The sequence below is a fragment of the Callionymus lyra genome, chromosome 14 (genome assembly GCF_982586985.1).
Source record: "Callionymus lyra chromosome 14, fCalLyr1.hap1.1, whole genome shotgun sequence".
Taxonomy (NCBI): Eukaryota; Metazoa; Chordata; class Actinopteri; order Syngnathiformes; family Callionymidae; genus Callionymus; species Callionymus lyra.
In genome coordinates, this window is record NC_141831.1 from 19,542,943 (window position 1) to 19,831,300 (window position 288,358).

Genomic DNA, 288,358 nt, shown 5'->3' on the forward strand with positions numbered 1-288,358 from the left:
ACTTGAACTTGTTAATAAAGGTTGCTTTGCTAGTGGTTCCAAAGGTTTTACTTGTATGGCCTTTCATCGCTGCTGCTTCCCACGCCCAGGATCACTTAAATAATTCAAATTTCATTGTGACTGTGTTGACCAGGTGCAAGTTCAATTCTGCAATCAGGGGTTAGTGTTTTATTTGAATCTAAACTGAGCTACTTGGCAGAGGTATGTACTGTTTTAGTGCTCTTCTAGGTTCTGACTGAAACTATTTAGGTTTGTATTCCTGCCTTTCCCATTCTGGTAGAACGAAATGGAAATTAAATCAACCACCGTCTCCAACCCACTTTCGTCAAGCAGTCGCAGAGACAATCTTTAAAAAGGAAAGCTTAAGAGTTCTACTGTGCGAGTCAAAATGAAGGCAATTATCACAGAAATTTGATTTAAAAAGTGTCCAAATGTTACGTGGTGCTCCTTTAAACGGTCCATTACTTCATCTTAACCTCCTAATCCTCGGGTGACTTCAGGTCGTTCTCCCTCACCAGAGGGCGGAAATAAAGTCTCCCCCACGAATATATTATTTACCTCTGTTTGAGCGGAGCTAACTAAAAGCTTCCGAGGTCGATGTCGGTAAATTATTAAGCTCTTTGTCAATAAAATGAAAAAAAAAAAAACTCACGTTTGTTTCCCAGCTTTAAATGTGTGATAAAGTCAGCACTTAAAGTGACATTAATAATCTATAAAATAAGACGCTCGGGCGCACGCAGGTGCATGTCCGTGCACGCTAACAAACACTAACTCTGCTACACATGCGCACAATCTGGGCGCAGGAGACCCATGTGGTCACTGCATGATGCATGCCAGGAAATACTTTCGAGGGCATGTTAATATTCCAGATGCTTTCGGATATAAACAAGCCTCTAAATCTGCGAGCGGAAATTCGATTTGAACGACGTTCTACAGACATGTTTACTCCCCCCTCCCCTCACCTATCCGCGCTGCCGGATGACTGACTGTTTACCTTTGATAAGAGTGTTCCGTTGGACGGGCAGTAAACAAGAATGTTGTTGATAATTACTGCTTTACAGAGTAAAGACGGCGCCATCATCAGATCATGTTGGAATTTCGCAAGATTCAACTTTTCATGGTTCTTCAGCCATAGAGGGCGAAGAATTCCTTCTCCACATGACGACCTTGTCCCGGGTCTAACCCAGGGCCTCCTCACAAGAGAAATAAAAATCGCGGCTAGATCAAGACCTTCCTTTAACCATGACTGAAGATGCCACTCCGATCCATCCCTTCATCTCCATCATCGCCTCACTCATGAACAAAACCCCAGAGATACTTCAAATACTAATCTAACAGTAAATGTGGGATTTTTCAATGACTGGGAATTCGGCACCAACATCTTAAAATATAAAACTTTAAATATCAATGAATAAACTAAAAGTTTGTGACCAGTTGCCTTCAAAGCTTCTGAGTATCTGGAATGAAATCCAAAATGACATGGATTCAGAAGATAATCAGAATAATATTTATGATTTAAAAACAATTTGAAAATGACAGCTCATCAAACTTGTGTTTAAACAGCAAGATTTATGATCAATCATGAATCACATATTTCTTAGATGGATGGATGGATGGATGGATGGATGGATGGATGGATGGATGGATGGATGGATGGATAGATGGATGGATGGATGGATGGATGGATGGATGGATGGATGGATGGATGGATGGATGGATGGATGGATGGATGGATGGATGGATGGATGGATGGATGGATGGATGGATGGATGGATGGATGGATTGATGATAGATGGATGGATGGATGGATGGATGGATGGATGGATGGATGGATGGATTGATGATAGATGGATGGATGGATGGATGGATAGGTGCATGGGGGATGGATAAATAAATGGAGGTATGGATGGATGGATGGATGGATGGACGGACGGACGGACGGACGGACAGGCAGATGGATGGATGGATGGAAGGATGGATGGATGGATGGATGGATGGATGGATGGATGGATGGATGGATGGATGGATGGATGGATGGATGGATGGATGGATGGATGGATGGATGGATGGATGGATGGAAATGTAAAATTTTAGTTATTTAGTTTGTAGATTAGTCAACGCTACCAATGATTTCAGAAGAGCCTTTGTACTCTCTATGCTACATCTGTTTAACATGTTTCACTCCTGACTTCACTTGAGATGGACATTCTTAAGTCCAACAAGAAGAACTGGGCGTCAAATGCTCCGAAAATAAGATCCCAACCAACGTTCTCATCCTGTGACTCGTCGTACGGTCGAGCTGATCACCTTCATGGAGTAAAACTCTATGTGGACGATTCAATGAATCTCTATCAGACGTTCGTACTTCACTCCGCTGGAACATTTTTCCTGAGGTTCCACATGTGCCCCGAGTAATCTGAGCTTTAACGCTTAACAGCTTTACATCCCGGCTTTACGTGCAGGTTGTTAGTTTGAACGGCCTCTCGTCATTAAGGAGGAAACAAGCGGAGTTTAGCATTTACAGCGCTCAAATAAGCAATCCACGGGGGAAGTCTGGCCCGCCTCAAAAACCCCGCAGAGAATCCCGGAGAGAGTTCACGAGAGCAACAACACACTCGCAAGCCACAGTTGCAGGGATTGTATACAAGCCGCACGTCGGCCTCATTGGTTGATTTTCCAGCAGCAATTATGTTGATTATTTCCATAAGCGCGAGCTAACTATGCACTGTTTGTTGCCACAGCAATTATTGGGATAACCTGTGTTTACCGCTCTTTAATATCCACCAGAAAAGCCTCGGAACAGCCGAGTTCCAGCTTTACACTCTAGTCCTCGCTCAAACAAGATCCAGCCCCGGATAGATTTGTTCCTTGTTTTTTGGCCGACAAATATTTGCACTGGTATGTCCGTATCGTTCCTCTCAATCAAGCCCGGTCTGACTTTATCCCCCCGGCAACATCGGAACTCTCTGTTTACCCATCCCATAATAAGGTTCATTCAGCTGAGGACATCTTGATTAGGCTTTGCTGAACGTCTGGTTCTCATTTGGCGTGGAGAATGGACAGAGAGGGAGGAAGGAGGTCAGGAGGAAAAAAAGAGGGGAAAATGGAAGTCGGGGTGAATTGAACTCGTTAAAAATTAAGGAAATAATTGATTTTTGATATTTGTTTGGACGGAAACTTCACCTCTGCTGACCCTTTAATGCAGCGAACCGATAACCTTCTTTCCAGGAAGCAGAAAATGACTTTGGAGACCAAATTCTGAATTTACTATTCAAACATGAAGCAAGAAACATGATAACATTTTAAATACACAAGATAAGCTCTTATTTAATACAAATTTAACTACATTTTTTAATGATTCTTACACTTTTTCTGTGTATTCTTCTATTGTTTTCCCCCTAAAATGTGATATTTTTTGTTGTATATTTTCCAACATTGATTTGTATCAAAAATATTTAAATATCTTTTTTCATGTATATAAAACTATATAATCCAATAACACTTTTTTATGAATTGAGTCTTTATTTAGAACCATTTATTATCATGTTAAGGGTTATTTTGTGTCATGCCTTCAGTCAACACCAATATATACATTGTTTTCACACATTTTATAACTCCAACGTTAATGCCCAGTGGTACAACCACAACGAGAGTTGCTCGTACTATTGACCAGGTCTGACTTACTCGACAGTAAACATTTGTTTTTGACAGTAATTATTTGGTTCCTATGATATAGAACTTGTATGAAGAACTACTTGAAAAACAATAAATGCTTTTGCTTTGAATCTGTTGCAGAAGCATATGTACAATATTATCGTACTTTGTATAAAAACTTAATTCATGTTGAACAGAAGGTCATTATCGTGGACAAACATGGACGTCAAAGGAGTGTCACAAAGATCAACATGTAGTCCATACATTCAACAACAAGGCCCATTTTGAGTTGGAGTAAATGTTGTTGCGCTTTTATTTTTGTGGTTTTGTTTTTGGAATTATCGTTTGCCCTTCAGGGCCACCGTAGATCTGTCTTGAAACCAAACACGATAATACCATGAGCTGGGTTTCTATTGTGAATCCAAAATGTAAAATAAAAACTATCCTAAATAGTTTCAATACTTTCATTAAAGGGTGTTTCAGATGTTATAACGCTTTTTTTTCCTAGTCAGACACCTTTTAAGGTGTGTAAAGTCAGCGTAATCTCACAGGGTTATGGTTTCACAAGGGCTAAAATCTACCATTCATGCTGTCACTGGTCATAGTGTGGTCTAAAAGAAGTAGAAAGGCTGTCAAAATATTCAGTTGGTATACATTGTCACCGTTGGCCAAGAGAAATTGTCGAAATAAAAAATAAAAATCTTGGAAAAACACAGGAGAAGCATTTAAAAAAAAGTGTGTCCGTATGAGTAGGTGCGAATGGTAGCATGATATTTTATGCACGACCACATGAATCTTATTCACTTTTCAAAAACACTTTCAAAAACAATTTCAAGGGCTGATTAACCGAGTTGATCTACACATAAAGTCAAGCATCTGATCAGTTCCTTTTAACCAAGCATGACCAAAGTTCTGTCAGTAATATTTTGCGGCTAATTTGATACATCACTTTTAAATACATGTTGAATCACGCAGTAAAATCTTTTCGAGATAGAAAAACTTGATTGATCTCTCTGGAGATCTTCTTTGGTAAATTGTTTATGTTCATGTTCATATGACCTCTAGTCCTGGTTTTTAACGACCTTATGCAACCACAGAATATAAAATACAAAAACTAATATTAAAAATAACATTTTTTAATGAAGAATAGAGTACAATAGTCAAATTAAACACCAGGAAGTTAACCTAAATATTGCTAATTCCACCAACAATGCTAATTACTTATTTATTCAATCTTTTTTGGGTGAAAGGGCCTTTGTTTCTATAACTTTTGACTGAGATAACTCTTGGATGTTACTGTTCACACTCAGCCTTTTCCAGTCATAAAATGTGTCCCTCTTTAAAAAAAAAAAAAAAGGTTTGCACATCCCTGCCCTAAAGGTTTGTGTGTAATCCAACCCACCTTTGAACCCAATATACTGTATATATAAATCTTGGTGCTAGTTAAAGTAGGAAGTAAACAAGTGTCACATTCAAGTGTCCCACATTTTTTTTTTTTCGACATCTGCCCCGAGCACTCGCAGCAAAAACTGAGGCGCACACGAGTCGATTCGCGGCAATAGTCCAAATATAGTCAAAGATGAAGACATAGAAGAGCATGTTTATGTGACAGCGGAGAGTTCATGGGACAGATAAGGGACAGTAGAGTCAACACCAGTGTAGATAACCTGCTGATAGAGTGTTCCCTCACATCCGCCTGCCCGTGTTTACATAATGGTGAAGTGAATCTGAGTGTGTGTCCATGCATGTACCAGTGTGTGTGTGTGTGTGCAGCGATAAGCGGTGTGATGAGGAAATTTCTCGGGCATGATCGAGACACTCGCGGGGACTCGCTTGGACTTGTGGGACTCATCGAAGTATCGATTTAAGTTGGCATAAAACTTATGACACTTCATTTAACGTTAATTTTTAAACAGCTCGAGTTTTAGTGACGTGTCTGTCCAACCCCCTAGTGGACGGTCGCGTCACTACATATACAAAAATCGTGAACGCAATTCATGGTTTTCCTCTGTTGGACTCAAAATCCGATTTCAATCACACCAATAAAGAGCAAACGTGTCAAAACATGGGACTGTTTCCTCTCTCGCAGCGGTTCGGCATCAACAAAGGAAATTGGGAATGTGAAACATGCCAGATTAGCGAAGCTATCTGAGGGTGGTGTGGACAGGCTCAATGGACCCAACCATGGGAAACAACACACACACACACACACACACACACATGCTAAACTCGCTCTGATTTCGGAGCCACCTGCTGCATTCCAAAGCCAATAAGTCAGCTACTTAAGGAGCCAGATTTTAATCAGCCGCCCAGTCAAAGATCAGCGCAATAAAGCGACCAGTCGTCCACCTTTGAACCGGCAATAACGTTACGACACGTTGTTTGTTCTGAAGGTTGTTTTTTTGTTTTTTTTTCGGACGTCGGTCAGCCGCCTCCTACACATGCAGGCCCGAGGAAGCGGTCATTATGTAGGAAGCGTCTTAAAGCCATTATGTGGCCCTCGGAGAGACGGACGACTGGAGCGCCGGATCAAAGCTGGACCGGGTCCAGTCGCCTCCTGCGCTGGGACTTGATGGCACACTAGAGGTTGGAGGAAAATCATTTGTGGTCAAGTTCTGAAATGGCAAACACATTTTCCTAGAACGATTTTCATCGTACGTTCTCCAAGTCCAGAAGACCTTTTTATAAAAGTGTAGTGGAGGCCGAAGAGAAAGACAATCAATGAGGTCCATACGATAAGAGAAAACAGGTAAAGGAGGTCTTGCTACGACTATCCCAGATGGGACATTTCTAAGGATGGGTACCAATACTGGTTCTGACATTAAGTAGCAACCAGAACAAAAATATTTTACTGTTTAATTCAACATGTATTTAAAAGCGCTATATCAAATTAGCCACAAAATATTATTGACAGAACACAATCCTTTTAGATTCAATGATTGAATGCGTCTTTTTAATATAATTGAAGTACGACTCAATAAAGTATCTATCTCTATCTAAAAAAGGTTTTGTTCGTCAAGGTTTAGCATTATTTAAGCGAGGGCCTGATTTAGCAAGTTTAGCATCAGTATCAGGAAAAAGCCTTAGACAATACCATGACTACAGTTAAACCTGGTCAACAGTAGGAGTGACTCACATGTGCTTATGAAAATTCACAGTGAGATATACAGTATGAGTTCACTGCTTGATAAAATCTTCACAGCAGTAATTCAGGACTCGTAGGAGACTTGGAACGCCCAGTAAAATGGAGACTTTTATTCAAATTTGTAGGATTCAAACCAGGTTCATAACTTATTTATGTGCAAAATGTATGGTTTAAACGTGAGCTATAATGGATTCGTGCATGATGTGGGTGAGTGTAGGTGTACCAGGTGTTAGATGTGGTGATAAATAAATGAAATTTTAATATCTGACCCGGTTGCTGGTCTCCCTCCGGCAGCACTTGTGCCCCCCTTCATCTGTAGTAGCCGGCGTTGCTGTTAGCTAGCTTGGCTACAAGGAAACAACACTTGGAATTGATGATTTATTGTGATCTCTGTTCTCACCATAAAGGAGTTAACTTCTGCAGTGGATACAGAACTCTGCAGCGAGAATTCTGACTTGCTCTAGTAGAAGAACTCACATTAAGTATATATTTTATTGGGTATTGTTTTGATTGTTTAAGCGCTTTGTGAGCCTGGTCTGTAAAAGCGCTCTACATATATAAATTACTTACTTTACTCTTATGTGTAAACTCTAAAGTTAACTTGGGAAAAAAAAGTCTGACATATTCCTGAAATGCTAGAAAGCTCTTGTTTAAGTCAATGTTTTTATTATAGCAGATGTTGTGCTCTATTTATCAGTTTAATTACCTCGATATTCTGGTATTTTAGGCTAAATCCACCTGTCGAAATACAAAAACAAAAGAATTAAGTTGAACAATTGTATGACTATTCTAATGATATTGTAATAATATTATCACTATAGATCTTAAAGTGAAATGAAGCCTCATAAGAAACCATTAATGCTCAAATGAAAAGCTGTTGCTCAATCTTGTCAGTTACCAATGTGTCGTCTCCTCCTCCTTCTCCTCTTCAACACCTGTGCCCCTTACGAAAAGGAGGAGTTCCGGAGAGGAGGAAGCCCCCGGGGCCCTTAAGGCAGCTCACAGATGGTTAGCAAATGACACCTTCATTACCTTCTCCTCTTCATGTGCTCACGGCTTCACAATGACTCGCTGTTCCAGCGACGCTCCGCATTTGTCAACATGCTGACCCTGCTGCTCATAAATGTTGCACCTATTTGTCGAAAGAGGGAAACAGGAACTACAAATCAGTTGTGGAGAGCGCATTCTGTTAAAGCCGCGCCACTAGCGTGGCTTATGTTCGGAGCGATTACATAAGGGCCCCAAAAAAGTCTTATATAACTGGTGTGTTTGCAATCAATCATCCTGAGAGCTTGTTTATCTGCAGCAAACACAAAAAAAAATGCTTAATGTGAAGAAGATACTGTAAAGCAGTTTGTTCACTGAAATAGTCGAACAAGTCTCTTCGGAATCCAACCCTGGCTCCTCTTTTGGCCCATTTTCATTCGGATATTTGTGCGTGACCCGTCTCCTCGGGTCAAGTCGGGTCATTTTGGGAGGAAAATAGTTTGATTGAAAAAATAACTGTGAAGAAATTCAAAGGTTTTAAGATCTTTTTTATCATTCCATTATTTATATTGTGTGAAAAATAAGGATAAAAATAATCCATATTGGTGCTGGTTCTGGTAAATAATGTCTGCTAGTAAATATATATGGCAGCCATCCTTCAAGAACCCCTGAATTAGAGACAGTGCAAACATCCTCACCACTTAGTCCTTTTAATGGTCCATGACTAGAGGGACATAAAAAAGGACTATTCAGGCTAGCAGCTAGCGAACAGATGCAGTACGAAGGTGCGTTCACACCATGCGTGACTGTAGTTGTTTCCATTGACAAAGGTACTTTGTGTCATTTGTCTAAACTACTTTTTTTTAAAGAACTTGGTTCAATCTGCCTCTGGGTTTAATGTAAGAGGAATGTCAAAATTGTGGATGAAGTTTGAACGTCGTACTTCGTCCTAAAAGGCTTTTTAAAAAGTAGGTCAGTCTGTAGGGGGGTCAAGATGGCAGATCACATAGGTGGAATCTTACCTTTATTCGTGATGGAAGGAGCCAGAAAATACTCAGTTTGGTTTAGTTTAGCCTTAAAGAAAACGATAAATTTCGTTGCCAGTTTCACTGCTGTGTTTTCTGTGCAATGACAATAAAAGAAAGTCTAAATACAACAGAGAAAAAATCGAGAGTATATAAAGGCAAAGTGTGGCCCTATGACTGTATTAATGTGGCCCTCGTGAAGTATGAAACTTATCATGTAGAAATGTTTTTTAAGATTCCATCAATTAAAATATAAATTATTACTCTTTTTCCCTTTATTTATCACTTTTTGTAAATATTTATTTTCCCTTGAAGTACATTGGAAGTTCTTTATACCAATATTTTATTTTGTAATTATATGTATGATATTTAACTATAATGATATATAACTATAAGGTATATAAAACACATAATACACAAATTGTATGAACCTCATTTGCTATTTTGTAATTTAGTATATTCTTGCTATTTATCCTCGTGTTCCTTCTATATTTAGATGAATTAGTCACAATATATTGATTTAATTATAAACCCCTAATCTAGTAGTGTTAGCAACACGGCTAAAACTAGCTCATCACTCCTATCGAGTCAATTTTACTTATTTTAATTAATTTATTAAAGTTGATAAGCTCGCTTCGGATACATTTCCAATCTTACTCAAGCTAACGGATGAGATGCAGGTTAAATGGAAGTTAGCCGCATTAGCTAGCTACTATCTAGGTTTGACTTAGAGGAAATGCATTTTCTGCTGTTTACATGCATTTTAAGAGTCTTTATTTTAAGAAATAAAACCCAACATTGACGATCGCTACTGCTTCTTGGATCTGAAACCCTTGCACACTGAGCTATTCATACATCGATGCTGCTGAACTGGAAACTGTCAACGGTTGAGAGAAACCTGCTCGCGTCAGAAATAAGCTCTTGTGGGACTCATGAAGATTGATAGGCCCTTAAAGCGATTCTTGGCTTCATCTGACATCCCTCAAGGATTGCAACACCTCGACTCCTCCATTTAAAAGACGAACCCAAGGAACTGACTTGAATAAAGGATAAAGTGTATTTTTTTTTTTGTCCGACGCCTCCGAAATTGTCTCACTTCATAATTGTGCTCCTCACATTAAAGTGAGATTGAATCCTACCGAATGCGAAGAGTCACTCAGGATTTTGTCAGGGTTTAACTTGCAACAAGAGTTGTGTTACAAAATGCGGAACCCACTTTGAGAGTTTGAACTTGATGTTCTTCTTGTGGTTTCCTCCGAGCACTCCACTTTCCTCCCAGGGTTAAAAAAAAAAAAGGGACATCACCAGAATTTTTTAACAACCTCAGGGTTGCCGCCGGGAAATCTGAACATAAGATAAGTCAGCGGCCGAGAACTAGAGCCATCCAGTATTTATTGCAGGCTTTACATTCTGAATACTCTGCATTAAAGGAAAAAAAAACGCAAAATAGTTGTCTTTAAATATAACATTTAACATTGTATATAAGTAAGTCATTTATATGTATAGAGCGCTTTTCGGGACCAGGGTCACAAAGCGCTTAAACAATCAAAACAATACTCAATAAAATATATACTTTAAAGGTCAAGATAAAACTGAGAACAACACAGAAGTCTCAGAAAAAAAAGGAAAAACCTGCACGAATAAAAAAGTCTTAAGATGTTTCTTGAAGGAGTCAGTAGATCATCAAACACATTTCTCTCCTCTGGTTCTGAACCATGTGCATGGAACCATCAGTAGATTCTGATCCACAGACCTCAGAGCCCGAGCTGGGGTGTAAGTCTGGATCAGATCACTGATGTAAGGAGGAGCCTGACCATGAATAGATCTGAAAGTAAGAACCAGAATTTTAAAGTTGATCCTGAATGAAACTGGAAGCCAGTGAAGAGATTTAAGGAATCGGAGAAATGTGAGTTCTTCTACTAGAGCAGGTCAGAATTCTCGCTGCAGAGTTCTGTATCAACTGCAGGCGAGACAGCTCCTTCTTGTTAAGATATGATAAAAACTGTTGCAATAGTCCAGACCAGAAGACACAAACGCATGGATGACAAGCTCCAGATCATGTTGTGACAACATTTTCCTAAATTTAGATTTTTCTCAGTTGAAGTAAACAGTTTCTGTTAATCTGTGGATATAAGGTGCCATTCCTCTCAACAACCCACAGCTTTCAATTACTTTTGACATAGCAATAGCCATTGAATTTAAAACAGTATTGTATCGATCAATTAGCTGCCACTAACAAAAATCAGTGTACAGAAAGGCATCATGGGAGTTTTGTTTTGTTGGCACCATAAGTAATAACCAAAAAAAATCTGTGAATCGGCGAGCCGGACTGATGACGATGGTGGACTGTCAGCCCGTCCCCTGCCTCTTCCCCTGGGTAGCTGGGGAAAGGTTCCGATCCGTCAGGCTTCGACACTTCCTTCTCACAACAAGATCACGTCATCTTTCCGAGGAATCTTTTGTCTTTGTTCACATACTTGACAAAAGTCTGGATGAAACATGCGTCTGTGGGCGGGCGCCAGCACAAGTGAGCGTTGCCATAGCAACAGGATCTTCATTTTTCTAAACCAAGAGGTATAAATTGTGAATGAACACGGTGGGTGTGGTCTCGACGACTCGCTACTTCTCAAAAAAAAAACTCTCAGAGTTCAATCACGTAGAAAAAGGGAAATATATGTTATTTTGGATGAGATGGTTCACGAGGCTTCAGGGGAGGAAGTTCTGGTCTCGCTCGCGGGATGACTCCGGAGGAGATGGAGGAGGGGAAGTCCACAGCAGGGCCACAAGTCCTCTGCTGCTGCTGCAGTGGAGTGACAATGAGTGTTGGAGAGACTATGAGTCATACACAAGCCCCTCCTCCTCTCCTGCCTACAGTGTAGCCGAGTTACGTCGGCCCCTGACTCATTCATTCACATTTTTTTTTTTTCTTCTCTCATACAAGATGAAATCCTGCTTCTTTATAGTGGTCTGACATACTTTTTGCAGTTCAAGACAAAAACCTCTCTCAGTGTGTCATGTGTGAACACCTGCATCCTCTCCCCTGACCTTCATCCTCTCAAACAAGGACCCGAGCACTTGTTCAAGTTTGCATCTCCGTCACTCGCCGTGGACTCGCTCGTGGCTCTGGTTCCTGGCGTGGACGGGCATCCGAGCGCCGCCCCTCCCACACTGTACTGCAGCTCTGACTCATGCGAGGTGGAGGAAGAGACGACCGGAGCCTGATGAATGGCAATGAACACACAATCAGTCGCACTATAACATCCGTCTATTTATAGACGCCTCACAAAAGCTCCACCTGAGGTTGACAAACCAGCTGCCGTGAAGCTTTTCATGAGTCCTACCTGTACCGGGCTCTGTGTTGACTTTGGGCTCGCTGGCGTCGTAGCCTGATTTCCATAGACTCCTCTTCGTTTTTTAAGGGTCTGTAGGATCTGTTGGACTCCTCCAGTCTTGTGGTTGTTGTGAATATTATTTATGTTGGACTCAATTGACTCTAAGATGACTCGTTATTTGCCATCAGAGTCGTGAAGTGTTTTGCGATCGATCCAAGAAAAAGTTATCAATATTGAGTCCTACATATGTAAGTCAATCACTGACTGGAATATCCAGATCAAAGCGGTTGTAATCTAAGAGTCCCACATATTTAAGTGAGTCATGTGACCTAAATTATAAGTCAGTCATCGCTTGGATTCGCACGTCTGCATGACATGCTAGAAATGAGTCCCACACATTTAGGTGAATCCTTTGCTAAATCAAAAGGTTTCATAACTGGGACTCGGTGAGTCTCACATGTTAAAGTTGGTATCTGTGACTTGATTTGTCCCGATAGAGGTAGTTCTTATCTCTGGGTCACTGAGTCCCACACATTTCAATGAGTCATTGTGATGTGACTTAAAAAAAACATCTTAATAGAGTCCCACACATGTGAGTGAGTCACAAGACCGTTTGGTTGACAGATCAAACTGGATGTCTTCTTAAAGCTGCTGAGTCCCACAAACCTGTAAATGAGTCGCTAGGACTTAAGTTTAGGTCTAATCTTTGGGTAACAAGAAAAGTAAAAGGACTCGACATGCTTGACCAAAATTATCCTGATGTTAGAGTGAGTCTCACATATTAAAGTGAGCCCTCGTGAGAATATAGTTATTATAATATGAGATTTTCTATTGTTAAACCTGTGGCACACATCAGAGTCAGTCCTTTAATTAAGTGCATCTTGGTGGCTTTCTAGATGAAAAAAAAAAGGATTTTCCTTTGAGTCCCACATATCCAAGTGAGTCCCTAAATTAAGTGTGCATCTTTGTCCCACAATTCAGTGAGACCCTGTGACTCTCTGGACCATAAAGTGTTTTGTTTTTTGAGGAAATAGTGCAGAGACCGCCATCTAGTGGACTGACTAGAAAATAATGACACTGCTTCATGAAGCTTCATCAGACCAACAGTACTTAATGGACCAAAAGTAGTTTAGTATTAGTAGGCACTGAGTCTTACAGATCAGTATGAGACTTGCTGGAACAAAAAAAAAGATTTCCATCCTATACTCACTGAGTCCTACAATTTAAAGTGAGTCCTCGCAACATACTCGGCCACAACAATATATATTAGACTCACTGAGTCCCACAAACGAATGTGAGTCCTTGTAACCTGTTGGACCATAAATTCAATTTCATCCAAGACTCACTGAGTCCCACAAATCCAAGTGAATCCCTAAATTAACTGTGCATCTTTGTGACTTGATAGACTAGGATTTTTCTCTTAAACTAACCGAGTCCCACAATTCAAAGTGAGACCCTGTGACTCTCTGGAGCATAAAGTGTTTTGTTTTTTGGGAAAATACTGCATAGACCGCCATCTAGTGGACAGAAAATAATGACAATGCTTCATGAAGCTTCATCAGACAAACAGTACTTAATGGACCAAAGTAGTTTCATATTAATAGGCACTGAGTCCTACAGATCAGTATGAGACTTGCTGGAACAAAAAAATGATTTTCATCCTATACTCACTGAATCCTACAATTTAAAGTGAGTCCTCGCAACATACTCGGCCACAACAATATATATTAGACTCACTGAGTCCCACACACGAATGTGAGTCCTTGTAACCTGTTGGACGATAAATTAAATTTCATCCCAGACTCACTGAGTCCCACAAACGAATGTGAGTCCTTGTAACCTGTTGGACCATAAATTAAATTTCATCCAAGACTCACTGAGTCCCACAAATGAATGTGATGTCCTTGTAACCTGTTGGACCATAAATTAAATTTCATCCAAGACTCACTGAGTCCCACAAACAAATGTGAGTCCTTGTAACCTGTTGGACCATAAATTAAATTTCATCTAAGACTCACTGAGTCCCACACATCAGAGTAAGTTCTTGTGATTAGACCACAGTAGTTTTAGGGTCGGTGAGTCCCACACATCATAGAGAGTTGAGTAACTTTAGTAACTGCAGTAATATGTGTGTAAAATATAAATCCCTCTTAATCATACATGACACACATGTAATAAAGAAGCTTTCGTGTGTCGTTATCATGTCAGTCATGATTAGTCTTAAAGGACTTCATGTCCTTTTATGGTCCGGTCCTCCATGTTATTGTCACTGGTCCACGTGTAGAAGACTTGAACATGACTGACGCGGATCACGGTGATTTTCACTCGAAAACCATGAACGTCGGGTCAATCAGCGGCACAAGGTCGATCCCGACACACGACTCACACGGACGAGGACGAGATCAGGCCGTCGACATGCGTTCGGACGCCATGGGAACTCTGCCTCTGCCCTTCCTTCCCCGCCACAATAAAAGCAGGGTTCATTGTTATTTCCAGCCAGTCAGCGTAGGAAGGAGGGAGGAGAGTGATGAATGGGGCACCTATGTTACATCACAGATGGGGGAGATGGAAGATTAGCGAGGGAGTTGAGGGAGGAAAAAAAAAAACCTTTTTTTTTTTTTCCTCTGTCTCCTTCCTGCTCTCCATCCCCCCCCCTCCTCGCGGTATGAGTCACAGACAGACTAGTTCCCTTGATGCACTGCGGAAACGTAATATGACGTAGGAACCCTCCTTCCTCCTCCCCCCATCCTCGTCACACGCCTCCCCCTCTCTCCTCCTCCCCGCCTTCATTCATCCATCCTCCCGTCACAGCGAGTCTCCATTCACAAAAAAAGAGAAGAAAAAAAACCCGGCGAGGCAGCAGGTGCATCAATTATCCAGCCACACATGACGACGTCTTCAGCATCACCTCCAGAATCAACACGTGCCCACGGCTGATGGAAATATCGCTCCTCGGATGCTGCCAAAGGCCTCCCGCTGCCATGGCAACCGCACATCCTGAGACATGAATGGACTGTATTTTAACAAATTGTCAGTTTGCGTGAGTGAGAGGAGGCTGTGAAAGTGAAACATTTTTAAATAATATTATTGATTGAATATTGACAGAAGAGACCTTCTATCCCATTCTTGTGATTACTTTCAAGATTTCTATTTAGCTTTATTTTAAGTTTTTATCAATAGCAGGCTAAATATAACTCAATATCAGTCTCTTATCAACATCCACTTTCGCATCTTTAGCCAAAAATCCCTTTTTTAATCTTTGTTTGTAACCAAACAGCCCAAGAAAGACACTTTAAGAGTCTTAATATTGAGATTTGTGGAACACATTGGTTAGACGAATGCAGTATAGGTAGATTATTCTGAATAAAAACGTTTGATAACAAATATTTTAAAATAAATAAAGTGGAATTCTTTTATTTATTTTTTTACTTTAAACCCTCTGCACTACAGAGAGTGACAAATCTTCAAAGGACGTGTGGATCCAGATGGTTCCACTACCCTAAATGTTATCATCTGTTGTTTGTTCTCATAAGTTCCTGAAAATATGATTGTACTAATAACAAAATAAAATCGTATGTAAGTTATTTTTTAACTATTTTTTCTATGATTTTAGTCTGTTTTATGATAGTAACTTGTCTTTAAAAAGGACATTAACACACAGTAAATTAAAGAAATACAATAACCTTTTGTTCAAGTCTCGGGGTCTTGATCATGAGTGACTTTAACAATGAGGACTTTAAAGAAAGAGCTGAGCTAACAGGCAGCTGAGTCACCCTATTGTGTTGAGGTGGTTTATTAAGTGAAGTATTCAACTTGGGAGGAAGCCCTGGTGCAGACCTAGGATAAAAAGTATTGGGGGTGAAAGTGAATAGATTGACATTTCAAAAATGAAATAATATAAACCAAACCTGGTAAATCAGTGCCATCAGAGTGTTGAATTGTTTTTTAAGTATTATTTATTTTGAATAATTGAATTTAACCACGTCAATATTGAGAGGTTAATTGGGTAAAAAAGTAAGTATGGAAAAAAAATGGAAGGTTTTCAAAATAAATTAAATTCTTTAGACATATACAGTTTGATATTCGCATCACAATCATTCAAAATAAAATGTTTTTAATTCAATATCAATACATTCATAGCCCTTATAATTAAATATAAAATTTTGTTAAAATAGTGCCTTCAGACAAAACCAAAAGAGCACCGAGCTACTTGATCGACAGTCTTTAAATACAGAAATAATTAAACAATGATTATTAAAAAAATCCATTTTGTTTTTAAATGTTTAATTAACCAATTCAATATTCTGATGGTTCTTATATAATTCAAAATAAATTTAAATAAAATTAAATAATTTCGTCTTTACTACATAGTAATAACAGCATTTAGTAATAACAACACTGCATTGTTCCATCATTTGTTTTTGGCTTTTACAGGTAATTTTTATTGTTCCGGATCATATATTTAATTATTTTAATTCAAATATGGTTCAACTAGTTTCTCCTACAGTTTAAATACATTCCAGTAATGACGATACAAACGATCGATGGTCGAACACACGTCTTCTCGAGGCGTTTATTATCATCATCGCCGGCGACTTTGATGATTTTATGAATGAACGCTTGACATTCAGGTTCACCCGGCGGCTTCGCACGGAAACAGGCGCAGAGCGAAGATCTCCACGTACAGCATGATTCACCACAACAAAGTCTTCGGGAGGGGGTGATGATGTCATGGGGGGGGGGGGATCTGTGAGTCAGAGAGGAAAAAAGAAGAGGAGGAAGGGGATGAGGAAGAGAGGTGGGCTCGTGGAAAAAAAAAAAAGAAAGAAGAGACAAGCATATGGGGAAGGTGGTTCACCTGCTTTGTGTGACCCCCATGGCAACAGGCGACGCTGGGCTGGTGATGACTCACCGTCGCTTTACCAAACCTCACACACGCACTTGCACAACTCATGCACATAAACAGGAATATCGCACACATTGTGTACCTGAGAGTGGAGGGGAAGAAGAGGGAGGGTCAGGATGACTCACGCATCAATACCCACCACCACCCTTCTTCTCACCACCACCACTCTTTTTAAAAAAAAAAAAAAGAAGGAGAAGGACATTTGGTCGCGGCCCCACATCCTCGCCACATATTGGGGATGGTCTGCATTTCAGGTCGACCGCAGACTCCATTTAGACTTTCTCTCTCTCCGGGAGGGAAATCTGACGCCGTGGAGTTGAATTGTAGGTCGACTCGATGAGGTCACAACAGACGCTCCGGATGACCCCCGAAGAAGGAAGAAGAAGCGTCGGGTAGAAGAAGAGACCGGACGAGGTCAGCGGAGGAGTCGAAGGATAATACGCTGATGATACGGAGATTTATAGACGCGTGCGAGGGAGGCCGGAGGAAGAGCCGGGATAAGGAAGCGAAAGGAGTTTGTCTCTGGTATTTGGGCGTCGATCGTGGAGAGGAATTTGCAGGGAGTTATCTATCATAATCTCAGGTTCTACGAATTGGTGCGAAACCCTCTAACCAATAGCGAAGCTGTTAGAGGGCGGAGCACCAATATGAAGTAGAACTGTCGTCTACGTTAAACATAAAGTGACCTTGCTGACCCGATTTGGTTTGACCTCTATAATGATTTATTTCATATTATATATATATGTAACATTATTTAAGTGTCAGTTGATTTTACTTCCTCATAATGATTCTGTTGTAAATGTTTTATAAATAATATTTTTATAGTTTTATCATTTATATCCGTTTATCAAAATACAATCAAATGAGAAAAGGTAAATAAATAAAATGAATTGGGATAAAGAGATGTATTGATGAATGATTTTACATTTATGGTAAATACTGTGTATATCTTAGTTTAAAATAATAAATATAGTTATAGTAAGTACAGAACAGAAGATTAAAGTTAATACATTAGAACAAATAAACTCACATATTTTACGTACTAAATATAATTTACATTTTTTTTAAGAAAGGGGGATTTTAATGACTTTTTTTACATTTACTTCTAATTTTTCACAGTTGTTTTACTATTTCCCTCTGATATTGTCTCAGTATTCAAACTGAAGTATATAGAGTGCGTGTATAATTCAGTGTTTAAAAGAAAAAAGGAGAAAAACTGATGAAGTTCAATTGAGTCCAGAGTTCACTGATTCCATCTCGAGTTCACATGAGTTTGATCAGCAATAACTGGGGAGACGATGGTGTCGAGGTCCAGAGCGAAGAAGAACTTCTAACATGTTTATAAATTATTTCTGGAAAAGTTCTTGCTCTGTGAGGAGAGGAGCGATGACTCATGGGTTAGCAGGGAGATCGGGTCAATTCCACGAGTTAAAAAAAAATAAAAATCAAGAATCGCTGAAGAGTTCCGTGAAGAACTCTCTGCAGGATCAGCAGACGTTCTGTCTACCAGAACCAGTACAAGAAAAAAAAAAAAAAAGCTTGGAACGACGCCTCCCTCTTATCTGCTGATAGCAAAAACATGCGAGCACTTGGCCCGTCCACATAATTCCCATCAATTTACTGCAACAAATACTTCCATCTGTGTAAATCCAGGGCAGAGGAGCTCTTGGCACAACAGGCGTGTTTTATGGAGGACATCTGGACCGGAGGAACACCTGCACCGGCTGACCCCGCGGCTCCTGCGAGCGTCCCCTCAATGAGTCTTAATGATACAAAGTAGATTTCCCAGCACTTTTTACCATGATTTGATTTGGGATTAAAGGACTTTTCGGTCCACTGTCACATTTGGCAGCAAATTCTAATCGTCTGCAGGTGCTTTGACTTTCTGACTCTGGAATTAAAGTCTTCTTCTCTCTCTTCTGTTTATCCGAGGTCAGGAACAGACTTCCCTCTCCGCTGGAACCTCCTCCACATGTTCCCTGAGATTCCTGGATCTGCCCCGAGGACTCCTCCTAGCAACTTAACTTGTTTAGCCAATAGAACAGCTCCTTAAACATCCACAAATTAGCCCCAAAGCTATACTCACAGAACATGACAAAAGAAAAGCTTTTGCCCCAAAAATAATACTGACAGAATGTCACAGTTTACTGTTAGAATATGATGCAGAAAAAGCTCTTATAAATTTCCCCCACAATAATGCTGACAGAACATGACGCAGACAAAAAGTTACAAATATTTTCCACAAAATAATTCTGACAGTAAGTAACTCAGTCTCTTAGAATGGGAAAATGTTTGCCTCAAAATAATACAGTTGTTACATTGTAAAAACAAATATATATATATGCCTCAAAATAATACTGATAGAACAAAGTTGCTTACAATTAAATAAATTATCCAAAAATATTACTGACAGAATGTAAATAACAGTATCTTGTAATGTTAAAAAAAATTGACAGAATGTAACAAAAATAATCTTAGCATCGGAAATAAATGATCCTAAAATAAAACTTACATAACATAAAGCAGACAAAGTCTCTCATAATAGGGAAAAAGCCTAAAATTAATACTGACAGAATTAAAAAAAAAAAAAAAAGGTATCTTACGAAAAAAAAAAATTTGCCTCAAAATAATACTGACACAACATGATGCAGACAAAGTTATAAATAATGGACAAATATTTGCCACAAAATAATACTGATTAAGTCTCCTACAGTATGAAAAAAAGACTAGTATAATATTGTGAGATAATAGTGAGAGTGTAACACACAGTTTCTTACAATAAAAAAGAAATAGTGCCAATGTAAAAGACAAGACAGAACATGACGCAGAAAAGGCTCAGAATAATATAATAGCTCACAATAAAAAAAATAAAGTCAATACATTTCTTTAGGAATAATCCAGAAATAATACTGAAAGAACATAACAAAAAGTATATGAAAATGTAAAAAAAAAAAGGATCGAACGCAAAGAAGACAATGTTGCTTGAAATGGAAAATAAAACTGATATTATTTTTTTTAAGTCAATGTTAAGAAAATAACATTAAATTGTTAGAATGTAACACAAAAACTCTTAATATCAAAAATAAATTGCCCCCAAATAAAACTGAAAATCATGAAGGATACAAAAAAGAAAAACTCTTTTACAATTTACAAAAAATGTCTTACTGACATATCACTAAGTCACTTACAATGGGGAAAAAATATTTGTCTGACTGACAGAACATGATCTAAAAAAGAAAATATAATAATAATTGAAAGATATTTGCAACAAAATAAAACTGTCAGAAAATGGCCCAGATAAAGTATTTGATAATTGAAAAATATTCGCACATATAATAACTTACTTACTTACTTACTTACTTACTTACAATGGAATAAAATTCAAGCCAAAATAATACTGACAGAACATGACACAGACAAAGACTATTGCAACAGTTTGTTTTCATGTCTTTACAAGAAAAGTTGTCTCGCCTGCAGTTGATTCAAAACTCTTCAGCAAGAATTCTGACCCACTCTAGTAGAAGAACTTACATTTCTCCGATCCTTAAATCTCTTCACTGGCTTCCAGTTTCTTTCAGGATCAACTTTAAAACTCTGGTTCTTACTTTCAGATCTATTAATGGTCAGGCTCCTCTTTACATCAGTGATCTGACTCAGCCTTACACCCCAGCTCGGGCTCTGAGGTCTGTGGATCAGAATCTACTTATGGTTCTTCGCACACGGTTCAGGACCAGAGGAGAGAAATCCTTCCAGGCTGTTGCTCCTAAGCTTTGGAACGATCTTCCTCTCCTTCTGTGTTTGATGATCTACTGACTCCTTCAAGAAACATCTTAAGACGTTTTTATTTGTTCAGGCTTTTCCCTGATTTTCTGGAACTCCTTTGTGTTTTAAATACATATTTTATTTAGTATTGTTTTGATTGTTTAAGCGCCTTGTGACCCTGGTCTAGAAAAGCGCTCTGCAAATATAAATTACTTACTTACTTACAATGGAAAATAATACAACCTAAAATAATACTGACAGAACATGACACAGACAAAGACTATTACAATGGGAAAAAATTCAAGCCAAAATAATACTGACAGCACGTCTCTCACATCGGATAAATATTTGAAATAATACTGATTGTTTCCATGGCACCAGTGTTATGTTAATCTAAATTCATATGTGACGTGCTTGAGAACCACGGGCTCAGATTCAGAGCTGGACTCTTGAATGGTTCCGGGGTAATCTGGATCAGATTCAAAGCGGGTCAACATCGTCCCCTGAAGGCTCCACATGGCAACAAGATCCATGTTTTATGCAACATCTCCACAACAGCTGTTTGCTCTTTGGTCGCGCAGAAGCCCGAGGAAACGATCCTTTCAAAACATTCCGACAGGTAAACAACGGGACCATCGACTAAAAATATCTTCTTCCATCTGCTTCTCTTGAGAGTCGCGGATGTGAAGCACGGGTCGGAGTCGACGTGGTGGAGGACGGCGGATGAAAGAGGAGGTCTGGTGACGGCGGGAGAGAAAGTGACGATAAAAGTTATTGGTGTTTGACGTCGTATTGTCTCACTTTTACGACTTTTCACTCCGAGTTATTTGACGTTAAAGCTGGTGTCGGTTGATCACAAACACACTGTGTGTTGAGAGAGTTTCAACTACACAACCTCCTGCTAATCCTTGTGTTGATGAATGTGTTTTATTTCTTCTTAACGCACGATCAAACTTCTTACGTGTAAAAACCTGAATCAAAGATAACATTTACTTTATTCGCTTAAATACTCAAATCATCGCAATTACACATTTATAACTAAGAAAGAAAAACAGCTTAAACAAAATGTGTGTTACGAACCAAAAGAGAATACTAATACAACTTTTGAAGTGTGCTTTACGAATCAAGAGAAAATACTAATATGACTTTTAAAAATGTTTTTGTTAAAGATCGAAAAACTACACAAATATCATCAATACGTGTGTGCGTTACGAACTAGACGAAAATACGAATATCGCAAAAAAAGTGTGCGTTACGATTCAAACTAGAATACAAATATCACTTTAAAAAGTTTGTGTTAAAAGTTTAAAAAAAAACACAAATATCACTTTAAAATAGGTGTGCGTTAGGAATTGGACGAAAATACAAATATCGCAAAATAGTGTGCATTACGATTCAAACCAGAATACAAATATCACTTTAAAAAGTTTGTGTTAAGAATCAAAACATAATACAAATATCATTTTAAAATAGGTTTGCGTTACGAATTTGACAAAAACACGAATATCGCAAAAAAGTGTGCGTTACAAATCAAACCAGAATACAAATATCACTTTAAAAATTTGTGTTAAAAGTTAAAAAAGAACACAAATATCACTTTAAAATAGGAGTGCGTTACGAATTGGACGTAAATACGAATATCGCAAAATAGTGTGCGTTACGAATCAAAACTAAATATGAACGTCACTTGCATTAAACATTTCATTGGCTTTAATTACAAGTTGAAATAACATTAATTTCTAAGTTTTTTGTTTGCGTTTAAATCGACAAATAAGTAGTGAGTCAGGTTACAGTGTCATTTTATTGTTTTGTTTTGTTCAGCTGATTTTTTGCTTTTTTTATTAATCACCGGGTTTTTTTTATTTCTGGTTTTCTAACATCTGTTCAAGCTTAAAATCCAAAATTAAAAAAACTTTTTTGATCAAATTGTTAAAAAAAACATACTATTGTTGAAATAATTTAGTCTGTCACTGTTTCGCAAAACTAACAAATTTACTTTCACAAATTTTGTTCTCTTGTTGCAAAAGTACATTAGCTATTAGCAACGTAACAAAAGATGTTAATTTGCGTCGAAAAAAATGTATGACACAACTCTTTCCTTAAGTAAGAGAAAAAAAAGAAGAGAAACATGTTTTAAAAAAAAGATTATTTGTTACTTTAAGCAGTAACATGTTATGTTGTAATTTGACCCATAATTTCTCTAATGATTGATGTCATGACTCTTGCAACAGAACTTTCTTAGTACTACCTCTGTCGACGACATGCTGGGAGTGTCATGTGACCACCAAAGTGTATTCATATAAAGTACTGAGAGACTTTTCGAAGTTACAAGGAAGATGAAACGAGAAAATAACACCGCTTTTATCTTGATTTGTAGACAAGTAAGTACATGTGGTGTTTGGCAACAGAGGCTCCACGACATTGCAGTTACACCAGTCCAACACTGGGGGGAGACAGAAACAGGTTTGTAGTGACTTGGCAACAGAACAGATATATTTTTACATTCAGTAATAACGAAGATTTTTGTGTGCGTCACAAGGTTGTTACATTAACAATCACAATGAGAATTGAGGATAAAGAACATTGTTTGTGTATTTTTAAAGAGTTTCTCCTATTTTTTTTGCACCTGCACGACAAAAACAGGTAGTCATAATGTTCTGGCCATTAGAGCGGAACACTTATGATTTATAGAAAAAGTAAAAGAAACAGCTCCGGCCTCGTCTACTTGGGGGTCCTGTTATTCTAATAAAGCTCTGCTCAACAGTACACGGCAGTAAAAGTTTCCAATGAAACCGAGGACTGTTCCAAGTGTGACGCGTCTCCCAGGTGGGGTGTCTTTCACTTCCTGTTCCACTTCTGACATGTATAATTAGCCAGAGGTCGTAAATCAGGCGCGCACGCGTCTCCTGCGGTAAAGCTAAAGTGAGCAGCACTTACATTCGGGTCAGGTTTTCTACTTCCTGTCGCACACAGATGGTCCTGTTGTCGCGTCAGATTGATGAAGACGAAAACAAAGAACAATGATCTGCACTTTCATACTTTTAATTCTCTTCTAATAGACTTTTTATTCAGTTTAAACCGACGCTGGGTCAGAATTAACCCTTGTGTTGTCTCTGGGTCAAGCCTTCTGGGCACTGGGTCACCTTGACCCAATGATAACACAAGGGTTACGGATGTATAAGAAAAAAGAGATGAAAAACTTTAATATTTTGCTTCCAAAAATAGGTCATTACATTTAAAATTAGAGGTGGTAAAGGAGTAAATGATAACCATAAACTAGCAGTTAAATATATGAGAGAAGAAAATATGATTATATTTACTGTATTTAAACATTTATAGAAAGAAAAGAGATGTAATTCATTCAAGAAATGTGGGTAAAATTCAATAAATAACCATGTTGGAAATAATTTAAATAATATAAGAGGATATAACTAAAAACAACAAAGAATAAATAAGTATGTGTCTTTAAAATATATATATTTATGATTGAATAAAATCAATAAATATAATCAGAAGTACGACTAAGATGAATGTTTAAATAGGAAATTAAATATGTATTACGAAATCCGACTTAATAAAACATGTTGGAATATGGCAACAAATAAATAATATACTGGCGAAATAGGTAGTTTATTGTATATATATATATATATATATATAAACAAGGGGTAGAATGCATAATAAACGTACAATTAGGATTAAATAATAGATGCGTAGTAACAGAAAATAAATACATTTATAAATAGGTTTTACTGTATGAATGAATGTAGAAATCGAAAAATATTAATGTACAAGGAAAATAAACAAGAACATCATCACTTCAGATATATATATATATAAAAAACACATTTGACAATCGATTTTAATGATTTTTAATTTATTTTGCTTTCAACTTTCCATTTAACATCCAAAAGTTCACTGCGTCATATAAAACAAAGTCTGCTGATGTCATTGAAAACAACTGTATCCTGTGAAGACACGTCACGCAAACACAAATCATTAAAAACACGAGTTTAAACTGATCGTTAAACACTTTTAAATAATCAACTGATGCTCGAGTCCCCAATTTAACTGATTTTTAAAATATACATCATCTCATGCTCGATTCTAAAAAATGAAATGCAGAAATCGTCCCCTGAGCCGAAATATGCCCCCCCAACCCGAGGGCGACCCCTCTGTACAATGACGTCATCGGGCATGTCAAAGATATGGGCAACAGCGCCACCTGCTGGCCCGACAGCAGAGCGTTCGAAAATAAGGCATCGAGTCAAACGTCAACATCAAGTCACCGACAACAAGTTGAGAAAAGTTTCACACCTAGAAAGTGAAGCGACGGAGGAATAAAAAGCCAGGATGTGGACGGAGGGATGAGCGGAGGAGAGAGGAGGGAGGAGGGAGGGATCAGTAGATGAAGAGGACTCGTGTGCGGGGAAGTGTGGACAAGCTGTCGGCCATCTTGCGGACCCGGGCGTAGTTGATGAATCCTCGGAGGAAGAGCAGGACGCCTGGAGAGAGGGATGGACAGGAAGTTGGCTTTTTACTCAGATTAGTTATGTCTTTAATATTTTTGTGTTTTTATAGTTTAGATGGTTCATTTCTTTAATTTCATTTATTTAAATTACAAGTTATTATTAATAATAATCCATATATATATATTAATATATACTATTGTAAATATAGATTTGTTTTGTTTTGTTTTTTTATTGTACCATTGCTTTCTCTTAAACAACTATCAGTTAATAGCTGTTTATAGATGTTGTGTTAATTGTAGTTTTTACTAAATTAAATTTTAAATAAATAATTGATACAAAGATAAAATGTCACTGGTGTAAGGAAACAGGGGCATCATGTACTAAGAGGTCGTACGCACAAAAAACGCACACTTTTCCACGTCAAAGTTCATATGTGTCAATAATGAAAGGAGCGTAAAAAAGTTGGCCTCACTAGTCACGTTGAGATGTTCACGTTACATTAGCGATCAATATTGATCGTAAATGAACACACACAGTTTGTAGTTAAACGAGTGGATAATAAATTATTCACAAACGTATAAATATGTTCTCATTCACCAAACTGATGATCCGTATTTATTAAGAAAACATCGATCGTTTTATACTGAATATTTTAATCCACTATTCAGAAAAAACGAGAAAAAAATGATAAATATAAATAACAAACAAAATGATCAGCGTCTGATGCTTCAAGTCTTTCTCTACGAGAGTCACAGACGTTCTTGTGGAACAACATCACGTTTGATTAAGTGAAGCTGCAGAATGAAAGCAGCTAAAGTTTCCCTCAAGTGATCACGTGATCGAGCGATCTCTTTGTAAAACACTTGTATAAATACACTGTCACATGTAAACAAAACACTTTTATTTATTCTATTGTAATAAAAATATAAATATTCTGCGCCACATATGAAGCTATGACGATCAGATCATCTTCACAACATCATCACTACTCAATGCTTTTAGTTACTGATTTACACTTTTATTCTTGTTAAACTCCATTTTAAGACGTTTCAAATAAGCCCCTGATCTTCTCTGTAAATAAAGTATTTGCGTTAAAACTTTTTGTAAAATACAAACATTTATGCTCGTCTGCACTAATTTAAGTATGTGATCCATGACAGAAATGTTTAAATGAAGGAATATAAACTGATAATCCAGTTTATCTGGTCTGACTCTGGTGCATTTAAATATGTAAATGAGGGAGTGGAAAGGGACGAACAAGTCTGCGTTGATTGTGATGAACAAAGGAAAAGTGGTTTTATTTGAATCTGAATATTTTTGTACGTGCAACATTTTCTGGATTTGAGTGTACGACCGTTTTTAGTAGAAAACCCACGAACATCTTTGAACATGAGGCCCCTTTTTGTTTGTTTTTAATACTTTTGAAAATATTTGTTATCATTCTTTTAATTTGTACTACCACCACTAAAGAATCCTATGTTGTGTTTACAACATGAGTGAATGAGTTTCCGATTCTTAAAACTTTCAAGATTTAATGTTCAAACTAAATAGGAATTTAATTGATTTTTCTTCATTTATTTTATTTGTTTGAGTAGAATATTTTCTGAAATAATTAATTATTATTATTGTCTGTTTAATACATACTTTACAATAATACAATTTATTTTAGTGATGTAAATAAACATTTTATACAACGATAAAATGGTTTAAGCCAAAAAATGTTTAATACTTTGGAAAACATTTAATTTTTATTGTATTTGCTCAATAAATATACTTACTGTACAACCCAAAACATTCTCTTAACATTCTGAAGTCAACAAAAAAGATTAAATTATTTCTACTTGGTCTTATTTCTTGATACTTGATGACTTAATAATCAAACAAAATATGAATTTAATTTAACAACTTTTTGATTAGTTGTGTTCCAGAATTCTGTTGATAATATGAAAAATAATTAATGTTTATTATTATTGATTGTTTATTACATATATTAACATTACATTTTATGTTAATATTTATTATTATTACTGTAAATAAAGTTTGAGCACTCGCACGTGACTCATTCACGTCTGAACTCACCCAGCACCAGGAAGACCCACCAGAGCCAGTACTGTCCGTCAAAGTAACCCGGGAAGTAGGCGGAGAACTGAGGAGAAGCAGGTGGAGTTAGAATCCCACCTGTGCTCGCTGACATGACAGAAGCAGTCTTACCCTCACGATGAGAACCCACTTGATGAGCGACAGACCAAACCCTGAGATGGCTCCGTAGCGTCCGGCGGCCGAGGTGGTCAGACAGAAGGACAGGAAGAAGCCGATCCAGTTGAAGAGGAAAGCCACTGGACACACGAGAACACAAACGTCACCATCATCAAGCTCCTGTATTTTTACTACTATTTTATTTAAGGTTTTCTTGTACTTGTTTGAAGCAAATCTGGTCAATCTCAACGTATTAAACACACAAAATATATGAATAATTTCAATTTAATGATTTAAACTTGTATGTTCATGATGTATTTTTGTTATCATTTTTTAGAAAATATCTCAATTAAATTTGAACAGAAATAACTAAAACAAATTGATCACGAAACGTGTTTTTCTTTTAAGTTATATTTAAGTTTATTATTATATTTTCTTTAACTTTACTCAATAACAAATGTACTGTACAAACCAAAACAGGGTAACAGGGGAAACTTAACCCTTGTGTCATCTCTGGGTAAAATAATATTATTATATCAATAAAACAAATGTATTTTGATTCTTAATTATAGTTGAATTTTGAATTAAATTGGAAAATGAATAATAATACAAAGATAAAACAAATTCACTGGTTACTGGAACAGGTTTTCCTCTTTTTTTAAAGTTATTTTAATTTAAAAAAATGTAAGATATATTTTAAAGATTAAATGTGTGCAATAAATAAACATACTATACAATTAAAAATGAAAAAATATTATACAAACAAATTAATTGATTTTTAATTTAATTAAGTTAAAACAATTGTACGAAGATTTAACAGGTATATTGAGAATGTTTTTTAAAGAATATTTTATAATATATAATTAAATGAAATGTTGTACATATATTAATAAACCTGCTGTGCAGTAGAATGCAAAAACCCTCTCAAAGTGAAATAATATAAACCAAAGAGCAACAAAATTGCAAAACAATTAACAAAAAGATTTATTTTCACAGATATGTTTCATGTTTGCAATTTCAATTATCATATTAAGATAATTTCTAAGTGTTGCTTTAGACACTATTTTAATACTTTTTATTTTTTTTATTAATCGCTCCTCGATTCGAAGAAAAGACTGAAATACAGTTAAATCGATTTCTTATTACATTAATATTATATGATTTCAATGATTTAATTAAAGCCCAATGTTATGACTGTGTTGAAAAGGAGAAAGAAAAGATGCTGACTGAAGAACGTGAGCATGAAGATGCCGTCGTTTCCTATCCTCAGCTGGTCGGCGTCCTCGAAATCATCTCTGGCCACGAACTCTTCATCCTGAGGAGCAGACGGACCATGAGTCACTCTCGGGGGGTCACTGTGGAGGGATGTCTTTGAGACGGGGGGGGGAAGATGATCTACAGACAACATGACCACACAGACAGTCATGTCACATGACCACACCACCGGTCACCAGAGCAGGTCCAGGACACCTGGCGACGGCACAAACACGCACACGACTATGACACGCCAGGGGGGAAAACAGATCCAAACAGGCCCCGGTCTTCGCCGGTTACCTCCAGTGAACTGCGAATAACATCGTCAAAAGTTTCCAGACGCTCCCTGAGCGGAGGCTGCTGCTGCAGGAGCACCAGTGGGCAGAGAAGCACAACAGCAGCGGTCAGAGGGCGAGAGGGTCACGAGGATTGGAGGAGCAACAGCACCCTCTAGTGGCCACTTCTTCATCATCATTACGTGGGACCATTTCATTCAGATATTTTTATAGGCTTGTATGTAGAAACTTACTCGTGCAGTCACCAGAGGAACTGTGGTCTGAGCTTTGGTTCTTTCGGCTTCGTCGTACGACGGGAGCGTCGTCGCGACATTGTAGGACGGAGGCCTCGGGAAGGACCCGTTGTCCTTGTATTCAGAGTACGCTGGAACACGGAGAAACAACCATTTTAATAAACAATTTAAATCATCAAAAAGGTATTTTCATAACTCCAGTAAATATGTTTATATGTGCTGAACTTATGCCATATTTAAATAAAATATATATTTCAAATCTACGAACATCTTTGTACATGAGGCCCCTGTTTGTTTGTTTTTAATACTTTTGTAGATTGAACATTTAATTTGTACTACCACCACTAAAGAATTATATGTTGTGTTTACGACACTGGAAATAAAAGTTTCTGATTCTTAAAACTTTCAAGATTTAATGTTCAAACTAAATTGGAATTTAATTGATTTTTCTACATTTATTTTATTTGTTTGATTATACTATTTTCTTGATACATAGTTTAACATTACATTTTATGTTCATATTTATTATTATTACTGTAATAATAATAAAAGTTTGTTCTGCAGGATTTTACACCTTCACTGGGAGCCACATGCGGTGAGTGCTTAACTTATGCCCTATTTAAATAAAATATATATTTACAATAATAATTTAATGCAGCTATCATTTTCTTTTTCATTACCAAAAAACGTTGTATTTATTAAATATTCATACAGAATGTAACTGAAATACATTTTGGTGTTTTTTATTAATGTAAGAAGAGTTTAATAATGTATAACTTCAGTATTTTGACCATTTTAACTTCATTTCCACACTCTAAATATGTTAATAATATAAGCTCTTTTTATTTTGCGTCATAATAGATTTAGTAAACTTTGTGATTAGTCTTTAGACCTATTATCATTTAAATGTGATTACAGTTGTTAAAAGTATCTTATAAGGATCCAATTACAGCAATTTTACCTTCAGGTAAGCTTGCAAACAAGCAGGAACATTGAGTCAAATTAAATGATCGAATGGAATGAGGTCAACAGGTGTGTGTATAATAACATTTGAACGACTTTGTAGTCAGGTTTGGATTCCAGCAGTGAAATGAGGAATTATTTAACACACAAAAAACTTGTGTTTTCCAGCTGCATTTTGTCGTTTCCCATCTAAACAAAGGGCCAAATAATCATGATAAACTAAATAAAATAAATAACATTACAAATAATGTTGTAGCACACGTTTAACAATCCTACAGCCTTCAGGAAACGATGATTTAAAAATAAATGACACCATGAAAAGTTTAGTTTCACCTTCACCGTCAGGGGCGATGCTGCTGTAAGGGGGCGGGGCTTCCGCCGCTACCTGGGGTCTCTCTTCCGGGTCGTCCTCGTCAGGAAGCTTCCAAAACAAACGTATTTTTTAAATGAATTAAAAAATATTTTTATTAATTAAAACGCTGTCGACACATTATTTAATGGTAAACCAAACAGTTTAATATTGTTTTTATAATTTTTAATAATAAATTCTTTATTTTGTTGAAGCTAACACGCCCACTGCAGTCAGTGCTGCACATCCAGCATGTGGTCAGGCTGGTTAGACGGTCTAACGTTACAGTCACCTGAAAGTCATGTCCTAGAAAAAAAAAACCTGATGTGTCTGACCCTAAAAAAGACCTTAAATATCGAGGAATTTATTTTAAAAAAACGACAGAATCCATGTGATCTCCTCACGCCAACTGATGTTTCCTGTCTGTCAAGATCACTGACGTTACAGAATGACATCATTTTGATTTAATTTATTCGTCGGATAAAGAAAAATGTTTGTCAATATTGACTTGGATTCGATCGATGATTAACTCGCCAGGTTATTTATTAAAACACTGTTTGCTTCGTCCATGATGGGTTTTTTTTCTCGTTTTACCTGCTGGTATCTGCTGTTCGGCGACGCCATCCCGACGAAATCCAGCAACGATTTCCCACCAGAGAGAAGCAGGAGGATGACAAGATCTGGACCTGAATTATATAAGCGTTCAAGAGTTCACTGGATCCTGGTCACTATGAAAACCCTGCTGCTGCTCCGACACGACGGCAAGCTAGTGGACGAGCGGTCGAGGTAATCGGTGTGACTTCCGGTTGCCTTTTAAAGAAATAAAAGTATGCATTACATGTTCACATCGTTAGGAATAAGATATTGAGAATTAATTTACTGTGAACGGGTGAAAAATCATATTCATAATGGATGAATTTATTTACATAGTTCGGGTAGCTGATTTGCAGTGAATTTGATAACCGGAAATAGTTTTTGTATTGAAATTAAAGGGTTAACGTCCGGTGTGTTTTTGCTAGCTTGACGCTGCTTTTGTTCGCCAGTCGATTGACGTCATGGGAACAACAAACACTCTGCTGCCCCGCGTGGACAAAAAGTTAAGTACAGCTATTACAAAACGTAAATCTCAAATAGTAAGAAAAAATAAACTATTTTTTATCAGCAATTATCTATTTTTTATTTATTTTTTATTTCTGGTTTGTGTTGAGGGAAGTTCCTCTCATGCTTCTCCTCCGACTCGCTCTACAAAATCACCACATCATCAGCAAACATCATGCTCCACGTTTGACCAAATTATTTAGTAACACTCATATACTTGTTTATAATATTTGTCTGATGTTCAGTCGGGTTAATGAAATAAAACAAACAGAGTCAGTGAAATCTTTTATTGAATGGTGATATAAAATAGAAAGACAAGGTTTTTGAGAGGTTCCGCCCCAAGACATGAGCTACTGGTACTTGAGCAGCACGGGGTACGTGGTTCCGATGTGCTTCTGGTTGTAATGGTGGCAGACGATCTCCACGTCGTAGAGGCCGAACTGGACCTTGACGCGCTCGTTGGGCGAGGACAGGAAGCAGAGCGTGTAGAGGGCGAACTCGAACTCGGGGCTGACGCCGATGAAGATGCTGCCCTTCGGCTTGATCCCGTTCTTCCAGCTGAACTGGAGAGCCAGGATGTGCTTGTCGGCGTCAGGCTGAGAGTGGAGATGGTTCTGGATTATTTACGCGGAAAGAGGAAACTGGAAATATATTCTACTGAGAGTATACTCTCTGAGAGTCAGATATTTTTCACATTTTAAGACGTTTCTATTTGTTCAGGCTTTTCCTTGATTTTCTGGAACTCCTGTTGTGTTATCAGTTTTATCTTGACCTTTAAAGTATATACTTTATTGAATATTGTTTTGATTGTTTAAGCGCTTTGTGACCCTGGTCTGGAAAAGCGCTATATAAATAAAAATTACTTACTTACATGCATGTATATTAAAATGGATTTAAAAATGCACGACTTATTGAAATGCGTGAATATAGAGTGAATGAATAAAACAAAACATAATATTCAATTCAGAGTGCGATTACTTTAAATCACATAAAAGTAATGTGAGCCGTATATTTAACAAAAAAGGGATCGGAAAATGTTGTACTTATAGTAATAAGTAATATTTATTTTTAAATTGAAATTTAGTTTCTAATAAGGAAGGAATACAGATCATCATATCCTAAGATTTCTAAAATATAATGACAAAGAAATGGCCAAAATTCACACTGAAAACAAACAAAAATCCATAATACATAAAAGAACAAAAACACTTCTAGATCTAGATACATATAATAAAACACATTATTATTATATTATATTATTATTTTTTTAATGATTCATTGTTGCTTTAATAAACGACTGGAAGCAATTTGAATCATTGAAATAAGATTATTGCGACACCCCTGTCATGTTTATGTTCTTGTGTTACCAGTTTACTACAACCTTACACGTGTATTTGTAAGTAAGTAAGTAGGTAATTTTTATTTATATAGCGCTTTTCTAGACCAGGGTCACAAAGCCCTTAGACAATCAAAACAATATTCAATAAAGTATATATTTTAAAGCTCAAGATAAAACTGATAACACAACAGGAGTTCCAGAAAATCAAGGAAAATTGTGCAGATTATATCAAAGTTGTATATATTTAACAAACTTGTAGGAGAGAAAAAAAGGTCTATGTTGGTCATGAAGTTTTTCACGGAGGTTTAAATTCATGTTGGGTGACTGTGTGGCTCAATTTGCGGTCAGAGGGAGAGAAAGAACATGACAGGATCATGTATAATCAACATGTTTAGTTCTTTGACCCGTGAGTCGTACCTGCGGCGAGTTCGCAGTGACGCTGTATCCTTTGTAATCGATGTGTCCAAGCTTCTCCTGCAAGTAGAGCTGGATCCAGTTGTGAAAGCCGATGACCGTCCGACCGCCTCTGGTCTCGCCGACGAACACGTGCTCGAAACCCGACGAGTCCGGCCTGCGCGACACCACACACACAAACCCGTTAACCAGACGCTCAGGTGTGACCTCTGGAAGCACCGAACCTGCTGGAGCCCCTCCTGGCGTACAGCTCGAACCAGATGGTGTACAGCTGCGCCTTGAACCCTCTCTCGTCTGGAGGAGAAAGATTCTTCTTTACCAAGTATTTATGAGCAATCTAGGGGGAAAAAAAAATAACCACAAAATCAAACCACAGATACTCTCTGGTATATTTTGCATTCAAGAAAAGACAATTATCCGGTGGGATTTTGAACCATTTCAATATGTTTTGCTGCTGGTATTACCTTCATAGTCGTGGACTGAATGATTGAATCCAGAAACTTGTGGTTCTCGGCCTCCTCCTCCGCCGTCACTATTTCAGGTTCTCCGGTGTCGCTCACATAGTTGTCCAGCAGGGAGATGAACGCTGCAGGAACACACACTCATGAATAAGAAATGGGATGCATAAGGAACAGGAAGTGAGGATTTGTGCACTAAAACTTTAATGTTTAGGTGACGGAAAGAAACTCTTGATATTATTGTCTGTTTAATATACTGCAGCACTTTATTAAGGGCTTTATCTCACTAAAGTACTGTTTTAAACATCTTAAGACTTTCTTCTTTGTGCAGGCTTTTCCCTGATTTTCTGGGACTCCTGTGTCCTTCTCTGTGTTATCTTGATCTTTTTAGTAAATATCTTTTGTAGTATTATTTTTTCATCATTACCCTGGTCTAGAAAAGCGCTCTATAAATATAAATTACTTACTTACTTAATTATAAACCAACAAAGGGTGTATCTTATCTTCAGCTAGCGAAGAGTAACCATGAACTAGCTTTGATTAGCAAGCTAAGCTAACGTTTGATAGCTTACTCAAATACTGGTTTTATAACACCTAAATGGCAATTAGTTTGATTTTCTTTTACTAACAGTAAAGCTTGTGTCATAAATAAAGAATAAATATATTTGTTTTGTATTAAACCCAGAGATATCCTATGAGGCAAAAATAGCCAGGTTTGCATGTAGCTACATGCTTGTGAATCCATATAGAATAGAATACATACAGAATATAAAACATAAAACTCACTTTTAGAGATTCATACAACAGCTATTTACAATTAACCAATGTGCAATTTATTTTTGCCATTTATATATTTATAATTGTAAAATATACTCTATAACATTGGTTGCCTTTTTTAGGGGCGACTTTTGATACAGTGACTGTTGTGAGGGGACATCAAGCATAAAATAAAGGAGAAAAAAGAATTAATAAAAAAACATATCCAATTAAAACAAAACAAAAACCTTTTAAATATTCACTGAAATCTTCCCCACACCAATAAATACTCAAAGTAAACCTATATTTATATTAAGACTTAACCTAGTAATGAATAATAAACATAAACATGATGAAAAATTGTTTCAACATGATCTCTCCGATTTTGAGTCAATTTAATTACTTTTAATTTATTTATTTCACTTGAATAAAGTGAATTTAATTGAAGACGGATGACATTTTAGTAAATCAGTTATATTTTCTCCAACTATTCTTCATTGTTTACGTCGACAAATTCTCCCTGGTCAAGTACCACTAACCTGGCTATGACCTCTGACCTCCCAATAGCAAATACCTCTCACAGCTCTGCGAGGTGTTGCTTCTCACAGGAGTGTGTGTGTCAGCGGTTAAAAGTACAGACGTGTGTGTGTAGAGGAGGAAAGATAACCAGCAGCACACTGACCTCTGCTCATGTGACCATTACGCAACTGTCCGCTCATAAGCAGATTACAGGCGGACGAGAAAGGCTTTTCTCTGAAACCAGGTGACGAGGAGGCGGCGAGCGAATCAGAACTCACCCAGAAATGTCTCCTTTTTGAAAATGTTTTCATCAACAAACGTGAAGAGAGGATATCCCGCTGCGTCATTGTCATCGTGGACGGCCATGTTCTGTCCAGCTTTGCCCTGCAGAAGATTAGATTTAGGATTTGGTTCACAATTGTTATTTATATTCTGCCTATTTATATTCAAAGATTATTTTTTTTTCTGAATGTTCTACTTCACTCTTTATTTGGTAACCATAAAAAAGATTCCACTTCCTGCTATATTTTACAAAACTAATACCTTTGTGTCAGGTGTATTTCACAAGCCTTAAAAAGGTCAAAGGTAAATTGTCACAATGTTTTGAAAGGGATCAAAAAATTTTAACGTCAAGTTAAGGGAGAAAAAAAAGCATGTTTTCATGTTATCAGGAATATTAATGTACACATTTAAGTCCATTTTAAGAAAACATAGACAATTCTACATGATAGGTAAGCATTAGCACAGAATATGATCATAATTCATATATTTATTTAACTATATGCCTTTGATATTGTTACAAGAATTAATATTTAAAAAAAAGAATATATATTTACTGTATATATATGATCATTTCTTGAAATTTTATTTTAGTCATTAATATAGCTCCATGTAATGTTAACATATTCTGGCTATTTCAAGACACGGTCTTCAGAAAGGAGGAGCCAAGGTCTCAAGCAGGAAATGTCCGACAAACTTTTGTAGTGACATAAGGTCAGTTTAGCCACAATTATAAGCACATTTGATAATAAAATAAATTAATATATAATATTCTTATATATATATTCTTAAGGTAATGGATGTTAAAATCTGCTAGCTTAGCAAGCGCTACAATGTCTTCATTGGAAATTATCTATATCTCCAGTTAAAATATAATGGTTTAATCTCTAACATGTATGCCTAAATCATTATATTATATAATTATATAATGTAAATGATCTAAAAGAAATGTATAAATAGCACCAGTCTCGCCAAACCCATCCCACAGCGTCATGTGTGTCGACCTGCAGGGAGATGCTGTAGTCCACTCCAGGCTTGAGTCTGTTGACGTCGTTGTCCCACAGCTCCTGCACCATGGAGGACAGCTCTCTCTCACTCTCCATCGTGGTCCGGCAGGAGGTGGTCTTGATCTTCTGAGAAACAATTCCAAGATCCTTTGTTCTTCCCCCTTCAAAGTGTGAACGTTAACTTCTCAATCGAATGAAGATTTTCCTCCCAACGATCTTCAACCTGTTGGTCGCTAGCAAGACCCGCAGTGTCTTCTGGGCATTATGGGAGTCCGGTCGTGTGTTTGTGTGGACAGGGTGGCAAGAATGGGTTCAGGAGAGAGGGGCCATTTTAAAGGGTTATCCATCGTCAGCAACTCTGGCCAAAGAGGCGAGACAATGTCATCAAGCTCTTCTAAAAACAGAAGCTCTTTGTTCCTTTAGCGGCTCATTGTCGGGAGCTGTCGGGGCTCAACCTCTGGACCGCGGGGTTAGCGTGGATCAGGTGACAGATGTTTGGGGAATAGCTACAAGGAAGTTGATATCACACACACACGGTAAAAGGTTTACGTTTTTATATACAAACTACAGTTGTGAGAAAATATTGATACATCATATTTTCTTCACGACACTGTATGAATATTCCACAGCTATGTATCTTTTTGTTTTACTTTCAAATATTATTCATTGTAATATAATTTTATTTTTATCATAGTTCTTGTATAGTGTATATTTCAATAACTTGTGTAAATTATTTTTTTTTTCTTTTTTTAAATAACTTGCAAATATTCAGTTTGTTCTTTTTAGTGTTGCAATAAAACCTCCGGCTGCTAGATGGCAGCAGTCACAACGAGCTCCGCAGCTAAAGGAACAATGAAAAGAGAGGATACAGTCGACTCAAGCAGCTTCCGGATTATTTTGGTTTCAAATGAGAAAAGTTAGGACTTTGTAAATTCTGCTACAAAAAAGGGGAGTAAGTACTTGGACAATACTACAAATATGTCCTCGTTCCTACAGTATCACAATATTTCATATGATTGACATTGTACCAGGATACGTATAGTATCGCAAGATTCTTGTTAATTCTTGTTATACACGTTACAAATTAACTCCACTGGTTCCATGACGGAGCAAACGACCTACAGTATATTCACCCAGACATGGTTCAGATCTTCAGTCAATACCTGCACCTGGAGCTCATTTCACATGACGTTTTTCGGCATTAAATTAAAACAAAGTAACGAAAAAGATTTTGCCATTTGAATAACTGACCTAAGTGGTTTAAAAGTGAAATTTAGAAAAAAAAAATTGTGATCAAAGCCACATTAATGTTGATGTATTTTAGTGAGTTGATTGTATGCTGCGTTTAAATTAAGTAAAGGTTTCCCTTTGTTATCAAGTTGTGTTTATATATACCTCCCTGAAGAGTCGTCCTCATCAATTCTCATCCTTCAGTGATATGAAAAACAAATTTGCTTAAGATATTGAACAAACAATATATTTGTTTAAATAACTAATACATCCATTCATATCATTGTCCTCCACCTGTTCAAGGTACATGGTCGTCAGACAGTCCACTGGTCTGCCAAAATAAACATTATTCAACTGTAGAAAGAGCGAGGGGGGAAAAGCCCAAATAGAGTAACATGATCTCTATCCGAAGCGTAAACCAACCCATGAACACTTTGGCAGGGTGTCAGGCATAGCAGGTGTCACAGGGTTCGTGAGGTAAAGTTCGTTCACGTGGAGCTCCAGCAGCGAGTCTTTAGTCTTCTTCGTCGCTCCACATGGCCTCGTCCTCATCCAGGTCCACGCCGTGGAAGAGTCTGCCGGGAGGGTGGATCAAAAGTACAGAGTCAGGAGTGAGATTTAAAGATCGGGGCGATGACCGGGAAGAGGAAATGACGACGTACTGGTTGAAGCATTTCGAGCGAGTGTCGTTGAAGTGAGTGTAGGGGTTGACCCGGCTGAGGGGGACCATGCACAGCCAGCAGAAGTATTGATGACACGAGCTGCAGGTCATCTTGTTGCAGCCGTCCACTTTCTTTGACCCCAAATAATAACAATCACAGTCATCTTGAACAACTTATGAACGACCTGTAGTGCTGATTGTTAACCAGTAGGAGGCGCTCACCTGGATATTGGTGCTGCAGCGTGGACATTCTTTACTGTTCTCGTCCAGCCACTCTCTGCTGGACGACTCTTCCACCGCCTTCTGGATCATTCTCTTCCCAAAACGTTTTTCCATGAAACTTTTCTCCATCTCTGTGGCCGACAGGTACTCGTCTTTGAGGTTGGAGAGTTGTTCTGCGACACCGATGGGAATGAACGTCAAGTAAGTCATTATTGCTTTACAAATTAACAATGAATTTATCTTTTTATATTCATTTATTTGAATGGTTTAAAATGTCTTATTTTCTCTCATTTTTTAAATCAACCAATGCAAGTCAAAATTGACACCGTTCCATTTTTGGTGTGAATTATATTTATTATCTCTTCTCCTATTTAACTTTTTCAGTTTCTCCATTTTGTTTTTGAAGGATGCATATTTTAAATCATTTAACAAGTTGTGTAAAAAATCTATTAATTGGAAAGAAAAAACCGGACACAAGCTGGACTTTTAATTTGATACCTATTATTATTATTATTATTATTATGTTTTCTTCTGTGAAAATGTTTCTATATATTGCAAATATTAAATGAATCAACCAAAGTTATAATTTAAATAGATATGGAAGTATATCAGTGCAATGAAAAAGATTAATGCATATTGAATTTAACATTTTATGTGTTTTTATTTTTATTTTAAAGCATTGAATTGTTGATTTTTTGGAATTCAATATTTAAACACTGAAAGTTCGAATTTTTTTTGTTGAATAATTGAATTTAACAATTTCAATATTAAATTTTTTTTTTTATGATTGAATTTTAAAATTCGTACACTTTCAAAATAATTTTTCAATAAACAAAAGGTTGGACCTATTATAACGAAATTGTTAAATTGAATTTAAATGATTATAAATTTAAACTTTGAATCTAGAAAATGTATTTTTGAATTATTGAAAATATAATACAAAACTGGGTAATAGAGTTAAATATTTTTTGATAATATTTCTTTTTTTTAATCCACCTTTTAATATACATGGTATTGGATTAAACTATTAAAAAATATATATCAATATATCAATAAAAAAAACATTCAACATTTGATTTATTCTGAAGGCACCAACATACTTCCATACTCACATGCATGACTTTATTGATATTTATTCTGCCACTTTATCAAAGACTAGTTTCAGGTTTAAGCAGTCTTTTACTATGAAACTTCAAATTCCTGTTACAGTGTTAATGCAGCAAATTGATCAAATTAAACATTTTATTCCTACTAAAAAGCCACTCAACGTTTTGAAGAACATCTACCCCACCTTGAGTAGTCTTCGCTGGCCTACAGAGAGACGGGGTGACGTTACCTGCTGAAGCTTTGCAGTGCGACATGCCGTGATAGCCCATCTTGCAGATGGTGCAGAAAGCGTAGCGACAGGCCGAGCAGATGCCCATGGTGGTCTCGGGCTCCAGCATGACGGCGGTGGCACAGGACTGACGTGGGCAGTAGACCACATCCGGCATCAGGTCCAGAGTCGACTGCAGCAGCAGACGATCGTAGCGGGCGAACAGCTCCTCGCCCACCAGATGCTTCACCTGAACAAGAAAGACCTGATTGAAGCTCATGGAAATGGGTGAAAGTAGGACTTTTAGCCGGACCTGCAGGGGCGTGGCCGAGGAGGTACACTTTGGCTCTGGGCAATTAAGGCACTGGACGTTGCCGTCATTGATCTGGACCTGAAAGTACTCGCCCAGGCAGGCCTTGCAGAAGACGTGCTGGCACTCCTGGAAGCAGAGGCAGTCGCTCCCCTGCTTGTCCGAAAAGCAGATCGCGCAGCAGAACCCCTTGAGGTCGAACGCTCGCTGCCGCTGGGCCTCGTCATAGTCCAAGAGCTGAGGTAGGGGGTCAGCGCGGGGGTCCAGCAGCAGCACGGCCCGAGGGTCCGGTTTAGACTCCTTCTGTGCTTCCGGTCTAATCTCTTCAGCGTTTTCGCTCACAGCTGAGAACACAGAAGTGACGGTGAAGTCGAGACAAACACGACTGAAGAATCAAATTCACCTTCAGATCTCTTGCGTTCGTTTCCTCGACCGGCACTTCTGATGACTTCCAGAGGGGACTGGATCCCCAGGAAGTCCAGGGTGTCCTCTTTAAGGAACTGGATCCAGGTGAAGATGACGACGCTGCCTTGGTTTTCCTCCCAAAGCTGGTCCAGGCGTCTGCACAGAGAGCTCATCTGAAGCGGTGACGGAGGAGAAGAGGCAAACGTTGGCTGCACGTCTCAAACAGAACGAAGACAGGTTAAAACAACACACCTGTGCCCTCGTCATCCATTTGGAGCTGAGGGTGAAGACCGGCGGAGACGAGGTCGGATAGTCGGCAGGAAGCTCAAAGTTGAGGACCAGTGGAGGAAGGAAGTGGATATTGTACTCCAACGGTCTCTCGCCTGACAAACACAAAACAATTAGCAGTTATATGTAGGGGCGTAAGAAAATATGAATACTTAAATATTGCAATTTTCTCTCAATATTGGTTAGATATTTAACAACACAGAATTGATTAAAATAAATACAAATGTTATCATAGTTAATTTATGTTTTTTATTTCAATAATGTGTGTTTTTCTACAATTTAATTGTTAATTACATCTTCATTTTTATGTTGCAATAAAAACCTCTGCTTGATGGCAGCAATCATTACATTCTCCGCAGCTAAAGACTGAGGACAAGAGGATATGGTCGACTCTTATATATTTTTTATTTATATGTGTTTCTGTTAATTGTTAATTGAGTAGAAAATATTTTCTGAGGTATCAGCTTTATTTAAAAAAAAATTCTGTATTGTGTTATTTGACATTGTCGAGTACTTTTGGTGACGCAGAATTTACAAACCACATAAAGTCAAAACCGTTTTAATTTGTTTTGAAATCAAAATATGCCCAAATATTCGCTTTTTTGGGGAATTGACTGTATCCTCTCGTTCTCAGTCATCGCCAGGATTTGCCATATCAATATTATTTTAGCAGCGGAGGACATGACGCCTGTCGGTGACCGAGGGTTGACCAAAAATTTACCATAAATATGTTCTTGTTAATTGTAAATAAAAGAAACAATTTATAACAATAGTAGAAAAACAAAATATGATTTGAAAGCCAGAGAAAAATAAATTATATACCGTATATATATATATTGATATAGACCAAACAATTTTTTTTCAATTGAACACAGCAGTGAACATCATCTATAGTCCATGACTCTTTTGGTTTTGAAGACGAACTTACCTTTAACCACCAATCTGAAATCCGGCGGAAGCTCCAGGCAGACGTGGAACTCTCCACCCTGCGCGGTGTCAGCCCGGTGGAAATCTTCATCGTAGATGCTTGCTAGTGCAAGCATCTCATCGTCCTGGGCTTCTCTGTCCTCAGACATTTACATTCCTGAACACATTGAAAACAACATTGATTTGGAACCTTTTCTGGTCAGCGGGTCTACAGACAAAGATGGTCTTTTTAAGCTCAAAGTCCACATTCCTTTAATTATTATTACGGTTGTGTCTTAAGGTCTATTCAATCAATATCAAATCATTTGAAAAAAATGATGTAATTCAAACTGTGCTATGACGGCTTGTACCAAAGTTTCCACCTTTTTATTGACTTTCTTCAAATTACAAACAAATCTATATGCATTAGAAGTATTGATATATATATATATGGGGTGGGTTTAGAATAGTATTTGTTTGTCATAATTTACTTGGTTAATGATCTATATATTTTCATCATTTATTATTATTATGTATATGAAATGACAACGTGTTAAAGAAATGCACACCCGAGATCCGTGTCATTTGGTTTCCCATCGGGCTGTGATGTTTTCTTTGTAAAGACAGGATAAAATAACAAAACAAACAGGTGTCGTCAAGTTACGTCAGCTTCCGCATGAAACACAAAAAAGTTAGCATGTTAGCTCTGGAAATGTCGCAACTTCTCTTCAAATACGATCTTATATCCTCAAAAAATGGTGAATTAAATGACGCTAACATTGTTAACGCAGTCGTTATTTTAGCTTGAAGTATTAATAGTTTATTTTGAGAAAGCCGATTCCAAAAGCTAGCTAGTGTTACTATGGCTACACGGGGAGTTCGGCCTGCTTTATATACCAACACACGTGAATAAGTGATTAACAGCGATGACGACACGCGTTTATTTAAATCAGAATGACGTAATAGGAGTAAATAAAAGCAACGTTTTCTTACCTTGTCCTTTCCAGACTCTAAGCAACTTCTGCCTTTACTCCTTCATGACTTGTTAGTATGTGTGACAGCGCCCTCTACAGGCTGGCGACAAATGACACGTAAATACATCTATTCGATAACACATTCATATTAAAATAAGAAACTTTTAGTGTTTTAACTGAACTCTTCACGAATCTATTACTAAAAAATGACAACCATGGACTCGTATATACTTTTAAATCTGGTTTATTTTGTTGACAACAGCGCCGCCCTGTAGGTGATTTGTTGGACCAGCAATGACTTGAAGTAGAAAAAAAACAATACAAGGATACGATAAACAGATGCTATCGTGTTAGAAAAAGCCAAACAGTGAAATACTGCATGATCGTACCTAATAACTACGACAATCGATGCGAATAAACAACAGAAACCTCATTACTTCTTTTTTTTGTTGTTTGTTTTTTAACACATAATCCAGCAAGTGTTGACGAAAAAAAGAAGAGATACAACATCGGAGGTTTGCCACTGCGGTGCTCACCACTGCCGGACATACTGCAGCATTAGAAATCATTTGAGCGCAGATTATTTAAACCGGACATTCAAAGAAGAGGCTACTGAACGCAACAACCTTTATGTCAAATCCAGGGTTCCAGTCTCCAATGGATTCGGAGGAAGCCCAACGCAAGCACGGGAAGAACATGCGAACTCAGAGGGAAAGAGGAATCTGAAGACTCGTAGACGACACCGTGCTGCTCGCGACCGTCAGAAATCAAGCGATGTTGTCTCGTGACGACGTAGGATGAAAATATGACAATCTATGGTTTTGCAGTTTTGAAGAAGTGAAGCTTGCTCGAGAATCACTGATGGACTAGCAGAGAGAGAAAAGATGGCGGTTAATCTACATCCATCTCCGGAAGCTTTTTCTCGGGGCCGCCGCCCTGCTCCGTGCCCGCCGGCGCCGCTTTGTCGTTGTTGCACATCTCGGTCTCAGCCTCTTGACCGTTGACTGGGCCGTTCTCCGCCGTGTCCTTCGGTGGGTCCGCCTTGGGCTTGGGTTTGGGTTTTGAGACCACGGGGTTGCACGCTGAATAAAGTTCCTGCACAGGACAGACAGAACCGTCAATATCCAGCCATTGAGTTCTCACTGAAATGGGTGTAATGTTGTAATGGCGCCACACGGTGGTGCTGGTCGTGTTCTTAAATTTTGGCATACAGGTTTAAAGTAAAAACTAGTGCAGGCATGAGGTGTGAGTCACTCGGACAGTTGCCTGGGTTTGACAATTGACACCAGGGAATATGGAGAATACACCCATTTATTTTCTTTCGGTACTGTATCGTTTTTAAAAAGCTAAGTATCATGGGTTACATTTTATTTTTCCATTACAGTTAATTTTTGGTTCATGTTTCAATAAAGTGTGTGTATTGCAATTAATTTTCCGGACGCTAGACAGCAGCAGTCATTGTCAGGAATTAAATTCCACAAGATCCATGCGATGACTGAGGACGAGAGGATGCAGTCGACTGCGGAAGCTTTTAAAGCTGATGTTTTGAACATATTTATGTTTCAAAACAAATGAAAGCAGTGACGAGTTTGCCAAGAGTCACGCGGTCTGTGAATGATGTGTCCCGAAAGTAAAGTACTCGAGCAATACTACAAATACATCCTTCCTAGAGTTTATACCGTACCATTGCCCCTGTATCGTGATATGCATAGTATCGCCAGGTTCTTTCCAAAACGCACACCTAATTAAGAGGCGGCTCAAATGATAGAATAATAATAAGTAAAGTGTTAAAACTAGAGTATACCTCATGCATGTTTGCTAGTACATGATGAGAAAACGGCAGTAGAATTAAGTTGCCAAATACTTTTACTATAAAACTAAGAACCCAAGTTACCTTTACAGTTAATGTTTGTGTAAAAAGTTTTGAAGGCTAATATTGTCAAAAGCTTTCTGCTTATTAAGATAAAAAATGACCATAGTATTGATATGTTATGAATCAAATTCATGTCCTTTTCTTCACCTTGGTCTTGGCCTGGATCTCGGTCACTTTGACGACTGGATCCACAGTTAAATCCTGAGTGTTTTGCTGGTTCATCTTGGTGCTCATCCACATCATGGCCTCGTTCACCTGCTTGTCCACCCGCGTCACCTCCAGCTCGTCCAGGTGATCGTACAGTTCGTCCTGTCAGGGTTGATACGAGGTTCATCAGATGAACGGATGAACCACGTCGACATCAGCGAACCTCACCTTCGCCTGAAAGGCTTTGATGATCTTCATGTACGTCTGGATTAGTCTCCCCAGATCTTCAAACGCTTTCGGCCGCTCCTCCGCCTCCATGTAGCGATTGCAGATGGGCTGACCGAGGGTCTGGTGGAAAGAAGGACGACATTGATTCAAAGGCAAGAAGAAAGACGATGATACTCGTTTGTGTTAAGAATGTGAATTTCAACTATATCTTGTCAGATGACACTTTGGAACACAAGACAACGTCGCTTCCTGTGTTACGTTTACTGCACTGGCAATAACTATATTGAATGACTCATATTCTCCTGGTGAAAATCTAGAAAGAATAGAATTTATAACAATAATACTGTATAGTTTTGTAAAGAATATAAAAAACAAAGTAAAAAAATTGCCAAAAAGCAGAGTCAAATGATTTAAAATAAACGACAAAAGCGCTGATACTGCAAATACCTCGGACAAGGCTTACACCAATAGAAAGTTTATCACTACAGTTTTATTAATGTTCATTTATTCCAGTGATTTAATGCCGTTTTCCTGCGGTTTTCTTGAAGCTCTGAGTAGAGTTTTAAACTTTATTAGATAATAAGAAATCCTTTGATTGTAAATACACGAGAAATGGAGAATATTTTATGATAAAAAATATATCTGTTAATATAAAATAATTTAATGTGGTAAAATAAGAATGCGCTATCAGAAGAAAATTGGAAAAAAAGGTAAATAATGCCTTGAATTGTACACCATTTCTTTTACTATTAATATAAAATAAATAAATAAATATAATGAGAATGAGCAATCTTATAAAAATAAGAAATAAAAATGTTTTAAAAAAAAAATAGATGTTTGAAATATTACTATTCATAAAAAACAGAATGTTTTTTAATGAAATGCGAAGAGCAATTTAAACAAAAATAATAATTGTATAAATAATAATAGCTGTAAAAGTGAAGAAATAAAATAATTAAAACACTAGATAGAGGGTAACGGAAAAATACAGGTCCCGTTATGTAACCCAAACAGAGTCGTACATGATGAGTTTGATACCTTCAGTTGGGCCAGTTTGTCGATGTACACTTGCTTCAGCTGGTCCTCGCCTTCGTCGTACAGCCAGTTCTCTGTGTCCTCCAGTTTTAAAGTGAAGGCATCTCGATCCTGGAAAAAACGACAAAGCACTTTAAGATAAATATAAAACAGGAAGATTGAGTTCAGCTCCACTCACAGATTCAGCCACAAACTTCTCCAGGATTCCATGTAGTTTGTCCCTCATCTCGTACACGTACTCTTCCACGTAGTTCTTGGCATCGTTCCTCTCCTTCTCCAGCTTGTCCTGCATGATCATATTCCCCTGCAGGCGGAAAAATACGATTACAAGTGAGCAAATAGTTTGCAGTAAAATAATGCCCTCAGTGGTTTCAGGACATTAACCTCGTTCTCCACAAACAGATTGATCGCATCGGTGGACAGCTGCCAGTGCAGAGCGCCCTCTACAGGAAGCTCCACCGTCTTCGTTTTCACTTTGGGCTTCTTCGCCTGAGGAGGCTGATCGTTCTTCTTCTCCTGCTTCCCATCTTCTGACACAGTCTGAAATCCCAAATCAAAAGTATGTTTAACAATAATTATAGATAGTTTGTTAATATTAGATCCATGAAGGACCTAGTAATAGTTTTTTAAGGTGTTTAAGGAGCGAAAAGAAATCATTTTCAAGCCTATTTTGACATTTCAACATTGAAAAATTAAGCTTACTCAACTTTTTTTTTACAACCATGGACCGGTTTAAATACCAGCAAAAATAAAAATAGCAGTCGAGGCAAAAGAAATGACAAAAACCTAGAAAATAAATCCCTCAATAACGCCGAGTCAGCATAAGCCCTGGACTTGTTTCTCTGCACCAAGATGGTCCAACATAGAGTTTGTGTTTATTTACAGTAGTTTACTGGCGTATTCTTTTAGTTAACTTGACCCAAACAAGAGTATTAATGTTTTTCAAGATCCACAGGCTATTATGACATAGAAGACGTTTTTTTATTAAATTAAACTACTTTCAGAATTCAGACAGTAATAATCAATAAAATAAATAGTCATTTATTTCCATGTCGTCTGTTAACAAATGCCTCATGGACTCTACCAGGCCCCAGGCCCGGTGGGGTAATAACACAGTAATGCAAACATCTTAAATCAATTATTTTAAAAAATATTATTTGTGTCGGTTTAAGTTGATAGTTTAAAAAATTAACAGTTGTCAGAAGATTGTCGATCGCTGCACCACTAGCTTCTATACTTTTTGAGATATAATATTCACAATATTTAACCAGATAGGTTAAAAAGGGACCATTTTGGAGTCGTTTCCAGGTGAACATTCTTGCAAACTTTTTAAAACGGTTTTGTTCGAAGCTCCTCCATCATTTACCTCCATCTCCTCGTTCTCAGACTTTTTGTCTCCGTTGTCTAAAGTCTGAGTTTTCTGCTCCTCCGGGTCGACCTGCATCTTGTTCTGTCGCACAAACACACACGAGGAGGTTCTTACATCGTCTTGCACTACCATGAGGGTTCATCGCTGCAGCTACTCTGAACCAAACGTATCAACAGCTTCGATGAATGACTTGGACCCCGAAGAGCGTCATCGACATAACAAACGAGGACTGAAGAGAAAAGAAGCGGTAGAAAAGTTGCTTCAGACTTTCTTCTGCCTGTCGGAGCAAGATGTTCAAATTCCAGAGAGATGAATAGTGACCTGGCAAAGGTGTGGTCTTTGTAAGTGATTGTAAGAACAATGAGTCTCGTCTTCCACGCCTGATGAAAGATTAAGATGGATTTGAAGGGAAACCTCTAAATGAGTGGGTCGTAACTAAAACTAGTTCTTTTGAGAGCACGAGTTCAAATGGCAACAAAGACCAGGTGTCGTCTCAGCATATTGACGTCAGAAAAACACACCGACCTCCTCCTCCTTCGCCGTCTGCTCTGTCTCCATGGGCTCCTCTCCCTCCGCCGACTTGATGACCTCCACCAGAGACGCGCTGGACACGCTGAACATGCCGTGGATGTTGACGCGCACTTTGACCTTCACCTTGGCGCACTCGCCGGACGCCTGCGGAACCACGTTCTTGACGAGGAACTGGCCTGTTGGGAAGAACGTATACGCACAAACGTGTCAATAGATTAAATTGATACAAATCAAAGTAGATTCATGTTACGTTGGTTTGATGACTAGCATATAAAAATGTCAGTGTTTGAGATAAGATAAGGAGACTTATGTGTGAGGTAATGTACACCGATAATGAAGTAAGATCGAAACCTCCAAGACTGAAAAAACAATATCACAATCAGACCCAAACTTCCTACATTCAACCCTTGTATTACCTCAGGGTCAAGGTGACCCGGAGGCCCCAAAAACAAATGTGTTTGAGGTATCCCTTGTGTTTTCTCTGGGTCAAGATGAACGACCTCCCTGGCTTCCAAAAATACATAAGCAGTGGTGGAGGTCATTCACCTTGACCCAGAAGCAACACAGGGGATACCACTAACACATTTGTTTTCAGGCCTCCGGGTCACACAAGGGTTAATTTACCCCACGACCTCTACTCGCTGAAAGATTTTGGCTATTTACATCTTTGTGCAATTAAGTTTGAAGTGGTATCCAATAAGAAACAAATCAGATTAAAGACCAGGTTAATCCCTTGATTTGGAGAAAATAAATATAGTTTCGTCGTTTCTGAATTACGAAAATAAGAGCATAGTTTTCGCTGAACTACTCGCAAATCTTCACGGCCTAAAGGAGCAACTAATGTGTTGATTTAAGTGCGTCTTAAATAGATCCTGGAACTTTATTGTATCATCCGTATGTGTCTGTTTGTACAAAACTCTCTTTTCATTTAAATATTTACATTAGAAAACGATCTTAGGCCCCGCCCACCAAAACCACTTTGGGGTTTACCATAGCCACAACCGCTCTGCTGGGATTGGTCAAACATTTAGGTTAGTCACCTCGCGTCGTCAATCGCAGAAACATCCACCTCTAAGAGAGTCGAATTTGACATCACTGACAAAAAGAGGCGTCGTACCGATGGCGGTGCCAGGGCAGGTCAGCTCTTTGGGGTTGTTGTAGTAGGCCTCCAGGGTGAAGGGTTCTTTGCGGTAGAACGTCAACACTTTGGAGAAAGGAGCCGCGTGGTTCTTCGGGAACACCTCGCAGTCGCTGTACACAAAAAGTTCAAATCTTATCACATGAAAAAAGGAATTTTCATGCCACATGTTTTTTGATACGTTAATGAAAATAATAAATATAACATGAGTTGCTGATGCCAGGAACCAACCTCAGTCCTTCCTCAGCAGCAGAATTCCACTTCAAGGAGACGGAGAAAGGGACGACGTCTGTGATGGAGAACTCCCGGACCTTGAATGCCGGCGACAGGATCGCACACTAAAGGTGGAGAAACGCGTTAAAACGATCATACGACTTCAAGCGGTGGCTTCACTTGCAAGACGGGCGGGTGTACCTGCAGGGCACATCCTCGGGCCACGGCCTCGTCCGCGTTCAGAGTGGTGCTCAGTTCTTTGCCGAAGAACTTTCCGATTCGCTCTTTGATGGCAGGCATTCTAGAGCCTCCGCCCATAATCTCCACCGCGTAGATGTCCTCCTTCTTCATCTCTGATCACACAACACACATGCGATAAACAAAATATAATGTGAAGTTTGTGAAGAAATATTGGACAGAGTTGGTATAACAATTAAGTATTATAGTCATTTAGGGTAATAAGTATGATTAACCTACACATTATTTCAGAACGATTTGTCTGATGAATATATTGAAGAATATTTTCATAAAGATTGAAGCCTAAAAAAAAGACTTAAAGACAATAAATATCAAAATCACAAGCAGATATTATGTTATTTAACGACATAAAATCAATTCTAATAGTAATAATAAACATTCAGAAAATTAATGAATCCAACAAATATTGAATATTTATATATTTACAACTGTATAGGAAACATTAAGTAAATAGAAATATCAAAACTAGTGAAAATGTCAGTGTGTTTAGTATGAAAGTATATCAATATCATCAGGATATTGAATGGTCGAATTTAACATTTGAAATTTTTAACCTTTTTTTATTCAAATGTTTGTTTAATCATTGGATTATTGGTTTTGAATGATTTTAATCAATTATTTCCACATTGAAAGTTTCCATATGTTGTTATTTAATGGAATAAGAAAATTAGAATACGTGAGATCACGTGATCTACTGTGAGTCGCACGATTGGCTGAAAGTTTAATCAAGAAGCTCAGGACTCTTTCGGTGTTTACTGTTGGCAAAAACATACCAACATTTCCATATTGAATTCAAAATGTTTCAAATAAAATAAAGGGTTCAGAAAATTTAAATATTGAATTATTGGAATTGAATTTTCTTCTTAACACAGAGTTTGATATTCTTGCATTTTAAAACATTTTTTCAATAATATTAATATTTTTACCCTTCAATATAAACATCTTTAAATTAAATTATTTAATAAAATAATAATTAAACCTTTCCATATAGAAATGATTGGATCAATTTAAAATAAAAATAAATGTAATGCTTAAAATACATCATTTTAAATGTAATAAATTCAAAGTTTGCAACATTTTAAACATTCCTCATAAAAAAAACACTATTTATGGCTCTGATGGGTCTGATGTACTTCAATATTGAAGTTTTTCTATTGTTTATAACACACAAGGCCTTCTGTTAGAAATCATTTGGGTCATAGTAGCACAGGTAGCAATTATAGCTCTGAACACATCATCAGGGAAAGTCCAGCTGACGTCTACTGTACTCACTGGTTTGTTCCATGATGCTGCGCAGCGGTGCCTCCACTTTGGCCAGAAGTCCTGCACACATCTCCTCAAAGTGACCTCTGCACAGACAAAATAAAGTTATTTATAGCTCAGAGTGATGGACGAGAACCAACCCCACGAGAAGGAGAGGAATCATCTCACCTGTTGAGTTTGCTAGTGACGTCGATCTCGTTCATGAAGCACTCGATGTTCAGCGGGAGGTCGGAGGAGTTGGCGCTCATCAGCTTCTTCAGCTTCTCGCACTCCTGGTAGAGCCGCACCAGCGCCCGCGGCTTCGACTTCACGTCCAGCTTGTACTTGGTCCTGAAGTCCTCGCAGAAGTGGCTGACCAGGATGTCGTCGAAGTCCTTGCCGCCCAGGTCGGGGTCGTAGGCCGTGGCCAGAGTCTGATGCGCACAGAGAAACAAAGTTTTCCGATGACTCACATCACCTCGCTGATTAAAAGAAGGAAACTGAAGAGGCTCATGACCATCTTCCGCTTCAGGAGGAAATTAAAGTAACAAGCGGAGGATCCGGCAGAATAAAGAAGGTGGCGCTGAAGTGTCAATTTATTCATCAGACTAACACATCGATGGCGGACCAGAAGATGACACCTCTATTATTAGCAGGTCTACCTCCAACACAAGACTTCCTGTGAACCACACGTTCAAATACAAAAGAGTCTTTTACATGTTGGGATCCTTCAGAACTCACCTTAAGCTTCCCCTTATTGAAGGCACAGATGGACACCTGGTAGCTGGAGTGGCCCAAGTCCACGAACACAACGTTCCTGGGCTTCTCCTCTGGAACCGGCAGGTCCTGCTTGTAGATCCCATAAGCCAGACTTACTGTAACCAACACAGGGATGTGTGATTTATCATCCAGTTATTGCAGAGAGAAAAGGTTATTATACCTAAAATAACAATAATTAAACAAGTAACTCAAAGAGTCCTTTAAGTTATTCAATAAAAATATATATATATATATATATATATATATATATATATTTGATGATCACAAAAACTAATATCCTTTAAAATAAAAGTAATTCATTAAGAAATAAATTACAATAAAAATATTTATATAATTTAAATAAAGTATTTTTACTCTTCTCTGTACATTTTTTAATGGTGGGAGTTCTAAAACAATTTTAATTTAAGTACAAACACATTATATTAAGACATACAGCAGACATATTAAATATTTTAAAAAAATAATAAAAAAAATAATATTGACAGTAAGATAAAATAAACATAATAATATATAAACAAATATACATTTATCAACAACTATAAACATTAGTAAACACTACAGAAATACAGAACAATACATAATAATAACATAAATCTTGTATAATGAGAAAGAATAAAGTAAAATGAATGCACTAAAATTCAATAATAGTTATTATTTCTCCACATTTACAAGCCAATAGTGAGAGAAGTACTATTATAGATAAATGATCAATGTAGGTTTTTGTCATCATGTTGGTCTTAAAGAGGAACTTTATAGTATTAAAGTTTTGATAAAGGTTGATAACAGATCTTGGTTTTTAGCTAAATGTATTGAGTCTAGTTTAACAAAATAAACATTAATAATGGCAGATTTGATCCGTCAGAGACTTTTAACAGTCAAAAGAAAGTAGCTGAACACGTGTGTGACTGGTCGTGTGTGAGGAATTTGTCACACCAGCGCAGCACCTTTGCATTCACATTCATCATGAACATGCTATCCACACGTGCGGAGTCCAGGAAGGTAAAGCTTAATGTTCAAACCTGCAGTCGTGTCATTCATGAGTCGTAGACAGTTGAGTCCCGCGATCTGAGCGGAGTCCATCACAGACCTCCTCTCTGCATCGGTGAAGAAGCTGGGCACCTGCGGAGCAGACCTTTATTTAGCCAAACATCATCTGAATACACGTCTTCGTATTTTTAAAAATGCCAAAATTACACTTAACCCTTGTTTTCTCAGGGTCAAGGTGACCCGGAGGCCAGAAAACAACAACATCACCTTGAGTTATTGTGATGTTAGGGCACTAGCAGAGGTGCACAACTCATCCAATAGTGTCAGGAACAGTAGAAGTAAATATTAATAAACTTTAATGGAACACAAGTTAAATATTTGACCCTTTTTATTTAGTTTTCTGTTTTGCATTTCAATTTTTTTTAACTGTTTATATAGCTTACTATCATTTCATTTCCATGATTTTCTTTTTAATATTTAAATATATTAAATACTTAATGTACAACTTTTTCTAATTGATTTGTTTAATTAAATGTCATATTTCACATTAACATCAGTTGTAATGTATCTGTACTCGCCTCATCTTGATTTTCAGTATAAATGCAGACTATGAAAACACTGCCAGGTGATATTTTCTGACTTTTTGGATAATCACGACAATTTTCTATTATGATAATAATACACACCAATATAGTTTTTCATAGAATAACTTAAAAATATACTGCTGCCCATGATACTACAGAGAGTACACTTACCAGTACTTTTTCTCTCCCTTTATTTTGGAAGTTTCAAAATGTCATTATTCTATACCAAAAGCAGTAAAAAATGTAATACTTGAAAAAAGATCAATGTACTTTAGTAGGTTAATAATTTTTCCACATCAAAATTATTTTCAAATGCAATTCTGACTTTCTGTTTTTTTTAAAAAGTCCTCATAAACATTTTTTGAAAACGTCATTGGTTCTTCTTTGGTACAGACAGAGCAAAGACAAGCTGGTGTGGTCTTATCTTTTGCGTTTTTGTACCAAATTATTACAGAATTGTCATTATTTGTGAAGACATTGGCCTAACCTGAAAATTGGCTTTGATTGCGATGGAAATAATAAAATAAAATGAAAATAAATACATTTACCTAGAGCCCTGTGATATACATCATATAATAAATTGTTTAATTTGATACATTTTAAAGAATAAACCATTTATTTTAATATTTAGATGAACAAAAGAAGACCCCTCTTGTTTAAGTGAACCTTCCCTTCCTTTGTGAGAACCTTTTTACCAGATGTTTTATAATGTTTTTACTGATTAATGCATGTTTTTCTGCTTGTAGAGTCACTTCTAATAATACATGAATGGACTTTCTCACAAGACGTCAGGATAGCGCCGTCGTGTTAGTAACGGTCCAACCAAAACAAAACAGCTTCTTGTGGAAACACTCCAGAGCTAAATTTAGCCTGTTAGCTTCTGTCATGAGTGGATCGTCTCCAGGGCTGATGTAAACTTCACATTTAGACGGTGAGAGTAACAACCTTTCTGTGCAACACCCTGAACTTTATGTAACAGATGCTGTCCGTGAACCCCCCCCCACTGAGAAACGTCAGGGACACATCCCATTTGCCTCTGGTACAGTGAAAGGGCAGGAGATTCTGGGCTCACATTAGAAGCAGGTGCCAGCTTGAAATGTATTTAAATCCACTTAAATAGTCATCAAATTATATCAAATAAAAGATCTTTGCTGCAGGGTATAATGACGATTAATCTTTGAAGTGTTTTGAAATACTCCATTTGAAATTACATGTTTTTGTGAGGACACACCTGCAGTGCAAATATGAACCATTCTATGAATACAACAACACACATTGTACAAATACAAACGTGTTTGCCTTGTTTTCACACAAAGTGAAACTAGAAAACCGAGAAATGTACTGGCAAGTTAGTAAACTGGAAGATGAAGCCCAAAAACAGGAGCATTTCTTTCATTTTGTAACAAATAAACACGCAGAAAAAGTGGCAACAGAGCAAAAGAGAGTTTGTGGAATTGCAGTTACGCCATTATTAAATAATTTCCCGAAGGAGATCTCCATCAATAAAGTTTATCTATCCATCTAATACAGCACTCAGGAATGTAATTAACAATATTTTCAATTATACAAATTGGGGCTTAAAGACCAAAAAAAACATGAAAATCTAAACCAACATTAAATAGAGTCGATTTGATCAAGTTTATTGATGTATTGAAAAACTCATCTTTAACCAATAGAACAACAAGTAATCTTACTGAGAGATTATTTTAATAGAAATATAGGTTAAAAAAACAAAAATGGCTTTTATAGATCCTTAAAGGGCACCAAATGTGTTGATTTAAGTGCGTCTTTAATTGATCTTGGCCTTTGTTTAACTCATCAGTATTTGTCTTTTTGTATAAAACTCTCTTTTCATTTAAATTTTTAAAACAGAAAATGTGCTTAAGCCCCGCCCACTAAAAATGTGTCGGTTTTCTGGAGATTAAATCTCTTTTGCCATAACCACACCCACTCTGCTGTGACTGGTCCAACATCAAGGTTTGTCACCACGCGTAATCAATCCCGGAAGCCTCCAAATCCAAGGGACTCATTGTATAAACAAAGCAGGGAGCGTGATTACAGCTGGCTGGAGCATGAGTGAAGACCATTATTACGTCATAATGGACTCCGCTCTCGTAACCCTTCATTTGACAAGATTTCAGAGAACTTTATAAAGTAATAACTTCAAAACATGGTCATGATGAGAGACTTACTGCATCTTGGAGAGGAAGACTTTTGAAGGGTTTTCACATCATTTGCCTTTTAACAAATACTTATTATATCTGTATATGACATCACTAGCATGTCTTTATTTTACATTCGACTACAGAATAAACATTAATTCAGAGGCCACATCACGAGTGAGATTCTACAAGAGACTTACGGAGATGACACAGTCCGCCACGGGTTTCTTAAGTGCATTTTCGGCGGTCTCTTTTAGTTTGGTCAACAGCATCCCGGACACCTGCTCGATGCTGAACAATCGCTCCTCGTCCATGTACATCACCTGAAATCAGAAGAGAGATTAAAAAAATGGGGCAATTTTACATTAATTTGCGTTTTCATCAGAGTCTTACTTTTATCCCGGTGGCTCCAGACGGCAGCTGGGCCAGGTCGTACACCAGGTTGGATTTGATGGACTGAACATAAGGGTCGGCGAAAGCCCGGCCATGGAATCTCTTGAAGCCTTGCACAGTATTTTTACAGTTGGTCACAATCTGGAATTTAAGTGAAGACGGTAAGTGGTCGATATTGCAGATGGAAACTCAACTCCCAGGGATCAGAGAGGAAGTGTTGACTCACCTGACTCTTTGCTGCTGCTCCTATTGAACGATTTCTCTGCCCGAACGACACAAAAGACCTACACAACAAAAACAATACAATTGTTGAAAGCATTCTATTAGACAGAACTAAATAAGTCGTACAGATCTTTGTAAACACATGATTATACTCTTGCTTTAATTTATTGTCACTTTATGCTTAAAATATAAACCACATTCTTAAAAAAAACATGTTATTAACACATTTCTCATTTAGACTATTGTAACAGTTTATCTTGGTGTCTAAACAAGAGCTGTCTCGCCTGCAGTAAATACAAAACTCAGCAGCAGCGAGAATTCTGACCTGCTCTAGTAGAAGAACTCACATTTCTCCGATCCTTAAAACTCTTCCCTGGCGGTCAGTTTCTTTCAGGATCAATTTTAAAATTCTGGTTCTTATTTTGATTGTTATACATGTTCAGACTCCTCCTTACATCAGTGATCTGATCCAGCCTTACACCCCAGCTCGGGCTCTGAGGTCTGTGGATCAGAATCTAGTGATGGTTCCTGAACACGTTTCAGGACCAGAAGAGAGAAATCCTTCCAGACTGTTGGTACTAAGCTTTGGAACGATCTTCCTCTCTCTGTGTTTGATGATCTACTGACTCCTTCAAGAAACATCTAAAGACATTTTTATTTGTGCAGACTTTTCCTTGATTTTGTGGAACTTCTGTTTTTCGTCTTATGTCTTGGCCTTTTAAAGTATATATTTTAACTGTGTATTGTGTTTGATTGTTTAAGCGCTTTGTGATCCTGGTCTAGAAAGGCGCTTTACAAATAACCTTTATTTACTTACTTAATTACATTTCATTAAGTCATCCATACACAAGAAGGAATTTACATCTTCACATTATTATTACTTTTGTTTTTTTTAATTTTAAACAAATAAAATTCCAACAAAAATACATCTCATACAGTTATCATGTTGTAGTTGTTTTAACCATTAAGAAAAAAAAAGAAAACAGTTATAGAATAAATATTTTAATAAGGACCGTTTTAAATGTAGCATTTTGTGATACTTACTTGTAATACCTTGTGATACTTACATACTTATTATATCATAATAACATAACCAATGATAAATCAGTAGTATTTGTACTTTATTTTCCATTTGTAAGAACTTATTGAAAGTATAAAACGATAACCTTACATTGTCAGGAACACCAATAAAAGTTCTGATGGTTTTTTTTCTCCGATTATACTCAACCACAAGTAAAACAAAAATGATGAGGTGCTTCTATAGTAAATAAAAGGAAAACAAATCGTTTTATTTTAGACGCATGTCCTTGAACACCATTAAAAAAATGTGATAAAAAATACATAAAAATAAGGGGGTGGGGTGATAAAATCAATACAATATAAAAAAATATATAAAAAAGTCTGTAAAAAATAGCTTTGAGTATCAACATTTCTCAATACCCTATTAAATAGCATTTTAATACAGAAATTAAACCATTAAAAACACATTTAACAGTACAACTGATGATATCCTACTAGTATTCTTATTTCAAAAATCTTATTGAAATATCTTGATTTAATACTCTACAATACATATAATGTTCATTTCAAATTAGATTTTAAATTGTGAATCTTTAAGTCTATCAACGTTTTTATATTGAACAATAACGCCTCCTTTATTTTTTATATAATAATGTAATGTACAAAAACATTTTCTGAAGAGATAAACATAAATATATATATATATATATATATATATATATAAATTATTACTCTAACAAGATTCGTTAATAATATAAGAATAAAAGTGTCGTCATTTCTCGATCGATTCGCCAACACTGTAAGTTTTTCTAGAAAATTCTAACCGGCGATTGGCTGCTGTCGTCATCATCACCAGCACGAATCCAACTTTCAACATTAAAAAAAACAAACTTAACAACGACAGAAACAAAACCAAAAAAAAATCTTTTGACAGCTTACGGTGTGACGCGGCGTTAATGACTACATTTAAAAATAAAAATGCTAACACAGTTAGCACGACGATGCTGCGCGCACACAGAAGGAGGCGAGAGGGTTGTGTTCAGGGAGGATCTTCTGGAAGGATTTCTCGTGGATGAAAAAAAGAGTTTTATAAATGGATACTCACGGTGTGCATCTGTCGCTGTACTCGTTGGCCACCGTCTCGATCCCTCCAGCTCGGGCTACAGCTACATAGCAGCTTTGGAAGCCCAGGTCGAAACCCACCACTGACATCTTGAGTCCCTCCTGTTATGGCAGCACCGCGAGTGAAGAGTCGAGACGCAGCTTTTTCCAACGAGGTTTTGATGGAGTCGCCTCTTTAAGTCGGGCGACTTCTTGTCATAATCCACGCTGCCACTGACTGTCCGAAAGCCGGCGAGTGTGTGTGTGTGTGTGTGTGAGTTTGTGTGTGTGTCTCTGTGGCTGCTGCTGTCGCAAGGTGGTCGACGGAACTCTCGCGAGACTTCCCACCTTCCAGGGTTATCTGGAGCTTTCTACGAGGTGCGTGAAGGAGAGCAGAGGCTTCTTTTTGCTTTTGTCGCTTTCTGACACAAAACAGTGAACATTTATACTTTTCTAGTGGCTTTATTTAATCACAAAGTGTCTTAGTGAAAGATCTTGTGAGGCCTGACCTTAGACCGTTATGGATTTTTTAGAAAAACAAACATGAAAAAGAACAGATGAAGCACTGTGACCCCTGACCCCATATAGTCATTTTATATTCCATTTGAGGTAAGAGAAAAAATGAAGTCTTATTCTACGAAATATCGTGTCATTTCCACTTTAAATTGTTTTTTAAGTATGTAATTTTTATTTGTATAGCACTTTTCCAGACCAGGGTCACAAAGCACTTAAACAATCAAAACAATACTCAATAAAGTATATACTTTAAAGGTCAAGATAAAACTGATAACACAACAGGAGTTCCAGAAAATCAAGGAAAAGCCTCAACAAATAAAAACGTCTTAAGATGTTTCTTGAAGGAGTCAGAAACATATATATGTACATTATAATTACATAGGTATGAAAACTTTAAATAAAAACATGGGGAATTATGTACTTAACTAAAACGTGTGAATTAACTGTGTGAAGCCATTTAAAAAAACGTTGAATAAGACATTCATGTTAGCCCAGAGGTTCCTGCAAATAAACATCAGGCATAAATATGTAGTAATATGTTTATATTTATTGTGTGACAAAGGTGCCATTTTTCCTTGAGCAAATGCACTAGTATTTATGTGTGACCCTGGTCTAGAAAGACGCTTTAGAAATAACCATTACTTACTAACACTCTTGACAAAAGTCATAACATTTTATTTGTTTTGAAACCAAAACATTTCCAAAAATCCACTTTAAAAGCTTGTGAGGTTGACTGTATCCTCTCGTCCTCAGTCATCACCAGGATCTCACAGGATTTAATTGTTCCTTAAGCAGTGGAGGAGGTAATGAATTGATGAGGTTTAATTAACTTTTAAAATGAGAAGAGTTATATTTTCATCTTAATTATGATAAGAATGAAATGCTATTTGAAATCCGAAAATGTATAATGTAAAAAGAAGCATGGCAGAGGAAATAAAACAACCAAAAAGAGCTAATAAAACATGTTCAATTTGTGGGAACATTCCTGCTCGAGTCCTTGGATCAAAGTGTTTGAGTGACATCATCTGCTCTCTGTATAGTCACTTTAAGAAACAGTATTTTTACAATAGCTAGAGAATAAAAATGTCACAGGTCAAACAGCTAATCCTACTCCAGAGTATGATATATTCAATGTTCTTCGTACAAATGCCCCCAAAAGATGAACAACTACCATTGACATGATATGGAATCACAACTTTTAATTTAATTCTGTAAGTTTAAAGATTGTGCAATTTATTCTGTCATGTAAACTGAAGTAATTTGTAATTTGAGGTCAATAAACCTTTTCAAAAGGCACTGCTGGGATTCGAACCCAGGATCTCCTGTTTACTAGACAGGCGCTTTAACCATCTAAGCCACAGCGCCAAGTAGTTCAAGGACTCCCTGCAATCTGAGCAAACAACTTTCTTTGCTGTGAAATGTGTAGATTTTGTATTTAAACAAAATGATAATTATTTATAAAATAATTGTATTATGATATTATAATGCTTTATATATCCATATAATAAATAGTTGAACCATTGACTTTACTTTGAAGTATGTACACTTGTTTTTTCTGTATGATAATAATGATAATAATAGAAACAATGAAGTTGACATTTGATTTTTATTTGAGAACAACTTCATCTTCACCACTACAGCAAGGCCTCCAAGTGGAACCCTAATGTCGATGCGAAGGAGAAGCATATCTACTCTACTCCTAAGCCTAGGGAGGTGACCATGTTCCTCGTCCTATCTCCAAGGAAGATCCCAGATACCTTCTGGAGAAAACACATTACGGCAGTGCGTAAGGGCGATGTAGTTATTTTGGTCACTACTCGTCCATAGTCAGCATAGTTGAGACAGGGACGTAGATCGACAAGTATATACAAAGCTTTGCCTTTTAGCTTAGCTTTTTTTTCCGCCACCACAGGTCAGTGATGCGTCCACATAACTGTTGGTAACAATATAATAGTGAGAATTTTAAAATAGGATTTTATTTTGAATTTCAAATCATTTCACAAGAGATGCCTTGTAATGCGGGAATATCAAAAGGCACTGCTGGGATTCGAACCCAGGATCTCCTGTTTACTAGACAGGCGCTTTAACCATCTAAGCCACAGCGCCGGTGGACTCCTTTAGGAAATGGGCGGTACTGCAAGAATATCTACGGTGAATCTAAAACGAGTCAAATTAAAATTTAACCGGATATGATTCAGATCAAGTTAATTCAATATCACGCCATTAACTGAAATAAGTTAACAGTGGCATCTCATTTATGTTTAAAACAGCTTATGACCGGTAGGTGGCAGTATAGGCAACTAAGTGTATATACATGAGACACATCCCGGAAATGACGTCTTTTCGGTGTGTTTTTTTTTTGAACCGTGAAAAGTAAACTCCAACATGGCGACTCCTATGCACAGGCTGATAGCCAGACGACAAGCGTGAGTAAATTCATTGTTATCTTAAAAAACGATGTTATATATTTGCCAAGTGTGCCAAGGGAACTTACTAAATGATCGATTTACGTGGTTAAAGGGCTTTTTACAAGAGGAGTGAAAGAATCACCGAACGTCGCCTGGTCGTCTTTACGTTGTTAAAATAAATATACAACCACACAAAAGCTACTTCTATAAATCCTCTCATATATTATTTAACCAAACTATCAATGTCTACGCAGCTATAAACTATATCTATACGCTCTTTGTAACAGAACCATCACGTTATTGGATTGTTTAACAAACACGTTTGCGATCTAATAATAGTAACTTTTTATTTAGTTCATTCAGTCATTTTCACTAAATGCATGATCTTTCTTTCTAACTTATCTTGTTCTTTACATCAGTTTCAGTAACATTTTTAAGATTTTACTCGAAATGAAACAATCGTACACTTCGAGTAATACAGATTCATGTTCAACTATAGTATAATATATAGTTTTCATCTGTGCATACACAGCAAGCTCGTCTCATCCTGTTTAAATATATCTTGATAAATCTCCCTCATCACAATGATTATTTTTATTCACTACCTCCATGAATCTCACTGCCTGTCTTCCACTTGAAATCCTGTAACAGATATTCTTGTATCAAAACAGAGTTCATCTTGGATTTATTAAAATGGAAGAAGTGGAGTTTACTTGATAAAACACAAACAAACTATATCCAAACTCACTTTTATGGTCAAGTGTACCTTTTATAAAACATGAAAAAGGTTTCATAATATCCTCTTTCTTGCTCTTAAAACCTTTTGTATGTTTATAATGACTCATTCAAGTCGGCGGCGTCACAATGAAACCCTGGTTTTGATCAAATCTATTTGTTGTTATATCTGTTCTTCTCTTGTAACGTGCAGGGAGGCCAACAAACAGAATGTACGCTGCCAGAAATGTTTGGAAATGGGACACTGGACCTATGAGTGCACGGGGAAAAGAAAATATGTGCACAGACCCTCGAGAACAGTCGAGTTGAAAAAGAAAATCAAGGAGTTTGAAAACAGACCACTCAGCATTACCGGGTAGGATGCTGGCATTTGTTCTGCTTCTGCTCTTTGTGGATTTACAGCAAATAGAAAATCAGACATTTGATGAGTTGGTTTTTAAGGCAAATGTTTCAGATCAATCAATTACAGCCATCAAATGTGTTGTATGTAAGAAAGTCAATATTTCATGTATTGGTGTTTACAAATTATGTATTTTAAATGTGTATATTGTTTATTTATTTGATTAATATACCCATGTTTTGCCCTGAGACAACATAATTCTTCAATCGTGGCAGTTGTTTGATGATTTATCGGTTATCAATCATTCTATTAATCATATTTTCTTTTCTCCTCAGACCTGGAACAGACTCCTCCAGTGGACAGAAAGTAAAGAAGAAGTAAGTGATTTAAGTTATTTTGTTTGTATAGGAAAAAACAACGAATACTTGCAGTTAAAGCCCAGTTATCAGATTCAGTTCAGTCTGTAGTAACATAAAACTTTTGTACCTTTTTTAAGGCAATAATCCCCACAAGTCACTCATTGTCCTGTTTATCCCATATCGTTTGACTGTTATCTTGCCACATATTTTCCTTTTTGACCACTAGGATAATTAGATTAAAGTCCTGCATTTTTGTCCAACTATTTTTTTGTCTCAGTTCAAGAGATTATCTAAACAACCCAAACACACACAACACCATCTTAACATGCTTGTTATTTGTCGCATCTCAGAGCCAAAGACTCGAGTGACAGCAACGACGATTCCAACAGCTCCTCCAGCGACTCCTCCAGCTCCTCGTCGGATGACAGCGACAGCAGCAGCGACAGTGACGACAGCTCCTCGTCGTCCTCCTCTTCCTCCAGCTCCTCCTCATCCTCCGAGAGCTCAGACTCTGAGAACGAAAGCGAGGCAGTTCAAGGTCCACCGAAGAAGAAGAAAAAGAAGAAGTGATCATCCGAAGACTTTTCTCTCTCTTGCCGCTGGCTCTCAGCTCTCAGTTTTCATTTTTACGTAGATGTTTTTTCTATTATAAACCTTCTAGTTCCAAAATAAAAAAAACTGTTTCTCAGTGTTTTACTATGATTTAATTGTTAATTGTAATTTTGCTATCAGGAGAGGAAACCTTCTCGTAGTTATTATACATTAGTAATCATAGCTACTTGATGTCTGTTATATCGATGGTCATGTGTCATTAACTATGGCTAAGCTAATACAATTCCAAGAAATCTAAATTTGTGAGTTTTTTTTTTCCTTATATCAAGTTTTTTTTTTGTCAACCTATTGGTTCAAGTGAAATGTGCTGTTTATCAGTAGTTTCTGGAATACTTTTTTACAGGCAACAAAAAAGATGGCAGGTCGGGCTCATAGCAAGTAGTTGTATATAAGCAGTGTAAACAAGAGGGGGCTCAGCACAAAGCCGTAAGGGGAGCCAAGCGTAACGGAGGTGATTTTTTGCATCCTGGCAGTTTGTGGTCTGTCGGTCAGGAAGTCCAGCATCCAGTTACAGAGGTAGATAAAGTGTGTAGCTTCTGCACCAGGTTCAACACCATCAGTCATACTTCCAAGGCACAATAATTCTAACATTAACATAACATGTTTCCTGTTGTTAAATTTACATTGTCCAAAAAATAATAAACATTTCCACATTTCCAGATTATAAAATGCCTTTTTTTGTCAATTTACCTTTTGTGGAAAAAGTCCTGTTCCTTGAACTGAATAAAAATATTTTTTGGAAAATAAGTCCTTTCCCAGATATTCACTTCTTGAATAGAACATCTCAAATATGCACCCACAACTGTCATTCGACCCAAAGCCGGAAAGACGCAGCTTTAAATATTAAGTGTTTATTAATTATTACAAATGATTGAAGAGAAATATTTAAATGGTAAATTGTATCTACCACTTCAAAAGGTATCAAATTTGGTCTATTGTGTCTTGTTTGTACAATTTGTTTGTAACATTTCATGTTATCACAAGCTGGTGTTTTTTTAATTGAATTTCCTTAAATAATAATATGTATATCCATTATACCTATTGTTCGGGAAACACCACCCCTCACAGAAAACACTATAAACAATAATAATAAAATGAAATGAAAAAAAAAAGAGAAATAATAAAAATTATATTTGTGGTTTACTGGTTATTCTACTGGATAATTACCCAATACAAAAAGTTCAAGTTCACATTCTGGAACTCCTGTTGTGTTATCAGTTTTATCTTGATCTTTAAAATATATACTTTATTGTATATTGTTTTGATTGTTTAAGCGCTTTGTGACCCTGGTCTGGAAAATAATTTTCCAAAATGTAGGTACGTTTGGACATTTACAATATAATATAAAAGAGAAGATGGAGCCTGATTTCTCGTCACTGTCATTTTAATTGTGTTGTCCTTATTTTCATTAGCCTATTTTATTTATTTGTAGTCTCACATTTAAGAAAGAAAATGTGTGTCAAAATATTAAAATGATTCAAACCCTTTTTTCCTTTCAAAGTATAAAACAAATCTACAACTTAAACTTAAATGTGTCTCAAGGTTATTACACTTGCATTATTCTGGGTCTTCTCAGGCCGTCTTATCAACAACAGACTTTAGGTTTGAGCCTCGTGTTCTGTGCATAACAATGAAGCTCGTGAAGCACCACACCCTGCAAGATCTGCCGGTGGATTTAAGTTTGTCCAACCGCAGAAAAAGTCCCGCATGTATCAACATAATCCTCGCGAGGAACGTGATGCGCCATCGAAGCTTAAACCCAGAGCTGGAGTTCCTGATGCGACCAGCAGGGGCACTGTCATAACAGAGATTAAACCCATAAAGCCAGGAGGGTTGAGCTGAGGGCAGCTGGACTTGGCCGCAGATAAGAGAGACATCCTAGTCCACCGTGTGCTTTTCATGCTTCCCCGGAGATTTTACTCTCATTTACATGTGACCTCAAGTGACAACTCTGCACGACTGTCAACAATTCAAAACAGCGGTACGACAGTTTGTCAATGCAGCACTCGCCTTGTAAATTGTAATGTGAGTTGTGAATAAAGTGTTGAAAGAAATAACATTTCGTCTAACCATTTTTAACTTTCACCCCTGTGTTGCATAAGCGACCATTTCTACTGCAATCATTTTAATTAAATTAAAAGATTTTATATAATTATTTATTAATATTAATTAAATTATTATTGATCTATAAATGATAAATACAGAGATCCTCAAAAGGAATGCAATACAAACAAAAAATACAATCGCACACAGCCAGTAATTGCATATTTATAACTTAGAAGCCACAATTGAGAATTCGTTTTATTGATTCATTTTCCGCAGCTTTCTGCTTTAATAGCTATGATGGGTTAAGGTAAGGTAAGGTAAGGTAAAACTTTATTGATCCCTCAGGAGGTCTCCTTCGGGAAATTGTTTTTTCCAATAGCCACAGAAAATACAGCAATTTTTCATAAAAAATAAATCAAAATAAAATAAGAATAAGAACAAGAACAAAGAGAAATAAAGAGAAAGAACAAGATGATACAATCTAATTATTATTATTATTATTATTTCTATTTTTGTCTGACAGCCGAGGCTGAAATTTCCGAGCCCCATAAACGCACCGCGGCTGCTGCGCTCATGCACACAGTCCTGTCTGTGGTACCTGCTGACTACTGAACTTAGCTAGCAGCCCTTTCTACCTTTTCAGCCACTTCTGTCTTAGAAACATCACAACATGAAGAGGCGCCTCATGGCACCCTTTCTGTTTCCCATCGACTCGCATCGGAGGAAACGGAGGACGTCCATCCGGCTGTAGTGTTCGAGCTGTTAAAGTGTCACTAGCTGAGTCCATTTTGCGTGTAATTGGAAGTGGAAAAGACAAAGAGAAAAAAAAAGAGCTTTCCAATAGCTAGAATGGTTTGGGCCTAAAAAGAAGACAAGAGGTAAGGATGCCACAATATGTTCCTTTTTACTTTTATTCTTTATCCTTCGTCTCTGGCGTCTCTGCCGATTCTTGCCGCTGTTATCTTTGAATTCCGCATAAAATATCTATGGTTCCGGATCTGGCTAGCCTTAGCATTAGCCTCAGACTCGGCGAGCTAACATGCTAACGCATAGATGCAGGCAGGTAGTTAGCTTTGCTAGCATCCTGCTAAGTGTACGCACAGTTGTTTCACTCTTTTTAAGTGAAAACAAGTAGTTGGCAATACTATATACTATAAAGATAAAAGACAACACGGGGTGTCTTTATGAGCGAGGTGCTGTTTTCTTTCCAGAAAGTATCATGTCATGTTTTTGTTCCTGTAATGTTATTTCGTGACGTGTACTGTTTATATTTAAATCGTAATGTAGTGACTCTTACTATTTTTTAAATAAACAAGTAGCACGATACATAATAATAATAACAATAATAAATTAATTTATAAGCGTATTGTTGACATTCTAAGTCTACATTGTTTGTTTATCACGAATACATTTATATAAACGGGTTGATATTTTACACGGGAAATTCGTCATTTTGTCAAAGGCTCAACGGTTAAAATAAATGTATAAAGTTTCAAAAGCCATTTACTTATTCGATTCTATAAAAGTTTTTTTGTGTGTTTAAACAAGCAAACATATGCTGGCAAAGGCCACTATTGCAGTGTCTTGATATGACGAGCGTTATGGGAAACGTCCCTGTTGTTGAACTTATAAGTCAGTGGAGTTTAAAAGCCAGCTGATGGTATTTTCTGGGAAGCCATTTTACTTGCCACGGATGGGGGAAGGGCTAGACATTCATCAAAACTGTTGTGGTCACAAAGTGACTCTCGAGGCTCTGAGTCAGTGTAGGGTACATTCTAGATGTATATTGCTGATGATGGAGGCACGGACGTGTTTATCTTGGTTGTCACAGGACTGTGGGGGTGGGCGTTGTTTAGGTCATGAACCCACTATTGCAGGAAGGTGTGAACAGACTGTTTTACTGTATATATTTAAAAAAATAAATATGTTTTTATTTGAGTTGGACTGATACATTATGTATAGTTACAAACATGGTTGAACAAGAGTTGGACCAGAGTCACAAAGTGCTTTAACAATAAAAAACAAAACACAGCTTAAATATATACTTTAAAAGGCTTAGAAAAGATCATGCTTGTTTTATCTTGTTAAAAAGTAATGAATCTGTAGACGTCAATGAGAAACAATTGAGATAAATAACTGATAACATTGAAGGAATAATTATTTGATAATTTCTTAGCATGTCAATCAAATTCAAATTGTATGAAACTTTCTATATGGGTGGTATATACTTAAAAGTATAAACACTTTCCCCTCCATTGTCTTTTCATTCTTTGCCTGTGTTCACCAACTATAGAACCTGAGCAAAGGTATAGATAATTATAAAATAATGTGTGTGTATACCCTAAAGTATTCCACATTTCATATTGGATTAGACACGAATACCCCTTTTAATACTGAAAATGGTGTGCATTCTTGTGGATTTTCGATTTTGTTCACAAACGCACAAATGAAAGCTGAAATGTCTGTTTAAACCTGCAAATGTGAAAAAGAAATAATTTTACTTGAAAAAAATGTGACACAAGATTAAAAAACACTTCTATGTATGTATCTTCTAAGTAAGTAAGTAATTGTTATTTCTAAAGTTCCTTTCTAGACCAGGGTCCCAAAGTGCTTTAACAATCAAAAACAATACACAGTTAAAATATATACTTAAAAGTAAAGACACATAAGACAAACACCGGAGTCCCAGAAAGTCAGGGAAAAGCCTGCAAAAATAAGAATGTCTTAAGATGTTTCTTAGTGCATTTAGAAAACAGGCCTGGCCTTGAGTAAACAAAATGGAATCTGATTCTGTATGTTTGAAATGGTTGAACAAAATCAAACGCAACAGCGATATACAACGACAACACCAGGTGAGTTAGCAGTTGAAGATGAGGAGCACAGACTACCTGCTAAAAACCAAGGGCGAGTGTTGTGAAATAATATTTGACTGATGATGAATTTGTGATTTTTTTTTTTTTAAAGTCTTTCTTCATCATGAAATTGCTCTACTTATAAGTCGTTATTGGGGTATTAACAGCGTACAGTAATAACAAACCTTGCTTTTTGTTATTGTGAAAGTATGAGGTATTATTAGCAAAATAAATTAATCAAACTTGGGTGTAAAAGATGCATGTTGCTTCTCTGCAATTGTTTTATTTTTTTCATAATTTCCTATGTATTTTACTTCATGAGTTAACATCATTTGAATGTGATTTTATGTTTTAATGAATAGTATGGCAACTTAAAATATATGGGCTGTTGAAATGATTTTCTCCATCGCTGGCATACAATATGTCTCTCTGTTTGATACTTTCACAGCCTTGAAAACTGTGGGAGAGAACAATTAAACCCATGGACACGTGTGAAAAGCTGCTTAAAGCACAGTGTGTTTATAGCTCAAGAATAAACAGATTAACAAAACATATCACAATTAAAGCTCCATGTGAGTCTAACTATTCCTAATGATTGATTTTTTTTCAGTGTTTGCTGCCAACGATAAGTATTATCTAGCCTAGCTCAGGTTCCATTACAACCTCCCAGCTCCTCCTGGTGGAGAGGACTTATCGCACCATTCGCAGCTGTTCGCACTGTACACGAGGCGTCTCAGCCTTGTGCTGCGAGTGCAAATGTCTTGGGCTGCTTCTTCTTCAGGCACTTGTAATTAGCTCCTATATTGATATTGTTTTCAAGACTTTGTTTATCCAGCAGAGCTGTGATATCACACTGTGCCTTTGTCAGTAAATTAAAACCCGACACCTGTTTTATAAGGTGTCATTAGCAGTTGATGAGTTCAAGTTCTTCTTTTGTAAAGTCGGTTTGTTAACCCTTCCATGTGGTCTGTTATCGGCTCTATCCGTGTACACTCACAGTTAGCATTAGTCTTCATCGTACACCGGATTTCCCAGACTACTTTCTGGTTTGCATATCATGGTGTGTGTTGTGAATGTGTCTAATGCTATATATAATATTTTGGTGGAAGTATTTCTTTATTCTGTCAGTCACATGCTGAGGTATGATCAGTTGTCTTTTCAGCCACTACTTCTTTTTTTGTTTGTTTAAAAAAAAAAAAATCTTGTTCTTTCACAAGGCTAGTGGTTGGACATGAACATAATTATGATCACAAGTCAGTCTGTTCAGAAATGTAACTCCTAAAATAACTACACTTTATGGTAATCTTTGTTAAATCAATAATAATAAGAATGTTATGATGACTTGAAAATGGGATTGCGTTTGGGTTATTTTTCCACTTCCCATTACTATTTGTTTTGTGAAATAATGATTTGGTCATCATTCAAATGTGTTACTGATAAAAGTTGCCATCACATGTTGCTATCATAATTTCTGTGAAACGTCTCACTGATAAAAGATGACAAATTTAAATGTGTGTAGAAATCCACAGAAGGTTAATGGATAAAGTTGAATTGTGGCCATTGTGTAACCATGACTTCTTTTCTTAATGTGTGTTTAACAGCCGGAGACATCTCTGAAAAATAAAATCACATAAACGACTGTGGCTTTACATGCACGATGTGCTTCCTTCCTGACATGTTAAGTTTGAGTGTAGCAGTTGTGCAACTTTCAAGTTTATAAGGGCCACTTCTGGTACCACGCCATAGCTTGGAGGGTTGCCTGTAGGTTAACGTTCAGGAATGCAGCAGTAAGGTGGATTCAGCAATGAGCTGAGGGGAGTTAGGAACCCTACTGCGATCGTCCAACTCAAGTTTTCAGTTTTAAACTTCTACACTGCGACCAAATGCGGATCCCCATATATCATTTATTGCTAAATATCATATTTGTTGGGGGAATATTACAAGCATTATATAGCATGTAAATAAGCGTACTAGTCGAGAGATTTGGCTTTGTATCAAATATGTAAAATATATGCTTACTATACAGTTTCAGATATGAAACCGATTGTGATGCAGCACAATTCAACGGCTATAAAACCTGGCATCAGAATAAGGTTTGTTTAGGTGCAAACACGGTACAAAAGCCAGCCTCATCTGAAATCTAGAGCAAAGTGTGTCCTGAGCGAACACCTGCAAGGTTCTCGTCAAATCTCATTTGCCTCACAAAGGAAGGTCTGTCGTGTGACGTGCTCCCCTCAAATCATCCTCTGCTAATTGGCTCATATCTAATCAGACATCTGCAGCTCTTTCTTAAGAATCCATCTGCACCGTATCTCACTGCCCGTGATCCAGTCTCTGCCATCAGTTCATCTTCTCCGGAGATTTTGGGTCTAGATGAGATGAACTTTGGTGGAAGTTGTTTTCAGAGATCTGTGCCGTCGAGGCGTTCCTCTGTTGTGTTGACCTGGTTTCTTTTGTAGACGTTTCCCCATGTTGGTTTGGTGCTTTGCATACAAACAAACAACAATCGACAACAAAAGGATCAGTAACAAGCATAGAAAACCATGGAATTTGAATATAGGCAAAATAAGTGAATGGATATGTGTAATGGCCTTTGTTGCCAAATAGTTTATATAATTATAAATTAAAAATATAGAAATTGTGCTTTGAAAATAATCAGATTTTGGGAGGACACATTCAGATACAAACATTGTGAATCAATCCTGCTATGAGTTGCAAACCAAAATAGGTCTGACTTGTCCAACCCTTGCTGCTGAGTCATTGACTGGAGTACATCTTGTACAAAGTGGCTCAAACTGTCGCCTTCCTCAACAGCTGTACTTGGCAGCACTGAACGTAGCGCAGTATAAACGCTTCCAGTCCCTCTGAGAAGAAGACAAATTGTCTTGCCAATTAACCGTCATTTGTATTAGGAATTACTTTTCAATTTGTCTGAGTGACTTGTGAAACCGTGTTCTTAACATGCAACTTTAAGTCCTCAATTTAAATGTTAAAATGTCTATTTTTCAGTTTATTTTTCTGTCCAGTTGCCAAAAATTAACTGATGGTTAAATTTAAATTGAACCTTGAATGTTCCCTGGGTAATGGCACTTGTGAAAACTAGCTCTCAGCAGACTATTAATATTCATCCTGTGGTTTATTGTTTCACCCCTCTTGTTGTTTGCACGTGTGCTCATTTTACTAGAATATATATACATAAGAGCTTTTATTTGAGAAGGTCGGGCTTCGTTTCAGCTGTTATTACACCAAGAAGGTGGTAAAACGACTGCTACTCAGGAACAATTGATTCACGTTTTGAGTGTTTAATGGTTCATTAGCTATAGCGCTTGTGACCTGCGTCGAGCTATTATCTGATCCAACCCGCACAAAGTGGCACTTTATGACAACAGCAAGAGGGTAACACTGTGACCGTTAAAGTGTGTGATACTGTTAAGCAGTAAGAATAAATGAAAATTCCAATAAAGTTTACAAATATACTTGTTATATTTAGAGATGAGCGTAGCACTTTATTTCAAGCCCATTTGAGTCTTGTTTTTTTAGGTTAATACTAACGTCTTACCTTTAAAAAAAAACAATGTTTTCATTATATAACCTATAGATCTTGTATTACATTAAGTAGAAAGTAGCATAATAGAAGAATATTTTGGTACAGTTTGTTTCGTTGGAATATGTGCTGTGGTCAGGTTAACTGACTTGTTTTGTTGAGCTAGAAATGACCACACAGAAGCCACAGTTACCTTCTTCAGTGCAATTGCAAATCTTCCAATCCCTAGTTTGGAGAGCTTTGCTTTTGCTATTTCACAGTCTATATTGAGACCACTATAGTGTAGCTATACTCTGGCTGATCTTGTTGAGCTGAATAACATGCATTTCAAGCTAGATCTAAAAGGTGTGTTTTCAGTCATGCTATATGACCTTTTGTTGTTGGACAAAATGGCTTGAGATTGTTTTTCTGTGTCTGCAGTCTTGGATAACGGGGGTTGTATTGGCAAGAATTTAGCGATACGTATTACAATACAGATAAATCGATATAAATATATGGTGATATTTTAGGAACATTAATTTTCTTTTTAAGAATGTTATTGCAGGACAACTTTCGCATAGTAAACACAGAATCGGACGCAACATCAGCTAACTTGATTTAAACAGAGGAATCTATATTTGTATTTCACAAGAGAAGAAATCAAGTGAATATTTTAATAGTTAACTAAAAGATCTATATGGTATCATAAAAGGAATATTACCATTAACTTCATCTATATTTTCTAACACCACCCAATGGATAAAAGTTGAGATCGTCAAACCTTTTGCATTTTGTCAATAAATAATTTAGCCTATGTTGTCAAAATAATGAAGTGGATTGAAAAAAGTAGTTTTGTCAAGCTGACACTGCTTTTTAGCAAATATTTCCTATCCTAAACCAAAAAAGTTTTTTAATCTTTATAAAACCATTAAGTCTATCTTATTAAGAGCTAACATCAAAATGACCTGTGGGTAACTTCAAACTCCATTGAAACCATTTTTGTGTAAACTGGCCTTGTCCGTGAAAAGCTCCCATCCACTGAAAAATTGAGTGAGCATATAGAAATCCGCTGACTAAACAGTGAAAGTTGGCATTGTCCATTGTCAGAAAACTCGGCAAAGGCCGGATCAGTGAGAAGTGAGAGCCTTTGACATTTTGGGTGTGCGCAGTGAAGAGGATGAGTGACGCAGGGCCTTTGAAAGCTTTGCCAAATAATTGGGGGTTTTGTGTCATGGTCCACGTGAAACCAGATGAAAGGGTAAAAAAATAACGTAATTTGTGCCCAGAATGAGAGTCAGGTGGAGCTGGGTTTAATGATCTAAAGTTAATGTATTGTACACTACATTTCTAGATGCTTTTTTAATCTTTGTGGTCAATTTGTAATAGTATCAGAATTCAGACAGTGACTCAGTAACGTTTAAACTTTAGATTACAGGGCTGGAATTCTTTATTTTACAAGTGTGCTCACATGAGGGAACATTTTTTAATACACCGTGTCGCCTTCATACGTGTCCCTTGTTTGTTCTTGTATTAATCTAATCGCCTATTATCTCGTTGCCTGACAGTGTTTCGGATAACGCACACCTGCTGGGTGAAGACATTTCCACAAAGGGTCTCTCGAAATGTTTGAAAGCTTGCCGGATGAGAGCCGGTCCTTTGGCGAACACGCCAATCAACACTAAGTCCTGTTTTGATATGTAAATGGAGGTAATCTGCGGAGAGTTGAGAAGCCTCTCCTTAATTAGAAAACTCTAGAATCCACTATTTATTTATATTTAGTCTCTCTGCAAAACACCCCTCTGGGTTTTCTTTATCAATTCAACGGCGGGTTCCTGTCGGAGTGCTCTCTCCTCGCTCTCCTCCTCAAACAGCTGTTAAAGTGAGGCCAGTTTTTCAGCCTCTGAATGGACTCCTTTCTGGAATGCCTGCAGTCAGCATGTTTTGTTTCAGCAGCTCCAGGGGTGGTGGCACCGGCGGTCCATCTGCACCCATTACATTTTAATACATGCATGAAATCCTGGAGACGGCCCGATGATGGCTGAAGACAAATCCTTGCGAAGCTACTATCGTAATACAATTAACCCAGGAGTATTTGAACTACACCTTTTTTTTTTCTTTTTTTTTTCAAAGGCTCTTGTGAGATACAAAAAAAAAGTCAAGTATAGTTTTGATGTCTTAACTGTAACTGTGGGCTGTCGCCTCGACATCTTTATGTGCTTAACGGAGTATATTGAACACAAATGCATATAAAACTGACCATCTGTTGACAAAACCATTTCCAGTTGTTCTTTGATGTCATACACGCAGATGGTGATAAAAAAAAGAAAGAAAAAAAAGTCAAGTTTAATAGCCTGGATCTTGACTAGTGATTGGATACATATGTTAAAGCATCTTCATTATAATCCTTTTCACACTCGCCCTTTTATCTTCTAAAATCTGTTCAACATATCGTGTTCAAGGGTTAAAGCATTAAAAACTGTATTGACTTCAAGCAAAAAAAAGATATCTGATAATACCTGGGTATTTTATATTATATGTTGCAAATAAGATTTTCCAAGAGTGTTCCTTGAATGTTTCATTGTAAAAAAAACAAAAAACCCTGTACAGATATAGTCATTTTTTTTGTCAGAGTTTTCTGTAGTCATGAAAGGACATAACTGCCAAAAACATGTGAAGAAAGAATGTAGTGGTGAGTCTATTGAATCACAATTGGAGGTCAGGTCTGGTTTCACCTCAGCTGGGGCTCTTGGGTGAGAAAATGTGACTGCGAAAGGACCCGGAACAACCCCATGACCTCCTGTAGCCTCCAGGCATTGTGTTTGTGTGGTTGTGGTAAGGACATAGAAGACACTTACGGTAAAATAGATATACACTTGTATTCACAAGGTAAAAAAGAAACAGCCCTGTAACACAAACATGGGGATCTAGATTCTAAATGTTAAGACATTTTTCTCCTATGCAAAGTGTAACGGCTGCACCGTTCCCATTCAGTGACCTGCGCTCGTGTGTAGCAACTCTTTCTTTATCTATATGTGGTGAAAAGTTAAACTGAACTCTTGGTTGGATGGAAGTGTTGCGTGACATCCTGTGTTTCCAGAGAAAAATGGTTGCGACATCCTTGAAATTTCAGAATGTGTCATCACGTGCGGCTGATGAAAATGTCTCCCCCGTGTCTTACTAAAACCTAAGCGCTCGGTGAAAAAATCGGCGCTGTCTCTTTAAGAGGCTGCACGGGTGCGTGGCCCTGCGCTCAGGGGGGAGTAATGGGGGAGGGAGCTTGTTGTCAGAGAGGCTGATGCTGGTTGGCCGGGCCTCGGCGAGAGCAGTGACATCACGAGAAGGAGAAGTCCTGTGGTGTAAAATAACATGTCCATATATGGGACAAGGTGGACGGTTCCATTCTGGAGCGGAGGTGAGGTTTGCTCACTGGCTGGTTCCCCTTTTTGTTTTTTGACAATATCAGGCTTTATATGTTTGTATCGGATGATCTCAAACTTCACCAAAAGCACACACATTAACTCGGTATGTTGTTGAAAACTAAAAGACAACTTAATAAAAACAATTTTTTGTTGCCTTCCCACCTAATTATTTGGTAAACACGAAGACCGGAAATGAGTAAACGTATATTGTTTATATCCTCTAATCTCAACATTTTTCACACTATAATACAATTTCAAAATATTTACTTGGTTTCTTTTTGTGTCTGTGGTTTGACCTGATGATTATTGTTTGTGTGCAGTGAGTGAGTGAGTGAGTTTATGTGCTGATGTGTAGTTGAAACGGTTGAAACTTTTGTGTGTGTTTCTGTTAATATTGCCCGACTTATATTACACACATTTCCAAGCTTTATGGAAATCCAACTTATCATTCATGTCCGATTAAAAATGTAAAAACAACTAATTATAAACATCATACAGTTCTTTTTTTTTTTTGGTATTGACATCACATATCTATTATCAATACTTCTTCAAAATATCCAAAAACAATGGAAAAAAACACATTGATACCATTACGTGATACAGGTGGAGCTGGTCAAATAATTAAGGGCCTTTTATTTCCGGAATTTGCGGGTGTGAACCTAAATGTGACTCAATAAGTAACCAACTACATCGACTGAACAATGGGTTTAATTATATTTAATATGGGAGGCTGTATTTTGTTCGAGGTTGTCAAAGGATTTGCAGCTCAACCAAAACTCTCACACCCCGTCTCTCTCCTCCACCCCCGACCTCTTGTCGCCTTCTTTCCACTCTTCTAACGCAAACAAAAACAAAAGCCAGCAGCTCCCGGTAGCATGTGGCCACCCCCGCTGTTTGACGCCGTGGTATCTCCCGCGTAGAGCCGCCGCCTCCCCTCCCCGAGTCAAATTTGTCTTTACTCCAAGGAAATACTGTACCGTTTGAGAATGGAGCGAGAAAGTCTTCCACACTTTCAGCCGGAGTCTACCCGATGCGGAGCCTAGATTCGAGTTGACACAAGCGAGGGAGGGAGTCGTAGAGGTCATGGCGAGATTACTTCTGAGTCCCTGAGAGATCCTGTGAACCCTCCTCCTTCCAATGTCTCACTGGTTGGGGCCATGGCCTCTCAGTCAGGGTAAGAACTAAGACAACTTGTTGGCTGATTCACTCCTTTTCTCTCCTTCTTTGTCCTGATAAATCTCATCACTCCTTCGTCTTGATTAAAACTCCAGAATAACCCGGTCGTCCTGAAATGTGTGCCACATCTTCTGGTCCTCCTCGCTCAGAAGACGTGGCTGGGCTGTTATGATTGGAATAGACACGGATGAGCTGATTAATGTGGTACAGAGTGAACTGTCTCTTCAGCTTCGGAAGACTTTGACCTTTTCACAGTCGGCTGTTGAGTCATTGTCATAATCACGGACACTCATAACTACCGACTGTGCATTAAAGAAGCTACAGTGGAAGATGAACTCAAAAAAACTGTCATAATTTCATTAAACCAACTTTTAGAATGAGTGAGTTTACTTTATCTTCCACAGAAAAAAAAAAAAGCTTCGGCAGATTTACGAAACAACATCTCAGATGCTTCCTACTAGAATCTGCAGCATAATGCCTCTGCTTGTAGTAACTTTGTTGATGTTGTTTCGCCCACAGTGTGGTTTTTGTTTTGTGCTGCTCATCGCGATTATAGTGCTCTTTGCTCTTTCTGGAGTTCATACTGGTTTTATTATTCTGCGACGTCGTTCATTCAGTAGTGCTGTTGTTTATACTCTGAAACAGAAGTGTGTTGTGTTCTGAGTATTAACTTCAAACGTTGTTTAATAACTTGTTATTATGTTCTTAACTTTCATGCCAACAAGTTGGCAACATTAAGACCCCGTAGTTATGACACTAACTTGGTATGCCTTCTTACTATTTCGGTGTTTCTTATACATTGCTTTTTCACATTAGTTGGCCTTTATGGAAAAGAAACTAAATAATTAAACAGAAAACCGTGGGTTTTTTGGGTCTATAAGGTAACCATAATGGAATAATATGATGACTTTATATCGTGTTTGCTTTTCTGTAAAAGTTTTCTAATTGCTGGGTTAGTTAAAATAAAATCCACAATAAGACCCATGTATCTGGAACCCACTGTACTAAGTGGATACATTTCCATTGAATGATAATAAGGAAAATATTCTGTTGGCACAAAAAGGAATTCACTTTTTTTCTCCATGAACTATCTTATTTTCAACCATAATAATATTGCCCTATGTTCATTTTATCTATTTCAATACCCTTTTTTGTATTAGCCATGAATCGAATAATTGATTTCAACGTTACAGTTGGTGACACTAGTGCTTAAGAAGCACAACACACTGCATAAGTGCACATGGAAGCAAGTACTGCTCGTCTTCCAGATGAGGTGTGGCTCTAGGTTGTATTTTAAAACACAAAAAAATGCCATCGTCAGTTTGTTGGTCGTCTCATTTTCCATTGTCAACATTTGCTGGAAAATATTTTAAAATCCATTATTCTGTTTTTGAGAAATTTTGCCAACAGGCGGACTACGACAGACCAAACTTTGTAACTTTGTGGGTCAAGTTAATGTAAACATTGCATCAATCCATTCTCACAGGGTTAGGTTTATCTAGTTTTCTTTGAATCCCATCTCCTTGGTACTTATTTGAAAGTATAATTGATGTTACTTATGGTTTTTGTATTCACCCTACAAAAGTCAAGTTCCATGTCAACAAACATGACTGTTGGAATCTAACTGTGACAATCTTCAACTCCTTATCTGCAGAAAGTTCATTTTGCTTGATCATCACCCAACTTTAGTCTGTTTACAATTGAGGAGTGGCGGTTGTAGAAAAGTCCACTGTAGGAAAGCCTGAGGGGGGTGAGGATCTGATACAGTCATGGATTTAAAAGTTTGCTGCGGTTGAAGAGTAATTATTTAGGGGTGGGAATGTCAAACAAAACTTGAAACCTGAAAGACGAGACTCCTTACTTTTTGTTTTATTTTGTTGCCTTTTTTGGTTTAATTTCGATTTACGATTAAAGTTTTCATGCGTCTATAATTTTTTGATACTAGATACACAACAGGTTTTTCTCTAATTCAAGACATTCTCTTGATGATATACTGTATTCTATACATGCAAGAGTACATGGCAGAGCGGACCCTGAAAAAAAACATGCTCGGCCTCTAATTCTTAAACTATAAATAGTCTTGTGGCAGAAGCTCTGAACATCGCGTCAGAACCAGTAGCAGACAATTCAGCGTCTCTGTCTGATGAGCCGCTTTAGTACTGCGTGACTGGGTGTAACCCCGGTTTAACTAATAAAAACCAACAGAGAGGCTCAATTAGGCGAGCAGAATGGACACGGGTAGTATTTGCAATGGATTTTGTGCCCGAGGCGCCTGATCGTTAAGAGCTGTGCTAACAGTGGCTTGTTTGCACTTTTAAGCTCTAAAACTGATGTTGATGGTCTCATTTACATGTACATGTAGTAGCAGGATATTGAACGCCACCGCAGAGGTTGCGGTAAGGAGAGGAAACCAGAGTTCTAAGACAAGTGCAGAGACTAAAACCTAGTACAAGACGAGGATTTTTTTTTTTAGCTCAGAATTTATCGCAATTCATAACATACTATTGAACTGGTGAATCATCTTACTAAAACATGGCATAGATTGTCATATAATTTTTAAAAAGTCGGTTGAAAATGCATGATTACCTTTTAGAAAGGGCTTTTGTGTTTTCAAAGTTGGCTTGCATTGAGCTGTAACCCTTGTCATATATTGACCCTTAAGTTGTTTCATCTAGATTGTGCATCTTAAAGCAACACTTCTTGAGATTTAATAGTTGTTTTTGGTTCCCCCAGCATTAAAAGGGTGTCATTGTGGCGTGGAGTCATGAAACACTGCCACAGATAAATAGATGGTTGTTGGGTTTCAAGTTTTATCCCGTTTTATAAAAAAAACAACTCATTATCTCTGTACAAATAAGGTAAATGACTACTGGATATCAGTTTGTTTGTGTCTGTTGGGATTTAAAACAATCATGGAATGGAAACCATTTTCTCATTACCTTTATTACCCTTTAGTAATCTGAATACATAATCCTTACGAAGAACTGAAGCCAAACAGCTTAACTTAAAGGGGCACAAGTCGTACCCTTGCACAAGTTGCTTTTGTAAAATTTAGAATCAACAATTGCCCAGCTTGATCACATTTAGTGTCTGGCGAGAAAACCCTTTACAAGCGGAGGAAAAACTTACAAACTGCTCACAACAGGACCCTGGTTCACCACAAGTTGTATTCCAAGCCGGGATCTTCTTACCGTGCCGCCGCAGCACCTCGCCACTAACCCCTCTGATTTAACTTTGTGGCTTAAATTGAGTTAAAATCACTCTTAATGAAGCTGAAAAGAGTAGAACTGAACACGCTGAATTTGCAGATGTCAGATGACTCTCGCCACGTCTTATTCAAGGAAGTTGAAGCTCGAATTCCGACTTCACAGAAACCGTTATTTACATGTTTGCACTGAAAACAATTGGCTCTGGAGGCTGAAAAAAAAGGTTAACCCAAGCAAAATGTATGGTTAGAGGGAAGTGCTTCGTCTTTTTTTTTTCGTGGTCTTCCTTTGTATCAAACTACCTCAGTAGGTAACACTGGCAACGGTTTTGGTTTGCAAACTCTTCAGGTCATATTTCCCCTGGCCATCTGTGCAAGGATTGTGCCCAAGGAAAGCTGGAGCACAGCGTCTAGACCAGCCTAAGCTTATTTGTGACGACTTTCACCTAAATTGATCTCCCTGTCCTCCAGTATTGTCCATAGAATGGGTTCTAAATTAAATCCATCATCAGCCATTTTGGCCTATGCTGCTCATATAAGAAACAACAATATCAATTTTTGAGAAATTAAAGTTTGGCTCAGGGCTGGTCTCTTAGTGGGAGAAATGTCAAGTAAAAAAACATAACTCAGAACCTTTAATGCATTTGTCTATTAAAAACAAGTGTTTTGTTGATTCAGGGATTGTGTGAACTATTTTTCCTTGGCAGAGGTCTGCACTTTCCGAGTGCTTTTCTGGTTAAAGTTAAATTTTCTTTATGGATGTTATCAGCCAGCGTTATCCAAGTTTTCAATTCCACTCTTGATGTCTGACGCAGCAAGGAGCAGTTGAAATATACTAGTAAAATAAGTTGATCTCTAAAAATAAAATATTTTCTGTCATGTTTAAGAAGTGTTTTCTTGATGGTGTGTAGATAGTTGATCATTTTAGATGTTAAAGAGAACTCTTACAAACGGAGTGATCTGGTTGTGCGAAAAGTATCCTTACTGCGACGTGAAAAGAAAAAACGTCTTGACATTTTTTTTTGTTTTTCCCTCGGCAGTTTTTAACGCCTCACCAAGCACTTCATGGAAACTAGCTGACCCTTTTTGTTCATATTTACCAAGTTCACTCTGCGTGACGTCAGCCCTGTTTCGGGTCGACGGAGGGTCACGGCTCGGTGACGGATCAAAGTTAAATCCTACGGCTGATGTGTACTGTCAACTCTTGCTATTTATAATACCTGTTTTTTCAAGTTGGATTACTCCTAGTGCCATCTTTATGGCTAGCAAAACACAAAAGTGCTTCACAGTTGTCCTGTTTTTTCTCTCTCTCTCTCTCTCTCTCTCTCTCTCTCTCTCTATATATATATATATATATATATATATATATATATATATATATATACTATAGAAGGGGGTGGGGGGACATTTTCTCACGAGCCACATTATAAACTGTGGCTGTTGTAGGCAAACGAAATATGAATGGTGAAAATGTGAGTAACGCAAACATATTTAAAATAATAGTTACAATTATCTCATTGCAAATGTTATATAAAGTTTAACTTGTAATGAGTAATACCGATGGAAACAAAATAAAATTAGCTGTCAGACTCAGAAACATTTCTGCACAATTAGTTTTTCCTCATGAGGGCCACATGTGGCCCCCGGACTTTGCCCACTTTGCGGACTTTAATCTATAGTGTCGTATGACCCTATATCCATTTCTTTTTTTTTAATCTGTTAATTCCTAGGGTTTTGTGAACTTGACAACATGTTACTGTTCAAACATCCAGTCAATCCTGTTTGTCTGTTTTTCACCTGCTGTGTCTCACTGGACGTTACTGTAGCACTTTTATTACAGCGCACAAAGAAAACCAATATATATTGCAGTTGAATCCGTTTTTTTTTTTTTTTGCATCGTCACTTTGTGTGTGAAAATAGCAACGGTACACTCTTTTTCAGCCGACACACTCAAAAGCCACGTGTCGTTTACATCCTATGAAACCGTTGTGAAATGTGACCCCACAGGCAACTTGGTCAATTAAATGTATTCTGTGATAGACTGTAAGGACCTGATCAAGATCGACAAAGTCCTCTTTTTAGATGTCAGGAGTAGCACCGGCTAAATTAGAAGTTGCTTATTCTTCTTCTTTGTTTTTGTTTTTTTTTAGCAACATGACCAGTGAGGACCGGAATGTGCTCCGACTGAAAGAAAGAGAAAGGAGAAATCAAGAAATCCTGCAGGGAGGAGGAGAGGCGTTTTCAGCAAATTCCCCACTCTTCCGTGAACCTTACAAAGTGGTACGTTTGTTCACCTCGCATTCACTTTGCACAATTATGATAATGCGCTCCATTGGGGTTCCCCCCGCTGGTGCGTGAGCTTCCACCGACGCAGCTTTGTTTGTACTCTTCTGTCGTTTGTTTCTAGCCGACTGTCGAAGGAATGGAATTCCTTTTTTGTTCGTGGGGTCTCTCATCTCAATTGTCATGAGCCTCTATGCATTTTTATCTTTACATTAATCTACTGGTAAATAAATAAATACAGTCCCATGTATACATATTTGGACACATTCTGTCGGATCATTATAATCCCTTTTAGGGCTGCACGATATTTAAAATGAGTGCGATATTCTCTTTTGTCGTCTACAATTGCAATATCGATATTAATGCGATATTTTTTTTGTTTAACCTACAAATGTAATGAGTTTTCAAAAAAAGTCAAACTAAACACAAACAATAAATACACAAATCAATGTGAATACTTTAAAACATAGAAAGGCAATTACATAATATTTACACAATCACTCAATCATTTTTGATATTGTATTTATTTGCATTTTATACATTTACTTGTTGAATATGCAGGTTATTTACCTGCAGAAACATTTAATTTGAACTAAAAGTGCACAAACAATTCTGCCTTTCCAGCACAGTCTTAACACAAGTTTCATAAATCTCTGGAATTGCAATTTGGGAGAAATATGTGCGAGAAGGCACCTTTACCAGTCTTCTGTGCAGTTGTTGACTTGATATGATGCGTAAAGGTGCTTGTGGTGGTTCCTAAGGTGGCTTTGTAGATTTGTAGCGTTGCCCCTCAGCAGAGAACATGTTTTTGGGATTCGTCGTCTGTATTGAAACCGAAATAAATCCAATTCCCTGAGGTAGCGTGTCTTCTTGGTATAGGCAGCTTTTATCGGAATTTCTCCTCGTCTTCCATCACGCTTGTTTACTACACATGTTCTCCGCTGAGGCAGAGAGTGTGCTGGTTCTGGCCAATAGCGACGCGGCATCTAGGGACCACAGGCATTTTAGGTCGCGTCTGATTGGTTGAAGTGCACATTTAAGAAATGCTTGATTTAGACAATAAATAATTATAAATGATGGCACATGTTTTTGTATATGTATATCGCACCAGCCAACATCGCAATATCGATATTTTTTCGATATATCCTGCCACCCTACTCCCTTTATAGATTTACAAATATTCTAAGTTATAGGTTTTATATTTTAAAATTTGATCAGATGTCTTTCAAACAGATTTCCACAATGTATGCTAAGGAACACTTATAAAAGAAAATTAATAAAATTGAATATGCACAACTCCAACACTATAGGGAGCCAGAAACATTATTTTTAAACTATAGTTAATGGCTTTTACACATCTATATATTATTTTAAGTTAAGTAGTTTTTTTTTGTATTTTTTGACGTAATATTGAAATGCACATTTCTGTTTCACTGCGTACTCCCTCGATACATTGCAGAATTTGTTGATGGTATATTTCACCAGATTACTCGGTTGATCTTAAGGTTTTAAATTTTTTATTTTTTAAATGCGCATTATTTTTCAAATTAATGATAAATAATGTTAATAAAATTGAAAATAGCGAAAGAATATGTTGGAAAAAAGGTATTTTTTAAATTTCAATTGCAGAAAACGACATTGTTAATAAAGTCTAACACACACGTGTATGAAAAGCTGAATGCAGTGAGACGGAGAGAGAGGGAGCGCAGGGTAGGGTTTGGAGTTTTATTGGCCTATCGACATCCAATTATTTCGATGGGTCACTAAAAATGATTTTGTGAATGTCGGGAAGTAATGCCAGATAAAGGTCACGGTAAAGTAGAATCTTCTTGCGTCGCACTGACCCCTCCAGGCACCCTTTTACAATCAGCCATATATTAATGTACATTTACATCACGTCATAACCGTCTGAGCCGTGAGGCATTTTTCCATGACATCATCGTGATGTAATTGGTACTTTGTTGAATTCCACATGACATGACTCGTCCGCTCTTCTTTAATAACACGTTAACGCCGGCTTCATGGGGAAGACGATTTGACGACCTCGCCATGTTTTACGCTCGCTTGTTAACAACCGAGCAAAGTCTCGTTCCCTTTCCCGCCGTCCCCTGAAGACGCACCAACTATAGTGGGAGGCCAGTGCACTCCTGCCCGGACACTCTAATTTGCAAAGAGGATTTGGCTTCTTGGGATTGCTCTGATCTTTTCCACTAACCAGATTTCAAGCAGTTGTAAGTGGCTCTCCTTTCTTAGCTGGTATAGTGGCTGTTAAAGCGACAGAGCGGAATGTGTCCTGACGGTTACGGATAGAAAGTGGACCAGAGGTGAGCGATGATGAGCGCCGCACTCTGTTGTCTTATAATTAAGACCCAAGGTCGGAGGAGGCTCTGGAACTAGGACAGATGCTTATGAAAGGTATAAATCTCCGCGTTGAAAACGAAGGGCTGCGTCTCAGAGGCGCGATCTTTTTCTACGTCTCTTCGTCTTCAGCTTGTCTCGCTCTTATGTAAGCTTTGTTTTGTTTTTTTCTTCTTCCCCCTTCCCTCCGTCATGCTTCACTAAGTGGAAGTTTACTGTGATCGGTGCTGAAGGCCATGTGTGCTCACAGCTGTGGCCTCCAGATGTAGTCCAGTGCTCTTTTAGGGTACAGGGAACACACACACATACACATCACACACACACACTCACACACACACACACACACACACACACACACAGGGAGATCATACGTTATTCTACCCTTTTCGTGTTCTTCTCACCCACTCATGCAGAAAAACATGCACATTGATACACACATAATACACTCGTATCTTTTCCTTTGTCTCCGTAATGCAGCCACATTGACATCTCACCAGAGGACAATTACGTTTCTTACACATAAACTCACATCTTTTCCTTTGTCTCTTTAATGCAAATCTCACACCTAAATGCACTTTGTACTTTTATCCTACATTAATTCCATGGGAACACTTTATATATATATATATATATATATATAAAAAAATAAAATGAGTAATTTGGATTTCCCTGTTTTTAAAGTTATTTTATTCAACAGACTTTAATTTTAAACATGTTAAAATGTACATTTATTTGAGCTTATGAGACGTCTTCCCTTAAGACAACACTCACTAATGACCTGAATAGCTCCCATACTGCTTTGCCACCCAGCCAACTAATCACATCGGTCAATCTATTTTGACATCGGAACATGGAGGTAGAATTTAAATACTGTATCGGAGTCAGTTGTCATTAAAAAAGAGCAGTGTGTAGTCATCATGGGAGTTCATTGTAAGTAAGCGGGTGCGGTAATTATTGCCTCCCAACAAATGCTATGGTTGGTCATCTGTTGTTCAAATCAATTACCTGTTTGCAGCAGTGTGAACAATGGCAAAGAACTTTCCTGACTGCAGTGTTTGACTGTAAAACTTAAATAGTTTGGTTTATGTCACAAAAAGTCACGCAAAAAAAAAGGTAGTTTCGTTCGTGACCCATGAGCACTTTGAAAGCAGTGTGGGGTCAGCACAACTCAATGAGATGAAAGCGCCTTTGCTTTCCCCCTGTGATCTATTCCTGCGCGGCTGTAGCTCATTTTTGGGAAGAATGGTTCCTAGACGGCAGGAAAAACACCACTTGAAGACCAAAGGAAGCATGTTCAACTTTATGCACCTTCTCCCCTGCTCACAATCAACCCAAGCGACATGAAAGGGATTCCAGGGAGGTTATACATCATGGGAGTTCAGTAAATACTGCTCTCCATGTAAATATTAGCCAAGGTTTATTCGACGTCTTGAAATAATCCAAACGTTCACCTTGGTTTGAAGTTAGAACAAAGTCAATTTTCTACTGGACCAAGCTATTGATTGAATATCTTGCCACAGACTGTAGCATACTACGATATAATGTGATACTGTGGGATGAACAGTATATTGGGTGTCTTAAGTATTTTAATTGCAGGAAAACTGCATACTAAATACAATCTTTCAAAAGAATTGACACAAGTGAAATAAAGTACATTCTCTATTTTTAATCAATACAGGGCTGTTGAATTTTTTATATAGTTATCATGAGAAAAAAAAACCTGCAATGTTTTAGTATATTGCTATTTTCCTAATATCCCTTACTTAAAAAAACACACTGGAGACTGTTGAGTTGGTAGAACTCTTTTTTTCTTTCCTTATTGCCGACTCCTACTGTACTTGTACACGAGGGATGACGTCGAGCAGAACAGAATCTTGATCCATTTTTAGGACTGCATCTCTGATATCTTTGGTCCCTTCAGCCTCAAAGGAACTTAAAGATAGCGGGAGAAAATGTAAGGCTGTTGGTTCAAGGTCGGTTCATGGCAAATTGTGGAATGGAATGAAGATCAAAAATACTTTTTTTTTACTCTCTCCCGTATCTAAAATAACCTCACTACTGCCACAGGCGGGTACAGAATCTCATCAGACTTTTATATCTAAGAAGTTAGTACCTCTGCCAATAAAATTTTATTTTAATTGACGTTGTGATAACTAGCAAAACAAGCGAACATTAAGACATTTTAAATCAACCAAAATAAATGTGATTTTGCTGACAGAATGCGTTTTACTTGCTCAACACCACATCATAGCGAGGGACTTGCGTTGAGCTAAAACAAATCATTGATCAGTTAAATGTTTTTGTTTTATTTATTGCAATTTTTTTATAAACTCAAGTGAAATGGGCTCCTTGGCAGAGGTATGCCTTGCATTTGTGACTTCCCTAGATGAAAGATTGTGTTCATAATTCTTAAGATTAAAGGTGATTTCTATATTACTATATCCTTTTATCTTATCATCTCACAAACAAGGGTTCTCTTTGTGTCCACAGACTAGCAAAGAAGATAAACTATCAAGCCGCATCCAGAGCATGCTGGGAAACTACGACGAGATGAAAGAGCCGATTGGTGACTCTCTTCCCAAACTGACAAACAAACCCTCAAACAGCTCGTCTTCCTCGGAGGAGAAGTCAGGCCCGCCTCTCTTCGGTTCGGACCAGCGCCGCGTCGGTGGCGGAAGCCAGAGCAGCAAGTGGACTCCTGTCGGCCCCGCAGCAGGAGGATCCTCGTCCCAGTCCCAAAAACGCTCGGGCCTACAGGGCGCGCACAATAGCCAAAGGGGCACCGGTGGCAGTAGCGGCAGCAGCAGCAGTAGCCAAAGACACGGGGGAGAGGTGCGGGAAAAGAAATCCAGTAAACACAGTGGGGGCTCAGAACACTCGAAGTCTCACACATCCAGTCCTGCCAAGGGTTCACTAAGTTCCTCCAGCAGTAACAGCCACTCGCGGAGCTCCCTGTCCGCCGAGCAGCACCACGGCAAGGAGCGTTACCGGTCCAAGTCCCCGCGAGACAGAGAGGGCAACTGGGACTCGCCCTCACGGGTACACACCTCCTTCCCCAGTGGGCAGCACTCGAGTCAGGCCTTCCCTCCGTCGCTCATGTCCAAGCCCAGCTCCATGCTGCAGAAACCCACCGCTTATGTGCGGCCTATGGACGGCCAGGAGACGGCGGAACCCAAGAGTTCGCAAGCAGAAAGCTACAGCGGGCAGTCGCACAGCAGCACCATGGGAGAGATGAAGTCCAACGGCAAAGCTTCGCTCACCAAACTCAAGATCCCATCGCAGCCTGTGGAGGTAAAGATTTATACTTCTCAGTGCTTCTGGGATATTTCATTTTTTGTCATGGGGTGACGCATCATCTCCAAACATTAACATTATCTCTTACAACGTCAGTACCTCGGCACCTAAAAATGACCTTTGAACCATCATTTTTACTCTTACTAGAAGAATTGTTGACGTAGTCTCTGATCCTTTTCCTTAAACACTAGCATCTCAATACACAGACGTGTGGGTGGTAGATTTGCACCTGCTTTAGCTTCTTTGGCCCTCAAAAAAATTAAAAGTAAACATTCAAATCAAAAAAAGATATCATTATATATCAAAAAAGAAGTCGTATACATAAACTTGATGCTGTATTGGTATCCTTTTTCATTTTCCGTTTTGTTTTTCTGGCATTTATGATCGTGATGACGACAGTCTGCAAATGTGTAGATTTCAGAATTTATGGTTTATAAAAGTGAATCATTAGGTTTAAAGATGGTCAATAACATCACAGTTGGGTTAGCTGTGTTGATAACAAGCATAAGCTCTCACATCAAAACAACAACAAAAGTGACAATGAATCTCTACATGACCCTAGAAAGAAACATTTATTCACCTTAATATAAATAATTTGACGCATACTGATTTGATCATCGTGAAAATACTCCTAACATACATGTCATCTTAATGTAAACGTCGTCGTCTGTCTTGGCTGTAAACCATTACGCTAAGAGAAAGGGTCGATCTCTTAGCGATCGCAATGACATGATTATAGCATCTTGGACCAGAGTGAAAGGATGATGTGTTTCCATGTATATCCTTTTCTTTGAGTTATTTCCTTTGATCTATGTTCTTTATTTCTGCATTTTGTCATCCCTTGCCCTTTGTTCTTTTTATTTGACTTTGTTCTGCTTCTTGTTTCTATGATACTATAGTCTGCTGTGAACTGGAAACCCAATTTGTCGAAGTCTCCGGAGGGATTAATAGAGTCCATCTATCCAATCTAATCTAATGTCTTGCATGATGCTGTGATCATGTCAGTTTTATCCTTAACTTTAATGGGACTGTCAAATTCATGAGGGAATCTATATATCTTTGTATTAAGACATAAGGTAAAGTGAAACTGTAAGCACTTCCATTGCCTTATAAACACACTAAGTGCACTTAACTCTTTATCTTTTTAATTTCATGACGTGTCAGTCCACTCGTGTTGTGCTCTGGTAAACGGCTCAAGTGCTTGTTTTCACTAGAGGTGTTCTACACGAGCCACAGCAACCGGTCTTTGTTGAACTTGCTCATAAAATTCCGACAGGATGACTCATGTTACTGAAAATGGAAACTCATGTCCATTGTGAACACGTGCTGAATGTGACGCTTCTCTCTTCAGGGATCTGGTGACGCCAACTGTGTCGATGAGATTCTAAAGGTGCGTATATAAAACGATAACTTGTCGAGCTCTACCCTCGTGAGACATCTCGAGCACGACGAGTTCACAAAGAATGTTTTGCCTCCATCACACCTTGAAATTCAACTCCACATTTTTGTCTTTTTCCATCTGCATGTTTTTCCTCCTTTCAGGAAATGACTCAGTCGTGGCCCCCTCCACTGACAGCCATACACACCCCCTGCAAGACTGAGCCCTCCAAGTTTCCATTCTCTACCAAGGTTGGAGAGCCACTGTTGATTCATTAGAATAAACATAACAAGTCTGTAGTTCTGAAAGAAAATTGACTAAATGTACTTGATTTCAATGCTGTCACAGGTTTAAAGCTCTCTGTTAATCCCTTGTAAAAGAAAAGAAATATTGAAGAAGTTAAACCCAAATTATCAATGCTGTAATATGTAGGATTATGCGATTTATCTTGATTCATTTGTTACAGTCTACTTTAGGTTGTTTTTTTTTGAGGGGGGGGCTGATCTAATTTAGTATTTAATATTTTAAATACAAAACAATACAGCATTATTGAACTCCATCTATTCAAGCCTGTTTAAAACTATAAGTACTTTTTTGTCTAAAAGATTTTGATCTGCCATAATAATAATAATAACAAAAATATAAATATATATTACAGAAAATAAATAACTGAATAGATATGATTTATTTTATTTATCTTCTAGTGTCATCTTAAACCTTTTGATCATCATCGTTTAACTTAATTAGCCATCTTGTTTTTTTTACAAAATGATTTTACCATTTCAAGTATCTAAAATTGTCAAAAGTTAATCAGGGAAACTATAAAATAAAACTAAAAGTAATTGAGTAAGGTAAGGTAAAACTTTATTGAGATTGTTTTTTTCCAGTAGCCAATACATACAGCAATTTTTTATATAAAAATAATAATAATAATTGATAAATAAATCAAAGTAAAATAAGAACAAGAGAAATAAAGAGAAAGAACACAATTACACAATTTAAGTCTAAAGATAAAGACAAAGAACATAGATCATAGAGTATGCATTTTTTTTTAAATATGTTTGCAAGCTGTGGTTTGAAAAATGTATATAATTTGGTTTTGGCTAGCATTGATCAATGAGTCCATAAAATTAAAATAAATAAATAATATTTAAAGTAAAACTTTTTGCCTCTTTGGTGAAAGAAGCGGGTCAATAACGGCTCCTGTTAGTGTATGACAATGTAACACACTGTTAATGTTTAAGAAGGTAATGTAACGCATGCTGAGTATCAATAGTTTTATTTTTTATCAACTCCAAATGATGGAATTGTCCAACTAGTTTTCCCAATGAAACACAACGATATCAGTGTTTTCTAAACCCAAGAAAGTTGAAGACAAAAAGAAATCAGGAAATAAGTACGGCTCTGCTGCTTCTCTCTAAACCTGTGGCTTAGACCAGATTTCCTCAGTAATGAATAATTGATGAGTGTCTCTACCAAAAGAGAACTGTATGGTTTGTTATGCTATAAAGCAGGTTCGTGGTTAAATTGATGGCACATGGTTACATTATAAAAATCTGTTTGATAAAACCCTTTTTCTTTGTCTTTCAGGACTCGCATCCTTTTCCAAGTGTACACAGTAAGTATCCTAGATCCCTTGAATGACTTCAAAACAGTGCTCCAAGTATTGACCGAGGATAATTGTTTATTTCAGAGCGAGGAAGTTCTTCCAAAAGCTCCAGCAGCCACCAGTCTAAAGCCTGTGATGACCAGCCAACGTAAGTCGTCTCCTCCCCTCTCTTTTTTCCCCCCGTAGTTTTTCCCGGATTCATGCAACATAAAGCAGAGTATTACAGCAACAAAGTAATCTAAAATTACCAGACGTGCACAAGAAGACCTTATTATGCTTTCGAGACTCCAGCCGGCAACTACAAACTGCAGCAATTACACAGCTGTAATAAAATAAGTAGACTTAAGATTAAATTATGTTTACTTCCTGTATCTCAGTATGCTGGAAGATGACCTCAAGCTAAGCAGCAGCGAGGACAGTGATGGAGAACAGGACTCTGCCAAGAATGCCTCGAGAAACACATCAGCAAGGTAGAGCGCAGTTAATTGACTTTTAATAGTTTACTATCTCTGTTATTTAGGCCACAGAGTAGAGCTGCACCACGCAAGAGACACACCCTCCTGTTGTCATATATATATATTTATATATATTCAAGCCGCTCATCTGTTCTGCTGCTCATGTCCAACATTCCCACTCGGCATACATTTCAGGGTCAGTCCATCTTCATTTAGAAGGAACCACCAAGTCGTGGACAAGGTTACAATAAAGTGAACAAGGAAACTGGATTATGATTGAAAGTCGTATATAAATCTCTGGCACTTCCTTGTTTGGTTTCCGCCATGCTTAAGTGCTAATTACTCCAAACACGTGTCATGAAAGCAGCACTTTGTTTTATGAATTCAAGAACAAATTAATTTATTATGCTGTTTCCTTGGACTTATTAGCATCAATAGCATCTTACATGCCTCTTATTTAGGATTACTTTTGTATTCTGTGTTGAAATGTTGAAATATTTTGGCTCGCGTGGTGTCTGCTCAAGTTTTGCTTCAGCTTTGTTAGCGTAGCTTCACATTTCATGATGTTTGTGTGTGTGTGGAGAGAAAATGTTTGTTACAATTAACCAATTGTTGTTGGAGCTGGGGTTGTTAATGGAATATTCACACAGGTCTGTCCTGACCATCAGATTTCTTCTTTCAAAATGTAACTTTAAGTTATATCTCTTTAATACTTTTTAATTAGAAATGGATGAAATGGAAAAAATGATACAGTTAATATTAATTTATACAGTATATATGTTTTTATATTTGATAAATACACTTGTCAGTAAAACTGGAATCGACATTTCCAAAAAACAAATTAAAAAAAAGTATCTCTGGGAAAAAATACACTTTGTTAATAAGTATAGAAAATGGAAATTAGCTTTGTTTTTAAAAAGCAATATAAGAAAATGCATAATGAAATTTTTAATTAAAAAAACAACAAAATATTCATGTTTGAGTCCAGAAAATATTATCATTTGTTTAGGTAAACTTTGTCTTGAATTATTTTCTTTTCTTTTAAATGGAATCTATAATAACAATGACTTATTAGAAAACCCCTATTTCAATATCACAACCAAAACTATATAATAGGAAACTATAGAACAGGTTTCCATGCCAAGATCGACAGATTAGGGGGGAATTAATGCAGACGCCCTTAAGCTTATTAATATCGAATAAAAGTTTGTTCTCCACTTTGGAGCTTAATAAAGACCATACTTACTCTATTTACTCTGCATCTTCTCACTTTCATGATGATGGGTTGGTAACTTTTCATCTCGTGCACACAAGAGTATCTCAATTTGTGCCTAAACAAATTCACATTTTGGACGAGTAGCTTTTCATGTTTAGCAGTTTAGCTGTGTAAATGCTCCGAAAGGAACTGAGTTATTTAAAGATCTGTCGGGATTGTCGCCTCAGCTGGGCCACTTAGCCTGCCCAAGTTAACTGATGATCCATGAAGGGGTAATATGTCATATTAAGGACCACCAAAACATGATGAAAAAAAGGGTTATACACATGATAGATTTGATTGGAGATGAGCTGTCTAGCCAGATTGCAACTGGTAAAATATATTTAAATCTAGTTATTTTTAGCCCACAAGGTTTCTCTTTGTCAACAGGGCTGCCGAGGTGTGTTGCTGCGTGTTTGTGTTGCTGACCACAAGTGAAATTGCAGCCTTAGACTCTTCCCGAGTGAACTAACAGTGTTTGACTCTCCTCTGTGACAGCAATAACAGTGAAGGAGCGGAGCAGTCAAGGGACGACTCCAGCAGCCACAGCGGCTCCGAGAGCAGCTCGGGCTCCGACAGCGAGAGCGAGAGCAGCACGACGGACAGCGAGGCCAACGAGCCCCGGAAACAAGCCTCTCCTGAAGTAATGACACGACCACGTCCGGACCGAGAGGCCATTTTGTATTACCTTATCATGTCTTTTGAAGGCTATAGAGTGGTCCCTAGTTTATTGTGGGGGTTACGTTCTGTAACCCCCCTGAATGTTTCTAATTCGGTGAGGTATTGACCGTTTAATTTTGAAGTTGCAACATTTATTTAACCTCATTTATTTGAACTTGCAAACCCAACATTGAGGTTGCAATCGCTCTCAGCGACCCTCTCTGTGAAGTTAACCTGAACATTTCCAGTAATGCTTTGCCGCCCAGCCAACCAATCACTTTTGACAGAACAACATAGACAAATAATTAAATAATAGCGACAAATCAGACTTATCTAAATAAAGCTGTGAATAGAAAAGTACCATGTTTTATTAGGAAAATCCTAGAAATGGTGAGAGCGCGAAAGGTAAACTCTAATTTGGCGAGGGACCACTGCTGCATCAGCAATTTTGACTATAAACACGGTCACTTGATGTTATTATATAAACATCTCCATTGGAATGTTTAGTAATGGCAGCTCTGCAATTGTAGTGAAACCTTTTTTTTCATATCTTTCTGTCATGTCACAAAATGAAAATGGGTACTTATTACCCATACTTATACTATAATGAAAATATTCAGTTTCAAAATATATTATAGTGGATGGATATTAGGTCATAAATATGAACTCGGCATGGAAATGTCCCACATATTTGGAGGCGCCTGAAGATAATCAGGACAAGCTGATGAATGAGAAATAAGGATTATCAAGAACAGAAATCTGAGTCGCACGAAGAAATCGTATGTTATTGAGTTTTATATATTGCTACGCTAACATCTTTGTTTCGACTGTGCCCTTTAGCCCGAACAGCCGATGGCCAACAAGTGGCAGCTGGACAACTGGTTCAAGAAAGCCAAGCAGTTCTCTCCGGCGTCTCCACTGGACAACAACAACGTTCCCACTAAATGCAAGAAAGAAGGAAGAGAAAACAGCTCAGGACGCAACTACGGTAGCCAGGGCGGGGGGTCCAAGGACTCCTCCGCGCCCACTCCAAGCCGAGACCTCCGGGTGGCACAGAAGGGCGGCGAGGGCAGCCGAAGTAGGCAAAAATCCCCGGCCCAGAGCGAGGGCAGCACGGGGAACCGGCGCCCCGTGGGCAAGAAACAGCCGAAGAAGTCGGAGAAGCTTCCAGTGGTGGAGGAACCCAAGGGCGGGCTGAGAGTGGAGAGCGAGCCCGCACAGGAGATTCCTCATCGACCCAAAGCTGCTACCAAGGGTCCTCGTAAGCCCAGCATCAAAAAAGAACCCAAATCATCTCCGCGGCCGACCGCCGCCGCCGTCACCGCCACCACAGACAAACGCAAACCAAAGGCGCCCACCAAGACTTCCCAGAAGTCTCGGGAGTTCATCGACACAGACTGTTCCTCCTCCGACTCGGAGGGCAACGACAGCATCCCGTCATCGTCGCAGACGCCCAAATACAGCGAGAGCATCCGGACCCCCGTCTGCGTGTTCTCGCCTATGGAAGAGAAGGAGCTGCTATCGCCGCTCAGCGACCCGGAGGAGCGGTACCCCTCGAGACAACCCCCGCAGCAGGTCCTGATGGTCAAGATAGGTCCGTCCACATCACAGAGCCCACTGCTCAACTCTCCGTGATTCACATTAAACTTTGTCTTTCGTCTTTTTTGTCAGATCTCAGCCTATTGTCTAGGATTCCTGGACGACCGTACAAAGAGTCCGCAGAGATTAAAGTGGAACGGGAGGACTCTCTGGACCGGGACAGCAAGCAGAGCTCTGAAAAAAGTTCCAGCAAGAACAAGAGGAAACACAAGGTGAATAAAAGTATCAAGCTGTATTTCATCCAGAGAGAGCAGTGATAGTTAAATGGTAATGGATATATATATATATATATATATATATATATTCATTAGTAAATCTGTTTGTAATAGAAAGTAAACACTCATTTGAGAGTGAACAATACAGTTCTATCTATAAAATTACGATGATAATAAGAAACTGTATGTGGCTTTATTTGAGTAAAAGTCGAACATTTTTAATTTCCTAAAATGGCTAATAAAAGCTTTTACTGTTTTTTATTAATTTAATATAAAGATTAAAATGATGGAAATATTCTGCCGCACTGTAGTAAAATGAAAAAATGTTGTATTTTTATTACAAACCTCAAATTTTATTCCGAATCATCCTTTACTTAAATAAAAAAAATATTCAACTGATGCAAAGGCTGATACAGAGAAGGGAATGAACTAATAAATGACAAGAGAAGACTTAATTGTGACGATAAACCAGTCGGGGGGGGAAAATACAAATGTGTTGCTCTTGTTTATTTTGTTTGTCGCCAACGCTCTTGTGTCTCATCAGAACGACGAGGAAGGCACGAAGCCGGAGAGCAAACGAAGCAAGCTGGAGGAGAAATCCCAATCTCATCATAAAAGCAGCAGTAAAGAGTGAGTATCCTTGTTATCTGCCGCAGTAAAACCTCCTCAGACTTCTTTCAGCACATTTATGGGAGCAAAGTGAGATAAACGTAACTGAAGACTCTTTCTTCTGAACTCATCAATGTGTCTTTGAAGATTTACGTTTGTAATTTAGAGCGTTGCTCGTATTGTTTCTGACAGAAATGGTCGAGCTTTAATCAAGTTTGTCATTTTAAGAAATTATTATCAGCATATTTATTAATCACTGTAATTATCAGATAAATACATAAAAAAAAGATCAGACACAAAGGATTAAAAATGAATTCCACTAGAACACAAAACTAAGTTGGTGGTTAAAAAATAAACACTTTGATTGTTTTTGAATAGAAACACAATACAATTTTTCTTTAAAATAATTCTTACATTTTCCAACAGACAATTATTATCAGCATATTTATTAATGACTGTAATTATCAGATAAAAGATCTTACATGAATGATTAAAAATGAACAACACAAATGTAACAAAGTATATAAATATATTATTTTTGTTTGAATAAAAATAAAATTTCCTTTTCTTTTTCCGTGACATTTAAAGAAACGACAATTAATAAATTAAATGCATATTTTTGGTTGTGTATGTTACTCATATTTTATCATTCTTTTATTCTGTATCAGTATATTTTTTAGAGCTTTAAAGCAGATTTAATTAATGTAACGCTTAATAAATAAAAAATGTATATAAACATTTTCTTTCTGTGGCTTTCATTGGTTCTTGGTTCACCTAAATGGCCCAGACAGAAACTCCAACTTGTTTAAATTAAATAAAAATGTGTGTTTTAAATACTCAACATACATTATTGTAATGTCGAATGTTGAGTTAAATTTTAGGTATTCATTGGAGTTATTTTTGTTTAGATGAAGTAACGAAAAATCCCAACTGGACTTCACATTTCTTCTTTCATCCCAACAGGTCTAAAAGATCTCTAGAGAAGAAGGAGGAACCGGCTCCTTCACCGTCCATGTCAGGACTCCAGCGGACGCCAAAGGCCGAGCATCCCGGTCGCAAGCGGACGGCCAGCCAGTCCTCCACCTCGCTATCCAGCGGGACGGGAAGCGGGAAGGAAGGAAGCCACAGCACCAAAGGCAGCTCCTCGTCCAAGCACCGCAAAGGAGAAGACAAGGGACGCAGCACACGCGACGGCAAGGTTGGCAACATGTTCCAGGAAAATCATCTTTTGCAATGTTGCATCATGTTTGCCGACTGCTCCTCGGGGAAGGTCAATAATAAGTTGCCATGAGACGCAGCGGAGAGGGAAACGAGCAACAAAGACGTTTGATAGTCACATTTGAGATAAAAAACAAATAAACATTTTTCTCATCTTCAAACCGCTCTTCCCTCGCTGAAATCATTACTGTTCTCTCCGCAGGAGAAACCTTCAAAGAGCTGCGATAACCAGCTGGCTGTGCCTCCGCTCTCCACGGACGGCTCCAAGTCTCAGAGATCCAAGCTGGTGTTTGAGGACAGGTAAGAGGAGCTCTTTCCACCCTGGATAACCCTGCAGCCCAACCGGCCTGGAGACGCGGGGGTGGCTTTTGAAGAGGGGAGGTGTGGGGATGTCACAAAGAGATTTGCCTGAGGAACTTAAATGTCTTACTTTTAATGTAATCACTTGAGGAATCTTACACTTCATATTGGTCTGGATTTGAATTAAAATGTATGTTGAACTTGAAGGTCAGTTTTGACTTGACATTTAAACAGTTTTACAGCAACATGAAGGTAGAACATGTGTGATCACCTGTGTCTATAGGTCCATCTGTCGTCAGATAATTTAATTTTTCTCCATTAAAAAATGTATTTTCCTACATTAATGCACACTTAAAATCCTTACATTTTATTTAAAAAAACACATTATAATCTGGTGTGTTTATTTTAAACTGCTTTTATTTAGTGAATTTGAATCAATTTTATTTAGTACACGGCGCTTAAAAGTCTGTCCAAATGTTTTATTAGGACTTTAATAAGTTATGAAATCTCATAATCTTGTGCGCTTTATGGCTGTGTAATAATCAAGGAGTGAATAGAAGAAAAAATAAAGTTTTATTGGATTATCATCTGGACCCACGAGACTTCTGAAGACGCACTTAAGAGCTTTGGCTCAAGTTCTCTTAACCCTTCTTTACCATGTTGTGCTCGTGAGTTTGTTTTTGAAGTTCAGTAAGTTGACGTGGATCTGTACTCTCAGTTTACTTTCCCAGGTTTACTTATTAACTACATTTTCTGTGCCTCGGACTGGTCTAATGTAAGCATTGTTTACGCAGTTCTACCTTCATGTTGGGGCTTAAATAAAGCAAAAAATGACAATAGAAGAGGCTTAAAAACAAATGAGGATTTTAAATAAACGTATTGCGTTGGAGGAACTTTTCAAGAGAACGTTTTCAAAAAAAAAAAAAAAATTCTGACTCTAATAACCATTAAAATGGAAATTTAATATATTTATTTAATGCCTCAAGTAGAGATGATAAGATGGTTGGGGAGACAAAACCTTAATATCAGTGTTCAAATCCGAACGTTATGCCCCCTTGTGCACACTGGTGGAAGGACAATTGACACAAGAAGCTGGTCTTCAAGACAAACAAGAAAGTGTAGTAAATAGTCCAGTAAACAAGCTCATGTTAATGGATAGTTTAGTAAAATCCATTAACATGGCAGTGTTTTGAGAAGATACTTCGTTACAACAAACTGATTGAGTGTTAAAGGGTCACATGGGTGTCACGACATGTTTAGCTCTCTTCTCTTTCACTCAGTAAACAATATTGAATCCGTCATGTCTTTGTGTGTCTTTGCTCAGGGTTCACTCTGCCGATCACTACCTGCAGGAGGCCAAGAAACTCAAACACAGCGCCGATGCACTCGTAAGTCTGTTTGTCTCGTTACATAACCTCTGGTGGAAATGTCTTTAGTCGCAACAAATGTCCGACTCCTGACTTCTGTCATCAGTGTTACACTTAAACAGTCAACTCTGAGCGGTGTAACGTGAGCAGCTGTTTCTATTTACCACAGCTGTGTGTCACCCTCTCACCTGGGGATTATCAGATAGTCGCCTGTTTTTTCCCAGTCAGTCGCTGCTAACCCGTCGTCATCCGCTTCACCGAAGAAAAACACGTTGTTGTTCGCAAAAAAAGTTGGACAACAAATAGTGTTGGAACTATAAATGGCTAATCTTCTGATGCTGCTTCTGGTGTTGTTTATTTCTTGGCTTATAGTTCAAATACACATGTTGGACCACACTTTGTTCTGCTACAATTAAATCAAGTCACTTGGGTTTATTGTGGTTTAATGACAGAGTACAGATGGTAAAACGCGTGCAGGTGTCGTTTACTATCACGTTATACACAGTTTATCTTTTTCTTGTCAATATTAATATGTTACTGAGGAGACACAATTTTTCGATTTTCTTAATTTATATGTTGTTCTTTTTTAAAGCATTTAATTGAGTTTTTTTCAGTCATTTCTATATCAAAAAAATTGATTCTATTTTTTAAGGCTTTGTTTTTATACATTCTATTGTAATCATCCTGCGTATTCCTTTAAACATTATTGTAGTTTCTGTACACTTGAGTGAATAAACATTAAGGAGTAGAATTAAAAATGTCAATAAAGGTTTAGTTATGTCAACCATCTGGATTGGGACTAGAACAAACTGACAGTTAAGGACGCACTTGAATTCTCATTAGCCAAAAATGCCTAATCATAAAAGTTAATTTGCTTTTTTTGTCTACTTGTCTAACTAGAAAAAGACGGATGAATATATAAAAATGATCATGTTGTTTGTAAGGTAATCTTAATTAAAACACAAGTACATGGACACGAACCAATGAGACGTGTGACAACACATTTTAAAGCGACAAAACCTAAGACTGAAAACATTGTTTCATTCCCCCAGTGACGGATCAATTAAACTGCAATGTTGTCGTTATTCTGTTACCAAATACAATTTTTGTTGTACTTAAATAGGTTGTTTGTTATAAAAACAATATAGCAAGTCAATCTAAGAAAGTGCTCGTAAAAGTGAAATATCTAATGAAGTTGTGTTTAACTTTTAATTTATATTATTTTTAGGTTGACCGCTTTGAGAAGGCGGTGTACTACCTTGACGCCGTCGTGTCCTTCATCGAATGCGGGAACGCTCTGGAGAAAAGTGCACAGGAGGCCAAGTCTCCGTTCCCCATGTACGCCGAGACCGTGGAGCTGATCAAGTAAGAAGTCTCACTGTGGTGTCGTCTTACGCAGTCAGATAAACATTATGACCATTGATTTTTGTTTCATTTCCAGGTACACTATGAAGTTAAAAAGCTCCATGGCTCCAGACGCCACTGCTGCTGACAAGAGACTCGCCGCGCTGTGGTAAGACAAGTTTGAACTCAACAGCAGAGCTTAGCAACGGCTTCAGTATTGTTTTGACGTGTTTCTGTTGCCACCTGCCGGAAAATCATTGCCATTGCAGTTCATACGCTTGAAATTTAAAAATCTTTCATTTGTTTTTAATTCACTTCTTTTGTAGCAAAACAATTAAACGTTTTTATTATTAGAAGATAAATGTGTTTTTAATGGTTATATTTCAGGAAAAATGTATCTTTATTAAAAAACATGTGTTTGTTTTTAATTTCAAGTGTTCTTTTTGTCGTTTGGAAATGTGTGTGTCACCGTATTTCACTATTTATTGATTATATTTTATGAAACTATTAACATTTGTATCTTGAGTGTAACCAAACCTTTGTAGAATAAGAATTGTTGACATTATTTTATTTTTTATTATATTTTTTCCCCCTTTTATATCCCTTCAAATATTTAGATTAATTAACTCATGGTGTATTTGCAACTCTCTATTGAGCTTTATATTTTATTAGTAGTTGGTTGTTTTAATAGTTTTGTTTTTCTTTGTTACTTGTTTGTTAATTTAAGAAATCCATCAATGTTTCCATATTTTATCTGTTTTTATTACTTTAATGAAAACATCCATGATATTGATATGATATTCTGTAATTAATGTTGGTATTTACATTTTTATAAGTTGGCATAATTATGTCTAATTAATAATATAAATGTTGTCTTTTCTCTGACGTGCATGTGTGTTTAGTAGCTCAGCGTTTCTGCCCGCTCATCATAAATCCATAATCATGTATTTTCCCTCCAGCCTGCGATGTCAGTCTCTTCTCTACCTGCGGTTGTTCAAGCTAAGGAAAGACAGCGCCCTGAAATACTCTAAAACTCTCACCGAACACTTGAAGGTACTTGCCTTTGCTTTCACTCGTGACCGAAGCTTCTTTTGTTGACTCGGTCCTTCTTCTCTACAGAATTCCCTAAGCAACACGCAGGCGCCCTCTCCTGGAATGGGAAAGTAAGTCACACCTGTTTAAGCTAAACTTTTGTCGCCGGACGTCTAAACATTTCTCTTGTCGTTGCAGCAAAGCGGCCGGGATGCCGTCGCCGGTGTCGCCCAAGCTCTCCCCGGGCACGGCCGGCGGCTACTCGTCGGTCAGCAGCAGCAGCGCCAGCTCTTCTGTGACCATACCTCAGCGCATCCACCAGATGGCGGCGAGCTACGTGCAAGTCACGACCAACTTCCTGTTCGCCACGGAAGTGTGGGACCAGGCGGAGCAGCAGTCGAAGGAACAGAGAGGTGAGCCTTTAAAGAACCACGCGCCACAAAAAAAATCATGATCTCCGGTCTAACAGTGGTTTTTGCCTTCCAGACTTCTTCTCCGAGCTGGACAAGGTGATGGGTCCTCTCATCTTCAACACCAGCACCATGACAGAACTGGTCCGGTTCACCCGGCAGGGGCTTCACTGGCTCAGGCTGGACGCCAAACTCATCCCCTAGCCGGGGGCCGCGTCCACACGCATATCTCCGACACTGTGTTCATAATCTACACCAGCTTGCCAAAAACACTGAGCAGCAGAGAGAGAACCCCCCTTTTGGTCGGCGCCACCCAGAGACAAGAGGAGGGAACTGGGGTGGGCCACAGACTTTTTACCCGCCTTCATCGTCGTCATCTTCTCAACCTCTCCCGGTAGAAGCGCTTGGTGAATTATTTATTATTTATTCACCGGGTTTTTGGTTTCTCGGCTACTTCTCCGCGACCACCAAAGGTGCTTTAAACTTGTCTCTTTATGGTTTTCGTGCCTTGTCTTTTGAGCTGCGGGAGTCGACGGCGAGACATCAGAGAAGAAAAACACTTTTTAACACTTTTAAATCGGTCTTAAAGCTGCGTTCACGCTGTTCATCTTACTCATGATTTATTTATTTTTTTTAATGTCAGAGAATCACTTTCTTTTTTTTATCCTATTGCAATTATTTTCTTTTACTCCACAACTAAATAATTCATTTTTTTTGTTCTTTTTCTCACTTTATCAAAATTTGAATGACGTTTTTTAACTTTTTTATGAAACACACGCAGTATTTAATAATAATTTAACCTACTATTTAACTATTTTATTTAAGAAGTCAAAGGAAAATGCTCATTTAAAATCTGAATCTTTTTACAATTTCAACGTGAACGTAGCTTTTGACGCAAACATTTTACTCTAAAATCACCTGACGGTGGCTTCAGTTTCTCTGGTCATTTTTATAAAAAAAAAAAACGCTTTTTTTTCCTTTTTTCCAAGTGAATTTTTTTCACTTTGTTCACTCAGAAAACTTCCGCCTCCTGCTCACGGTTCTCGTTCTCCGCTTGTTTACTCAGCAAGTATTTGTCGAAGTAACAGCAGGGAGTGTTTGAACGTCATATCCACCCATTCAATGCAGTCTTCAGGATGTGAGAGAAACTCATTTAAAAGGACTAACCGTTTTTAGTTTTTAAACCGTATATACGTTTATTTTTAACCAGCAAACGGATTATTTATTCTAACCATGACGTATGAGGGCCATTGAAAAGTACAAAAAAAGTCACGTGGTGGTTTGAAGGTCAAACATTTCTGGTTCAAAGATACACAAAAGGAATATATTTAGGTCAATTTAGCTTCACAACTATACAGATTTTTCTTTATTTTACAGACTAGTAATATCAGATTATACTACATATCTGCAATATTATCCTTATCTGCTTCATTAGCTCATTGTCCTGTATAGAGGAGGAGATAAATGTGAACTGAAATCTGTTTTATTTCTCTACAAATTTCCATAATGGGATCAAAAATACTCTCTAGAAAGCCGTCGTCTGAATCGTCACTAACCTTGACTTTGGTATCTTTACAATGAAGCATGGTACTGACCAAAACATCTGTTTTTAACTCTAAAATCCAGTTTCTGTTAGCCTTACTGTTATGCTTTCATTACCTTAAAGCCTTAAATAGAGGAGCAATTGACTTTCTAAGATGATGGCTGACCTACAATGTTGCATTAAATCAGAGGATGTATTATGATATTACAGAATCTTTCACCTTGAATAAATGATTCTGCTGGAAGTTAAATGTCACTTGTAACCTCATCAAGAATATTCAAAAACAGAAATGGGCTAAGAGAGAACATCTAGTGGAGGACTTATGACATGATTGATGAACTAATTTCAATAGAATAGAGTTTAATTAAACACTTTTACTACTTCAAAATGTGCTACAGAGAACATTTATAGAGCAAGAGAAGGATTTGGATGGAAAAAATACTACTAATTAAAGTATATTTAACTTCACTAAAAAGTAGTACTTAGAGAAAATTATATATTTTTGGAAACATCCTGCTGTTTCAAAAGAATATTAGCAAATTAAGAAGCTTAACATGAATGCTAAGAATGTGTATTTTTGACGTCAATCAGTTGAAAATGAAGAAATGATCCGTCTGCTGACATCTTTTCAATCCTTCAATGGTCCAAATATGTTTTAACTTCCACGACTAATGCAAACAAACAGGGTTCAAAGTGTTATTGGAAATGATCGTTGGGTTGAGATGACTTTTAAAAATTCTCTATAGATGAGATTATGGACATTTCTAGCACTTTTTCTTTCTGTCAAAAAGTGTCACCATGAACTGCACCGGTTCGGCCCAACATCGCTCCCGTTCTTCCCTCTTGCACTCTTCAACGCGAGCGGAGGAGAATCTTGTTTTAATCTATGCAGGATTTTTACTACACAATCTTGTTTGTGGAGATTTGTTTCTGCCTGTTTGACTCGAATGCCTTTTAGCTTTTTGCTAATTTTGTCTGGTTTTAGCCTAAATGTCTGTAAATATCTTTTTTTTTAATTTTATTTTACAACCAAACAGTGATGGCTTTTAGCCATTTTATACTTAAAATTGAAAAAAAAAAAAAAAAAAAAAGCTGGAGGCCACTTTTCTGGAAAGTTCACGTCTTCATACACTGGTACACTTTGTAAGTCGGCGCCTACAACTAATTTAGCATTTTATTTTTAACGCTTATTTATTTTTCTGCCCCTATTTTTGCTATTTTAACCATAAATGAAATGGGAGGGGGCGGGCGGGTGTAAATGTTTTCGGGGGGTGATGAGATTTCGCTGTAAGTAGTAATTAATATTAACTTGAATCCAGGGTAAGTGTCCACATGGAAGGCGTGCATGTTTCTATTTAAAAACAGATGTATAATTGTAAATACCACTTTTCTTTAAGGGTGAATTTCTATGACAGGTTTTTATTAAATTTTGAAAAAATGCTGTAAATATGTCAGATATTTTATGCACATTTTCGTTTTCTTCTGCGAAGCCGCCACATGTACAGAAGTAATTTTTTTTCTTTCTTTTTTTGGCTTCACAATCGGTCGTCTCTGTATTTGTCACAGATGAAAAGTCCAACGTGGATCAGTCTTACGTAAAAACCCGGCCGGGTTTTCTTCCTTCTGCGAATGTTTTTTAAAAATCCCCCGACGTCTTTTGAATCAAAGGTATTTCTCTACACACGGTAGCAGTTTCTACGGTATGTTCGGCGACGACCTCTTTTCTAAACCGTCGCCTGTACAGGATTAGTTTGAAGTGCGACGGCGATAGAGATGCTATATACGATGGATGCAATATTGATTAAAAGGTACTCGTTGAAAGTTTGCTCCTCAAACTTAGGTGATGTAATTTAAAAGCATTCTTGTGAAGTGAGTATTAATTGTGACTAATGAGAGTCTGTCCTATTCTTTGTATTTTGTCGTATTGAGAATAAAAATATATATGAACATGTTCGGCTTGCTTTACTGGATGAAGAGTCGTCTTTCTTCTCGGAGCTCGACAGGTGGCGCTGTTTCAATGCCGCGTTCGAGAACATAAAATGTTAAGTTAAACATAAAGAAAGAAATAATCTGGAAATATAATTAAAATAAAATAAATTCATAATTAATAAGCAAATGATTATGTTTAATGGAATCTCGACCGCAATCATTTTAAAACAATTTTGAATATACAGTTTTTTATATATTTATCTAGTAGTTTTTCAATTGTATCATACTGGTTATAGGTCACATTACAGCTGACAAAAAGTTGTACAATTATTTGTCTTGCAGTCATTATTTTACATCACAAAAACCTGGCATTTAAACAGGGGTATGTAGACTTTTATATCCACTGTAAAGATGGTGAAAATTGACATTAAAGATGAAAAAAAACGTTAAAAAAAGGAAATATAACTGTACAGGAAATAATTGGAATACATTTGTAAATAATGAGACAGTACGATTTTCTTATTGAAAATGTAGAATGGAACAAATGTTTTAATATAAAAGGAAGAACATTAATATGGAATGACGGCAGCACACAAAAAAGGGAACAATTTTAAAAACCCCAAAAACATAAGTTGGCTATTTCACTCACATCCTGGTTATTGACTCCCTCTACTGGACTTCCAGTTAATTTCAACCATTATTCTGGACAACAGTCTCTTTTATCTTTAAATAACGCTCTTCCTTTTTTTGCACAATTATACTCCCCAAATACTTTTTAAATATAAATGTATTTTAATTGTTTTTACTGTACACGCGCCTCTCTTTGTAACCACATTTTAAAAACTGAAGGTAAATACTCATCACTGATAACATTTTACCTACAATACAACATGTTCTGACAGTCTGCACAAACTATGTTTGACGTCAGAAGAAACAGTTTTTTGGGGGGGGTTTTAAGATATGGTCACTCGTGTTGATAAACAATTAACGTTTTAATACATAATGTTGAAATTAATTCTAAAAAAAATAAATAATAAAGGTTGGGGAAAAAAATAGATGTTGAATTAATATTTGAATATTTTTGCTTTTATTTAATTTTCATTCATGTAAACAGAAGCATTATTTGTTCTTTAATAACATTTTTTTTATTATCGGTAATAACTATTCTGGCATCGAAACAGCGAAAGTCCTGCTTTCCCATGTGTTATCAACCAATAGGGAAACGGAATTCCCCCGAAGACCCGCCTATGCTTGATTCTTATTGGTCCAGCCATCACTCCATTACCTATCATCCGCTGCTCCCTCCAGGGGACAAGGTAGACTATCCAGTGAAAGACTCAAAGCTTCTTACCAGCGAGGCGCTCTCACTGGTTCCGAGAAGAAGAAGAAAAAAAGAATCCTCCTGGACCGGGTCTACGGACGGAAAGAAGTCTCGGGAAAAAAAAAGCAGGAGTAAGAGGGAGAGGAACTGGATTTATCAGGTATGTGGAAGTTAGCTTGAGAACAGCAGGTGCTTCTGATGTCGAGTTCCGTCTCAACAGGTCGTTGGAGAGAAAGACGAAAAACAACTTAAACAACCAAGTAGTTGGTAAAGATTAACTAGTTCAGAAGCATTCTTCCAAAAAGTGTTCAACCTTCACGTCTGTCAGGAATATCGCAGTTTTTTTTCTCTTCCAGAAGCTAACAAGAATAGCATTATTTGACGGTGAACTATTAGCATGTTCTGCTAAACACTAAACTATTCTCAAACTTCTGTTTGTGTCAAATAAATCTATTCATGACGAGGTTTTATATCAATTAATTTTATATCAATGATACAAGTCGACTAGAAAACTAGTGACGTGTAGTTATTGTGTTGTTATAGTGTGTATTCATCTATATATTTGTTCTGAAATATTGCTTCTATTCTGACGTTCAAACGTCAACAAAATAAGAGTATTTTTACTTAGTTTATTTTATTAATGTATTTAATAATTGTCAAGTGGGGGCCAGATTTTAAAAAGTGTGGTACACCTTCTAGCTAAAAACAGAGGAACACAAAAACAAGTTTCTTATTTCGAGGTTGAAACAATGAAACAAAGCTTGGTAGGTTTGTGGTTCAGTTCAGTTCAGCTTATTGTTAGTATTCATCTTATGGAGACTGAAAAGGGCCCATGTGAGTTTGAAATGTATTATTTATAGTCACAATTGTAACGTTATCATTTATATTCTATTCTTGTTCCGTCCAAATCTGGTTCTCTAAAAGGCGGCATTTGGCCCTAATGGAACACAAACAACTAACTTTAAGGTTTTAAATATTGATTTTAAGTTATTGTAGAAATGGTCCTGGGTCTGATTTATTAAATTGATTATTATTATGTGTTAATTACGGCATTTGACACATATTCTTCGCGGTTGGAATACTTTGTGAACAAACGTATCAAAAACAGGTTCAAAAGACACACCTGTTTCACTCAAAAGTAGCTTGAAGCATGTTTTAAACGACACCTGTAGTCCCCTGAATTGGACCTCAGACAACACCTCCATAAAACAGGATTGATCCTTGAATAACGCCAAACAATCGACGTCTTTACATCCACTTAAAATGAAGAAGTGCTTCTAATCGTAAATAACAAACGCGATTATACTCCTGACTGTTAAAGAATGAGACTCCATTTTATTTCACCTTAAGAACTATTTTGAAAAATATATTAAAAATCAGTTTGCTGTCCTTGATATCTCATTTTCAATACAATAACCGCATGCATTATTTCACAGTTATATATACATAATGTTTGACACACTCTCCAATCGAAACATGCCAAAAACACCTATGAAGTTTCTTTAAATTCATAAATTTCATGCAAATATTTGAATACAAATAGCAAATTAAAAAGTTTTGCCCGTTTTCTTTAACTTTAGTAAATCAGCACCTTAATGCTAAAGTTGCAGGACTGCTTGTTAGTTCAATGGTCATAGTAAAACAACGTTGAGGACGTCTGACCAGGGAACGAGCGAAATTTGTAACACTCATTTTTCCTGCATTTTGAAGGACAAATTTTGTGAAATTAAGGCAAAACAACAAGAAAAAAAAGAAAAATCACACCCTACGCTGAATGGCGCTGGCAAGAACCCTGCCAACTATGAAGAAAATTTAGCTACGAAAAGTTTTGGTAAATCCGTATTTTGTTTAAAGTTCTTGATATTTCTGATCCATTTCTATTTATCTTAAGATTGAGTTATTTTATAACAATAACTCTAGACAGGTTAAACTACATGCATCTGTAAAAGTTTGTGAACAAACAGGTTTTGGATGGTGGTTATTAGCAACCTGTTTTCCACACAGCATCAGTATTTTTGGTTGTTCTCATTTAACTCTATCCCTTCAGCCTGATCTGATACTTCTACTCTGAATTATGCACAGGGGGCCTTTCTGCCTAATGACGGCTCCATGTTTTATTTAAAGTGGGAACAAAAGGCGCTGTGGCCGTGACAGGCCAGTGTCGGTGGGGGGAAACAGGACACTGGTGTTTTGTCCCGCGGCTGAAACTGAAGCACTCATGCACCGCGTTGTTCGTATGCTGAGAGAAGTAGCCGGCACACTGGGCTCCTTGTTTGTCCCTGCAGGATGCGGGACCAGGCCGCTGACCTGGGCCGACGTCCTTCCACCTATCCAGGAAAACAAAGCCAAGAGAGTGCGTGTGCTGAAAAATATAGTGTAAACACAAGGAGCTAGTTTCAAGTTAAGCTTCATTCATAATTCAGGACATTCAACACCACTTCTGACGCATTTTGTGTACTTGACTATTATCTGAGAGCAGAATGTTTGTGAGAAAAGTCATCACATCCTGCTTTAAAACACCACAACCCGTCATCCATATTAACCCTCCCTGGCTTCCAAAGTACATATGCGTGGTGGTGAAGGTGGTTCACATTGACCCAGCGGCAACACAAGGGATACCTCAAACACATTTATTTTCAGGCCTTCGGGCCACTATCACCCCAGAGATAACACAAGGGTTAAACCTTTTCTAAGAGGTTGGGTCGCAGGGGCACTAATTCAAACAAAGAGGCCCTCCTCTGTGCAGAAACCAGCTCACAAGTAATTTTCACATGAGTTGCTTTAAAAATGTAGTAAGACGTTAGCAGCCTCCGGCAAACTTTTTTATTGTGTTTACTTTCTCCTAAAGTCATTTATGTTACATAAATACATACATGCTACATGTGCATGTTGCTTCTCGTTGGCTAAACATTGTTGGCCTTATGTAATGTTAGTCGAAAAATAAATAAAAACCTCTATCACTAGCCTTTTAAAAGTGGATTAACAAACACTAATAATGCTTAAAGGGCAACTAATGTTCATTCTGCTGTGATTGGTCAATCATCAAGGTTTGTCACCAGGCGTCATCACTCCTGGAAGTTGACACCTTCAAGGGACTTGTTGTATAAACAAAGCGGGGAGATATTATAGCTGGTTAGAGGATGGGTAAAGCCATTACTACTTAATAATGGACTCCACTCTCGTAACGTCTCTTTCGTCAAGATTTCAGAATGGGGAGAACTTTATAAAGTAATAAGTTCAAAACTTGGTCATGATGAGGAACTTACTGCATCTTAAATATGAAGAATTAAACCTTTTTAAGTCAATCTTTAAAAGTATATAATTTGCAGCCTTTTTTCTCGGCCCCTAAAAAGAAGCTAGTTGCGCATGCAGGTTGTAGTTTGATACCTGGTGTAGGTTTTTTCGAGTGTTTACAGGGAGATTAAAGGAGAAAAAAGCCGGAAACAAAGGTGGAAGCAAACACAAGGGCAGGGCCACGAACATGATGCATTTCTCTTGCCTTCTCCCTTTCACTGCCAAATAAATGAAGCTGTGTACGAAACTGGCGTATTCATCTGTGCAAACTGTTTTGACCATTCTTCAAAGTTGACACAGCCACTTGTGGAAAGTTACCCATTGTTCGCTCGCAGGCTTGTTGTTGGACCAAATGTTTACATTCTTCCTGTGACCTTGCTCATATTTTACAGAGAACTGGTTTGGTTTCATTCTTCAACGCAAAGGAAGTTCAGCCGGTGCAAAACCATCAGTTTCCGATGATCTGTGTGAGGAAAGTTCACAGGGTTCTATAATTAGATTGTTGTATTGTGTAAGGTGGTGCTCGGTGATGTGACAGGCAGGTGTTAGACTTCTGCGGTTTGTTCTCTAATGTGTTTTTGTTTCCTTGTTGTGGAGATGTGAGTGGAAAGTGATAATTTGTGTTGTTGTGTTCCCGAAACTTGTCTGGACATATGTCAGCAAAATGACACCTTCTTATGGACAAGGAAATGACCGTTCTTGTCATCTTAGATATCATTATCAAGAGAAAAACACGTGCGTCATCTGCCTGGTGTTCAAGTTTTACCTTGAGAAGCAAAAACTTCAACTAATGGAAGAAATACCCTCATTCCTGAGCCAGCAAATCACTGCAAGAAAAGACTATAATCTAGGGGTTTGAAATGAACATTGCCCCTGGATCCATAAACATGCTTCTGTTTTGTCAGTAAAAAATGTCAACCTCAAAATAATTGTTAGTAAGGATGTTACTAAATCCAAAAAAGGCTAAATTTCTCTTTAAGAAAACTGGTTTCATGGAATTTCGCATTTATTAAACCGACTTAAGTTTGTGCAAAATGTGTTTGGGATGTATTTATTATCCTGTTGTTGCCAGATAGAGGGTTATAGTGTTGAAGAAAATAAATCAAGTAGAATTTGTGAGACAACAATGTAAAAAAAATGACTTTGAAAAAAAAAGTTATTTTGCTGGTCTTTTATAAAAAATGATTAAGTCTATTTCATTCAGTAATTGATCAACTATCAGCTGTGAGTTAATTCTTAATCCAGTCATGATCTGGGCTGATGTCACCGGTGGCACAGTGGAAGTCATGGAGATACTGCTTGAAGCCAGCAGGATCATTTGCACAAGGTGTGGCGTTTCGATCAACATGACATCATGAAGGTTGATAAGATAACATCGAGAGTCCATCGACGTCAAATCACTGAACTATGTCACTTGAAGTCTATCTTCCTGGATGAATAAGTGAAATATTAAAAAACTATTAATAACACACCCAGATGTTTATCTGTTAAAGTATTGTTTGGTCTCATTTTCAAGGATACAACATTTTCCTCTTAATCTTACGTTTTTACCAAAGGAAAATGTTGTCCGTCATACGGTAAATACTTCCTTCTCTTGTTGACTTACAACAGTCCTCAGTTGTTGTTCAAATGTTTGACCAGCGTTGAACCTGCCCCTGCCATGAACCAGTGTCGCGCCCAAAGCTACTTCTTCTTTTCCAAACTGTCGGCTAAATGATGCCTCGTGCGTAATAGCCTTCTTCTATTTCTAAAGGTGCCATTATCACCAAACCGATCTCCAAACCGACTCCATTTTTCCCCAAATCCTTTTGTCCAAACGTGACTTCCAAGCTCCTCAGGCAAGGGCAGTGTTTCTCCCGATCATCCGCCTGCCGTGATGCAATTGTGTTGTGGTAGTCGGACCCTCCTTCTTTTGTCTCCAGAAACAGAACGTCCTCTCACACTTCCATAGAGCACTTGGACATTAAAGAGACGAATGGCTGCCAGAGGTTATCGCAGGCTATTATCAGAACCCCCGGGGAAGACCTGAAGTGTGTATGGTCATGTGCAACCGTCTGTCTGCTCTGGTTATCTGACAGGACCACACCTCGACTATTGTTAGAGCCTATAGGACCCTCACGTGTGACATGGCAGTGTTGTATGTCTTGTGTGTGCAGATGTGCTGGATGGGCAGTTAAACCATTTATGAAACCGTGTTTTATCTAAAACGTTTAAGAATTCTGTTAAAATTGTTTCTAGAAAATGCCTTATTATCACATCTGCCAAGATCCACGGACCAGGAAAGCCTGAACCTGGACACACACCAAATCCTGTTGCAGCGTTTTTTTGCGGTCCCGGAAGTAGAATTTATCCATATTAATCAAAGGACTCACACTGAGTCTTGGTTTTCAAATTACTTATTACATTATGGACCAGACTGCCAAAATAAGATTGAGCTTTACCTGACCAAAGAGACATACTGTAGACTGACATCATTAAAAGGCCACTTCAGATTTGGTTGTAAAAAGCTAAATTGTTTTGTGTGTTCAGTGCAGCAACTTAAGCAACAAACAAAATGTTGTTTCTTTTTTTTACCTTAATACCTGTCGTCCTGTATTGGATACAGTCGTTACATAACAGTGTTGTTGGTGTAATCGTAGCTTTGAATTCCTCTTCTTGGAATTCCTCAGAAGAGGCTGTTCTGGTGAAGAGAAAGAATTTCAAGAGTAATCTTTTGATGCTCTTTGTTTAACGTAGGAGGTATAATGCTGCCATCCTACTGCGAGCCAACATGCAGGGCTAGTCATCATCTCCGGTTTCGTAGAGTCGATGAAAAGGTGTGGCTGAAGGGCTGTCATCCGAGAGACTTGATGTGAACGCTGTGATGTATGACTGTATTTGCATCTGTCGGACATTTCTGTTTTTGTTTGATCTTGTGCATGGAGCATTCTGCAATTTAAAATAATTACTAGAAATGTAAATTCCCGTTTGATTGATGTCTTGTTGCTGTCGAATCTACCTGAGGTAACATGTTGTGAAAAAATATTTTGGCAGGCTGCGGTTGTCAAATGATAATACATTTGTCATAACGTAAACACAACACAAACTCTCACGTTACTGGGGTTGTTATGCTAAGAATAATGGTTAGCTGTACATTAAGTTTGAGAATATCCAGATACATTGTAATACATACCACAGTATACACAGAAAAAGAGAAATGGTCTAAAAGGAAAGTCAAGAAATAACAAGCCCAAAGAGGTCATCTACAGAATTAGATTAAAATGGAAATCTGGAAATGGTATATATGATAGCTGTACAAGTTTTTTTAAACATCAGTTTTATACTTTTTCTCTGTTCTGATGAGGGCGAATCCCAAAATGTTGGGGTGGGTTTGGAATTTTCCCCAGCAACCAAGTGTTTTAATATTAGTATATATTATAACTTTACACTGATATGGTAGCTCAAGATCATTAAGTAAACATTGTAAGTCAAATTTGAGTTGTTGTGCCTCTTTTCTCACATTATATTTCCCTGTTCTCTAGAAGTCTCTAGTTGTGTATTGAGTTGTAATTGTTGAACATCCTACACTTCTGCATTGTGTGTTAAAAGTGCCCGTTGTTCTCAGGACCCCCCATTTTACAGAGCTGTTCCCGGGGAACACAATGGGTATTAGAACTCACTTGACTCATGAGCGTGGCAGTCGGTGTTCTTGGGTTACTGTATACCTTTCAAAAGCAGCGCAATTAGTGGAAACCGTTCATCTCAGTACTGCGGCAGCTCGTGGACCGAGACATCAATACAATAGAAGGTGGTCCGCAGCCTGAAGTCTGAAGCCCGAGGCGAAGGAAGGACTATAATTATCCGCAGGTAACAGTGCTAGGCTCTTACATTTGTCAGCCTGTTACTGAAGTTAAAGTATTGTTTTAATAGCTGCACGGTTTAACTGTCCACATGCTGGCTGAAATAATCATTTAGCAGTTTCTTGTGGTAGTTTGTAATATCATTTGAGTAAGAGTCCTATTGAAACATCCATTTTTTATTCTATTTTAAACATTATTTCTATCATATATCATTTTTATTGTACTCGAAACCTAAACAAAGGTTCATGCTAGCTTAATGTGCAGAGCATAGAAAAAAGCATGACAGGAAAATGACATGTCAGAAATGATATATTAAATTCAAATATGATGTCTCGTTTGAGAATAAATCAAGGTCAAATATATGAATTTATACATGGATAATAAAACACTAAACAATGTGTGACAAAAGAGGCGAGTAAAGAGTGGTTGTAAAGATAATTTAGGGCTTATTTAAAGCCAAAATACAAAGTTCAACATACAAAATAAAGCTGCACACACCAGAAGACAAAAATATTTGATAGAAATTCGATTTTAAAGCACGATTTTCTCAAAGAATTTGAGCAGCAATCATAGATTTATTTGGGTATATTAACATTAAAAAATGGCTTCTCAAATGTTCGCCTAAAATAAAATGACCACATTTTTGCATTCAACTTGGATGAAATCCAGTTAAGATTAATGCATTTTCTGCCCTGAAGAAGAGATGTGGAGCAAAGAAGAAATAAATCTAACCTGGCAGACTCCCACCAGACATTTTCTTCTACATTCCAAAGCGGAACTTTCCACAGTCCACCTATCCCGGCTGGCATTCCTCATCATTTACACTCTCAGCGTGCAAACATAGAAATGGTGAGAACGTCCCCCGTGTTCGTTCTCTTAATTACAGCCGACATCTCCAGTTCGTTAAGACCTCGGAGGTCGCAGTGGCCGAGTCGGCGCCCGAAAAGATTATAATTAGAAAATCTACTTTGTCAAGAAGAAATATGCGTTGGCCTTTTGTCGACCGGATCAGCCATGTTGTAGGGAGTGGACGTCGTCCGTTGGCCCACACAGTGTGTCCGTCTGGCTCTTTTGCAATTCAAATATCTGCTGCAATACTGAGCAAACGTTTCCTTGTGGTCCTGCTGCCGCTGGGCCGGCCGGTGCATTGTCAATCCGGACCACTGCTTCATGCTTTTAGAAGGATTAGAGATATAATGGATCTGCTTCTTAAACAGTTTCCCCCTTTAAAAAAAAAAAAAATCCTTTTTGGCTTCTTTACAAAAGATCAGGTCACTAGGAGGCTTGTTTAACAGCCACGTGTGAACGAACATTCGAGTGTACAATGTGTATCCATGCAAAGGTCCTCAACCTTTTTTGCACGATTTCATGTTGACGTTATTTTCATGGATAAACATGGTAAGAATTACTCATATAAAGTTTCTTTTTTTTTTACCGTTTTCACTAATTTACTGGTTTCTTTTTTTAATAAACAGTAACAATCATTCGAACATAATGAAGTAAGTAAGTAAGTAAGTAAGTAAGTCATTTTTATTTGTATAGCGCTTTTCCAGACCAGGGTCACAAAGCAATACTCAATAAAGTATATACTTTAAAAGTACCAGTAGTGTGACTGTAGGTTGGGAAACACTACACTATTTTATATGTTGTATCCTCTTGAGAGTAGGATGGTCTGAGAGGCAAGTCTCAGTTTTTTTTTCAAATAAATGTTTATAAATGTTTTGTATATTGTTGACTATATCAAGTGTGTATGGAGGCCTGAACTCTTAACACAAGTGAATGTATTGTTTGACTAAAGCTCACATCACAGTGCCCTCAAATGTTAGTGTTGCTGACTCTGCACATTCTTCAGATCCCATACCAGTAAGCTCTAAACTGGCACTTTGGAATCAATATAATGATCTATTCTCTGGTATTTATTCACCAACCAGAGTTCAGAGTCAAGGCAATCATAGTTGGCAGCAGCACATTTTGTACCAGGTGATGCAGGTGAAACTGTAACCAGTGAAACCACTTCAAAAACCCCCTGTTTCTTTCAAGCCTGGTATTGTGAGAGGTGTCGTGCACGATTTAGAACACTCGTGACTTTAAGACAGATAAAAAGATTGCCCTCAAGCAAAGGTTGAATCAAGTTTGATTAAGCGTTACACTTTACTTATTCTGCAACCATTGCTACCAGCGCCCTTTAATGGCAAAGATAACCTAAATCCATAAACTTTACAAGCTGACACTCGTCTGAGACAGACGATAAAGACGGCTGACACAAGCAAAGTTCATCCCCTCTTCCGACCAGACACGTCTAGAGAAGTTTAAAGCGTATTGCAACGTCTTTAAAGTTGAGGGTTTTTTTATTCCTTCTCGTCGCTCATAAAACAAACATTAGAAGTCACAAGTATCTTCTTAGGTACATCTTAACCTATTAAATCAAGTTGTTATTCTTACTTTAGAGGAATATAAGGTGAAGTCTTCACACATGAATATTGTTATAACATTGTATATTGCTAGCTAAATACCGCAAATATAAATGAAGTAAATTTATGATTTATGTTTTTTTAAATGAAGAAATCTTTCAGAGATGTATTATTATATTTTTTTACTGCAGACCTAAATGTACTTTATATCATTACATTTTAATTTAAAAAAGGTAAATGATCCTTACAGAAAAAGTTTTAGATTAAAAACATACAAACATGATTTTTTTCCCGCATGGTTGTTGACTGTCCCTCGACAGTTAGTTAATATGTGACACATCCCCTCCGTTAATAACATAAAAGTAGACTTTGAACACATCTTACCCGGAAAAAACTAAGCCAAAAACTATTATCTTAAGATCTTTGTGTTGTTTATTGTGTCGTATCCTTTAATCACTGACTCTGCTAGTGTAGTTATATAAACTCCAGCGACTAGTCTGACATTCTACATGATTGGCTTCATCACCGGGACAATAGATGAATTGTGGAGTGTGTCCAGTCGACGTTCGCTGCTGAAGTCACACAGCGTCATGGTGACCGCTGTAGTGGCAGCTCGGGGCCTTCAGGGGTGTATTCACGCGTCCATTGTGCGTCGTCAAAAGGCTTCGACCCGACAGCCTGTTATATAAGGACAGCAGTGGGGACTGAAGCCCCCTAGAAAGGATGTTGGACATCCACTTAATTTACCATACAGACACAGTGATATTGATTTAATGTGAAGCTGGACGGATGTGGGTCATTAAAGGGCAACTAATGTTAAAACACAACTTTTTTCTGACTCACTCACGTGTTTCAAATGTTGAAGTTTTACTCTCCGAGGTACAGTGAGTCTCCAAAAAATTATCATCACAGTCCATCAAAAGTTCCATTTATTAGAAGGTCAATGGAGTATAAAATGTTATCTAACTCTCTGTTGTCATTTTATTAATGCTGATTTTAGCATTTGCCATCATTAATGATGACTCAGCCCAAGATAAGGTCTGGTTTCTCCCTACATCTTCTTTCCATTACAAAATTAATTTACTTCTGTCTAAAAGAAAAGATGTGGTTGTATACAAATTTTAATTCAGCCATACTTTATTTTTTATCATAGTTTCAATAAAGTTTGTGTAAAATAAAAAATAAAAAAGATTTACAATTAACATGCAAGTCTTTTTGTTTTTGTGTTGCGATTCAACTTGGCTGGATGGCAACAGTCATTACGTTCTCTCAGTTCTTGGTGATAACTGAGGACGAGAGGATGCTGTCGACTCAAGCATCTTCAGAAGATGATGTTTGGGCTTATTTTGGTTTCAAAATAAACAAAAAGCAGTTACAACTTTGTCAATAGTCATGTGGTTTGATAGTGCTGTAACGGCAGTGTCAAATACTTGGGCAGTACTACAAACATATTCCTGTTCCTACATTATCGCAGTATATCGTATAATTGCCTCTGCGTCTTACGTGTCGTATCACCAGATTCTTGCCAATACACACCCCTAGATCTTGGGTTATAAAGTCAACATGTATTGGATGTGATCAAGTTTAATTTACTGCCCTAATACATGTATTTGAAGGAAAACAGCTGTAATTGTATGAGCTCGTATTTGTGGATTTTATCATCTCTTGTTTTTGTTTTCCACCATTATGGCATCAGCCGGGTCTTTTCCCACCTTAGAGCAGGAATTGGGTCATTCCCTGTTGTGTTGTTTGTCCCCAGAGCTTCCTTCTCGGCCATATCTTCTTTCTCTTTTTCTGTATTCTCTCTTTTCACACATTCCTAACCCTTCCTTTTGTCACCGTCGCTCCACGATTGTTGCTGGTGTTACACATGTGTGGGTTTAAGGTTAATCTGCTGCTCTGTAGAAACACTGGTGTCGTCATCGTTGTTGATGTGAATCGAAAACAAGTGAATGACCTACTTTCTTATGTTTTTACTCCTTTTAGTGAAATAATGTTTGATCAACTTTTAATCTTTTTCTAAGATTCTTTTATAAAAAAAAAAAAAGGCAAATGTAATTTTCTTGAATGTTTCTCATTTTCCCAGTGAAAGACATTCTTACAGGATCCAGTTGATCCCACTGTGGATCATATTGCCGGGTCGCGGGAGGTCCATAATGCAAAAGTAATTGTCTTCTCAGTAGAAGTTTATCATTCCCACAGTGTTCTTTAAAATCCCACCTGGTTAATCGTTGACCACCGAATCTTTTTCTTTGTTGTAACAAATGTTTTTCTCTCTCTTGCACAAAACATGTTTTTATTACAAACAGGCAGACAAAGTGTTAAATATTAAATCCCCATCCGGCGCAGGAATGCAGATCTTATTAGAGTGTGACAGCTTCGGAGATTTTCGACATTGGTGTGAGCTCTGCCCCGGCAACAGGCTGCCTCCACTTCCTTAACGCTATGAATGCACTTAATCTGGGTATTTTCTCTGTTTGACATCCAGGAAGTTGTACAAGTGTGTTTGTCCATGTCACTCCATCCCTTTTAAGCTACTTTTCCCTTCATCTCACTCCCTCTCATGGAACTCATTTTTGTCTGATCTCTCAGGAGTTGTTGTAGTAAGTCTTGTGTAGCTCTTGACACAGGTTATTCTGGTCTATGTTTTGGTTTTCCTTATGGAGAAGTGTTGGCTACAGTAATATTTTTAATGTACTCAGATCGAGGATTTCACAGTGAGAGGGTTGCTGGTTCGCTTCCTTGAGGCAAGCTGTATACTTTTTGTGTTTGTATGTCCTTTTTCATGACTGCTGCTCACCCTAAGTAGCTGGGATACGATCCACTCACACAAACCAAATTAAGGTAGTAAGCAGAAAAAAATAAATAAATGTAATTTAAAAATCATCCATTAAATTGACAGATTAAAGACTAAGGGTTGACTCGGTGAAAGCAGAAAATATCAATTATATATTTTAAAATATAATAACTAAATTGATGGAATATTGGATCCAAAATATATCGAACTTCTTGATTAACTTTAATGTTTTGTTTTTATGAATTTAATCGAAAATATTTGAATAGTTTATAAAGGGTGGATTTTTATTTACACATAGAGTTAAATATTCTAATTAGTAATATTTATACTTTTAAATTCATGAAAAATGTTGACATTACAGTGCCAAGATCTTTATATTGAGTATTAAAGTCTATGAATATTTTCAAAAGCAATGCTTTAAAAAATACACATGGAGTTTGATATTGAAATTATTCAAAAATACATTTTATAAATTAAAAATGTTTTTTACCCGAAACCTAATATTTAAATATCAGGTTTATTGTTGAAAGTGAAATATGTGAAGTAGAAATGTTATTTATTTAAGATGTCAATTTAAAAACAAAATTGACATAATATATCCTATATAACATTCTTAATAAACTATTCTATCCAACTTGATATATAACAATCACTAAACAACTTGAGATTTTTAAGCAAATTAATAAATTAACAAAAACTGTTTGGACTTGCACTAAAATGATGATCTGCGGTGTTCACTGTATTGTTTGTGAGGACACCAACAATCCAGTTAGCTCCTCAGTTTTGGTTCTGCAGCTCCATCAACTCATCATCGTCTCCATCAGCATTCTTAGCGCCGCTAACAGGCTTACGGAGGTTTTGGCCCGGAGCTGGCTGGCAGGCGATACTGCGTGATCCACTTATCCGCCCTGCGTGGCCTTTTCCAATCCTTAATTTTACTTTTTGTTCTACGTTTTAAGCGTCATGTCGTGCACCTTCCGCTCAGTCGGTGGTCCAGTCCCGTGGTTACACGGTGAAGGTCATGCCGGAGAACATAAGCACCAGGATGGAACGACAAAAATGTTGAAGACCCCCCCCCTTTCCTCATTCCTGGTCCTCCACCACATTCTTCATGGGCTGCTCCACCTGCTCCGTCTCATTTATTAGTTCTGTCAAACCTTTATGAACACTAATCCCAGGTGAATAATGTCCGTCAGACTGCAGGTGCTTCTTCACAAACCTACTTGCATCTCATGGATAGTCTCAGTTTTGACTTGTAGGTTTTGAAGACTATGTGACCTACATCGCCTGCAGCAGGTGTTTCATTTTCATTTAATATTCAAGCACATTGACAGTAAATAAGGCTCATCCAGTGTAGGGCTCTGGGCTAAAATAGATCCTATATCAAATTTCATGTTTCGCCCACAGCCTCTATTTTTATATGTATTTCCTGTCAAAACATTACCTGAGTTTTAGAGAAACATTAAAGCTATGTTGTTGAGCTACTGAAACCTGCCTGTCTCTAAAGAAGCTTAATGTTTTCATCTTCTGTAAAAGGACTCTTAAAGTGATTATCCTTCATTTGTTTTTGTTTTAAATATTTTCAAATGATGCGTGGGATCTGGCTTGTTTATTTGTTTTTAAACCATCTTTTTAATTATGCTACATTTGATATAAAGGTTACAGATTTAGCTTCGTTTTGTCACATTTAAAGACACACATTGAGTTCTTGACATTTAAAAAACACATTTAGTTTTGTCATATTTAAAGACACTCATTTAGTTTTTTCACATTTAAAAACACATTTAGTTTTGTTACATTTAAAGACAAACATTAAGTTTCTTCCAATTTAAAAACACATTTAGTTTTGTTACATTTAAAGACACACATTTAGTTTTTTCACATTTAAAAACACATTTAGTTTTGTCACATTTAAAGACACATATTTAGTTTTGTCACATTTAAAAACACATTTTGTTTTGTCACATTTAAAAACACATTTAGTTTTATCACATTTAAAGACACATATTTAGTTTTGTCACATTTAAAGACACATATTTGGTTTTGTCACATTAGAAACATATTTAGTTTTATCACATTTAAAAACACATTTAGTTTTATCACATTTAAAGACACATATTTAGTTTTGTCACATTTAAAAACATATTTAGTTTTGTCACATTTAAAGACACATATTTAGTTTTATCACATTTAAAGACACATATTTAGTTTTATCACATGTAAAGACACATATTTAGTTTTGTCACATTTAAAGACACATATTTAGTTTTATCACATTTAAAGACACATATTTAGTTTTGTCACATTTTAAAACACATTTAGTTTTATCACATTTAAAGACACATATTTAGTTTTGTCACATTTAAAAACACATTTAGTTTTATTACATTTAAAGACACATATTTCGTTTTATCACATTTAAAGACACATATTTAGTTTTGTCACATTTAAAGACACATATTTAGTTTTGTCACATTTAAAAACATATTTAGTTTTGTCACATTTATAAACACATTTATTTTTGTCACATTTAAAGACACACATTTAGTTTTGTCACATTTAAAGCCAAACATTCTCAAATTGTCCTGAGTTGAGAGTTTGCTCATTTTTAAAACATTACAGAAGTTATCAATTAAAAAAACAGAAAAGTAATCCAGCTATATTATTTTATCAGAAATATTAAGGTTTATTTTCTCAATTGAAGAACCTTTTACTTGAGTATTATTTTGACAACTTTACGAGAAAGGTAATTGTTATTTATTTCCTGATTTCTCATCACTTTCTAAGCCCGTGGACAGATGTTGATGCGACTCGTGCACCAACCATCCACTCAGGCCAGTTATTCCACTTCTTAGGCCAAAGGCAGAGATTGAAGCAGAACAAGTTCATTGTCATCACAAGAGGTGATTTCCTGACGAGTTCACAGAAGTCATTATGGAACATCAGTAATGACTTCCTGCGACAAGGGAGTGACGGTCTTTAAGTTGCAAAAAGGAGTTTTTGCAAAAAACTCCCTCCCTCCTCCTCCTCCCTCCTGCCTTGGCCGGTCTCCATGTGCCGGGCTCAGGGCCTTGGGAATGAATGGCGCCCGGGCTCTGCTCCGTCTTTGAAGCTAGCCAGGAATGCGAGGCCTCTTTTTTTTCCTCCTCTTTTCTCTCTCTCTCTCTCTCCTTCTGTTGTTCATCCAGCCGGCAGCCGCTATCCAGCACAGTGAAATATTCCCTCCGCTGCTCTCATTGTGCACCAGAGACGTCATCGTTCTGACCAATCAGTGACTCTTGCTGAGAAGAAGCCTCGGGTCTTAGAGGAAGAAGAGCCGCTGGAAGTTTCTTCTCTGATACCCGGCTCTTCTGGTTACTTTTGAAGTTGTATCCAACTCCTTATTTTGTGTCATGACCGGATTGATTTGTTCTCCACTTTTTCGGTAAGTCCATCCACGTCTTTTCCGTCGCCTAGTTTACCAAAGATTAGTTAAAGGTGAACTTTTGCCTGTTTCTGGTTTGCGTGTCAGGGTATTTGTCTGGACCGGTCGCCCTCCCGCCCTCTCCTCCCTGTACATTTGTGCCCTCCATCACTTCCACTTGAGTGCCTTCCCCGTCCGGGAGCCTCTTCTCCGTTCGCCGAGGGAAAAGGAGAGTCCTGGACACTAGCGAGACACTAACAGACTCTCCCAGACTCACTGAAGTTCTGAGGGTCCCTCAGAGAAACACGGAATCCCCCCTTTGATGCTGTTGTAGGAAAAAAAAAAAGGCTTTTGTCCGGCAGGTTGTGTGGAAATGCAAAACGACCACCAGGCTTGATCTCTGAGTGAGTTTTGGAAGTTTACCGTTTATCCATATGTCATCCTGCACGTCGCCAGGAATGAAGGATATACAGTAGTTATTGAATATTTTAAATCTTGTTGTCTGTCATGGGCGAAACCTTCGAGATATACTATTGAAATGCGTTTTTTCCATAAACCAAAACAGTTAAAAAACGTGGACTAGCTTAAACATGCATATAGTTCTATAGAAATAGAGAATACCTCCCCCAAGGAGCAAATTTCCTACGACAACATACAGTCAAATCAATAATACATCTCCCATGATACTAGAAATGTGTTGGCTTGTCTGGTTATATTAGAAATAGCAATAGTTTTTGACGCAAAAGTCACATTAAACATTAAATGTATTTATTTCAGAGATTAAGGTGAATGATATGTTGTGTAAACTTTGCTAGCAGCAGCGATTAAGCGCCATTCAGATGAATGACCGAACCTTCAAAATCCTTATATGTCCAGATGGAACTTTACTGGGACGTTTCTGGGTTTCTTTGCTTCGCTTTGCTGTGATCTGCTTCTTGAACTTCGAGTTAGTTTAGACCCTTTATCGAAGCTAATTTCCAATGGAAGTGTTGAAGAACAGTCGCACATATTCCAGTCCACATCAGCAGTGAGGCCCGGCTCATACGCCGCACTGTTGACTCGCCTGCTTCTCTTTTGTTTTTGGCAACAATGACTTTTGTGTTTGCGTTTCAGCAACGAAGCTTCAACAAAAAACAAGCGTGTCATGTGAGAGAAACCTACAATCACCGCCAACCGAAACCTGGCCGGTAATGGTTTTGGCGCTGCGTGGCAGGAGAGATGAATGGTTGCACGTTTACACTCACCTAGAGAGAAAAGGGTAACATACTGTTTCTTTAAGAAGCCGAGCATTAACATGGCACATGACTGACCTACTGGTCTTTGAGAATTCCCCACATTTTTTCTCTTGTGTTCTGCAACATGTAGCAACAACATTGACGCTCTTTATTAGAGGCTTCACTAATACAGGTTGACACCATCAAGAGGTGATTATCTGTTGACATCACATATCTGCTATTCTTGAAGTGTCCGCTGACCGATGTGCTGGTTGTTTTTTTTGACAGAAATATGTAGAAATTTGGTTATTTTGAAAACTGTCAAAAATTGAAATACAAACCAATTACGCTCATTGAAATTGTTGAAGCAAATCCTCCTCAGACTGTTGATCAGGTTTAACTTTTATACTAGTATGATAGCCAATAGCCTCAGTTAAGGTTTTAGAAGGAGGGCAACTATACCTGGTCTATGTAAAGAGGGCAGAAGGATGACAGGAGATCCCCAATTTAAAAAGGTCAAATTTACATGAAATTTTAACCATTTGAATAACATACCAAGTACAGTAGATTTCAAGAATGTCAGCTACTTTCGATCATTGTAAAGGTGCTTAAAAACACAGTATTTTTTGACAAAACACCATTAATATGTTACTTTTTCTAAGAAAAAAATAGTTTTCAGTGTTCTGCAAAAATTGCATGTGCTTACATTTACATGATATATAGCTTTGTAACCCATAACATTACTGTAAATCTTTCTTCTCTCACTTATCCTTAAACTTCAGGGTTCACAGATCCTCCTCTGCAGCAAAGTTATCATTCCCTGATACCTCCACTGGTCTTTCATCCCCCTACACCTTGTGTTACTACAACTAGAAGTATATCCATCAATTTATAAATGTACTAGTCATCACACCCACACATCATCCTTTTCAACGTACTACAACATACTAATAAAGGTATCACCACAATAAAAAAAACCTTATCCTTCAAGAACGAATAAAAGTGTATTTTCTTGTTACAGCTTGAACAAAAATGAAAATAATGTATACAATCATACATATACAATGAAATAATTAGAACTAGTGCTAGGGCCGAACGATTATTGAATAATGTAATTGCGATTATTTTCCTCAATATTGCGATTATAAAAACGTTTATTTTTTCAATGTCTTCTTTCATGCATTTCTTCTCCAAATTATGAACTTTACAGTAAAATGCATTTATTTGTGATTGTCAAGATACAGTTATTAAGCAGTTTTTAAGATAAAGCCAAATTAAGCATTATTTTTTTTTAAGAAATGGAGGTTTATTTAGTTACTTGAATTACACTTTTAAACTGACATATTATATTAACTACAAATACTTTTAAAATGTGGTGTAAACATTAATATTTATAATCACTGATAAATTACACAGTCTTTGGTGCAGAGTAAAGAAAAGTGCAAACTCACTAATTCTGCCTTTTTTTTCCATTTGTTCTTGTCACTCTATCATCTTTAAAGTTAATCTACTGTGATACAAAATAACAGGTTGTAATTTAGCAGTTGGAATGTGCACACATCGCAGTGTACAGACATGCCAGCAGCGCATGTCTCAATTTAAATGTACGAACCAATGTCAGAATGTAAACACTTTAGTTTGGTTCTTTCATTAATCTGAGCTGCCATCATTGTTAGATGAGTTTTCGTGTGATATGAACTTGTGTGTTGTTTCAAGTCGCGGTCATACGGAGGTTTGAGGGGTTTGGATTGTGACGCTGATACTAAATGTTGTTCCATGTTGTTGAGACGCTGGTAGCGTTTTATCTACACAGTTTCCACATATTGCTGCTCTTTAGCTTCTGTAGAGTTCTTCTGTAAGTTATGTTAATACATGACGTTCCGAAAATCAAATAAACATAAGGTTAAATAAAGTTGCAACCAATCCCGTTTTTAAAAATCGCGATTATATCGCAAACGCACTTAATTGTTATTCAAAATTGCAGGTTGTTTGTTTTTGGAATAAATTCAATGTAATTGACGTCTTTATAAGAGTATTTTCATGATAATCTTTATGCTTTGTGAGGTTTGTGTTTTGTATGCGATCATTTCATTATTATAGTAACCAGTAGTTAAATTTGTTGTTGTATGCGTATGCACTTTTTATTATCTGTTTGACCACATGAGTGCCCCACAAATACAGTGTCGGCCCCGGACCCCACTTAGTCGATATCTGGTCTAGATTTTGAATATTACCAAATGACAAGTCTAACAGTTTGTTCTGTTTGTGCTTTTCCCATCAGGGACCTCCTTAATATTCAGAAGCTTTGGATCGACAAAGTCAAGGGTTTTAAAATGACCTGAAGAAGGTTAAGATCAAGTGGAAAAACTATTCCAAAATCTGTCTGCGGGATCGACCCTTGTAATGCTCATAAGGAAGACACATGTGTCAGTGTGTGCATGTATTCTGCCCGTTCACAAACTCCTCCTCTCCATACCTAACCTCCATCCTGATGCTCCATGGATTCTTACAACTTTCACTTTGAAAGGATGAGCAACGTGGATCTCCATCCTCTGAGCATGCCTGTGAACCGGCTCTCTCCGGCCAAGTCCAACAGCAGCATTGTCGAGCAGTTCGCACACCACCAGCACGGGAAGGGAGACTCTGCTTACAGCTCCTTCTCAGGCGGGTCCACCGTTCCCGATTACCCTTCAACGTTCCTCCAGGAGGACATTCAGTCCAGTTCCTTCAGCCAATATGGAGACATAAAATTTGTAAAGTCAATTTACCAGCCTTCTCAGCTCCTTCAAGCCGACTCAAAGACCATGGATCAGCTGTATCGGTCTGTGGAAGCGATATCTCAGCAATATCACAATAATACAAGCACCGGTTTAAACCACCAAAATAACCACAGCATCCAGTCCAACAACAAGGCGTTGTCAAAGAGGGATGGACCTATACATGGACCCTCTCGAACCCTCAACCTTTCCCTCCGTCCTCCCCCTGTTCCAACCCGCCTGGACAGCTTCATAGCCACTAAAAACTTAGAAAACAATCAGGTCCATCGGCACGGGAGTAGATTTCAGCCCATGCAGCCACAGCCGCAACAACCCAGACCCAGCACTCGTCCACAGTCCCAATGCCTGACCCCCCCGAGAGCAGAGAGGTCCTATTCGGAAACAAGTGCGTCCAGCTGCAATTCCGACTTGTTGTACGCAGGTTGGAGAACACCACAGGCACCACAGCCACCAGTCTACCGCCTTCACATGCAGACGCCCGAACATACACAGGGACATTTGGATCTGGATCAACCTTTTCTCACAGAAGACAAAGCTGCCTCAGAGCAAATGTGTCCAAACATATTGGAAGGATCAATTCCCAGAGGCACAAGTCTAACTGAGCTAAGGCAGTTTTCAAGCAGTGGTGGAGGCAACGGAGGCCACAATAACAAGCCCGGTAGTCACAGAGACCACGTTGAGGGTCACCGGAAAAGGGCCCATTCGGCTCACGATTGTCTCGGTTCTGAGCCAGGCCGGATCTCGAAACCATGGAATGGCGGTCAGAGTGTGATCAACAGCAGTATTAAGCACAAGGGTCAGTTTTACTTTGTAACGGGAGTTTGTAAAATCTCTGAGTCTTGTATGGAGACCAGCTCTGTGTGCGGGTCCGAAGATGGCAGTGAGGACTCCACTGTTGGACGCAGGTATCAGCCTAGAGAAAAAGCAAGATCCCACAGCACAATGGATTATCTGTCCCAAGAGACTTTCTTAAGTACCAGTGGTATTTGCGAAGATGAGAAAGATGTTTTTGAACCGGAGCTAAAGGGCAAGGATCAGATTTGGAGAAGTTTGGATCAGGAAAATCACAGACCCTCACTCCTGTCTACACGGACTTCCCGGAGTTTTGATTCCCTGGATGAAATCAACAGTAAGCAGCCTCGGGATGTTAGTAGACACACTGCTAACAATCCCATTTTTTACTGTGGTCCCGAGAGGAACGCTACCCCGTGCTTGAATCCACAAGCAATGGAGGCCGGCCAGAAAAGCCACTCCAAGAGCGTCGATCAGGCAAAGCGGGGCAGTCGGAAGCCGTTATCTGATGTTGCCAGTGAGAGAATTAACAAAGAAACTACCCCTCTTCTTTATCACCTGACCGGAGCCAGCAGGACTGGATCACAGACTAAAAAGGACCCTAATTATAGTTTGAATAGCAAGGATTTTCCAAGTCATAAAACGATTGGTGCCGATTTGGTCTCAAACAACCTTGAAAGATCTGGTGACAGAGGTGAAGTGCTGTCTGTGGCATGTAATACCCTGGACGATTCCTTTAAAAAGTACTACAAGGAAAAACTACAGGACGTTCAGTCTAAGGTTTTGAATGAGACTTCTTTCAAAAGAAGGGACTTGCAACTCTCCTGGCCTAGCCGTGTCAGGCCTAAACCTGAGTCCAGCCCTTCAGGAATCCACTCCTTCTCGTCTTCACAGGACTCGGAGACATCAACGGAGACGCTCCTCCCCTTTTCGGAGACAGAGAGTGAAAGCATTGTAGAGGAACCCATCGAAGAGCTTGAACGATACAGCACTCCACCTACAAAGATTGCTCAACCTCAGGTGGCACGGATAGGAGCCAAAAAGCGTTTGACTTTGGAGCAGAAGAAGATGTGCTACTCTGAGCCAGAGAAACTGAACCAGGTGGGCACTATTCCCAAACACTCTTCATGTCGCTCTTTTGGAAATGAAACCGAAGCCTTCTTAGCTTCCGGGTCTGAGGGGGAAGAGCCTGCACAGCAAGGAGACCAGGGATTTGTTGCAACACAGAGGAAGATGTTTGAGACCAGGAGTCGGGCTCAGTCCACCTCAAGCACCTCAAAGACAAGCCTTAAGAACCTGCAACACAAGGCTCTGGTTGAGTATATGGTTCGCAAGACGGGTCAAAAAGTGGCAGAACCCCAGCAGCCCGCCCCTCAGGTACCCCCCTCGTCCCGACACAGGCATTCGCTCGGTGAGAAGCCCTTTGACTGGGGTTCTCGACTTCTTTCGACCAACCAGGAGCTCAAAAATCCTAAGAAGAAACTCAACAGACCTCACTCTGCAGGTCGCATCCTGGATTCTTCGACTAGTTCCATCAGGTTTGCAGAAGCTCACAGTTCTTATCACGTAGAGAAAATACATTAAATACTGTCTTATGTTTTTGCAATTTAGGTATGCCCAGTTTTTCTCAGCGCAGTCATGTTCAGGACAGTATGTTGGTCCGTCCAACCAACCCAGGTGGCGAGAGAGCCAGGGTCCAGGTACCGGGAAGTCTGCCTCTGCAGATAGTCTCCTGGACCAGCCAGATCCGCCCAGTTTCTTCCGGAACAGATCCACATCAACACCACATGCATTTCAGGTACATCCGTTCGACGTGAACTTTTATGAAAACCCTTTTGTCTTTACTCGTGGAAACAAGGGTGAGGTCTACAATGTAATGGAACCAAGCCTAACTGGTTTTACATAAAAGGATAAACCCTCCTTGACTTCCTTTTATTTCTGCTTGATTTAATGGAACATTGTTGCCTTTTGTTTGCTCCCTCCTGCACCTCCAGGCACATGACTCTGAGAATGATCCAGCACCAGCTAATGCCGGTGAAACCATGAGGTATGTACCAGTGCGCCAACAAAATGGAACATTTCTTCTTGGTTTTGGGTCACAAGTGTTTCACCAGTTCATGCATGCACAGTGGCACGTGGGTCAAATCTTAGCTCTGTTGGACGTGGCTCAGGAACGCTAACACCGTCCTGCTTAAGCAAATCAACATTCCTTCCAGTTGATTGCAGCAGAAGTAATTTATTGAGAAATAATAATGCGTTGTTACAGTTATTAGCTGAACTCTCCATGATAAGGATTGTGGAATTAAATACTGTGTATCAGCTAGTATGGCTAAACAAAACCCTGTTTATCTTTCTTATATTACCAATTAGTTTATGATGTTTGTTACACTGACTTATTCAATCATTTGTGCTTATAAAATATACATTTTGTTTCAGTCCTCACAAGAGTCCTGAGGAGACACCCTTGCCTAAATCCACGCCTGAGACCCCTCTCGTCCGTGTGGTTGCACAGAGAGGGAAGTCCATGGAGGAGCTCGGAGCTACAAAGCTAACCAATCTTTCAGCTTTGAGCAAAAGTTCAGAGCAGCTTGACCAGCTGTGGAGAAAGTCGGCCCGGCCTGTTGAGGCGGAGAAGGACAGGAGGAACATCTTTGCTCAGGGACAAGAGATAACCTGGAAGAATCAATCATTTTCAAACCATACCGGGAAAGAACCAGAAACCAGTCGTCCCAAAACCTTAAAAGACACTAAGAGTAAGTCTTTGGACGGAGACGGCAGCACACTTGTTACAGCAATAACCCGGGCCGGTTCCGTTTCCCCGGCCGCTCAAGAAAGGGAGATTGTTGCGTCTGGTGGTCCCCACTCACCCGTCACAGATGAGTACAAGTCTGTTAGACCACCCAGCGAGGCCACTGACCCAGTTTCCCCGTGTGGTGACGAGAGTGGAGAGAAGGAAATCAAGTCCACATCGTCGACTCCCACGCTGATAAAACCTCCTTGTGGAGACAGACGGAGCTCCAGGTGAGATCGCTGCTTAGAAAGAAATGTGTGTTTGATGATCATCAGTAACAGGTGAAAATGTTTTTAAAGTTTATCAGTGATATCACAATATTTAATGGATACATTTGACAACAAGAATATTTTTAATTTGTAATACGCCATGATGAAGTGACGGACTTCTTCTTCGCCACATGATCGAGTGGGCGTCGCATGATTGGCTATAAGTTTGGATCTATGTACTCTTATGCTATTGTGTTGGAGCACTTTTATACCAAACATTTTAAAAAGGTTATGAATTAATCAATATAGAATTTTCGAATGTTTATTCTTTAAATCATTATAAACTCAATTCATTTTGAAAGGAAATGTATTTTTTAAAAAAATGTAATTTAATTTATTTATTTTACTTCTTTTTTTAAATAACAAATTCAATCTCCCAATATAGAAATTATTAAATATAATTATTCCAAATAATAATAATAATAATTGTATTTAATAATAAAATCCAACCATTTAATTATCTGATGACACTGATATGTTTCCTTAAAAATACACCTTTAAAAATGTGGATTTGCATTTTCCTTTTTCTGAAAGTCTGTCATATGTCGGCTTTATAATATATTCAATGTGCTTATTATGTTGGCTTTTCTAAATTTAGCACTAAGTGCAACAATGCGATGTCAATCATGTAGGATATCGTTATGAGTTGGTCGACTCATATATAGCGATATATAAAGTAAGTAAGTAAGTAAGTAAGTAATATTTATTTATATAGCGCTTTTCGAGACCAGGGTCACAAAGCGCTTAAACAATCAAAACAATACTCAAAAAAGTACATACTTTAAAGATCAAGATAATACTGAGAACACAAAAGGAGCAACTCCTGTAGTTAAACTGACAGAAATTTGTGAAGTGAAGTTATAGAAATAATGTAAATAATCTTTCAACATATTCCTTTTGTTGTTTCACCTGCAGGTCGTCTCCTGTAACCGGAACCAAACTGTTTGAAGAAGAGTCGAGAAATGAGCCCGAAGTGTCTTTGAGTTGTGGTGTCACCACAGATCCGTCGCTATGGTTACCCCCTCCCGAAGACCAGATCACACAGGAGGTCCAGAAACGGGGACGGTTGACAGACGAAGAGTCCGACGAATCCTCCGACCCGAAGCCGTCGCCTCGGACAAGCGAGAGCCCTGTGTCCCCGACCACCCCAGTCTCTGAAGTCGCCGTCACTCAGCGGGTCCAGGAGGAGGTGAAGAGTCCGGAACAGGAAGATGAGACGCCGGGACAGGATGGGGAATCTGAGGGAAGGGGAACCCCGGAGGGGGGGGCGGAGAGTTCCCACAGTCCCGTCCAGAAGCCTCGGTGGGTGGACCTGGTTGAGGCTCTGGTGGAGGCGGACCAGTCGTTGATGTGCGCTCTCTACCCGCTGACCAATCGTAAGACGGCGTTGATGCTGATGGAGCAGCTGCTGTCAGAAGACACTCTGCTGATGGAGGAGCACTACAAGAAGAAGCAGCAAGGAGCAGCAGAGAGGTGAGTGACTTCCTGATCCACGTTAGGATTCAGTGTTTGTAGTTCAGTGTCACTGTCTGGGCTGAGATAGAACCTTAGATTCGTATTATGGTTTCATTTATTCTGTGCTTGTGTCATATATTGAGATAAATATCTGACCTTTCCTCGAGTTGGAGATGGATCGTGTCACACGATGACGCAGAAGCCTCGGTGTCGTGTTACCTTCTCTGGAGATCTGCTTACTTTTGTCGTCCCGCGTCAGTTCCTACTTTCAATGACTGTTGTTTTGGTATTCGATACGTGAGGAATGAAAAATATTGTTTGTTTATTTTCAGTGACAAAGCAGCCGAGCGCTCTCCCTCTCCTGATGGTAGCAAGAGAAGAGAACATCACAGCAAACTGGCGCTCCTGGAGAAGAAGGTGCGCTTTTGGAAATAAAATATTGAGCTATTGCAAATCATCTTTAACAGATCCAATGTGGCCCGTGGTGTACGTTATTAATTGTAAAAAAACAACTTTTTAAATGCCACACAAGCTTCTTATGACTAGGTCTCACAAGTCAAAATGATTCAAAGTAAAGATGCTAACTGTTAATGCTATCTTCGAGAAATGTTTTCACCTCCTGGACTAGAGGAACTCTCTACTTATTTCAATAGTGTGGGATTTTTATTGCATCTGCCTACACTTATCGTTCCTTTTTAGCATTTGAAATGTTGTGATAAATGTTGGTTCAATGGGACAGCAGGTGGCACTACAAGAGCGGGACGGAAACTTCAATTTATTTGTAGGTCCAGATGGTAGTTAAAGTCCTTTTCCCTAATAGACGGATACATTTCCACAATAGAATGGAAATTAAAACTATTATTGCAAATTAAGTTTTTTGTTTCTTGGGTTAGTATCAAAATGTTTGGGAACTCCCGGTTCAAGAGGTGCTTCTATCAATAAAATGAGGAACCTACGATGTAGATCTACATTGATACGATTGTAAGAGATTTAATTTTTTCTATATTTTGTACTTTGTGTTTTTGTGCACAGCGCCTCCTAGTTTCCTACATCGAGGACCACCTCAGCTCCGTTGAGGAACTCCGCAGCGAGCTGCAAGCGGAGATCCAGGACAACAAGACGCACGGGGAGTCGCTGAAGGCTCTGGTCCGAGACCACTGCCAGCCCCTGGAGCTGGAGAGGTACAACCTGTTCATCGGGGACCTGGAGAGGGTGGTCAACCTGCTGCTGTGCCTGTCCGCCCGGCTGGCCCGAGTCCAGAACGCCCTGAGCACGGTGGACCAGCACACGGATGCCGAGGAGAAGGTGGGACTTTATCTTTGAGTCGCATCCTTGTTGAGCTTCAAAGTAGATTCAGAGTTGAACTGATAGTGAAGGAATTTCTGTGAAGGAAGGACAGACTCGGAGATAAGTTGTATTGAAACATCCATTGAAACATCCATCATATTGAACACAGTTGGTCAAATATATAACCTTTGTTTTTAAACTAATGTGGCCCCTGACACAGTTCGACACCTTTGGTTTAGTTGTAATAGTGATGCAATACTAGTTGTTAATCTGGCAAATTATTAACTGAAACTAACCTGTTTTGCCGATGTCATCACTTGTTTGGGTTACGTCTTTACTTCCTGCTCAGTCTTTCACTCCTCAAACTCCTGCTCAGTCTTTCACTCCTCAAACTTTCAGCACCAAAGACAAACTGTTATCCCCCCCCCCTCACTGTGAACCAAATCAATTTATTTTGAATCCAGCAGATATTTCAGCATTAAAACAAAAAGGAATTATTGATCGTCGCTATGGTAACACTAGTTGATTCTCGAGGCACGCCGGGGTTGAGATGTCCTGTTCTCTCAGGTCTGTTTGCCGATGCCTTCAACCCTGGAGTTGTTGACTTCTATCAGTATCTGTCAGTCTAATGGTTTTGAAAAAAGTCCTCATCATTGGTGCTCGTGAGCCTCTGATGTGGGAGGCGTGACGCAGCTACACCGTGTTTGCTCAGCGACTGCAAACACGGAGCTGAAGGTTTTTCACCGTGGAATTCTAAACATTTGCCTCTAATCGCCGTCTTATCGCCGGATAATCGTCTTGAAGATATCGGTTTAATTTGTCAGCGTTAGAAGGAAGAAAGAAAAGAGGCTGTCGATTGGATTTCTCTCCTAATCTTCTTCTCCGACGTCCCTTTGTTTGAGCTTCAAGTTCACTTCTGCACGTCATGATCTTCTCGCGACAGCTGATCATCAGGAGCTCATTTGTTTTCCTGCAGTTATCAGCAACTCTGGTATTTACACTGACTCACCGAAACTGGCCTGGTTTCGATGACATTTGTATCTACCCTGCCCTCTGTTGACACACGGATACACTGCACCTCGTGGCCCGTGGCTGTTTGGAAAAGTGATTTTGGCAGCTCGGAGGGTTTTTATGACCCTTGAACACATAAAGATTTCAAACAGACCAGCTGAGAACGAGCTGCTTTAACTCAGGTGTTGTGTCGCGGTTCACACGATCACTCCTCTGCATACATTACTATTCAGCTCACGCGTGTCCGTCATTATCGACTACTTTGGTCTTAAAGTAGGGCTGCACCGATTCTTTATTTCAGTCTTGTTTTTGTCTTGAGGAATCATTTTTATGGATTTTTATTCTCTTTCAAAAGAAACTTGTTTAGTAAATATGTTTTTTTTCCTTTTGATCTTTCTACCAATCTATGTGTTTTTTTGTACATTGCCAGTAAATTTTATAGAGTAAATTTCCCCTCAAAATAAATGCCATCATTTCTTTTTCTTTCTTGTTTAAAACAATAAAAGGAAATAGTAAGTTTGTTTTCGTTTGCAATACACTTCTCTAAAAAGGAAATTTTGTTTTTTTTGTAGCATCCATTGAAAAAATAAATAGCAAATAAATACAATATTTTGCAAATATAATAAAATAATATGACGATTAAGATTAGAATATTAATATTCACAGTTAAAATAATATAAAAATTAAACTAACCCTAACATACAATATGAACAGTGCAATAATAATAATAATAAGTGCAATGAAAAATGTTGCAATTTATATTGTTATTTGTTATATTTTATAATTATTTATTAGTAATGTATTTTTAATAAAAAATTGAGTAGAAATGACAACCCACAACCCACTCCCCTCTCCTGTCACTTTAATTCTACAGTCGACAATGTCTGTGACGTCAAGACCTCGACTGGTTTGATGAATCGAATTATGAGGGGTGTTAAAAATATCAATACAGCGATTTAACGTGAAATATTTTATCAAAATACTCCATAAATAAATAAATCCATTTTTTACTTTTGAAATCATATCATATCTTTTAATGTTAATTCTTTCATGGTTTATGTTTCAATGAAGCGCATGTAAAATAAAATATTCTGATTATATATTTGATTAATTCCATGCAAATATTCACAGCGTTCATTTTTGTGTTGCAATTAAACTTCCAGCCACTAGATAGCAGCGGTAAAAATGTCCCTCCCAGCTAAAGGAACGATGAAATCTTGTGACTGAGGACGAGAGGATACAGTTAAAGCTGATGTTTGGATATATTTTTGTTTCAAGTCAATTCTGCAAGGCCAGAGTCAAGTACTCACCATCGCAATACATTGTATTATTCCACACGTATTGCGATACTGTGATCAGTACTTGTTATTTGATGAATCATTTTAAACCTACGTGGTTCACAGTCTTGTGTACTCTGGCGCAGGCATCTCTGGACAGTCGTCACCGTTTGCTGTGCAAACAGAGGGAGGACGCCAAAGACCTGAAGGACAACCTGGACCGGCGGGAGAACCTGGTCTCTACCTTTCTGTCCCGCCAGCTGTCGGCGGATCAGCTCCTCGACTACCGTCGCTTCGTCCAGACGAAAGCCTCGCTGCTGATCCGCCTGAAGGACCTGGACGAGAAGCAGCGTCTGGGCGAGGAGCAGCTGGAGGCGCTCGCCAACAGCCTCGTGGTCTGAGACCCACCATCGCCCATGACTCGGCACCGCACAGGTTTCTTGCCTTCTTCACCCAAGAGTGCCCCGGACACTCGGTTTTTCCTTCCAGTCCCGTCTGGACTCTCGTGCCTTGAGGAACGTTAGCGAGGAGCTCGAGGAAAACCTTCCGAAAATAAGCTTTAAGATTGTATTCCAGCCGCGGCGAGAGTCAGCCTGACTAGGGCGGTGACCTGTAGCGTACCCTAGGTTTAGTTTTTTGCAAATGTTTCAGATTAAGGCACTAAAAACCAAAAAAAAAAAAAGGTGAATGAAAAAGAAGCACTTTGTTACACAGAAATGCACATTTCTTCAGAAATAAATTCGAGTGAGAGTCCAGTTTAGATGTGACGCTGAATATTCATGAATTCACCCCACGGTTGACTTACGGTGCTTTCACACACGCTCCCGTCATTCTTTTTGTATTTATTTTAAGATAGATTATAAGAGGAAACAACTCTTAAAGTAAGTGTCCCTTAAAGCAAAAATATGTAGCATTTTAACCTTTTTTTCTCTGGGAATATTGTAGTAAAAGCTGTTATATCAATAATAATAAATAAAAAGTACTTTAAACTCGTGGGTCAGAGACAATGTTTTCATATGGCAGAAATACATTTTGTGCAGTTTTAAGTACAGTTTAATTAAAATGAGTAATGGCCCCCACAGCATTGCAGTTCCACTTCTCAGCCACAAGGGTTCGCCAGAGAAAGTTGAAAGTATTGTCCCATTAATGTTTTTAAAATATTTTAATTTCTTAAGCTGATTCAGGACACATTCGAATAAAAGAAAACTTGAAAACTTAATGACAGACATTTCAAAAACATGTTCATTATTAATGTTTTAACAGGTTTTCCTTGACAAAAGTAATTGATTCAGTATTTAAACTTTAAAAAGTTAAGCCCTTCATTTGAATTAGTTTCAGCCACTTCAAAGCGACTTCACTAAGAGTCGAGGAATAACTGTTTGTCAAAGGAAGTGCATTGAATCTGTTGATCCAGTCATCAGTCGGATCATGTTTGCTCTCTTGGCTGAAAGCATCGTAGAAACTCTTCGCTGCCAACTGGGTTAAGTTACCGACTCCAGTGTAAGAGCATGTTTACGACGAAGAAACAAGAGGAAAAGGAAATCATTCTTAAAAACGTAGTGAAATGATTAAAGTAAACTTATTTATTTGATGGTTTTATTTTGATACAAATATGTGTGTGTGTGTGAAAGCACCTTCATCATGAGCTACTGTTTCCACACTTATTTAACATTTGCTGTATTTTTTTTAAATTGTCATGTTTTTAAACCCCAAACATTCTTGAGCCAGAGTGAAGACGAGTAAAAGGGAAAAGAAAAAGGCAGAGAATGTATCAATTAAGGTATGAAAATAATGAGAATGGTAAAAGATCCTCCTGCAATATTTTAAGTTGATTTTGACTTATTCTCTAATAATGTTGTAACAGCTGTTTTCCTCCACAAAAGGAAGTTAAAAATCATATTTCCATGTCATTTCCCGAGAGATATGTGGCTCGGCTGCTTAAGTTTGCAAAACAAACATTTGTTCAGGCTTCTTCGCTGACGGGGGATTCTCTCTTTAGAAAGAAACATTTTCTCACGTTTTGTTTTCTGCTGCAAAACCTGATTTATGGTTTTAGTGCCGTCCTGGTTTCACAGCGATTCACATCTGTCTGAGGACAACATATTTCAATGAACTTTCTGTGAAGAGTTGTTTGTTTTTGTGCCAGTTTGGAATTCTGTCATGTTTATTTGTATTATTGTGAATAAATTAAGATATCAGTCTCTATTTTTTTCAATTATTTTTGGGGCAAAGAAAGATTTTTTGGGGATTTGAAATAAGAACATTCTATTCTTTTGCAATTTAATAATAAATGTATTGATGCTTGAAAATTCCATTAGGAAATTGGAAAACTTTGACAGATTATATGTATATATATATTGGTTTCCTCTCAATTAAAATGCATATATATTGATTTTTTTAAATAGACACTGCATTCAAATATATAATTCCATAATGCTCAAAATAAAGAATATAATCTATACATTTAAAAATATTTTTCTTGCAATTGTTTGACCTTACCTAATTTAATTTAATTATATTTAAAAAAAAGGATTATAAAGGAAGTTATTTCTTATTTTTATGTACATTTATCTGACATATTCAAATATCATAATCTTGATTCATTTTTTCGTTATTAGCGATTTAAATGAAAAACGGATTCATATATCTGTAAATGTTTTAAACAATGTTTTAATTAAAATGCACAGAATGTCCTGAAGAGCTTCACTGCTCCCTAGAGGCGGTGTTAAGAATTACAACTTACGATTTCAATAATACTATCTTTTCTTAACTGTAATTTTAATGTAAAAACACTGATAATAGCCTGAATTTCAGATTATTATTCAGTTGCTGCACATTTCTTATACAAAGTAAAATACAAAATAATCGTTAAACATTTTTATTCTTAGAAACTATCTCTTGGTTATACTTATTAAACACTAGTGTCGGATGTATTACAAAATAAATTATAAATAAACTATTATTACTATTTCTCAACTCTGTAATGCTACGCTACGCTAACTCACCAATGAGTCTTATTATAGATTCCAACATTTTGCTGTTTAAAAATTACATATATATTACAATAGCTTTGTGTTGCTAACAGCTAGCTGTACTTTCTATAATTACACTTTAATACCAACACTTTTAATTTTGGTTTAATGTCTCTCTTGCCATGAAAGAAGTAAGAACAAGAGATTTGGGAAAAGCGTCGACTCATTTTCCACCTGCTCGAGAAGCTGTGTGTGTTTATTTTGTAAACACAAAGACTTGTCAGTAAATATTGGACTTGACGGGTTCTATTTAAAGAAATGGGCGTTTTCTTTATTCGATTGTTAAAAAAAACGATTAAATCATTTGTTTGAATTCAATAACAAGCAACTGTCAGTACGGGCTTCATTCTTTTTTCTTAAAATAATTATTATTTTTTTTACATTTCATTCATTAATACATTTTTTAACCTGATTTTTTAATAAAAATGGGAAAAAATCATCAAAAAAAGCGATTTCCAGCAATGTAAATACAAAAAATATATTTATGGTGTTGTAGAAATACAATATAAAACAAAATGTATGAAATAAAAAACAATAAAGTGAGATTTATAAAATAATATCAGTGACTCAAAAACTAAAGTGGGATAAATAAAAGGTGTTGTTTGAAAATATTTTACATTTAACATGAAGTTAAATACAATTAAAAAATGCAATATTAATAAAACAATAATAAAAAAGTATTTTGTATGAGTGAACTATTTATCAAATACTTAATATATGTACTATTTTGGATGATGACGTTCCAGAAGCTTCTTTGTGATCTTGATCTTAACTTGTTCCTGTGAGGTGATGAGATCGGACAGATAAACCAGAGGCAGAACAGAAGCTCTGCAGGAGCCATGAAGACGATGCTGCGTCTGAAGGATTTAACAACAACCAACATTTCTTACGCCTGTTTTTTTTCTTTTTTCTACCCTTTCTGCTTCAGTCATGTGACACAAACCTTTGCTGCTGCATCTTCACGCCTGTGGCCTCCAGACATGAGGAAGTAGATTTTCATAACATGAGTCAGCGACGTCTTTTAATGATTTCTTGAGCGCTCACTTCCTGTTTCCTCTCACTCTGAAGATTTCAAACAACAAAATTCACTCAAAACAAATGTTTTATTTAGTTATGTCAAGATTCAAGATATTTCATGTTCACATTGTTCCGATCTTGCACTCTGGTTTCCTCCCACAGTCCAGGGTCATACAAAGGTCAAACGCTGACTCAGCAGTAGTTTTTATTTTGAAATGACATTTAAGAAAATATTTGACAAAAACGTCAGTTTAGATGCGATGTGTCTTGAGGAGTCCTTCGGGTCGACCTTCAGCATATTTTTCTACATTCCCCGAATGGTTCTTGAGCAGGTCCAACTTGCGGCCCGGGGGCCATTGGTGGCCCGTTGACAGATTCCCTGCGGCCCGCGATGAACGAAACGTGTTTTTAAACCATTAAAAATACATGTTTTAATGATAAATCGAAGGAGAAAGAAATGATGACAATGTTCATGTTTTGGCTCACGTTTTCACTTCATCAAGTTTGGCAGCTGGAAAATAATCCTTCATAAAAGTTTCACATTAAAAAACGTCCGACCCGACTCTGAGTCTGAACCCGAGATCCTCTCGATCCTCACCCGGGTCTTCGCCCAGGGAGTAGAACCCGGGCCTCTGCTTGTGCTTCTTCCTGTGGCCCGACACGTTGGGCTGGAAGAGGCGACTTATGGACTGGAACCCCTTGGTCAGGTCCGGGAGCAGGTCCAGGTCCTCTCTGTTGTCGTGAAGCAGGATTTGGTTCTGAGGTGGTGGTGGTGGGGGTTTGGTTCCGCCCAGCATCTCCCGGACGGTGTCCGAGGCGGCCTTGTGGAGGTAGTGGTGCGCCCTCTTCCCGCAGTTGTCCCTGACGCCGACGTCGGCATGGTACTCCCGGACCAGCATGGTCAGGATGTACTCCTGGTCGTGCAGCGCCGCGATGTGGAGCGGCGTGTACCCGCCCCGGGTCCTGGCGTTCACGTCCACATTGCCGTCCCCGGCCAGGTCCATGATCTTCACCAGCATGTGGCTGTTGCCGTACTTGGCCGCCCAGTGGAGGGCAGTGAACCCCGAAATGAAGTCCCGCTTCTCGGCCAGCTGCCGGTCATTCAGGAGGAGGCCCAGGACCTGGTTCCACTGACCCGCCGCACACTTGACCAGCCACTCGTGTTCCGAGGGGTCCAGTGGAAAAACAGATGATGGTTTAGGTTCCTCTGGTTTCTTTTCCAGGTGCTTCAGACTCTCCTGGATGCGGGTGAGGGAGGGTAAGGTCATGAGGGTGGGTGAGGTTCTGAGGGGGGGTCCACTGGGTTCCTCTTCCCCGATCATCAATCCTCGCATCGGTCCCCGAGGTCCACCTTTCTGGAGCTCAAAGCTCAACATCCTCTTCACCCGAACATCCACGACGCTCCTGAGCAGGGCTCGCTGCACCGGCGACATGTTCTCCTCCTCCGGGTCCGGTTCTGGTTCGGTCCGCACAGGTGAGCGCTCACCTGACTCCTCGTCGCCGTCGCTCCTCCTCCTCTCCTCCAGGAGATGTCGGAACCTCTTCCTCAGGACGACGAACCGAACCCCGTCGAGCTCCTTCACCACCGCCACGTCATTGATGCACGTCTTGAAGAGTTCGCGGTTCCGACGCTTCTCCTCCGGGTCGTCGCGGTCCACGGACTCCTTGAAGTGAGCCACAAGGTCGGACTTCTTCAGCTGCCCGCCCGCGGACACCAGCAGACGCAGCACCGAGTCTTCAGTGAACGCCATTTTCCGAAGTAACTCCGGAGGAGGCAGGACTTCACCTGGACTCTGTCCTGCGACTCACCTGGACGCTTGTTCCGGATCAGACGTCAACAACATTTACATAATATATAGTCACGTTTATTTATATTCCTGTGTGTCACTATAACTGCCATAATATAACATACATAACAATAATAAATTAATGATTAAACCCGGGATTATTAAAACGTTATTATTAATTATTATTATTACGTGTTAGTATAATAAATGTGTGATTCAAAGAAATACGTGTTTTGTTTTCGGTCCAAAAGTAGTTAAAAAAAAGTGAAAGTAGTTAAAAAGGAGTTGGAAATTATAATTATAATTATTATTATTTTTAAACTTCTCCCTACTCCTGTTTTTCCATCTATGTGCAGTAGTCATATGTGTTATTGTTTTTGCTTTATTTCATTTATTTATTTTGTATGCACAAATACTTACATAGTTTATGAAATTAAAATGTATTGTGAATTTCCTTTATCACATAAATAAATAGAAAATAAATGTTTAATTACTTCTGTAAAAAAGAAAATCATGATGGATGGACTGCAGTTTTACATATCACCGCAATATGCTTACATTTTTAGACTATTACAGGAGCCAAGTTCTCAAGCAGAAAACTTTCCACACAATTTGATATAATTTATTTGCTAATTTTAGTATTTCACATGGTTCTCACTGTGTAACATTAAATATTTCAACTTGTGTAAACTGAGGATTATTTAAACTAAATGTTGAACTTGATAGCTTAGTTAGTTGCCGCTCTTGCTTTAGTAATTCTAGGGTGAAATGTATCACTTTTTAGTTTAACACTGTGTATTTTTGTATATTTGGAACAGTAGCATCTTCATTTATTAAATCTCTGATTTATATCAAACGTATGATTTCTAAAATAAAATTGAAGATATTTTTTGTGTCAAGAAAATAGAAAAAAATATATATATAGTTAAATAATATATTTAGCATTATATCTTAAATGATCCGTCATTTGTTGGTCAATATTAATCTCCTTACGATAATAAGAAATGTTAAATATACAATACAAATTACTTACTTACTTACTTATGTCCTTTTTTATCTGTGTTGGTTCTATATTTTTTTAAGTTTTACATATCCTATTTTTTCAAAGAAAATGCACATAAAATGCAATATTACGTAATTTATTTTATGGCATTCTAACACACTTTTTTTTGCATTTGATGTATTTTATTTTCTAAAACATTTAAAATGTGTTTTTTATTCAGAAATTTTGAATGAAATGAATTTAAAAATAAATTATATTCAAACAAATTAAGACTAAAAAGAAAGGTTGATATATCATATTAAATGCATTTATTAATTTTTCCCTTCCATCTTTCGGCTTAACAGCCCCGTAAAACACTTTTACAGGGACATTGTTGAATCCATCATCTCCTCCACCATCACCGTGTGGTACTCTGCTGCAACAGCCACGAACAGGAACCGACTGAAGTGAATTATTATTGGCTGCCCTCTTCGATTAACAAAAAGGAGCTGTCTCGCCCAATACAAAACTCTGCAGCAAGAATTCTGACCCGCTCAAGTAGGAGAACTCACATTTCTCCGACCCTTAAAACTCTTCACTGGCTTCCAGTTTCTTTCAGGATCAACTTTAAAATTCTGGTTCTTACTTTCAGATCTATTCATGGTCAGGCTCCTCCTTACATCACTGATCTGATCCAGCCTTACACCCCAGCTCGGGCTCTGAGGTCTGTGGATCAGAATCTATTGATGGTTCCTGAACACGGTTCAGGACCAGAGGAGAGAAATCCTTCCAGACTGTTGCTCCTAAGCTTTGGAACGAACTTCCTCTCCCTCTGTGTTTGATGATCTACTGACTCCTGCGAGAAACATCTGAAGACATTTTTATTTGTTCAGGCTTTTCCTTGATTTTCTTGGACTCCTGTGTTTGTCTTATGTGTCTTTTAAAGTATATATTTGAACTGTGTGTTGTTTTTTTATTGTTAAAGCGCTTTGTGACCCTGGTCTAGAAAGGCGCTTTACAAATAACCTTTACTGTACTTATTATTTTATTTTATTAAAATGTAATGTATTTAATTTTGTTGTATTTAATTTAGTAATTAATTGTGTATGCCCCTGAGATGTAATGCATTTTGTAAGATTTTATTTTATTGTATTCATCAAATTGTATTTATTATATATATATATTAATTTCATAATTTTTATTCTGTCATGTCTAAAAAACAAATGTGATGTCAACAAAGGTTTTCTGTCTCAGATACATATAATGGGGGCCCCTGAGGAAATGTCAACCCTCAAATATGTCCCTGAAACAAAGGTGAGCGCTCTTAGTTGTAACGTCGCTCCTGTCCTGGCTTGTAGCGTCACATTCCTGGAGCGAATGGGCGTTTCTCACGGCCTCAAAGATGATAAATCACACCAAGATACTTCAAGCCTTCTCAAATACCAAATTGTCTCCCTCTAGTTGTTGAAATGAAATCCCACGTAAATACGCGCCAGTTTAAATAGACTTTGTTTGATATGAAGTTTATTGTTTTATATGAATCATTAATGGATAATTTAAATGAGAAATAAGGGAGATTTTCCATGCCTTGAGCGAAGCGGAAGTGATGGAGCGGGGAGTCCTCTCGCTCCGGGGAGCGCGCTGCCTGGTTCCCATCCCTCCGTCTGATGTCTCGTCTCTGTCACTGAGCTCGAGAGACGAGGGCTGCTCCCTTCTTCTCCCGCCGCCACCCTGCATTCTTCACCAATGGCTGCCACGGATATAGACGTGTTCTCGGTGAGTACACGCCGTCTCTGCCCTGTTTTTTCCGCACCTTGTGTTTGTTCAAAGTGCGCTAACGTCGCGGGTGTGACGCTAAAAAAAAAAACCTCCCCCGTCTTCGAAAGCCTCCTAAGCCTGGACGCTGGAAGTGTTTTTTTCCTGGTGAAATTCGTCGATAATGTTCCTCCTAAAAAGCTTACTTTAATCTCCTTCTTTTAAGTTATTTTATTTTTTAAAAGGCGCAAATCGGTTGCACGTTTTTACCGATTATTACGACTGCACGCAAACAAACGCCGTGATAGCGTTGACAACAAAAGTGTTTTTTTTTTTTTTTTTAACACACAATTCATTGATCGACACATTTTGCTTTTCGTGAAACATAGATAACAGATAACATCTCCAGGCTGTGCAACTGGTTGTCATTCTGGTTGCATTTTAACTTTCACTTTTTAACATTTCACTTATATTAAAGCTTGAAAACTGGTTAGAAAAATCTTCTCCAACATGTATATAAAGCATCATATTGATGTGATCGTTAACCACAGTATAACGCATAAATCTTTCATAGACACATCATTTATTCATATTGTATATGTTGCTCGTTTGTGTGTGTTATTTACAGAAGTCCCTCATATCACGAGGTTGAGTTTCAAAACATACATACCAAACATTTATTATCTTTATATATTATTTAAAAAACCTCATAACATTTTTATTTGGGCAGGAGGGGGCTTTCAAGTCTTTTGTAATTGTTATGGTTTATATTTCAATTAAGTGTGTTAATAGTTAGAAATGTTTTATTTAAAAAAAACATGCAACTATTTAGTTTTGTGTTGCAATTAAATGTCTGTCGCTAGATGTTAGCAGTCATTTCATGCTTTTCGGTTTAAGTAAAAATGAAATCCCGCAATAGTCTGGCAACAACAACTGAGGATGAGAGGATACAGTTACCGACAGTAGCTTTAAAAGAGGATGTTTGGACATATTCTGGAATTAAACAAATGATCGCAGTTTCAACTTCCTCATACGGTCTGTTAGAATTTCAACACTACAGTCTCGTGCATTACTATAAATATATCGTTGTTCCTACAGTATTGCAATATATCGTATTGTTGTCGCTGTATTGTAGTGATGGTCTGATGAAGCTCGTGAAGCAGTGTCATTATATTGCAGAGTCCACTAGATGGCGGTCTCTGCACTATTTTCCTTTGTTTTGATCAACTGTTCTAATGAAACATCATTTTTAAACCGATGGCGCCACCTACTGACCTTTACACAACATGACACTGTTTCATGAAGCTTCATCAGACCATCAGTACTGTATTGTGATGTGTATCATATCGCCAGATTCTTGCTAACACACACTTTTAAACCTCAACTGCTATGGTTCCTTTAACACACGTGTCAAGGCCCTGGGGCCAAATCTGGACCACCTTGTTATTGTATGTAGCCTACAGTATGTTCATATAAATGTGACGCCCTATGAGGATGACGGTATTAAAGATAAGATGAGGAACATACATGGATGTATAATACAATTAAAACTGATGTTTAATGACACTAAAAACCCACAGTTATTTAGAAATATTATGTCGCCAATATCGCAATCGAAATCATACTTTCTGTAAAAGACGCATTTTGTTCTCCCTGTGACTTCGAGGGCTAAAGGAGTTTGTGTACTTGTGTGACTTTGACACCCCTGCTTCAACATGCGTCATGTGTACTTGTGTAAGTTTCACCATGGCTACACAATCCTCTTGCAATAAGCTTCAGTGCCATAACTGACGAGGCTTACAGTTTAGTTGTAAGGCTTGAAACAAACACACAATTATACACAAAAACTCAAAACTGAAGAGCAAGACACGACACAACAATAACCCTGGGAGTTGACAAGTGCAATGTTTAATACTTGTACTACTTCATCAGCCAATCAGAAGACTGGATACTGGACCGTGTGATTGACTCCTCAGATATTATTCTGAAATATAATAATAAAATATATCTAGAGGCCACAGAATTACATATATAAAGAAAAATATGTGATGTACCAAGTTCACAAACCACAATATGGTAGATTTTTACGTTAACAATCTTTCGTTTGATTCATAATATATTTCTTTAAATTGTATTGCCTACTTCTACCTTAACTTTTGTGTTGTATTGTTAATTATATGTAACAATTTGAACATGGAGTCAATGTTTTGAAACAGACGTCTTTCATTTTTCTATGATACCAGTCTTATAAGGAATATGACCCACAACCTTGACGTTGAACTGTCAAATAATCCTTAAATATTAGTTTCCATGTTTATATAAAACCACACCGCGATACGACTAAAACATGTGTTCTAACATCATTCTAGCAGGTTCACGTTACACAACTACAAACTGGGTGGGTGGTCTTATAAATCCCACTCTCCGTAAAGAACAATATTCCGCTTGTATTGTGCGGGAAAATCCATAGAAACCGACAGAAAAGTAGTTTCTCACTGATGTTAATTCGTAGCGGTAACTATCAAGACGTGGTTCAGGCACAGAAATATGAGAAGAAACGATGCTCAGGTGAAGGATAATCTCCTCAGCAGATGCTTTCTGCGGTGAATTGACGGTAAACAACAGTTGCCGGGATAAAGAGCTTAAGCGCACGCTCTCTGCAGTTATTGCTACAACACATGTCGGAGAAAACGCAAGCTTCTGGATATAACACTTCGGTGTCGTTGTTCCAACCGGGATCATGCCAAGCGTTAGGTGCACTGGATAATGCTGAGCACGGATTCCTAAAATGCCTCCGGGGAATTCAAATTTAGGGCATTGATTGATCGATGAGGGAAAAAATGCTGAGAATGCGCCGGAGCTAGCCAGGGTTTGCAGCCGCGCAGTCGGGGCCCGTCTGACTTCCTGCCTAAAAAAAGTTTTAGAGCTAAGTGAGACCATATTGAACAAACTTACTTGTTGGAACGGCGAGGGGGGGGGGGAAAGGAGCATGCTGGGAAATAAGCATGGCTATCGATGGGGGGATGTGTTGTGGTTTTTGGGGTCGATCACTCGCAGTTGTTGCTGCAGGAAAGGTTTTCAGGCCCCTTCGGTGATCAATGGATCTCTACGCTCTCCTGCTCTAGAGCGATGGGAGTTAAAAGTGATCAATACTCGCGTCAAGCACTTGGTAATATCATCAAATATTCAGTGAACACATCTCTGGTCATCGTAACGACTCCCTGGAGCAGCATATGGAACGTGTTGAAAACAGAATTGTGTGATTTTTGATGAGGTTTCAAAGCCGGTCTGAAGATTATATCATATCGTGTTATTGTTTATCGGCTTCCACCTTTTATTTAATGAGCGATAAATAAGTGTTATTAATGCTTAACACTGTGAGTAGGGCTGAACCTAACATCCGCGCCTTCACTGTAATGACGTTTATCAATATCTTGCTGAAAAAAGTGTTTCTGAATTTGTTTGGTTTTATAAAATAAAACACTTTTCAATTTTGATTTTTGAAAAATAAGAGCTACATAGAGTGAAATATTTTGCATATTCAGTGGCAGTTCTTATGTGGAAAAACCTCTGATCTTAATCTCTTAACATGGGAAAACTTATGTCAATCAAATATCGACACAATAAAACAAGAACCGGCCAAATTTAAAGCAGATGTTTGACGTGGTTCGTCCAGTGAGTTGTCTTTGGAAGCTCTGTCTTGCTCCTATGATACATGGCTGGAACTTCAAGTTAAGAGCATGTCTCCAAAGTCACCATTTTGATGTATTAAGATTAAATTGTTGAACTGTAGAGATTATAATATTTCATGATGTTGTCATTGTGGTATATTTTGATACATAGTGTCTTGAGGTTCTTGCCCATACTTTCTACTATTTTGTCTTCTAAATCAAGACAGTAGGTGTTTGTGTTTGACATTGGTTCATGTAAAGGCTTTTGTTCAATGTGAAGATTCTGTGTTCTGGTTTTGGTCTATATTATCTTCTGTCTATGGAAGATAGTTTGTTCTTGTATATACTGTGTATTAAAGTAAGAGACCTGAGGGCAATGCAACAGCACCAAAATACTAAGTAAATTATGTCTTTTTCCGGATATAATGTTGGATAAATGACAAAGTTAGCTAATAACTTTCCATTTCAAGATAATGTAGGAACATTTTAACTCACCCGTCTTTATTGTTTCAGAACGCCAAAGCAAACGTACAGTATTGTGATGTAACCAGACGTAATGATGGTTACTGAGAAGTGAAGATGGATAGATACACTTTATTGATCCCTCTGTTTTTCCAGCATACAGCAACACAGAGGATAGATTCATGAAACAAGAACAAACTGCAATAACAATAAAGTGCAAGATGACCCATTCTAAATCTAAAGATAAAAAACTTGGATCAAAGAAAAAGGATACAAAGATGAACATGGAATCATCTTTTCACTTAACTCCTGCCCTCAAACTCAGAATTAAACGGCCTAATAGCACGAGGAATGAATGAGTCCCTGAGTCTTTTAGTGTTGCATATAGGAAGGAGCTTTAATAACATTACTGAGTGGAAATAACAATGCTTGGCTTTATCGACTGGAAGCCGCTTGTCTGCGGCCCACGTGTGATCAGGATTTACTCATTGCTGTTGGTTATGAAACGGTACTGTAGCTGAGGACGGCCAGTTGACTGTATGTAGAACATGTATGTAGAACATGCAGGCTGACGCCGCCTCGGGCGACTCCGTGTTGGAGGAACACTGTGGCGGCTGTGGTGATGAGTCAATATCCATCTATAGAGTCGGTCACTGACCAGAGTGCTGTTTAAAAGTGCGATGCTGATGGATCCAAATAGCTTGAGCACAAATGGTTTTGAGTAAAAAACAACAACTTTGTTCTCAATAGTCTCATTGAATCATTAGCAACAGCGACACATGAAGCTGGTTTCTTATTAGAATTTCTTAACGACCACGTATGGATTTTTGCGATATACTTAATGTTAAAAAAAATGATGGTCAAAACATTTAAAACTTTATTTTAATCATTTTTCTGTTCAATGTATTTGAGGCACAGCGAGTGCTCACAATGGTATGATGAAAAAAAAAGTCCTAATACAAAGACATTTAACAATACATATTTAATAGTAGTTTAATATCAGATACAAAATAATATAACGTATAAATCTGACAGCTACGTTTTGTAGTTTTACTCTAACCCGATGAGGGCTCTATAGAAAATAAACTAAAAGGGCCAAATACCACATTTTGACACACGTGTTAATAACAAATTGAGAAACAAAAAAAAAAAAATGCTTTTGTTCGGGTTTACATGTGAACTATGAGCTGCTAATGTACATGAACATTAAAGGAAGCAACTCACCATTATCTGCCTTACATAAGTGTGTGTGTGTGTGTGTATAAATGTGTGTGTCGTTGTCACCCAGGCCTGCTGTGTGGCTTCCCTCCCTCCCAGATGTTGAGTTGAATTAAGTCCGGAGTGCTTCAGAAGCCCCTCGGACCAACATCTGCCGTGGACACTGAATTACTCTCCCGTTGCCCACAGTTACTCTTCAAAAGTTTAGTTCCAGTGCGGACGCTTGTGAGTCACAGTTCAGGAAGAACAAAGTCATCTTTGGTCACAGTTGTTGTCGGGTCATGCAACGGTTTGCGCCAGTTAGACGTTTCTAAAAGGAGCCCTGGAGGTTCAACTTTTTCCAGCCGCCGCTCAATCCTTGAAACATGAAACATGACGAAGGTTGAAGAATTACCAGCGGATAATGAGAGGAAGCATGTTGAAGACATTTTACTGCAGACTTTGATAGGACTATCATGTTTGTGGCTGACAAAGTGCAGCCTTGCATCACGTTAATAGACTGTCCTCTTGAAGCATGATGCGTATCATATTGTGAGGTTTATCCCAATACTCACCCCTATTCTTAACTGGGTGACCACAAAACTGCTTCATGATGGTTGGTCAGAAGTGGCTGTTGCGTTCATTTACATTTATGCTAAATTACTATAGAGAAGCTCTCAAGGAAAGAAAAAGAATAAAAAACAAAGTATGTTCTGTCCGCCGTAGTCCTACTACTGATTCTTGCTCTCTATATAATGTAGCCATTAGCACTAGTCTTCCAAACAAGAAGGAGCTGTCTTGCCTGCAGTTAATACAAAACTCTGCAGCGAGAATTCTGACCCGCTCTAGTAGAAGAACTCACATTTCCCCGATCCTTCAGCATCAATTTCAAAATTCTGGTTCTTACTTTCCTGTGTTTGTTATGTGTCTTTTAAAGTATATATTTTTCAACATACAGTTTTCAATAGGCTTGATATTTAATATAGTATAAAAATAAAAATGTAGTTTTAAAGAAGATCTGGCGAGCCAAAATGACTTGGACCAGATTTAGTGTCCGGGCCCGAGACTGGAATATTGACCCATTTGGTAAAAAATAAATGGTAGTATGCAGGTCATTTAAAGAGAAATGTTATACATATATTTGGAGTCTGCTCAGAGACACTTGAAGCGCTCACTTGTCAGCAGCGAGTGTCTCAGCAGGTTTGCTGCCTTCTGTCAGGTGACTGCTCACTGATGCGTACAAAAGCCAACTAAGGATGAAATGCAGGAGAAGCCTGAGGATGAGCAGCCGGACTGAAAGTGTGCTGAATTTTCTTCATTGTTTATTCAAATATATGATTTGTGAGTTGTTTATTTCAAGCAAGTTAATTCAACCATTTAATTTAACAAGCGCGCCTGTTGACATATTTTAGTTTGGTGCTTGTTAACAATGCAAATAACAACATTTACATTTTGTAGCTAGCACTGTTGCATCATGGGCAAGACCAGAAGCAGAAATGAATGATTTAAACCTCGTCCTCCCTCGCGCTTCTTATCGCTCTGCTGTGCCAGTTTGAGTAATGGCACACCAGAGACTAACATATATGTTATATGGTTTCACGCTTATTTCAGCTTCCTGGTTTCTCTGTGTGAAGCTGCTTCCTGTCTGCCTGTAGAGATGTTTCCTCTCTCGATTGACGGACCAGACGCTCATCATGCTTTTGTGCACTTTTGACCTCTGAAGCCGATAGATGAGGAAGCCATGTGTCTCCTTTTTAATAGTCGCTCTTTGGTTTGTGTTAAGAAAACATAGTAGAGATTTGAGAAAATATCAATACACTTAATAATCCCATTTATATATTTCAGGAAAACTTTTATATGTACAAAAGTTATTTTATGGTTACTATTTCAATATTTTTTTTTAAATTGAATAATCATTTTTATTCACTATTAACAAGTAAAGGTAAAAATGTAATCCTGCAAGATCCCGGCGATGACTGAGGACGAGAGGATATAGTGGACTTCAGCAGCTTTTAAAGCTCATGTTTGGAGATATTTTGGTTTCATATCGAAGGAAAGCAGTTACGACTTCGCCAAGATTCATGACGTCTCTAAATATCTTAACGCTAATGTCAAGTACTCTGGCAATACTTAACATAACAAGTATATACTTGTTCCTATAGTATCAGAAAAAAATCTTCAATTTTTGTCGATACACACCCCTAGATTAAAGAGGAAATTTTGCAAAAAAAATGTTCTGCAATTGTCAAAATCTACCTTTTTGTTTTGTGTACCTTTTGTCAAACTCAAGGTCTAAGGGCCAAGTCTAACTCACCTTATTTTATGTATGTGGCCAGCAAGAGCTTTAAACACACACCTTTTACTCTAAATTGTATGAATATTTTATTTAACATACTGATGTCGTACAAAGACCAGTGTCTACTTGCTAGCAAGGAAAGATACTGTCCGAATGTTTTGGAACTTGATTTCCATGATGGCGGGACATTTTGATGAAACATTGGAAAGTAATGAAAAGGAAATCCTGTATCTCTTGTGTTTACAAAGAAGAACTATTGATTTATCGTAACACAAACCACAGAAAGCTAAACTTATCTTTCAAGAATTGAAACTGAAACTTCACGTTTTGTACAGACTTCCTGCCAAAGTTGCTTCACTTATAATGTTTAATAGATGCGACTTGGACTTGTGTTCAACGTTTTGACCCTTTTTGGAGATAGGATGTCAAACTCAGTTAAACATGTATTGGCAACATCCTTCCTATTGTTGATCTTGAGGAACTGGATATGTGTGCCATCAGAGAATCAAGCTCACAAAGTAATATAAATGGCATCCGTCACTCTCTGCTCCATCATGCCATGTTGACTTGTATGTATTGTTTCCTTTTTTTTGAGGGTTATTCAACAATTCTTGTCGCACCTTCATCGCTGAGACGAGTGTGTTTGCCAGGTTCACACACTGTTCTGTTGTCTTCTGTCACAGAAGCTCATCTTCACTTCTGCTCACACGGCTCTGTCGTGTGATTCTGCGCAGCAGGTCAACCACGAATGATCTCCTGAGTCACGGTCTTTGTTGCTCCAACGCTGTGAGCAACAGGAAGTACTAGACTCGATGAGACTCTCAAGTTTGTTCAAGACCGTCATGGTGATGCAAGAGAGACACACCTTCACTTGTGAAGAAATGATTATATCTCATGCCCTAAAGCAGTCATGAGGAATGTTTCTTTGAGGAAATTGTCATTAGTGATGAGTGTTTTGGTCGCCCTTGTTTTTGTCAACCGGCTTTTTTCGAAAGGAAAAAAAAATGTCCTTTGAGGGCATAGTCATCACCTGATTTAGCGAGTTGTATTGTGATATTGTAGGAAAAAGGATATATTTGTATTATTGCCCAGGTACTTAACCCTGGAATTTACAGACCACATGGCTCTTGACAAAGTCGTAACTATTTTTATTTGTTTCGAAACCAAAATCTGTCCAAACATCAGCTTTAAATTTGAAATAATGGATACATTGTATACAGAGTTTATTGAAGTATGAAATTATATGACAATAAAGTCGCCTTCCCCTTTTTTCCTATCGATACTGTTCTGTTGAGTATAGATACAGTATCATAAAAACCAAAGAAATCACAAAATTTAAGTGTAATCTTATTATTATTTTTTTTATTTGAATTTCGATTTACCATAATCCATCTTAATCCTACCTGGACACCAGAAGGCCAGGATGTACTGTATGTATGGAAGCAAAATTGATCTCATCGCAGACTGAGCCTCCACTTAACTCCACTTCTGACACCATTTGTCACGAATGCCAGGGAGAAGTTGATGTTGAGCTTGGCTGTGCACTAAACCGGACCACTGCTCCGATCTAGCTGGTGCGACATCACAGTTTCTCTGGGAAACGGACCAATATTCCTTCACACAATCTGTCGTCTTTCCTTCAACTCCATCTGTACCACAGCGTCATGTCATGCCCCCCCCGCCACACACCTTCAGCAACATACAGTTTGAAACACTGTCTATGACGTTAACCCTTTAACTACCACGGTTATGCACAGGTGGTCCGAGTTTATTTTGGTTTCACTTCTGGAGGACAATTAAAAATAAGAGTGGAGGCTTATTTTCTTCCCACCACATACATACATTTTGATTAAATGCCAGCAAATCAACATGATGGCATGTTTTTAAACGTATTATTGGTCATTTTCAATTTGGTAAGAATCTGAAATGACTTTAATAATCAAAGAAAAAAGATGATGAACTTTCCCTTAAATATAGCGATGCTCTATAGTACTGGACCGTCTTTCCCGGAGCTATTGACCCGTAGAGCTGCCGGAAAAGAGCGTGTCTGATCGATCGTAAAAATTTGTATGTTTGTTTGACTTGCGGTGAATAAACGACCCGCTACACTCTGAATTGATCCTTTTTTCTCCATAAAGCAAAGTATTAAGACCCGGAGGTGACGTTGTGTTGGAGCGACGGAAACGGACTCCAGTTTTAACCGTTTTATAACAAATGTAAACTCTTGAACTTTATTATCAAATATGGCTGCGATGTTCAGAGGTTTTCAGCTGCTCTGGACAGACTTTATGCATTTCAGATTGTAAAATATGAAACACCAGCCCTGGAATGAATATCTTCCAGACTCGCTTTTATAATTTAATAATAACTGAACTCTCTGAACACTTCTCTCACTTCATCTTGCTCTCTCTCTCATCGCTGAACCTATATATGCATTTAAAGGCTCTACACTTTTATTGAACATCCAGCCTTCTTATGAATTTCTCTTGTTTTCTGCTTTCACTCGCATGCTTTAAAACTTTCCTAATAACTAAAATAAACAATTTTTCCATTGCTGTTAACACTCAATATCTACACCCCTCGCATTGACGTTGCACAACTCAGTTTTCTCATTCCTTCTCAGGGAACGCATCACTGATGGTAATTATTATGATGATAGTTATATGAACACCAAATACCTGGTTCTCTGCTATAAGATGATGTTTCATTTTCCACATGTATGATACAATCTTCGAGGAGCACCAACTATCAATGGCGTTGTATAGTTGATCCAACCTGGTCTTAAAATCAGGCTCATGGGTATTGTCGTCATTGTGTTATTTTGCAACACAACAGACAAAAGGACACACAATCTGGACATTTGTCTAAAATGGATTTAATAATCCTGAAGCTAGAATTTGAAAATGAAGTTATCCGTCAGGTTCGAGTGCATCTCGGTGCATATGCGACGTGGTCTGGTAGCATTCATGGCTGTGTGTGTGTGTGTGTGTGTGTGTGTGTGTGTGTGTGTGTGTGTGTGTGTGTGTGTGTGTGTGTGTGTGTGTGTGTGTGTGTGTGTGTGTGTGTGTGTGTGTGTGTGTGTGTGTGTGTGTGTGTGTGTGTGTGTGTGTGTGTGTGTGTGTGTGTGTGTGTGTGTGTGTGTGTGTGTGTGTGTGTGTGTGTGTGTGTGTGTGTGTGTGTGTGTGTGTGTGTGTGTGTGTGTGTGTGTGTGTGTGTGTGTGTGTGTGTGTGTGTGTGTGTGTGTGTGTGTGTGTGTGTTCGGTGACATCAGCGTTCAAGTATGCAGCCGGTCGTAGCCAGACAAGCTCGGGTGGCCTCATGCATCTCAAGGTGCCGTCTTTTCCCCTTCACAACGTACGAAGGTGCCTTTCTCGTCTCCTGTCTGCTTCTGACAAGGTTTCAGAGATGGTCGGCTGCACTGTATTTATACATCTATTTATCGTTTGATTTCTGAGTGGATTTAAGTCAAATCTTGATCAATTTAATGTAGTTCAGGAAATATATTTGTCTTTTGATCTTCCACAATCATGAATTTAAATTCTTTAAAGTCACGTAAAATGAGCTCCTTGGCATAGGCATGCTCCACCTCAGTGCCTTTTTTTCGTTCTGAATGTTTTTTTCTGGTTGTTTTAAGCGAATCCATCACGATACGAGTCCCAAACAAACGTGTTCTCCGTCTCTCTTCTGTAAATGACTGTGTGCTCGAGCTTGAGACGGATTAATTTGAGAGCTCATCCTCACTGCAGGCCCCGATTATCCAAGTGTCGGGTGGTGGGTTTCACATCTGCAGAAGGCTCTCTTCATCATGTCAGAACCCCCCCCCCCCCTCCCACCCTCCCATGACACATTTAAGTCTACATTTTGTTTTTTTTTGTTTTTTTTTTACAGAACGACGAGAAGCGCAATCTAAATTTGGGCGGCCATGTTGGATTCGACAGCCTCCCTGACCAACTGGTCAGTAAATCGGTCACAAAGGGGTTTTGTTTCAACATCCTCTGTGTGGGTGAGTAGCGGGCAACGGTTTTTCTGACCCCCTCGATGGTTAATAATGGTCAACATTCCTGTGCAGTCTTGTTTCCCCGCCTGATGTATCGCCCTCATGTGACACCTTAACAGCAATATTGGATTCTGTTTCATTAAACCTCCGCCCACGTGTTGCTGATGAATCTCTCCCCCGTGAGCTATATCTAACCGTCACTCTCTCTCTCGTCGCAGGCGAGACCGGCATCGGCAAGTCCACTCTAATGAACACGCTCTTCAACACCATGTTCGAGAACGAGGAAGCCAGCCATTACCAGAACGGCGTGTACCTGCGGCCGCGCACCTACGACCTCCAGGAGAGCACGGTCCGCCTGAAGCTCACCGTCGTGGACACGGTCGGCTTCGGCGACCAGATCAACAAAGATGACAGGTGAGGCTCGTGTTTAAGAGAAGATAAAAAATGACCTTTATTCTTAACTATATTTAGGAAATTTAGGTTGTCACAAAGGTTCCCAAAAAAGATTCAACATATGTAAACATTATAGTGAATACAATTATAAGTAAGAAAGTAATTTTTATTTATATAGCGCTTTTCCAGACCAGGGTCACAAATCGCTTAAACAATCAAAACAATATTCAATAAAGTATATATTTAAAGATCAAGATAAAACTGATAACACAACAGGAGTTCCAGAAAATCAAGGAAAAGCCTGAACAAATAGGAAAGTCTTAAGATATGAAACCAATAATTATAATAAAAGAATAATACTTAAAATATATAATAATAAATAAAAAATGATATGAAACCAATAATAATAAAATAAATGAAATTATAATAATAAAATAAATGCATTGAAAAATTAAATGATTATTATTATGATGATGATGAGAGATATATATATATATATATATATACACTGTAGGTTCATACCCACTGAGCTGAAACTATTATTGTTGGTTTTGAGTGAGGCTCTCAGAAACGTTTAATTGTTCAGAAGTGACTGAACTAACAAGCATTGAAGCTAAATTGACATTTCCAAATTATTAAACTAGCTATAGAACAAACCACAAGTGTCTGCTCAAGACTTGATAAAGTAGTCTCTTGTTTAATGCTGGGGTTACGTCCTGAAACCCTGCACCAATGAACTTAATCCACAAAAAAACGATTTTTCTTAAAATTAACAGCATTTATTCAACATTTATTTGAACTACCACAAAGAAAATCCCATGTCATGTTAACAACACCAGCCATAAAAGTTACTGATTCTAACTCCAAATTGAATGAGTTGCCAATCCCAGTAACTGTGATCTGAACAGCTCCTATGGTGCTTTGCCGCCCAGCCAGCCAGTCTGTTGAAAGGCATCATGGTAGTTCACTGTGTTGTTGGCCCCATAAGTAAGGTGGGTGTGGAAATAAGTGCCTGACACTAAGTTTTGAGATTATTTTATAGTTTATCTTTATAAAGATGAGTTTGCTACAATAAAATATGAAGTACTGTGTGAAAAAAAACAAAACGGTGAGACCGGAGTAGGTGATCCAGTGGTTACTTATGTTTGTGACCCTGAAGCCCCATGCGACCTTGATCCACCTTTGACCTTGAGGACTCATTCTAAACACGCCCTCCTCCACGTTCCCTTCGCTGAATGAAGTAAAAAGTGGAAATATGCGTTTTGTATTATTCATCCAGCTGTGGAATGTGAGCTCTGGTTTGAACCGGCACACACTCAGAACTCTCACGCCCTTTGATAGCGAACATCTCTGCGGGGCCACGCACAGCAGCGCCCTGAAGGACGGACCCCGCAGTGGACTGTAAAGGGGTCCCCAAAGGTCACACAGGCGCCTGAGAACAGACGAGGGGGGGGGGAAGATGGATCGTTGCTAACGTGTAGTTGGGAATTTTCTGGGAGGTTGACTGTGTCGTCTTGGCCCGTGACCTTTGGGATTAGTGGAATGTGACGCAAGTACATTTATATTAATCCTGAATATGTAGAGCTGCAAAATAAATCTTTGTTTTTGTTTTAACAGAGAAGGTTTTTCCCTCCTCTGGGTCTAACTTGGATTAGACATTCAGCATTTGGACTCTAATGCGTACCACTGTTGTCTTGTTGTAAAGAAATAAAGAAATGCTTTTAAGGAAAGAAGGAGGTATACTTTTTCTACTCAAAGTAAGATTGAATAATTCATGACGGGAAAGCCTGGAAAACTTCTTTATTTAGGTCACCAGTGAGGGAGATTCTGACAAAAATGTTTGAAGCGTCTGGGACTTTCCACTCGACTCTCGGATGCCCGAGGAAACGTATTTGGAAACATGATAGCGATGGAGTCTTGAGTATTGAACGTGTTGCTCGACGTTGTTTTTTTTTTAAATCGCCGTTTTAAGAATGTTAACGTTTCACCCCGAGAGAGACTATAAATCACGAGGTGTCTGTGGTCCTGGTTGTGGGAACGTGGCTTTTAAGAAAACATCCTAGTCACAGATTAGCATGGAGTTGAAAATGTGTGAAGATTATTCCCTTTTTTTTTTACACTAAAGGTTAAAATGACCGACAATTCATCAAGACAGTATTTTTACGTTTGCCCTTATATGGTCATATTCTTGCTGCTATAAACTTGAGACAAACTAAGCAGCATTTCGCACAAATATTTACGACAGTTCCGTTTTTAACATCAGTTGTTCTTGATTCAAAGTTTGTCCAAAAACTGTCTCAGCCAAGGGAATCTGGATTAGTGCAAAACATAGGTTGAAATGTATATATACAGTATATATTGATGTTATTACTTTCTGATATCAGAATACACACAAACATACGTTTATACAAGTGTCATCCATTTTCTTTGGTAATATAATTATCTCAACATTTAGTTTGATATAAAAACTTAAATCCAAATACAGTATATTATAAAATATAACTTGTAATAAAGGAGTTTTTATATTTAAAAACATTTTACTTTATTTTATAGCATTTTAAGAAGTAATTAAATGGTTTATTCATTTAAATTTCTTTTAAAAACCCCTTTTCATGATTATCAGTGTCTGTATTTTATTGAAAATGTAATTAAAAAGCTCAATATAAGATGTATATCGGCTCTTAATTTGTAGTGAATGCAAATTACGTTTTTATTTCAGGAAGTGATTGTTGTTTGAGAACTTGGCTCAAAACGAACTGCGTTTGTTTGAATAGTTAGATTCGTTGCCGAGAGAGTTTCAGCTTCACTTTAGAGTTAAACGGTCAATGATGACTTTACTTTGACCATCTAAGCACCGGGTGTGTATTTTTAACCTTCATGAGGCACTTGAGCGGCGAGTGGGTCACACACAACAAATCTCTGGTCAATGATCAACTGCTGACTCCTGTTAGTGGTCAGCAGGTCTGTCACGGCCTTCGACTCAAACGGCAGTTTTCATGTTAATCTGATCCCAGGAGTTATTTGTGAGATTAAATGAAGCTAATGTCGCATCTGTCTGCAGCTACAAGCCCATCGTGGACTACATCGACACCCAGTTCGAAAACTATCTTCAGGAGGAGCTGAAGATCAAACGCTCGCTCTTCAACTACCACGACACCCGCATCCACATCTGCCTCTACTTCATCGCCCCGACCGGACACTCGCTCAAGTCCCTGGACCTGGTCACCATGAAGAAGCTGGACAGCAAGGTACGGACCAGCTGCTTCTCTCTCGGGTTCCCTTCCTCTTACAGTTGTGCTGGAGTCGCTTCTTCTGGAGTCTAGTTCCTGGCCTGAGGTCACTGCTATGTTCGGGCGTGTCCTCAAAGGATGAAGATTGCTGAGCAGGCTTCAGTTACGTCATATTAGATTTCAACAAAGCTTCTCGTGACATTCTTCAGAACTGTCTTTTAGGGAGAAGATTTGTAGTGGAGACCAGACCTGTCCATAAGTTTGAACCGACAACCGTTTCTACGCTAATGCAACCTTAATATCCCACGTTGTTGTTTGACGTTGATTAAAATAAATCAGATAATATTATAAGGATCTCTTATATCATAAGATAAAGTTAATACAAATACTATTATGTACAATATTTTTTATAATCAATTAGGAATCAATGAATTCTTGTGAAAAACACAATTTAAGACTTTAGTTAAAACATCTTAAATAATGAAATGAAATCCAAATGAATCTGGCGTAACAAATAAATATAGAATATAAAATGTAAACATAGTTTACAATGGAGTTTTTTTAATCTAAGAATTTCTAACATAAAAAAATCAATATAAAGGATAATAAAAACAATGTGATTAATATAAAATAAAACACATTATTTTGACTTTATTTAACATATTTTTTCAATTAATATAATTTTTAACTGTTTTCGCCGCAGAGTTTGAAATGCTAGAATTATTTATTATTTTTTTCTCTTCACTATTCTGCTGTTAAATTCCCCTTTTACTTTTTATGTCTAATAATAATGATTCAATTTTTGACTGATCCAACATTTTTATTAAGGTATAATAAGTTTCAAAACATTTAAATTAGACACAAGGATGTATTTTATTTGTTGCTGAATATTTTTAAATATGTAATATTTATATAAAATGGCTAAAAGAAGAAAATCTTTAATGCTTTTAATGTTACTTTACAAGTTTTCTACTCTAAAACGATCTCTTGACACCGTCTCTCATTCATCAGGTTATGAAACCAAATGATTATCTGCGGTGGTTCCGGTCGACAACCGTGTCAGTGGGTCGGCAAACACGGGTCGATAATGACCGTCAAGTTTTGTGATTGTTGCTGCATATTTTCGATTGTTTCTGCACGTCCTGCTGCTGGTGACGCCGGTCTGTTCCTAATTAGAAGAAAAAGCTCATCACAGCAGCAGTTGGAGCGTGAATGAATGAATGAATGAATTAATGAAGGGAGGAGGGAAGACTGAAGGTTACGGCTGAAAGAGAATCAGCTTTTCTCTTCCACACGAGCGTGTGCTGCTCTAGCAGAAATGGATTTATAAACATGGCCGACATCCTCGTCCAGTTTTTTGTAAGTGACCACATTAAGGACTGAAGAACTCTAACCATCACCTGGCATAGAGTCTCAAAACCTGCTAAATAATCAATATATGTTACACCCCATAATTTAATCCTATATGTAATTGTAATTTTTTTTTTTATCACTTTAATTATTTTTCCCTCAAAATGTATTGACTTATATTGAATAATTATCTTAGAGGTTTTTTTTATTTATTCAAACACCTTCATATGTTTTTTAAATTAAATAGAATAGATTGGCTTGTATTTCTTTCAATTTTCTTTGGAATAAATAAAAAAATTTTAAGAGTAATTTTGTAAAGGCAACTAATTTTTCTTTCATACTTCCTTTTTTTATTCCTAACACTTTCCCTTCATCTTCTTAGTCCATGTTTTTTTCCTCTTTCAGCATTTCCATCTCCTTTTCTCCTCTTTTTTTAAACCTTCCTTGTGTTTTCTTCTTCGTCCCCTTTTCTTTAAACCTTTTTCTCCCAAACCTTTCCATTTTTATTTTCCTCTTCTTCCTCTTTCCTCTTTTCTTCCAACCATCTTTCTCAATCTTCTTCTTCATTCCTATTTTCTTCTTCCTCTTTCCTTTAAACTATATTTTCTCAACTTATTAATTCCTATTTTCTTCTTCCTCTTAAATTTTATGTAAAGCTAGTTTCTTCATCTTGTTGTTTCTTGGTTGTTTTTTTTTTGGTCTTCCTCTTTTTTCGACCATTTTGTTTTTTGTTTCCTTTTTAATTTTTTTCCATTCTTATCATCTTCCTTCCATCCATCCTTCTTCATCTTCCTTCCATCTCTAGCTCTACAGAATCTTGTCTTCTCAGCTCCTCACTGAACCTCACCTTTTAAAGCTTCTATCTTCTTCATCAGCCGTCAGTCACATCACTTCCACCTAATTTTTTCCTCATAAGTATACTAAAGATATACTTAATATATTAATAGTTACTTAATCACATTTTATTTTTATTTCTCAAGTTACAATGATACAATTCATATTTGATTTATATTTGATTTTCAAAATCTGTCCAATCTATTGACCCTAATAGTTTATTTCTGCATATTTATTGGAGGTAGAAGCACATCTAGGATCTTCTCACTGAAGTTCTCTGCCTGGAATGCAGAGAAACACAAACAGACGTGTCCTGTCTGCCAGATCGTCGAGTCACAGGAAGAAGACCAGAAGCAGTTTTTTCCGTCTGCGTCTAGATTTGGGCGTCGAGGGGGAACAATGGTGTTATTCTTGTTAATGAGAGTCAAATTACGGAGGCGGGTTCGGACGATAAGATCTTCTCACCCAGTAAAGGAGAAGATGTTTCACCCCTGAAACCTTCTTCAATCTTGAGATTTCTTGTTAAAGATGTGCTTCTGAGCTCATGGTTCGGGAATTCTCTGTGTCCAGCTGGAATAACTTGACTGTGGGAACCGATGGTCCCGCAGGTCAAGAGGTTAAACGTCCATCTCGTAAATCTCTCCGCTCTCCTTCCTCAGGTCAACATCATCCCCATCATCGCCAAGGCCGACACCATCTCCAAGAGCGAGCTCCACAAATTCAAGATCAAGATCATGAGCGAGCTGGTGAGCAACGGCGTCCAGATCTATCAGTTCCCCACCGACGACGAGACGGTCAGCGAGATCAACTCCTCCATGAACGTGAGTCATGAACGTCCTCGCCTCGGCGTTCTGGGTCGTGAGCTCCTCTGGTTCCTCTGCAGGCCCATCTGCCCTTCGCCGTGGTGGGGAGCGTGGAGGAGGTGAAGGTGGGGAACAAGACGGTGCGAGCCAGACAGTACCCCTGGGGAGTCGTACAAGGTGAGGACGACACATGTGGAGGTTGTTAGAGGGAGATGAACGTCTTCATCCGTCCACGGTTGACTTGACAAAGGGGTCATGTGACCTTAGTTGGTCTTTACAGTTGAAGCCTGATGTTCTTGTTACACAATCTTACAGCTCAACCAGTTAAAACTCACTTACTTATGAGGACAATATCTTCTTGTTGTTGTTGTTCTTCTTCTCTTCCCTTATTCCTGTTTTACTTCAAGATTCTGTCTGTAGTTCTTTTTTTCTATCGTATTTTTATTTCCCTCTTAATTTTTTCATTTTCGCCTTCTTTCTTCCCCATTTTATTTTCTCTGTCATACTTCCTTTTTTATTCCTAACACTTTCCCTTCATCTTCTTCGTCCTTGTTTTTTTCTTCTTTCAGTTTTCCCCTTTTCAGCATTTCCATCTCCTTTTCTCCACCCTCTTATTTTAAACCTTCCTTGTGTTTTCTTCTTCAATCCTTTTTCTCTTAAACTTTTCCAATTTTAATTTTTCTCTTCTTCCCCTTTCCTCTTCTCTTAAAACCATCTTTCTCAATCGTCTTCTTCCTTCCTATTTTCTTCTTCCTCTTAAATTTCATGTAAAGCTAGTTCCTTCATCTTATTCCTGGATTTATTTGTTGTTTCTTGTATTGTTTTTTTTGGTTCTATTTTTTTCCTTCTACCTTCACGTCTTCCATAAACATCTTATTTTTTATATTGTTTTTTGGTCTTCCTCTATTTTCGACCATTTTGTTTTTTGTTTCCCTTTTTATTTTTTTTCCATTCATCATCTTCCTTCCATCTCTAGCTCTACAGAATCTCGTCTTCTCAGCTCCTCACTGAACCTTTTAAAGCTTCTATCTTCTTCTTCTTCCTCTTCTCCAACATCCTTGGCGTCTCCAAACATCTGTCCTGCCTTCACTTCATCCACAGACTCCTTTCAGCTCAGACCTTTTCCTCTCGTTAATGCTCTTTGTCACTCTCACTCTCCTCCCTTCCTTCCTCTCCTCCCTCTCGCCGGCCCTGCTGTCCCAGGGGTCACTAGTTATTTTTAAACCCAGTTTGTCACCAGAGGGATGGATTCTTTCAGACCTCGTCAGATGTCACTGCGGGTCATCATTGTCCCCAAACCTTGACTCAGAGTGGCCGCTTTGAAAATGTGATTTCCGTGGACCTCGTGTCTGGTGGTCGTCTCTCCAAACACAGAAATGTGAGCTGAAAGCAGCGTCTGTGTGACGCTCGTGTTCGGGACCAGATGTCAGTTGGGGTTATTGTGACCTTTTCAAAGAGTCTCCAAGTTACCATTCACTCGGGCGAGGACAGAGAAAGGATTGTCCAATGAATAGATCTTCAGTTTGTCCGTAAATGTTTCTGCAGGATGTGGAAATTGTTATCTGTGGACCTTCAGGACCAGACCCTGCTTTCTCTCTCGTCCAGTGTTGGCTCACTTGTGTCAACACAGTCTGTGTTTGAATCACAGATAAGGAATTGGCTTTAGTGTCACGTGGAGATATTCCTCCAGTAATTAAAGGTGTTTTTTCGGTTCAATCTGGTGAATTAGGAAGGTTTTAAACTCACACAAATTGTAAGCAAAGAAAGAAATTGCGTGCAAACATTTTTTAAATATTTTACAGTCAAACAAAATTAGATTTTAGTTTTGTTTTTTTGTTAAAGGGCAACTAATGTGAAAACCCAACTGTCCTGACTCACCCAAATCTTTCAAATGTAAAAGTCTCATTGATGATGTTTTAAAAGCTATAACTTTATAAAGTTCTCCCCAGTCTAAAATCCCGGCGAACGAGAGGTTACAAGAGCGGAGTACACTATGATGTAATAAGGCCTTAACTCTGACTACAGCCAACTATAATCACGGCCTGCTTTGTTTATACAATGAGTCCCTTGGAGGTGGAGACTTCCAGGATTTAAACCAGAAAGTTAAAGATAGTTGCTGTGGAACTAGTGGAGAGGCTGCCATTCTCTTACAGTGCCATTGTTCTTAAATGTTGTCTTTGTTCTTAATTTAAATATTTAAATGAAAAGAGAGTTTTGTACAAACAGACACATATTGATGAGTACAATAGAGGTCCAGGATATATTTAAGAGAACCAACACATTAATTGCCCTTTAAATGCATTTTTTTCTTTTTTTAAACTCTGCTTAAAGCATGAACATATTTTACTTTCCCATCAAGTCATTATATCTACAACAATCTTTAATTGTTTTAAGTTTCCTGTATGCTGGGGGCCACTTAAAATGACTAGTGGGTCTGTTGGCCCCTGAGAAGACGACATGTTCAGGCGCAGAAAATACATTTTCAAGATTACTCTGTAATTTCTGTGCGTTGAGACATCGCAAGTAAGTGACGGATCACGATGCATCATGTTTCAAAGACCGCATTTGAAACCGAAGTGTCATTGAATGCAGCACAGTTGTTTCACAGGCAAACATTGTTGTATCTTTATATTTCAAATTGAAAAACTAGCCAGTAATGAAATTATTTAAAACATTTTTTTTATTCAACCAAGGTGTTTTTGAGTATTTTGTGGACTTTATTAAATTAGTTTGGATCCTAAAGCCTGATTTGGCCCACAGGCCTTGAGTGATGGGCTGATGAAGCGTCATGAAACGATGTCATGTTGTTTAGAGTTCAGTAGGTGGCGCCATCAGTTTAAATATTATGTGATTTTTCATTATAACAGTTGTGCAAAACAAAGGAAAATAGTGCAGAGAGCGCCATCTAGTGGACTCTGAATATAATGACACTGCTTCATGAAGCTTCATCAGACCATCACTAGTGATATGCACAATCAGGCGTCTGTCCTTCAACCTGGAACTTTCAAACAAGATATTGAAATATTTAAACTCGTCTTTCAAGAGTTTATTTAATGTTTTGTTTCTTCGAACGATGGTCGTCACTGAAGTGACTTTAAAAACATTCTGAAGCGACGCCCAGAGCTCTGCTGCGTCTGCTCTCATTAGGTTGTTCATCTTCTCCGATATCTCGGAGGCTGAGGACCCGAAGTCATTCAGATTCCGCCCACCAGTCTGGGTCCAAGTGAGCAGCTAGTCCCAGACCCTGGTGAAGCAGGCATGACTGGTTCTCACTGACTCATGGCTTGACTCGGGGAACGACGAGAGACAAGGACATGTGCAGCTTAACGCCACATTAATTCCACTGGTGCTCCACAAGTTTGCTTTTGTTTTACACCCTCGCAGCTCGACGTGGTATTAAGACTCCGCCGGGGGGTCGCTGGCATTATGACCACGTGACGTGCAATCGCACCAGCCGGGGAGAAGCTTTGAAGTTCTCTTCACATGCAGAATTTGGAAAAGGTCTTCTATATTAGACCTAAACAAGGGCAGCCTGAGGCACTTTACCTGTGTCTATGTGGCCCTGTTTGTTGTGCAGAAATGATTCTGACGTTCCTGTTGTTGTCATTTGTTTAAATAAAAATGGGGTTAAAAAAACAACATCGGTAATTATTTTGCAAAGGGGCCACATAACATGATAAAAACAGTTTGAGTCCCGGGGGCCAGATGTAGCCAAGTCGTTGAGTCAAGTATATAAATGTTCATGCTGACCTGTCTAAGATGCCATTCTTTAAGCCAAGATAATGAACTATCAAAGACAATAAAATAGTCACAATTGTATTCATTATTTGTTTGCAGTCGCCCCCTGTAGGAAGGGAGGAAGTACTACAGGAAGCAGTTTTTACGGTTTGAATAAATCGTGTGGTTTGTCTTTGCTGACCTTATAAGGTTAAGGGACTTCCTGTTGAGTACTACGATACAGTTTACTAGACGTCTGCCAGAAACATGTACCTGTGCTTCACTTGTGTTGTTGTTGTGTTCATCACCTGCGCAATGTGCGGCTCTTTGGCCCTATTTTTGCTGCCCTTGTGAGGTCATAGTATGATCATGTTTCTCGAACTGACAATACGATTATTATGTTTCAATATTCATTTACATAAATAAAGACCCCATAGGATGTTTTTGAGGTTTAAAATAAATTGAAGGCATATGTAGTATAGCTTATTTAGCTTGGTTATAAAATGTCTTTTAATCGGTTTTGTTCCCTCTTGTTGACGGTCCCTTACAGTCACTATATAATGTGGCCCCTGGTGAAATGTAATTGTCCACCCCTGTGTAAACGGGTACCTCTGAGTTTTAATAAACTGGTCATAATGTTACGGTTAAATGTCTTATCCAGACTTTGGAATTATTTCCACATCTGTGCCGATAGTTTTCCTTCTTTCGTCTCTTGGACAAACTGCTGAGCGACTCATAAAAAGGTTTGTATCGTCAGGATGTGATTGGATTGCAGGAGATTTATCCAAAATATTCTGTGGTCACCCTGTTTCCAAAGCAGGAAATCTGCAGGAATGCAGGGATGTGGAAGGAAAGGGAAGAGGGGCGGGACCAAGGGTGGTTGCAGGGTGACAGATGGGGTGTGAAAAGAACCAGTGAGAGGGAAAACCTGCCGTTGAATTTTTTTTTAATCTAAATACACTTGGTTAAAAGGTGTTTTTTAAAAGTGCGGAGCAGGCATGAATCATGGTTTTATATTTGGCTCCTTTGTTGCTGACTATGCAGGAAGAGTAATTATAAACCTCATGGAGTTAAGGTGTATAATGTCGCCCTCTAGTGGAGAACGAGAGTCACTGCGACTTCGTGAAGCTGCGGGAGATGCTGATCCGGGTCAACATGGAGGACCTGCGGGAGCAGACGCACGCCCGCCACTACGAGCTGTACCGGCGCTGCAAGCTGGAGGAGATGGGCTTCAAAGACACGGACCCGGACAGCCAGCCCTTCAGGTAGGTGGCGCCGCCTGCTGGAGAATGTGACGCATTACGGGGTTGACCTCACGCCCTTGTGACCCGCAGCCTCCAGGAGACGTACGAGGCCAAACGCAAGGAGTTCCTCGGAGACCTGCAGCGCAAAGAAGAAGAGATGCGGCAGATGTTCGTCAACAAAGTGAAAGAGACGGAGTCGGAGCTGAAGGAGAAGGAGAGAGAGGTCAGAGTTCACCTGCCGAACACACGCTTGACGAGTGAAACGTTTTCACGTTTGTGAATATTTAACATGAATCATTGTCTGACTCTCACTCTTGCACTCGTTTTTTTAACTCCTCTTCTCACTCCTGCTAATCCTTTTTCTCATACTTTCACTCTTTTACTAGTACTTTTACTTTTACTCCTCTTACTCATACTTTCACTCTTTTACTAGTACTTTTACTCCTCTTACTCATACTTTCACTTGTTTACTAGTACTTTTACTCCTCTTACTCATACTTTCACTCTTTTACTAGTACTTTTACTCCTCTTACTCATACTTTCACTCGTTTACTAGCACTTTTACTTTTACTCCTCTTACTCATACGTTCACTCTTTTACTAGTACTTTTACTTTTACTCCTCTTACTCATACTTTCACTCTTTTACTAGTACTTTTACTCCTCTTACTCATACTTTCACTTGTTTACTAGTACTTTTACTCCTCTTACTCATACTTTCACTCTTTTACGAGTACTTTTACTCCTCTTACTCATACTTTCACTCGTTTACTAGCACTTTTACTTTGACTCCTCTTACTCATACTTTCACTCTTTTACTAGTACTTTTACTCCTCTTACTCATACCTTCACGATTATACTAGTAGTTTTACTTTTACTCCTCTTACTCATACTTTCACGATTATACTAGTACTTTTACTTTTACTCCTCTTACTCTTACTTTCACTCTTTTACTAGTACTTTTACTTTTACTCCTCTTACTCATACTTTCCCTCTTTCACTAGTACTTTTACTTTTCCTCCTCTTACTCATACATTCACTCTTTTACTATTACTGTTACTCTTATTCGTACTTTCACTCTTTTACTAGTATTTTTACTCCTTACTCATACTTTCACTCTTTTACTAGTACTTTTACTCCCAAATTCTACTTTAACTCCATTTTCCCCTCATTGAAACTTTTACAATTTTACTTATACATTTACATTTCATTTCAATCTTATTTTTCTACTTTCACTCCTTTACCTCCCACTCTTCCCTCGCTTCTCACTCTTCCTTCCTTTCTTTTTCACTTACCTCATTCATACCTACTTCTTCTCTCACTCTTAATCACTCTCTCTTAATCACTCTCTCTCCTCCTCTCTGCAGCTCCACGACAAGTTCGAGCAGCTGAAGCGAATGCACCAGGAGGAGAAGAGGAAAGTGGAGGAGAAGCGGCGAGACCTGGAGGAGGAGATGAACGCCTTCAACAGGAAGAAGGTTGCGGCTGAGACGCTCTCCTTAGCTCAGCCGCTGAAGAGAGACAAAGACAAGAAAAAGTGAGTCCCTCTCTTTTTCTCCTCCTCCGCAGTGACGCTTCTGGAGAGCAAACCCGGAGCATTTGAGCTCTGAACACTGCAGTTGATGTGTGGCTCCATCTAGTGGCTTCTCATCGTCACTTCTCTTTTCTCATTCATTGTTGCGCGTGTTTGGTTAATTCACCTTTTTTTTGTTTGTTTTGTTTTTCAGTTAATTTATGGCCGCTGTACACCCACCCACACACGACCATGGATTCGCCCTCCATCACCATAGCAACAACACCACCTGATCATTATTTCTGTGTTTATTTTGCCTGTTTTTTGACATTCCATCATGACATTGTGCACATGGACCAAAGATACTGATGATGATGATGATGATGATGAGGAGGAGGAGACGTGCATCTCATTTGTTCAGGATCTTTTCGGACACTTTATAATTTTATATCTATGCATTTCTATTTTTGTGTTGTGATCCCAGTTATTTTGTTGTGTTCTTCCATCATCTATGCAAACAAACAAGCAAGAGTTCTGCTCTTCAGTCGTGTCGAATTAATCCAAACCGAGTACGTGTATATTTTCTAGCACATCCACAAATGTATTCTGGTGCCGTCTCTTAAATATGTGAATACTTTTAACCCACCTCGCAAAATGTCACCATTTTGTATGAAAGGAACGTGGATGAAGTTGTTGAAGCAGAAAACACGGTTAAGCTTCTGAGCGAGCAGCTGTATCTACTGTTACCAATAAACCCTCGTCCTGCACGTGCTTTGTGTTCAGTAGATGCTTTACCTCGACACGGACCAACATCTGTTCATGGACGCCTCGACTCAAGCAGGTGGTTTCAAGTGGACCGTAAGAGCTGTGGAAACACCTGTGTTTTCTCAGGGTCACCTTGACCCAGAGAGAACACACGGGTTAGAAACTCTGGTTCCGGGTTCATGCTTTGCCATTTCACTAATCTGAGCTCTTTGATTTCTGAAAATGAAGGATATTTGATGAGGAATGACAAAACTAGACTCTAGTACAACATGAAGTTGTCGTTTAGAATTGTGCACGAATCTGCTATAAAATAAGATCAACGTTTTTGAAGGTACTTTGGAAAGTATTAAGCTTAATTAAAAAACATCTCCGCTAAAAATCTGAAATTAGTTAACGGTAAATTTTATTCCAATTCAATAATCATGTGAAAAATCTTTAAAAGTGAATCTCTTTCTGCAAACGGAACACAGCGCCTTTCGAGTCGCTCTCTTCTTCTCCGACTCAATTTCCTAACAATAAGCCAACAGTTTTCGGCGCGCGATACCCACTGGCGACAGCTGGTATTGCACCACAGACTGCAAAAAAAAGCATTGAAAGTAACGTATGAAACACCAGACACGAGCACGACAGGGAACTTTCAAAGTTGTAGCTTTATTTCTGTGGTGCACACAAACCAGATATAGCTGCCTCGGCGAGCGAACAAACCGTTACATCGGTAACTTTGCTGCATCCCAGTGTGACTGGAACGAAGGAATTGGACCCACAACAGTCGAGATGCAGTTAAAACTACGGAAATAAGAGGGAATTGCACCGACAGCTCTGCTGCTGTCCATCAGTAACAAGTAATGAAACAAACGATCCACGCGTGGAATAGAAACTGTCAAAAATATTATGAAAATGCAGCATTTAGTCAAAATTAAAGCTCATTTTTTTTAAAAGATACACTGAAAATACTTATTATGCAAAAGTTAAAAATAATAAAGGTTGAAAAAATATACTTGTATTAAAAAGAAAGTCTCAAAGTGCTTTGTGGCTCTGGTCCTGAGCACCGAGATCCTTAAATAAAGAAGTCCTCAAACACACTTAAAAAAGTTACAAATGGGGGGAAAAAACTCAAATCTCACTAAACTCAGTCAGACGTTGGAACTGGTCGTGGCCTCGGACGTCACATTCCAGGAGGAGAGACTAGTGCATGGAGGGAGTGTTAGTAACGGTGAAGGCTAGTTAATGGGGGGGTGCAGGGGAGGGCAGGGGGAGACGTTTTCTTTCGGGGTGTCGAACAATCTCTTGACCTCGGACTCTGTCGTCACGTCCTCGTCGTACAGACGCCCGACGCCGTCGTAGAAGTCGTCCTGCTCGTCCAGTCGCTTCCGTCGCCCCCCGACGCCCTCCTCGCCGGGGTGAGCGCCGTGGAAGATGTAGACGGCGTTGGGTGGCAGCGAGAACTCCAGGCTGTGGAGATACTCGTCCACCATCTCTTTGCAGTGGATGAACTCGCTGCTGTCCACCTGTCGGGAGGAAGAAGAACGTTTACGACCGGCTGCAGAGATGATGACGGCACAGGATTTGAACAAAGTCTCAGAGGAAGTCTCTGGTGCTTCTTATAGATCTGGCAAGTGGACAAATCCCCACAAAACAGGTCAACGTTCTGGAAGCCTGAGGTTGTCGAGTCGTCCTCGAGCGAAGAATTATTCTCCCCTGGTCATCAGGGAGATGTTTACAAGCTAAAGGAACGACTCAAAGTCTGGATGGATTTTGTCTGTAAGACCACAATTATTTTTCTATGGCAAAAGCTCAAGTCGCAACAATTTTTGACTCTAAACAAATCCGCAAAAAACAACTCATGAATCTGAGAAAAACAAAGATTTAAAATTAATCTTCGTATCAATGAAACACAATTTACATCTGAAAATTAAAGGATTGAATGCTAAAAAAAAATTCATTTCATTTTATCCATTTATCTTGGAAAGTTTTGAATGTAAATAAACCAATTTGTATTTTTTCCCCAATCCAATTGAATATAAATAAAGTTTTAAAATAACATTAATTTCTAAATCATTACTTTGGACTCAAGGTTTTTCTCTAAAAAAAACAAAACATTTTTTAATGTGAAAAACTAACTAAAATACTCAAGGTTTTGAATTAATTTAAATTAATCTGAAATAAAAGCTCTAATTCAGAAATTAATAATTTTGTATGTTAAAAACATAAGAAAAAAAAAAGATTTAATGTAAAAAAAAACAACAACAACTTGAATTTGGAAACTTTTCACATAAACTTAAATGATCATTTTTCTTAAAAAAAACCAAAAACGTAAGGATAAAAAGTCGGGGCGTCCGCTCACCTGAGCTTTCTTCAACAGGTCTGTGAACACGGGGAACCAGTCCGGCATCAGCACCTCCAGCTCCAAAGTGATGATGGCCAAGGCCAACGTGGAGCCCTTGAACTGCCAGAGCTGGTGGCAGGCCATACAGTGCTGCACCTGCCTGGTCCACAGCGCCGCCTGGAGCCCCGGAGGCATCTTCTGATGCTCCTCCCCCGCAGCAGGGGAGTCTGGACCTGTCTCCAGGGCCGAGCCCGCGCCGATGGACGGAATGAGGCGAGGGTGGCCGAGGACCAGCAGCGCGTGGAACTGCGAGGAAGACCAAAACCTTACAGCATGATGATGTCGTTGTCGTTCCCTATCGTGGACTACATCAGAGCAGAGTGAGGCGTCGCCTGTCAATCATCGTCTGGACTTTACCCTCAACCAACCCCTCGCCTCTCAATAGTCTTGAAACGTACGTTTCTTTGGATGTGACTAGAGCTGCACAGTGGCTTCTCAAAAAGCTCAAGAAAACCTGAAAAGTTGTTACAATCGTGGTCGACCTGGACTACAACACAACAGTACAGAAAAAAGCAGAAAGACCAAGAACTAAATAGGTCTTCAGTACTAGCATAGCTAGAATGCTAACAGGGCTACAAGCTAACTCTCAGCAAACAAAATATAAATAATTATATGGAAACAACATGATCTGCTAATACCTAAAACTGCTTAGAAAGTTTAGCTAACAAAACAAAATGGCCTCTGGATAAATATAGCAAGAATAATAACTCAGCTGGTGTGTTAGCTTGGCTAAATAGTTAGCACGACTGTAGCTCATGTCTTCACCACTACCATGACTTGCACACTTAGTATTTTTTACTGAGTATTTGTTTTAGTTATTGTTGCTATAATAGCTATGATAATAAGAATAGCTCACAAGTGATGCTATTAAAAAAGGAGGTAGAAAATAATGGTTAAAATCAAAATGTAGTCGTTATCATTTTGAGAAAACTGTGCAGCTCTACGTCCACTTTAGTGTTTTTTGGAAAAACCGCTCGACTCTCATCCATTCATCTGCATCTTTTCCTGCTCGTAGCACAAGTGAAGCCATGTGAAGCGCGAGAGCACGCGTGTCTCGTCTATGGATGCTGTTCATCAGGGTGTTTATGAAAATAGTATTTATCGGAAGATTTATTTCCAGTAAATAAGCAGAGAACCGTCTTTATTTTTATTTACAAATGGCCTTGTGTCTCTGTCGTATTGAGTGAAGTGACGGTAGAACCTGCAGGTCCGATCAGAACCGACTCTGTGCCAAAACTGCTTTCACTGGGATTTGTGGCTTTAAGGGAACCTGCTGGACTAATAAACCAATGTGGATCTAGTGGTGAGGGTCGCTCCTGCACAGAAACATACGCTTACGTGCCAAGAGAATTCATCAAACCTCTGTGTCAAACTCAAGGCCTGGGGCCCAAATCCTGGCCACCAAGACATTTTATGTATTCGCGACAGAACATGTTTATTCAATCTGGATCAGGCCTCGGGGCCACATGCGGCCTTTTAACTGTATTGGCCAACATACTGTATTGTATGTGGCCCACGTGAGGTCAAGGATCAGGTAGAAACTAAGGACTTTTGTCCTCTGCTTTGGTCATTTTTGTGAGTATTTATTTTAAGTGAATATTAAACATAAAACAGTGATTATAGATATAAAATACAAGAAAATAATAATGACCTGATTTTACATATGTCGCTACCTTTATTCTTTTTTCTTGATGGCCCCTTAAACCGTCACCGTATAAAATGTGGCCCCAAAGGGAATTTATTTGATCACCACTGATCTAGACTGACGTATCAAGATGCTAGTGTTTAAGATAAACTTAAGAAAACAGATTATTGAAGTTTGCAAATATAAGTAAACTACCCAAAAAAGAAAGTTATTTGATAGAGAAAAGATGGCATCTTTGCTTCTTTTATACACTTTGTGCAAAGATGCAGCAAGTCGGATAAAAAACAGATAATTACGCTGGATTTGTGACACACTTGCTAACAACGGCATCTATAGATGGTTCAGTAAACATCATTGTAGCCCTGCTTTATCTCTACCTGCCAGCAGGGGGCACCTGTCGCAGTTATACAACTGATGGTACATTTCAGTTCATCACAAATTTACTTTCTTAAATCTATTTTAGCATCAATTTACTACAATTTGTGGCTCTGTTATGTGTTAGCAAAACTTTGTGTGCATGTTTTGCTAACACATCACAACAGCGAGCTCTCGTGAAGAGACAACTTTCAGGGTGAAATTCTGAGGCTGGAGATTACTCAGTCCTTTTCAAAAACGTTCAGATAATCTGTGATACAGATGGAGACGTGGTTGTTTTGGGTGTAATAGTTGAAGTATATTCTAGTCAATCGTGCCTTTATTTTGGCTGTCCTTGGACAGTTTGTCACTTTTTTAATAACCACGAACACACGTGTAACATTTAAGAGTTAGCACTTATTTACCCTGAGAAACATTTTTCTATGCAAATTATCATATCAAATATATCAACTCTAGATTAAACCAACGAGTCACGCACATATTTAGACGTTAAAACGGGCACAAAGTGGAACGAGTTCGACGCACAATCTCTGTTGCGGACCAAGTTTGTTGTGAGCATGAAGGTTTGTCGTGTGTTGTTGTACCGCTGTGCTTCGATCGGAACTTACGATGTGGACGAAGTCGACCGGCGTGGACGTGTACAGGTCCCAGTGCAGCTTGTCCAGGATGATGCGCTCCATGCGCAGGATCTCCGCTGTGGAGAAACTGCAGCCGCTCTGTGCCACCAGCTCAGCGACCGAGCCGATCACCTGTACGAGACAATAAAAACGTCACGTTTGGAAACCGTCTCGTCAAGTTGTGTTGATCTACGAGGACATCAGTGTTGGATTTAAATGTTTTACGAAAGTTATCTTCTTAAAATGAAGAAATAAAGTAAATGATAAATAGTTGTATTAGTAGTTGTGTCATTGATTAATATATATGTTGAAGGCAAAACGATGCTGTGCAGAGATTATTATTATTTACAATAAAATATATTAATTCAAAAATGTACCTCTAAATTTCAGTTAAAATGACAGTTTATCTAAAAATGCTACTAAAATGGGATATTAAATAAGAGTCAGATGGAAAAGGTGTGGATGTCATCTTAAAGCAGATGAAGAAAGATCTTGTTAAAAAAATAAATCAGGATAAATGACAAAATACTATTAAATGGCAATTTTCAAAAACACAATACATGTATCAAATATATGCCAAGGAGTAGATATAAAGGTAAAAGTAAAAAAAACTACAATAAATATAAACAATAAGAGTAGTATTTTGAGAATCAAGGACAAAATGATAATCAAAGAAAGCATTTTGAAGAATAACTTTGTCTACACTTATAAAGTTAAAGTAACAAAAACAAGATCAATCCTGCCAAAGATCTAAAAACAAATTATTATAAGATTCCTAAATAAATAGCAAACATCATCAATAAACAAAATAAAAATAAAAGTAAAAGAGTCACAAATAATAGACATTTTAGAAAATCAACTAGTTTAGACTTTGTGGCCAAATAAATACTTAAAGACAATACATTTCTATCCATCTAATACACTGATTATCACTACAATGATAAATACAATAAATCAAATGAGGCGCCATTCAAAAAAATTATAGAAATAAATGTTTTAAAGTTTAACTTATAATAAATGCTGATAATGATGAAAAATTAACTATTAAATCCATGTAGCCAGTAATGTAAATAATTAAGTAAACAAGAAATATACGATTATTAGACTAAGCTTATTTAAAAATACAATATTAAGAAAAAACTGGAAATCGATCTTGGGAAAACAGACGTAAAGAAAAGCTGTAACGATGAGATTTAAGGTTCATTCAAGTACTAAAACATAATGGGATAATTGACAGAAAAAGACGATTAACTTAGACCATTTATAGAGCATGTGAGTTGACAAGAAATTTGAAAATATCTGACCTCGTCCTCCTCGTTGACTTTGGCAGCCAGGACCAGAGCGGTGAAGCCGATACACCTCAGGTATTTGTGTTGAGCCTAAGACAAAACATTCTTAGCTCAGCATGAAGAACTCCAGCACCTCAGGCCTCGATCAGGGTACCTTGACGGTGGACAGGAGTCGGTGGAGGATACAGACGGCGAGGGCGAAGGTCTCGGGGCAGAACTGGAAGATCCTGTTCATGTCCAGGAGCCACAGGATGATCTCATGGTGCTCGGACAAAGAGATGTCCGTGCCCTGAGAGACGAATCACGGTTTGCTTTGAGAGGAAATCGGAGCAAGGATCTAATCCATCAATCGACAAAATTAAACCCTGCTCACCTGGATGTGGCCGCTCTTGAAGACCGGGACCTTCCAGAGACGGTCCTCCCGGGCCAGCGCGTCCTCCAGGAGTCCGAGCAGACGCCGGCTCTCTGCGGCAGCCGGGTTCTTCATCTCCCCCTCGGCTCCGGCCAGGCTGCACCAGGGCCACACACACCTGATAACAAAAACAAAAGGTCACTGGTTCAACTCCCAGCAAACACAGACCCAATAGGAAGGCCATTCACAAAGAATGAGGGTATTCATGTTATTGTTAGAACTTGCTTTTAATGCATTATTTTACATTATTTGTTTTTGTTTGACCAACAGTTCATGGCTTCTAATATTCATTACGAACAGCGCCAGACTGATACATCCGCACTGCAGGAAGGAGAGATTCCGCTGCTCTTTTCTTCCCACTGTGGTCAGACTATTAAGTAAGTAAGTAAGTCATTTTTATTTGTATAGCGCTTTTCCAGACCAGGGTCACAAAGCGCTTAAACAATCAAAACAATATTCAATAAAGTATATACTTTAAAGATCAAGATAAAACTGATAACACAACAGGAGTTCCAGAAAATCGAGGAAAAGTCTGAACAAATAACTGAAAATATACTTTAACTTGTGTTTTTAACTCCTTCCTTTTGAACTTCTGTGCTTGTAGTGTGTGCATTTCTTTCTTCCTTTTACTACCGTTGATATATTCATAAATATTTGATATCTTATTGAGTTAATTTTACGTTATTATCTTCATTTTATTGTAATGTTATTGTCAATGCAGTTGTCTTTGTTATTATTTTAATACGTGTACTGCACTTTCTAATATACTGTGTATTCATGTTTAATATACTGTGTATTCATGTTTATACTGTGTATTCATGTTTTTCTTGTAAAATACTGGAAAAAAACTCCCATTGTTGGAAGAATAAACGTGTTTTAAATGGTAAATAACACTAGTTCAAGTTGCTGGTTGTGAACAGAGTGAGCAGCAAAACAACCGCCATTTTAGAAAACACTTCCAGGCGATACTTGTGCAAAAGAAACGGTTTAAATAGATTCGATAAATATCGCGTCAACAAGGAAGACTGTTCTCAGGCGGGATAATGTGCTGCAGCTGCTGCTGCAGAAAAAACAAACAACATTCTCGGTGTAGCTTAAAAAAAAACAACACTCTTACCTCTTGGATTCCAAACACAAGGCTAACCTTCGACGACAGGTGCATTTAAACGGTTTCGATATTTAATGCATATCGACGGGAAACGACGACCAGCCCAGAGTGACGCTGCTTTTCACGACGCTTCGCAAAGTAAACACGAACAAAAGCCACATGATATTGAGGAGGTTTTGGAGTCTGAACGACAGCGAAGAGGCGCAGAGAGTCAGGCGAACATTGAACAGTTCAGTGTAAAAAAAAAACAAGCGCTAAAAACGAAAAAAAGGCAGGAAGCAGAAATCAGAGCAGGCTGTTTTGAACGCACAGGCCCCGCCCACCGCGTGACGACACACGTCAATCACGGCGAAATATGTTAGTGGGTCAGACATACGGGATCTGAACACAAAATGGTCGAGCTGAAGGAAATGGAAGTCGAACACTTTCATCACTGTTTTTTTTTTCATTTATTGCATCATGTGTTGAAATAATAGATATAAATATATATTGTTATGGCTCGTCATCCCCCTCCGTTATTAATGACGTCATCCAGTTGTTAAAAACAAACAAGAAAAAACATTTAATAAGACAGATAAATAAATACGTTTAAATGTATTGCTCTTTCTAAAGGGATTGTTCTCAATTATGTATGAAGTTAAGCAAGAATAATACATGTTTTCCCATAAATATTTTATCTTAAAATGTTTCCCATCTGTATTTGCAAATTGTATTAATAATAATAATAATACATTTTATTTAAAGGCGCCTTTCTTGACACTCAAGGTCACCATACATATGTTACATACATAAAACGTTTTAAAACACAACAATAAAATATGTATAAATAGTATAAAAGTAGCAGACAAGGGTAGAGGAATAGCATCAAATGGAATAAGCAGTTTTAAACAGATGTATTTTGAGTTGAGATTTGAAATTGGGGAATGAGTATTATATATATAATATTAAAGACATAACAAACTAAATAATAATAATAACAATAACAATAATCATAATCATAATCATAATCATAATCATAATAATAACAAAACAGTTGGATGAAAGAAAATAAGACACTTTGTAACTGATAATTTCTAAAAATGCATATTACTAATAAAGAATGTTACTAGTATTAGGGTAAAACAAAGAACTGCATATAATTTTTTTTTTTTACATCTCAGAAAGATTTAGAAAAGCAGCAATACTAGGATTATTAGTATACATATAAAAACACTTGAACAACAACTAAATATTTATATATGAAAATAATAAAATACAAACTTAAACAGACAGAAGTATACACAAATATAAATAAGAAATATAATTTATATTTATAGAAGAGACGTTGTGAGACATGTTAGTTTTACCGATGATGTGTTGTTGCAATAGTAATCCTGTATATTAGTAAAAAAAATTTGTTCAATGTAGATATAACTGGGAACTACTTCACTAATTACTACCTATAATAACCAGATGTCGGAAGGAAAGACACCAGCATATGATTTGTTAGTATATTTAAGGAGTGTCTGAGGTGAAGGAAGAGGAAGAGGTCAGTGTGTGAACCAAGTCTTACACAACAGGCATGAATAAAACACTCACAATCAACATGTTGTGTGAGGAAGAAACTCAAGTCTTCATGTCAATAAAGATAAACAAAAATGGCCGAGACAAATCTTCTGTTGTTCAAACTGCTGGTTAATGTTTACAGTTGCACAATGTGGAAGTGGTTTGAGTCGGTACTCGGTTTGCAGAGGCCTGAGGGACAGTCACATGATCAAACTCACAAGTAAACAACTTCTTGTTATTCTGTTTGTGGACTCGGGAGGAGGAGTCCTGCATGGATGTAGAACTAAAACGTTTTTCCTAATTTGTCCATCAGTCCAGGCTTGGATCGCAGGTCCCCGACACCTTAACCAGCTTTGAATAAAAAAAATAATTTTTCCTCTGATTCAGGTTTTTAATATTATTTCAATTACATAAATTTGACTTATTTTTCATTTAAACACGTTAAATCATTTAAGTAATAGGGAATTTAGCTCATTTTATGTTGTCTCATAAATTAAATATTATGTTATTATTTTCTGTAACTAAAGCTCTCACTGTACTTTATTGTCCCTCACATTAAAACCAAACTGATTAAGATTGTCTTTATATCTGTGTGTTGGTTAGCAAAACAAATAAAACACTTTTTAATAACATTTTCCAGAACGCTTGATGATAAGACAAGAAAGGGATGATAACATTTTGGTTGTGTTCTGTAGTTCCATGTGGATTTAAGAAGGTGTTAAAGGTTTCTGTCACTGATGCTAAAACTACTCATCCCTGTGAATACTATGTAGTGCGAGCGAGTTTGTAATGCTACAGCCGCCCACTTTCCTACTGAGCTTACTGCCTTGTTGTTATTTCAAATGCTTAAAAAAGTGATAAATATATAGATAAAAATACATCTTGGGCAATCATTTTGGTGAAATAAAGACATGTTATGGCTGGAATGAGCTGCTTGGCAGAGGTCTGCAGTCTAGAAATTGTGTATCTATTTTAAAAAAATCTGACTTTAGCATTGTTATAACTGTTACTTTTAGCCCTGGCTAACTGGGATCTTGTCACACTATAAATAAATGACTGATAAAATACTGTACCCGGTGTTTAAGAAACAGGAAGTGATAGAAATGTGTGTTCTCTGTCCACAAACCTTTTGTTTTAAAAGGCAGAGAACATGTGCTTCTATCAGGACATGACACACAGTGTGTGTGAGTGTGTGTGTGTGTGTGCGTGTGTGTGTGCGTGTGTGCATCACAGACATTGATAAGATGAGACAGTTCCAGTGAGCATCATATCTTCATGTTGACAGAATGTTTCAGTCTCTGTATCCATTTGTGACGCACAAGTTGCGTTCACACGAAGGTCAGGGGGTCGCGCCTCTCATCCCCACTGATTATGGGATTTGATCCGTCCTTGTGCTGAGCTGCCTGAGAATTCTTTCCCTTGGACTCACTTTTGCTTCCTAGAAGGTAGACGTGCTGCACACAGACTTTCACCGAGAGTTATTTTAGATGTTTGCTCACTCACAGCTGTGTGTGTGTTTGTTTACATTCCAACACCTTCCCAGCAATGTGCAAATGAAGTTTATTTTAGTTGGTGTGTCTGTTTTCCAAAAGTGTGTGTTGTGTATCTTGTGCTCTACTTTGTATCACAGCATTAGTTTATGTGTGTTCATATACAGTATGTGGATGTTGTGCTAACTGAGTATTTTGTGTTAAATCTTAAGTTTATGTGTGTGTTCATCATCTAATATGTGTGTACGCTTAAGGCTGTACACATGTATATTGGCTCTTTAAATACTGTGTGTTTTACGCCACACACACACTAAAAGTGGTCATAGCGGAGTCCAGTGATTTTTTTTTAGCTGCTGGGAAAATAGACCTAAAGCAAATACACCAGAGGACTCTCTGCACCAAAAGCAGGGGCAGCGTTTCCTGAGAGATCGTTCCATTTGGTCTGTATCTCTATTCAGTAAGAAAAGTAAAGTTTCTCCTGTGAATTTACAAAATGTCTGAAAACTACTTTCAGTTTAATTGAAGGCAAATCCAATGAAATTTTGACGTTATGGCGAACTATTGGTTCATTTTCTAACTCATGGGTTCAAACATCTGGACTTTCACAAACATATGAATAGTGAATAGTGTGTTGGTGCTTTAGTGTATTTGTGTTTGTGCTCCATCTGTTTGTGTTGGTGCTTAAGTGTGTCAGTGCTTTAGTGACTTTTTGTAGGTGCTTCAGTGTTGTTGCGTTTTTTACTATGCTGGTGCTCTAGTGTGTTGTAAAGTGTGTGTGTTGGTATTTTAGTGTATTTGTGTTGGTGCTTCATTGTGTTTGTGCTTTAGTGTATTTGTGTTTGTGCCCCTTATAATTGTGTTGATGCTTAAGTGTGTTGGTGTTTTAGTGTATTTGTGCTCTAGTGAGTTTTTGTTAGTGCTTCATTGTGGTTGTGTCTATGGTATGCTGGAGCTCTAGTGTGTTTGTGTTCTAGTGTGTGTTGGTACTTTGGTGCATTTGTGTTGGTGCTTTAGTGTATTTGTGTTGGTCCTGTAGTTTTTTTGTTTTGGTCCTGTGGTGTATTTGTGTTGGTGATCAAGTGTATTTATGTTGGAGATGTAGTGTATTTGTGTTGGTCCTGTAGTGTATTTGTGTTGGTGTATAGTGTGTTTGTGCTTTGGTATGTTGGTGCTTTTGTGTGTTTGTGTTAGTGCTTTGATGTGTTTGTGCTGCAGTGTTTGTGCTTTAGTGTTGGTCCTGCATTGTATTCGTTTTGTGGCTTTAGTGTGCTCGTGTTGATGCTTTAGTGTGTTTGTGTTGGTGCTTTGGTATGTTGGTGCTTTTGTTTGTTTGTGTTAGTGCTTTGGTTTGTTGGTGCTTTAGTGTGTTGGGGCTTCAGTGTATTTGTGTTGGTCCTGGAGTGTATTTGTGTTGATGCTTTAGTATATTTATGTTTGTGCCCTAGTGTGTTTTTGCACCAGTCTGTTTGTGTTGGTATTTTGTGTGTTTGTGCTCTAGTGTGTTTTTCCCTAGTGTGTTTCTACACTAATGTGTTGGTTCTGGTGCTGTAGTGTATTTGTTTTGGTGCTTCAGTGTGTTTGTGTTTGAGCTCCATGTGTTTGTGTTGGTGCTTAAGTGTTTTGGTTCTTTTTTGTGTTTATGTTGGTATCCTAGTGTGTTTGTGTTCTAGTGTGTTTGTGTTGGTACTTAATTGTCATTGTGTTTCATTCTTGTGTATTTGTGTTTGTGCTCTCGTGAGTTTATAAAGTGCTTCAGTCTGGTTACCCTTTGGACATGAGTTTGTATTATTTGAACTAAGATGAAGTGTGATGATGATTTAAACTGACATGCCCCAATAAACAAATACTACTACTGCTACTGGTTGTCTTTTTTATTTAGTGTTTTTGTGTTGTTCTCTAGTGAGTTTGTGTTAGTGCTTTAACGTGATTTTATTGTTTCTTTAGTGTGTTTGTTTTGCTGTTTTAATTTGGTGATGGTGTGTATTTGTTAGTATCCTAATTATATTGTGCCTTAAAGCAATAAAACAATTAAAAAAAAGAATTTCTCCACATTACAATGTTATTATTAATTGATGTATTTTAGTTATGCAATAACCATATTGAAACACTATCATATATGAACATAGAAATGTTGTCATATTTTAAAATGAAGAAAATTAAATACTAAAAAACACATTTAAATATTGACCTCATAGTCACTTTCAGAGACCTCGCGTGACCCCCAGACCATGTATTGTAATGACAGATTAGAATGAGAAAAAAACCCTCAAAAGTACATTTAAAAGGAGTGTAAAATTTGGAACACTTACAGAACCTTCGTCATCGCCGCTGCCCGGTTCTCCTCTGGTTCCTCTGAGTGTCAGGAGACCTTCACATGTTGAAGTGGACCCTGGTCACCTGTATGTGCGGAACATGGGGACTCAGACGCTCAGATGAGGGTCGGGCCAGAACCAACTTGGTCCCGTCACAGAAGATTTGTTGGACCTGAGTGAGCACATTCTACCACGGAAGTCACATCTGATCCAAGTCTTTGATCAGCGGCTGTCGGGGCCGAACTGAGATGTTGTTTCCTTTTATCTTTGGTGGCCCCTCTACGGCCGTGTCGCCCGGACCCTGTCCTCGCCCGGCCTGTGTGTGTGTGTGTGTGTGTGTGTGTGTGTGTGTGTGTGTGTGTGTCTGCTGCACTGAGGGATGTTCACATAGGCAGGAATTCAGAGTTTGGACATTATGTTCTCAGTACACTTCATGTCCTATAGATCAGACCTCTTCCTGATCCGGGTTAGTAGAGTCGTCGGGTTGAGGGGGTTCACAGCAGCTACTCTGCTTTAGCTCACAAATAAAATTTGATTAAACAAAGAAAATTCTAACCAATTGCATTTTGTAATTGTTGTGTTGAATAAACTGTGCTTTTTGTGTTTAATTGTTGTTGTTTTTGCTCTACATTTGTGTTTATTAGTGTTTAGATTGGATTGTGAAGTTGTTTTGTGTTCTCTAGTTGTGTTTATGCTGTAAGAGTTTGTTTATTCACAAGTTGTTGCTTTAGTGGGTGTTTATCCTAAATTTGTATGCAGTGTGTATAAAATAATGTGAAAGTGCACATTTTTATGAGTGTATTATGTGGGAGAGTGATCTATGTCAGTGTTGATTTGTGTCATTTCCTTAGTATGTCTGTGTGTGTGTGTATTTTAAACATAGCTTGCATTGTCTGCTTGTGCTTTGGTGTGTATGTTTTTTCTCTCTAAAAAAAGAGCCATCAAAACTTTCAACTACCTCCACACAGTAGTTCAACAGCCTCTAGACGTTGTTTATTGGCCAAGAGCCTGTCATGTGACCTGCAGACTAATAAATAATCAGGCAGTATTTAGTTGGCAAACATTAAAGTTTAATTATTAAAGAATCCTATTTAAAAATGGGTAAACGAGTTAGTGCTGTCGACTGTGACCAATTAGCTCCTTTAATTAACAAACTTTATTCAATTAATTAGCTGTAATTGTTTAATTAGTTTTGTAACATGCCACACTGACTCTCATATTAAAGCTGCACGATATGTTAATCCATTGTGAGTAAAGTAAAAAAAAAACAACCAAAACCACCCTGGTCAATCGTTTAAATTGATCTTTAATTGTAAAGTTATTCAGACAGAGTTTTGCTAAATTAATTGAATTGTAAGTTTACAGGAATAAGGGCAGACAGCAACAGATATTTAGGATAAATACGAAAATACAATTTGGATATTTGGATATTGTGCCACTTCTGGCCGCTAGAGGGAGACAGAGGCCGGACGATTGACGTCATGGATCTTCAACCAGGCTTTCATTTCTGTGTGAAGTACAGATCAGAGCGTCCTTCTCTTTTCTCATACGTTCTTGATGAAGAAGGTGAGACAAGCTTGATAAATCTAGAGAAACTCCATGTCATTATAAGAAGACATCGTAACGTCAAAGCCTCCTACTTAACAACATGATAAACATGATATAATTGTTAAAAATAAACGATAAATTGTGAAAAAAAAGAAAATAATATACATTTACACAGTAGCTCTTAACTGATCTTAAATCATTATTTCGCTTTTTAAAATATGCAAACCTTCATGTCATTATATTTTTCTTTCTCATTTAATGTCAACGTGTGCCTCTTCAAAAAAGTATAAAAACAACATAACAATAAAAAATGGAGGCCATTGCCCCCGTAAACACTGAATTAAGACTATATAGATCTAGAATGTATACCCTGTGTAGATAGAATGCACAACAGAGTTTATTTCTAAATTGCAATTATTATCACTATATTATCAAGTAAAAATATGTACAACAAACCACACATATAAATTACTTACTAATGCACCAGACGCTATATTTTCTTCCACAGGCAGGGGGCAGTATTGCCTCACGGAACAATACGGTCATAATATCTGCTCCAAAGCTCTCGGGTGGAAAGAAACGACAATATCATATAATAAAATCACCGAGACGCCGTGTTCAGTCGCAGAGGAGTTTCTGCAAACTCAATATATTTCACTGTCTGAGTGTCATCTTCTGCCTGTCACATTAAAAAGATCAATAAAAACACAAGCGTGTGGTCACGTGGCTATGTAATCCCACTTTTAAAGAAAACACAGAACCGTGCAAATTTGCAGATTAAAATCTAATCACAAAAACTCACAGAGACGCTTCACAATTCAGGCATGAACTTTTTTTTTAGTTGCTTCCACCTGCTACTTTTCACATTTAATTCTTATCAGGCCAGAACGTTAGATTAGGATTTAAATTCACCAGGAGTGGAGAATTAAGTTTGGGATTAAACAAGTTTTTGTGTTTAAAAAAAAAACAGCTCAGAATTGGAGGCACGCCTCAGTGTAAGAACATAAATAGTGTTAACATCTGTCAACCTGGATTTCCTCTCATGTCTGTTGATCTTAAACACAACAGCGGCAGCACCAAGTCAGGTCAAAGAGCTGCACACATGGATGAACGTCTAACATGTGCTCGTGCAATGAAAGCGAGCAGCGGCTTCTCGTTGAAATATCAAAGTATCGTCTGATCTAAATTTACCAGGTGAAGGAGGAGCTGCAGCTGCACCAACTGCTCCTCCATCTCTTCCCTGTAAATCAGCTTCACAGGGAGTGACTTTTTCCCTTTTTTTCTTTCTAAAGGGAGTGTTTTGTTCTTTGCTTATCTCAGGTCACACTCTTAAGTCTGAATGTGTTTTCCACTGACAAGTTCTGCACCCGCTCCGCTGACCCGTCCATCTGCCCCTCCATCTGCTGCAGGTCCGCCCAGAAAGAGACACCAGGCTGTTTTTACTAGTGGAGCAGAAAGAGAGAAATGAGGGGTAACCACTTTCATTTTTAATTTCTCCCATTAATTTGCACTTTCAAACAAATTTAATTGTTTGGACGAAGCACTGCTGTTTACTAAGGATCCATAATTTAAGGACCACATAAAACAATGTCTCTATTTTCCGAGGTTGAACACCTTTTAAAACCCATATTGGTGTATAGGTTGCTGTTCATTTTGGTTTATGGCTGTAGAATTGTTCAAAATGTGCTTTTTGTCGCCATTTCCGAGATAAGTTACAACATTACTTGGTTTTAAAGGGAAAAAAAGCAACTGGATTTGTCAACTTTATAGTCTGTGAGGCGTTTGTTATCGACTGCACAGATATAATAAATCATTTTCTGTTACTTGAGTTGTATTTCTTCCTCTGAAATATGCTTTTGTCTCTTTTATGTGATTCATTATTCCCCCGAAAATGCCTGCAAACTAGCAGAAAACTGCTGGTAAGATGTTCTCACGGCAGTGGTGTTGTTTTTTATTTTTGCTTTATTAAGTATATCTTCTCGATGAAACCTACTAACAATGATGAGTTGATGGAGTGGGTCATGAAGCAGTGTAATTATTGTCAGAGTCCACTAGATGGCAGTCCTTGCACTATATTACTTTGTTTTGAACAACTGTTCTAATGAAACATCACATTTTTCAAACTAATGGCACCACCTACTGACCTCTACACGACACTGTTTCATGAAGCTTCATCAGTTCATCACTAGCAAGAATTTTCTAGCTAGTGTATGCTAATTCTTAGCTAACACTATTTCCTAGAAACAGACCATAGAAGCAGAGCTACATGACGATCTAGTCCATTTGGTTTTGGTGGTGATGTGTCGATGAAGCTTCATGAAACAGGGTCCTGTCTTTAGAAGTAAGTAGCTGAGCTATCAAAAGAATCTATTCAAATAATTAGATTAAAGAGTGCCATCTAGTGGGTGATGAAAAATAATGATACTGCTTCATGAAGCTTCGTCAACCCTTTACTAGGTTTAAGTGGTTTTACAGCAGAAGTTACTGGGGGCTGCCATTATAACAGTTTAATTACTTTAGAAAATAAACTCATATTTTTGAAATAAAAGACTATTATACTGTCTTCAAATGATTGAGATATCTCTGTGCTGATAAACATCCAGGAACACACGAGTCCTTGTACTGTTCCAATGAAACAAAAAAAACACCAACGCAAAAACAAGTAAAAGTTTCACAATGGACGAACATCGGTGGAAGCTTCAGTCGCCATGACAACCCGCCGGTGGTCGGAGCCATCAGCCAGTTCGTGGGAGGAATACCATAAAAATCATATAAAGACAAACCTTTTTCTGATGCCGTCCAACAGAGAGATTCATAATTAGCTCCGGAGCGTCATCTCGGTTGAGAAAAAAAAAAGGGGGCGCACCTGTCCTCACCCACCTGCCTGGAAGCTGCTGGTTAATGAGGACGACTTCCACACTCCACTTCCTCTTTATTTACTCCAGCAGCTCCACTAATAATATTTCCCTTTTTTAATCCAGTTGTGAGACGAGGACAGCTGTGAAGTAGCCGGAGCGGGATGACACACTTTGCAGGAGAGGAAAAGCTTAATTAGGACGTGGGGGTCGATTATTTGCAGGGATGGATCCTCCTGTTATTATATAGCGAATCGTGGCGACACTTGACGGTGGGAAGTTTCTTTCGGTGAAAACTAGCACCTAAGCTAGCCTCCAGAGACAAACATTAGCATTGGACAACTCAAGCCAAGAACCCAATGCAGGAAATCATAGAGTCCCCTGGTTGGAAAACACCTAAAGAGGTCACGGAATACTGACTCTGAAACCAAAACCTTATAACCTTATAAAACAATCAATCATCGTATCAAAGACCTGCTGCACCTGCACACGTTGAAACCACCGCTGTGGCTAAACTCACGCGGCGTTCTAATAAGTCTGCTGCCAAAGTTCATTATATTCTTTCCTACTTGAAGACCAGATGATGCCGTCCAATGCTCTCGTAAGATCGTGGATGGTTATGGATCGCCCGGGTTAAATTGCCCGTTCAAGAAGTATTGATTATCCCCGGCCTGGCTAATTGACCTTGATGGGGGGGGATCAGGGATCAAACGCTAGCAGGTCCACGGTGATTCTTGTCCACTTGCTCTGATGATGCTTTGATTCGTTTGCGAGATATCTCCAGAGAGAGCTTCATCGGAACACCTGTCAGATCCCACTTTACTTCACATATCAGTGCTTGTTAGAAGGAAAGACCGACATCGTGTTTAAACTTCTAAATCCTCGAGACCCCATAAGAAGCTTCACCTGATTATATTCATATTCAATCTGAAGTCTCGCTGCCACTCAGAGCTGCTCAACTGGGAATTGAACCAATCCTACACACACATGGTGAGAAGGAACCGTAAGAGAAGTGGTGAAGCTTCATGAAACTGTTTGTTTATTTGTTTCAGTTCCCACTCTGACACTCACTATTGTATCTTTGGCTCAAACTGTTCTAATGAACCCTAAAATCCAAGGTAAGTTAAAACTGCTCAAGGAAAACTATGTGATTAATGATGGGTTGATAGTAGTGATGGTCCGATGAAGCTTCATGAAGCAGTGTCATTATTCTCAGAGTCCACTAGATGGCGGTCTCTGCACTATTTTCCTTTGTTTTCAACAAACAACTTTTCCAATAAAAATCACATCATTTTTGAACTGATGGCGCCACCTATTGACCTCTAAACAACATGACTCTGCTTCGTGAAGCTTCATCAGACCGTCACTAGTTGATGAAGCTTCATGAAGCAATTACCTTTTTTCAGGGCCCATTCGAGGTCTATTTCTGCTCTTTAAGCTATTGCTTTAAACATTCTTTCTATTGGACCCTCATATAACTTAACCGAGGGGACCACCTACTGAGCTTCATGTAGCTTCATCACTAGTTCTAATAACTACCCATTCACCGCTTTTCCACGTTGGGATCACCATGTCAAAACAAAGCGATAAATAAATCTTCTTGTAGCATACTGGCTTCACCTGCAACCATCTACCTTGTTTAAAAAGACGCATCTTGAAAGAATTCATGGGCCAACTTGCTTAGCTTTGCAGATGTAAACTTCAACTTCAACTTCATGTCAATTTCACCCAATGTCCCTTGAGGAGCAATTTGTTTTGCAGCAGTATACATATATTCACAGACACACAACATGTCAGAGTTAAGTAGTGATGGTCTGATGAAGCTTCATGAAGCAGTGTCATTATTCTCCGAGTCCGCTAGATGGCGGTGTCTGCACTATTTTCCTTTGTTTTAAACAACTGTTCCAATAAAAATCACATCATGAAGCAGTGTCGTTATTCTCCGAGTCCACTAGATGGCGGTCTCTGAACTATTTTCCTTTGTTTTGAACAACTGTTCCAATAAAAATCACATCATTATTAAACTGATGGCGCCACCTACTGACCTCTAAACAACATGACACTGTTTCATGAAGCAGGTGTAAAGGACATTAACAGCAAATTGTAAAACATGTAACAGAAGAAAACAATCGTATTTCTGGTCAGATATACATCAATAGTTAAAAAAGGATATGGTGGAATAAAACGCCACTTTTTCTCTTCATAAAGTTTTGATTTTGTATGGATAGTGGTGTAAAGGAGTTTTTAAATCTGTTTTTGGAAGCCTTGGGGAGAGTCAACTGGGGTACAGAAAGAAGAAGCTTGAACTCATAAAATAGAGGACGAGTGATATATTTCCTCATTGTTTTATTTTTCAGTACTTGAGTGTTGAATACTTCCTCTAGATTGATAAATTTCACCCTACAACTCATAAGGAAACTCACAATATTTTACAGATCAAGTTCTTGTATGTAATGCCAAGGTTATGAAACCAGCAAATGCTAGAAAAAGAAACAATAGATTTAATAAAAGCTCTATAAAAAAATCCCTATCATGGTTTTGTGCACCTGGAATCTTCCTCACATGGGTGTATTTTAAACAGCATCTCATAATTCATGTTGAATTTAAGATTATGGTCTGGTATCGTGCCCAACAAAAGAGACGTGGTTCTATTTTGAGTCTTTTGTTTCAGCTCAGCTTTGTCTTCCAAAAAAACCCAGAAAGACTGTTCATCCCACTCTCCATCTTTTTCCAACAATTGTCTAGAAAATCTCAAACAAGGAAAAAAAAAACCTTTCACGACCGGCATGACACGTCATTGATCTCAATAAATACTTATTTATCAAATTCTCACAGATCCTCAAATTGGTCTCAATGTGCGATTAAGCCGAGCAATGAGTTATGGTTTGAAAAATATCTAAATAAATGCTTCAGTCCACGTCTCCCACTAAACCTTACGACGTTGGCATTGGTGCCATTACGGGCACATTAAAGAATGAAATGACTCCGACATCACTGGTTAATGGCTCCGAACCAACATTAAACATTTAAGAGGCTATACCATCAAAGTGAAGCAGGCCTTTGAACCAAGAGCTGCGAGCGTGGAAAATTAAAAAGAGAGCAAGGGTCTGATGGGAGGTGGGAACCTTAGAGAGGGAGGGTTTTCTCAAGGATGTTGCTTATATATCACAGACGATTCATTTGTTTTCAAAACAACAAGTTAACCTCGGAAACTGAGTCACAGTTTCAAACCTAAACACATTTCTTTTAAAACCGTTTTATCACTTTCTCCACCCTTTGACCTCCAGTCCTTTAGGTTGACCCTCAAATCCTGTTCGGGGCGTGAAACACTGAGGAGGATCTTAAGTGAACAGATTCTCTCCAGGCAGCACCTAGAGAAGTTGTGAAAAGCAGCCTGAATTTTATCAACCAGACCAAAACTTTTAAGTTAAACATGGAAAAGATCCCAAATTTCGCAATAACCGATTGATTTCTGGTCCCATAGGTAGACCTAAGGCTTCCAGGATGTTGGTTTAGGAAAAGGTCAATCTTCTCAAACGGGCTGACTTAAGAGTAATTAAGATGGTCTTATGTGTCACTTAATATGCTAGACTTCTGCCGTTTAGACCTGGTGCTCATTCCATTTGGGACCCAAACCAACAAACAAAAAGTCAAGGCCGTCATAACATAGAGTCACGAAACCCTCCTTACCAGACATAGAAAAGTCTGGACCTAGTCTGGGATTGTTTCTTGTTTTTCTCTTTTCTCTCTTTTAAGGGTAAGGTAAGGTAAAACGGAGCAGGTACTTAACATAGGAGCTTCCTTGAGGTACTGTACTGTTGGAAACTGGTGGAAAAGGGCGTATTTGAAACTAATTCAAAGAAATGATGTTAAAAAAAAAAGAAGATAACTTGGACAGATTTAAGATAAGGTTCAGTAGTTGCACAGGATGGCAAGAACTTGAGGTGCCCCAAGACCTCCACATAAATCAGTTTGATGGAGCGTTTGCAGTGATGTTCTATAATCAAGGTATGTAAGTTCTTCCAGTATCTTGTACCGGTTCATTTTTAGAGTTTTTGAGGTAAAGAAAAAAACTCTTTTTACCATTAACTCAAAACCGCCTTTTAGCGTCGCAGTTTGATACAACCGTAGTTGCCAAAGCTGGAAACAATTATGAATTATATATTGGTTTATGTGAGATAAACACGGAAAAGTAATCAATTAAACAGCAAGTAAATGAGACATGGGTTGAAATGAGCAAATAACCTTTTGGTCGTTTATTGGACCCATCAAATTTGATTTTACTAATTAAAACTTTTAGAGTGGAAAAATACTGAGCCAACATTTTAAGTACACATTTCTTTAAAAATTCATAATAAAGTGTTTTCTGTCAGGGTAGGTTTTTAGATACCAAACTAAACCCTTGTTAGGAAAACTCAATAATTGTAACACGGGCAGCTCTTTACCGGGGTTGACAGGCGTAGGGGGCGCTCACCTGGCCAATTGGGGTCACGGGGTGATAAGTAATGAACTGTTGACCGACCGGAGGATTAATTTTAATGTGTGTGAGGTGATTCTCGTGGGGGAGAGAGATTCTCTCCGGCTTCTTAACGGGGCTATTAAAAGTGTCAAAAAAAAGAGGAAAAGTTACTGCCAAATCACTTTATGGTCCCGAGGAGCTTAAACAAATGTTGTTTTTTAGTGTTATTTCACTGCCAAACTACTTATGCTGATATCCATCAAAACTGTGAGTCTATACATACTTGAGTCAAAAAGTCAACTTTTATTCATGTGTTAACAAGCTCAAAGAATGTCTAATGCAGTTCTCTTTGACTGTCAAGAGAATCTGGAGTCGTGTGGCTCTCAAAACATACCAAATTACACAAAAATGAAATCCCTATTTGTAAAGGCTATATGTTTAAAGAATTTTTTTTTTTTTTTTTTTGCCAAATCCTTTGATTACCGTATTTTCCGCACTATAAGGCGCACTTAAAAGCCTTTAATTTTCTCTAAAAAAGACGCTGCGCCTTATAATCAGGTGCGCCTAATAGTGCGGAAAATACGGTAAACATACTGTAACTTTTCTGCATGTTTTAACCTTAAATTTAGCAATTTTCAGTTAAAAAATGATTGCATTTAACGATTAATAGTAATTTTCAATGAAAAAAACAACAACTCTAAATGCAAGATCTATTTAAGCACCTGAAGAAGAGCCACTCAGAGATTCACTGTAGCAGTCTTTGAGACGAGCACATGGCACTGGCAAGATCAACCAAGTAGACTCCGTCCTATTTTAAGTGATATAAATATAACTCATTTTTATGGCTAAGACATAATAGTTAATTAATAAGAATTAATTATACACCGAAATTTGAATATAAATAAGTTAAAACGTATCATCTCGTTATTGTTCGCATTTTTTAAAAAGAATATTCCAAGGACTCTTAGCGATCGGTGTCCATTCTTACATATTTCCTCCTCGTTTCCATCCATTTCTCACTGAGACATGAGAGTAGATGTTAAACCTGTAGATCTCAGAGTATCTCGACCTCTTCACCCGCAACATATGAATTATCTCCAGTCGTCACAATACAAATTGAAAGTGGTCAAAAAATAATGACAAAATCTGCCCAAATCTTGGCGATGGTGGGTTCGATTGATGGTTAATAATAAGGATGACAATGAAAAAATAATTTTAAACTCACACTTAAAAAAAATGGCCAAAAATCGGCGTCTCCAAAATGTAAAAAAATGTCGGGAAATTTGACATTTCTTGACCCCGGGGGTTGAAAAAAGGGCTAAAAGTCAACTTCTCTGAAATCGGGCAATAATGTCTTTAAACCATAGTTCAATATCAGGCGGATGATGTGAACTCAAAAAAATGTTGCCTAAATGTTGAAAATTTGACATTTCTCTTGACCCCGGGGGTTGAAAAAAGGGCTAAAAGTCAACGTCTCTGAAATCGGGCAATAATGTCTTTAAACCATAGTTTATCATCAGGCGGATGATGTGAACACAAATAAATGTTGCCTAAATGTTGAAAATGTTGTTTTCTGAAGCCTCAAAAAAAATTGAAAATTTGACATTTCTTGACCCCGGGGGTTGAAAAAAGGGTGGAAAGTCAACGTCTCTGAAATTGGGCAATCATTTATTTAAACCATAGTTCAATATCAGGCGGATGATGTGAACTCCAAAAAATGTTGCCTAAATGTTGAAAATTTGACATTTCTCTTGACCCCGGGGGTTGAAAAAAGGGCTAAAAGTCAACGTCTCTGAAATCGGGCAATAATGTCTTTAAACCATAGTTTATCATCAGGCGGATGATGTGAACTCAAAAAAATGTTGCCTAAATGTTGAAAATGTTGTTTTCTGAAGCCTCCAAAAAAGTTGAAAATTTGACATTTCTTGACCCCAGGGGTTGAAAAAAGGGTGGAAAGTCAACGTCTCTGAAATCGGGCAATAATGTCTTTAAACCATAGTTTATCATCAGGCGGATCATGTGAACGCAAATAAATGTTGCTTAAATGTTGAAAATGTTGTTTTCTGAAGACTCAAAAAAAATTGAAAATTTGACATTTCTTGACCCCGGGGGTTGAAAAAAGTGTGGAAAGTCAACATCTCTGAAATCGGGCAATAATGTCTTTAAACCATAGTTTATCATCAGGCGGATCATGTGAACGCAAATAAATGTTGCCTAAATGTTGCAAATGTTGTTTTCTGAAGCCTCAAAGAAAGTTGAAAATTTGACATTTCTTGACCCTGGGGGTTGAAAAAATGGCTAAAAGTCAACGTCTCTGAAATGGGGCAATAATGTCTTTAAACCATAGTTTATCATCAGGCGGATCATGTGAACGCAAATAAATGTTGCCTAAATGTTGAAAATGTTGTTTTCTGAAGCCTCAAAGAAAGTTAAAAATTCGACATTTCTCTTGACCCCGGGGTTGAAAAAAGGGTGGAAAGTCAGCGTCTCTGAAATCGGGCAATAATGTCTTTAAACCATAGTTTATCATCAGGCAGATTATGTGAACTCAAAAGAATGTTGCCTAAATGTTGAAAATTTGACATTTCTCTTGACCCCGGGGGTTGAAAAAAGGGTGGAAAGTCAACGTCTCTGAAATCGGGCAATAATGTCTTTAAACCATAGTTTATCATCAGGCAGATTATGTGAACTCAAAAGAATGTTGCCTAAATGTTGAAAATTTGACATTTCTCTTGACCCCGGGGGTTGAAAAGAGGGCTAAAAGTCAACGTCTACGAAATCGGGCAATAATGTCTTTAAACCATAGTTTATCATCAGGCGGATCATGTGAACGCAATTAAATGTTGCCTTAATGTTGAAAATGTTGTTTTCTGAAGCCTCAAAGAAAGTTAAAAATTCGACATTTCTCTTGACCCCGGGGTTGAAAAAAGGGTGGAAAGTCAACATCTCTGAAATCGGGCAATAATGTCTTTAAACCATAGTTCAATATCAGGCGGATGATGTGAACTCAAAAAAATGTTGCCTAAATGTTGCAAATGTTGTTTTCTGAAGCCTCAAAGAAAGTTAAAAATTCGACATTTCTCTTGACCCCGGGGTTGAAAAAAGGGTGGAAAGTCAACGTCTCTGAAATCGGGCAATAATGTCTTTAAACCATAGTTTATTATCAGGCGGATCATGTGAACGCAATTAAATGTTGCCTAAATGTTGAAAATTTGACATTTCTCTTGACCCCGGGGGTTGAAAAGAGGGCTAAAAGTCAACGTCTACGAAATCGGGCAATAATGTCTTTAAACCATAGTTTATCATCAGGCGGATCATGTGAACGCAATTAAATGTTGCCTTAATGTTGAAAATGTTGTTTTCTGAAGCCTCAAAGAAAGTTGAAAATTTGACATTTCTTGACCCTGGGGGTTGAAAAAATGGCTAAAAGTCAACATCTCTGAAATCGGGCAATAATGTCTTTAAACCATAGTTTATCATCAGGCGGATCATGTGAACGCAAATAAATGTTGCCTAAATGTTGAAAATGTTGTTTTCTGATTCCTCAAAGAAAGTTAAAAATTCGACATTTCTCTTGACCCCGGGGTTGAAAAAAGGGTGGAAAGTCAACGTCTCTGAAATCGGGCAATAATGTCTTTAAACCATAGTTTATCATCAGGTGGATCATGTGAACGCACATAAATGTTGCCTAAATGTTGCAAATGTTGTTTTCTGAAGCCTCAAAAAAAATTGAAAATTTGACATTTCTTGACCCCGGGGGTTGAAAAAAGGGTGGAAAGTCAACATCTCTGAAATCGGGCAATAATGTCTTTAAACCATAGTTTATCATCAGGCGGATCATGTGAACGCAAATAAATGTTGCCTAAATGTTGAAAATGTTGTTTTCTGAAGCCTCAAAGAAAGTTGAAAATTCGGCATTTCTCTTGACCCCGGGGTTGAAAAAAGGGTGGAAAGTCAACGTCTCTGAAATCGGGCAATAATGTCTTTAAACCATAGTTTATCATCAGGCGGATGATGTGAACTCAAAAAAATGTTGCCTAAATGTTGAAAATGTTGTTTTCTGAAGCCTCAAAGAAAGTTAAAAATTCAACATTTCTCTTGACCCCGGGGTTGAAAAAAGGGTGGAAAGTCAACGTCTCTGAAATCGGGCAATAATGTCTTTAAACCATAGTTTATCATCAGGCGGATGATGTGAACTCAAAAAAATGTTGCCTAAATGTTGAAAATGTTGTTTTCTGAAGCCTCCAAAAAAGTTGAAAATTTGACATTTCTTGACCCCAGGGGTTGAAAAAAGGGTGGAAAGTCAACGTCTCTGAAATCGGGCAATAATGTCTTTAAACCATAGTTTATCATCAGGCGGATCATGTGAACGCAAATAAATGTTGCTTAAATGTTGAAAATGTTGTTTTCTGAAGACTCAAAAAAAATTGAAAATTTGACATTTCTTGACCCCGGGGGTTGAAAAAAGTGTGGAAAGTCAACATCTCTGAAATCGGGCAATAATGTCTTTAAACCATAGTTTATCATCAGGCGGATCATGTGAACGCAAATAAATGTTGCCTAAATGTTGCAAATGTTGTTTTCTGAAGCCTCAAAGAAAGTTAAAAATTCGACATTTCTCTTGACCCCGGGGTTGAAAAAAGGGTGGAAAGTCAGCGTCTCTGAAATCGGGCAATAATGTCTTTAAACCATAGTTTATCATCAGGCAGATTATGTGAACTCAAAAGAATGTTGCCTAAATGTTGAAAATTTGACATTTCTCTTGACCCCGGGGGTTGAAAAAAGGGTGGAAAGTCAACGTCTCTGAAATCGGGCAATAATGTCTTTAAACCATAGTTTATCATCAGGCAGATTATGTGAACTCAAAAGAATGTTGCCTAAATGTTGAAAATTTGACATTTCTCTTGACCCCAGGGGTTGAAAAGAGGGCTAAAAGTCAACGTCTACGAAATCGGGCAATAATGTCTTTAAACCATAGTTTATCATCAGGCGGATCATGTGAACGCAATTAAATGTTGCCTTAATGTTGAAAATGTTGTTTTCTGAAGCCTCAAAGAAAGTTAAAAATTCGACATTTCTCTTGACCCCGGGGTTGAAAAAAGGGTGGAAAGTCAACATCTCTGAAATCGGGCAATAATGTCTTTAAACCATAGTTCAATATCAGGGGGATGATGTGAACTCAAAAAAATGTTGCCTAAATGTTGCAAATGTTGTTTTCTGAAGCCTCAAAGAAAGTTAAAAATTCGACATTTCTCTTGACCCCGGGGTTGAAAAAAGGGTGGAAAGTCAACGTCTCTGAAATCGGGCAATAATGTCTTTAAACCATAGTTTATTATCAGGCGGATCATGTGAACGCAATTAAATGTTGCCTAAATGTTGAAAATTTGACATTTCTCTTGACCCCGGGGGTTGAAAAGAGGGCTAAAAGTCAACGTCTACGGAATCGGGCAATAATGTCTTTAAACCATAGTTTATCATCAGGCGGATCATGTGAACGCAATTAAATGTTGCCTTAATGTTGAAAATGTTGTTTTCTGAAGCCTCAAAGAAAGTTGAAAATTTGACATTTCTTGACCCTGGGGGTTGAAAAAATGGCTAAAAGTCAACATCTCTGAAATCGGGCAATAATGTCTTTAAACCATAGTTTATCATCAGGCGGATCATGTGAACGCAAATAAATGTTGCCTAAATGTTGAAAATGTTGTTTTCTGATTCCTCAAAGAAAGTTAAAAATTCGACATTTCTCTTGACCCCGGGGTTGAAAAAAGGGTGGAAAGTCAACGTCTCTGAAATCGGGCAATAATGTCTTTAAACCATAGTTTATTATCAGGCGGATCATGTGAACGCACATAAATGTTGCCTAAATGTTGAAAATGTTGTTTTCTGAAGCCTCAAAAAAATTTGAAAATTTGACATTTCTTGACCCAGGGGGATGAAAAAAGGGTGGAAAGTCAACATCTCTAAAATCGGGCAATAATGTCTTTAAACCATAGTTCAATATCAGGCGGATGATGTGAACTCAAAAAAATGTTGCCTAAATGTTGAAAATGTTGTTTTCTGAAGCCTCCAAAAAATTTGAAAATTTGACATTTCTTGACCCCGGGGGTTGAAAAAATGGCTAAAAGTCAACGTCTCTGAAATCGGGCAATAATGTCTTTAAACCATAGTTTATCATCAGGCGGATCATGTGAACGCAATTAAATGTTGCCTTAATGTTGAAAATGTTGTTTTCTGAAGCCTCAAAGAAAGTTGAAAATTTGACATTTCTTGACCCTGGGGGTTGAAAAAATGGCTAAAAGTCAACATCTCTGAAATCGGGCAATAATGTCTTTAAACCATAGTTTATCATCAGGCGGATCATGTGAACGCAAATAAATGTTGCCTAAATGTTGAAAATGTTGTTTTCTGATTCCTCAAAGAAAGTTAAAAATTCGACATTTCTCTTGACCCCGGGGTTGAAAAAAGGGTGGAAAGTCAACATCTCTGAAATCGGGCAATAATGTCTTTAAACCATAGTTTATCATCAGGCGGATCATGTGAACGCAAATAAATGTTGCCTAAATGTTGAAAATGTTGTTTTCTGAAGCCTCAAAGAAAGTTGAAAATTCGGCATTTCTCTTGACCCCGGGGTTGAAAAAAGGGTGGAAAGTCAACGTCTCTGAAATCGGGCAATAATGTCTTTAAACCATAGTTTATCATCAGGCGGATGATGTGAACTCAAAAAAATGTTGCCTAAATGTTGAAAATGTTGTTTTCTGAAGCCTCCAAAAAAGTTGAAAATTTGACATTTCTTGACCCCAGGGGTTGAAAAAAGGGTGGAAAGTCAACGTCTCTGAAATCGGGCAATAATGTCTTTAAACCATAGTTTATCATCAGGCGGATCATGTGAACGCAAATAAATGTTGCTTAAATGTTGAAAATGTTGTTTTCTGAAGCCTCAAAGAAAGTTGAAAATTTGACATTTCTTGACCCTGGGGGTTGAAAAAATGGCTAAAAGTCAACATCTCTGAAATCGGGCAATAATGTCTTTAAACCATAGTTTATCATCAGGCGGATCATGTGAACGCAAATAAATGTTGCCTAAATGTTGAAAATGTTGTTTTCTGATTCCTCAAAGAAAGTTAAAAATTCGACATTTCTCTTGACCCCGGGGTTGAAAAAAGGGTGGAAAGTCAACGTCTCTGAAATCGGGCAATAATGTCTTTAAACCATAGTTTATCATCAGGTGGATCATGTGAACGCACATAAATGTTGCCTAAATGTTGCAAATGTTGTTTTCTGAAGCCTCAAAAAAAATTGAAAATTTGACATTTCTTGACCCCGGGGGTTGAAAAAAGGGTGGAAAGTCAACATCTCTGAAATCGGGCAATAATGTCTTTAAACCATAGTTTATCATCAGGCGGATCATGTGAACGCAAATAAATGTTGCCTAAATGTTGAAAATGTTGTTTTCTGAAGCCTCAAAGAAAGTTGAAAATTCGGCATTTCTCTTGACCCCGGGGTTGAAAAAAGGGTGGAAAGTCAACGTCTCTGAAATCGGGCAATAATGTCTTTAAACCATAGTTTATCATCAGGCGGATGATGTGAACTCAAAAAAATGTTGCCTAAATGTTGAAAATGTTGTTTTCTGAAGCCTCCAAAAAAGTTGAAAATTTGACATTTCTTGACCCCAGGGGTTGAAAAAAGGGTGGAAAGTCAACGTCTCTGAAATCGGGCAATAATGTCTTTAAACCATAGTTTATCATCAGGCGGATCATGTGAACGCAAATAAATGTTGCTTAAATGTTGAAAATGTTGTTTTCTGAAGACTCAAAAAAAATTGAAAATTTGACATTTCTTGACCCCGGGGGTTGAAAAAAGTGTGGAAAGTCAACATCTCTGAAATCGGGCAATAATGTCTTTAAACCATAGTTTATCATCAGGCGGATCATGTGAACGCAAATAAATGTTGCCTAAATGTTGAAAATGTTGTTTTCTGAAGCCTCAAAGAAAGTTGAAAATTTGACATTTCTTGACCCTGGGGGTTGAAAAAATGGCTAAAAGTCAACGTCTCTGAAATGGGGCAATAATGTCTTTAAACCATAGTTTATCATCAGGCGGATCATGTGAACGCAAATAAATGTTGCCTAAATGTTGAAAATGTTGTTTTCTGAAGCCTCAAAGAAAGTTAAAAATTCGACATTTCTCTTGACCCCGGGGTTGAAAAAAGGGTGGAAAGTCAGCGTCTCTGAAATCGGGCAATAATGTCTTTAAACCATAGTTTATCATCAGGCAGATTATGTGAACTCAAAAGAATGTTGCCTAAATGTTGAAAATTTGACATTTCTCTTGACCCCGGGGGTTGAAAAAAGGGTGGAAAGTCAACGTCTCTGAAATCGGGCAATAATGTCTTTAAACCATAGTTTATCATCAGGCAGATTATGTGAACTCAAAAGAATGTTGCCTAAATGTTGAAAATTTGACATTTCTCTTGACCCCAGGGGTTGAAAAGAGGGCTAAAAGTCAACGTCTACGAAATCGGGCAATAATGTCTTTAAACCATAGTTTATCATCAGGCGGATCATGTGAACGCAATTAAATGTTGCCTTAATGTTGAAAATGTTGTTTTCTGAAGCCTCAAAGAAAGTTAAAAATTCGACATTTCTCTTGACCCCGGGGTTGAAAAAAGGGTGGAAAGTCAACATCTCTGAAATCGGGCAATAATGTCTTTAAACCATAGTTCAATATCAGGCGGATGATGTGAACTCAAAAAAATGTTGCCTAAATGTTGCAAATGTTGTTTTCTGAAGCCTCAAAGAAAGTTAAAAATTCGACATTTCTCTTGACCCCGGGGTTGAAAAAAGGGTGGAAAGTCAACGTCTCTGAAATCGGGCAATAATGTCTTTAAACCATAGTTTATTATCAGGCGGATCATGTGAACGCAATTAAATGTTGCCTAAATGTTGAAAATTTGACATTTCTCTTGACCCCGGGGGTTGAAAAGAGGGCTAAAAGTCAACGTCTACGAAATCGGGCAATAATGTCTTTAAACCATAGTTTATCATCAGGCGGATCATGTGAACGCAATTAAATGTTGCCTTAATGTTGAAAATGTTGTTTTCTGAAGCCTCAAAGAAAGTTGAAAATTTGACATTTCTTGACCCTGGGGGTTGAAAAAATGGCTAAAAGTCAACATCTCTGAAATCGGGCAATAATGTCTTTAAACCATAGTTTATCATCAGGCGGATCATGTGAACGCAAATAAATGTTGCCTAAATGTTGAAAATGTTGTTTTCTGATTCCTCAAAGAAAGTTAAAAATTCGACATTTCTCTTGACCCCGGGGTTGAAAAAAGGGTGGAAAGTCAACGTCTCTGAAATCGGGCAATAATGTCTTTAAACCATAGTTTATCATCAGGCGGATCATGTGAACGCAAATAAATGTTGCCTAAATGTTGAAAATGTTGTTTTCTGATTCCTCAAAGAAAGTTAAAAATTCGACATTTCTCTTGACCCCGGGGTTGAAAAAAGGGTGGAAAGTCAACGTCTCTGAAATCGGGCAATAATGTCTTTAAACCATAGTTTATCATCAGGCGGATCATGTGAACGCACATAAATGTTGCTTAAATGTTGAAAATGTTATTTTCTGAAGCCTCAAAAAAAATTGAAAATTTGACATTTCTTGACCCCGGGGGTTGAAAAAAGGGTGGAAAGTCAACATCTCTGAAATCGTGCAATAATGTCTTTAAACCATAGTTTATCATCAGGCGGATGATGTGAACTCAAAAAAATGTTGCCTAAATGTTGAAAATTTGACATTTCTCTTAACCCCGGGGGTTGAAAAAAGGGTGGAAAGTCAACGTCTCTGAAATCGGGCAATAATGTCTTTAAACCATAGTTTATCATCAGGCGGATGATGTGAACTCAAAAAAATGTTGCCTAAATGTTGAAAATTTGACATTTCTTGACCCCGGAGGTTGAAAAAAGGGTGGAAAGTCAACGTCTCTGAAATCGGGCAATAATGTCTTTAAACCATAGTTTATCATCAGGCGGATCATGTGAACGCAAATAAATGTTGCCTAAATGTTGAAAATGTTGTTTTCTGAAGCCTCAAAGAAAGTTGAAAATTCGGCATTTCTCTTGACCCCGGGGTTGAAAAAAGGGTGGAAAGTCAACGTCTCTGAAATCGGGCAATAATGTCTTTAAACCATAGTTTATCATCAGGCGGATCATGTGAACGCAAATAAATGTTGCTTAAATGTTGAAAATGTTGTTTTCTGAAGACTCAAAAAAAATTGAAAATTTGACATTTCTTGACCCCGGGGGTTGAAAAAAGTGTGGAAAGTCAACATCTCTGAAATTGGGCAATAATGTCTTTAAACCATAGTTTATCATCAGGCGGATCATGTGAACGCAAATAAATGTTGCCTAAATGTTGCAAATGTTGTTTTCTGAAGACTCAAAGAAAGTTGAAAATTTGACATTTCTTGACCCTGGGGGTTGAAAAAATGGCTAAAAGTCAACGTCTCTGAAATGGGGCAATAATGTCTTTAAACCATAGTTTATCATCAGGCGGATCATGTGAACGTAAATAAATGTTGCCTAAATGTTGAAAATGTTGTTTTCTGAAGCCTCAAAGAAAGTTAAAAATTCGACATTTCTCTTGACCCCGGGGTTGAAAAAAGGGTGGAAAGTCAGCGTCTCTGAAATCGGGCAATAATGTCTTTAAACCATAGTTTATCATCAGGCAGATTATGTGAACTCAAAAGAATGTTGCCTAAATGTTGAAAATTTGACATTTCTCTTGACCCCGGGGGTTGAAAAAAGGGTGGAAAGTCAACGTCTCTGAAATCGGGCAATAATGTCTTTAAACCATAGTTTATCATCAGGCAGATTATGTGAACTCAAAAGAATGTTGCCTAAATGTTGAAAATTTGACATTTCTCTTGACCCCGGGGGTTGAAAAAAGGGTGGAAAGTCAACGTCTCTGAAATCGGGCAATAATGTCTTTAAACCATAGTTTATCATCAGGCAGATTATGTGAACTCAAAAGAATGTTGCCTAAATGTTGAAAATTTGACATTTCTCTTGACCCCGGGGGTTGAAAAGAGGGCTAAAAGTCAACGTCTACGAAATCGGGCAATAATGTCTTTAAACCATAGTTTATCATCAGGCGGATCATGTGAACGCAATTAAATGTTGCCTTAATGTTGAAAATGTTGTTTTCTGAAGCCTCAAAGAAAGTTAAAAATTCGACATTTCTCTTGACCCCGGGGTTGAAAAAAGGGTGGAAAGTCAACGTCTCTGAAATCGGGCAATAATGTCTTTAAACCATAGTTTATTATCAGGCGGATCATGTGAACGCAATTAAATGTTGCCTAAATGTTGAAAATTTGACATTTCTCTTGACCCCGGGGGTTGAAAAGAGGGCTAAAAGTCAACGTCTACGAAATCGGGCAATAATGTCTTTAAACCATAGTTTATCATCAGGCGGATCATGTGAACGCAATTAAATGTTGCCTTAATGTTGAAAATGTTGTTTTCTGAAGCCTCAAAGAAAGTTGAAAATTTGACATTTCTTGACCCTGGGGGTTGAAAAAATGGCTAAAAGTCAACATCTCTGAAATCGGGCAATAATGTCTTTAAACCATAGTTTATCATCAGGCGGATCATGTGAACGCAAATAAATGTTGCCTAAATGTTGAAAATGTTGTTTTCTGATTCCTCAAAGAAAGTTAAAAATTCGACATTTCTCTTGACCCCGGGGTTGAAAAAAGGGTGGAAAGTCAACGTCTCTGAAATCGGGCAATAATGTCTTTAAACCATAGTTTATTATCAGGCGGATCATGTGAACGCACATAAATGTTGCCTAAATGTTGAAAATGTTGTTTTCTGAAGCCTCAAAAAAATTTGAAAATTTGACATTTCTTGACCCAGGGGGATGAAAAAAGGGTGGAAAGTCAACATCTCTAAAATCGGGCAATAATGTCTTTAAACCATAGTTCAATATCAGGCGGATGATGTGAACTCAAAAAAATGTTGCCTAAATGTTGAAAATGTTGTTTTCTGAAGCATCCAAAAAATTTGAAAATTTGACATTTCTTGACCCCGGGGGTTGAAAAAATGGCTAAAAGTCAACGTCTCTGAAATCGGGCAATAATGTCTTTAAACCATAGTTTATCATCAGGCGGATCATGTGAACGCAAATAAATGTTGCCTAAATGTTGAAAATGTTGTTTTCTGAAGCGTCAAAGAAAGTTAAAAATTCGGCATTTCTCTTGACCCCGGGGTTGAAAAAAGGGTGGAAAGTCAACGTCTCTGAAATCGGGCAATAATGTCTTTAAACCATAGTTTATCATCACGCGGATCATGTGAACGCAAATAAATGTTGCCTAAATGTTGCAAATGTTGTTTTCTGAAGCCTCAAAGAAAGTTAAAAATTCGGCATTTCTCTTGACCCCGGGGTTGAAAAAAGGGTGGAAAGTCAACGTCTCTGAAATCGGGCAATAATGTCTTTAAACCATAGTTTATCATCAGGCGGATCATGTGAACGCACATAAATGTTGCCTAAATGTTGCCAAAATGTTGTTTTCTGAAGCCTCAAAGAAAGTTGAAAATTCGGCATTTCTCTTGACCCCGGGGTTGAAAAAAGGGTGGAAAGTCAACGTCTCTGAAATCGGGCAATAATGTCTTTAAACCATAGTTTATCATCAGGCGGATCATGTGAACGCAAATAAATGTTGCCTAAATGTTGAAAATGTTGTTTTCTGAAGCCTCAAAAAAATGTGAAAATTTGACATTTCTTGACCCCGGGGGTTGAAAAAAGGGTGGAAAGTCAACATCTCTGAAATCGGGCAATAATGTCTTTAAACCAAAGTTTATCATCAGGCGGATCATGTGAACGCAAATAAATGTTGCCTAAATGTTGAAAATGTTGTTTTCTGATTCCTCAAAGAAAGTTAAAAATTCGACATTTCTCTTGACCCCGGGGTTGAAAAAAGGGTGGAAAGTCAACGTCTCTGAAATCGGGCAATAATGTCTTTAAACCATAGTTCAATATCAGGCGGATGATGTGAACTCAAAAAAATGTTGCCTAAATGTTGCAAATGTTGTTTTCTGAAGCCTCAAAGAAAGTTAAAAATTCGACATTTCTCTTGACCCCGGGGTTGAAAAAAGGGTGGAAAGTCAACGTCTCTGAAATCGGGCAATAATGTCTTTAAACCATAGTTTATTATCAGGCGGATCATGTGAACTCAAAAGAATGTTGCCTAAATGTTGAAAATTTGACATTTCTCTTGACCCCGGGGGTTGAAAAGAGGGCTAAAAGTCAACGTCTACGAAATCGGGCAATAATGTCTTTAAACCATAGTTTATCATCAGGCGGATCATGTGAACGCAATTAAATGTTGCCTTAATGTTGAAAATGTTGTTTTCTGAAGCCTCAAAGAAAGTTGAAAATTTGACATTTCTTGACCCTGGGGGTTGAAAAAATGGCTAAAAGTCAACATCTCTGAAATCGGGCAATAATGTCTTTAAACCATAGTTTATCATCAGGCGGATCATGTGAACGCACATAAATGTTGCCTAAATGTTGCCTAAATGTTGTTTTCTGAAGCCTCCAAAAAAGTTGAAAATTCTGCATTTCTCTTGACCCCGGGGTTGAAAAAAATGGTGGAAAGTCAATGTCTCTGAAATCGGGCAATAATGTCTTTAAACCATAGTTTATCATCAGGCGGATCATGTGAACGCACATAAATGTTGCCTAAATGTTGAAAATGTTGTTTTCTGAAGCCTCAAAGAAAGTTGAAAATTGGACATTTCTTGACGCCGGAGTTGAAAAAAGGGTGGAAAGTCGATGTCTCTGAAATCGGGCAATAATGTCTTTAAACCATAGTTTATCATCAGGCGGATCATGTGAACGCAAATAAATGTTGAAAATGTTGTTTTCTGAAGCCTCAAAAAAAATTGAAAATTTGACATTTCTTGACCCCGGGGGTTGAAAAAAGGGTGGAAAGTCAACATCTCTGAAATGGGGCAATAATTTCTTTAAACCATAGTTCAATATCAGGCGGATGATGTGAACTCAAAAAAATGTTGCCTAAATGTTGAAAATCCGGCATTTCTCTTGACCCCGGGGTTGAAAAAGGGTGGAAAGTCAACGTCTCTGAAATCGGGCAATAATGTCTTTAAACCATAGTTTATCATCAGGCGGATCATGTGAACGCAAATAAATGTTGCCTAAATGTTGAAAATGTTGTTTTCTGAAGCCTCAAAGAAAGTTGAAAATTCGGCATTTCTCTTGACCCCGGGGTTGAAAAAAGGGTGGAAAGTCAACATCTCTGAAATCGGGCAATAATGTCTTTAAACCATAGTTCAATATCAGGCGGATGATGTGAACTCAAAAAAATGTTGCCTAAATGTTGAAAATTCGGCATTTATCTTGACCCCGGGGGTTGAAAAAAGGGTGGAAAGTCAACATCTCTGAAATCGGGCAATAATGTCTTAAAACCATAGTTTATCATCAGGCGGATCATGTGAACGCACATAAATGTTGCCTAAATGTTGAAAATGTTGTTTTCTGAAGCCTCAAAGAAAGTTGAAAATTCGGCATTTCTCTTGACCCCGGGGTTGAAAAAAAGGTGGAAAGTCAACGTCTCTGAAATCGGGCAATAATGTCTTTAAACCATAGTTTATCATCAGGCGGATCATGTGAACGCAAATAAATGTTGCCTAAATGTTGAAAATGTTGTTTTCTGAAGCCTCAAAGAAAGTTGAAAATTCGGCATTTCTCTTGACCCCGGGGGTTGAAAAAAATGGTGGAAAGTCAACGTCTCTGAAATCGGGCAATAATGTCTTTAAACCATAGTTTATTATCAGGCGGATCATGTGAACGCAAATAAATGTTGCCTAAATGTTGCAAATGTTGAAAATGTTGTTTTCTGAAGCATCAAAGAAAGTTGAAAATTCGGCATTTATCTTGACCCCGGGGGTTGAAAAAAGGGTGGAAAGTCAACATCTCTGAAATCGGGCAATAATGTCTTAAAACCATAGTTTATCATCAGGCGGATCATGTGAACGCACATAAATGTTGCCTAAATGTTGAAAATGTTGTTTTCTGAAGCCTCAAAGAAAGTTGAAAATTCGGCATTTCTCTTGACCCCGGGGTTGAAAAAAAGGTGGAAAGTCAACGTCTCTGAAATCGGGCAATAATGTCTTTAAACCATAGCTTATCATCAGGCGGATCATGTGAACGCACATAAATGTTGCCTAAATGTTGTTTTCTGAAGCCTCCAAAAAAGTTGAAAATTTGGCATTTCTCTTGACCCCGGGGTTGAAAAAAAGGTCGAAAGTCAACGTCCCTGAAATCGGGCAATAATGTCTTTAAACCATAGTTTATCATCAGGCGGATCATGTGAACGCAAATAAATGTTGTCTAAATGTTGAAAATGTTGAAAATGTTGTTTTCTGAAGCCTCAAAGAAAGTTGAAAATTCGGCATTTCTCTTGACCCCGGGGTTGAAAAAAGGGTGGAAAGTCAACGTCTCTGAAATCGGGTAATAATGTCTTTAAACCATAGTTTATCATCAGGCGGATCATGTGAACGCACATAAATGTTGCCTAAATGTTGCAAATGTTGTTTTCTGAAGCCTCAAAGAAAGTTGAAAATTTGACATTTCTTGACCCCAGGGGTTGAAAAAATGGCTAAAAGTCAACGTCTCTGAAATCAGGCAATAATGTCTTTAAACCGTAGTTCAATATCAGGCGGATGGTGTGAACTCAAAAAAATGTTGCCTCAATGTTGAAAATTTGACATTTCTCTTGACCCCGGGGGTTGAAAAAAGGGTGGAAAGTCAACGTCTCTGAAATCGGGCAATAATGTCTTTAAACCATAGTTTATCATCAGGCGGATCATGTGAACGCAAATAAATGTTGCCTAAATGTTGAAAATGTTGTTTTCTGAAGCCTCAAAAAAAATTGAAAATTTGACATTTCTTGACCCTGGGGGTTGAAAAAAGGGTGGAAAGTCAACATCTCTGAAATCGGGCAATAATGTCTTTAAACCATAGTTCAATATCAGGCGGATGATGTGAACTCAAAAAAATGTTGCCTAAATGTTGAAAATTTGACATTTCTCTTGACCCCGGGGGTTGAAAAAAGGGTGGAAAGTCAACGTCTCTGAAATCGGGCAATAATGTCTTTAAACCATTGTTTATCATCAGGCGGATCATGTAAACGCACATAAATGTTGCCTAAATGTTGCAAATGTTGTTTTCTGAAGCCTCAAAGAAAGTTGAAAATTTGACATTTCTTGACCCCGGGGGTTGAAAAAATGGCTAAAAGTCAACGTCTCTGAAATCGGGCAATAATGTCTTTAAACCATAGTTTAACTCAGGCGGATCATGTGAACGCACATAAATGTTGCCTAAATGTTGCCTAAATGTTGTTTTCTGAAGCCTCCAAAAAAGTTGAAAATTCTGCATTTCTCTTGACCCCGGGGTTGAAAAAAATGGTGGAAAGTCAATGTCTCTGAAATCGGGCAATAATGTCTTTAAACCATAGTTTATCATCAGGCGGATCATGTGAACGCACATAAATGTTGCCTAAATGTTGAAAATGTTGTTTTCTGAAGCCTCAAAGAAAGTTGAAAATTGGACATTTCTTGACGCCGGAGTTGAAAAAAGGGTGGAAAGTCGATGTCTCTGAAATCGGGCAATAATGTCTTTAAACCATAGTTTATCATCAGGCGGATCATGTGAACGCAAATAAATGTTGAAAATGTTGTTTTCTGAAGCCTCAAAAAAAATTGAAAATTTGACATTTCTTGACCCCGGGGGTTGAAAAAAGGGTGGAAAGTCAACATCTCTGAAATGGGGCAATAATTTCTTTAAACCATAGTTCAATATCAGGCGGATGATGTGAACTCAAAAAAATGTTGCCTAAATGTTGAAAATCCGGCATTTCTCTTGACCCCGGGGGTTGAAAAAAGGGTGGAAAGTCAACGTCTCTGAAATCGGGCAATAATGTCTTTAAACCATAGTTTATCATCAGGCGGATCATGTGAACGCAAATAAATGTTGCCTAAATGTTGAAAATGTTGTTTTCTGAAGCCTCAAAAAAAATTGAAAATTTGACATTTCTTGACCCTGGGGGTTGAAAAAAGGGTGGAAAGTCAACATCTCTGAAATCGGGCAATAATGTCTTTAAACCATAGTTCAATATCAGGCGGATGATGTGAACTCAAAAAAATGTTGCCTAAATGTTGAAAATTTGACATTTCTCTTGACCCCGGGGGTTGAAAAAAGGGTGGAAAGTCAACGTCTCTGAAATCGGGCAATAATGTCTTTAAACCATTGTTTATCATCAGGCGGATCATGTAAACGCACATAAATGTTGCCTAAATGTTGCAAATGTTGTTTTCTGAAGCCTCAAAGAAAGTTGAAAATTTGACATTTCTTGACCCCGGGGGTTGAAAAAATGGCTAAAAGTCAACGTCTCTGAAATCGGGCAATAATGTCTTTAAACCATAGTTTAACTCAGGCGGATCATGTGAACGCACATAAATGTTGCCTAAATGTTGCCTAAATGTTGTTTTCTGAAGCCTCCAAAAAAGTTGAAAATTCTGCATTTCTCTTGACCCCGGGGTTGAAAAAAATGGTGGAAAGTCAATGTCTCTGAAATCGGGCAATAATGTCTTTAAACCATAGTTTATCATCAGGCGGATCATGTGAACGCACATAAATGTTGCCTAAATGTTGAAAATGTTGTTTTCTGAAGCCTCAAAGAAAGTTGAAAATTGGACATTTCTTGACGCCGGAGTTGAAAAAAGGGTGGAAAGTCGATGTCTCTGAAATCGGGCAATAATGTCTTTAAACCATAGTTTATCATCAGGCGGATCATGTGAACGCAAATAAATGTTGAAAATGTTGTTTTCTGAAGCCTCAAAAAAAATTGAAAATTTGACATTTCTTGACCCCGGGGGTTGAAAAAAGGGTGGAAAGTCAACATCTCTGAAATGGGGCAATAATTTCTTTAAACCATAGTTCAATATCAGGCGGATGATGTGAACTCAAAAAAATGTTGCCTAAATGTTGAAAATCCGGCATTTCTCTTGACCCCGGGGTTGAAAAAGGGTGGAAAGTCAACGTCTCTGAAATCGGGCAATAATGTCTTTAAACCATAGTTTATCATCAGGCGGATCATGTGAACGCAAATAAATGTTGCCTAAATGTTGAAAATGTTGTTTTCTGAAGCCTCAAAGAAAGTTGAAAATTCGGCATTTCTCTTGACCCCGGGGTTGAAAAAAGGGTGGAAAGTCAACATCTCTGAAATCGGGCAATAATGTCTTTAAACCATAGTTCAATATCAGGCGGATGATGTGAACTCAAAAAACATTTCTTAAAGTTTAAGTGATTAAAATAGGTCGAATTATACCTTTTTTCGAGCCTTCAAAAAACATTTTACACATTTGGGCAACATTTTTATGCGCTCACATGGTCCGTCTGATATTAAATGAGATGCTCCAGCAGACTGTGAAAGTACTTTAGTCAAACATTATCTTAAGCATTTTAACTGATCACACCCAGCAAATTCATTTCACTAAAACTTTAATTCGGCACTTATGTCTAAAGAGCGCACCAGTTGAGGATATTCAAATGAACTCACAGGGATTTGCACCCCCCAGCGTGGGACTGTAGACGAAGGCAATCATGGCGGGTCGTTCGCTCTTATGACCCTCGTCTCCACTCCTATCTTTGAGTGAAGCTGCTTTACTTCGCGCCGGCCCTGAGAAATAGTGCAGTATCTTTAGTGAGATACTTTTATTAACGAAATTCCCACGTTTTGGAAAAGTGTTATGAAGGCAGAGTCAAGAAAACATGGAAGCATTCCTAAGAGTTGGACACAAATCTTTCCGCCTCGCATACATTTCACTCTGTAATGCGATTTAGGCAAAGCCGAGACTTCTTTTGAACTCGAACTGATAAGCCGCACATTTAGTTCTCTTAAAAATGTTTTTGTTAAACTGTGTGACTGTGGAATATCTCTGTCTTAGAAGTTATTTAAATAAGGAACAAGAGAGAGGCACAGGACGACTCAGAGTTTAGTAAGAAAGTTGGGTGTCAGCCAAAAGAAAGTGAAATGTATTGAGCATCATATATACATTTCTGTTCCGGCAGCTGAGCCTCACATTTTTTTTTTTAGTCTTCGTTCAGGGTCAAGGTGATGTTATACAGCTTTGCCTCAGGGAGGTTCGGCCACACATTCCTGCAACACATATCATCTCTTACATGTTTGTTTCACTTTGATGCATCAAGATCAGCCCAGAGGAGTCAAGAAAATATAGAACCTCAAGTTCTCCGAGGACACGATCAACCGCTAAAGTCCAGTGCTGTGTCTCAAATTGCATACTAGCGTACTTAAAGTTAGTATTTTTAGTGCATAAGTGCGTCTCAATTCTTAGTATGCGAAATTGAGTGCGCCATGCACACTAAATTGCGCCATGCACACTAAATTGGCATACTAAAAAGCCCACAAAACTGAGTATGGTTCGATGGACACCAACCACCCTAAACGGCTCCATTTAAGTGACGTTGTAAACGGAAGTTACGTCATATATATATGCATATATATTCATATACTTAAAGGTGTATTTTCAGCAGCAGAAGTATGAGACGTCTTCGGTGCTGATACCAGCTTAAATATCTTGTGAAGATTTCAATTCTCATATATATATATATATTTTTTTTTTTCCAAACTTGCAAAACGTGCTGCCAGCAGGTGTCGATAGCGTTCAAACAGCTGGTTGAAACGTCGTTAAATAGTAGTAGAAGAAGCTGTCGAGTCAATTCCGGTTAGTGTGTAGCGTCAGTGTTTGATTTGAAACATACCATCTGTCGAGAATTTGCGTACTAGTTAGTATGTACACTATCCTGATGCATACTAACTTCTAGTATACTAAGAGAAGTATGCGATTTGAGACACAGCACAGTTCAATCTCCTGGACCCTCGACTGTGTTGTCTCCTCTTTCTTTTTCTCATCAATCGCTGCATCTATTCCTCTGGACACGTAGACCAGGGAGTATGGCATGGGTTGTTGGTGGAACCAGAACATGTGTTATTATAAATATTATTGTCAAGTCCACCTCTTGTTCAGGTTCCAAAGGACACAAGGACAACTCAAATGTTCCACTCAATCACTTTTATTTTCTTTCGGATTCTCAATAACTAGGTTGTAAACCTTTAAAGACAGATAAACAAAACATGTTTAATTATCCATTTAAATGAAACATTCTAAATTAATTTTAAATTAACTTCAGACATTTTGAATTCAAACAATTATACATTTTAAATTATCTTAAACATTCTAAATTAATTTAAACATCTTAATCAAATATTTTTAATTAATTAACAAGCACTAATTTCTTGAATTTTCAAAAACTCAAATGAAATGTTATTTTAGCAATTAATCACAAAATCAATATGGTAAATGGCTAAATGCTGCAATGTGTTCCTTAACTAATATTTACCGCAGTTAAACATCAATTTAAAACATCTCAGAAGCATTTCAAACACAATCAAAGTAAATCAAACATTTCACCGACCATTGGCGCCTCTGGACTGAACCCATTGTGAACTTGGAGTGGTGGGAGAGGCGTTTACCCCCCTGTGGATGATGATGTTTGCTGATGATGTAGTGATTTTTTTAGAGAGTGCAGAGACTTTGGGGTTGATTATCCAGAGGTGAAGAGAGTGTAGGCATGGCGGAGACGACTGTGTCAAGGTTGATTTATAGAAGAGTCGGGATCACTGCAATGGTGTCGAGTTCTTCCATTAAAATAATAGATTTTAAAAAGTATAATAACAAGCTTTGTTTCATTCATAGTTTTGTAACTATATTTACAAGTATTAGAGACAATATAAACAACTATATATCATTTTTTTTAAATAAAAAGTATTTTAAATCTACAAATTAATTACAAATAAAAGCTAACAATTAAACAAAATTGAAAAATAATACACATTTAATACAATAAAACAATGTTGTAAATAAATATTTGGGATCAGTCATACAATTAAAATAACTGAAAAACATTTTATTGTCAGTGTTGTAAACACAACATGGACTTTTGTGGTGTCAGTACAGAATTAAAGAATGAAATGAGAAATAAAAACACAAAACAAAGCATCAAGGCAGACATTATATGATTCAGGTAAACATTTTCTTTATTTAAAATGGATAAACATTTAAAATAATCTATAAAGAAAAAACTTGTATTTGTATTAGCACTATTGACTTTTTATATATATAACTATGAGTAAATGCTTGGAAATTATATATAAATCATTAAATAATACATATAAACCAGATATAAAAAGAAAGATGATCAAGATGTGAGACTCTGAATGGGTGAGGCAAAGATAATGTGTCGTGGATGAAGCTTTGTTGCGCTCTAATCGAGGAAATCATAATTTAGTTTTTTTTTTTTTACAAAGCAAGCAGATTACCAAAACTACATTTCCTCAATTACACAAATCACATTTGCTAATTACAGACACGTTATCCACGACGAGATGAGGCAGATAATCACACTCATCATCATCCTTAATATCTCTCTTGTTTTCTTCTCCTGATGAAGCTGACGGACAAAAATCTGCCAAGTATCGTTTATTATCTGCCGGAGTTTCAAACAGATGCAATCGCCCGCCTTTTGTCTCTCCTCGCAGCTTCTGTTCAATTACGACGGCGAGCGACTGTGAAGAGCCGTGTTTGTTATTCATAAGAGTTAATAAAAAGGCTCCTACTCAAGTCATGTTTCTGATTTTTAATCTCTCTTACGCTGCTTCTACCCTTATTTCACTGCTGTGTCTTTATTGTCGGAGCGTCGTCCGCTATTGTATTCATGAGCCGTCCCCGAAATTTGGTCCAATCACCCGTAAATGCTGAGATGGAAATTGCTCTTCTAATATTGTTTGTGGAAATTATTACCTGCCACAGATGGCGCCGTGGATAAAGAAGAGAAGGGTTGAAGATTAAAGAGGGGCTGATGTCTGTCACCTCAGGATGTGCTGCTGAATATAGAAGAAGACATTAGAGCAGGTTTTATGTCCTAGTCGTCACTATTTCCTTCGCGGAGTTGCAGGTACAATTCCCCGCTAAATCAAGCGGAAACTCAAGAAAAGACCAGAAATTGTGACCTTTGATAAATCTGAGGTTTTTCCAAGCTTCCAAAAATCCTGCCTGGGTCAAATCCTCTCATCCCTGCCATCACTCACCGCTGGAGCGGTTTCATCCCCTTCTATCAGACTCTTTCTATTACTAACCTCAACCCCAGCCCTGCTGACCCTTCATCTCCTGGAGCCCCCACAATCCTCCTCAAGAGAACACATCCCTGAATCTTACCTCCGTATGGCTTATCCACATGAAGAGTCTCTTTTTTCTTTATGTTTTCTATGAAAAATGTTTCACTGGACACGTTGTAGTACACATGCCGCGCCTGTGTGTGGCGCTGTTTATCTCAAGCAAAGAACAGACGACAAGAAAACAACATAATTACAAAAAGACAATGAAATCAGATCATTCTCTAAGCATCTCTTCCTGGTTTGACCACAGTTTGTTTGTGATGACGACCTGGATCGGCTGAAATAATTAACTTGTAACTAAAAAAATGCAATAAATTTCTAGTGATTACCAAACGAATAGATGTTTAACTTTAAAAAATAATATATATATTCTAGCTTACTTAATTTTCTTTTATTCCCTAGTTAATTCAATCTTTCAAAGTTAATTTCCTCGTTTAATATTTCCTTTGCTTGTTTCCTAGTTTACCAACTCGTTTAAACAGTTTAGTTCCTTGTTGCCTTCATCTTGTTTACTTCATTGTTTCCTTTTTCTTTAAAGTTTCCTGATTTTTCTATCCTAATTTCTGTTCTTGTTTCCTTTTTTTCCCCCAGTTTCCTATGTAATTTCTCGGTTTTCTTTACATTTTTTTTTAAATTTCCTTGTTAACTCAGTCTTTCCCAGTTTTGTTCCTTATTTCATAGTTTCCATCCTTGTTTCCTTATTGCATTTCTCATTTCCTAGTTTACAAGATTGTTCAATTCCTTGTTTACTAGTTCCCTTCCTTTTCTCCTAGTTTCCTACTTTACTTCCTTGTTTCCTCTTTTTCTTTGAAGATTCCACATTTGTTTGTCTTTGTTTCTTAACTAGGAACTAGGAAATAAGGAACCGAGAAATTAAGCTGGGAAAGAAAGAAAATAGGAAACAATAATGGATACTAGCATTATTGTTTCCTATTTTCTTTTTTTCCCAGCTTCCTTTCTCGGTTCCTTATTTCCTAGTTAATTCAATCTTTTGCAGTTTATTTTCTCATTTCATATTTTCTTTGTTTGTTTACTAGTTTAATTTCTTTCGAAAATTAGTTGAATTACTTAAGAAGTAGTTTTCTATTTTCCTTAAAAAGTTTCTTTTGGTTTATTGGTCTTTGTATCGTCGTTTCCGTCCTTGTTTCCTATTTTCCCTTTTCCCAGTTTCCTTCCTCGTTTTCCTAGTTTTCTTCACATTTCCTTACTTCCTAGTTATTTCAATCTTTCCCACTTTTAGTTCCTCATTTCATCGTTGTTTGCTTATTCTTGTTTCCTACTTTCCAAATCTCATAACAAGTTTTACAGAAACTTTTATTCTTTCTTAATTGGCAGAGACAAAAACATTGGCTCGTTCTTCCTCCATCACTCTTCACATCCTTGCCTCCTCCTGATTCAAGTCAAGCGTCACTTTACTCTGCGAGTCATTAACAGAACATTTCCCCTCCATCACAGCGCCCCCATCCTTCCGCAGCACTCCCAATTAAATAAAGAAATCCTCAACCAACACTCTTTATTTACGACCCATCAAACCTCCAGATCCAACTCCTTGTGCACAAACAGTGTCCCTGCAGTTCCACATTAATGAGGCACCGACGCCCTTGAAATGACAGCGGAAAAAAGCACATTTTACGACTGTCCTGACTCATGTGAGCCGTCACTCACGGCACGCGGAAATTTATTGCACTTTTCAACTCTCCCCTGAATAAATCTGTCACAGCAAAGATGGGTTGCATTTTAATATCGGCCGCCCCGGATGCTGAGAAGTTCTTTTTATAACGGCGGAGGAAACAACGCAGATGTTTGCTGGGAATCCTGACGTCGCAATTATCTGAACATAGAAAGCTTTAAAGAGGTGCTTCCTTTTCCTCCCATTAGAAGGATTCAATTAGATGTTATAAATTCTAATCTAAATATAATTATATTAATAATATATATATATATATATTATAATATTATAATATTATAATATTATAATATTATAATATTATAATATTATAATATTATAATATATAATATATAAATATAATTTAATTATAATTTATAATTAAATTATAAAATTTAGGGAGTGAAAGTATCGGGATGTTCTGTTCTATGTTAGTCTTTGTATCCTTTGTCTTTGTTGTTTTTCTTTGATCTATGTTCTTTGTCTTTATCTTTAGACTTAGATTGTGTAATTGTGTTCTTTCTCTTTATTTCTCTTTTTCTTATTTTATTTTGATTTATTTTTGATTTTTTATAAAAAATTGCTGTATGTATTGGCTATTGGAAAAAAACAATTTCCCGAAGGAGACCTCCTGAGGGATCAATAAAGTTTTACCTTACCTTACCTTACCTTACCTTAAATATATACAGCCAATAAAAAATAGTTTGAACCATGAATATTAAAATCTTTAACTATTGTCTCTAAAGTTATTCTTCATTTTATTTCTCGCATAAAGGTGTTTTTTGATGGATTTTTTTCTATTTATTTTTGTTAGAAATGTGGCTTTTTAGGTTCTGTCCTGCACTTGTATGGCTTCTATTCTAGCAGTCATTCATAGACACTTACAACAACATACAGAAATTTGACGACGTGAATGTTGCACCGCAGTGAAGATCATACATTGATCAAAGCGCAAGAAAATAATCCCACACATTCCCAGCAAAACCTTTTTAAACTTTAGTTGTTGGAAGAACTAGTTAAAATTACAGAAAATGGTTTATCGGCTGAAATATCCTCCAAGGTTTCATGTTGTTCTTCACTCTGTGTTTGGTTTATCAGCATGAATTATATTTTTGTTTTTGATCCCACACGTTGCCCAGGAGCATGTTTTCTCATCGCTTCAACCGCCAACCCTTTTCATCTTTGATCCGTCTTGCGGAATTTCATCAGTTCATCAGCGATCGCTTACTCTGATCATGTCCGTGTCAAGGGGTGTCCGACCCGATCCCAGCACGCATCTGTGCACCGAAGGCTTCCCACGAGACCGCCGGCTCACCGGATCAAGAGAAGAGGAGCAGAGTGTGAACAAGAGGAGAGATGTGCACTGGAGTGGCAGGAGGGTTGCAGGGCCTCAGAAGGCATCTGGATCGGAGGGTGGCGTCTAAACTGTGTAGAAACTGATGTGAACACCTTCCCACGCTATTATTCAACACTTTTTACACGTTTTAACACTCGCTATATCGCCATCCTGGACATGCAGCAGTCGCCAGAACGTATAAATTAGTACAATAAAAGAATAAAGTAGGGTTTTCTAATGATGAATTTGGAAAAAGTTTGCCTTTAAATTAACAGAAACTGCTACTGTAGGACCTGACTTCACAGAATAAGAGCATAAGAGCAATAACAAGTTCTACTTCAGGATCATAAGCTCCAAACTTTATTCTACCCCACGCTCTAACCCTATGTGCTCTCTGTCAGGACAGGATTCACAAAAATGACGTGACAATGTTTCAAACGTTCAAAAATATAACTTTATCGAAAAAGCAAAAAAATAAAAGTAAACGTTGTTTTATAGTGATCAGCGACCGTTTTGTGCAAGTCTATTCATTAACAAATAACAATTTAAAAGCGATTGGTAGATAGGACAAACTATTAACTGAAACAGTATCTTTATTATAACACTTTAAGTACTTAATGACGTGCAGTGAGGTTCATGAATGACGTCAATCAACAGCACTGACACACAGTGAAAACAAAACAACACTCATTGTCACAATAATGTCTAAATAAATAGTTTCTTGTATATTTAAATCGCTTGCAAAACGGTCGCCTGACACTATAAAACAACGCTTTAGTTTACATCAAAACATCGTCCGTTTGTCAAAACTGTGATCGACTGTCTCTGCCTCGTTGCTGACAAAGTTAGAGAGGCCAGTGCGCATGCCTGAGGGCGCCAGTGAGCATGCAGTGTGAATATTGTAATTGTGTTAATCCTGTACTGACACTCACCCCTCTCTCACCTCAGGCTCAAACTCTTAAAGGAACGGTAACACGCACATCACAGGTCGTTACAGAGGTTTACTTAAGTTCTTTCAAAAATGTAATTGCAAATTTGTGAAGCCAAAAAAAAAAAAATCAAAACTTGGTAAACTTTACATTATAGTATATATTATATTGTTATATTTTTCAGCAGGTCAGTTTCAGACCTTAACATAATTTTAACTTGAGGTTTGATAACACATTTTGTTGTGAATCTTCTTTTATTTTGTATTCTGCATTGTTGAAATTATGATAATAATAATGACGATGATAAAATGATTATGACATTTTCATCCTAATTAAAATATAACTTTTCAGTCACAAATTGCTCATGATAAGAACAGAGTTAAAAACAAACATGTTTCAGAAAACACTGAAGTTTAATACAACACAAAACACTTTTTATGATAAATAACTATTGTTTAATGTTTGTTCATTCATAGCATTAAGGCAAACAACAAAGTAAAATTATATTTAATGATATTTTAGTGGATAATAAAGTTCAGATGGCTTTCTAAGATAAGGGTTAACTTTGAAGTGTCAATTGAAGATCAGTTTATCGCTTTTGACAAAGACATGTTTTATTCTTTTGGACTTTATATTCTGTGATAAATCTTATTTTGGTTCATTTTTCCGAGTCGTTTGAATCCTCAATTTCAGCTCCTGACGCTCCATCTGCTCCTCCCGACACCTGCTGTCAACTCAAAGTGAAAAAAAAGACGCTCGTAACCTGAGAACCCTCGTCAACTGGTTCCAAGTCTCATTCGTCAATTACCCACCAAATTCAAAACAATCTAAAAACATTAGGTATTTCCAAAAGTTGCGTTAATTACCACGACAATTTCCAGATTGCATCTACAGGAATCTGACATCCACTTATTTTCAAAGCAGTTACCGCTGACTCAGCACGTGTCTGACCCAAATTCCACCGCCATTAATCAAGCTTTCGCGAGACTCACTGTCTTCCTGATTGACACTTCAAACATCTCATCAAGTCAAATAACCTGGCGTGTAACCCTCTCGCCGCGCTCCCCTGCGACCTGCATATCATTAAACCATTCAGGAACAATTACTTATAACAGTCAAACTGCTTAACTGTGATGGATTGCCAGTTATGGGAGGGCGGCAGTTGTATTTTCGTGCCACTGTGAGTTTAATGGCCTGAAAGTTACAATTTATCGTCGCGCCCGTCTCTCGGCGGAGTTATTTAGTTGAGCTGTGTGGCTCTTTGTCGACCGGCGCGAGGGGGAAGCAGATGGCTGCGGCAGTGGCTCTCGTCCCGTAAAATTGTTATGAATTCCCCGCACTCTGATTAGACGCTGCTGCTTTGACTGACCGCCTCTCTGGAAAACACAATAGATCTTCATGGCTGTCGCTAAATGGCCGGTCACGAGGGGGACAGATCGGAGGAATGTTTATCGAGTTATGACTGGGTACTGAAGGCTTCTAAGTGGCTTTTAATGGTAGTGGAATTCAGATTTATTTTTTTGTGTGGCTCGATACGTGATAATATGGTCAACGCAACAACAGTAAAGTTCTGTTGTGGATTAGGAACCATCATTATTGTGTTTTTATTCTGTGTTAAGAAATCAAAAATATAAAAGTTTCACCCATCACTAATTGTGTGTAGGTTAAACGTTTCTGGTGATGGAATGAGTGGAACCTCAGAATCAAAAAGACAGGGTTGGGTACTGTGTACTGTGTAAAGTAGTAGTAGTAAAGTTTAAGGGATCAAATACATCAATAAATGTATACTTATGATGGACTCTGGCCATGTTTATTTAAAATATTCAGGAAGCAATACTAATTTGTACATGTACCACCACAAAACTCAATGTTAAAATTAGTCTTTTAAGTCTGTAATACAAAAAATATGAGGGTACAATATTATGACCAAAAATACTGAAAATATATCTATAAATCGTACCCTCTTTGTCCGACCATCATGTTCATTGGATTACCAGGTGCAATATCAATGAAAGGGTATTAATGTGTATATTATTAGGCGCACTAAATGCAGCGTAACTTCGTGTTGACCAACATTAAATGCGTTATTAGAGAGTGTATAGGTGGTGATCCTGATGGCCGGATGTAAGTAAGTTAGTAAGTAATTTATATATGTAGGGCGCTTTTCCAGACCAGGAACAGAAAGCGCTTAAACAATCAAAACAATACCCAATAAAATATATACTTAAAAGGTCAAGATAACACAGAGAACAACACAGGAGTCTCAAAAAATCAAGGAAAATCCTGCACAAATAAAAATGTCTTGAGATGTTTGAGGTGTTTTGAGATGTGTGCAGAGAGAAAGAAATAGCCTGATCCAACGCATTTGATTTGGAGTAATAATACATGCCTATTGGAGTAATACCACACAGCCTCATGGAGTAATACCACGCTGCCTCGCAGAGTAGTACCACGGCGACTTACATAACTTCAACCAGACACAAATGCTTCAGAGCTAACCAACATTTTCACAGATCTTTGAGTGCTGTGTAACACATAAAATAGGAGGGATAAAGATTTTAACTATGCCTTACAGTCCGAAGAATAAGGTACAATTGTTTGGTCTCACTGATGTGTGCACACACTTAAATCACACCAAAAACATTTTTGGTTTCAGAAACCTTTGTTTGTTAATGCCTTAAAATTACAGCTGTGTTTATTGCTTTACTTTGGTATTGGTTGTAGCTTGTTCTCTGAACTTGCTTTTTCAAAAAATTGTGGATGTTTTTGGAATGATTTCAGGCTTATACGGTCAAAGGAGCTATTGGATCACTCAAAGTGACAAGCAACGTATACGTTTGCCGAGCAGTACATTTTGCATTTCATAGTTTATTACTTATCTAATGTGAGATTCAGCATAAGCCACATTTTGGACGATTTACGATCATTCATCAAATATTAGTTAATATCTCTAACATTGTGTCAGAGATCCTTTGTTAATCTCAGCTGTGGTTGTATATGATTGACATGTGTGATTGTAGATAGAAGACAGGAATCGGTCTCTTATTGGGATTCTGCTCACGAGCGACACGCGAGACTCACAAAGTCAAAGCTGATCTTTTGTCCAATTTCTGAGCTCATGAAATGTTCCAATGACACCTTGTAGTAATTTTTTACAAACATTGATCATTTCTCAATGCAACAACAATTCAAATTATATATTTTTTACAAGTTTTCATTCATTTTATAAATAAAATAAGGCTCTTCATACATTATCATAATATTGTCATGTCATACAGTTTTACGTACAGTTTAACGTTCCACCCAGTAAAGCTTTAATGTAATCGTTATTGTTATTGCAAAGACTTAAGAGTCTTTAAGTTTCATAACTACCACTCTCTTCACATGACTGTTATCCTCTTATATATCACCTCATCCCGGAGATAAAAGGTTGTGTTGTAACATGAGCCACTGGAGACCTCTCCAGGTAGCACACTGAGAACGACCCCATTAACGTAACAAGCTGATAAAATGAGTGAACAAACTGACTTAAATGATCACAGTGGCACGGCGGCCAATTCCAGGAGGGGCTGTATATCTTGTGGAAAAGCTGTGTAGCATAAACCACTTAAATATCACAACGCTAACTTGAACAACCTATTTGTGTTGAGGGTTGTTTAGCTGAGGAAGCAGCAGGTTTAATGTTCCAAACATCCATAAATGACAACAGAAGGTCTTCAGGGAACAGTTTTGGACTCATCAGATGATCATCCTTCCGTGCAGTTTTCACAAGAACCTGCTGTTTGTTGATTTGTCGCTGGGATGTGTTGCATCTTTTTTTTTTTGTCGTGAGCCCATATGTTGACAAAATGTTGGAACCCATATTTTCCAAAATGGCCATCTGGATAATCATATAGCTTCTTTCTGAAAGGCTGTTTTCGTGGTAGTGATGAATACATTCAGGGAGAAGGAAATTGCCTCTTTATATTGTTTTTATTTCTATGGTTTCAACGTCGTTTAATAACAAAAAACTATATACTATATACAGGGTATATTAAAGTAGAGAATGACCATTTATAAACACCATGAAAATCTTTGAAACACTGTACATAAAACACTTGAAATACTTACTATAAAATCTATATTTTACAAGCAAAATTACTTTAGAAAGTATAAAAATGTCAGTAATTACTTTTTTATTGGTTTGGGATAAATGCTTGAGTTATACTAACTTAGCTGAAGCAAAAAAATAAAAAAATAAAATAAAACTCAATATAATGACATGCTTAATAAAATACTGGCTAAATACCAGGCTTTGCCAAGGTATAAAAACAAACAATGTGCCATACAATTACTGAAAGAAGCGGAACATCTTGGAATTAACCTTGTAATGTATTGTACCCTTGTGCTATCTCAGGGTCAAGCTCCAGGTAGAACATGAAGCCTTGGTCAGCCTCAAGGAGAACGCCCTGTCAACAGGCAAGTGACGGTTTTTTGCGCCCTTCACTGTCGCAAATATGAAGGTTCAAAGCGGATCACCAACTTATTTGCAACTGCGAGCTACTCCAAGGTTACTGTGTGAGGAATATCATTCGTTTTGTACACACTTCTGAAATAACTTATTAATAAAATGGATGATAGATAATGTTTCTCCAATTCACCAGTGACATTATAGATTCTTCATTTATTACCAATGGGGTAACACATACAAATCAAACATAATTAGATGAATATTGAAAGAAACATTTTTTTTCTTATAGGACCATTGGCTACTGCTTTGAGGGTGAAGCATGCATGAAGTAGAAAGAATGCATATGAAGCCCATTACCCGTGTTTTCCAGCAGATTGCCTCCACTGAGTCAGGAAGGCTGATATCACGAGCTGATATCACTGATATCAGAAGCCATACTTCTATCTGCTGTGTGACTAACAAGGTTGAGCCTCGGGGTGGCAACCTATAGCAAAAGCCATTAGAGGGAGTCGCACACATTTGTATAACCATGTTTACAGTAATAACCTAGGGTTTTTGTGCTATGTAACAGGTATTATAAAAATAATAATAATAAAACAATTATTATATTTTTTAAATCAGCACATCCATCTTGCCAAATTTGCTGGTATTGAATTTCAAATATAACATAATATTTCATGTTTTATATCATTCAATAATGCAGGATTCCAGCGATAAAGTTATAAACGTCTTGCTGACCAGCCCAAAACTGCTATTTTTCTGTTTCAGAGCTTGTTGTTGTTCACGTGAATTGGATTTAATAACAATGGAGGGTTGTTGCATGTGCAGCAATAGATGCCAAATTATACAACCAGAATACCTTCGACAACAATTTCACCAGCATTGCGGATAAACCGAAAATGTGGACAATGGGGTAAAATGTTTATTTATGTCTGAGAACAGCCGTTCTGTGTGTGGAAGTGTTTTTGTATGTATTTACATACACCTACTCGCGCCTGCTGTATTGACAACCTGACATTAATTGTTACGTTGATTCGGTTTGACACTTGAGGACAAACATACACATCTGCATGGATTGGGTTTACAGGCTATTTACTGTGAAAAATAATTAACCTTTCGTGGAAATGATGTAGCCCGTGATCGAATACAAGATTGCACGAGAAATTCAGGTATATAGACGACAATATTTGCATTAATGTGTCGCCTCAATCTATATGGTTTTCCTTCTGCATTCGTAGAAAACACACAGCAAGCAAACCTTATTTTTCTCGCTTTTAAACTTTAGCATTTTTAAAGTTTGTTGTGTCCCTGCTAGCATTCGAATGATCCTCTGATTCAGCTTCCAGATGAAGGTGATCAGGGAGACGATACAAAACAACCTGTCTTTGTTTTGTTTTTTGTTTAATCAAGTCTCCATGTGGAGCCCGAATAAAGGGACACATGGTTTGTGGACGATGAAAGGACCCGAGGACGAGGGGAATCGAACCTGAGCGGCATCCAAACGAGGAGTAAATGAATGATCTTATCTTTTGGATGATAACATTATTTTTAAATTGACAAATGTGTCTCCCAGGGCTCACAGAGAGCAGACCAGAACACGGACAGTGTCCTTGCTTTTCAAATTGACCACATGAAGGTGAATGAAAACACAACATGAATGTGGTCTTTGAGACATTTTGGTCGTAATTGGAGATTTAAAAAAAAAAAATCCAGCCAGTGGGACGATGAAGGAGCAGCAATGGAATCATTAAACTAATTAAAATTACAGCAGTTCAATGGCTAAATTAAAATCTTGAGTCATCTTTTTAATCTCCTTTCATTCTAGCTGGTTTCTAAATCGTCACTTCCTGTTGAGACAAGCTCATCTTCCGAGTGAATTTTTTTAATTCAAGTTAAAATAATAAATAAAAAGAGATAGTATTTGTTTTTTAAATTAGTATTAATGTGCAGGAGCACTAGTTCTGGAACACTGCTGCCTTTTAACCTTTTTGTTATTTCCCCGGTGGCCTCGTTCACCTTGACTCAGAGATAACACAACAAGGTATACCACAAACACACTCGTTTTTTGGGCTTCCAGGTCACCTTGACCCGAGATAACACAAGAGTTGATTTTGTATACTATATCCATGTTTTGTTTTAAATAATCGTTGATTACCTTATCAAAGTCGCAGGGAGGCTAGAGCCTGTCCTAGCTATTCAGGGCGAGAGGCTGGGAACACATTGAACAAGTAGCAAAGTATAGTTCTCAATCTAACTCTTTATGTTTTTGCACTGTGAAGAAACCAGAGTCAGGGATCAGTGCTCTCTAAACATTTACATTTTTTACTTTAAATGCATTGAGTTACCTTTTTAATCTCCTTTCATTCTAGCTGGTTTCTAAATCGTCACTTGCTGTTGTCAAACGCTCATCTTCCGAGTGAATTTTTTTTAATTCAAGTTGAAATATTAGTTTTTTTATTTGATTACTGAAACTCTTTTACCATTGTCCTAGTTACTGTGTTTTTCAAATGAGTGATAGAAGCTCTTGTCGTTATCGCCCGACCACTTTGTTTGACTTGTTTTTTCCGATGCTGGAATTGACGTGAAGCTACATAGGTGGCTAGCAACAGAGAGAATAAGATGGAAAGAGGAGATGGATTTCCTTTATTAGTCCCACAAGGGGACATTTTTGTGAATGAGATGTTAAATCGACAAGTACGCTCCCTGCCAACAAACAGAAATTAAGTGATGTCGGACTTTTGGAAAAACACAAGGCATAATGTTGTTTTTTTTACTTTATTCAAGTCAGGCCTTTAAAACGTATATATTGAATAGCTCTCTGAGCATCATAATGGGATCAGAGGTGGGCTGAGATATTTTTAAGACTTTGAAGTGGGCTCGGAGCTGGAACTGTTTAGGAACCATTAGTCCAGGACGACAAATGTATTACCTCCATTTAGGCAGAGATATGCTGTTGTTTATCTGTCCATCAGCATAATACTCTGAAGTATCAGGAAATGCTGGGCCAAGAGCACTTTATTACGAAAGGATTTGTCAGTCACAACAAAACAAAACATATATATGTGTGTGTCACATCTTCAAGAATCTTTTGTGCTAAAACACCCTGTGTGTGACAAGATCCAGAAAAAATATGACTTGTGTTATGAGACAAACAACACAAACACAGACAAGAATGTAACTTTATTGCAAGTTAAAAATATAAACGCAATGCAACACATACATAACATAAACTGAAACACAATACAAATGAAAAAACAACACAAATGCAAAGACAAGACAGACATTACAAATTATACACTTGTAAACATAGCATGCATTTAAACACAACAGGAATGTAAATACAACCCACATCCAAGCACAATACAAATGTAAACACAACAGGAAAGTAAAGACAACATTCATTTAATAAAAACACAAACTTAAAGACAACAGTAGAGTAAAGACAACATGCATTTAAGCACAACACACATTTAAACACAAAAGGAAAGTAAAGACAACATTCATTTAAGCACTACACAAATTTAGTCACAACAGGAAAGTAAAGACAACAAACATTTAGGCACAACACAAATAATTAAAACAAAACAGGAATGTAAATGAGGATCTGGTTAGCTTCATATATATTAGCACGATGTTAACACTCCTACAACTTTCCAACAGGAAGTTTCTTGGACGTCACAGTCCTCGAGTGAAAACATCTACAAAACACTTTCAGATGTTTTCTTAGGAATGATTTTGAAGCTTCATCTTGTCCTCGTTCACGAGATATAGAGGAAGAATATGTTGAGAAATGAAGATAATACTCTTTAATTAATATATATGAGGATATCTTGACACTTTATTATTATAAATGTTATTTTCATTCAAGTTTTAAGGCAGTGAAACTAAATAAATGTTTTACATGAACCTCTCAGCAGCGGTGGTAGTTAGAAACCATGTCTCTGAGGCCCCAAACGTGAGAGAACGAGGCGGATGTTCAGCAGCTCTACTTAAATATCGGCTGTAGTTACCGCAAATCAACATCGTAGTTATTAATTCAAGAGAAAAAGAAAAACCAGCAGAACAGTTTTAAGATCTCTGTGTGAGTTGAATCCATGTAAACAAGAAGAAACTCTACATGAATCATATTTTTCCATCACATGCTGTGATGCTCGACTATAAACCACATTGTAATTATAAGTATATATGAAACAGAAGTTAACTTGACACATTTCAAAGTCAGCTGAACTCACTGTGACCGCAGTAAAAGGCTGTTTTCAGTAATTCCCAAAGCAAACTGGGCTTAACATAATTGGATGAGCAAATCGTCTCTAGAGACAGAGGACGGAGCGAGTTGTGGACCATCTGGCATCAAAGTAAAAAAAACATCTTTTGATAGTAGACTTCTTCTTGTCAGACCTCCTTTCGGCTTATTAACTATAATTATAAAATCAATGCTGGAACACAGACAACAGATTTAAACATTGATTTTTGTTTTATTTGCATCCAATCATAATATCAGTGAGCGCCATCGCCTCACAGCAGGAAGCTTCGCTTGCTAGAGGGAGGCGACTTGTTACCTTTCTGTGTGGAGTTTGTATGTTCTTCCCGTGTTGCGTGGGTTTACTCAGGACACTCCGGTTTCCTCCCACAATCCAAAAACACCCAGAGGATGATTGGGAATGTGGGGAAATTGTCCATAGGTATGAGTGTGTGTGTGAATGGTTGTTTATCTTTGTGTGCACAGCGACAGACTGGCCTCCTGTTCAGGGTGTCCCCTGCCTCTCTCCTGAAGAAACTGTGATCATATTTTTAACAGAAACAAACTATGATAGGTGATCATATATCATATGTTATTTTACATTTAATTTACATTCTCCAACAGTTAATAAATACCATGATATTTTATGATAATTGTATTATCATCATTGGTTATTGGTTTTATTTCTTGGCCAAAATAACAACAAAAATTGGATTCATTCAATAACGCAACAAAAAACAGATGTTTAGATTTTTGTGGTGTCACAAATACCATCTGGATCTTGGAACTTTGGAAGAATTCTTCCCCCTCTGTTGCAACAGAGACAGTATTAGTTGCGAATCAGTGTTGGTGTATGAATTACTTCTGGAAAACTGCCGCCATTTAATTATGAAGATGAAAAAAAGTTGGTGAAATAATAAGATTTTTTTCAAATGTTGATTACAGTTTTATTTGCATCCAGCCATAACGTCTTCAATGGTGATGGTCTTCAAACCTGATGGGTCATAAGTGCAATGTGACAAAGATCAACTACAATCTCTTTGGAAACCTTGACATTCTTTTAAACACTGATATCAAGTCTTAGCAATATTTTCGAAGATTTTTAACACTTTTTAAAAACACCAACTACGATTTTTACCTTACATTTATTTAACATTCTCTAACAGTTATATAAATACCATATTTTATTCCAAATTGTATGATTATTAGTATTTATCTACTTGTCTTTTGTCAAAAACAAGGAGAAAGGATTAATTCAATAATTCAACAAAAACAGATGCTACGCCATTAGGAATTCTTTCACTCATTTCTTAACTTCCTGGTGCAAAAGAGATAGTATTTGTTTTTCAAATTAGTATTAATGTGCAGGAGCGCTAGTTCTGCAACACTGCTGCCTTTTAACCTTTTTGTTATTTCTGGGTCAATGTGACCCGGTGGCCTCGTTCACCTTGACTCAGAGATAACACAACAAGGTATACCACAAACACACTCGTTTTTTGGGCTTCCGGGTCACCTTGACCCCTGAGATAACACAAAAGTTGATTTTGTCTACTAAATCCATGTTTTGTTTTAAATAATCGTTGATATCTTGATTGATAAGTCGCAGGGAGGCTAGAGCCTGTCCTAGCTATTCAGGGCGAGAGGCTGGGAACACACTGAACAAGTAGCAAAGTATAGTTCTCAATCTAACTCTTTATGTTTTTGCACTGTGAAGAAACCAGAGAACTTAGAATAGTAAAAAGAGTCAGGGATCAGTGCTCTCTAAACATTTACATTTTTACTTTAAAAGCATTAAATACAGGAAATATGTTGAATTCTTTACACAAAAATGGTCATTCAAAGAGATATTTTCACCACCTGTTTTCTCTGTGTCTTGTTTACCAAGCCCTTTTCCCTCCCTGTTACACTCCAGCAGGCTGTGTTTGTGTGCGAGACAGGCCTGAAAGCAGTTGCTATGAGAGTCACACAGACATCCCAAAAGCACATTTGTATGCTCAAAGTGCTGTTCGCTGAGTCAATAACTGTTCGGATATTCAGCTTTTTTTTTTTCTTCCCTGGCTCTCTCCCATTTGAAGAGCACCTGCTGCTGTAAATAGCCAGAAAAACAACATTATCATACTTTTGCTGCATTTTTATGATTTATTGTGTCGGCTCTTATCCCCCCGCAGACACCTGCACCCCCCTGTGTCTGCGTGTATTTATATATTTTAAGCGGTGGAGTCATTTTTCCAGCACCTGCGACGTGACACGCCCATCGGGGAGTCTCGTCAGTCAGTCAAACCCCGGACACCTCTGACAAGGTCGGCCAGGGTCTGCCACTCCGAGATTAGAACAGCCTCATCCATCCGACGTCGCCCCTGTGGGCGGCCATCATCATTGCCCATCGTTTAGCCAAAAAAAGCTCAAATGGATAAGTGATGAACAGACGGTGACCTTCGGACAGAGCCCTTGCATTTACAGGTAGTTTGTGTATTATAGAGTGTGAATTCACGAGTGTGCGTTATTTATGTGTGGCAGCTGGAATGGCCGACTAAATGAGTACTTGGTGGCCAGAGGTTTTCCATCCAGATGTCAAAACTGGCAGTAAATGCATATTGGAGCTTCACTTGTGGCCGTTTTCAACTCCAGGCTCACTTCCTGAGGTCCATCTGGCAACATGACCATTTTCTCTGTGATGATTTTTAAATGAAAAACTTTGTTAGGAAATCATCTTTTTGTTGATTGATTTGACTTTAATGATCACTGAATATCAGTGAAGTTTAAAACTTGATATTGATGAATATTTAATTCATCTTCTATCAAAACTGTCACAAGATGGTAAAATTCATCTCAGGATTACTATAGCTAGCACTGTTAGCAACTAGCTCAGCTTGAAAAAAAACACCCAACAACTTCCTTTTAACAGGTTCTGTTATAATTATATTTTACGACAGGATTGTACAAACCTTTATCAGAAAGGACAACATTTGATGAAGTGAAAACTAGAGGGCGTCAAAACAAGTAAAGGGACGTCAAAGATGTTTTTTAATTTTGACGTTCAAAATGAGATCATTTCTGCTATATTTTTAAATATAAAAACACAGAAGTTGAAACTTTTTCATAGACACATTTCAGTATTTAAGAGGTAGCATTGGCATTAGTGTTTTTATTTGACTCACGATTGTGACATTAAGTTTTACATTTTGTGGTTACAGTTTATAACAGACACAGTGCGCGGCATCACGTCTACAAAAAGGCCACAGTTGGATCCCGGGACATATTTTTGACATGAACAGCTATTATATTGAAACTTAAAATCATGTTTAAACTGACGGGGCCACCTACTAAGCCCTAAAAAACAGACTTTAACTAAAAACATCACAATTTGTGGGAACTTGCCTGCTTAAGACCTTGGCTAGTTTAATACACTTGCTCTACGTTAACAAAACATTTGCTGTGTCTCAAATCTTACACTTCTTGCAGTGCACTGCTTGCCAGTACAACGTAAGTCAGTGCACTTACTTTCGACATGTAGTACTGTCTCAAATCAAACACTGCCGCTACACACTTACCGGAAATGACTCGCCAGCTTCAACTACTTTTTAACGCTGATTTGCAACCGGTCGTTGGAACTTGACACTTGACAGCACTTTTTGCAAATCGAAACATGTTGTCTTTCACTATTTTTGTTGAGTTGTTTTTTTGTGGTAAAATAAGTGTTTTCTCGAGACATTTACGCCGATATCGTCTCCGGACATCAGTGACGTAGCTTTCGTTTAGCGTCATCTACAGTATGTCACTAAGATGGCGGCCGTTAAGGGTGGAAAGTGTCCATAGATCCACACTAAATTGGCTGTTTGAGTGTGCACACTAGTCAGTGTAAACGCATGTGTACTGAAAATATTAAGTGCATTAGTGCACGATATGGGACACACAACGTGTCTCTGTAATAGCAAGACCATGCAAGCATAGGCTAAACAGACAGAAACTCATTATTTTCATTTTAGAAACTAAACTATTTTTAATAAAACATACATTTCACATAGCTTTTCTCAAGAAGGGATGTTAAAGCATTATTCTCTTCTTTGACTTCTCTATCGCTGAAGACAGCGGGGAAATTAAAGAAAAACATCGATTGCATCTTACAACAGGTGCAAGATATTGTTAACGTCACAGAACACGCTGGACATGAATCTAATCATCAATCATTTTTATCTCCTTCTCCCTCGTGGCCTTCGTGCCGGCTGCTTCTTCTCCATTCTTCTTCCCCACTGCTTGTTCGGTGCTTAGGAAGCGTTAGATCTAAATCGATGAGAGAGTCTTGTGTGCTTGTCTGCCCTGGAGCGACTCTAAACGTACGTGTTTGCGGGTGAACACTGTCAGGCGTGCCGCCGACGCTCAGCCCCGCGGTACTTCTGCGGAAATAACTACGAGCATGTATGACACACACATTGTGTCGACTTGACACTTCGACATGCGAAGATTCCTCGACTTAAGTCTTCATTCAAAGTCAGTAAATTGATAAAGCAGCACGCCATTTAGTTCAGAGACCATCAGGCTCCATCAGCTTATCCTCGATGGTTGTTTATTTCCATTACGCTGATCTCTCAAGCGTTCACGCCATAAGATTTTACAGTGTGCATTATCAGTCAGGGTCACTTCCTGTCTGCTCATAAAAGGGAGTTTTACTGCATCGTCTTAATGTTCTTCTTGCCAATGTCAGCACCATAACCACCGTGATATACTTTAAGCACTGTGGGAAATTTAGCATGTTTGCCCACACAAATCTCGAGATTTATGTTTGAAATCTCCACTTGTTTTAATTTTTTTTTTATTAAATGAAAGAATTTTAATAGTTAAGTGTTCGGGTCAGTAATCTGCTAGAGAGCTTCTGCAACTTAAAGTCACATTAAATAAACCCTATTATTCCAACATCTATAGAATTTTATTTTTGTTTTTCAGTGGTCAACTATGACCTATCTTACTAGGCTGCATAAATAGAAAAAATTATTAATTTCCAATTGATTATCACGTCTGATAGGGGTTTTATTTTGAAAAAATGATGGCTTGATTGGCCTCAGTATTGCCACGTCAAGGTGCTGGCTTCGGTCAGTTTACAAAATGCCCCAAAAGGCCTGCAAACTAGTATTGTGTCTTATGGCTTACAGCTTCATGAAGAAGGGTCATAATTTTAGAGCTCAATAGGTGGCGCCCTCAGTTTAAAAAAAAAAGATCTTACAGGAGAAAATGCAATTTAGGGGGGTCTGAAAATAAAGATACTGCTTCATGAAGCTTCATCCACCCATCACTACATTTAACCGGGGATAGTAATGCAGGGTAGTGATGGGCCGATGAAGCTTCGTGAAGCAGTGTCATTTTGTTTAGAAGTCAGTAGGTGGCGCCATCAGTTTAAAAATGATGTGATGTTTCATTAAAACAGTTGTTCAAAACAAAGGAAAATAGTGCAGAGACCGCCATCTAGTGGACACTGAAAATAATGACACTGCTTCATGAAGCTTCATCAGACCATCACTAATACAGGGCAATATTTAGTTGGTTTAAGCTGCGCAACTAAAATAAACAAATCATAAAACACACACGATCATGTTTCAATTGGTAAGATAAACTTTAGGTGGATCTGAAACTAGTATAACAAGATACTTATAAAAGTCACAAACCATTCAGGAGGATATTTTCGGGGTCTCTTTGATTTGTTTTTTGGCTCCAACTAGCAGCATGGAGGACACAGGAGAGGAGCCACGCTAACATCCAAGCTCAAGCATTTTCCTGGACAATTAGAGCTTTCACTATTGGCTTCACCCAACAGCGCCTGAAGCAGCAGGACAGGTACCAGCAAACATGGTTCAATGAAATCACCGTGGAGGCTAACTTTATTTGATGGTAAAAGCTTGAAACTCCAATCAGACACAATTTTGAAAACAGTAGATATGAGGGTTCCCAGTACTTTTCAGAGAGCACCTCGTGCTTAAAGAATGGGGAAAAATACAAAACATTTATTATACAAAATAAAAGCCAAATTATTACATTTTTACAAAGTATAATTGAACATATTTTCATTTTCTTTGTTATGTTTTTTCACTACTAAATTGTGCGTCCCTGCCTGCATGTGGGGCTACGACTGTCAATACTATTAATAAATAATATAATATAAATATAATACGTTTTTTATTTGTAAAAATAATCCAAACAAAAGCACCAAAATGTGGTTGTAGTTTTTGGTGTGGTTACTAGTGATAGGTTGGTCAAGCTTCATGAAGCAGTGACCGTCTTTTCAGTGCCCACTAGATGGCACTCTCTGCTTAATCTTTTGCACTGGACAACTTTGCAATCATTGTTAAACTGAGAGCAACATGAAGCTTCATGAAGCTTCATCAGCACAATTCTACAATTTATGTCTGGACCATTATGTTGGTTCGCCATTAGCCCCTATGCTCCATATTATTTAAATTATAAAGAGACTGCTAAATGGTCCAGCAACTCCTACATCTTAATCCAGGATCCTATCCATGGCCCTGTGTCGACTCAAACCTTTCTTTTCTCCCCTCTTCTTTTTCGTCCTTCTCCCTCCCAACAGAAGGCCGCCCACACCGATCTGTTTTGTTTGAATTCATCTTGATCTTAGCCTCTGAAAACCCACCTATCAGTCATATTTCCAGTTTCATGTCAAAGCTGATTCTTTAGTTTGATCCAAAATGTTCACACTTACAATTACATATGTATCTTTTAGCACCCATCCCCCATCTTTGTGCAGTTTCCCCTCCGGCCAGTAGATGGAAGCAAAGCTACACCCGTACAGAGAAGAAAAGTTTGTTGAGGGTCTATTTTGCGTATGATTCTACGGATACAGCCGTCGTCCCAGAACCGACAGACGGCTCCTTTCAACCGTCTTCAATCATCCGTCCATAAAGACGGTAGCATCCGGGCCAAAAGATGAGATTGTTTTTAAAACGCCATCGGCCCCCAGACACCTTACTAGGAGAGAGTGGGAAGAAGAATGGAAAGTGTGAAGGAGGCATCAAACCCCAGATACGATTATGGAATTCTGTTCACAATATATCCCGAGGTCTGATGATCATAAATGGAATGAAGCCAGTGGCTGACTCAGGGATTCTGCTCCTTTCCCCGGCCCTTGATCCATGATTGAACCTGCTGTTTTAAAGCCTTTGGTTCGTGTTACGCGGCTCCCACTTGGTGCCGCTTCTCCCTCTAATTAATGCTGGTTCTGTGAACCCCGGATTAGATCAGACGTGGGAAATCAATGGCTGACACTGTAGGAAGGAAAAAAAAGAAGAGGGCAACAAGCAAAGCCGTCACATTTTAATCAGGATCACTATTCCGAGAACTAGTTCCCTCAGAGGTGAGGTGTGTGTCAGTAACACGCCTGCACGGGTGTCGGCACATGATAGTGTCAGTGGGAGCTTAGAGAAGACGATGGTGCGATATGTGTGGGAGAGATTGGACCTCGGCGTTCCCACAGAATGACCGACGGATCGGTGGAAGTCTCAGAAGGCAGAAGCGCAGTCATGGGAATGTCAACTTCTTGCCATTGCCTTTAAAAAGTGAATTCTTTGTTACGATCAGGTTGCAGAATGATGGTGGGAAAAAGAGAATTTAGTCAGAAATTAGAATTTATTGTTGGGTGATATTTCCCTTGTTATCGATGTGACCTTTGTTCCAGCAGTCAGTAAATGTTGCATTCAAGACAGTAAAGGCCACTAAGAAATGCATCTTTTTCGATATGATCTTTTCCCTGCAATTATTTTTTCTTTAAAACTGCTTCAATGAAGTACACATTCCTTGTCAACAGTCACACTTGACAGTTGTTCAAAGCCATCTAGTAGGCTCTCAAATATTGATACAGCTTCATCAGCCCATTACTAAATCTTGGGTGAAACCCATCCAGCTCTTCTGACAGATTACAGAGGAACTCTTACGAATTAGATATGCCCTGAAAACCTCCTGAAAGGGACATCCTAAGAAGGTACCTAAGCCACTGCAAATAGCCTTTCTCCATGTGGACAACTAGTGGTTCTGCTTTGAGTGTTTCCTAAATGGTTGACACTCACTTTAGCTGCCATCTTAGCCATGCAACCGTGTTCAAAGTGTATAACATTAGAGAGTTAAAACCTAGATTGACTGATAAATCCATAGATTTGGCTTTTGGTTTAATTCTTTCTTCACCGCAACAGTACGATAACAGAGACTTCATGATGAAAATCATTGCACTTCTCTTTCCTACAACTGCATCCCAGCCTCTTTCTATTGGGCTGCAAAAAAATGTCATATTTTCAAAAAGCTCAACAGCTGTTTTTCAATGACCACGACTCTCTATTCTCCATCTTCTTTGTTAAGTGACGACTTAAACACAAAGCCGGCGTTTTCATATCTTCCTGAAAACACCGGTTTTGTGTTGAAAAGGGAAGTACAAAATTCCTGATCAAACTCAACCACTTTCTAATTTGAAACTTCTCAGCAAAATCAGCAGTCAACGTCTTATTTCCGGAGCATTTGTAACAACAATGCTACATTCACACAGTTACACAATGGGATATACAGATATTTCCATTTATTTTGGCCTGGAAATTAGTCATCACTTTAACACACTTTAGTGTTTCTTTGGCTACTTATAATGGATGCCATTTATGTTGGACTCAACTTAACTTTAACTGAAGTAGTGAAGGAGTTTACATTGAATTTCAAGATACACTTACATGTAATATCAAAGTTTGGGTGATGTAAAAGACAACTTTTTGACGGGCTTAATGTGTCATTACTAAAGTTGTAGCTTCATAAGAATTGTCCTATTTTAAGAGCCCAAATGATGTCATTCCCAAATGTATATCTTGGCTTTGAAAATCTATTTTTATGAACCTCCACCACCATAATGTTAAGACAACAGAGCCCACTAATGCTATTGGAAAATGAGGAAGGACACTGCTCCATGAAGCTTCATCAACCCATCACCAGTAACAAGGTAACAGTAACTAGTAGGTCACTAGTACATTAGCAGACCTTCCATAACAGGGGGAACATAGGGAATTGTCATCATGCAGTTGATATCTGTAGACACACGCTTCAGATTAGTCTGAAATATTTTATAATGATTCCTCAGGTTTAATGATTCTGTGGCAATAACAGAAACGCCCTTGCTTACTTGCCACGCCATCACTTTCCTGTCAAAAATAAAACACTTCAACAACCACAATCACCTCAAGTAGTTTTGATTCCACTGTTGCGACTGGCGCCGCAACAAGCGCCCTAATTGCAGAGTCACTTTTCTATTCATGAAGAAATTTAAATTCAATCAACAGGGTTTCCAAGTAATGAGGAAAAATGAACGTAAATGAGGTAACTGATGCTCCAGTTACTCATCTCAGTGTTGTTGGCAGCGTCCCTTAACGACGTGTTTATTGCTGCCAGCCTCACTTTCAAGGAGAAGCCTGTGATGGGAGCCAATGCTTTTAGAGTCCGCTTGCTAAGCAGTGTCCTTCCATTAGCGGCGCACTGTAATGCAAACTCAAACACACGGCGGGGGCCCTCGGGGCGATGCTGGATCTCTAATGCTAAAGTTCCAGCTGCAGGGACGACAATGGACTTTCTTCATCAAAGTCTGTCATTGATTTTTGTTTGAAACTGCAAAGTTAGGTGTTTTAGAAAAGAGAAGGGAAGTTACTGAAGGAGATAAGAAGAAGTTCCTCAAAGTTTTCATCTCAGATCAGAAGCCTTTCGATGCAATACAGTAACTAAAATAGTGTTCTTATTTTGAAAATTAACTTTGGTAGAACATCCTTTCATTCTTCAGATTGGAACATTTCGAATCAAATTTTGTGCGACCCCCTTTGGGAAGCTTCATGAGGCAGTGTCAAAATTTTGGAGCTCAGTAGGTGGTGCCCTCAGTTTAAAAAATATCTTTATTTAATTATTAAAATATATTTGAAGAAATAGCAAAGGAGTCTCATCCAGCGGGCTCTGTAAAGGAGGATGAAGCTTCATCAACCCATGACTAGCCAGCAGAGACTCAAGTCCTTTGTAAAATGTTGTGGTTCTTCCTGATACTTGGAGCATATTTGTTCTGGAATTCATTTGCACAAGACACAGCAGCTCCTTCTGCACTAGAGAGAGTGAAGAATCTCCAAATAACAAATAAAGTCGAATGGTAAGTTGAAGCATCACTAAATATAATGATGCCCCGTTCTTAACATTTCCTGGATGTTTTTTTTTTCGGATCTGTTTTTATTTTTTTTTACCACAGAAATACACAAAAACACTGATGTTGACAAAGATAATTTGGCAAAGGCTTGCGCCAAAGAAAAAAAATAAATTCTAAAAAAGGAGGTGGTGTCATGGTGCTAACAGCATCTGTTGAAACTACTCATGAAAGAAATGGGGATGCTACACGGCAGCATCTGGGTCATCCTCATCTAATGAAGATTACCTGGAGGGTAACCTGATTACAGTCGACAGGGTTTTATTAAAGAAACTGCAACCAACTGTTGTCTCGGTGGGTAAATGCAAATTAGATCTTAATAAAAACACGTGACGTGAATGTTTTTTTTCATTCAAATCCAGCAAATTAAATGAACTGTAACCCATGTTTTTTTTTTTAATTAAATGATGTTTTCCTATATTGTTAATAAGGGTATGGATTTTCGGTTGAAAAAACCTGACCCCAGCTCAAGCAGGTATGAGAAAAAGGGCTTTTTGACAAACGTATAAAAAGTTAAAAAACAACACCGACAAGTGAGAAGAAAATTCTTAAAGCTGTGGAGGTAAAAATAGACTTGAGAGGCACAAAGAGGTGACAACCAGAGGGACAGACTCTGGATGAGAACATTTGCTACAGGGGCGAAAAACAACTCCAATGACTTTGATAAAGTAGCATTTGCCATGTAGTCCAAGTAACATTATTAAGCTAGAGCCTTTGAGTCTGGATTATCTATATGCTGAATCAGGGAACTCCCAGAAGCTTAACCCATGATTGCTCCTGATTTACAGGGTGAACATTAAGAATGTTTTTATTTACAAGAATCAGCTCAAACTAAGCTACGTGAAGAAGTTATTTTGAACAAAAAGTAACTTAGATATCACAGACAAGTGATTTGTCAAAGAAAATTTGAAAGAATAGTGCTGTTGAAAAAAGCAGATAGTAAATTTAAAATGGGAATTGAAGAAAAATATGAGGAATTGGCACATCTGAATGAAAAAGAACTTGGAACTGGAAAATAATGTGGATGAAATGAGTTCCAAATTCAAAGGGATTCAATAAATTAAATTGATCAACATTAGATCAGGATGGAAGGCTATAAGGAAATCATCGTGGAATTGGCTGAAAAAGAATAAGTACTAGGACCCAGAGAATGTGAATAATTGAAAAAAAAAGCTTAAAAAAAAGGAATATCGTTGTTGCGGTAATAATAGGAGCCATGTATGGCAGAGTAAAGAAACCACGGCCAAGAATATGATTGATCAAAAAGACACTGGAAACGTTATGATCCCCAATGACACGTTCAATTCTTTGGGATTCTATGTTAAACAAAGTTATAGAAACCACAGGGACAGGCATCAAATTTGTCACATTGCTAAAAAAAACATAGAATCCTGCCACTAATGTGTTCACAAACCAGTATCCACTTTAAAACAAGAACAAAAGCAGCTTGGAGCCGTGTGATTGAGTCCCCCTGAATGAGGTTGGTCCTGCAGTGAAGTCTATTGGCCATTAAACTTGGCAGTAAGTGAGAATCGTACAAGTGCACAATACGAATGTCCCCCTTAATGGAGATTTCATTGTCGCTACTGGGAACATTGTTAGAGTTTGTCAGCCTAACAGGCCAGAGACGTCGCACCAATTACACTGCTCCGGTTCAATGAGTTATGAAGACCTGACTACGTATGGCGCGCTGGAATTTTCCAGCTGCTGTCAAATGAGAGGACGACTGACCAACATTTAACCTCTGTGTAACCTCAGATGGAATTATGAGAAGCTTATTATTAAGTTTATTCCAAACTTTGATCATTTTAAATCATTAAATCATTTGAACGGACTCTTAAGGAATATTTCTATCAGAGCTACTTTTGTCCTGTTCAGAATTGTCACTTCTCTCAGATACTTTAAATAATAATATATAATGTCTAGTTCTAGGTTCTGCTGCTTGATAAACGTGCTGAACAGCTGAGTGACCGCTGACAGGCGTCTTAAATGAAATCAGGTCTGAGTGATTGCTAGATCGCTGTTAAAACAATGACAGATGTTTATCGACTTATGATCGGATGAGGGCCACTGTGTAGGTTTGCCAGGGAATTTGGTGACATTTTCTTGGCTTGATGGCTCTGTTTCCAGAGGAAGCTGATATCAGCTGATGCGACTGACAAATCTGGCAGTAAGGAAAGAATATATGAGACTCTAAAAAGCTAAACTTGTCCCAGGGTTGGAAGATGGATTGACAATTTTCCATCTACAGTGATACCTTAAGTAACATGCATGATTGGTTCTCAACAGATGCTTCTAAAATGCTTGTATCAAATTGTTGGAAGCACTAATGCTATGCAGGCAACCAGCATGAGCAAACAGCAACATTATTTTTGTTTTTCTCCTTCACGTTTGCAAGAAATACCCAGAGCAGGGAAGTCAGGAAAGATGTGCACTGAAAGTCAAAAGATCTTCCCGACATCAAATAAGTTAAGAAATTTAGGGGGCGACCCTTCTCTTCCACCCTAGGAATACAAAGGAAGCAGATCATTGTTAACCAGAAGCCTAGCAGAGGATGTTAGGGCCTCATCCAGACGTGTAGGTGATGTCACACCTTGCAATTATCTACTTAAAGCTTACATAGGGATATCTCTTATTTAGCAACCAATAATGCATAGTTGTAAAGCTGTGATTTCGTTTTCTTTGGCACTATCTTTTTTGAAAAAGTTTGTAACAACTGACACTTAAAAATGTCATGTTAGTATAACGGTGTAAATAGTAAATTAAAATATTCAAAAACATGGGCTCAAAGAAATACGTCTTACCCCATTGATGCACACCTGTGCCTGCACCTTACAGGTAAATATCGTGAGTGTTGTTTGTACTGGAAGCACTTACATATATTATTTACCCAGAGTACTACCTGTGTTTGTTGGACTTAAGTCCATTTTAAGCTTTTCTGAAACAATTCCTCTTGTCAAGGATTCAATACAAGATGGATGTTACAGATGAACACTATGGAGGTAATTGGATGTTTTTAAGTTTGTCATTTTGGACGAAGACGAAGACAATTCAGCTCCAGTTGCTACGTAACAATGGACTTGTATTCTTTCCTGTCATTCTAAAAACAAACAGATTACTCTGAACATAATCCTAACCCTTAGTTGACATGAGGACCAGTAGAACTATCACTTTGCTCACAGACTAGATCCCACCCTTTAAGCTTTTTTGATTTTGCCCTTTCACCCACAAATAATGAGTTGTGTTATGAAAAAGCAGATGCAACTGTAGTTTTACTTTGCAACACTATGTGCCCTTTTTGGACAATGGATGCTTTTTAATGGTAAGCCAACGAGCCCCTAGTGTATATAAGGCATGTTGCCTCTCTCAGACTATAATGTGAGAAGACAATATTATGCTATTTAAATACGTACAATACATTTTGACGCCTAGTTGATTAAAATGTGCCCATGAGCTAATTGAGTTGCACTAATTACTTTTCTGAATCTGAATTGAAAGTCTCTCATCCCCTTATGGGTTAATTTTTAAATTAGTTTTGTTCAAATTTTCCCTGCAGTGAATCCCATCATTGTGGTAATGCTGCAGCTGGCTTGGAGGTGTTGATGGATCCTCTAGTTGGGAGTGAATCTAGAGGAGTCATGCGGTTTTATTCCTCAAGGAGAAGTTGCAGGGATTGCTCTGGGAGGATGGGATTAGGATCTCTTTTGAAGTTAAGGCATCCGCTGAACAAGACTGGGAGTTGTGTTGGAGTTCTCTTGATGCTGAGTTCACAGCAAGGGGTTGGCCTTTTACATGGGTTGCGCCCTGTCAGCAATCCTGGTCATGATTTGATTTGAGGCCCAGTTGGCAAGAAATTGGTTACCAATTTAGTGAACCGTGAATTTTATCACCTCTGACGCTTCAATTCCAGTGACCTTCACCTCTTGTTGGTATATAGGCGTGTCCATTGCTTCTTAAATGCGCCTGTCAATTCCTCCCATTTGCTGGTCTAGTTTTCAAAATGAGGATGGAGTTCAAACTCAATTAAATGACTGTAGTTTTTCATCCTCCTTTCATCAACTTATTCTGACCATTCGCTTGGAGAGGTCAGGGATTTTTTTCTGTATTTAATGCAGATGGACAAGGTATTCTGTATGTCCCATTGACCTTCAGAGACCAGCAGTCAGAGAAATAGTCCTTAGGAGAGTTAGTAGCAGAAGTCAACACTGCATCATCTGAGACCAGGACACTGCCAAGACCAGTGTCGAGACCAAAACCAAGAAAGGCATAGTCAAGACCGAGACTTCACAAAGACTAAGACCCAAAAAAACAACATGATATAGACAATAACTTTCTCGAGGTGAGAACTTTAGTATAATGGAGTTGATCTTAACAACATTTTGCACTATGTGACGTGCTAAGATTTTTAAGTAGTGTTGAGAGCAAGACTACGAATAAGTAATTTTGAGACTCGGCTATTGTCCTCAGTTCCAATATGAAGGAGTTTGCCCCCACAACTTAAGTAGGTGAGGTTAAAAAGCAGTGGTAGACTTACAGTATCTTATCTGATAATGACAATTCAGATAAAGGCTGTAGATCACATAGACCATGTCTGGACCAAATTGAGAAAACGTCTGAAGTTTGAATTTGAAGTTGACAAACTCTGTTAAAGGTTATATTGAACATTGAATGATCCAAGAGCTGGTTAAGAGCATGAGGGACATGACAATCTAGAAACTGAAGGAATAATTGAAGTGTACTTTTCCCTGAAAAAATGTTCTCTATAATGAAGATTGAAATAAGAACAAAAAACCTTTAGGATTCATTCACTCCCAGTCCATAGCAAAAACTTACTAAGTGTGACTTTCAAACAAAGTAGATTTAAAAAATCTACTGCAAGCCCCTTTTGACTTGTCCCTTATCATCTGACCGTATAACAACAGTTGGTGACCTGCTGTGCTACCAAGCGCATCCATAAGGCCGTAAAGTGTGGTGGCCCTCACAGCGTCCATTAGTTTTTATGTCGAATGAAGCTAAACTAATAAAACTCTCATTGAGAGAATCAGAGACGAGTCACCTTCATGATTCCTGCTGACTCAGCGCTCCTCTTCGTCAATTGCAGACACACCCCTTTCCGTGTCTCCGGCCAAAAGGCGATCAATCACTTTGGTCAACAGACGCTGGTTTGACAGTATGTTGGACTGACGCAGATTAATTTGGCGTGTCGATGACATCCGTACGACGTAAGACAGAAATCCCTAAACAGATGAAATGTGAGGTCAACATCCTAAATAAATATAGACATTAAATAATGTTGTGAGGTAAAGTAGTCTGGCTTCTAAAGTCACACACGTCAGAGCGAGACAAAAGCATTCATTGGAATTGACGTCTCAAATCCAGCAGAGAGACAAGGGGTTAGCCGTTAATAAATATGTCTAGTGATGTTTTTATAGACCTTAAAATTAGATTTGAAAATGAGTCACAAAACCAGCAGGTGGTGGAAAAATAAAAGTCATCTGTAAGCAAAACAAGCTTTAATAAAATCACAAAGAGAAGCTTCTCAAAACCGACATTCTAAACTCTGCGTGACGCCTGAGAAGGAATCTTATCTTACCCTTCTATTTGTGACTTCAAAAGCCAGTTTGACAAGACATTTGTCTCATTTAATAATATACTAAAATCAAAAGGCAAAGGTTAACAGATGACATTTAAGGGTTCAAAGGGTCCAAAGCCGTCTACTAAGGGCAACTAATGTTTTTATTTTCGTTTCTCTTAAACTGATCTTGCACCCTTAATATTTAAATTAGAATATGTGCTTAAGCCCCGCCCACTAACACACTATTTTTCTGGAGATGAAATCTTGTTTACCATAATCACACTCACTCTGTTGGGAATGGTCAAACATCAGGGTTTGTCACCACATGTCATCAACCCCAGAGGTCTCTACCTCAAAGGGACTCATTGTATAAACAAAGCCGATCGTGATAACAGCTGGCTGGAGGAGGACTGAAGCCATTATTACCTCATAATGAACTCTGCTTGTAACCTCTCTTTCACTGAGATTTCAGATAGGGGGGCCGTAATAACTTCAAATACACATATTACTGCATCTTTGAAAGGAAAACTTAAACAAGGAAACTTAAAATATGTAGAGAAAAGAAACATGCAAGAAATACGACATAAAGCAAGTTAGCATTATTAGCATTGTATATAAAAGTGTAAAACCATAACAATGGTTAAAGGAATTGAGACATTTTCTGGTTCTCCTTTGAAAAACTGAAGAAACTAAGAACTTTCCATTAGTTCACTAAATCTGAGGTGTTGACATTTCCCAGGCTTCTGTCTTTAATAGTCTGTGTTATTCTGCTGTGTTGAACTCGAGCGCGGGATGTGAGATATCGATCTGTCCCTACAAAGAGATTGAAAGCTTCCAGCGACACTTTCCCACAGACGATAAAGCTTAAGTCTCTTTGTCCGTCTCCGACAGAGCGTCTGAGTGCAATTACAGCGAGTGTGTGAGAGACAGAGAGGGCAGGTGCCGGGGACCTGGCCTGGACTTGGACTTGTACTGTAGAGGACTAAAATACTGATTTGATCTTAATGTACTTAGAAGGAAGAAGTACATTTTAAAGACTTGCAATACCTCCATATGTAGACACCAGGAAAGTGATGCCTGCTTTAGTGGAAAAATGACTGCAGAGGATAATACTGACCCTGACAAAGTCTTAGGAAAAAAACCCAGATACAACATATGGAGAACGTAGGAGAGGTGGGAGGGAAGGGGCTCCCAGTTCTACACTGCTGAGCTGTCTATGGTCCTTATAGACATCTTTAAGATCTCCCTCTCTTGGGCACTGGGTTCAGCCATCAGTGTTCATGTTTTCAAGAGCTCCACAAAGACACGGCTTAATGACTTTCTTTCTGTGGCCCTCACACCGATTGTCGCCGTGTGCCTTGAAGGGAATGTCATTGGTTTTCATTTCAAACACTATCAACGTCACTGTGGCTCCTCATCAGTTTGCATGTCTGCAGAATCTCTCCACTGATGACAGCATCTCTTCAGTGATCCACACAATTCTACTGAAAATAAAAACATTTTTACTTAACATCTGCTTTCAAGACCATCATCCCAAACCCCCGGGTGCAGAAAGTTTGTACACTTGGCTTGAACCTCTTCCTCGTCAGCTGGGTGCTGTACTTCCTGATTAAAGGAACATCAGAATTCACAAAAAACTCCTCTTTCTCCATCATATTAAGCGCTTGCTCTCTCAGCTGTGCCCTGAACCCCCTCCTGTTCACCCTACTGACATATAGCTGGTTTTTCCAAGAATTTGATATATTGTGAAGAGAAAAGAAGAACGGTAGGATGCATTAATAACAATGATAAGTCCCAAAACAGACAGGAGGTGGCGCACTTGGAGGGTCATCTGGGTTAAAAATAATGTCTAGATTAATCTGAAGAAATCAAGATTATTGTAAACTTCAGGAAGAGCAGCAGTTGTCCCTCTCCCTGCAGAACGCAGGAGCAATAACGTCATAAACAATTTCCCGAAGGAGACCTCCTGAGGGATCAATAAAGTTTTACCTTACCTTACCTTACCTTACCTTAATGTATATGGAGGATCTATGTTAAATAAATATACATGAAGTAATTTTTAACGAAAGCACACATTTAGCTAAATGTTTCTAGTGTCTAGTATCCTTTTTAATACATATCAAAGCTCTTCTTCTTTGCCCCTTTTAGTTCGACCTTACAACCCTCAAAAGATTCATGGCATTTAATAGAGGCTATTGAAAAAGTGTTGACAAAATCAATCATTTGTCACTGGACCTAACAGAAAAAAAAAACATGTATAGAATTTCTGTTTTATTTATTATTACTGCCTAAAGGTGTTGGATTTTGAAAAAAGATTGTATTTACTCTGAATAAATATTAGTCACGTCCGTTTCAGTCACGTTGCCTAAAAAAAAAGAAGCTTTAAACTGTAGAAATTAGTGAAGCACAAACTCTATATGATTTATTTTTAACGTTTTTATCGGAAGGTCAGTCTGTAAATAATGTCGACATTACGCACGGTTTTAGGGGCAAATAAAGGTTGGGAACCCGTGGACTGTGATGTAGTTTTATTGGTTGATGGTTTAGTAAGTTTTTCACACTACCCATAAAAAGTATGGAATCTTCAATGTAGATTGTCTCAGTTTCTTTGTTTTTATTTATTTAACCAATATCGGATAACAAATTAAAACTGTATCAAAGTGTCTAAAGCAGTGTTTCAAGCCAGTTGCAGCTCCAAATAATTTAAATGAAGTTTGGATGAAAGTCATTCAGGGTTAAAAAGTAGCAGGACAAATTCGAACGTCCTCTGAACAGTGTTTAAAAAGCAACATTACTCAGGGGCAACATTTAGGCTTTAAATTGGGCAATAAACCACTTTGGATTGAACTTCTACTCTGTAAGTTCCTCACATAAATTCTAATGGAAACAAGCAGAAGCTGGTCTAAATCTGCTCTAGGTCCTTCTCTAATTTATCCAATTGGGAAATCAGCGTTTTTATTAGAAGCGGACGAACTGTAGGGTTCCGACTTTTGCCCAGCTCCTCCGGTCCATCAGTTTTATTTTCCACCCAGAGACTGCAAGGACACTGCTGTGCGCGCCTGCATCATTTTCTTGTGCTTTGCATTCGGAATAGCAAATGATCTGTAAGTCCGAGAGCTGCCATGTTGTGATATGCTTGATTTATTGGCTGCGGCTTTGATAAATGCTTAAAGGCACAAAGTCATTAAGATAGTGCCAGTGTGATAGGGCGAGGGGGCTGGCAAACACTGACAAAGTTATTATAGATGTACGGCCACTCTCTTACCTTCGGCAGACTTACAATGGCTTTCATAGAGTTATTGGGCGCCGCACCTCTGACTTGAATGGCAATCACATTAGTGCTCACCACAGGGACCAGAAGGCTCATCTGGAGAATATAATGTCTTTTTAAGCAGCAAATTCTATTGAATATGATAAGAAGATACACGTCCGTCTGAAGGTTGTTTGAGAAACTGTGAATAATGAAGAACATCAGACATTCGTCTTGGACTAGTATTTGAAATTCATAATTTGATTTTATATTCGTTCATCCTAAAATGTCTCCTTCAAACTGAGGGCGCCACCTATTGAGCTTTGAAAATAGGACATTGCTTTATGAAGCTTCATGAGATATCTTGAGCTACAGATAGCCACAGAGGTGGTGGAGAATTGAAGAAACGGGCATGAACAATTTAAAGATTCTTTGACAAGTTTACTTAATGGGAGTGTTTGCAAACAAGACTCCTTAGCATTGTACAGTATATAAAAGTGAATTGGGCAAAATATCCCACCCCTGCTGCACAAGTACAGGACAAAAATTAAGCCCTCCAGGCTTAATCACTTCCTTATCAAGGTGAAATATTAAAAAGAGAAGCCAGTCTTCAGCCCCCTAGGTCATGTACCAACTCAGCCAATAAAGGACTGTTATGGCAACAATAGGTTGTTCATTAAACTCTAATTTCGGTACAAACTGTAAACCTGTAAAACCTATTATCAGGATGGCTGTGACGGCTGTTTAGCTTCCAAGCAGTGGTTCAGTACAAAGGGAAATTTTATTAGATACTACATCCATACGTTACTCAGTCTGCTGTATAGTCCAGATCCCAAACCTTGGCTGATTTATGTTCATATCCTCAACCCGGGCTTGAGTCTGCAGTGTAAAAAGCCCCCCTAAGATATTTCTACTGCAACAACCGCTTCAATAAAAGGGGAAAATAAATTGAGAATTCTCTTGTATGCCCAGAGGAGAAGAGAGTGGGAGTCTGACTTGGGAATGTCTAGGGAACCCACAGATCTAATGATTCATAAACTAACCAGTAACCCAATGATAGGATTTTTGTAATTCCTTCCTTCACTGACGATGACATCAAGATATATGGATTTTTTTTTTCTTCCACAAAACTGAACCAATCGCCCTGATCTGTAGTTTGTTTTGTCTAGACAGTTTATAATTTGGTGTTGAAGGTTTTGCAAATGAGTCAAACTTTAGCTCAAAAGACAAATTAAAAAGTTTCCCATTTGTCTCTCGTAGGGATTTATTTCTCGGGATTGGAACTCATCACAATCAAACGTTTATGCAAAGTGGAAAAAAAAGAGTCTTTATTTCCTCATGTGTTTTGTATTTGTCTCGAGGCTCCCTCCTTTGCAAAATCCACCGTCGCACTCAGCTGTAAAGCTCCACGTATAACCGTGTAGAGCATTCTGTGTTGCTGATATACAACACGTGTCATTGTACAAAAACACACTGCTTGTCACGCTGTACACAAGCCCAGCGGGTGCATTTCGTAAGTGAAGATGGTTGTGAGCAGGTACATGTCTCTGCCTATTCGCACACGTGAAATAGCATGTGATCTCGCTAACAAAATAAAAATGCTAATTCTCCACAGATGAAATCAGTTACAAGTTGTCTCCAGGGAGATGGGATTGTGAAAGAAAGATGGCGCTGTGTTCACTGCAGATGCCTCTCCAAAGACAAAAATAGATGAGACTCAATCTCTGGAGCAAACAAGTCACTTTATGAGGATTCTTTTAGTGTTATTTGCTGTGCAACGAGCAACATACACCTTTCCAGGCCTGTGAAAAATACATGAGACGAACAACACCTCTCCTTGTGTTCACCTCACCCGCCTCCTCACCCTGGGGTGCAGAAATGAAAGATGAGGAAGGTCGGAAAAAGAGTTTGATTCTGAACCCAAAAGTTAAAATAAAAAATCGGTTCAAACAAGAAGTCATATTTATGTAATGAGTTTTTTTTTCAACACCTCATCACGAAGTCATGTTAATTATTAAGCTTTGTAAGCACTTTGCCATCCATATATCTATCCATCCATCCATCCATGAATCCATCTTTCCGTTAATCCCATATTTTTCCTCCTATCCATTCATCCACCCTTCTATCTACCTAGCAATTATTCCACCATTAATGGCTTCATACATCCATCCATTAATACTTTCATACAATATATCCATTCAACTACTCATCCATCCACCAATCTATTGATCAGTCCATCATTCCAGAAATTCCATCCACTGATTCATCTCTATGTCCACCTATTCATCCACCAATCCATTGATCCATCTATAACCTATCCATCCATCCATCCATCCATCCATCCATCCATCCATCATTTTATTCAGCCATTGCTTCCACCGATTCATCCATATAACTATCCTTCCATATATCTACCCAACAACTCATCCATCCACCAACCCATCTCTATGTCCACCTATTAATCCACCAATCAATTGATCCATCCATTTGTCAACCTATCCATCCATCCATCCATCCATCCATCCATCCATCACCCCCCTCCACAGAAACCTGTTCCTGCAACTCCAATAGGAAATTCCCAGGCCAAACAGGTAACAAATGTTCCCCTCTGGTCTTCCCCGAGTTCTCCACCAAGTTTATTATACCAGGTACCATTAAAAAAAGCAGCCTAAGGCACCCCAACTATCTTCTCTTAACATGAAGGAGCAGCAGTTTTACTTTGAGTCTCTCCCAAATGAGAGACTTCAACTCCTGGTTTTACAGACAGTTTAATTACCCTGGCACGCGACTCAAGCTTAATATGTAGCTATATTTCCTTCATTTCAGTTGAAAGTGAGGCGGCAACCCGGCAGCTAACCAACAACTTTCTTGCTGTGAGGCAATCGCGCAAACGACTACCGAGCCACCATGTGTCCTTAGTATATTTTAATTGATATTTATTTGTCGAAAAAGTGTCATTACTTCCCTAAGCCTTCTTTTCCAGTCTTCCATTTCATTTTTATAAATGTAAATGTTGTTGTTCAATTAAACTAAATCCAGACATGTGTGTAAGAAGTATTTGGTAAAAAAAGTATTAATCAGTTTAAAAAATGAAATTTCAACAATGGACAGATGAGCTGCCAAACCTGGTTTACAGACAATGCCTTTCCTTTGTTTCCAGTTCCAGTTTTAGCCTTTTGGCTGCAGGACTAATTTTGGAAAAGTGTTGTTTATCTGTCACTTCCTGCCTCCACACGACAAAAATAGATTTCTTCAAGGTCTTTTTTTTTCAGATGGGAAGTGAGGCGTTGATAAATAAAAAGAAAAACCTTATTCCCATCTGCCTGAATCTGCTGGAAGCCTCGAGAGTGTTTTTCCCTTCAGGTGAATGCTGGCGAACAGAGCCCAGGTGTTGCCAGTTTGCACACGTAGAAGTACCTGCAGAGCGAGAAAACTTTCTGGGAACCGACAAGCTGTGCGGATAAAACAAACGTTTCCAAGCTGGAATTGGCAGCACCTGAGCTACTCCAGCGAGCACGACTCCCTCCAAGTCTACAAAGAGGATCTTATTATCATAAACCACACTAAGCTTTAATTCCGTGGTACAATCCTTCAAGGGAAACCATCTGCTGGAGCGATCTGCCAACATGTGTCTCTGGGTTGAAGCCCACTACAAACCTGTTTCCCCGCAGACCTGCTAGCAGATGTTCGGACTTTCGGACGTTAAATCTTCCCATTCATACGTTTAATGACTTTAATCGTTTCCTCGAATATCCCAGTCAGTCGAGGTCACAGTCAAGTTTTGTCGTCATGAGTTTCATGATGACAAAACTTGACTGTTGAGCTGAATAACAATTTGTTACTTATGTAAGTAACCATCAGAACACTTTATACTAGACTTTTAAAAAAGCCTTAGTTTCTATTGTTTTCAGCTCATTTTATGCATTTGTTTGATGAAAAATAATTTATATTTGATGTCTTGTGTCTTTTAGCTCAGCACTTTACTCTGTATTTGGATTGTATATATTTCAATTTCTTTTGCTTGGACCCTTTTTGCTGATGATGCTCACATTTTTGTTGTGCTGTTGTATAACTACAATAAAGGCATCCAAATTAATTCAATTCAACGTATGAATAATACGCATCAAGATGCGATGTATCGTATTGTAATATACTGCGCTATTCTGCATAGTTGATCAAAAAGAAGATACAAACACAACATTTTATGAACAGAATACAGTAAGTGAAAACTATATACTTTTAACTTATTTATTTAGTCATTTTTAGGCGCCAGTATGGAAGTTGTAATAATAAAAAAACAAAAATAAATATATCTATATATATATGAACTCAAAAAACAAACAGATAATAAACCATTCTAAAAAACACATGTTGAAATGTCTTGAATATAAAGAGTTCAAGATAAAAAAAAGGAACTCATAATATTCACCCATTAATTCATTACTTTTAAATATATTTAAAATTAATCAAATTCATGAAATGTTGCTTTATAAATAATTTTAAACGGTAATATAGTCCTGTCTGAAATGGCTGTGTGCAGGAAAATCGAATTTGGTTCGCTAGGAAAGTGAGTATAGTAACCTGTCATGGGAAGATATGCAATAGAAAATGAGAGCTCATTAAAACGGAGCTCATCAAAGAGACTGCCTCATGAAGCAGGTAGAGAAAATGTGCCGTAGCTTAAAATAGAGTATTTTTAAATAGTAATGTCAGTGTAAAGTGGTATGTGTTCCCTCCGCTGATCATTTCCTTCTCCAGCTCTTATATCATCCTCCAACATTCTCCTTGTTACCCAGTGATGAGCGGTTCTCTTTCTTTCGTTAATCCTTCAGATTTCTTATCTGAAACCATTGAGCGAAGTCAATTTCTTGATATTACAGACTTCCTTTTTAAAATGGTTTAATTCTTCTCGCTGCCAGTCCAATTTCCCTGCTTTACTCTTAAGTGAATGACCATTTGTATTTTGTGTGAAGGATTTAACAATTGAACTACACACAATTTAGGCCTTACAAAGGCTCTGTCCAAACAAAGACGGCGTCATTATCGTCTGCACAAGTTCTTTGTAGGACAAACTTTTCATCCACACGAACATCTTCAGTCACAGCCAGGGTAACTTCTTGAAACTCTGAGATATTAAATAGGATGTGGGGTTCACATATAATGACATTTTTAAGACCACTATCACCGCCCTTCATGTGCATCCGAGATATTTTTATGGTTCGGTTTTTCGCGTCTTTAAAAAGTGGCATAGTCGATTTGAGGTTGAGCTTTTGTCCATCTCCTCTTCTTCTTTATGTGACTCTATTGGCAAAATAATTTGATTCACAGAAGGATCATAAAAGATAATATAAAAGCTAATATACCAGGAAAATAATAAAGGTCAAAACTGACTAGGAACAACCACTGACTTACCTACAGGCAGGATACTTCTCGTTTTATCACAATATAATAGGTATTAATCGAGAGGAGGTGGAGAATAAGAACCTGACAGCTATGTTGTTCTTCATTGACTCAGTACACACAGGCACCATGATGAAGATCCTTAAGGCCTATTGTGTCCCTTCTAACTTGCTCCGGGCCAAGGTTGTGACCCCGGATGGCGACAGTTTGGAGTTCTACATCCGGGGCTGGGGTGATGCAAGGAGACACCGTAGCCCCATTCCTCTTTGTCATAGTCCTGGAATACTCGCTCAGGAAATCTATCAATAGGCAAGAGTAGCATCTTGGCCCCACCATTACACCAAGGAGGTTAAGGTGGCAGATGTTCCGAGTGATCTGGACTATGCGGACGACATCTGCCTGCTCTTCGACCACATAGAGCGAGCCCAGGAGCTCTTGAGCAGAGTGGAATCAGAATGTGCTTAGGTTGGCCCTTCAGCTGAATGCCAAGAAAACCGAGGTGATCGCCTATGACATCCAAGCAGAACACCCACCCCTCACAACAGCAGGAGGCACAGCTCTAAAGGGAGTAAAAGTACCTGGGCTCATGGGTGAACTCGACAGACTTGAAAGCGAGGAAGGCACTTCCATTGAGAGCCCCGAGTCGAATGCCAGCGTATAGACCTCCATCCTCCCCCGAGAAATCAACCTCAGCTTCCTCGGAATCTGTTCTCCTCTACTGCAGTGAATGCTGGCTCCAACTCTGCAGAAGACTTCAGACGGGTGCTACACCAGAATGCTGCATGTAGTACTGAACATCAGTAAAAGTGCACATATTACCAACAAGACTCTGTATGAGCGACAAAATAGCCGCCAGGAGAGTGAGACTTGCATGACACTGCAAAGGCATAAAGAACTGCCGGCCAGCAAACAAGTACCTGTGGGAACCAACGCATGGACACCAGTAGCGAGGACGTTTCACAACAGCATTTCTGGATGTCCTCAAAATAGACGGAGGAGCGCAAAGCACCAGCATGCTGGTCGGAAGTATGGACAATCGGGATGACTGGAAGCAACGATGGAAGGCTCGTCTGAGACTTACCAAGAGAAAACGGACCTCATAACCATGAATCTTGTATTAGAAAAATTACAGTGGTTTCTTTGGGGATTTATGAAACAGCTCATAGTTTGCTGAGCACTTTTTGAGGAAAACACAATGAAAAAGGAATGGAGTAGAAAAAAACAAAAACAAAGGACACACATCTAGAGAATGTTTAAAAGTCTGAAACTGGTTAAATGTTGTGTTATGTTATATATTGTTTCACACCGGACCATAGTTCAAAACCTCTGTGAGTGTGAGACGTTAAGTGGTCAATTTATTTAACTGTCTTGTGTAGGTTTGTAGTATTCATCACTGGCTTTGAAAGAAAAGAAAAAAGAAAAGAAACGGAAAGAAGAAATAAAAACACTTCCCACTGAATGATCAATTAGTATATATATATATATATATATATATATATATATATGAATGATTAAACATTATAAGGGATAATTGGTGCATAAAAGACAGAAGCGATGGCGACGTTTTTCTTTTTACTATAACAAAAATCCCTCTTATTTGTGCTGTCTTATACTTGAATGGTCAGATCTATATGCCAAGTGTGCGCGGATCATGTAACGTCAGAAGTGTGTGTTCTACTCCATGAATATGACGAATCACCAACATCTGTACACAAAGGTTATAAATGTAATGGCTAAAAGCAGTAAACACAATCTGAGAAACCTGTTGCCGCATTGGGACACTCAGACCCTATATTGCTTCTGGGTTTTTTTCCCACTCAAAGACCCTGGAAACTATGGAGGCATGTGGACTTTCGTTCGTCCATGCGAGCTCCTCACCTATGGTGCCATATATCTTAGCTCCTTAATCTGATTTGACTGCGTTCCTCCAGACTCATTCTCTGCTAACAGGCCTCAGAGTGATTCTGTTGTCTGGCCCAAAGTAATGAAAACACATAAAGCTCCCATTACCTGCCATGGGGCTGCGGGGCCAGAGCAGCAGTAGACCTTTATGATCGTAGAAACACACAGGAGACACATAGATGAACAGCGGCACACGTACTGTATAGACCCACACACACACAAACACACACACGCACACACACACACTAGCCTAAGGCATACTGCAGTTTAAATTACCCAGCTGTCATCGCTTGCTGATAGATGGCACTTTCTCTCTCTGGAATTTGAAGGGGCTGTTATTTGCTGTATTTGGATGGTGGACAAGCTTATTTGGCCAAACCATTTGATACAATTTCACATTTATACACAGCAGAATGTTTCTGATCATATTACTGCCTTTGAAAATACAATTGGATTCCAACATTGTGTGATGAAAGCATAGAATACACACATTGCATCCCAAGTTAATCAATCATTATGATTAACAAAAAAGATTAAAAAAAAAAACTGCCTGACCATGTAGTGACTAAAGACACCATTTATGAGTAGGAGTTATAAGCAATAATAAGAGCCAGATTCGTTCCAGCTCCAAAGTATGAATTCCAAGTACAAAAAGAAGGAATATTAGGATGGAGGATGACTTTCGTGGAATGCATTGTTCTTTTTTTAATTGTTCTTTTGAGTTTTGTGGTAGTTTTCTCTGAGTAAATATGCATTTTTTTTAGTTACACTTTTTGTTTTCGTGTAGTATTTGTAATTGTTATTCTGGTTTTATGGTTCTGCTTTTCTTTTCATGTATTTTCTTATAGTTTTGTGGTTTTACTATCATTCATTCATTGAAATGTGATGTCATAATCAATATTTAAGTAAGTATGGATTACAAAACATTTGAAGTGTATCTCTCTGTGTGTTAGTGTTCAAAGTTGTTCTAAAGCTAAAGTCAGACTGGACCCCCTTATGAATAAAATCCTACTGATTTTATCAATTGTATTGCTAACCATCCTGTTGTTTGTATTTTCTTTGCTATGTTTAAAGACATTTTGTTTCTATTCTATATTTTCTTTACGTAACTGCATCATGCCAGCATTACTCTGAATAAAAAAAAGATTTAACAATTAAACATTAGGCCACTAAATTAGCTCAAATGGGAGTTGTTGATTTAAAAAACAATATTGTTTTTATTGAGAAAACGCCTTCACGAAGCTTTTAGCGTACAAAGATTTTTCTCAACTTCAACGTTGCCCGATTGCTGTTCCTGTCCTGATCCATCTTGTATTATTAAACTGGCTACACAATACGGAGCAATAAAACTTCCAGGACAGATTTCTTGTAGGGGAACAAATCAATATGTTAGAGTGAGACAGCGCCGACATCAGATAGGAAAAGTGTCCTTGTAAACAAACGTAAACACCAGGAGGACAAATAGGCTCCTGGTGGAGAAGCTCATTTTGTTTTTTAAACCATTCCATCTTTTCTGACCATTACCTCCTTTCAGGATCCCTCCAGGTTCTTCATCAGGAGCTTATGAAAATCTGATGACATAACGCGTTGTGTGGTGATGGAGCTGGAGAGACCGCTGAGGTGTGCTACACAGCCTCCATCTTTTATTGCTTTTGTGACCAGACTCCCCGATGGCCCCTCGTGCTGGAGGTGACCCGGACATTTTAGGAGGTCAGAGTAATAAGGAGGCAGGACCGAAGGAATTGTTGTTCAGGGAGCCTGGATCTTTTCCAGTTTGATTAAAATAGAAAAAAGCTGGAGACATTTTGTTCAGTTCAATCATCTAAGGTTAACAATATTTGTTTTAATCTAATTTACTTTTTATTTTTATTTTTATTGAAGAAGTCATATTTTGTTACACTGTTTCCTTGAGATTGGCTAAAAAATCTCACTGTGACTTTTGGAAGATTTTCTCTTCGTCCTCAACTTTTTCTTTGGAACTTTTCAGAGTATTTTGTCTTCACCTCTTGTCTGGCCTCACCTCGGTATCAGCGGCTGGATCTCTGCCCGCCATCACAGACTCCATCAGGACAAGACCGGGCTTTGATTCGGCCACAAATACAACTTGCTCTCAGCAAGGCTTCTCAACCCCCAGTGACACTGGTCTTCCCGAAAAACTTGCCGGTGAAGAATTACCCTTCCAGACTTTTCAGTGAGAAAGAAACTGTCAGGCAATTTCCTCAGAGTGGAGATTGCTCTTTCAGTTAACTAGCCTGCTGCCATCTTCCTTTTCTATAATTTCACCATGTACCTTTAATCCAATTATCTCAGCTGAGGTACATGCAGTATCTTATCTCATTAATAGAGTCATTACAAACTAACAAATCACCTGATCACGCACTTTCAACACTACTTGTGTGACACGCCCATAGAGTACGCACTTCATTTGGCTTAATGATACTACCGGACTTGCCCATCAAGTAGAAGATTATTGCTGGTTTCTGCCCCAGAAAGAGCGTGTCCACATGGCCAAAATGGCGGACAAAAGAACTCATTGACTCCTGAGAAGAGAGGTGTGATTAGTCAGCAAAAAGAACATTGTCTGACTGCAAATTTAGAGAGAGCGGGCCAGAACCTCCATTTTCAGTAAAAGTCCAGGACACCGGGGTGGATAAATCATGGGTTTATCTGTCAATTTACGAAAAGTAATAAAACATTTGGGAAGTAACGGATATAAGAGATTGCCCACTGTTAGCGCCTACAAGAAACATCTCAATGGGAGAATTGACGATGCTTGGATGGTGGTCAATAAACGAATGATCTGTTTGGAGCGGTTCTCTTTGGTGCCATACCTTGCGCTTTATCTTTAACATTTTATTGGTTGTGTTGAAGTTGCCTTTCCCCCTTAGTTATTGCCATTGTATGTACTAGATGTTCTGTAAACCCTACTGTAGTTTTTGTAGGCTTCGATAGCAATATGCCAGTCTTCTAATTTTATTGGGGGCACTGCTTTGCGAGAAGAATTGGACTCCATAAATTTGGTTCGCATTTTAAGCTGAAACAAGCAATGCATGATAAACAGCAACACAAAATCCAGGTTGAAAGACGATATCACTTGGTGGAAACATCTTGGATGAGATGATTTTGTGCCATAAATCTGAGCAGGAATGAGATGACTATATTGAAGATTTGCAAGGCAAACTGTGTTTTAATACTCGATTTATATGCCCTCGCTCACTTGCCCTAAACATATACAGTACCTTAGGGGAAATCCTCGCCGCCATATTAAGGGTCTTTCCATTCCAAGAACAGCTGAAGTAAACTTCCTGAAATCCCTTCCCAAGGGCGGAGGAGTCAAGTGAACATCGCTGTTCACTTCAGAGGGTTATAACTCCCAGAATCCACTGCTTCTGTGCATACAAAACAAATGCGGAGGCAGTAATGGACAACAGTTGTCTGCTATCTGTTTTCCACCAATTAAGAAGAAAATGCTTTATTAGAGAATGTATTTTAATTATAAAATAAAAAATGACTAAAATAAGGAAACTGTATACATTGTGCGAATTACACTACCTGTACCTTCTGCGAAATGTAACGTTTGTATATAAACATAGGCTACAATAATTCAACATTAATTATAAATCAAATAAAATGATGTCTCTAAAGAGCATTTTTGCTTCAGTGACAAGTAACTGACAATCTCTTGACATGTTCTAGTTTGTCATTCCGTAATTGTTACAATATTTTATAGAAATGGAATTGTATAGAATGTTAGGTCGCAAAAGAAAAAAAGAAAATGGTGTATCTAAATAGGCTACTTATCTATTGTTATGAATTTAGAGTGGGTTCATATGGTTCACGTGATTGTTATATATTGCTTGTTCTTGGGATTACTGCAACCTGTGTCTGAACCATGATATTGTGGGCTGTAAATGGACGAGAGCAGGTACATTTCATTAAGTATTATAATCCCCGTTGCCCACTAATCCCCTCCTTGTTCCATCTGTATATCTCTGCGGATATGCTTTTACCAAAATTTTACCTAATTTTTAATCATCAGTTTGAATCTTATCGGACGTCTCTGTATAATTTTTGACATCATTAATGAAGGTTCCTTAACTTACTCTAATTTCTTTACAGGTCAACGTGAATATTAATCACTTTAGCCGACTATCCGGTGACTTTGAAATGACTTGGGGACCGTATATGGCTACTGGGTCTGGAGTTTGACATATTGAATTTACAGGAAAATACTACAGACTTGACTTCTGAAGTAAGATTTTGCTTTTAAATTAGATCACGTCTGTAATAAAGCCATAATTTTGACAACATAAAGACAGAATTTACTTTAAAATTACTTAATTTTCTATTCACCCTCATGTCGACTAGGGGTTGGGATTATTTGGGAGTAATCGGTTCCTTTTTTGAGTTATCTGCAAAATTGTATGTCCATTTTGTTGTAGCGACTTTTTTCAAGTTTGTCATTTTGGATGAAGACAAAGACAAAACAACTGAGCTCCAGATACCTCCGTGGTGCTGGTATGTAACTTCCGTCTTATATTGAAGCCTCGGCAAGAGAAAGTGTTTCTGGTAAACATAAAGAAGTCTATATTTTAAGCTTGTTTTTAGTGGACACTGCTAGGCTATCATGCTATACAGACAGGAAGTACACTGGGTAACACTTCCAGTCTACTGTCTAGACTGGATTTTTTTTATTTAGGTGAACTACCAATTCTAGCATAATTCCCCAAATATATAACTATTTATTCGATTTAAAACAAAAACACTGTAACGGTTTCTCTTAAGAAATTATCAGACATACACATTTCAGTTCCTGCTGTATAATCATAGTTGAATTATGAATGTAAACATTTGAGCAGATTCCCTTCTGAAAGATCGACTTACGTTTCATTTTTTCAAGTCAACTTCATTATTGTCTGAACAATTTAAACATCCATTTAAACACCATTTAACAGCAATTTAACAGCAGTTATTTCTCTGAAAGATCTATTTAGACGGCTCAGTTTATCCACAGTGCAGCTGCCTCCCATCTGAAGATGTTGCAACAAATAACCACCCATTTTAACTTCATGCATCTCTTTCGAGCTCTGAACATATTCGGGGATGTTTACTCTGCCTGATAAATACTCAGCAGATGTATATTTAAACAAATGACGGTCACTGAGTTGTTAAATGGAGAAGCTCCGCATTCTCAAAGTCGACATTGTTCGTCTCTGATTTTGAATTGTGGATGTTTAATTAGAAAGTCACATCTCCTGCTTCAGGCGGCTAATTTGACTTTAAAATTATCCTCACTTCATGAATATTCCGCATTTTATTTCCCGATAACGAAGGTTTGTCTGCCAGATTATATTGAAGCAACTACTTGGAGAATCAGAGCTGTTATTAAATCTTCATTGGTAGTCCAACACAGTGGCTCACCTCCTCTGCACTTTTAAACCTCCTGGAAATTCGTGTAAACCCCGTGAGAGTTTAAAATCTCCTCCAACTGCTTCTCTGTGATCGTTCTCTCTTGCTCCCAGATTCCCCTTAGGGTCCTTCTTAAGCCTTCAGCGAAACTATTTTTGGCTCCTTCTTCATACTCCGGCCTGTATGTTTGTTCCTTTCTTCCCACTGACCTCCATTGCTCCCTCTTTTCTCCTCCTCTCTCTTTGGCAACTAAATATTACAACATGGCTCCATCCAACAATCCTTGAACACCCTCCGATTTCTTCCCACATTCTACGCTGCTAATTATTCACCCTCTCCTCTCTTTCTCTGAACTTAATCTTCCGCTACTCCTTTGGTCAATTCGCTTCACTCTTGCTTGTCTCTCCGGACGTTTTCTAGGTCTGTAGCTTTTCCCTCCGGGTTTTCTTTTATCCTCCAGCTCTACCAATCCCCTCTTACTCTTTCCTCAAAGATTTCCATCTCCTTAAACGTCACCTCCAATCCTTTAACAAGGACCCAAAAAGTGAGAGAAAGTCGACTTCTAAGAACTTTAAGTTACCGCCTGACGTTGGTTATTATCTATCTGAATCCTTTCACAGTCTTTTGTTATATAACTGAGCCCTTCTGTCTTATTGTAAATTCAACCTACCGAAAAATTGCATTTAAAGAACTTGGCTCCAAGGTGACACACTTAGCAGAGTGCTACAAGTTCTGTCGTCAAGTTTCACCAGTTCTGGATTTAATTTAGATTAAAAATGTGTGCGTGACTGTCGTTAAAAGGAACCCCAAGGTTGTGTGACGGCAAATCACGAATCACTTTTAAATTGAAGTTTCTTCCAACCGTCTGTGACCCAGATTCTCTGCCATCGAGTCCTAATGAGAGAGAATGAAACATCCTGTTTGTCATCAATCTTACATCAGGTGTTAGACTTGTGGGACTCTCTGATTTATTTGACCGAGAAAATCAGCTCACTTGACCAGAAGTGGACTCATGGAAGTAGTGAAAAATGAATCCCTCCAGGAGTCACTGAAACTGGAATGAATTCCTGAATCTAACAAAAGTGAATCTCATAAACCAGTACCACGGACTGGTTTAATGCCAGAATTATATTCTTAGACCATTCTTTGGATGAAAGCAGTAAAAATAAATTGTAAAAAGTTTCTTCTTCACTCATTTTTACTTGTTTTCAGATTTATTCTGCTAGTAAACTTTAGAAACAATGTTTGAAACAATGACATGTCGAGGGTCACAGGCTAATGTTACTTCAAGAAAATAACCTATTTTTAAAAAAACAATGAAAGAAACATCTCATGGATGCATGAGAAAAATACCTTATTAAAAAAAAACACCATTTGCACGATATTTATCAATAGGACAGAAATGATAATCAAAAATATAAAGTGTTTTCATGTTTGTCCATATGAGACAAGATAATGAATCTCCATTTTAATCTTGTTAGTAAACTGTTGGTATAATGTTCATGTTTTACTAGTCTACATGTTATTATAAGTTCTATTTTCCTTTTTCTAAATGGCTGGCATTTCATCTTGTTAAATCCTACTGTTTTTGACACAGAGTTGTTGACAGTGTTGACCAGGTTTTACCATTTTAAAAGCAGAATATGCAACAATTCTAATTGTAAGGTGACACATATTCAGACAGAGCAGGAATTTGTATTTAAAACATTTTAAAATGTGTCTAAATTAAAATAAGAACATTTTGTTAAAGTTATTCCAAATAATATTCCCTCTATATGAATGAAAGTATCACTCTTCACACAGAGTATTCCAGATGGAAATCTGAAACAACATAAAAATGTTATCATTCCTTTTTTTGTCTGCTTTTCAAATTGTCCTGAAAATATATTCAAACAGTTATTTTGTGACCATGTAACCGGCTATAATAAGATAACGTCTGTTTTTGCTGAGGTAAGCGATGTATCCCGAACCTGCAATACAACGTATCTTTTCAAGACTGAGCAAGAGACAACCCAGGACGGACTGAGGGTGTGTCAAGAGACACATGACTACTAGACCATTAAAAGTCTTCAATTAACCTGCGTTAACCTGCAGGGCAGAGGAAGAGCAGGAAGCATGCAGGAGGGTCCCAGATGAGTCCCTGGTGGGAATTTAACTTGGCATCATCTAAATGTGAGAGTCGAACCCCATTACGCATTCCATCTCTATTTATATCTTTTACACATTCTGTGGCAGATTCAGTCTGTTTCCCGCTGTGCTTCAAAGGGCCATCAATTTCCAGGATAAACATTACAAATTTGGAGGCTAACTGAAGCGTCCTTCAGTGGCTGTCACCTGAATTTTCCATCATTTTGAATAATGTTTGACAGCTTTCCAGCCCCTTTGCTCGCTCCTCTGTTATCAAGGATCTTCAGGAGACGTATGCTGTTTGAATGGAGGAACAGCCGCCAGGTCTTCGTTCATAAATAATGTTCGATGTCCTGTTTTCAACAGTCTGTGGAGCTTCAGCTGCAAGCGAGAGCGAAGATCATTTTTTTATGAAGCTTAGAGAGCGATTTTCCAAATGTTTTTTTTAAAGCAATGTTCATCCACACAGCTGACAGGCTCAGAATGCAGATTACAAAATCCCACGTAGGTTTACAAATAAAGGTTTGAGTTTAAAAAAGGTCCACAGACTCGTTTCATTTAAAAGTTAAAGGAATGTCTTCCTCTCCAAGATGCAGTAAGTACCTCATCATGATGAAGTTATTACTTTATAAAGCTCCCTCATCTGAGATCTGGGCGAACGAGAGGTTACGAGAGCACAGTCCGTTATGACGTAATAATGGCTTCACTCATCCTCCAGCCAGCTGTAATCACACCCACTTTGTTTATACAACGAGTCCCTCTAAGGTGAAGACTTCCGGGATTGATGACACAGGGTGACAAACCTCAATGTTGGACCAATCAGACAGAGTTTGTGTGGTTACAGTAAACAAGATTTCAGCTACAGAAAAACATGGGCATGGCTTAGGCCATACATTTTCTAATGTAAATATTTCAATTTTTGTTCCCACATGAACCTGATTTTGGTTCAGTACTTCCCAATAAAAAGCTCAAAGTATTATAACTTTTACATTATACTACAAGCTATAATTCATTGGCAAGAGCTAATCTATTTTCAGCCATTATTGACGTCTATTTTCCACCTCAGATTTTCTCCCAGTCAATGGAAATTTACCCTTCGATCCCGGAGTTCACATCCTGTCGTCTTCACATCAGTAGAAGTCAAACAACGATTAATGACGTTATTGAAATGCGCTAATGTTTTTGTCACAAAATCAAGTTTAATTTACTGACAAATTAATCTGCAAAACAGTAATTACTCCGACCGTCAGACCTCACGGAGCGATTCCCCGCACAGACAGAGTCGAACCCACGGGAAGTAAATGATCGTGCAGCAGATCCTGACGAGGCTCTTTCAATGGTTTACTTGAGCGATGACACGAGGAGCGATGATGAAATTACAGCAGTTGTTCAGCTTGACAGGAGTGTCTAATTCACTTCCCTCCTCATCACCTGCAGACTGAGTTTGGATACAACCAACGTTAATGAGCCATTTTTCAAATGAACATTGATAATCTGAGCTACTTTTTGACATCCCAAAAACCAAACCAATAATTAATTAAGAAAAAACATCACACTTGGTGGAAGAAGAAGCTGGTGTAGTTCCAACAAAAACTTCTTTCGACATGTTCCTTCCAACACTTTATCACCATCACTGCCAAACTCATCTGTGGACAAGAATCCTCCAGCGAGAGACATGGCTGATCCGATACTGAGCCAGTTTCAGGGTTTTGATTTTTTTATGTAGATATTTTCATAGTTTAACTTGCATTTCCTGGTGTTTGGACTTTGAATTATTTGTATTTATTGATAATGCAGCTGGATGTAATATTTTATTCTATTCTAGTCTTATTATTTAAAATATATATATATATATAATAATACATTTTTTTATTTTATCAACTTTAAATTGATATCATTTCCAAGCCTTGTTTTGACATTTCATCCAAGATTATTTGTTATTATTCGTGTATAACATTTTAATTACAGTTGTACAGTCATAACTTTAAATATATATTTTCGGATCCTATGGTTTTCTTTACATTTTTGAAAAATACTCTTCAGTCCTTGAGTTGTCGAAACAATGTTTAGTCACACCCTGATGTGGATATTGATTGGTCTGGTGAATTTTATATTTTGTATTAATGTGTTAACTTAATGCACTTTATATAGACCTACATTTTTATTTTAATTTTCCCAATTATTTAGACTAAAGAACACAGCCATATTCACCCCTTACTGGTGGAACCTAAAGGTTGCAGTTTTTTAATTTCCTGATTGTGACTATTGTTTTGACGATTATATGTCAATTTTATATATACATGAAATAAATGACTAAACACTGTTAGACATTTGTAAAAGATAAAAAAGTAGAAGAAAACATGAAACAAATATTACTTGATTAAATATACATTTCTTATTTTAACAAGGAAAAAAAATCAATCACCTTTAACTTCTTCACCCTTTCACCAAAACATTTGCGATAATATTTGGTGGATCTCCAAGCATTTAAATTGAATATAAAAAGCCGCTTTTGTCAAGTGACGAACAGTTTATTTCACTTCTATTGCGACTACAGTACGTCCTGACGGCGGTAATTAGCAACACACGAAGATTCCTCCTCTGTTCCGTCCTCTTCACTGAGACGCTAATTTATTACATTTTCTTTTTTTTTTACTCCTTAGCTCGGTCAATTAGTAGAAGCCCCCCAGAAGGCTCTCAAGCTTTGTCTTCATTTGGGGAAGATTTGAATCAGACTTGAATGCTACTTGTTTTCAAAGTTTTCTTTGAAAATCCCTGTAGGAGAGAAAAAGCTAATTTACGGCCACTTCTTTCGTTAGGCACGTTATGACGAAACCTTTTGGAAATGAAAGTGCGAGCACGAGGATTGTGGATGATGCAGCGACAAAGTTTAGTTCGAAAGGCAGCGACCTTGCAGAGAAGCGGATTTCCACGGATGGATAAATAGATATGGGCGAAATGTAAATAAGCGATAAGGGAAGGCTCTGCGGTGCTAAAGTTTTCGACCGCGTCTGACCCGGATCTACCTTCGGGATCAACGAGCTAATGAATTTAAATTAACAGGATCGACAAAAATGAATCTTTAGATTGAAGATCAGAGCCCTCGGTGATTGCGATTATGCATGCGTTCGCACCATCGAACTGATGAAAGATATCAATCGATGGCAGGCATCAGCACTTTACGATTTTTAAAGGCCAAGAGCTCGACACCTCTGCCGCCCCCCCAACCCCTCCTCTCTCTTTTAGAGGATACGAAAAGACTTGCCAGTGTGTGCACTTATTTTGTCGGACTGATATCATTGTCTTCATGTGACCTTGATTGAATATTCTTTGTTAGCTTCAGGTTCCCAGATTAACCTTTTTTCTTTTCTTTTGCAACCTGGTTATGACTGACTTACAACTGACCATCTCTTCCTTTCAGGTCCCTTTCAAATACAGCATTATCATTATGATAACTTTATCTCAGAAGACCTAAAGACGTAATTCAGCAGCGGTTGATAAAGTGATGTTACAAATTAAGGTATGAAAACAGTTGGACCCTTCTCTTATAGTGATGTGCTGGTGAAGCTTCATGAAATAGTGTCATGTTGTTTAGAGGTCAGTAGGTGGCGCCATCAGTTTAAAAATGATGTGATGTTTTATTAGAAAAGTTATTCAAAACAAAGGAAACTAGTGCAGAGACCGCCATCTAGTGGACTCTGAAAATAATGACACTGCTTCATGAAGCTTCATCAGACCATCACTAGTAGTTATTAGACTCACACACACAGAAAACTGACCAGAAACTGTTTCCTTCAACTCCAAACTTAGGAAAATGTTGTCGGAACATGATCTGGAGTTTGTAATCCATGTGTTTGTGTCTTCTCCCTGGACTATTGCAACAGTTTATTTTCATGTCTGAACAAGAAGAAGTTGTCTCGCCTGCAGTTAATACAAAACTCTGCAGCGAGAATTCTAACTCGCTCAAGTAGAAGAACTCACATTTCTTCGATCCTTAAAACTCTTCACTGGCTTCCAGTTTCTTTCAGGATCAACTTTAAAATTCTGGTTCTTACTTTCAGATCTATTCATGGTCAGACTCCTCCTTACATCACTGATCTGATCCAGCCTTACACCCCAGCTCGGGCTCTGAGGTCTGTGGATCAGAATCTACTAATGGTTCCACGAACACGGTTCAGGACCAGAGGAGAGAAATCCTTCCAGGCTTTTGCTCCTTAGCTTTGGAACGATCTTCCTCTCTCTCTTTGCGCTTGATGGAGTCTACTGACTCCTTTAAGAAACATCTTAAGACGTTTCTATTTGTTCAGGCTTTTCCTTGTTTTTTTGGAACTCCTGTTGTGTTATCAGTTTTTATCTAGATCTTTAAAGTATATACTTCATTGAATATTGTTTTGATTGTTTAAGTGCTTTGTGACCCTGGTCTGGAAAAGCGCTATACAAATAAAAATTACTTACTTACTTACTTACAATCACAAGTCGACTTTCTCTGATGGTTTTTTTCCCCCTGATTTCGAATTAATTTCTTTGATGTAGCAACATTTGCTCTGTAGCTTTGATGGTCGTGTCTTTCGTTTTCTTACTTAAAACGCGACAGAACCAAAGCTGCCAACACGATCCAGTACATAATAACCAGCCGAGCACGAGGGCGCGCCATCCATCACTTGTACGCTCTTCGATACAAGTCCAGGTGATTCACCGAGTCCACGCACTGGCGAAGCCTGATAGTCTAGTGTGGCTGTTGTGTGTGTGTGAGTGTGTGTCAATCCAATGCCTTTTGTGTAAACAACAGTTTCTGTCAGGTTGCCAGCAGGACTTGGGAAGATGCTGATCTGCAGGACCAGTGATGGGTTAAACACCTCGATACTTTGATCCAAGTGCTGACGGAGTGCTTGTGTGGGGCGAGGAGGATGACAACACGGGTGATGAAGAGCGGAGGAGGGGGCCCGGGGAGGTAGATGCGCCGGCTAATGAGAGGCAATGGGGGCGAGGGGGAAGGCTCGGTCCTTGAGGTGAATTAGGGGAGAAAGTGTTGCAATGCAGATGAGAAGCTGAGAGGATGTGGCTGAAAAAAAAACATCAACAAATTTAATATGAATTATTTAAACTCATTATATAACTTCTGAATTTTGGTTTTTCTTGGCTGTTGACGCGGCCTCCTGCTCCTGCAGCATTACAAAGATGGTTCATGTCATGTGACCATTTTCATACCCTTGTTGTGGCTCTGGAACTTTTTTAGAAAAATGTAAAAAAGTATTATTCAATAACACCCATCAAATGTTTTTGTTTTGCTTTTTTTAATAACCAAATTACTTTTTTTTGTCTTTAAAAATTAAAAAGATCCAAATAAAACCAGGTTCTGTTTCTCCTCATGAATTTCAAGCTGACCCTTCTTTTGTGTTAAACATGTGTAACAATACCAAGGTGGCCACTGTACAATAAAATGTTCATAAAGTTCATTTTCTATGTATTTATGACTAAAGAAACAATTTTCTTTGCTTGTTTGCTTGTATTTATCGCCATGATATAATGAATAAAATATATAAAATGTTTATCCCGATAATTTAGATTCAGAACGTGATCAAATTAAGTCATAAAACCAGAATATTTTAATTACTAATGGGAAATAACTTGAAAAGAAATCCGTTCGTGTAGGTACAGAATGTAAATGAGCGTAAATCCACTTTTTTAAGGATTAGGATATTTTGCATTCAAACGGCCGAGGTCACATGGAACGTGGACTACGGTTAAGCCAATCTAAAGTTGCCCATAAAGATTACTTACTTCCTGGTTTTGTCAGACCAGGAAGTGACAGAATGATCAGATCACAGTGATTCCATTTTTTTTGTATATATGAACTATTAAAAACAATCATAACAACAGGATATGAGGTCATCACTATGCAACAGTATGGATACCTTAAGAGGGATGAAACATAGCCCAGGTTTAAGGCATCCTGTCCAGGGTGTCCCTTGCCTCTCCCCCCATCAATGCAGACTAACAACCCCAGTCGGCTATGGGCGTCTAACTCTTTCACTGAGATAATTCATAAAAACAATTATATTGTTCCTTCAAAGCAAAATAAACACATTAATGTCAGCCACGTCGCCATTTTCACAAGGCAACCGTGGTGTGATGACCTTCAATGGAGGCGCATCATTTAAAAAATATTCCAGCAATTTACATTCTGATGGCGAGTTGAGTCGCAGACGGCAATTCATGTCCGCTCAGAGGAAGTGATAAATCAGAAGCTGACAGAGAAATAAAAACAACGTCGTATAAATGGTAATGCACGAGCACTCCAGAGAAAGACGCTCTCATCAACGCTACTTGACCCTAGTTTCACTGGTCTTTCCAGGTGTGAACCAATTGCAATCTCCTGCCTTGTTATACATGAGCCTGCTGATTACTTTGAATAATTCCAGGATGACAGAAGAATTCTACTTCCTGTCTAACACACCCACTGACGGATGACGGATAATTTAGGTTGTTGCTTCTTCATCCTCGTCCTGCCATTGTTTCTACTTTAAGCACAATAACAACTGATAATTGTAATATTTTTGTTAGGTTTGTTCACATTTTTACAAATAATACATTTCCACCGAGAACAGCAGAAGGAGAGAGATAAAACAAAGCAATATAATACACATATCACATAATAATCACCAAAAACCAAATACAAATAAAGTAAAATGCAATTATTTAACATCCTTTTAAAAACATTTTGTAGTGTATCAGGTTCTATTTTTATTCACTAAAAAACAAATTAGCTTCCACTACGTTCTCAGGTGTTGTGGATGATTCACCCACACACACACAAAAATAAATAAAAATTGTTGATATAACTTTGCATGTGTGCGTGTGTGGGAGAGTACACAGGAGAACAAACTGACCAGAGGAGAATGTCGGAACTTTTTCTTTTGTAAAATATTTTCATCAACAAAAATTTGGAGAAATGTAAAACACAACGTGTTATCAGAATCAGTGTTGTTTTGTGGTGGTATTAAGAATACAAGAATGAAACAAGATAACACAAGAAATAAGCAAAAGAAAAACAGAATAAAGCACTAAGGTGCTACCATGAAGTGGGAAGGAAAGAACTGAAATATCAAACATGATCATATTTTTAAACAACAACAGATTGAATTTTTTCATGGGTTTAAAATTTGTATTAAAGCTCCTGTGGCCCCCCAAAAAATCAATCAACATCAGTATGAGCATTATCAGGAGTCTCCTTGTAATTGATTGTGTTAATAATCTATGTTTGGTAAGTTTTTCACATACATACACACATCTAAAAGACACACAAAATGTTTGACAAACCTACCTCATATATCTGCAACATCATTTAAACATGATCTACAAATAGCACCAACAAAAAAAGTTCACAGAAATCGTCTCTGTGTTTACACTTCTATGAACGCATCTGAGATAAGTTGCTTTGGAAGTTGCATTAAAGATTCATCAGCCATTCGAAGAAGAAAACGTTTTTTAAACTGAGCAATCCAGACAAAGACGAAGAGAAAATAGGACAAGACAGAAAAAAAGAAGCCTCAGACAGACAGATAAAACGTCTCAGACGACTGAGCCAAGATAAAAATAATAAAAAAGTTTTCCCCCCGGTCTCATCTCCGCTGCACTCGCCATGCCAGTCTTCAAAGTCACTGCAGGAGGTGACACTCATCTGTATCCCCTACAGGCTTCATCAAAACTCTCTATTTACCTTCAGTGCGGATTAGACTTTCTGTGCAAATCTCGTGCCTTATTAACCTCTTATTGACTGGCAAAGTAGGAAGTGTGTGTCACAGACAGAGCAATTGTTTACTTTGTTGTTTGCTTTATTTCCCCACCTTTGATTGTTGACTTTTCTGCCACTGGAAGCTACTTATATCGTCTTAGCGTCTGCACGGTGTGAGATATTCATGACAGGTGGAAACAAAAGGAACTTCGTGGTGAAGGAATTTTAGTCGGAGGTGAATATAAAGGAGGAGAACGGATCAACCCATGACACAGTTCCAGTTATTTCCATCTCAGAGATTAGAAGTTCGACGACAACCTCTAACTTTTTAACTCACTACAAGTCAGAGACCAAGGTTCTCATTCTGCTACAGGTTGAATGCAAGATTCGAATGATCGTAGTCTTGAAGCAAAGGAAGGCTGGAGCGTGAGATAAATGGACGTAAGTGTGTCTTCAGTCATAAGTATTTATTTGTTCATTGTAAAGAAAAACAAATATTATTTTGGTTTCTAAACAAGAAGGAGTTGTCTCGCCTGCAGTTAATACAAAACTCTGCAGCAAGAATTCTGACCCGCTCTAGTAGAAGAACTCACATTTCCCCGATCCTTAAAACTCTTCACTGGCTGCCAGTTTCTTTCAGTCAATATCAATTTTAATATTCTGGTTCTTACTTTCAGATCTATTCATGGTCAGGCTCCTCCTTACATAAGTGATCTGATCCAGCTTTACACCCCAGCTCGGGCTCTTGGGTCTGTGGATCAAAATCTGCTGATGGTTCCTGAACATGCTTCCGGACCAAAGGAGAGAAATCCTTCCAGGCTGTTGCCAAGCATGTATTTTAGCTGTATATTGTTTTTGATTGTTAAAGTGCTTTGTGACCCTGGTCTAGAAAGGAGCTTTACAAATAACCTTTACTTACTTACTTACAAAGCCAAAAGACTCGCCTAATATATTAAGATAGTTCTGTGATTCTGAGCCTAGTTCTGGTTTTTCTGTTGTGGGGATTTTGTGTTCCGATGAACCGACCCCTCCCCAGTCTCGTACATGGTGGTGGAAAATGAAGGACAGACACATGGATGAGTTTAAGAAAAATGCTTGTTTAGTGAATTATGCAAAAGTCAGAGACAAACTTACGTGAACACGGGCGCTAGCAAGCAGAGAGATCTATCGCAGACGTCTTCGAATGCCAGAACGCAAAGATCTCACAAAAGGGTGGATCTTTTATAGTAGAATATTCAGGTTAACGCCTCTAGTCAAATGTACATGTAGGATTGGTCAGTAACTGTAAACACTTGATTCTAAGATGGCCGCCGCACGTGGTCGTCGTGGAACTTCACCAAAGGTTGTTGTCTTCTAGAGAGAGTCTGTTCCCAGCGAATTGCTGGCCTGTTGTGTCTTTCAGACTTGTTGGGAATCTGGGATTGTCTAATCTTTCTAAGTGTGTGAAAGGCTTTGTGACCTGGGCCTGTGAGTTGTTGCAGTCAGTGAATGCAATGCAAGAAAATGATTATTTAATATGAATTAAATATGTAAGATTATCAGTTAATAAAGTGTTTTTTTTTTCCGGGCCTCTGGGTCACCTTGACCCTGAGATAACACAAGGGTTAAATTAACTGCTCAGACTCTGGTGCTTCTACCTGTAACTAAGTTTGCTCTGACTGTGAATTATTGATGTCCTGTCCTCATCCCGTCTTTACTAGGGACTTTATCTTGTATCGTTTCCTTCATTTTCTCCACCCATTCAGGAACAATAACACAACTTATAAGAAGGTTTGTTTCTTTATTTTGGTGCATTTAAAAGAATCGATTAAATCATTTTAATTGAGTCCAAACCCCCCCCCTCCACACACACCGATTAATTTTTAATAACGCTTAAGATTTATATATATTTTTAAAAAGCCTATAGTGGTTAAAACACCGGTTAAAATGTAGATGTGGGTACCAGGGAGCAAACACAATTAAACGAAAATTGATTTATCTATAGCAAGGGTTCCCTCAGGGGCCTTGATGTCACTAAGGGGCCGTCAAGAAAGAAGAAGAGCCTTATTAAGATAAAAGAAATGAAAAAAGCTTGTCATCTGTCTGAAACAATACCACGGTCAAAGGTAATGTTTGGCCCCAGAGCCACACATTGCCCAGATCTGATTAAGGAAAAAAAAAAGGAACGAACATGACAAACAAATACTTGTTGCTGAAAGCTCAGGTATTCACCTCCGAGCAATGCTGGATGAGAGAGAAGAATCCCAGAATAGAGCAGACACAGGAAGAAACAAAACAAACATGGGAAAAAGTCATGACATTTAAAGAGCTTCTCCATTCTTATCTGTGCTGTTTGGCAGATCATGGCGACAGTCAAGAGATAAATTACCTTTTCGTTGACAACGCAAAGCAACAACAAAGGGTTAAAAATCCCATCCGAGGAGAAACATTTGCTGCTCTCTAGAGCTCGGTGACATTTGAATGCATTTCCCGCCTCACTGTAATGTTCTCCAAGAGTCTTTAGACATGACAGGAACACATTGTATTATTTGTAGTGTTATCCACCTCGACAAGGTTTCTCTCGAGTACACCCGTGGAAAAGGTAAAAGGCAAATGTGTGCCTTTGAAATGTATTATAGACTTTGCTGCAGGCGCCGCGCAACCTTCTCGCCCAGCGTGTCAGCTGGGCGAGAAGGTTGGGCGGGGAAAGTTTTTGGTCGGGCACTTCAGCTGCTGTCATCCTTTCTTTCATGTCGGTTTATCTATGAGGAGGCTATCCCAGCCATCTAGGGCACTAGGCAGGTGACAACCTTGTCACTAGGTTGTGTATCTGGTGAAACAATACATATCATAAAACAATATATTGTGATTTATTCTTATCCAAGGATATATATATATATATATATATATATATATACATATAAGTAGTATTGCAGAGTACTTGACTCTGGTGTTGCTGAATTTATAGACCACATGACTCTTGACAAGGTCCAAACTGCGTAAATTGTTTTAAAACCAAAATATGACCAAACATCAGCTGTATCCTCTTGTCCTTAGTCATCGTCGGGATCTCACAGTTTTTCGTTGTTTCTGCAGAAGATGTAATGATGGCTGCCATCTAGAGGCCTAAAGTTTTATTGCAACAAAAAAATGAACAAACGGCATTAAAATATGCATGTTGAGTTTAACAATAATAATTATAAAAAATGTATATATATATAAAAACAATATTTAGTTATATTATAAAATATAAATAACGTGTGTCTAAAATATAAACCGTGTTTTTATTTTTATACCATAAAACAGTCCTGGGCAAAGTGCGGCCCAGGGGCGCAATGCGGCCCTTTAACTGTATTTATGCGGCCCTCGTAATGTCAAAGTATGATCATGTATAAATAGTTCAAATGCATAAAGTGTATTTTGTATTTATTTTTCGTTTACATTTTCACATAACACTTAGTTACCCTTTCCATCCTTTTTTTGTGTAATTTTTTGAGCATATATTAATCCCTCAAAATATTTTTTTAAAGTTAGTTGAAGAAATGTTTTGAACCAAATATATATATATAAACAAGAATAAAATTGCAGCTTATTTAGCTTAATAAATGTCAAGGCCTAATGACGAATGCAAATCCTTTTTTAGGGATTTTCTCTTCTTTCTTTTTGCTTGACGGCCCCTAAAAACATTCACAGAATTTAATGTGGCCCTTGAAGAATTATAATTGCCCACCCATGCCATAAAAGAACTATGATTCAAAAGCAAAAAAAATTAACAAATTGATTCAGTTAAATTGTTAAAAAAGTCTTGTATAAAACTTTAATATTGTTAGTGCAGCAGGTCATCGCTATTTCATTCCAGTCATCTGATAGTATGTCGTCATGGCAACAGAGCCGGTTATAAGGAAACCCCTGGTGGTGATCAGCCTCCGTTGGTTCACAGGATATGTGGGACTGAGGCATCAACGTCTCCTCCAGTCATTACCGAGGATTTATAGATCCCAGAGCGAGGGGACAACTGGTTCGGTGCGGAATTGTTTTTCTTTTTTTTTCGTCTCCACATCAACAGGCTTGTTAATTCTCTCCTTCAGGGTTGAATGTTACGGTTTGAGTTCAGCCTTAAAAAACTGATATAATATTGAACTATTTTTGATATTATTTTGTGTCTAAATGAGACATTTATTTCTCCAGCATTCAATGTCAATTATTTTAATTATTTTTCAAGATGCAAGAATCAAGAGCAGCTTTATTCGTCAGTAAACATACATAGAATATAAACATACAAGGATTTTTTGACATTCCAGAATTGGTTGAATAAAAATTAAAGAGAAAACACATTAGATACATACTGTATATATGCAATATAAACAAAACTACAAAAGATTGTAAACAGTGCAAAAAACGTCAAACGTTAAATGAAGTATAAATAAATGGCACAAATTAACTGTTCAAGAGTGAGATGGCGGAGGACTATTTAAATCAGGACTACTTAAATAAAACCAGCTTTTGAGATAAAAAGGGAATGTTTTATTAATGGGTAGTAAGACAATTGTTGAAATATCAGCTACAGAGTTCTACTACATTATTTTTCAAAAAACTAATCAATACAGAAAACAATTCTTCTACCATAATATCACCTAATTAAAAAAAACACTCCTCATTATTTTTTCCTTCGAATAAAAACAAATGTATTGATTTTTCAGAATAACACTCTGTTAACACTGATGTTCTAATTAAGATTTGTTTTGAACAACTGTTCTAATGAAACATCCCATCATTTTAAAAAACTGAAGGCGCCACCTACTGGCCCTTTAAACAACACGACACTGTTTCGTGAAACTTCACTAGCACATCACTAGTCACAAATGTATAAACATGGTTAAAGCCCAGCTCCAGATGTGTCTGAGCAAGATGATACGCGCTGCAGCCTACTCCCATCAGAGTGAGATTGTGTGAATGGGTGATTTAAAGCACTTTGAGTACATTACTATATAACTATGCATTAAAAACTGCTAAAATAGAGACAAATATTTGTTTTCTGGTTCAGCAGATCATGACTCAGCGAGTAGCAGTTGGTATTACTCAGAGAGTTTGTGACTAATCTGCTAGATTCAAAATAATCACCTCACGTTTGATTGAAATTATCAAGGGGAGGATGAACGTCTCACGAATCAGACGTTGGTGTTAATCTGTATCTAAACGGGATATTAAAGATATTTTCTTTGTCACTCAAATGCACTTGAACGCACCACAAAGTCTTCACCACCAGCCGTGCTTCTTCCTTTCATTTAGTCACATCTTTCCTCACACCAGCAACTGCTGATTGAATCATTTGCTCATGCTTTGCCTCAAGATGAACAAATTAAAAAAAATACATCTTTTCTCTCAGAATTAATTAACATTGGCCTACTTTTCTGCAGAACTAGTCATGAAATACCATTATTTTGAGATGTAATTATGAAAATATCTTTTTCATCTTCACCAAAAAAATCGTCTTACTCAAGGGTTATATATATATATTTATATTTAACATGACTTTAGGATGATAGGAAGATTGAATAACATTGTAGAAAATATTTTAATAAATACTATTTAAAGTAAATCCAGTTTTCTAATTAACTTTTCACTGATTCAATGATTTACAAAGCAGTCAAACAACCAGTCGACCATTATCATATTAGTAAAGGAAGCAGAAAAACAAGTTTATGTTTTGTTTACAAAATGCTAAACTCACAAAGGACGAAAGGGCTTTTTCCTCGTCTGACCTCGAACATTATTCAGTCTCTTTGTATCTTCTGAGTGCGTGTTTTGAAGATGGGAAAAAATAAAAGTGTTAAAAACTCATGAAAATTCTGCCAGTGGCAACTGTTCACAGTCCACGACTCCATCAAGCTGATGGTCCCAAACCTTCTTTGAGTGTTTTTTGTTATTTATTCCGACCAAGCGCAGGAACAAAAATGCCCTTGTGAGTAATGGGACGAACAAAGACGTGAATAGAAAACAAGAACCGGCAATGATTGAATCAGATTTTCATAACATTAATGATGGTGAATGAGTAAAAGGCCTGTGGAGTCTTTTTTTTTTTTTCAAAGGAAATTTTGTTTTAGTCATAAAGTTAGACTCCAGGATGGACTGTGGATTATGTATGAGCCATATGTGAAAGTTTGTCAAGTAATAAAACTGGAATATTCTACAACTTTACTTTATAACAGAAACAATATTTTTTATTTAACTATATTATTATCATATTATTTCTTTAACTACCAAAATTAATTTTATTATTATTCAATATATATCTTTTTTTTACTTCAAGGACTTTTATATAAAGTGATTTTTCACCCATGGAAATATAAAAAAAATATATTTTTTCTTTTCTTTACCAATGCTATTTTTATATTTAGTTCATCTTCAAAAAAAGATTATTATTTTTAGAGAGCAAATAAAAATGTTTAGATCAAATGTTCATTAAAAAAATCAATCTTTGTTTAAGGAATAGCTGTTATAAAAGAAAATACATGTTTGATAAATGTGCAATTATATAATACATAATTTGTATCTTTTTTTCTATTGAAGAAGACTTTAAAATGAAACATACGAAAAAAAACATAATCAGAAGGAAAACAAACAATTCTTATGGATTATATGTATATTTCTCTGACAGCCTTTTTTTATGACATTGTTTGAATATGCAAAGCATTTTTACTTACATTACAATGTATAAAAAATAAATAAATAAAAGAAGTAATCAAACAAAAATACAAGGACATAATGTGTTAATGCACAGAGGAATAGTGTTAAATAATCTCTCAATAAAAACAGTTTAAATAAGCGACAGGATTTGTTGAGTCGACTCAAATTCATGTTTCAGCAAACAATTCCCCAAACTAATGCAGACATTTGTCTTTTCAAAACAAACTAAAAACTTTGTCACATCTGGCTCCCCCAACGTAAACACAGCAACGTCTATATAAAAGTAATTTACATTTATTCTGTCATTCTTATTGCTCTGTTGTTCAGAGACATTTCCATCTCAGAGTTACGCCCGACATCATATTTGAAGCTGATTTTAGAAACTTCCAAACACTGGAATGTTTATTACTTTTTATTACTTGCATTGTTCTTGTGTTTTATATGCAAGGAGCTGAAATACCCTGCATTGTATGGGGATATAAAACTATACATTTAGAAACCAAATAACCAAATAGGAAAGTGGAGGAAATAAAGTGAGTCAGTTCAGGCTGATATTATCCATTAAATATGTTTTAGATTTTATTGTAATTGGACAAGTTGGAATTTTCATCGGGGTCTTCTACCCTCACTTGCACTTTTCAAGCAATTATGTTGTGCGGTTTGGACTGAATAACACAATAAGATCAGGAAACACACACCTACTATTCTATTCATTATCTGATGAAGCTTCATGAAGCAGTATCATTATTTTCAGAGTCCACTAGATGGCGGTCTTTGCACTATTTTTCTTTGTTTTGAACAACTAATGACTAATGAAACATCACCTCATTTTTAAACTGATGGCGCCACCTACTGACCTCTAAACAACATGACACTGCTCCATGAAGCTTCATCAGTCCACAACTAGTATTCATTTATATACTGTATGTAAATATAAGATGGTTATTTCCTGCTATGTTGTGTTTGAGAAGGTTATTCAAGAGGTTTCAAACAGTGATACACCGAGCATCTACTCTGTTTTCTACAGAAGTATTGACAGCAGGAGTGACACTCAGTTGCACAAGGGAACAGTTGTGGAAGGATTGGATCAATTTATCTTTATTGTCTCTGTGTGTTTCCTCCTTCAACAGGCAGACTCATAATGTATATCTTATCTTAACTTTAGCCTCTTGAATGATCTTAAAATTAACATGAATGACAATCTAAGGTTTTTAAGCCAATCATACTTCGGGCCACGTGAAATACTTGGGTGGCCGAATTTAGCCCCGGGGCCATGAGTTTTACACGTGGGATTCCGAGATAGTTGGTCTTGCGCAGCCATCTTTTCTGTGCTATTTGTTTCCGTGACCTTCATGTGTCACGGAGGCTCGCGGCACATCATAATCATCTCCATGGGGAGAAGCTGCCTTTCTTTGACCATTGTTTACTTTTAACGTCTGCGCTTCAGTTTGAAAACCTCCCAAAACGATCCGTTATTCAATCCGACCCACGTGCATGACCAAAGATCAAGGTCGTCGATGAAACATATCTATGTATCTTTTCTGTGTTCAGCTTTTCTACTGCAAGAACATATTCCATCTGTTTTAATGACCTACAGGAGCTGTAGCTCCAGGTTCAACTCAATGTTTCAGAGAAAGTGCTGAAGAATTGTTGCGTCTCAAATGGCGCACTTCTCTATGTTCCTCTCCTATTTGAACCCTTTCGTCGACACTTGGCAGCTCTTTTCGCCAATCAAAACAAGTTGTTAAATTATGTTTCATTTCAAGGTAAAATTAGTTTTCTCAAGACGTTTAGACTGGTATCTGCTCCGACTTGTGCACTCAATATATATAAAAGTGTGAGTGCGGAAGTGTGTGATTTGGGACACACCAAGCGTGATGGACTGATAAAGCTTCATGAAACAGTGTCATGTTGTTTAGAGGTCAGTAGGTGGCACCATCAGTTTAAAAATGATGTGATGTTTCCTTAAAACAGTTCAAAATAATGGAAAGTAGTGCAGAGACTGCCATCTAGTGTACTATAATGACACCGCTTCATGAAGCTTCTATCACGGTGTGGAACGGAGAAACCAAGGCGCAGAGGTGATTTGCAGAGACTTGGTTTAATTCAATGGGGAAGGCAGAGGCATAGTCATACAGTCCAGGAATCGGCAACAGAAGGCAAAGCAGGGGCAGAAACCGGTCGAAATTCACAACAGGCAGGACTGGAGTCTTGGTTAGGACAAAGGTAAGGAGACAGGGTAGGAAGCAGGAATACTCAATGGCAGGATACTGGTTACTGGAAAATGGTGATGACAAGACAAAGGACGTGACAGAGAGTGGAGACTTAAGAAGACAGGGGAGCAATCAGCAGCAGCTGGGGGCGGGACTAACGAGACACGGCTGGGAACAATTACTACTCAGACAGGGGGGAAGTAAGACTAGCACAGACACAGAAGGGAGCGGATTTCACAATAAAAACGGAAACACAAGGAGGAACATGTAGACTCATGACAGCTTCATCACAACAATTTACCCTCTTACAATTAAAGGGATGCCAAACTTAAAAAATAGACTAATTTACATTTTTTCTGAACAATTCCTCATGTCAAGGCTCCAGTTGCTTTGTTAAAATAACATTTTTCCATAATCTTTGGTCGCTATGATTGTGAAATTGAGTGAAATTTTAACTATCACTTAAACAAAAAGTGCTGAACTTCTGGAAATCTTTATTTATAATGTAATAGTTGTGTGTTGATGAGGTTTCACAAAACAGTAGATTTGGTATTACGATACAGTGTTCATTATGAAAGGCGGCTCCGTGGCACCTTCAGTTTGAAAGTAGAGACACTGTATCATGATACCTCATCAGCTTTAATGAAGCCTCATCACTAGTGTGTAATACATATGGTTTACATTTTATCATGAATATATAAGGGGGTCTTTTGCCTCCTCTGTGACCTTCCAGATCTGAATGAATTGTCCTCCCTCCTTTGTCCAGCGGTACAGGGGGTCTTTATATATAACTGCTTCAACAATTCATTTTACAGCAACAGTTATATAAGAGATACAGAACGGTTGTTGACAAGGAGAGTAATTGGATGGTTGTGACTTTTTTCCCCCCTTGAGTATAGATCCATGTGTCTCATTAGCCGGCAATCTGATGACTGTGGTGAAGCCGAGTGTCTTACACATCCTTTAGCGGTCGGACACATGTACAGAGAGAGAGCTGATGAAACAGCACACTGGTCTGTGTTGTTTGGAAAGAGGTGGTGAATGGGGGTAATTGTAGAACTAACACTGACCGACGGCTGGTGGAGATGAAAATAAATAAATAAAGGAGGCTTCTTGTGTCGGCAATAGATGGAGAAGATTCTTGAGTAAATCGAAGAAAAATCCTGGTGAATAGCAATTAGCAAGAGAGAGAGGATGTTGGAAACAACAAGTCAATGAGACCGATATTCATTCTCTCTGGCTTTAATCATAAACTTTTGGGAATTTTTTGGGGCCAAGGTGAGGCATTTGGTTTCATGGTGGCTCCGCAGTTGTTTCATTTCTGAGCATATTGGTGTTTTCAAGAGCTTTTTTTTTCTGGAGATCCAACTTTAATTCAACATAATTCATGATTGTTTTGAAATGTCAGAAAGAATTTAAATTAAAAAGGTTTCATTAGAGCTGCATAAAGACACCTGTCCACCCCATACAATCAGTAAGACCCAAACATTCAGCATGGCTAAGAGCAAAAAGCTGTCCAAAGACACCAGAGACAAAATTGTACAACTCCACAAGGCTGGAAAGGGCTACGGAGAAATTGCCAAGCAGCTTGGTGAAAAAAGGTCCACTGTTGGAGCAATCATTAGAAAATGGAAGAAGCTAAACATGACGGTCAATCTCAATCGGATTGGAGCCCCATGCAAGATATCACCTCGTGGGGTCTCAATGATGCTAAGAAAGGTGAGGAATCAGCCCAGAACTACACGGCAGGACTTGGTCAATGACCTGAAAAGAGCTGGGACCACCGTTTCCATGGTCACTGTTGGTAATACACTAAGACGTCATGGTTTGAAATCATGCATGGCACGGAAGGTTCCCCTGCTTAAACCAGCACATGTTAAGGCCCGTCTTAAGTTTGCCAATGACCATTTGGATGATCCAGAGGAGTCAAGTTTTGTGGTCAGATGAGACCAAAATGGACGTTTTTGGTCATAATTCCACTAAGCGTGTTTGGAGGAAGAAGAAAGATGCGTACCATCCCAAGAACACCATCCCTACTGTGAAGCATGGGGGTGGTAGCATCATGCTTTGGGGGTGTTTTTCTGCTCATGGGACAGGACGACTGTACTGTATTAAGGAGAGGATGACTGCAGCCATGTATTGTGAGATTTTGGGGAACAACCTCTTTCCCTCAGTCAGATCATTGAAGATGAGTCGTGGCTGGATCTTCCAACATGACATTGACCCAAAGCACACAGCCAGGAAAACCAAGGAGTGGCTTCGTAAGAAGCATATCAAGGTTCTGGAGTGGCCTAGCCAGTCTCCAGACCTAAATCCAATTGAAAATCTTTGGAGGGAGCTGAAACTCTGTGTTTCTCAGCGACAGCCCAGAAACCTGACTGATCTAGAGAAGATCTGTGTGGAAGAGTGGGCCAAAATCCCTCCTGCAGTCTGTGCAAACCTGGTGAAGAACTACAGGAAACGTTTGACCTCTGTAATTGCAAAAAAAGGCTACTCTACCAAATATTAACGTTGGTGTTCAAATACTTATTTTCAGCTGTATCACACGAATAAATTGTTAAAAAATCATAGATTTTGATTTCTGGATTTTTCTTTTTAGATTATCTCTCACACAGTGGACATGCACCTACCATGAACATTTCAGACCCCTCCATGATTTCTAAGTGGGAGAACTTGCAAAATAGCAGGGTGTTCAAATACTTATTTTCTTCACTGTATATAGTTTAGTATCAAATTATAATTTATTATGTAGTAATTCTTGATTCATGCAACTACTGCAGTTTCACATACTACTCTGTAAGTGTTACACATATCAGTGGCTACAAAAAAGATGCTAACTTTTACTTTTTTCTTCTGTTTTCCTAACTTTTTTGTTTGCTGATTAATTAAAATATAAATTATGAACATCACTTAAGGAAAAGAAATAAGGGTTGAGAAAGATGATAATATGTCTGTTGCGTTCCTCTTATATTTTTCTTGTTCCCTTCCTGTTTGGCCCACTAGTTTCTTCCCTGTCTTTACAAACAGAGGAAGAAAAGATGTGACTCGTCAAAAACTAGGTGTCCCTGAATGCACTTCCAAATATCCACGTCTCCAGACTCTGTACTGGCCTCTCTTGCAACACTCACACTTTTTCTTTTCCACTCTACATGCTCAGTTGTTTTCAAATTCCATGCCGACACGCCCAGTCAAAGTGTCATTTCTATTTTTCCATGACTATAATTGTCTTCAAAATCTTCCGGCGTTCCTGAATGCAAAGAAAAATAATTTCATTTAGAAAAGTGAATGAATGTAGCGACTCCTACATCGCTGCCAGCAGTGAATTCACTCAGACTCATAGTTGCACATGACGTTGCATCTTTACGATCGTGACTCATTTGCTTTCTCGGCCGTTCTCATTTTGCAGCTTGGAATTCTTCAATGGCTGGAGCGAGAGAGAGGGATCAAATCAAATATTTGTAATTGACCGAAAAATGAATCCACTTATATCAGGGTCAAACTGACCCAGTGGACTGAAAACAAATGTGAATAAAACATTTCTGTTATCGCAAAACAATTAAAACTTTTACTGTCTTATTAATCCGTTTCATTTCTATTTCACCACAACAAATTACCGTGTTGTTCTTACATCACTGGCTTATAAAGCTGATTCTGATATAAGTTTTCCTCTAACAACTTTTAATGAAAAAAAAAAACAACTCAACCACATTTTTAAAATATTCTTTGGCTTCCACTGGGGAGTTCAACCAAAAACAACCTCAAGAAAAAAACATGCATAATTTGAAACAGGTTTGAAGTAAAAGTTTAGAGTGATTCGCAAAAGATGATGAAGAGAATGCAGGTAGAGTGGAACTGGAAAATACTACAAGAGCGAAAAGTAAAGAAGAGACAAATCATTTTGATAATGGAGACCACAGGAGGGGAGATGAAGAGTACCGATGAGTGGATGAGGCTTCATGGAGCTTCTGTTCATTGATCACTAGATGGCACTCTCAGCTTCTTTGATCTAATTCACAAATTTCTCAAAACCTCACATTTTCTTTAGAGGAGGGCACTAGAAGCAATTTTAAATGTCAAAATTGGCTTCATCTTTTGTGTCAAAAATCACCATCACTAAAATGCTTCTTCTGACTAAAACAAAAAGTAAATGTAAAGGTAAATTGATTGAAAGAATAAATTCCTTTTGCAGGCAACTTACAACCTCACCTCCCCCCCCAAAAATGTTTTACTAATATTTTTGTTAGTCAAAGGAAGAGTTTTCACAAAGGTTTATAGAATTAATATTATGATATTTCTAGCCTTGTTTATTGAACTCGGTCTTAAGTGCTTTTCACAGTTTGTTCCTAAAGTAATTCTGGCAGGAATAAAGTGATCTTCATTCTTTTGTTCAGAAATGTTCTCGTACAGAAAATTTTCTGGTTACAAGTGGGATGGAGTCACTACGCAATTGAAGGCCCATTGTCAAGTAGCTTCTATCAAAACAATTCACAAAGTTACATAACTTTGAAAGGACGAGAAAAAAAGAAAAAAAAAAGAGCAGCACAACAAAAGTGAATCCACGCATTCAAGCTTTTAACAAGTCTGAAGTGACTCAGCAAGAGAACAAGCTGCCTCGGACTGTAAGACGACGAGGTGGGAGGTCACCCACAGACAACCTTAATTATTTTTGAGAACTAGTTAAAACGACAAATAAAAAAATAAAAAAATACAAATAAATAAAAACCATGTTGCTGAAGCTGAATCATTTACAGTTTTGTTGTGAAAAAAACCCTATTTGTTATGTATATTCAAGTATACAAATATTTTATCCATGCCGGTATATTAAATATTATTTTTATTCATTTTTTTTACAGAAAATAACACATTTTAAACAATGATGGTTCATTATTTAAAATGTTATTAAATGATTAAACAGTTATTTCATCAAATATTTTTTTTTTTTATTCCTAGACGTAAACTTACATGTCTTATTTATTATTTTAAACATTTATTTATTTAACTAATATTATACTATATATATATATAGTCCATTCATGTGTCCTATAGGTGGCACTGTTGCTTCACTCCTCCACTGCACGTTCACACTTACATTTAGGTAACTGACAGCAGAAGTTGAAAAAGGCTGTAACATGTTTAGAGGAAGAAAATACGGGGATAAAAAGACAAAAACATGACATGCATGAAAGAAAGATGGTGGGTAACTGAATATAGTCAGAAAAATGTGCTGCATAAGATGACGACGGACAGATTGTTGTGATCCACAAATGAGAAAGTGAATGTGTGTTTACTCCCTCCATCTCCCTGGCTCTCAATTAAAGAGGCGACACAGAAACACACTTTAACGTGGGTGAAGTGAAAGTGAACAATGGTGTGTTGTTCTTATAAATTGGCCGACACAGTTTGGGTTTTATAACCAGAAATCTATTCATCGTGTGTTTGTGTGTCTTTTTGAAAGACTTTTGAATCCCTCATGAGGAGGTTGTTTACTTGAGTGATCCTTTTTTTTTTTTTTGCACAATGGACTGCTGTATTGTCAACATTTCATTCACGGGCCAAAATAAAAAAGCATGACCGACAAAAAATGTTGTAGGAAAAATACATATAACAATAACGCTGACTCAGCAGAAGCCTTGGGGCTCTTTTTTCTTTTTTTTGCAAAAAGATGGTCACATAAAGTGTTTCTGTCCCACTCATTTTTTTTCTAGTTCCGAGGTTTATTGATTTTATAACCTTGACTGAAATAAGCAGCTACACATGTCAAGAGTAATAGGCCAATGTTACTTCAGAGATAAACTTGGATCAGAACCACTGCCTTATCAAGAGGCTTCATATTGACATTTAGTGCTGTTTGACAGATGATTACTTTACATCCAAGAGTTTATAGATTTTCATGTTCATTTATAGCGTACTAGCTTCACCATTAGGGGGTGGGGGGGGGCTCTCTCTGCCAAGGATATATCGTAAATGTATGTCTGTCTATTAGCAAACTTACTTAAAAAGCTATCAACATACTTCAATTAAACTTGTTTATAACTGGATAATGACAAGGTTTGTGTATTTTGGTTGGTTTTTATGGGGATTCCATCTGGATCCAAGAATGTTTTGAAGTATTTGTCACTGACCTGTATCGCTTGTATGAAACTGTAGCTCTTAAATACAACCAAGATACAGCTGTGAATGTTTCTCCTGCGTTTTTTTCTTGAAGTTTCTCCAAAAATCGCAGAAAAAGAAAGTAACGCCTGAATCATAAACATCCCACTACTGCGGCTAATCGTCCATCCTGAGTCAGAGTGATTCCTCTCGACAACTCGCTCGACGATGTCAGGGTCTTACAGCCAGAACAAGTGCCTGTGATGTTAGTCACCCCGGGAGGGAGGGACTGGATCTCATTTTCGCTTTGTCATTTTATTCATGCAGCGACTCAGAAAAGTGGGTCAAGGGATGGAAAAAAAAAAAAAGATATTCAAATGAAAAGCAGTAGCATGTGGGGGAAGTCAGTGAATGCGGCGCTACTTTGCTCTGTAGGAGCAGGAAGGGAAATGCGTTCGATTCACTTCCTGTGAAGTCAATAGTTTGAATTTCTTAGAGGACACATTGAATCATGTCATCTAACCAACGTTGGGCTGATGAGGCCAATTTTCCTCATTCAGGTCGATTTTGAGTTATCCCATTATTTAATTGAAGAAAATCCAGATCAGCTTTTTTCTTATTTAAACTGTTATTACATGATAAAATAATGAAAGTAAAAATTAATTGTTGCTTATCTTGTGTAAATTACAAATCTACAGTCATAAAAACATGTTTAGAATAGTAGTGGAAGGGTTTTACAATATTTTGCTGTAGCTAGTTTGATTTTTCCCCTTGTGTAGCAGAAGCAGTTAGTTAACCAAGAAACAATGAATTAGACTTTTATGATTCTCTATTTGGTTGCCTGCTTCATTATTAACAAAAATAGTTGAAATAATTTGGTCTTAACAAAATGTTTATTTATTGAACGGTCTTTAACTGGGATTATGAGTCTGATTCTCTATTTATACTATGATGGGTGTATTCAGTGATGGGTTGACGAAGCCTCCTGTTACTGCATGGGTTTGTACATTTTCTATACAGTGTCTTAACTTTAAAAGGTCACTAGATAATCTTTGGCACTGATCTACTAATTCAACCTGGAATCATTTTCACAGACGGTGCCATCTTGTGGCCTTTTATAATGTATCATGATACAGCATCTGCTCATCAATGCAGTGTCATTATTTTCAGAGTCCACTAGATGGCGATCTCTGGCACAATTTTCCTTTGTTTTGAACAACTGTTCTAATGAAACACATCATTTTTAAACTGATGGCGCCACCTACTGACCTCGTAACAACATGACACTGTTTCATGAAGCTTCATCAGCCCATCACTACTTTCCCATCTTCTAACTGAATAAAGACTTCTGGTGTTCATTCACAACATTATCTCAGAGTATCAAGAAAAAATCTTTAGACCCAGAAAGAACAATTGCTTCAGTTTCTTAATCTGGCTACGATTTATTTCTTCCATTGTCCTGCAGCCGAGAGCATCATAAACCAAACTGCTCTCTGCAAAGTTAGTCTCTAAATTACAGACCGGTAAAGACATTTTACACTGTTTAGACTGCTGAATGAATCCTTGAATATCAAGCCATTATCGTCAGTACAAGGAGACGTTTTTCCTCTACATGTGGAACTATCAGACTATGAGGACGTTTGTGCGCACCTGGACTCTTGGATTTTATCTGTAATGAGATCAGGAAACACAGCGGAACCTTCTTCGGTGCTATTATGCAGTGTTGACATCGGAGAAACCTGAAGCTGCACTGTGAAAACAGAATGAGGGACACAGTTTGAAACCTGAGATGCTGGCCGACTCGATAGACGACGAATGCGGGGAATTAGTGAAGAGATCCATAATCGATGTGTTGATTCAACAAGTCAACATTCTGACTAGTTTTAATCAGTCTTTTGCTCCAGATTTGTCATCGCTTATGTTGTTTTGTGATTGATTTAAAGGTCAACTAGTGTGTTGATTTAAGTGTCTCTTAAATAGATATTGGACCTCTATTGTCATCAGTCTGTGTCTGTTTGTACAAAACTCTCTTTTCATTGAAAAAGTTGCATTAGAAAATGTGTTTAAGCCCCCACTGAAAACTAATAGTTTTTCTGGAGATTTAATGTTGTTTACTGTAACCACACTTACTCTGCTGTGAGTGTCGGTCACCGCATTAAATCATTCCCAGAAGTCTCCATCTCCAAAAATACTTGTTGTATGAACAAAAGCATTATTGCCCCATCTCCGCTCTCGTACCCTCTTGTTTGCCGAGATTTTAGATGGGGAAGAACTTTATAAAGTAATAACTTTCAAAACATCATCATAATGAGCGATTTACTGCATCTTAGACTGGAAGATTTCAACATTTGAAACATGCGAGTCAGGAGAGTTGAGTTTTCACAATAGTTGCCCTTTAAAGAACTTTTTTTGTAAATATTATCACCTAAATTTACACAAATATCTCTATAACATAAAAAACATAATTAAAAAACATATTTTTAAATATATTCACAACAGAGCTGTATTTTTACATTTTTCTCAGATAGCGACATTGCTAAGAATAACATTAATGGTCCTGGAAGTTTTTTTAAATTTTATTTTCTGGATACAAGATATGTTTATTCATTCGTGAGCGTTGGTTGAAGGGAGGAGTTTCACATTGACGGCCAACGAGCCAACATTTATGTATCATTTCCTTTTTATTTTCACTTGTTTATGTGTGTAATCCGTGTTTTCTTGTGAAGTCTTCACGTGTGTGTCCAACACAGCAATTAATGTCTTTCAAAAGGAACTACTTGTGTCTTTCGTTCTTGTTTTGTTAAAGTCCTTAAATGCTTAAATTACATATTTACATATTCTTTGAGAATTGACGACCTTAAAACATGAACCATAAAAAGGTCAAATAAACACATCTGCGCCTTGCACCAAGATGAAAATAAATACAAACTTGCTCACACAAGTTACATCGAAACAGCATCTAGTTAAACATGACTTCTCTCCTATGATCTTTGGTTCTTCATTAGGAGTCGAAAGCTCTGCATTTACTTTAGCGGTGCAGATCTCCCAGCCTGATCTCAATCCTGGACACATAACTGGATTATCTTCATTTTTACCTTTTCCGGCTTTTTGTAACCTAATGAACTCCCACATGATTCTACCTGGTTTATCTCTCATCAACCAGCTCTATCATAAACATAACCTGCCGAGTCAAACTCCTCTCTAAGGGTTGAGATTATTTTCACAGTAATCCGTTCCTTCTTAGAGTTATAGGCAAAAATGTGTGTCCAGTTTAATGAAGCGAATGGAGCTCAGTTGTTTTCATCTTCGTCCAGAATGACACAATTAAAAACATCAAAATACCTCAATGGTGCTCATCTGTAATGTCCATACAAGTATCAGTGAGCAAGATTTACGGTAATGGCCTAGCAGCATACGCTAAAAACAAGCTAAAATATAGACTTGTTTAATTTCTTTCGGAACAATTCCTAATGTTGAGGCTTTAATTCAAGATGGACGTCAAAGATGGGCAGTTTCGAGGTATGTGGATGTTTTTAATTGTAACATTTGGAAAAAGATGAAGATAAGGCAACTGAGCTCCAGTCACTACGTTAAAATAAACATTTTTGTCTATAACTTAAAAATAAATATTATTCTGAAAATAATCCCAACTCTTAGTCGACATGAGGGTGAGTAGAAAGTTAGTCAAATTAGAATTTTGGGTGAAATAACACTTTAATTTGAGAAGCTGTTGGACACAGAAATTGCAGAAATGGAAAGGGAGAAAAAATGGAGTGTAACACACTTTCCCACAGCAATACTAGTCCTATAATAATATTAAAGTCTAAAGTTTAAAATGTGTGGGACTGAAAAAGGTTAGTAAATAGTCATACTGCATCTTCATTATTCAAATTTACTTTCTTTGTTTAATAAGACACTTATTTTCTCTGCTGTGTGCTGACCTTTTTCTAAACTGTAATTATAAAAACTATATCTGGCTTAATTTGGATTTCATGGCTGTAGAAAAATGTTTTATGAGTGAGAAACTTTCATCCTTTTTTTTTACAGGATAAACAAGATTTTAAATATAGGACGGTACTACAGGCTATGATGACCATGCTCTGGCCCCGGTCGTACAGCGAGAGGACAACCCTTATCCCATAGACAGCACCCCCTACAGGACAATGGACTCCCCTAGGGACATTGAATGTTTTCTCAAGATACACAAAACTTACAATATCTGGGAAATATTTTTGGGTAACTTTCAATGATCCAGATCTTGCTGGATAGATTTGTTTAAAGTGACAGGGATGAAATTCTGCAGAGTCCATAGGTTGGTTTTATTCATATGGGAGGAAAGACTGGAGCGCGAGTAGATTGCTGTAGTCTTAGAATCAATGTATACTGATGAAAAAAATAATAATAATAAAAAAGCAAAGCTGTTGTTATATCTGTCCATCTGTGTTGCTATCCTCATCAATGGTCAAGATAGTGGCCAAAAAAACAAGAATGGGTACAAGTGGCCAACATTTGTTTCTCCACAGAGGTGGGGAAGAAGGGAGGATGATCAAGATAGAAAAAGGCAGACACTAATCCCTGAAGGGAAATGCTGACAAGACAAGAATGTGTTCAGTGGTGAATTCCTAACTCAAAAAATGTCTACAAACCAAAAAGATAAAGAGAAAAATACATTTTAAAACATGTCTATCAGAAAACATCCGCAGGTTTGTAAGATTAAAGTCAGTTTGAACTATAATCCATTTTTGGTATATACTTTTATTCCTCTAGAGAGACTAAATCCAAAGTATTATCAGTTTAGTTTGGGATTTTAGGATTGTTTATTGGCCAACACAACCTTTGTATTGACGTTTTCTTTATCTATATTCATCATGCATTTCAAAGGTTAATCTCTCTGCCAGGCTGAAGGGAGAAAGTTTTGTTTGGGAGTTTTATCCTCCCTGACGTAATGTGAAGGAAAGGTTAGCATTACAAAAAGGATTGTGAACTCAAATTAGAGGTTTGTGATCTCTAAAGTAGGAGTCACCAAACTTTTTTGGACCATTGGATGGATTTTTGTAGGGATCGATTTCATCAATCCTGAAACTGAAGTAGCAGCAGCGCTGGAATGGATTCTCAGCAACAATATGGTCCCAAAAAAAGTTTGTGTGTTACTTGTTTTAACTAGTAAACCCTTGTGTTATCTCAGGGTCAAGGTGACCCAGTTGCAATCTCTTGTGTTTTCAGGTGTCACATTGACCCAGTGATAAAAAATTAATTAAAGACTTATATTCTGAGTAAACTGTTAAATAGCAAGCCTCTTAACATGTCAAGAGTGACAAGCTTATGTTGTTATGTTAGTAATTCTAAATATAACAAAATATATACAATAAATACTTTTTTCTTGTATCAATTGGCTTGCGGATCAGTAATGGGGTTAGAGGCCAATGCTTGTAATGACTTGTTACTCATTCATGCAGGAAGAAGATGTTTAACAGTTATAAAATTACATTCGAGTGTCATCAGTGCTTATTTTTGCAGGAAATACAAGTTATTGGTGCAACATCTGAAAGTGCAATAGAACACTCCAGAGACATGCCAACGATGATGCGTTTAAAATGAGACGCGCTCTCTATCTGACGTTAATGTGATGAAGCGATGATGACACTGATAATGTAAATCCTGGTTTAACTAATCATGACGACCTGAAACTTAACAGCTATAAAATCAGCGGCGTCATTAGCGGAGAGATGTTTTCATAATGAACTCGGCATATGAAGTCTGTAACAGAGGGCAGGAGGATGAGGAAAGTTGATGAAATAGAATGCAAGGTCTTCATTAAGAACGCTGACAGCGAACCTGCTCCGGTCCTGTGGAGAGCGGCTGCTCAGGGACGTCGTGCGCTCTGAGGCAACTGCGGGAAGACACTTTGAATTCAGGGTGAAGCTTTGAGTTTATATGGGACCAACTTTCAACATGGTTCTCAGCCAAAGCCTTTAGAAGACCAGCAGGCCCAATAAACATCTCTCATGTTTGAAGAATGAGGTGTTGTTCACACATCTGACTCACCCTTTAGCAGTGATTGGAACTGAGATAAGAATCCGTTACCGTATTTTCCGCACTATAAAGCGCACTTAAAAACCTTTTATTTTCTCAAAAAACGACAGTGCTCCTTATAATCCGGAGCGCCTTATACTGTATATGAACATTACCTGGTGGGTGACTTGTTTACAAACACTTTCATGACTCTGTGCCTACTGAGCCGACACGCCGTGGGCGGTATTGCTTCATCACGGGGTGGGAATAACGACGCACGTCACATCATGGCGGACGTCTATGGCGTGATATTACTGCCACCGGTTTGAGAGAGTGTGTCTTGGTTGTTGTACACTCAAAATCACTCTGCTGCGCACTCAACCAGTCATACACATGTGTTCAACATGTCATACACGGGCACTCTAGCTGTCATACACGGGCTCAACTTCACTGCTGCTCACTCAACATTTGTCTCAGGCACTGCTGCTTGAAGCCTTTTAAAAATAATTTGAACATCGTTACCATGGGAGTGAACAGAGTTGTCAGAACGCTTATTAAAGTTTGACTTTATCTGACTGTTTTGTTGACATTCCCTTTAGCACAGCTTTATCTAGTGGATGCATAACGCAACCGCAGTCAAACGTTTGACTGTATCTTTTATTCTTTACAGTTTATAATCCGGTGTGCAATATTTTTGAAAACAGTT

The 288,358-nt window shown here is 38.0% G+C and overlaps 9 protein-coding genes and 2 non-coding genes across 15 annotated transcripts; 4 read left to right on the plus strand and 7 right to left on the minus strand.

Annotated features, from left to right (window-relative positions):
• Positions 1 to 24,667: 24,667 nt before the first annotated feature.
• ndfip1l (Nedd4 family interacting protein 1, like) lies at positions 24,668 to 31,344 on the minus strand. Of its 2 annotated transcripts, XM_087807603.1 has the most exons (8): positions 31,169 to 31,344; positions 30,559 to 30,646; positions 29,263 to 29,393; positions 29,034 to 29,096; positions 28,707 to 28,794; positions 27,495 to 27,619; positions 27,363 to 27,429; positions 24,668 to 25,316 (listed from the first exon to the last, which is right to left on the minus strand). In XM_087807603.1, exons 1-8 carry the CDS (start codon positions 31,196 to 31,198, stop codon positions 25,213 to 25,215), a joined length of 696 nt encoding a protein of 231 aa, XP_087663729.1. In that variant the 5' UTR covers positions 31,199 to 31,344; the 3' UTR covers positions 24,668 to 25,212. The 2 variants fall into 2 exon arrangements, with proteins under 2 accessions (XP_087663729.1, XP_087663730.1); XM_087807604.1 differs by lacking the exon at positions 29,034 to 29,096 and having other exon boundaries at positions 31,169 to 31,342.
• Positions 31,345 to 31,997: 653 nt separating this feature from the next.
• endou2 (endonuclease, polyU-specific 2) lies at positions 31,998 to 36,915 on the minus strand. The gene is made up of 6 exons (XM_087807521.1): positions 36,442 to 36,915; positions 35,437 to 35,542; positions 33,890 to 34,011; positions 33,650 to 33,762; positions 33,429 to 33,582; positions 31,998 to 32,268 (listed from the first exon to the last, which is right to left on the minus strand). Exons 1-6 carry the CDS (start codon positions 36,538 to 36,540, stop codon positions 32,023 to 32,025), a joined length of 840 nt encoding a protein of 279 aa, XP_087663647.1. The 5' UTR covers positions 36,541 to 36,915; the 3' UTR covers positions 31,998 to 32,022.
• Positions 36,916 to 36,983: 68 nt separating this feature from the next.
• Positions 36,984 to 42,825, minus strand: rnf14 (ring finger protein 14). Its single transcript, XM_087807520.1, has 9 exons — positions 42,775 to 42,825; positions 41,804 to 41,959; positions 40,840 to 40,970; positions 40,586 to 40,760; positions 40,186 to 40,526; positions 39,894 to 40,122; positions 38,558 to 38,730; positions 38,337 to 38,467; positions 36,984 to 38,249 (listed from the first exon to the last, which is right to left on the minus strand). The coding sequence occupies exons 2-9, from the start codon at positions 41,949 to 41,951 to the stop codon at positions 38,189 to 38,191; spliced, it is 1,389 nt and encodes a 462-aa protein (XP_087663646.1). The 5' UTR covers positions 41,952 to 41,959; positions 42,775 to 42,825; the 3' UTR covers positions 36,984 to 38,188.
• Positions 42,826 to 42,981: 156 nt separating this feature from the next.
• On the minus strand, positions 42,982 to 58,426 carry hspa4a (heat shock protein family A (Hsp70) member 4a). Its single transcript, XM_087806828.1, has 19 exons — positions 58,043 to 58,426; positions 55,922 to 55,979; positions 55,696 to 55,836; positions 55,503 to 55,625; positions 52,589 to 52,688; positions 51,531 to 51,664; positions 50,979 to 51,223; positions 50,820 to 50,896; positions 49,491 to 49,642; positions 49,308 to 49,414; positions 49,056 to 49,189; positions 47,933 to 48,114; positions 47,405 to 47,488; positions 46,423 to 46,578; positions 46,217 to 46,342; positions 46,042 to 46,149; positions 45,004 to 45,123; positions 44,776 to 44,937; positions 42,982 to 43,850 (listed from the first exon to the last, which is right to left on the minus strand). Exons 1-19 carry the CDS (start codon positions 58,147 to 58,149, stop codon positions 43,647 to 43,649), a joined length of 2,520 nt encoding a protein of 839 aa, XP_087662954.1. The 5' UTR covers positions 58,150 to 58,426; the 3' UTR covers positions 42,982 to 43,646.
• Positions 58,427 to 59,845: 1,419 nt separating this feature from the next.
• Positions 59,846 to 59,919, minus strand: trnat-agu (transfer RNA threonine (anticodon AGU)). The gene has a single exon. It is a non-coding gene; the product is annotated as a tRNA-Thr (tRNA).
• A 667-nt stretch (positions 59,920 to 60,586) lies between these two features.
• trnat-agu (transfer RNA threonine (anticodon AGU)) lies at positions 60,587 to 60,660 on the minus strand. The gene has a single exon. It is a non-coding gene; the product is annotated as a tRNA-Thr (tRNA).
• A 128-nt stretch (positions 60,661 to 60,788) lies between these two features.
• zcchc10 (zinc finger, CCHC domain containing 10) lies at positions 60,789 to 63,755 on the plus strand. The gene is made up of 4 exons (XM_087806835.1): positions 60,789 to 60,980; positions 61,891 to 62,052; positions 62,373 to 62,414; positions 62,747 to 63,755. Exons 1-4 carry the CDS (start codon positions 60,940 to 60,942, stop codon positions 62,964 to 62,966), a joined length of 465 nt encoding a protein of 154 aa, XP_087662961.1. The 5' UTR covers positions 60,789 to 60,939; the 3' UTR covers positions 62,967 to 63,755.
• Positions 63,756 to 65,660: 1,905 nt separating this feature from the next.
• On the plus strand, positions 65,661 to 104,109 carry aff4 (ALF transcription elongation factor 4). 3 transcript variants are annotated; one of them, XM_087806831.1, is made up of 21 exons: positions 65,661 to 65,932; positions 81,380 to 81,509; positions 86,361 to 87,161; positions 88,516 to 88,554; positions 88,707 to 88,793; positions 90,133 to 90,160; positions 90,236 to 90,299; positions 90,529 to 90,621; positions 92,360 to 92,504; positions 93,362 to 94,115; positions 94,193 to 94,332; positions 94,880 to 94,965; positions 95,908 to 96,142; positions 96,365 to 96,462; positions 97,787 to 97,850; positions 99,058 to 99,194; positions 99,271 to 99,342; positions 100,133 to 100,226; positions 100,293 to 100,336; positions 100,404 to 100,618; positions 100,692 to 104,109. In XM_087806831.1, exons 2-21 carry the CDS (start codon positions 81,384 to 81,386, stop codon positions 100,817 to 100,819), a joined length of 3,450 nt encoding a protein of 1,149 aa, XP_087662957.1. In that variant the 5' UTR covers positions 65,661 to 65,932; positions 81,380 to 81,383; the 3' UTR covers positions 100,820 to 104,109. The 3 variants fall into 3 exon arrangements, with proteins under 3 accessions (XP_087662957.1, XP_087662956.1, XP_087662958.1); XM_087806830.1 differs by lacking the exon at positions 65,661 to 65,932 and adding an exon at positions 75,653 to 76,022; XM_087806832.1 differs by lacking the exons at positions 65,661 to 65,932; positions 90,529 to 90,621 and having other exon boundaries at positions 81,329 to 81,509.
• Positions 104,110 to 105,410: 1,301 nt separating this feature from the next.
• shroom1 (shroom family member 1) lies at positions 105,411 to 136,223 on the plus strand. Its single transcript, XM_087806829.1, has 9 exons — positions 105,411 to 105,568; positions 124,648 to 127,473; positions 127,547 to 127,733; positions 127,930 to 127,982; positions 128,372 to 128,956; positions 129,911 to 130,468; positions 130,783 to 130,867; positions 131,483 to 131,755; positions 134,172 to 136,223. Exons 2-9 carry the CDS (start codon positions 124,865 to 124,867, stop codon positions 134,424 to 134,426), a joined length of 4,605 nt encoding a protein of 1,534 aa, XP_087662955.1. The 5' UTR covers positions 105,411 to 105,568; positions 124,648 to 124,864; the 3' UTR covers positions 134,427 to 136,223.
• Positions 136,224 to 138,141: 1,918 nt separating this feature from the next.
• Positions 138,142 to 139,847, minus strand: sowahaa (sosondowah ankyrin repeat domain family member Aa). The gene has a single exon (XM_087807379.1). It carries the CDS (start codon positions 139,823 to 139,825, stop codon positions 138,617 to 138,619), a length of 1,209 nt encoding a protein of 402 aa, XP_087663505.1. The 5' UTR covers positions 139,826 to 139,847; the 3' UTR covers positions 138,142 to 138,616.
• Positions 139,848 to 142,488: 2,641 nt separating this feature from the next.
• On the plus strand, positions 142,489 to 171,594 carry septin8a (septin 8a). 2 transcript variants are annotated; one of them, XM_087806834.1, is made up of 11 exons: positions 142,489 to 142,619; positions 154,113 to 154,227; positions 154,440 to 154,635; positions 157,676 to 157,862; positions 160,688 to 160,849; positions 160,912 to 161,008; positions 165,645 to 165,813; positions 165,883 to 166,015; positions 167,158 to 167,327; positions 168,142 to 168,144; positions 170,431 to 171,594. In XM_087806834.1, the coding sequence occupies exons 1-11, from the start codon at positions 142,590 to 142,592 to the stop codon at positions 170,594 to 170,596; spliced, it is 1,428 nt and encodes a 475-aa protein (XP_087662960.1). In that variant the 5' UTR covers positions 142,489 to 142,589; the 3' UTR covers positions 170,597 to 171,594. The 2 variants fall into 2 exon arrangements, with proteins under 2 accessions (XP_087662960.1, XP_087662959.1); XM_087806833.1 differs by lacking the exon at positions 170,431 to 171,594 and having other exon boundaries at positions 167,518 to 169,137.
• Positions 171,595 to 288,358: the final 116,764 nt, after the last annotated feature.

Excerpts from the sequence above, each read along its gene's own strand:
- rnf14 (XM_087807520.1), bottom strand. The coding sequence starts at position 41,951 with ATGTCTGAGGACAGAGAAGCCCAGGACGATGAGATGCTTGCACTAGCA. Across the intron at positions 40,761-40,839 it reads AATGGATGACGAGGGCACAG|ATGAGCTCTCTGTGCAGACG; the intron begins GTGTGTTGTTTT and ends TCACCGCTTCAG. Across the intron at positions 40,527-40,585 it reads CGAACGCAAGAGATCTGAAG|CTGTGAGCGAAAACGCTGAA; the intron begins GTGAATTTGATT and ends CTGTGTTCTCAG.
- endou2 (XM_087807521.1), bottom strand. The coding sequence starts at position 36,540 with ATGGAGAGTGAGAGAGAGCTGTCCTCCATGGTGCAGGAGCTGTGGGAC. Across the intron at positions 34,012-35,436 it reads CAAAAAGGAGACATTTCTGG|CGTTCATCTCCCTGCTGGAC; the intron begins GTGAGTTCTGAT and ends GTGTTCCTGCAG. Across the intron at positions 32,269-33,428 it reads TCACTGCGAACTCGCCGCAG|CCTGACGCCGACAAGCACAT; the intron begins GTACGACTCACG and ends CTCCACTCTCAG.
- aff4 (XM_087806830.1), top strand. Across the intron at positions 96,143-96,364 it reads GCAGCACACGCGACGGCAAG|GAGAAACCTTCAAAGAGCTG; the intron begins GTTGGCAACATG and ends TTCTCTCCGCAG. Across the intron at positions 100,337-100,403 it reads CCCTCTCCTGGAATGGGAAA|CAAAGCGGCCGGGATGCCGT; the intron begins GTAAGTCACACC and ends TTGTCGTTGCAG.
- shroom1 (XM_087806829.1), top strand. The coding sequence starts at position 124,865 with ATGGATTCTTACAACTTTCACTTTGAAAGGATGAGCAACGTGGATCTC. Across the intron at positions 127,474-127,546 it reads TCTTCGACTAGTTCCATCAG|GTATGCCCAGTTTTTCTCAG; the intron begins GTTTGCAGAAGC and ends TTTGCAATTTAG. Across the intron at positions 130,469-130,782 it reads CAGCAAGGAGCAGCAGAGAG|TGACAAAGCAGCCGAGCGCT; the intron begins GTGAGTGACTTC and ends GTTTATTTTCAG.
- ndfip1l (XM_087807603.1), bottom strand. The coding sequence starts at position 31,198 with ATGGCGTCGCCGAACAGCAGATACCAGCAG. Across the intron at positions 29,097-29,262 it reads TTCCTCTGGTGACTGCACGA|CAGCAGCCTCCGCTCAGGGA; the intron begins GTAAGTTTCTAC and ends GTGCTCCTGCAG. Across the intron at positions 27,430-27,494 it reads AGTGGGTTCTCATCGTGAGG|TTCTCCGCCTACTTCCCGGG; the intron begins GTAAGACTGCTT and ends GCTTCTCCTCAG.
- sowahaa (XM_087807379.1), bottom strand. The coding sequence starts at position 139,825 with ATGGCGTTCACTGAAGACTCGGTGCTGCGTCTGCTGGTGTCCGCGGGC.
- hspa4a (XM_087806828.1), bottom strand. The coding sequence starts at position 58,149 with ATGTCAGTGGTGGGTTTCGACCTGGGCTTCCAAAGCTGCTATGTAGCT. Across the intron at positions 49,190-49,307 it reads GCTGCTGAGGAAGGACTGAG|CGACTGCGAGGTGTTCCCGA; the intron begins GTTGGTTCCTGG and ends TTTTGTGTACAG. Across the intron at positions 43,851-44,775 it reads AGATCCAGGCCAAGACCAAG|GAACTTTATTCAGCGTGCAA; the intron begins GTGAAGAAAAGG and ends TGTCCTGTGCAG.
- septin8a (XM_087806834.1), top strand. The coding sequence starts at position 142,590 with ATGGCTGCCACGGATATAGACGTGTTCTCG. Across the intron at positions 154,228-154,439 it reads TTTCAACATCCTCTGTGTGG|GCGAGACCGGCATCGGCAAG; the intron begins GTGAGTAGCGGG and ends CTCTCGTCGCAG. Across the intron at positions 160,850-160,911 it reads AGATCAACTCCTCCATGAAC|GCCCATCTGCCCTTCGCCGT; the intron begins GTGAGTCATGAA and ends GTTCCTCTGCAG.
- zcchc10 (XM_087806835.1), top strand. The coding sequence starts at position 60,940 with ATGGCGACTCCTATGCACAGGCTGATAGCCAGACGACAAGC. Across the intron at positions 60,981-61,890 it reads CTGATAGCCAGACGACAAGC|GGAGGCCAACAAACAGAATG; the intron begins GTGAGTAAATTC and ends TGTAACGTGCAG. Across the intron at positions 62,415-62,746 it reads GGACAGAAAGTAAAGAAGAA|AGCCAAAGACTCGAGTGACA; the intron begins GTAAGTGATTTA and ends GTCGCATCTCAG.